Source organism: Bufo bufo, chromosome 5 (assembly GCF_905171765.1).
Source record: "Bufo bufo chromosome 5, aBufBuf1.1, whole genome shotgun sequence".
Lineage (NCBI taxonomy): Eukaryota > Metazoa > Chordata > Amphibia > Anura > Bufonidae > Bufo > Bufo bufo.
In genome coordinates, this window is record NC_053393.1 from 125,344,770 (window position 1) to 125,633,127 (window position 288,358).

The window sequence follows — 288,358 nt, forward strand, 5'->3', positions numbered from 1 at the left end:
TCGTGGTATTGGCAGTCAAGGCCTAGTGGGACGCCACAGAGAGCCGGACTCTATGCAATACCACGTTATGTTATAAAACTAATATTTATGCTAGCATATTTGCACATGTTGTGGTTGAGCATTTAAAATCGGATCAAATTAAATTTTCAGTCCTCTGAAGAAATTCTATTACTTTGCTTTTAAAGGAATATACCCGTGAAAGGGGACTATATATGCCACTGAGGACTACCCTGCGATATCAAGTACACAAAATACAATTTTGTCTAGAGCAAGATATTTTATCTGCTATTTTATCTGCCATCTTATATACACCTGTATGTGCCTGCAGCAACATATTTTTTTTCTCCATTGTTTGAATTTGCAGTGATTACCTTTTGTTGGATTTTATGTTCTTAAATTTTTATGTGCTTTATAATAAATTGTCATTTTACTTTGCAATCTGGATGTGAGTGCTCGGTCCATACTAGCTGTTTTGATATAATTTTTCATTGTTGACGTGGTGGATCAATAGGACTTAGTAGCACCTTCATTGTTATTGTGGGGTGAGCCAGCATATCTTTTTTTTCCATAATGCCATGCAACAAGTCAATCCACAGATAGACATCCCTTGTGATGTCGCAGCCCTATAAAACTGTCATCCTGTGTGGTCTCCACCATTGTCCTGTGAGCTGAGCATAGTGAGAGACGTGGCAAGTGCTCATGTGCTATGGACATTGTTGCTGAAAATGATTAATAGAAGAATATTGGAGAGTGCAGGGAGACATTCTGCTCAGTTTTATTCATTTATTCCTATGTTTACATATTCCTACATCAGCCGTAACCAAGATATGTAATTTAATACCAATAATATGGAAGCCTTTATTATTCCAGTGAGAGTGTACCAACCAATACCAGTCTATACTATTTAAGGGGGCCAGGCTTTACTTCTTCCAAATCTTCCTTCAAAGTCTCCATTTCCTAGAAAAGTCAGCAAGATGCAGAGAAAGGACGAGCTGGATGTTCCTGATTACATATTCTCATCTATATTAGATGTGGAAAAGGAGGAAAACCAGATGGCAGAAGAAGAGCTCCCACCTGTAGGGCAGGAGAGCATTGGGGTTGGAGAAGTGGGTATGCCAGAGCTGATTAATATTCTGTGTTTACTGTCAAATAACCTGCAGGAGATTGCAGGACAGAACAGCAATAATTTGCATATTGTTCCCCCAACCTAACCAGCCAAAACCCATACCAGCAACAAACCCTGTTTAAAGGAACATTTACCCCTTCACGCCCAGCTCCGTACATGTACGGCAGTGGGCGGATGTTTAAAGATGGCGCCCGCTCCTGCCCGCTGAGGGCGCCATATCCGTGGGTCATGCTTCATTTATCAGACACCCGTGGCTCATGTGCCGATCGCGGACATTTAACCCCTTAGATGCCGTGGCCAATCCTGACCACGGCATCTGAGCGCGTTGAAACCGAAAAGGTGCACTTATGCTCCCGGTTCCCCGTGTGGCGATCGGAGGAGCAGGAGCGTGTATGCAGCAGCCCCTGTCTTTATGAATGACAGGAGGCTGCTGCATAGTATTTGCTATGGAGCCCTTGCCTGTTATAGGGCTCCATAGGAAACTAGTAAAATCATTATAGATTCCAATGCAAGTGCATTGGAGTCTATGATAATAGCAATCAGATGATTGCATATTATAGTTTCCTATGGGAACTATAAAAAAGTGCAAAAAAAGTAAAGTACATTTTTTTTTTAAAACATACAAATTCAAATCACCCCCCTTTTCCCAAAATAAAAATAAAAGAACTAAAAAAATATGTATAAAAATATAAAAATATATTCCCCATACGGCAAACAGCAAAACGGAAAAAAGTATCCAAATGGCCCATTCGCTGTTTTTGGTCGCTTCATTTTCTACAATTTTTTTTAATAAAAAGTGATAAAAAGTCATACACACCCCAGAATAGTATCAATGGAAAGTTCAGATCACCCCTCAAAATATGAGCCCTCATACAACTCCGTACACATAATTACAAAAAAGCTATAGGCGTCAAAATATGGCGACAAAAAAGTAAAATTGATTTTTCCCACTTTTTAATTTTTTTATTACTATAAAAACGTAAGAAAAACTATACATATAAGGTATCGCCAGATTCATGATGACCTGTAGAATAAAAATAACCAGTTAATTTTATCGCACATCGAACATGGTAAATAAAAAACCCGTAAAACTGTGGTCGAATTGCTTATTTTTTTTCGCAATTTAACCCTTTTTGGAATTTTTTTCCCGCTTCCCAATACATCATATGCAATATTAAATTGTGGTGTTGGAAAGTACAACTTGTCCAGCAAAAAACAAGCCCTCATATGGCTATGTGAACAGACAAATAAAAAAGTTATGGCTCTGGGAAGGCAGAGATCGCAAAACAAAAACGCAAAAATAAAAACCTTTGGGCCTTAAAGGGTTAAAGGTTCCACGCGGCCATTAACAATGAAGACCGACTGTACAGTGCGGTCTTTATTTTTAAATGAAAGACAGTTGTGGGCTAATTGGCCATGCAGTCCTTCACTGCAGCATGGCTGCAGCCGTCAATGGACAGCCATTTTTAGGTCTCTCCACAGATGTTGGATTAAGTTAAAGTCTGGGCTCTGGCTGGACCACTCATGGACATTTACAGAGTTGTCCCTAAGCCACACTGGTGTTTTTTTGGCTGTGTGCTTAGGGTAATTGCTGGAAGGTAAATTTTCGGCACAGTCCGAGGTCCAGAGCACACCAGATCAGGTTTTCATTATCTCTGTATTTTGCTCCATTCAGCTTTCCATCAACTCGGACCAGTCTAACTTTGCCAGCTGCTTAAAAACATCTTAACAGCATGATGCTGCCACCACCATGTTTCATTGTAGGAATGGTATTGGGTAGGTGATGAGCGGTGCTTGGTTTCTGACAGACCTGAGGAGAAGTTCAATTTTGGTTTCATCATTCCAGAGAATCTTGTTTCTCACAGTTTGAGATACCTTTAGGTATTTTTTTTTTTTTTTTACAAGCTTTTATTTTTCTTTTACTGAGGAGAGGCTTCTTTCAGACATTGCTGTATCTTTCCACATTATATCCAATAATCTGAATTTACCACAGGCAGATAGACTCCAACCAAGACCTAGAAACATCTCAAAGATGATTTAGAGAAATGGAAGTCTCTTAGAGCTAAATTTCAATTTTCATAGTGAAGGGTCTGAATATTTATGTTCATTAGTGAAGAGCGGCAGGGGTCATATACGAATTCGCGATATTTCGCGAATATTTTGTAGAATATTCGTCGAAAATTCGCAAATTCGAAAATTTGCGATTTTTTTTTTTACTCAAAAAATCGGAAAGGTAATGATTGTGTAATATGCGAATTTTCGAAATTCAAATTTTCGGATTCTAATTTTTTTTTGCGAATTTTTCAACTTACAACTATTAGACAAAGAAGATTATATCACTATATTAGCTAAATTGCTCTATTCGATTTTTTTTTTATATTCTCTATATTGCTATAACTTTGTTTTTTCGAATATTCGTAATATTCTAAAACAAGAATATATAGCAATATAGCGAATATTAAAAAAAAACGTATATAGAGCAAAATTCGCAAACACTACTACTCCTAAAGTCAAGTATATTGCAGCCTTCTTATTGGCCCACAAGCTAGAAGCAGTGAGGGATCATGTGTACTGATAAAAAAAAAAAAATCAAAAAAAATTAAATCGGGAAAAAATTATAATATTCGAAATTTCGAATATATATGACTATATTCGAAATTTTCGAAGTACCTATATTCGCAATAAAAATTCGAAATTCGAATATTCGTGATCAACACTAATGTTCATATGAAATTTTATTTTAATTCTGTTTTCACTTTCTCATTAAGGGGGATTAAGTTCAGAATGATGGGGGGGGGGGGGGGGCTGGAATGTTTTTTTATTTTATTTTAGCACAAGGCTGCAAAATAACAAAATGGGAAAAAGGTTTGGACTTTCCAAATGCACTGCAATCCTGGAAATGGCTAGTGTCAGTTATCAACTTTGTCTGTGCATCAGAAAGATTAAACTATTCCCTGTTAATTTAATTGATTGACTTTGAGGAATTGTACGCTTCTTTACATTGTTTGCTGCTTCCTCTTCATTACACTGCCTGGCTATCATCCCAGAAGTGCAGTGTAATTATAAGTACTTGCTTCAGTCACTTGAAAGGAGCGAGTACTTGTAATTATACTACACCACTGCTACAGAGGAGACGACACGTAGTGTAATAAATAGGAATCAACGTTTGCATAGGTGGTGTCGGGTGTTGGACCCTCACTAATCAGATATTGGTGACCTATCCTGAGGATAGGTCATCAATATAAACAGGCTGCACAACCCCTTTAAACTATCTAGTAGGTCCAGTCAATATTGTTAAGATCTAGGTAGATTTCAACAAGTGGTTTTACCACCAGTAGTTTGCAATATGTTTTGCTACTTGTATTTATGACTCACTTGTTGATTAGCTGCATTGTTGTAGGTGGCAAGTTCTACTTGTGGCTGTAGCTGACCTATGTACTTCTCATTAGTTGTAGGGCTAGTATAAAGGTTTATTTTCATCTGAAGAGAAATTTAATTGACATGATTGATTTAATGTAGGATTGGAACAAGAAGAAATTCAAACATTATTTCAGTAATTTAATTGCCAGCATCTGGTTTTCATTTAATTTTTGTGGGAATTTGATCATCCTAAAAAAGACTCTTCTGTTAACCTTCCTTTATGTAGCTATTTTACATATAGAAATAGCAGTCCACATTTACTAACATTTGTAATTTTCATCCCAGTTAGGGTCCATTCACACGTCCGTAGCGTGTTTTGCGGATCCACAGATCCGCAAAACACGGACATCGGCAATGTGCGTTCGGCATTTACGGACCGCACATCGCCGGCAGTAATGGAATATGCCTATTCTTGTCCGCAATTGTGGACAAGAATAGGACATGTTCTATTTTTTTCAGGAACGGAATTGCGGACTGCAATTCCGTATCCAGGCAGCACGTCGTGCAGCCCCATAGAAATGAATGGGTCCGCAATTCCATTGCGCAAAATGCGGATCGAAATTGCAGACGTGTGAATGGGGCCTCAAAGTGAAAGAAGTACTTGTTAATGGGCATTTACAAAAAAAGGGGGGGCCTAACCTGAGTAAAGGTATTTGTATACACATATATATTAATGCCAAGAATGGCCTAGACCTATCTTGACCCAGGTATAAAGTGTGTATTAAAACTTCACTTTTAATTCGACATAATGATAAAATGGCTGTGAGCCATAACAAACAATTAAAACATAGGAAAAAATGCGTATAGCAGCACAACGAAAAATTAAAGTCTTATCTTGTGGTGGTGCCAGCCGTGTTGGGAGCCAGTCAGAAGTTCCCCCTTGGATGCGTCATATAGAAGAAACCGCAGCACTCTCCTGTCTTCAATTCAGTGGAATTTATTTCACCAGCAAAAGAATGCGACGTTTCGACCGTAAAGGTCTTTCTCAAGAAAGACCTTTACGGTCGAAACGTCGCATTTTTTTGCTGGTGAGATAAATTCCACTGAATTGAAAACAATTAAAACACTTTATTTCCACCCCAAAGAGTTCACGACTTAGTTGCTGCGAAGGCTAGGGAAATGTGCAATCTCCTATTCACCACAACTATATCTGCAGAGCTTGAACATAGGGGGGCAATGTGTGGATAGACAAATGTAAGCAAACTACCAATAGTTGCCTGCAAAAACTGATTAAATGGAATAGGTAACTGTGCTCCTACACACAAACGTTCACAGCACAGCACATTTGTCTGACTACGTCAGTAGCTGTCAAGACGCATTCACACACTGCAGACACGCTGCTAAGCGCTCCACCTAGCTCAAAAAACCTTGCTATATTGAATGAAATGTCCTACAGAAGGACTTCTAAGCTAATAAGCAACATTGGAGTGGACAACAATTGTTTAAAACAATCAATCAACGTGTTTCACCAAATCACTGGCTTCTTCAGGGGTTTGGGAAGAATTGAAGACAACAGACATGATGGTGGTATATATGCTGCAATTCTGTGATTGATTTGTGTAGTAGCCAATTACTGTTAAGCAAGCTAAACCAAGTGACAAATGAGAAAACAAGAGATTTGGAATAGCTGCCCTCCCTATTTTGTTGTTGACAGATAAAAACAGGGCAGAGGAGGTCTCCTTATAACATCATGCGCAAGCTGTCACTTCGCTCCAACTTAGAAAAACAGCGAGATTATGCTTACCAAAGCGCATGTCCAGCGCAGGCAGCGGGTGCGTGAGCACTCAGTCTCTAATAGCCGAGACACTGGGTGCCTTTACCCATGCGCACCAACTAAAAAGTAAGGGAAATCAAGACATGCCCGACGGGCATGTCTTGCCCCGGCAGCCGATGCGTGAGCACTTGGTTAACAAAAATAAATAAATACATTTCTTTAAAAAAAAAGTGCTCTGCTGCCCATGCGTGCCGATTTAGAATATGATAGCGATATCAGATGGCCTGTGCACATGGCATGTGCTATCAATAGATGTGCTGACACTTTAACTACTGTAAGGGATAGATATAATGTCACTAACGGAGAAAAAAAAAGGAAAATTTGATATCCATCATCCACTGGTGCCAAATATATAAAACAAATGCATTCTAGTATTGACTGCCACAGTATGACTCAGGCAAATTGTGCTACCAGCACAAACTGCATAACTGTGGCTATCCCACCATGCCAACCACTAGCTGTCATCTATGTTTATTTGCTCATTAAACTGAAAGCTAACCATAAATATGTATTCCAACTAAGATTGCCTCCCTAAACGGTCTATAAAAATGAGGAAAAGGTGAATCCTTCATTGAGTCCCTTCGGATGGAGACCATCCAAACGGTATATCCATTTAGTTTCTTCTTGTAGGAGTAGTGTTTACAGATCACCCTCGTTACCCCCAGCGTCTTTTTGCAGATCCCCCAAAATTTCAGGCATTTGGGGTCTCCCCCATGATAAAATCTAACATGTTTAGAAATTGTGGTATCCGCCTTTGTATTAATGCTGCTAATATGTTGGCAGATATGTCGCCTGAACTCTTGTGCGGTCTTGCCCACATAGATCTTATGACAGGGACATTGTGCAATATATATGATACCCTTAGTTTTGCAATTGATAAACGGTCTAATCTGATATTCCTTTTGGTCCACAGGGTTGACAAATGTCCTAGATTTTTTGATTAACGGACAAAAAACACAGTCTCCACAGGGAAAGGTGCCAACAATCCCAGACCTCAACCAAGTTACCTTTGGAGGTTCTGACTGAAAGAGACTATGGACCAAAATGTCCTTGAGATTTTTTCCCCTCTGGTAAGTGATACTGGGATGTTCAGTTGTAACTGCTCTAAGATCGTTGTCAGCCCTCAACACATGCCAGTGCTTTTTTAAGAACTGAAAAATCTGTTGATTGTGAGCATCAAAGGTACCAATACATCTGACGACCTGTGTGGGGGGGGAAGGCCGGTTCCGTAGTCAGCAAGTCATCACGCCTCACACTCTTTGCGCGCCCAAAGGCCTTATGTAGGACCTTTTTGGGATATCCTCTAGCTCTAAACTTGTTATACAGGTTATTACTTTCCTGTATAAAACTTGAATCCTCTGAGCAGTTATACTGGCCTATAGGTATCCCCTTTTTTAGGGGGTGTGGGTGGTGACTATTCCAATGCAACAGATTATAATTTGTTGTAGGTTTTCGGTAAATCTCTGTGAGGATGTGGCCACCAGGGTCCAAGGTAAGTCTGAGAGCCCAAAAAGTGAGTGTTGTCATTATTTTCTGATGTGAATCTCATTCCTATATCATTAGAGTTGAGTGCCTCCACGAATTGGCGAAACGTGTCACTGGTCCCTTCCCAAAGGATAAGTACATCATCAATGTACCTTCCCCAAAATAAAATGTGTTTGGTGTAATTATGGAAGGTCTTCCCACCACCCCAAAAACAAATTTGCATAATTAGGTGTGCATTTACTGCGCATAGCAGTCCCGACTAATTGTAAATAGAAGTGTCCATCAAAAAGAAAAAAGTTGTGAGTAAGAAGAAAGTGTAATAGTGTTAAAATGAACCTATTGTGCCCATGAAAACGTGTACTTTTAGTGGAAAGAAATGAGGAAACTGCCTAAATTCCTTAATCATGTCTGATGTTGGTGTACAGTGCCTCAACATCAAGACTAGCCAGTTTTGTTTCTGGAGTGCCTGCAGCTCCTGGAGCCTGGTGACCACATCCTTGGTATCTTTAATGAATGAAGGCAAGCTCGGAACAAAGGGTGCGATGAATACATCTACGTATTGGCTAATATTCTCTGTCAGGCTATTATTGCCCGAGACAATCAGTCTCCCCGGTACAGGTCGCCTTTGTTTATGTACCTTTTGGATGGCATATGGGGTTGCTATTGGGGGATGTGCTTTATAAAGAAATCTATACTCATCCTTGGAAATCAAATTGTCAGCTCTGGCTTGGGTAGGAGGGGTTTTTAATTCACCCAGATAAAGGAGGCAATGTTTTACTTATAGACAGGTCTGCCTATCAGGGGATGGGGAGGAACCTGGTGATTAAGACAGTCACCTATAAAAAATTTGACAGGTACCGCACGGAAACTTATCTGGGTGAATTAAAAATCCTGCTTACTCAAGCCAGAGCTGACAATTTGATTTCCAAGCATGAGTATAGATTACTTTATAATGCACATCCCACGATAGCAACCCTAAATGCAGTTTTTCATCTTTCAATCCATGGGATTTTAGATGTTCCACAATCCTCTCCTTGAGTATGGTTTCCATTAATTTCCCCACTATTGATGTCAGGCTTACTGGCCTATAGTTGCCCGGTTCCTCCCTACTACCTTTCTTGTGAATGGGCACAACATTTGCTAATTTCCAATCTTCTGGGCCGACTCCTGTTACCAGTGATTGGTTAAAAAAATCTGTTAATGGTTTTGCTAGTTCACCGCTGAGCTCTTTTAATAGCTTTGGGTGTATCCCATCAGGCCCCTCTGACTTATTTGTATTAATTTTAGACAGCTGACTTAGAACCTCTTCCTCTGTAAAGACACATGCATCAACAGATTCATTAGTCTTCCTTCCTAACTGAGGTCCTTTTCCTTCATTTTCCTTTGTAAAAACTGAACAGAAGTATTCATTGAGGCAGTCAGCTAGTTCTTTATCTTCTTCCATATACCTTCCTTCTTTTGTTTTTAATTTGGTAATTCCTTGTTTTAGTTTCCTTTTTTCATTTATGTATCTGAAGAATGTCTTATCGCCTTTTTTTACTGACTGAGCTAATTTCTCTTCTGCCTGCGCTTTAGAAGCTCTTATAACTTGTTTGGCCTCTCTCTGCCTAATCTTATAAATTTGCCTGTCATCCTCGCTTTTTAGTTTTTTTTAATAATTACTAAATGCTATCTTTTTGTTTTTAATGATTTTGGCCACTTCTGCTGAGTACCACAGTGGTCTCTTCCTTTTTTTGCTTTTACTGACAAGCCTAATGCAATTTTCTGTTGCCTTCAATAGGGCCACTTTTAAGTAGTCCCATTTCTCCAGGACTCCATTGAAACTGTTCCAATCTGATAGGGACTCGTATACCACTAATCTAAATTTAGAAAAGTCTGTTTTTCTAAAATCTAAATCTTTTGTTTTTGTGTGGTGTGAATCAGTCACTGTTACTTATAGTAAACCACACTGACTGGTGATCACTAGATCCCAAGCTTTCCCCTACAGTAAAATCAGATACCAAATTCCCATTTGTGAATACTAAATCTAAAATGGCCTCCTTCCGGGTTTGCTCCTCAACTACTTGCTGTAAAGATAATCCTAGTAGGGAATTTAGAATATCTGTACTCCTGGGAGAACTAGCTATTTTGGTTTTCCAGTTTACATCAGGAAGATTAAAGTCTCCCATAATGATAACTTCCCCCTTCAATGTCATTTTAGCTATTTCCTTAACTAGTAGATCATCTAATTCTTTGACTTGGCTAGGTGGTCTATATATCACACCTACACGAGTTACCTTATGATTATCAATCTGCAAGGTAACCCAAACTGACTCTAAATTGGTCTCGCTAACTTGTATTAAATTCGATTTTATGCCATCTTTCACATACCCCCTCCCCCTTCTTGCCTTCTCTGTCTTTCCTATATAGAGAGAACCCTGGTATTGTTATATCCCAGTCATTACTCCCATTGAACCACGTCTCAGTAACAGCCACTAAATCTATATTCTCAGATGCCAATATAGTCTCAAGTTCATTGATCTTATTCCCTAAACTGCGAGCATTTGTAGACAAGACTCTGAACTTGTCATTTCTTAAACTATGTGCTACTGGCATCTTCTGGCATTGTTCCGGGGGGGGGGCAGTCGGACTGCTAGATTGTCACTCTTTTGCCCCCCTTTTCTACAAACCGGATTCCAAAAAAGATGGGACACTATACAAATCGTGAATAAAAACTGAATGCAATGATGTGGAGGTGCCAACTTCTAATATTTTATTCAGAATAGAACATAAATCACGGAACAAAAGTTTAAACTGAGAAACTGTACCATTTTAAGGGAAAAATATGTTGAATCAGAATTTCATGGTGTCAACAAATCCCCAAAAAGTTGGGACAAGGCCATTTTCACCACTGTGTGGCATCTCCCCTTCTTCTTACAACACTCAACAGACGTCTGGGGACCGAGGAGACCAGTTTCTCAAGTTTAGAAATAGGAATGCTCTCCCATTTTTGTCTAATACAGGCCTCTAACTGTTCAATCGTCTTGGGCCTTCTTTGTTGCACCTTCCTCTTTATGATGCGCCAAATGTTCTCTATAGGTGAAAGATCTGGACTGCAGACTGACCATTTCAGTACCTGGATCCTTCTCCATGATGTTGTGATTGATGCAGAATGTGGTCTGGCATTATCTTGTTGAAAAATGCAGGGTCTTCCCTGAAAGAGATGACGTCTGGATGGGAGCATATGTTGTTCTAGAACCTGAATATATTTTTCTGAATTGATGGTGCCTTTCCAGACATGCAAGCTGCCCATGCCACACGCACTCATGCAACCCCATACCATCAGAGATGCAGGCTTCTGAACTGAGCGTTGATGACAACTTGGGTTGTCCTTGTCCTCTTTGGTCCGGATGACATGGCGTCCCAGATTTCCAAAAAGAACTTCGAATCGTGACTCGTCTGACCACAGAACAGTCTTCCATTATGCCACACTCCATTTTAAATGATCCCTGGCCCAGTGAAAACGCCTGAGCTTGTGGATCTTGCTTAGAAATGGCTTCTTCTTTGCACTGTAGAGTTTCAGCTGGCAATGGCGGATGGCACGGTGGATTGTGTTCACTGACAATGGTTTCTGGAAGTATTCCTGAGCCCATTCTGTGATTTCCTTTACAGTAGCATTCCTGTTTGTGGTGCAGTGTCGTTTAAGGGCCTGGAGATCACGGGCATCCAGTATGGTTTTACGGCCTTGACCCTTACGCACAGAGATTGCTCCAGATTCTCTGAATCTTCGGATGATGTTATGCACAGTTGATGATGATAGATGCAAAGTCTTTGCAATTTTTCGCTGGGTAACACCTTTCTGGTATTGCTCCACTATCTTTCTGCGCAACAATGTGGGAATTGGTGATCCTCTACCCATCTTGGCTTCTGAGAGACACTGCCACTCTGAGAAGCTCTTTTTATACCCAATCATGTTGCCAATTGACCTAATTAGTGTTAATTGGTCTTCCAGCTCTTCGTTATGCTCAAATTTACTTTTTCCAGCCTCTTATTGCTACCTGTCCCAACTTTTTGGGGATTTGTTGACACCGTGAAAATTGGAATCAACGTATTTTTCCTTTAAAATGATACATTTACTCGGATTAAACATTTAATCTGTTATCTACGTTCTATTACAAATAAAATATTGACATTTGCATCTCCACATCATTGCATTCAGTTTTTATTCACAATTTGTTTAGTGTCCCAACTTTTTTGGAATCCGGTTTGTAGTTTAAATGCTCCTTAGCAAATACTTTGAACTGTTCACTGAGGACATTCGTTCCCTTGAGAGAAAGATGCAAACCATCTTTCTTGTACAGTTCTTTTCCATTCCAACGAGAGCTAACATGAGACACAAAGCCAAACCCTTGGGTCAGACACCATTCACCAAGCCATACATTGAATTCCTTAATGCGCATCTTCTTGTCATGCTGAAGGTTATGCACAGGCAAAATAAATACAGCCATCATTTTCTGGGGTTTTAAAAACACACATTTTTTTTGCCAAAAAACACTATTTTCCAGATCTGCAAGTGTTAAATTTAAGTTTAATATATACAGCTTTCATATGCTGTTACCAAAAAGACACTTTTTTGGCAATATGCAACATCTGGATTAGTCAGTGTGCAATTTAAGCTAGAAATACAGCCATCATTTTCTGGGTTTTTAAAAACACACTTTTTTGCTAGATTCCACTTTTTTTCTGGCCTTGCAGCAACAGCAGGTGTGAAATTCCAGGGTAATATACTGCTGTAAAATTCAGTTACTAAACAAACACCCGTTTGGGCATAAAAATGTTTTAGTTGGCAGCCTTTGCTGCAGATGTCATTGTGAGATACCGCCGTTACATACTGTCTTTCTATTCAGTTATTTGAAATAAAGCCATTCTGGGCACAATTCTTTGATAGCATCCTAGTGTGGATCAGGGCGTGTGAGATACACCCTTTAAATACAGGGGTTCTATTCAGGTATTTGAAATACAGCCATTTTGGGCAAACAAATTTAATTGCGGCCTAGTGTGGATCAGGGCGTGTGATATACACCCTTTATATACAGGGGTTCTATTCAGGTATTTGAAATACCGCCATTTGGTACACAAATCTTTAATTGAGGCCTAGTGTGGGTCAGGCCATGTGAGATACACCCTGTATATACAGGGCTTATATTCTTCTATTAATAAAACACCCTTTTTGGGGCAAAATACACTATTTTTCAGGCCTTGCAGCATCTTGACGTTTTAAATTCCGAGGTTATATACTGCTGCCATATTCAGTTATTAAACAAACACCCGTTTGGGCAAAAAAAGTTTATTTGCCAGCCTTTGCTGCATATGTCATTGTGAGATACACCCTTTATATATTAAAAAATAAAATTAAAACCAAAAACCAGTGTTGGCTACCTCGTCCTCCTCCACCGCCGCTTCCAACTACACCGCTATGTCCACCGCCTCCTCAAACTCCTGCTCCATATGGAACTCCACCTCATAAATCAAATATTTTTTTTATTTGTACGCATTTTATTTTATTTTATGTCATTTCACTACTTTGTCATTTACATTTTCGGGTGAAATTCATCAATTTTTATGTGTATAGTACCACTGCTATACCTAGTAGACAGGTTAAACAAAAAAAATAATTGTCATTTACATTTTCGGGTGAAATTCACCAATTTTTGGGTGTGATGTACCACTGCTATAACTAGTAGAACCGGTAAAAATAAAAAATAAATTGTCATTTACATTTTCGGGTGAAATTCACCAATTTTTGGGTGTATAGTGCCACTGCTATACCTAGTAGATCGGTAAAAAATAAAAATAAAATTGTCAGTTACATTTTCTGGTGAAATTCACCAATTTTTGTGTGTGATGTACCACTGCTATACCTAGTAGACCGAAAAAAATAAAAATAATTGTCAGTTACATTTTCTGGTGAAATCCACCAATTTTTGTGTGTGAAGTACCCAAGTACCTAGTAGACAGGTGTGATGTACCACTGCTATACGTAGTAGACCGAAAAAAATAAAAATAATTGTCAGTTACATTTTCTGGTGAAATCCACAAATTTTTGGGTGTGATGTACCACTGCTATACCTAGTAGACCGGTTTAAAAAAAATAATTGTCAGTTACGTTTTTTGGTGAAATTCACCAATTTTTGGGTGTAATATACCCCTCCTCTACCTAGTTGAAAGCTTAATAAATTTTAATAATTTTTTTGTTACATTCTTGGGTTGACATTATACAATTTTAGACGTGAATAAACACCTGCTATGCATAGGTGACAGGGAACAAAATTTAATATATTATTCAGTAATTAATGTGCGCCACATCATTTCATTCAATGCTTAAACTTTAAAAAGTTGTCACACTTTTATGCTTTAATAATTTCTCCCATAATTCAACTCTATAATTTTAGATTTTAAAAAATTAATCCTCCCTTGGATGTGGTCTCTCTTTCTCACGCTCCCTCTCTGGCGTTGAACCCTGATTCCCTGCCACCCGTGATCACCATGGTAGGCGCAGAAAAGAACATCTAAAGTTGATAGAGCAGATATCAAATTGGATCGTGAACATCACAGGGACGTGCGACACGGTGGGGCAGTAAGTGTGCACACGCTTACACGAACTGACTGACAGGGGTCAGCCCCTGCAACTTCTGGGTCTCCAAATTGGGCACATGGCCTGAGCTTGCCCTTTAGGCCTTGGAGGTGCTGGCCTGCCCTACAGCCAGTGTATTGTCTGAACGTGTGTTTAGCACGACTGCAGGGGGTTATCACAGGTTATATTTCCCAATATTTTGGGGTGTACCCTAATTTAAAAAATACAATTTTAAACCAAAAACCAGTGTAGGCTACCTCCTCCTCCACCGCCGCTTCCACCTACACCACCACATTCACCGCCACATTCACCGCCTCCTCAACCTCCTACTCCATATGGACCTCGTCCTCCTAGATCAAGATTATTATTTTTTATTTTTACGTATTTTGTTATTTAAAGTCATTTCCCTATCCACATTTGTTTTCAGAGCACTTGCCATGCTCTTAACCACATTTTGATGCCATTTGCAGCCCTCTAGCTCTTTCCATGACATTTTTACAGCCATTTTAGTGCTCAAAAGTTCGGGTCCCCATTGACTTCAATAAGGTTCGGGGTCAAGTTCGGGTCAAGTTCGGGTCCCGTACTCAAACTTTTTTCCAAAGTTCGGCCGAACCCGTCAAACCCGAACATCCAGGTGTCCACTCAACTCTTCCTATATGCCATCCAAAAGGTACACAAAAAAAGACGACCTGTACCGGGGAGACCGATTGTCTCGGGCAATAATAGCCTGACAGAGAATATTAACCAATACGTAGATGTATTCATCGCACCCTTTGTTCCGAGCTTGCCTTCATTCATTAAAGGTACCAAGTATGTGTTCACCAGGCTCCAGGAGCTGGAGGTCACTCCAGAAACAAAACTGGCTAGTCTTGATGTTGAGGCGCTGTACACCAACATCAGACATGATTTAGGAATTCAGGCAGTTTCCTCATTTCTTTCCACTTTTTCACAGTCACAATAGGTTCATTTTAACCCTATTACACTTTCTTCTTACTCACAACTTTTTTCTTTTTGATGGACACTTCTATTTAAAATTAGTCGGGACCGCTAGGGGCAGTAAATGCGCACCTAATTATGCAAATTTGTTTTTGGGGTGGTGGGAACACACTATAGTTTTCACCAATGACTTTCATAATTACACCAAACACATTTTATTTTGGGGTAGGTACATTGATGATGTACTTATCCTTTGGAAAGGGACCCATGACACGTTTCACCAATTCGTGGAGGCACTCAACTCTAATGATATAGGAATGAGATTCACGTCAGAAATCAATGACAACACTCATTTTTTTGGATCTCAGACTTACCTTGGACCCTGGTGGCCACATTCTCACAGAGATATACCGAAAACCTACAGCAACTAATAATCTGTTGCATTGGAATAGTCACCACCCACACCCCCTAAAAAAGGGGATACCTACAGGCTAGTATATTAGGGCACGCAGGAACTGCTAAGAGGATTCAAGTTTTATACAGGAAGGTAATAACCTGTATAACAAGTTTAGAGATAGAGGTTATCCCAAAAAGGTCCTACATAGGGCATTTGCGCGCGCAAAGGGTTTGAGGCGTGAGGACTTGCTGACTACGGAACCGGCCGTCCGCCCCACACAGGTCGTCAGATGTATTGGTACCTTTGATGCTCACAATCAACAGATTTTTCAGATCTTAAAAAAGCACTGGCATGTGTTGAGGGCTGACAATGATCTTAGAGCGGTTACAACTGAACATCCCAGTATTACTTACCGGAGAGGAAAAAATCTCAAGGACATTTTGGTCCATAGTCTTTTTTGGTCAGAACCTCCAAAGGTAACTTGGTTGAGGTCGGGGACTGTTGGCACCTTTCCCTGTGGAGACTGTGTTTTTTGTCCGTTCATCAAAAAATCTAGGACATTTGTGAAAACTGTGGACCAAAAGGAATATCAGATTAGACCGTTTATCAACTGCAAAACTAAGGGTATCATATATATATTGTACAGTGTCCCTGTCATAAGATCTAAGTGGGCAAGACCTCACAAGATTTTAGGCAACGTATCTGCCAACATATTAGCAGCATTAATACAAAGGCGGATATCACAATTTCTAAACATGTTAGATTTCATCATGGGAGAGACCCCAAATGCCTGACCATTTTGGGGATCTGCAAAAAGACGCAGGGGGTAACGAGGATGATCTGGAAGTACTCCTCCTACAAGAAGAAACTAAATGGATATACCGTTTGGAAAGTCTCCATCCGAAGGGACTCAATGAAGGATTCACCTTTTCCTCATTTTTATAGACCGTTTAGGGAGGCAATCTTAGTTGGAATACATATTTATGGTTAGTTTTCAGTTTAGTGAGCAAATAAACATAGATGACAGCTAGTGGTTGGCATGGTGGGATCGCCACAGTTATGCAGTTTGTGCTGGTAGCACAATTTGCCTGAGTCATACTGTGGCAGTCAATACTAGAATGCATTTGTTTTATATATTTGGTACCATTGGATGATGGATATCAAATTTTCCTTTTTTTCTCAGTTAGTGACATTATATCTATCCCTTACAGTAGTTAAAGTGTCAGCGCATCTATTGATAGCACATGCCATGCGCACAGGCCATCTCATATCCCTATTATTTTATAAGTCGGCACGCATGGGCAGCAGAGCACTTTGTTTTTAAAATAATTTATTTATTTTTGTTAACCAAGTGCTCACACATCGGCTGCCGGCGCAGGACGTGAGCACCCGGCATGTCTTGATTTCCCTTACTTTTTAGTTGGTGCGCATAGGTAAAGGCACTCAGTGTCTCGGCTGCTAGAGACTGAGTGCTCACGCACCCGCTGCCTGTGCAGGACATGTGCTTTGGTAATCATCATCTCGCTGATTTTCTAAGGAGACCTCCTCTGCCCTGTTTTTATCTGTCAACAACAAAATAGGGAGGGCAGCTATTCCAAATCTCTTGTTTTCTCATTTGTCACTTGGTTTAGCTTGCTTAACAGTAATTGGCTACTACACAAATCAATCACAGAATTGCAGCATATATACCACCATCATGTCTGTTGTCTTCAATTCTTCCCAAACCCCTGAAGAAGCGAGTGATCTGGTGAAACACGTTGGGGGGCAGTTGATTTTTGTTAAACAATTGTTGTCCACTCCAATGTTGCTTATTAGCTTAGAAGTCCTTCTGTAGGACATTTCATTCAATATAGCAAGGTTTTTTGAGCTAGGTAAAGTGCTTAGCAGTGTGTCTGCAGTGTGTGAATGCGTCTTGACAGCTACTGACGTAGTGTCAGACAAATATGCTGTGCTGTGAACATTTATGTGTAGGAGCACAGTTACCTATTTCATTTAATCAGTTTTTGCAGGCAACTACTGGTAGTTTGCTTACATTAGTCTATCCACACATTGCCCCCCTATGTTCAAGCTCTGCAGATATAGTTGTGGTGAATAGGAGATAGTGCACATCTCCCTCACCTTGGCAGCAACTAAGTCGTCAACTCTTTGTGGTGGAAACAAAGTGTTTTAATTTTTAGTTATGGCTCACAGCCATTTAATCATTATGTTGAATTAAAAGGGAAGTTTTAATACACACTTTAAACTAGGGACTGGGGGGAGGGAAATTACATTATAGGAGGGGAAGATAGTGCAGATAGAGACCGGGGGCAAGGTAGTGGGACTGGGGGAGGAATAGAAGGAGGGACTAAAACAGTTCAGAAGGAAAGGTGTAGGGTAAAAAATATACATAAACCTCTCAAATGTATTTATACTAATGCCAGAAGCCTGACAAATAAAACTGGGGAACTGGAATTAGTGATGTGTGAGGAGGACCATGATATACACTGCGTGCAGAATTATTAGGCAAATGAGTATTTTGACCACATCATCCTCTTTATGCATGTTGTCTTACTCCAAGCTGTATAGGCTCGAAAGCCTACTACCAATTAAGCATATTAGGTGATGTGCATCTCTGTAATCAGAAGGGGTGTGGTCTACTGACATCAACACCCTATATTAGGTGTGCATAATTATTAGGCAACTTCCTTTCCTTTGGCAAAATGGGTCAAAAGAAGGACTTGACAGGCTCAGAAAAGTAAAAAATAGTGAGATATCTTGCAGAGGGATGCAGCACTCTTAAAATTGCAAAGCTTCTGAAGCGTGATCATCGAACAATCAAGCGTTTCATTCAAAATAGTCAACAGGGTCGCAAGAAGCGTGTGGAAAAACCAAGGCGCAAAATAACTGCCCATGAACTGAGAAAAGTCAAGCGTGCAGCTGCCAAGATGCCACTTGCCACCAGTTTGGCCATATTTCAGAGCTGCAACATCACTGGAGTGCCCAAAAGCACAAGGTGTGCAATACTCAGAGACATGGCCAAGGTAAGAAAGGCTGAAAGACGACCACCACTGAACAAGACACACAAGCTGAAACGTCAAGACTGGGCCAAGAAATATCTCAAGACTGATTTTTCTAAGGTTTTATGGACTGATGAAATGAGAGTGAGTCTTGATGGGCCAGATGGATGGGCCCGTGGCTGGATTGGTAAAGGGCAGAGAGCTCCAGTCCGACTCAGACGCCAGCAAGGTGGAGGTGGAGTACTGGTTTGTACAGGAAGAACAGGAAGAAGTCTGCATCCTTCAAGAAAAACATGATTTTCATGCAGGACAATGCTACATCACACGCGTCCAAGTACTCCACAGCGTGGCTGGCAAGAAAGGGTAAAAAAGAAGAAAATCTAATGACATGGCCTCCTTGTTCACCTGATCTGAACCCCATTGAGAACCTGTGGTCCATCATCAAATGTGAGATTTACAAGGAGGGAAAACAGTACACCTCTCTGAACAGTGTCTGGGAGGCTGTGGTTGCTGCTGCACGCAATGTTGATGGTGAACAGATCAAAACACTGACAGAATCCATGGATGGCAGGCTTTTGAGTGTGCTTGCAAAGAAAGGTGGCTATATTGGTCACTGATTTGTTTTTGTTTTGTTTTTGAATGTCAGAAATGTATATTTGTGAATGTTGAGATGTTATATTGGTTTCACTGGTAAAAATAAATAATTGAAATGGGTATATATTTGTTTTTTGTTAAGTTGCCTAATAATTATGCACAGTAATAGTCACCTGCACACACAGATATCCCCCTAAAATAGCTAAAACTAAAAACAAACTAAAAACTACTTCCAAAAATATTCAGCTTTGATATTAATGAGTTTTTTGGGTTCATTGAGAACATGGTTGTTGTTCAATAATAAAATTAATCCTCAAAAATACAACTTGCCTAAGAATTCTGCACTCCCTGTAGTGGGAATAACTGAGACATGGCTGGATGATACCTATGACTGGGCAGTTAATGTACAAGGTTACAGTCTGTTTAGAAAGGATCATCAAAACCGGAGAGGGGGAGGGGTCTGCCTTTATGTAAAGTGCTGTCTAAAGCCCACACTCGGTGAAGATATAAGTGAGGGACATGAACATGTGGAGTCACTGTGGGTAGAGATACATGGAGCTAAAAACAATAATAAATTACTAATAGGAGTTTACTATAAACCACCTAATATACCAGAGTCCACAGAAAATCTACTACTAAATGAGATAGACAAGGCAGAAAATCATAATGAGGTGGTTATTATGGGGGACTTCAACTACCCAGATATAGACTGGGAAACTGAAACTTGTATATCTCATAAAGGAAACAGGTTCTTGGCAATAACCAAAGACAATTACCTCTCCCAACTGGTTCAGGACCCGACTAGAGGGACGGCCATACTGGACTTAGTATTAACCAATAGGCCTGACAGAACAACAGACGTGCAGGTTGGGGGACACCTGGGAAATAGTGACCATAAAGTAATAACCTTCCAATTATCATTCAAAAGAGGGTTTTTACAAGGAGGAACAAAAATACCAAACTTAAAAAAAGCTAAATTTAGCCAACTAAGAGAGGCCATAGGCCTAACTAACTGGGACAAAGTCCTCAAAAATAAAAATACAGCCACAAAATGGGATATCTTTAAAAACATCCTAACATCTAATTGTGAGAGGTACATACCTTATGGGAATAAAAGGTTAAGGAACAAAAAGAAACCAATGTGGATAAACAGAACTGTAAAGAAAGCAATAAATGACAAAAAGAAAGCATATAAAACACTAAAACAGGAGTGTAGCACGGAAGCACTGAAAAACTATAAGGAAAAAAATAGAACATGTAAAAAACAAATAAAAGCGGCCAAACTAGAGACCGAGAGATTAATTGCCAAAGAGAGTAAAACTAACCCTAAAATGTTCTTCAATTATATAAATGTTAAAAAGTATAAATCTGAAGGTGTTGGTCCTTTAAAGAGTAATGAGGGGGGAGTCGCAGAGAGCGACGAGGAGAAAGCAAAGCTGTTAAATATTTTTTTCTCCAATGTATTCACTGTGGAAAATAAACTGTCAGATGACATGCAGAATGTAAAAATAAATTCCACATTAAAAGTGTCCTGTCTGACCCAGGAAGAAGTACAACAGCGATTTAAAAAGATTAAAATAGACAAATCGCCAGGACCGGATGGCATACACCCCCATTTCCTAAGGGAATTAAGTAATGTCATAGCCAGACCCTTAGTTCTGATATTTGCAGACTCTATACTGACAGGGAATGTCCCACAGGATTGGCGCATTGCAAATGCGGTGCCAATATTCAAAAAGAGTCCAAAAACAGAGCCTGGAAACTATAGGCCAGTAAGTTTAACATCTGTTGTGGGTAAACTGTTTGAAGGTTTTCTGAGAGATGCTATGTTATAGCATCTCAACGGAAATAAGCAAATAACGCCATATCAGCATGGCTTCATGAGGGATCGGTCATGCCAAACTAATTTAATCAGTTTCTATGAGGAGGTAAGTTCTAAACTTGACAGCGGCGAATCAATGGATGTCGTATATCTGGACTTCTCCAAAGCATTTGAAACTGTACCACATAAAAGGTTAGTATATAAAATGAGAATGCTCGGACTGGGAGAAAACGTCTGTATGTGGGTAAGTAACTGGCTAAATGATAGAAAACAGAGGGTGATTATTAGTGGTACACACTCAGATTGGGTCACTGTCACTAGTGAAGTACCTCAGGAGTCAGTATTGGGCCCTATTCTCTTCAATATATTTATTAATGATCTTGTAGAAGGCTTGCATAGTAAAATATAAATTTTCGCAGATGACACTAAACTGTGTAAAGTAATTAACACTGAAGAGGACAGTATACTGCTACAGAGGGATCTGGATAGATTGGAGGCTTGAGCAGATAAGTAGCAGATGAGGTTTAACACTGACAAATGTAAGGTTATGCACATGGGAAGGAATAATGCAAGTCACCCATACATACTAAATGGTAAAACACTCGGTAACACTAACATGGAAAAGGATCTAGGAATTTTAATAAACAGCAAACTAAGCTGCAAAAACCAGTGTCAGGCGGCTGCTGCCAAGGCCAATAAGATAATGGGTTGCATCAAAAGGGGCATAGATGCCCGTGATGAGAACATAGTCCTACCACTTTACAAATCATTAGTCAGACCACACATGGAGTACTGTGTGCAGTTCTGGGCTCCTGTGAACAAGGCAGACATAGCAGAGCCGGAGAGGGTCCAGAGGAGGGCAACTAAAGTAATAACTGGAATGGGGCAACAACTGTACCCTGAAAGATTATCAAAATTAGGGTTATTCACTTTAGAAAAAAGACGACTGAGGGGAAATCTAATTAATATGTATAAATATATCAGGGGTCAGTACAGAGATCATTCTCATCATCTATTTATCCCCAGGACTGTAACTGTGACGAGGGGACATCCTCTGTGTCTGGAGGAAAGAAGGTTTTCACACAAACATAGAAGAGGATTCTTTACGGTAAGAGCAGTGAGACTATGGAACTCTCTGCCTGAGGAGGTGGTGATGGTGAGTATAATAAAGGAATTCAAGAGGGGACTGGATGTATTTCTGGAGTGTAATAATATTACAGGCTATAGCTGTCACGGCTGTATGTGAGCAACAAGAGCATGCACAGAAAATAGAGCTACTGACCGGACCCAAACTAGGGAGGATAAAGGGTTACCCCTGTCAGACCCTCGAAAGCTCTCCCTATGCTGCTAAGCCCATGCCCGGATCCAAATGGTGGAAGGAGGCATGCCCGCGTACCTAAGACTGATGAGCACTGTAACCCCTACAATAGTGGAAGGGGCACGGCCACCGGTGCCCTGCTCAGTATATGGAGGGAACCGTGGTCGCCTCGGATCCAGTCAGAAAACACACAGATACACAACAATGTCTGCACACTTAGCTGAAGGGGCTGCAGCCGCAGTGAAGACGGATCCAAAGACAGGCTGGCAATATCCGGAGTACTTGCTGCAGCAGAACACAGGTCCAGTGAAAGGATAGCATGCAAGGGAAGATACTCAAGCAAGAGCTACAACCCAAATGAGAAATATAATCCACACCTACAATAGGAGGAGGGGGAATATAAAGGCAGGGAAATCAAACGCAGCTGGGAGGAAGGAAACAGAAAACTCCTCCCAGCTCTAGTAGTGACATCATCACAGGGGTGGAGAAACAGAGCTGTGAGAACGTCCCAAAGCTCTGGTAGTGACAATAGCTACTAGAGAGGGGTCGTTGATCCAGGGAGTTATTCTGATTGCCTGATTGGAGTCGGGAAGGAGTTTTTTATTCCCCTAAAGTGGGGAAAGTTGGCTTCTACCTCACAGGTTTTTTTTTTGCCTTCCTCTGGATCAACTTGCAGGATGACAGGCCGAACTGGATGGACAAAAGTCTTTTTTCGGCCTTATGTACTATGTTACTATGTTACTATGTTTATACCCGGGTCGAGATAGGTCTAGGCCATTCTTGGCATTAATATATATGGAAATAGAAATGCCCCCTAACACCTTTTTGCATAAACTTAAAATAAAATCCATACATAAAAAAAGGTGTAGATTTAATACAGCAATTTGCAACTTTTTCACTGAGTTGCCTTAAAAAAAAAAGGACTTAAATTACATCAGTTTTCAAATTTGAGGAGTAGAGAGAAAAATTGCTAATTTTATTGTAAACTACCATAAAGTTTTGCTCCTTTATATAGTACAGTTGATGAGAAAGATAAAAAGAATGATAACTCATAATTATTAAAGGGGTTTTCCACTCCTTTACCAATTCCTTTTTTTAAGGAAAGACCATCTTTGTTGGAATTACACAGCTCTGTCCATTGTTCAGTGGACAAAGCTTATAACTGTGGAACTGCTGCCATTTAATTCAGAACATCCTTTCTACAAAAAGATTTGAATGCACTTGATTAATTCTAAGAATTTCTGGGTTTTTCGTGATTTTAGCATTGATGACTTATTCTCATTATTTGCAGAGATTAGTTTAGCCAGCCTGTGAACACGATTTCACTCATATTAATGATTCTAAAGAAATCCAATTTGTCTTGAATTTCCCAAAAGTTCAGAGTTCAGCAGAATTTAAATCTTTTACTGTTGGAATTAGATAAATCGTTCAAAGTGACAGCCACCATTTTACAGATTAGAGGACAGACAAGGCATCTGCCACCAAAAAGGCATAAACTATGGACCATGACTTTATATAAAAATAAAATCTGGTAGTGCAGTGTGTTATCAAACTAGCTGTTTGTTACCATCGGCTAGTATCTGTTCAACCATAGCCATAAATGTCACTTTACATATGTCACTTAATATAAGTCACATAATATAAAATATTGCCTCAAAATTGAACAACTAAACAGTAATAAGGCAATTCCAAACAACACTTCTGGACAAATTATGACAGTTCCATTACCTCCCCATACACTAAACACAAATTTCAAATCAACCACCAATATCTACAACAAATCTAACAAACATATAAAAGGTGGTCATGTGTACATTAACAGCAATAGATCAAGAACAACAATTACAAAGAACACAAAAACATCAGAAATCTCAACATGGCACGTCCTCACACATCCGTACTCATCGGACGAATGATAGTACTAATCAGACACCAACACAAGGTTTAAAAAATATTACTCAACAACAAACATATGCCCCTTTAAATTACAAAGACAACGTAGCAGAAGCATCTGATTTAAAATTTCACACTCTACTATTTTCTCTTGACAACATCAATGCCACCAGTGTATCTGTACAACAAATTCATTCAGCCAATATTTCCTCCACTCTCTTTAGTTAAGATATTATGGCAGGTTGTGCCCCACTGAATTTATCAGAATACAGTTTTCCATACATCCAAATTCTCCATCAGAACCTCTCCGGTTCCGTCTATATCATCAGATCTGGAAGCAGACTCACTTTTGACAATACGCAATCACACTTTTCCTTTGAACCCCCATTATTCTAGTCCACCAGATCATGTAGGTCAGACTCCTCGAACAGCTTCCGAGCAGTTTCCAGCTAGACATGTCCATCCTTGTAAATATAATCAGAATCTGGAAGATACTAACATAGGTAACAATATTTCAGAACATTAACCAATAGCAGGGACATCAACATCCCTCTCTTTTTTTTAGCCCTACCGCTGTTGATCACTCCAACTGCAATATACCCAATTATGAAAAGTCCCAATACCACAACCATTACAAATTACTTCTAACCATTAGAACAAAAACCAATGAAAAGGAGGATGTAGGGGTGGTAGGAACAAAAACAAAAAGAAAACAGTAAATACTATTAGTGAAGCAGACTTTCCAACACTTCAAACCTTATGTATCTTCAATCTATCCACTCATAAACTTACAATGAACTAAATCTCTCTGCTAACAAAAGGCTTATCTTTTTGCCCTGCATTCAAAAAAAACTAATTTGATTTATTTCTGGACCTCAATAAGTTTATAAAAAAATTAACGATAAAAAGACACTTTAAAATTCAGGAGCACTCAGTAAAGGAAACACATATGTCACGGGCAAATTACAAAGAGCCAGATCCCCCTACTGGTCTGCCATCTGATCTAAAGCCAGCTTCTAATTTCTACCCTGGACATTATAAAGGTAACTTCATTGAAACCTTCTATGCCATTGTATCAGACGAGTTTTGTCAAATAAATCTAGATTCCACCCTGAAACACAATCTTAGACCCTATGAAAAATCAGCCCTAAAGAAACTTCAAACTAAAAGAAATATAATTATCCAGAATTCAGATAAAGGGGGCAGCATTATTATACAAAACAGGGATGATTTTATTAAAGAAGCATTAAGGAATCTTTCCAATACTGAATATTATATACCTCTCAAAGATTGGGTCTCCAAATTGGGCATATCGCCTGAGCTTGCCCTTTACGCCTTGGAGGTGCTAGCCTGCCCTGCAGCCAGTCTATTGTGTGAACGTTTGTTTAGCACGGGGGTTATCACAGGTTATCACCGCCTCCTCAGCCTCCTACTCCATATGGACATCGTCCTCCTAGATCAAGATTATTATTTTTAATTTTTGCATATTTTGTTATTTTCGTAGTCATATCCCTATCCACATTTGTATGCAGAGCACTTGCCATGCTCTTAACCACATTTTGATGCCATTTGCAGCCCTCTAGCCCTTTCCATGACTTTTTTAGAGCCATTTTAGTGCTCCAAAGTTCGGGTCCCCATTGACTTCAATGGAGTTCAGGTTCGGGGTCAAATTCGGGTCAAGTTCGGGTCCCGAACTCAAACTTTTTTGTGAAGTTCAGCTGAACCTGTTGAACCCGAACATCCAGGTGTCCGCTCAACAATACAAATAAACATAATGCTATTTCTCAAAAACAAGGTAGCAAAAAATGTGGTCAATCTAGATTCTTATTGCTGTGAGACCATTTGCCAAGAAAACTTTTTTTTAAAACAAAAGGGATGGAGAATCATTCCAAATACTTGGCATTCTGGACTCTAATTCCACACATGTGATTTATGTTATAGAATATCCATGCGGCCTACAATATGTGGGACGTACTATACAAACTCTACGTAATAGATTAAATAAACATAAGTCAAATATTAAAAATAAATTTCAGAAATACAGTGTGTCAAGGCATGCTGTAAACTATCATAAGGGAGCATTTTCAGGATTCAAAATCACCCCCATTGAACAAATACCAGTTCCCTAGAGCAAAAACCCACAATTTATAAGACGCCGTGAGATGTACTGGATTTACAAATTAAATACTCTCAATCCATATGGCTTAAACAAGGCATTTGAAATTAATCTCAAACCCTCTGAATACCTCTTAGAACACAACTACGGGCTAATTTATTTTATTTTATTTTTTTCCATTATTGGATTGACCATGAGATAGTCTCTATATACAGTCCTGATCAAAAGTTTAAGACCACTTGAAAAATGGCAAAAAATCATATTTAGCATGGCTGGATCTTAACAAGGTTCCAAGTAGAGCTTCAACATGCAACAAGAAGAAATGGGAGTGAGACAAAACATTTTTTGAGCATTCAATTTAATGAAAACAACGAATAAACTGAAACAGGCTGTTTTTCGGCTGATCAAAAGTTTAGGACCACACCTCCAAAAAAAAACTAAACCCCCACAAAACAGAAATCATACTTCCAAACATGAACTCAGTAATGAGTAGCTCCGCCGTTATTGTTTATCACTTCCAAAATCCGTTTCGGCATGCTTGATGCAAGCGTTTCCATGAGGTGAGTGGGAACATTTCTCCAAGTAGTAGCCGCACGAAGGCCATCTACTGTCTGGAACTGTTGTCCATTTTTGTAAACTTCTCTTGCCATCTATCCCCAAAGATTCTCAATTGGATTTAGATCAGGGGAACACGCAGGATGGGCCAAAAGAGTGATGTTATTCTCCTGGAAGAAGTCTCTTGTCCTGCGGGCATTGTGTACTGTAGCGTTGTCCTGTTGAAAAACCCAGTCGTTACCACACAGACGAGGGCCCTCAGTCATGAGGAATGCTCTCTGCAACATCTGGACATAGCCAGCGGCCGTTTGACGCCCCTGCACTTCCAGAAGCTCCATTGTTCCACTGAAGAAAAAAGCACCCCAGACCATTATGGCACCCCCTCCACTGTGGCGCGTAGAAAACATCTCAGGTGGGATCTGCTTGTCATGCCAGTAATGTTGGAAACCATCAGGACCATCAAGGTTGCATTTTTTTTTCACCAGAGAATAAAACTTTCTTCCACCTTTGAATGTCCCATGTTTGGTGCTCTCTTGCAAAGTCCAAACGAGCAGTTCTGTGGCGTTCAAGGAGACGAGGTCTTTGAAGACGTTTTTTGTTTTGGAAGCCCTTTAGTCTCAGATGCCGTCTGATGGTTATGGGGCTGCAGTCAGCACCAGTAAGGGCCTTAATTTGGGTCGAGGATCGTCCAGTGTCTTGATGGACAGCCAATTGGATCCTCCGGCTCAGTGCTGATGAAATTTTTTTGGGTCTTCCACTTGACTTTTTTGTTCCATAACCCTCAGGATCATTTAAGAAATTCCAAATGACTGTCTTACTGCGTCCCACCTCAGCAGCGATGGCGCGCTGTGAGAGACCCTGTTTATGCAGTTCAACAACCCGACCAAGTTCAAAAAGGGAAAGTTTTTTTGCCTTTTCCATCACAACGTGTGACTACCTGACAGAAAATGACAATGAATCCACATCTTTGCACAGATTTGGCCTTTTAAAGGCATGTGGTCCTAAAATTTGGCTCAGCTGAAAAACAGCCTGTTTCAGTTTAATCGTTATTTTCAATTAATTGAATGCTCAAAAAATGTTTTGTTGCATGTTGAAGCTCTACTTGGAACCTTGTTAAGATCCAACAATGTAAAATATGATTTTTTGACATTTTTCAAGTGGTCTTAAACTTTTGATCAGGACTGTATTTAGAGTATGTACATCACTGACTATGCGATAACCTTTGTGCACTCAGAGTGTATATTTTATTGACAGTATTCATTTTATTTTATCATGTTTTATTCCATAACTCACCATGAAGTCACTAATCTTATAATAGTATTTATTCAATTTTTCTCCTGCCTTTTATTATCTAATTATTGGAGATATATTAAGTTTCTCTATATTTATATTTTTTTGACATAGATTCTATCCAGCTCATATAATATGTTTTAATATAACCAAATTCAGTTTTTTTCTTTGTGGAAACTCTAGGGTTCCCCCATTAGTTTCCCATAAGAATATTTTTGTCTTTTATCTACCTGACTCCTGTATCTACACACTAGTACAATAGGTCATGTGATCATATTACAGGACCTATATTGAACAATGTGTCCATTCACCCAGGTAACAGGTTATGTGATCGCATCATTTGCACGATCACATGACATGGCCTACATTTAGCATAGCCTCATCCCATTCTCTCATCACGTGGCCGTCATGTGATACGTGACTGTCACGACCTTGCTCATGGTCGTGACTCCTGGACCCGTATGCTGTTTTCGCGGTCTGCTCTTGTGTTCAATCACAGGTGAGGGCTGAAGTATATGGCCTCACGTGTGGTTGCAGCTGGCAACATGATGTTAGTCACAGTATAGCAGCCTGAGCTGTTGCTAGGCAGCTAGCTGTTTAGGGCATGCGGTTGTACCTGGCAACCTGTCTTTGTAGGTGTGCCTTTTGTCTGTATGGTGTGCACTTTCCCTTAGTGTTCTGTGGACATCAGTAGTCATGCACGGGTTCCAGTCAGCGTGTCTGTGGCAGGTAGGTTTGGAACTGTTTTAGTTCACCTGCCATATCCATATGTTGTATTTGTTCCCCTTTCCTTGCAGCTTGGCCTGTGAGACTCCTGTTCGTCTGCATCTAGGAGGAACAGGTCGTCTTACCCTGCTCCTAGTTCGAGGGCTATCCTGAGGGCTTGTAGGGACCCTAGGTTACGGAGTATGAGCCCTCCTACCATCAGGGTTGGCTCATACAGATAGGAGTCAGGGTCAGAATTACGGATGTGATAGGAGGTGACCTGTTTCTTGATTCCTGTCCTGGCCTAGCAGCGACCATTATCTTCTGTCATCGCACGGCTGAGGGTTTCCCCCATTCTCAGCCGTGACAGTATGACCACAATGGCTCCTTGCGTGGATAACCTTCGAAAGAGGGTGCAGCATGCATCGCCATCTTCTTGGGGTGCATGTGCGTTCTCCGGAGGGAGAGCGTTATGGGGTTCACCGTTTACGGCGCGGTTGGTGGCTTATTCCCCGCCACCTTGTCGTCCGTGTCCGTGTTGGTGATCCCTTTTCCCTTTCTATGTTCTTATCTCTGGTCATCTGCTGGCAGCATTCCGTTTGTATTCCGGCTGGGTGCTGGTTAGGAGTGTCTGTTGGCAGCGACTGGAGTGGGAACGTTAATAGAGAGTGGACGCAGTGTCAGTGCGGTCTCTCCGGGCTGTTTCTTTGCTGGTCTCTGGTTCCTGTGTGTTGCTCCAGAGGCTGGCAGTCGGATCCCTGGTTCCTGTGTCTTGCTCCAGGGACTGGCAGTCCTGGGGAGACTCGCATGTACTGACGCTGATTTTCCTTACTTTTTCCCTTCTCCCATCCTTGTTTTGAGTTCCTCACTGGTTTTCCGTTTTTTTTTTTGGTGGGGGGGCTTTGAGGGGTGGGAGTGTCACGACCTTGCTCATGGTCGTGACTCCTGGACCCACATGCTGTTGCCGCGGTCTGCTCTTGTGTTCAATCACAGGTGAGGGCTGAAGTATATGGCCTTATGTGTGGTTGCCGCTGGCAACATGATGTTAGTCACAGTATAGCAGCCTGAGCTGTTGCTAGGCAGCTTGCTGTTTAGGGCATGCGGTTGCACCTGGCAACCTGTCTTTGTAGGTGTGCCTTTTGTCTGTATGGTGTGCACTTTCCCTTAGTGTTCTGTGGACATCAGTAGTCATGCACGGGTTCCAGTCAGCATGTCTATGGCAGGTAGGTTTGGAACTGTTTTAGTTCACCTGCCATATCCATATGTTGTATTTGTTCCCCTTTCCTTGCAGCTTGGCCTGTGAGACTCCTGTTCGTTCGCATCCATAGTTCCAGGGCTATCCTTAGGGCTAGTAGGGACCCTAGGTTCCGGAGTATAAGCCCTCCTACCATCAGGGTTGGCTCATACAGCTAGGAGTAAGGGTCAGAATTAGGGATGTGATAGGAGGTGACCTGCTTCCTGATTCCTGTCCTGGCCTAGCAGCGACCATTATCTTCTGTCATCACACGGCTGAGGGTTTCCCCCATTCTCAGCCGTGACAGTGACGCAGGGGTCACGTGATGACTTAGCAAGCGCTGACCCGCCTCCCTCTACTAGCGGTGGATACTGAAAGTGTCCCCGCCCCATGGCAACTGGTCACATGATCACCGGAGATCACGTGATCCAAACAATCCACTTCTCCTGGCGATTTCTAATTTGTTTCTACATATCATTTTGACATTTATTAAGTAGTAATGGGGAGATAAATTATTTACAAACCACCATTTTATTGCATTTATGCTTTTTAGGCAATATATGTCTGTAGCCAAATAAGCTAATTGTAAACCTGGTGGAAGCTGCCACTCCCCTGGGGCTGACCCAGGTGTCTCTTTTTGGCATTTTTTAAATGTATAAATACCTGTAATATGTATCACTCTAATAGTAAGCCTCTTAACTTAATGAAGGGGATCTGAGCATCCCCGTAAAGCGTTGTTTTATCTGATGAGCATCACTTAAATAAAGAAGAAACCATTTATTTGTGCTGCAAGTGTCTTGGCCGGTGTTGTTTGTGCCCTATCGTGATCCTGCTACATTTCTACCATATTCCTTTTGTAGAGATTGGGCTTCTCCTCCTGAAGATTTGGAACACTACGGCTGCACAATTCACAATAGTGTTGTGCCCATCTCTAGCACAACCATCTAAGGTGAGCCTCCATTTTTGTTCTATCAACTAGTTTGATAATCTAGAACATACTACCCTATGGTGTGCTTTTCTTTTGTATGATTTCTTAGCTACTGAATGATTAACTATATATGTCACTTTGACATTACTAATGCTCCCACAAATGTCACTTTTTAATTGTGTGGTGTCTCACAGGGTGAAGTAATTGAGGGTATATATGTGTCTCCCAGGTTCTTAGCATATGCTGAAGAAAGTTATTTAGGAAAGGGTTAAAAAACCTAAGCCTGGGTCCTGATGAGCTGCACCTGGGGAGTTGCTAGATAACTGGGCTGACAACACACTTGCTCAGAACTTCCTGGGAGTGAGAGAAGCCACATCTCACTGAGGGACCCTGAAGGTCCAGAGCCTGCAAACTGCAAGTATCACAGGTTGCTGTTCAGACAGTGTGCTTATTTTGGGTGGACTGAGGATAGCTCATGCACGTCCTAGAGAGGGACCTATTGTTTAGTTAGAGCCTGGACAAGGCTAGGTGTTTTGTTTATGTTTTTGTGTTTTAATGCAACCTGTGAAATAAAAGCTGGCAGGACGCCAGTTGAAATGCACTTCTGTCTCCTGAGGTCTCCTTCTGCGAAATAATCTGACTAATCCCCCTACCTTTTCACCTCTGGAAAGGTGAGCTAAATAACGGACTGTCACAATTGGTGGAGGATGCGTGCAACGACACCTCAGAAAAGCTGAATGCTGCAGTGCTGTGTGGGAACTTAAAGGGCCAGAAGCCCGTTTGCTCAGTGGAACAGGTGCTGCTGAATACTTTAAAAAAAAAAAAAAAAAAAACTGTGTGGAGTTAAAGGGGGCTTGCTGCTGGAAATTTTTCTGGTCCTTGAACAGCTGGTTGCTAAGGGTAACGCCTGAATACAAATTGTTTCTGGACTTGGGAACAGGTATATGTCCTGGGTAAAACCTGCTACATTGCTGCAGAGAAAGACTCCTGACATGGAGGATATGTTAAAGGCTTTGCTGCAAGCCACCGCAGCCCAGCAACATGCAAACAAAGTGCAGCAAGAAGCTAATCGGCAGACAGAGGATCTGGCGCGGTCTATGGCAATGCAACTTACCACTCTAACCGAGATGCAAAACAAAGATCGTGTTGCTTTGACTGAGGTGGTGCAGCGCTTTGCAGACCAGACCCCTTGGTCGACTGAAAGTGGTCCCATGGGGAAGAAGGACATATGTGCTGGGAACTACCTACAAAAGATGGCTGCCACGGATGATGTGGAGGCTTATTTGATGACCTTTGAGCGCACCGCTGAGCGTGAAAGATGGCCACTAGATCAGTGGGCGGGGTTGATAGCCCCCTTTCTGAGTGGAGAGGCTCAGAAGTCTTATTATGATTTGGATCCTGCTGACGCTCAGGATTACTGTAAGCTGAAAGCCGAGATTTTGGCCCGTCTGGGAGTTACTTTGTCGGTTCGGGCCCAAAGAGTGCACCATTGGGGTTTTCAGGCAGACAAACCAGCTCGCTCCCAAATGTACGACCTGGTACACTTAACCAAGAAGTGGTTACAACCAGATGTTCTATCGGCTCCAGAGGTTGTCCAACGTGTGGTAGTGGACAGATATCTTAGAGCCCTTCCACCTGAAATATGCAAGTGGGTTACCCACGCTGACCCTAACAGTGCAGATGAGTTGGTCTCTCTGGTGGAAAGATATGCTGCGGCAAAGGACCTGCTACAAAAGCCCCGCCTAACCCAGGAAAGTACCCGGCAGGGGGGTACTCCTGCGTGGGGTGGGGCCCCTAACAGGGACACAAGGTCCAAAGCTGAACTCTGGCCGGAACGCTTCGAAAGGTCCAAGTCTGACTTTCTGAGACCAGAACCTATCAAATGCTTCCGGTGTAAGGGACCAGGACATATTGCTGCTAACTGTCCGTTAAACTCAGAGCCCATGCAGTGTGATATGAGTGCTATGCCAAATATGAAATCGATGTTTGCCCAAGGGGTTTGTTCTATTGCAACCCATGAAAAGGTCGATAAACATCTGTGTCCTGTTTCAGTAGAGGGGAGAGAGGTGCAGGCTCTCCTGGATACTGGCAGTATGATCACGTTAGTCAAAGCCAGTTTGGTAAACTCCGATAGCTTACAGACCCAGTCAGTAGGGGTCACCTGTATTCATGGGGAAACTCGTGAGTATAATACGGCACGTGTTACCATAGGAACTGTGCTCAACCAGGTAACCTGTCAGGTAGCGTTAATACCCACTCTCATGTATGACGTAATACTGGGGAGGGATTTTCCTTTTTTCTGGGAATTGTGGGAAAAAAGGGTTAAAGAGCCAACAGTGGTTACGATCTCTGGAGAAAGGGCAACAGGAGTCACAGAACCTGAGCTTCTTTATGAGGTTCTGTCATCTCCTGATAAGACCGTGTTTCCTTTTGATGTAATGTCAGGGGACACCGAAACCACTGATGTAAGTGGGGAGCCAGAGGAGAGGGTTGAAAATGTCTTAGCGGATATAAAGGTTTCACGCGACAATTTTGCCACAGCGCAGCTGAATTACCCTTTTTTGGTTCGGGCCCGGGAAAATGTAAAAATAATAAATGGTGTTCTAGTTTACCCAGGGGTCACGCTTGCTTATCCCCATATTGCGATGCAAAATAACTTACTGTATCAGGTAGACAAGCAAGGTGAAGACATCGTAGAACAACTGATAGTTCCCAAGCCATTTAGGAAGATGGTCTTGGATCTAGCACATGGTCATTTGTTGGGGGGACATCTGGGGATGGAAAAGACAAAAGAACGAATTTTAATGCGTTTCTTTTGGCCAGGGCTAGTAGCAGAGGTACGAGATTACTGTGCATCTTGTCCCGAGTGCCAATATACATCTCCGTCCCCTAACTTTAGAAGCCCATTGGTACCCTTACCCATTGTGGAAGTGCCATTCGAACGAATAGCTATGGATCTGGTAGGCCCTATAGTGAAATCAGCTCGCGGACATCAGTACATACTGGTGATCCTAGACTACGCCACCAGATATCCAGAAGCTATTCCATTAAGAAATATGACGGCAAAGACCATAGCCAAGGAGTTGGTCCTGGTGTTCAGTAGGGTTGGGATCCCTAAAGAGATCTTAACGGATCAGGGCACCCCATTTATGTCCAGGGTGACCAAAGAATTATGTCGGCTATTCAGGGTGAAGCATATCCGAACCTCAGTCTACCATCCGCAAACGGATGGATTGGTGGAAAGATTCAATAAAACCCTGAAAAACATGTTAAGAAAGGTGATTGCCAAAGATGGTAGGGATTGGGATTGCCTACTTCCCTATTTACTATTTGCCATACGAGAAGTACCGCAATCGTCTACGGGGTTTTCACCCTTTGAACTTCTGAATGGCAGGCAGCCCCGATGGCTACTCGACATAGCTAAAGAGACGTGGGAGCACGAATCTACCCCGTACCGCAGTATAATTGAGCATGTGGCACAGATGCAGGACCGGATCAAGGCAGTCATGCCCTTGGTTCGAGAACATATGCAGCAAGCCCAACAGGCCCAAAGTAGAATATATAACCGGGGTGCGAAACTGCGTCATTTTAGCCCAGGGGACCGGGTGCTTGTATTAATACCCACAGTAGAGAGCAAATTCTTAGCAAAATGGCAAGGGCCCTTCACAATTGTTAAAAAGATAAGCGAGGTGAACTATCTAGTTCATCAGCCCGGGAAGAGAAAACCCGAACAGAACTATCATATTAACTTGATAAAGCCCTGGAAAGATAGGGAAGCTCTGGTGGTAAACTCGGTACCACGAAGCTACACCGTACCTGAGGTTAGAATTGCTGAGTCCCTGTTTCCCCATCAGAAACAGGAATCACAGGAATTCATTATGAGAAATAATGATTTCTTCTCAGAACTCCCAGGCCTCACTCATGTGATAAAACACGATATTGTCACAGAACCCAGTGTTAAGGTGAAGATTAAGCCCTACCGGGTCCCCGAAGCGAGGCGTGAGGTCATTACCCAAGAGATTAACAAGATGTTAGACCTAGGGGTAATAGAGTCTGTAAGTGAGTGGTCTAGTCCCATCGTTTTAATTCCCAAACCTGATGGGTCCATAAGGTTCTGTAATGACTATCGCCAGTTAAACTTGGTCTCAAAGTTTGACGCCTACCCAATGGCGAGAGTAGACGAACTAATAGACAAGCTGGGTAGTGCTCGGTACTTAACAACATTGGACTTAACTAAAGGGTACTGGCAAATTCCGCTAACTGAAAAGGCCAAGGAAAAGACGGCTTTTTCTGCACCCAGTGGTCATTTCCAATACACTAGGTTGCCATTTGGCCTCCATGGGGCCCCGGCGACTTTTCAGCGTATGATGGATAGGATCCTAAGGCCACATATTGGTTATACATCAGCATATCTGGATGATGTAATAATTTACAGTAGCGACTGGGAGTCTCACCTACAAAAAGTGCAGGCGGTCGTGGATTCACTAAGACAGGCGGGTCTCACCGCAAACCCTAAAAAGTGTGCCATCGGCTTGGAAGAAGCCAAGTATTTGGGATACACCATTGGGCGAGGTCTGATCAAACCCCAGCTAAACAAAATAGACTCAATACAAAACTGGCCTAGACCCCTAAACAAGAAGCAAGTGAGGTCGTTTTTGGGAATTGCAGGGTATTACAGAAGGTTTATCCCTAATTTTGCATCTATGGCTGTTCCCTTAACCGATCTTACAAAAGGAAAAAATTCGGTGATGATAAAATGGACCCCAGAGGCCGAGAGGGCGTTCCAATCCTTGAAACAAGCCCTGTGCTCCCAGCCGGTACTGGTATGTCCAGATTTTCATAAACCCTTCTCACTGCAAACCGACGCTTCGGAGGCTGGGTTAGGAGCAGTGTTATCACAAATAATTGATGGGGAAGAACACCCTGTCTTATACATAAGTCGGAAGCTGAATGACCATGAAAAGAGGTATGCCACTGTAGAGAAAGAGGCTTTGGCCATTAAATGGGCCCTGGACGCTCTCAAATACTACCTACTGGGCAGAGAATTCACCCTCATCACAGACCATGCACCCCTAAAGTGGATGCAGAATAACAAGGAAAAGAATAGTAGGGTTACCAGGTGGTTTCTGTCCCTCCAGCCTTTTAGGTTCACAGTACAGCACCGAGCAGGCAGCCTCCAGGGAAATGTAGATGGTTTGTCTCGTACTTATTGTTTGTCAAGCCAGGGTGCCCCAACCCATAGGTTAGTGCAAAAGGGGGGGAAATGTGGTGTCTCACAGGGTGAAGTAATTGAGGGTATATATGTGTCTCCCAGGTTCTTAGCATATGCTGAAGAAAGTTATTTAGGAAAGGGTTAAAAAACCTAAGCCTGGGTCCTGATGAGCTGCACCTGGGGAGTTGCTAGATAACTGGGCTGACAACACACTTGCTCAGAACTTCCTGGGAGTGAGAGAAGCCACATCTCACTGAGGGACCCTGAAGGTCCAGAGCCTGCAAACTGCAAGTATCACAGGTTGCTGTTGAGACAGTGTGCTTATTTTGGGTGGACTGAGGATAGCTCATCCACGTCCTAGAGAGGGACCTATTGTTTAGTTAGAGCCTGGACAAGGCTAGGTGTTTTGTTTATGTTTTTGTGTTTTAATGCAACCTGTGAAATAAAAGCTGGCAGGACGCCAGTTGAAATGCACTTCTGTCTCCTGAGGTCTCCTTCTGCGAAATAATCTGACTAATCCCCCTACCTTTTCACCTCTGGAAAGGTGAGCCAAATAACGGACTGTCACAATTGTATTTTAATATGTCTCTGAAGTGTCTTGCTGTTGCACAACTTAGGGGACACAATTGCATTTTTGACCCCTTAGTCACATAATTAATTTTAGACTTAAGGGCCAGTAACATTTTCACCCTATGTGTTCCAACAGTCATAACTTCAAAAAAATTTTGTCTAAAGTTTTTTAATTTTATTTTGCAAGAATAGTTATAGGCTTTTTATGAACCATTTTGGGGTATATAAAGTCTATTAAATAACTTTTATTAATATTTTTTAGGGGAAAGATAAAAAAAATTAACATTATTTTGTTGAATTTAGTTCACTGTGTTATATAAATTATATAACTTTACTATGTGGGTCAGTACAATGATGATAATGAGAAATATATATATATATATATATATATATATATATATATATATTTTTTTTTTATCTTCTCCTACAGGCTTAGCTCCCAAATTGCTAATTTCCTCCTCCAGACTGAAGGGGTGGGGCTGCTTTAACTGCTGATATCTCTAGATAGGTAGAAGCTAGAGATATGGGCTATTCATTGTATGAAAGCTGGCATTCCAGATCACAGCCTTCTCCTTCTGCCTGAGCTATGCTTTCGGTGAACAGTTAAAAGGGTTGTCCCATGAAAAGTATTCCACAGTTTTCAAACCAGTATTTGGATCTGAATACTTTTGTAATTATATGTAATTAAAAATTTAGCATAGCCACTGAGTAATTCAATAAAATGTACAGTTGCAAGAAAAAGTATGTGAACCCTTTGGAATGATATGGATTTCTGAACAAATTGGTCATAAAATGTGATCTGATCTTCATCTAAGTCACAACAATAGACAATCACAGTCTGCTTAAACTAATAACACACAAATAATTAAATGTTACCATGTTTTTATTGAACACACCATGTAAACATTCTCAGGTGCAGGTGGAAAAAGTATGTGAACCCTTGAATTTAATAACTGGTTGAACCTCCTTTGGCAGCAATAACTTCAACCAAACGTTTCCTGTAGTTGCAGATCAGACGTGCACAACGGTCAGGAGTAATTCTTGACCATTCCTCTTTACAGAACTGTTTCAGTTCAGCAATATTCTTGGTATGTCTGGTGTGAATTGCTTTCTTGAGGTCATGCCACAGTATCTCAATTGGGTTGAGGTCAGGACTCGCTCAAGAAGGCATATTTTCTTCTGTTTAAGCCATTCTGTTGTTGATTTAATTCTATGCTTTGGGTTGTTGTCCTGTTGCAACACCCATCTACTGTTGAGCTTCAGCTGGTGGACAGATGGCCTTAAGTTCTCCTGTAAAATGTCTTGATAAACTTGGGAATTCATTTTTCCTTCGATGATAGCAATCCGTCCAGGCCCTGATGCAGCAAAGCAGCCCCAAACATGATGCCCCCACCACCATACTTCACAGTTGGGATGAGGTTTTGATGTTGGTGTGCTGTGCCTCTTTTTCTCCACACATAGTGTTGTGTGTTTCTTCCAAACAACTCAACTTTGGTTTCATTTGTCCAAAGAATATTTAGCCAGTACTGCTGTGGAACATCCGGGTGCTCTTGTGCAAACTGTAAACGTGCAGCAATGTTTTTTTTGGACAGCAGTGGCTTCCTCTGTGGTATCCTCCCATAAAATCCATTCTTGTTTAGTGTTTTACGTATCGTAGATTCGCTAACAGGGATGTTAGCATATGCCAGAGACTTTTGTAAGTCTTTAGCTGACACTCTAGGATTCTTCTTCACCTCATTGAGCAGTCTGTGCTGTGCTCTTGCAGTCATCTTTACAGGACGGCCACTCCTAGGGAGAGTAGCAACAGTGCTGAACTTTCTCCATTTATAGACAATTTATCTTACCGTGGACTGATGAACAGCAAGGCTTTTGGAGATACTTTTATAATCCTTTCCAGCTTTATGCAAGTCAACAATTCTTAATCGTAGGTCTTCTGAGAGCTCTTTTGTGTGAGGCATCATTCACATCAGGCAATGCTTCTTGTGAAAAGCAAACCCAGAACTGGTGTGTGTTTTTTATAGGGCAGGGCAGCTGTAACCAACACCTCCAATCTCATCTCATTGATTGATTGGACTCCAGTTGGCTGACACCTCACTCCAATTAGCTCTTGGAGATGTCATTAGTCTAGGGGTTCACATACTTTTTACACCTGCACTGTGAATGTTTACATGGTGTGTTCAATAAAAACATGGTAACATTTAATTCTTTGTGTGTTAATAGTTTAAACAGACTGTGATTGTCTATTGTTGTGACTTAGATGAAAATCAGATCACATTTTATGACCAATTTGTGCAGAAATCCATATAATTCCAAAGGGTTCACCTACTTTTTCTTGCAACTGTATCTGTTGCTCCACCTTCTCTTTGTTCTTTTTCTTATTTCTTTGTCCAGCTCACTTAGATGGCCACAGGTGCTCAGTTTCACCCTTCAACTGCCTCCTGAGCTGTTATAGGGAGAGCTCCAGCAGAAAAGACATGCCTCCTAAGCTGCAGCAGAAAAGATGCTCCCTTTGAGCTGCCAGATTGATATACACTCACCTAAAGAATTATTAGGAACACCTGTTCTATTTCTCATTAATGCAATTATCTAGTCAACCAATCACATGGCAGTTGCTTCAATGCATTTAGGGGTGTGGTCCTGGTCAAGACAATCTCCTGAACTCCAAACTGAATGTCAGAATGGGAAGGAAAGGTGATTTAAGCAATTTTGAGCGTGGCATGGTTGTTGGTGCCAGACGGGCCGGTCTGAGTATTTCACAATCTGCTCAGTTACAGAGATTTTCACGCACAACCATTTCTAGGGTTTACAAAGAATGGTGTGAAAAGGGAAAAACATCCAGTATGCGGCAGTCCTGTGGGCAAAAATGCCTTGTGGATGCTAGAGTTCAGAGGAGAATGGGCCGATTGATTCAAGCTGATAGAAGAGCAACGTTGACTGAAATAATCACTCGTTACAACCGAGGTATGCAGCAAAGCATTTGTGAAGCCACAACACGCACAACCTTGAGGCGGATGGGCTACAACAGCAAAAGACCCCACCGGGTACCACTCATCTCCACTACAAATAGGAAAAAGAGGCTACAATTTGCACGAGCTCACCAAAATTGGACTGTTGAAGACTGGAAAAATGTTGCCTGGTCTGATGAGTCTCGATTTCTGTTGAGACATTCAAATGGTAGAGTCCGAATTTGGCGTAAACAGAATGAGAACATGTATCCATCCTCTGATGGCTACTTCCAGCAGGATAATGCACCATGTCACAAAGCTCAAATCATTTCAAATTGGTTTCTTGAACATGACAATGAGTTCACTGTACTAAAATGGCCCCCACAGTCACCAGATCTCAACCCAATAGAGCATCTTTGGGATGTGGTTGAACAGGAGCTTCGTGCCCTGGATGTGCATCCCTCAAATCTCCATCAACTGCAAGATGCTATCCTATCAATATGGGCCAACATTTCTAAAGAATGCTATCAGCACCTTGTTGAATCAATGCCACGTAGAATTAAGGCAGTTCTGAAGGCAAAAGGGGGTCCAACACCGTATTAGTATGGTGTTCCTAATAATTCTTTAGGTGAGTGTAAATCTAGCAGAGCAGTGAATGGGGTGATCTCTGGATCCATGTGAGCTTCCGGGCTGGTCCTAGATGTGTTAGAGACTGTCATGTTCTGATATTTATTTTTACATTACTCATGGGCTAATCCCTTTAAGTAGAGTTTGATACAGTCCTAGGAGACCTCAGTGAGTGATACATTTCTCAACCAGGGCCACATAACTAATGTACTGCAATGCATTACTTCCTAAAAAATCCAGTGCTGCAATGATCATGTAACCTGGGAGAAAAAAAGCACACATTGGCACTTTTTTAGTTGTAAGTAAATTACAAATTTATTTTTCCAAGTTACATTTAGGAATGTCCTTTCACTTTTCAGAGTAATCAAGGACAAAATTTTCTGACTATACAAACGCCACCCAAGGGTATTTCTTAACCACCTCAGCCCCTATAGCTTAAACACCCTTAATGACCAGGCCACTTTTTACACTTCTGACCTACACTACTTTCACCGTTTATTGCTCGGTCATGCAACTTACCACCCAAATGAATTTTACCTCCTTTTCTTCTCACTAATAGAGCTTTCATTTGGTGGTATTTCATTGCTGCTGACATTTTTCCTTTTTTTGTTATTAATCGAAATTTAACGATTTTTTTGCAAAAAAATGCCATTTTTCACTTTCAGTTGTAAAATTTTGCAAAAAAAACGAGATCCATATATAAATTTTGCTCTAAATTTATTGTTCTACATGTCTTTGATAAAAAAAAATGTTTGGGTAAAAAAAAAATGGTTTGGGTAAAAGGTATAGCGTTTACAAACTATGGTACAAAAATGGGAATTTCCGCTTTTTGAAGCAGCTCTGACTTTCTGAGCACTTGTCATGTTTCCTGAGGTTCTACAATGGCCAGACAGTACAAACACCCCACAAATGACCACATTTCGGAAAGTAGACACCCTAAGGTATTCGCTGATGGGCATAGTGAGTTCATCGAACTTTTTATTTTTTGTCACAAGTTAGCGGAAAATTATGATTTTATTTTTATTTTTTTCTTACAAAGTCTCATATTCCACTAACTTGTGACAAAAAATAAAAAGTTCTATGAACTCACTATGCCCATCAGCGAATACCTTGGGGTGTCTTCTTTCCAAAATGGGGTCACTTGTGGGGTAGCTATACTGCCCTGGCATTCTAGGGGCCCAAATGTGTGGTAAGGAGTTTGAAATCAAATTCTGTAATAAATGGCCGGTGAAATCCGAAAGGTGCTCTTTGGAATGTGGGCCCCTTTGCCCACCTAGGTTGCAAAAAAGTGTCACACATGTGGTATCTCCGTATTCAGGAGAAGTTGGGGAATGTGTTTTGGGGTGTCATTTTACATATACCCATGCTGGGTGAGATAAATATCTTGGTCAAATGTCAACTTTGTATAAAAAAATGGGAAAAGTTGTCTTTTGCCAAGACATTTCTCTCACCCAGCATGGGTATATGTAAAATGACACCCCAAAACACATTCCCCAACTTCTCCTGAATACGGAGATACCACATGTGTGACACTTTTTTGCAGCCTAGGTGGACAAAGGGGCCCATATTCCAAAGAGCACCTTTCGGATTTCACTGGTCATTTTTTACAGAATTTGATTTCAAACTCCTTACCACACATTTGGGCCCCTAGAATGCCAGGGCAGTATAACTACCCCACAAGTGACCCCATTTTGGAAAGAAGACACCCCAAGGTATTCGCTGATGGGCATAGTGAGTTCATGGAAGTTTTTATTTTTTGTCACAAGTTAGTGGAATATGAGACTTTGTAAGAAAAAAAAGAAAAAAGAAAAAAATCATCATTTTCCACTAACTTGTGACAAAAAATAAAAAATTATAGGAACTCGCCATGCCCCTCACGGAATACCTTGGGGTGTCTTCTTTACAAAATGGGGTCACTTGTGGGGTATTTATACTGCCCTGGCATTCTAGGGGCCCAAATGTGTGGTAAGGAGTTTGAAATCAAATTCTGTAAAAAATGGCCAGTGAAATCGGAAGGGGGCTCTTTGGAATGTGGGCCCCTTTGCCCACTTAGGCTGCAAAAAAGTGTCACACATCTGGTATCTCCATATTCAGGAGAAGTTGGGGAATGTGTTTTGGGGTGTCATTTTACATATATCCATGCTGGGTGAGATAAATATCTTGGTCAAATGCCAACTTTGTATAAAAAAAATGGGAAAAGTTGTCTTTTGCCAAGATATTTCTCTCACCCAGCATGGGTATATGTAAAATGACACCCCAAAACACATTGCCCAACTTCTCCTGAGTACGGAGATACCACATGTGTGACACTTTTTTGCAGCCTAGGTGGGCAAAGGGGCCCATATTCCAAAGAGCACCTTTCGGATTTTACCGGTCATTTTTTACACATTTTGATTTCAGACTTCTTACCACACATTTGGGCCCCTAGAATGCCAGGGCAGTATAACTACCCCACAGGTGACCCCATTTTGGAAAGAAGACACCCCAAGGTATTTCGTGATGGGCATAGTGAGTTCATGGAAGTTTTTATTTTTTGTCACAAGTTAGTGGAATATGAGACTTTGTAAGGAAAAAAAAATAAATAAAAAATCATCATTTTCCGCTAACTTGTGACAAAAGATATAAAATTCTAGGAACTCGCCATGCCCTTCACGGAATACCTTGGGGTGTCTTCTTTCCAAAATGGGGTCACTTGTGGGGTAATTATACTGCCCTGGCATTTTCCAGGGGCCCTAATGTGTGGTAAGTAGGTAAATGACCTGTGAAATCCTAAAGGTGCTCTTTGGAATGTGGGCCCCTTTGCCCACCTAGGCTGCAAAAAAGTGTCACACATGTGGTATCGCCGTATTCAGGAGAAGTTGGGGAATGTGTTTTGGGGTGTCTTTTTACATATACTCATGCTGGGTGAGAGAAATATCTCGGCAAAAGACAACTTTTCCCGTTTTTTTATACAAAGTTGGTATTTGACAAAGATATTTATCCTACCCAGCATGGGTATATGTGAAATGACACCCCAAAACACATTGCCCAACTTCTCCTGAGTACGGCGATACCACATGTGTGACACTTTTTTGCAGCCTAGATGCGCAAAGGGGCCCACATTCATTTTATGAGGGCATTTTTAGACATTTGGATCCCAGACTTCTTCTCACGCTTTAGGGCCCCTAGAATGCCAGGGCAGTATAAATACCCCACATGTGACCCCATTTTGGAAAGAAGACACCCCAAGGTATTCAATGAGGGGCATGGCGAGTTCATAGAAATTTTTTTTTTTTGGCACAAGTTAGCAGAAATTGATATATATATTTTTTTCTCACAAAGTCTCCCTTTCCGCTAACTTGGGACAAAAATTTCAATCTTTCATGGACTCAATATGCCCCTCACGGAATACCTTGGGGTGTCTTCTTTCCGAAATGGGGTCACATGTGGGGTATTTATACTGCCCTGGCATTCTAGGGGCCCTAAAGCGTGAGAAGAAGTCTGGAATATAAATGTCTAAAAAATTTTACGCATTTGGATTCCGTGAGGGGTATGGTGAGTTCATGTGAGATTTTATTTTTTGACAAAAGTTAGTGGAATATGAGACTTTGTAAGAAAAAAAATAATAATTTCCGCTAACTTGGGCCAAAAATTTTTCAGAATGGAGCCTTACAGGGGGGTGATCAATGACAGGGGGGTGATCAGAGAGTCTATATGGGGTGATCACCCCCCTGTCATTGATCACCCCCCTATAAGGCTCCATTCAGATGTCCGTATGCGTTTTGCGGATCCGATCCATCTATCAGTGGATCCGTAAAAATCATGCGGACGTCTGAATGGAGCTTTACAGGGGTGTGATCAATGACAGGGGGGTAATCAATGACAGGGGGGTGATCAGGGAGTCTATATGGGGTGATCACCACAGTCATTGATCACGCCCCTGTAAGGCTCCATTCAGACGTCCGTATGCGTTTTGCGGATCCGATCCATCTATCAGTGGATCCGTAAAAATCATGCGGACGTCTGAATGGAGCTTTACAGGGGTGTGATCAATGACAGGGGGGTAATCAATGACAGGGGGGTGATCAGGGAGTCTATATGGGGTGATCACCACAGTCATTGATCACGCCCCTGTAAGGCTCCATTCAGACGTCCGTATGCGTTTTGCGGATCCGATCCATCTATCAGTGGATCAGTAAAAATCATGCGGACATCTGAATTGAGCTTTACAGGGGTGTGATAAATGACAGGGGGGTAATCAATGACAGGGGGGTGATCAGGGAGTCTATATGGGGTGATCACCACAGTCATTGATCACGCCCCTGTAAGGCTCCATTCAGACGTCCGTATGCGTTTTGCGGATCCGATCCATCTATCAGTGGATCCGTAAAAATCATGTGGACGTCTGAATGGAGCTTTACAGGGGTGTGATCAATGACAGGGGGGTAATCAATGACAGGGGGGTGATCAGGGAGTCTATATGGGGTGATCACCACAGTCATTGATCACGCCCCTGTAAGGCTCCATTCAGACGTCCGTATGCGTTTTGCGGATCCGATCCATCTATCAGTGGATCCGTAAAAATCATGCGGACATCTGAATGGAGCTTTACAGGGGTGTGATCAATGACAGGGGGGTAATCAATGACAGGGGGGTGATCAGGGAGTCTATATGGGGTGATCACCACAGTCATTGATCACGCCCCTGTAAGGCTCCATTCAGACGTCCGTATGCGTTTTGCGGATCCGATCCATCTATCAGTGAATCCATAAAAATCATGCGGACGTCTGAATGGAGCTTTACAGGGGGGTGATCAATGACAGGGGTGTAATCAATGCCAGGGGGGTGATCAGGGAGTCTATATGAGGTGATCAGGGGCTAATAAGGGGTTAATAAGTGACGGGGGGGGTGTAGTGTAGTGTGGTGCTTGGTGCTACATATTGATGAGCTATCTGTGTCCTCTGGTGGTCGATCCAAACAAAAGGGACCACCAGAGGACCAGGTAGCAGGGATATTAGACGCTGTTATCAAAACAGCGTCTAATATACCTGTTAGGGGTTAAAAAAATCACATCTCCAGCCTGCCAGCGAACGATCGCCGCTGGCAGGCTGGAGATCCACTCTCTTACCTTCTGCTCCTGTGAGCGCGCGCGCCTGTGTGCGCGCGTTCACAGGAAGCGCGTTCACAGGAAATCTCGCGTCTCGCGAGAGGACGCGCCGCGCCCGTCCAGGCGGAATTAATCAACCACCTCCAGGACACGTCGCTGCGTACGGCGGTCCGGAGGTGGTTAAGTTATATCTCCTAGTACATATCGCAGGCACAAACAATGTCTTTATAAATGATAACTTCAATATATTTAAATGGTTATAGTATAGCTGAATGGTGAATTCAAATTGAAATTTGGATTTTCCTCTGACTGGAAGACATTTTGTCAATAGCTAGTAATTGGTGCTCCTGTCATTAAAAAAGTGTTAAAATACAGTAATATTATTACAGACATATTTTAAAATAACTTGTGACAGATAGACCTAACTGAAGCCCCCAAATTATTGAGTGCCAGGAAGACAACACACCATTCGACGATCCTGGTCTTTGTTAAACATCGACCAATCTGTACCCCTAATGATTGAGTCTCCCTTTACCAGCACCTGTCTGGCCTGCCCTGCTCTCCTGGCCCCCTGCTTACTGGAGCTGACATTCCCTGGGGTGGCAGAAGAAGTGTCTTGTTTCAGCAGTGCTATCCTTGAATTGAAATCCCCCTTATCTGCTAACCTTGCAAGCTTGTTGGGATGTGTCAGATCAGGGTTAGCCTCTTTGGCACTCTTCCCTCTACCTTGCTTTCTGACTGTTAGCCACCCTCCCCCTCATCTACCCCATAAAGTACCTACAGTCATGGCCAAAAGTTTTGAGAATGACAAGAATATTAGTTTTCACAAAGTTTGCTGCTAAATTGCTTTTAGATCTTTGTTTCAGTTGTTTCTGTGATGTAGTGAAATATAATTACACGCACTTCATACGTTTCAAAGGCTTTTATCGACAATTACATGACATTTATGCAAGGAGTCAGTATTTGCAGTGTTGGCCCTTCTTTTTCAGGACCTCTGCAATTCGACTGGGCATGCTCTCAATGAACTTCTGGGCCAATTCCTGACTGATAGCAACCCATTCTTTCATAATCACTTCTTGGAGTTTGTCAGAATTAGTGGGTTTTTGTTTGTCCACCCACCTCTTGAGGATTGACCACAAGTTCTCAATGGGATTAAGATCTGGGGAGTTTCCAGGCCATGGACCCAAAATGTCAACGTTTTGGTCCCCGAGCCACTTAGTTATCACTTTTGCCTTATGGCACAGTGCTCCATCGTGCTGGAAAATGCATTGTTCTTCACCAAACTGTTGTTGGATTGTTGGAAGAAGTTGCTGTTGGAGGGTGTTTTGGTACCATTATTTATTCATGGCTGTGTTTTTAGGCAAAATTGTGAGTGAGCTCACTCCCTTGGATAAGAAGCAACCCCACACATGAATGGTCTCAGGATGCTTTACTGTTGGCATGACACAGGACTGATGGTAGCGCTCACCTTTTCTTCTCCGGACAAGCCTTTTTCCAGATGCCCCAAACAATCGGAAAGAGGCTTCATCGGAGAATATGACTTTGCCCCAGTCCTCAGCAGTCCATTCACCATACTTTCTGCAGAAGATCAATCTGTCCCTGATGTTTTTTTTGGAGAGAAGTGGCTTCTTTGCTGCCCTTCTTGACACCAGGCCATCTTCCAAAAGTCTTCGCCTCACTGTGCATGCAGATGCGCTCACACCTGCCTGCTGCCATTCCTGAGCAAGCTCTGCACTGTTGGCACTCCGATCCCGCAGCTGAATCCTCTTTAGCAGACGATCCTGGCGCTTGCTGGACTTTCTTGGACGCCCTGAAGCCTTCTTAACAAGAATTGAACCTCTTTCCTTGAAGTTCTTGATGATCCTATAAATTGTTGATTGAGGTGCAATCTTAGTAGCCACAATATCCTTGCCTGTGAAGCCATTTTTATGCAACGCAATGATGGCTGCACGCGTTTCTTTGCAGGTCACCATGGTTAACAATGGAAGAACAATGATTTTAAGCATCACCTTCCTTTTAACATGTCAAGTCTGCCATTTTAACCCAATCAGCCTGACATAATGATCTCCAGCCTTGTGCTCGTCAACATTCTCACCTGAGTTAACAAGACGATTACTGAAATTATCTCAGCAGGTCCTTTAATGACAGCAATGAAATGCAGTGGAAAGGTTTTTTTGGGATTAAGTTAATTTTCATGGCAAAGAAGGACTATGCAATTCATCTGATCCCTCTTCATAACATTCTGGAGTATATGCAAATTGCTATTATAAAAACTTAAGCAGCAACTTTTCCAATTTCCTATATTTATGTAATTCTCAAAACTTTTGGCCACGACTGTACATAGGTATGCGTTCTGTTTGGGTCACAGCTTTTAGGCTTAATGCATTTTTTTTTTTATTAAGTTACTTTACCGGAATACCCCTTTAATGTAGTCTCCTCCTAAAGTTCTAGTCACTTATCTTAAGTCACATGTGATCAAAAACTCACATTTTTCCTCTAGATCCAAAGGACTGAGCTGGCCTCAACACTAGCAAATTAAGTTCTCCTGATAAGATACCCACACCCCTAACTATTCACCTGTGCAACACCTAGAGACTGAACTACTCAGTAAACCAATATGCACAAAATGTACCCCACAGTATACACTTAGCTGCTTAGACAAATACACACTTGCGATCAAACACTCGTAAACTCTGCTTATCTAGCTGCTACTCCCAGACAACTGCAAACCAGATTGCCAATTTTTTCCCTCTCTGGATATTAAATTCATTGGAATTAACATCAATAAAAGAATATAAATTAAAACATACTGCCCTCTGAGATCTAATGTTCGTATATTAAGTTCTTCAGCTATAAAGTTTATAAAACTAAGCAATTACATATCATTTTAAGTTGACTTAAAGGGTATTACGATCCGACGTGTGTGGCCGCTAAATTAATTTCTATAGGGAATACTGGATATAGACGAGCGCTGTACTCGACTACAGTTTGTCTACATTTATAGTATTTGCGTACCTAGTACAACCCATATAACAAGAGATTTAAATCACCACATTGGGCCTCAAAATATGCATGGTTACTTTTTAGTCCTGAGTAGAGTTGAGCGGACACCTGGATGTTCGGGTTCGACGGGTTCGGCCGAACTTCACAAAAAAGACCCAAACTTGACCCGAACTTGACCCCGAACCCGAACCCCATTGAAGTCAATGGGGACCCGAACTTTTGAGCACTAAAATGGCTGTAAAAATGTCATGGAAAGGGCTAGAGGGCTGCAAATGGCATCAAACTGTGGTTGGTTAAGAGCATGGCAAGTGCTCTGAAAATAAATGTGGATAGGGAAATGACTTTAAATAACATAAAATACGTAAAAATAAAAAATAATAATCTTGATCTAGGAGGACGAGGTCCATATGGAGTAGGAGGTTGTGGAAGCGGTGGATGTGGCGGTGTAGGTGGAATTGGCGGTGGAGGAGGAGGAGGTAGCCTACACTGCTTTTTGGTTTTAAATGTATTTAAATTTTATTTAATTAGGGTACACCCCAAAACATATAACCTGTGATAACCCCCTCCAGTCGTGCTAAACACACGTTCAGACTATACACTAGCTGCAGGGCAGGCCAGCCCTCCAAGGCATAAAGGGAAAGATCAGGCCATGTGCCCAATGTAGAGACCCATCAGTCAGTTTGTGTAGGTGTGTGCACACATACTGCCCCACCATGTCGCACGTCACCGTGACTTTTGCGATCTATTTGGAAATCTTCTCTATCAACTTTCGATGTTCTTTTCTGAGCCTACCATGTTGATCACGGTTATCGGCGAATCAGGGTTCCACTCCGGAGAGGGAGTGTGAGAAAGAGAGACCACATACAAGGGAGATCAATGGATGAAATTTAATCAATGGGAAAAGTTATTAAAGCAGAAAAATCACAGGAAAGGAGGGGGCGCGCGGCAATTACCCACTCCCAACTTGAGGAGGTAGTGACAATAAATGACAATACAGGACTCTTAATATGGAAACGTTAGACAGGAGAGGCCCTGCTGCCGCTTTGTTGACTCTAGATAACTTCTGCCTAATCGCACGTCCCCGTGATGTCCGCGATCCATTTGTTTATCTTCTATATCAACTTTCAATGTTCTTTTCTGAGACTACCATGTTGATCACGGTTATCGGCGAATCAGGATTCCACGCCGGAGAGGGAGCGTGAGAAAGAGATACCACATCTAAGGGAGGTCAATGGATAAAATTAAATGTTGATTGAGCGGAAAAGTAGGACAAATTATTGAAGCGCAAATGTGGGACAAGTTATTAATATAAAACTGAAAAGTCCAGCAATGAAGATGCCAATAATATATCAAATCAGAGTGTTTATATAGAAAACAAGAAGTCCAGCAAGGGTACCCTGTTATAACATGAGGTAACTAAATTTAATAAGAAATATAAATATATACAACAACACAAAAACTCTCAATAGTTAATCCGAGGTGAGAGGCCAGGATACAGTCAGATGCACTGGGTAAGTGGTGGGGAAGAAAAATCCCTAGCACTGATACACTATACTGGTCCTCTGCCCAGGGACGTCTCCTGGTGGTGGGGACGCCCTGTCCACGTACCTAATCTCAAACTCCTGACTGTCCCTATTAAAGTGAACAGTGGAGGGAGATAGGTAAGGAGTGGTGCCCTAACGGAAAACTAGAGCAGATTACTAGCACACAGTCAAAAAGTACAAGAGGTGTCCACTGTATACTGCCCTCATGACAATATGCCAGGAGGCACAGGGTCCACCAAGAGGATAAAAAATTATATATATATACACAAACAGACACACGCACAAATTAATACAATTATATAATATCCATAGATGACCTACAATCCCGACGCGTTTCACCCTCAGCCGTGGGATCATCAGGGGGTTATACGGGGTAGGTATAATAGGGACGGGAGGCCCGTGACAATAGCGATGGCAGGCCCAGTCCAATGATACGTGCGTAGATAAATGCGTGGATAGATAGACACTTATAACGCAATAACAGACCCAGAATTGGTAAGTAGTTGCCAAATGGCAGATTACATACGGTCAACTCGGCGGCACGGTTAGTGAAATCCACCGCCTAGATGCTAACTGCAAATCTATATAGAGAACAAAGGTTTGGGTAAGCACATATAAAACAAAAAAGGAAGGAAATACATCCGTAGCGCTGAGAAGATATAGTGATAATAAGTACCTGTAATTGGCGAAGGTATTAGGGTTACGTTAAGGATAATTAATAAAGAGGCTCATGCAGGGGCATATGCAGGGGCATATAGAATAATCACCCCGGATCCACCTAGCTGTATGAAACACAAGGTGAACATAATGATCCCTAAATACATGATCCTAACAAATAACAAATAGAACCAGGATAGGAGCATCCTATATAGATACCTGATAAGCCCTCCAGGAATACGATAGCTGGATTGTAGCTCATAGGATGTAGGGCTACCCGCCAAAGAGATACCTAAAATGCATATATGCCTGAAGTGAGACTCAGGGGCTAGGCCATATACAAACTCTGGTAAACATAGCGCACTGGTACTTACATAATGCCGCCGTAGGTGTAAGGAAGAGGGTCTGGGGCGGTCATGCTGTATTGCCCTGCCCTTTAAAAACCCTATGCGCCCATTAGATACGATGTAGCAACTATACACGAGGCGGGGCGGCTAGAATACAGCCGCCGTGATTAGTGCGTTCCAGGGTGGAACGCACGCTAGAGTGCGTCCAGCCAGATGATGGGCCCTGTGTAACTGGCATATGACGTGCGTGCCAAGGTGGAACGCACGCCGGAGGTGACGCAGTCATGTTGCCGCCAGACCGGAAGTACGGTGTGTGGCGTGCCATGTGCGTGCCAGCGTGGAACGCAACCCGGAAGTAATGCACCATATCACTGCCGGACCAACAGTATGGTATGTAGACCGCATATATCAATAAATAGGATAACTGCTACACAGGGTAATGGTGAAAGTAATGGGCATACAATGAAGGATAAAGAAAAAGAAAAAGAAAAAATGGGCAAAATGGGGGGCGAGGGAAAACATATGTGCCAGGGGAAAATGATAATGATTATATATATAAAACTACTTAGATGCAGAGGTAGGGCTACCTCGATGATAGCGAGGACGCCCACGAGGGGGTGTGAAGAGGTACACGAACACCCCAAATAAGTGACATTCGGGTACTTTACGTACCCTGGCTAAGTGACAAGGGAAAACATACTATTTTTACTGAGGCCATAGGTGCTAAAGGGACATCCGCGGAGCAGGGAAGGTCCCGCACCGAGGCCCAGACAGCGAGGCAACGGGAAAAATAACAGTGTAAATAGGCATGGATGAAAGTGGGTATATAAAAGATGGATATATATGAGATGGATATAGGAGGGCATACAAGGGAAGTAGATAATTATAAAAAGCACGAAAAGGTCAAACGCTCGTTAAGTCCATGGGGTGATTGGGAGCGGAACCTGTGAATCCACTCACTCTCCTTCTGTAGAATACGCCTGTCCAGGTCACCCCCTCGTGGGGACGGGGGTATCACTTCAAGGACCGAAAACCGAAGACAGGAAGGATCGCCACCATGGCAGTCGTTAACATGAGTGGCCACCGGTGTGGGCTCCTTCTTGATGACATCGTTGACATGTTCTAAGATTCTTCTCCTAAACTCCCGTATCGTTTTACCCACGTAATCCATGGGACATGGGCACTGACATAAGTAGACAAGCCCCTTGGACAAGCAGTTGATGAAATCCCGAACCTGAAACGAGTGACCAGTAGCCGAGCAGGTGACTGATTTAGTAGTCAAAACATATTGGCAGGCCTTGCATCGACCACATTTGAAAACACCCATGGGTTTCCGGTCAAGCCAGGAGCCACTCTTCAGAGGAGATGAAAAGTGGCTCCGAACCAAGCGGTCCCTAAGGCTCCTACCGCGTCTATAGGAGACCGAGGGGTATCTGCTTATGATGTCCGAGAGATCAGCGTCCATGTGCAAAATCGGCCAATATTTGTGAAGGACTTCCCTAGTTTCACGGTTAGCGGAATCAAAATTAGCGATGATCCGTGCCGGTTGAGGGCCGTCATCGGTTCTCCGTCTTGGAACTAAGAGTTCAGTCCGCGGTCTGGTAGATGCACTCTGGAAAGCCTCCCGGAGTACTCGTCTAGGGTAACCCCTTGCCAGGAATCTATCCTGAAGCCTACCAGCCTCATGAAAGAAAGAAGAATCATTGGAGCAGTTTCTCCTGACCCTAAGGTATTGACCTTTGGGTATACCCCGTCTGAGAGGGGCGGGATGATAGCTGCTCCAATGAAGAAGAGAATTGGTAGCCGTGCTTTTCCGATAGATGTTAGTTGATAGATTGTCACCCACCTTAGTGACCCTTAAAAGCACGGCTACCAATTCTCTTCTTCATTGGAGCAGCTATCATCCCGCCCCTCTCAGACGGGGTATACCCAAAGGTCAATACCTTAGGGTCAGGAGAAACTGCTCCAATGATTCTTCTTTCTTTCATGAGGCTGGTAGGCTTCAGGATAGATTCCTGGCAAGGGGTTACCCTAGACGAGTACTCCGGGAGGCTTTCCAGAATGCATCTACCAGACCGCGGACTGAACTCTTAGTTCCAAGACGGAGAACCGATGACGGCCCTCAACCGGCACGGATCATCGCTAATTTTGATTCCGCTAACCGTGAAACTAGGGAAGTCCTTCACAAATATTGGCCGATTTTGCACATGGACGCTGATCTCTCGGACATCATAAGCAGATACCCCTCGGTCTCCTATAGACGCGGTAGGAGCCTTAGGGACCGCTTGGTTCGGAGCCACTTTTCACCTCCTCTGAAGAGTGGCTCCTGGCTTGACCGGAAACCCATGGGTGTTTTCAAATGTGGTCGATGCAAGGCCTGCCAATATGTTTTGACTACTAAATCAGTCACCTGCTCGGCTACTGGTCACTCGTTTCAGGTTCGGGATTTCATCAACTGCTTGTCCAAGGGGCTTGTCTACTTATGTCAGTGCCCATGTCCCATGGATTACGTGGGTAAAACGATACGGGAGTTTAGGAGAAGAATCTTAGAACATGTCAACGATGTCATCAAGAAGGAGCCCACACCGGTGGCCACTCAAGTTAACGACTGCCATGGTGGCGATCCTTCCTGTCTTCGGTTTTTGGTCCTTGAAGTGATACCCCCGTCCCCACGAGGGGGTGACCTGGACAGGCGTATTCTACAGAAGGAGAGTGAGTGGATTCACAGGTTCCGCTCTCAATCACCCCGTGGACTTAACGAGCGTTTGACCTTTTTGTGCTTTTTATAATTATCTACTTCCCTTGTATGCCCTCCTATATCCATCTCATATATATCCATCTTTTATATACCCACTTTCATCCATGCCTATTTACACTGTTATTTTTCCCGTTGCCTCGCTGTCTGGGCCTCGGTGCGGGACCTTCCCTGCTCCGCGGATGTCCCTTTAGCACCTATGGCCTCAGTAAAAATAGTATGTTTTCCCTTGTCACTTAGCCAGAGTACGTAAAGTACCCGAATGTCACTTATTTGGGGTGTTCGTGTACCTCTTCACACCCCCTCGTGGGCGTCCTCGCTATCATCGAGGTAGCCCTACCTCTGCATCTAAGTAGTTTTATATATATAATCATTATCATTTTCCCCTGGCACATATGTTTTCCCTCGCCCCCCATTTTGCCCATTTTTTCTTTTTCTTTTTCTTTATCCTTCATTGTATGCCCATTACTTTCACCATTACCCTGTGTAGCAGTTATCCTATTTATTGATATATGCGGTCTACATACCATACTGTTGGTCCGGCAGTGATATGGTGCATTACTTCCGGGTTGCGTTCCACGCTGGCACGCACATGGCACGCCACACACCGTACTTCCAGTCTGGCGGCAACATGACTGCGTCACCTCCGGCGTGCGTTCCACCTTGGCACGCACGTCATATGCCAGTTACACAGGGCCCATCATCTGGCTGGACGCACCCTAGCGTGCGTTCCACCCTGGAACGCACTAATCACGGCGGCTGTATTCTAGCCGCCCCGCCTCCTGTGTAGTTGCTACATCGTATCTAATGGGCGCATAGGGTTTTTAAAGGGCAGGGCAATACAGCATGACCGCCCCAGACCCTCTTCCTTACACCTACGGCGGCATTATGTAAGTACCAGTGCGCTATGTTTACCAGAGTTTGTATATGGCCTAGCCCCTGAGTCTAACTTCAGGCATATATGCATTTTAGGTATCTCTTTGGCGGGTAGCCCTACATCCTATGAGCTACAATCCAGCTATCTTATTCCTGGAGGGCTTATCAGGTATCTATATAGGATGCTCCTATCCTGGTTCTATTTGTTATTTGTTAGGATCATGTATTTCGGGATCATTATGTTCACCTTGTGTTTCATACAGCTAGGTAGATCCGGGGTGATTATTCTATATGCCCCTGCATATGCCCCTGCATGAGCCTCTTCATTAATTATCCTTAACGTAACCCTAATACCTTCGCCAATTACAGGTACTTATTATCACTATATCTTCTCAGCGCTACGGATGTATTTCCTTCCTTTTTTGTTTTATATGTGCTTACCCAAACCTTTGTTCTCTATATAGATTTGCAGTTAGCATCTAGGCGGTGGATTTCACTAACCGTGCCGCCGAGTTGACCGTATGTAATCTGCCATTTGGCAACTACTTACCAATTCTGGGTCTGTTATTGCGTTATAAGTGTCTATCTATCCACGCATTTATCTACGCACGTATCATTGGACTGGGCCTGCCATCGCTATTGTCACGGGCCTCCCGTCCCTATTATACCTACCCCGTATAACCCCCTGATGATCCCACGGCTGTGGGTGAAACGCGTCGGGTTGTAGGTCATCTATGGATATTATATAATTGTATTTGTGCGTGTGTCTGTTTGTGTATATATATATAATTTTTTATCCTCTTGGTGGACCCTGTACCTCCTGGCATATTGTCACGAGGGCAGTATACAGTGGACACCTCTTATACTTTTTGACTGTGTGCTAGTAATCTGCTCTAGTTTTCCGTTAGGGCACCACTCCTTACCTATCTCTCTCCACTGTTCACTTTAATAGGGACAGTCAGGAGTTTGAGATTAGGTACGTGGACAGGGCGTCCCCACCACCAGGAGACGTCCCTGGGCAGAGGACCAGTATAGTGTATCAGTGCTAGGGATTTTTCTTCCCCACCAGTTACCCAGTGCATCTGACTGTATCCTGGCCTCTCACCTCGGATTAACTATTGAGAGTTTTTGTGTTGTTGTATATATTTATATTTCTTATTAAATTTAGTTACTACATGTTATAACAGGGTACCCTTGCTGGACTTCAAGTTATTAATATAACCTGTGATTACCGCCTCCAGTCGTGCTAAACACACGTTCAGACAATACACTAGCTGCAGGGCAGGCCAGCCCCTCCAAGACGTAAACCCATCAGCCAGTTCGTGTAGGTGTGTGCACACATACTGCCCCTCCATGTCGCACGTCACCGTGACTTTCGTGATCCATTTGGATATCTTCTCTATCAACTTTCGATGTTCTTTTCTGAGCCTACCATGTTGATCACGGTTATCGGCGAATAAGGGTTCCACTCCGGAGAGGGAGTGTGAGAAAGAGAGACCACATACAAGGGAGATCAATGGATGAAATTTAATTGTGATCGAGCGGAAATATGGGAAAAGTTATTAAAGCAGAAGAATCGCAGGAAAGGAGGGGGCGCGCGGCAATTACCCACTCCCAACTTGGGGAGGTAGTGACAATAAATAACAATACAGGACTCTTAATATGCCCTGTTATTGGAATGATTAATAAAAAAGTATAGAGAATGTCACTAGGGTATTTAGGATTTGGAAACGTTAGTCAGGAGAGGCCCTGCTGCCGCTTTGTTGACTCTAGATAACTTCTGCCTGATCGCACGTCCCCGTGATGTCCACGATCCATTTGTTTATCTTCTCTATCAACTTTTAATGTTCTTTTCTGAGACTACCATGTTGATCACGGTTATCGGCGAATCAGGATTCCACGCCGGAGAGGGAGCGTGAGAAAGAGATACCACATCTAAGGGAGGTCAATGGATGAAATTAAATATTGATCGAGCGGAAAAGTGGGACAAATTATTGAAGCGCAAATGTGGGACAAGTTATTAAAGTTTAAGCATTGAAAGAAAGGAGGGGGCGCGCATCGATTAAAGAAGAATTTTTGAAATTTAATTCCCTGTCACCTATGCAGAGCAGGGGTTTTGTATACGGCAAAATTGGTAAAATGTCACCTTGTAACAGACGATTTTTTGAAATTTAGGTCCCTATCACCTATGCAGAGCAGGGGTTTAATCACGGCAAAAATGGTCAAATTTCACCCAAAAATGTAACAGACAAATTAGTGTTTTTTTTTTTAACCTGGCTACTAGGTATAGCAGTGGTATATCACACCCAAAAATTGGTGAATTTCACCCAAAAATGTAACAGACAAATTAGTGAAATGCTTTTACCTGTGTGCTAGGTACAACCGGGGTATATCACACACATAAATTGGTGAATTTCACCCGAATGTGTAATAGTAAAATTAGTGAAATGTTACCTGTCTACTAGGTATAGCAGTGGTATAACACACCCAAAAATTTGTGAATTTCACCTGAAAATGTAACAGACAAATGAGTGATTTTTTTTTACCTGTCTACTAGGTATAGCAGTGGTATATCACACCCAAAAATTTGTGAATTTCACCCAAAAATGTAACAGACAAATTAGTGTTTTTTTTTTACCTGTCTACTAGGTATAGCAGTGGTATATCACACCCAAAAATCATCAGAGTCCATAATTAATTAATAAAATGCAAAATAAATCACAAATAAAACATTGGGAGCATAATTCATCTGTCTGATCATGATTGTATCAAAATTCTCATCTCATATAAATCTCATATAAAGTGCATGACAAGGTAAAAAACTGTGACAGTGTTGGTATCCATACATAATTGTCAATACAAATATATGGAGTGCTCAGTAGGTGACAATAACAACTTGATTAAAACCTTAAAAACATGTGGAGTCGTCACGTTCGATTGTGATGGCGTGATGGAACCTGCTTGGCGTCTGGAAAAGCGGCCTGCACATGCGCCGCTCCTAGTGCTCTCGCGAGACATGAGATTGTACGTCAGGGGTATGGAAACCACATAAAAAAATGGCCGCTTGCTCACTTGTAAGTAGGGCGCATGCTAATGCCCTTACAGGCTGGCATGCCCCTTTTCTTCCGTGGAGAAGATGCAGAGACACACAGATTATTAAATCGAAGCTCCACAGTTCATGCAGACGTCGCTGGTCAGAACACGGAAGACCCACGAGTGATAATCAGTCTCCGTGTCAGAGTGTCTGTGGGAGGGGGGGACAGCGGGGTGTCAAACCGCACTCCTTCCCTCTCAGACTAAAAGGTTTTGATACTGGAAGATCCAATTTTTGCTTCCTGATGGTGTATCTGTGTTGGTTTAGCTGAGTTTTTAAATTCCAAGTGGTTTCACCCACATATAAAAGGTGACAGGGACAAATCAATAAATAGATAACATGGGACAAGTCGAATGTTAGATATTTTGTCTGATTTTGATCGTCTTACCCGAAACGGGGTGAACAAAAGAGTCACCTCATAACATGATAGTACATTTAACACAATTATAACAAGGATAACAACCCTTCCGGGTAGAACCAAAATATGTCTCACAAGTTACTTTAGACAAACCTATACCAGATTTGACATTAGTGATAGACAAACATCTGCCGGGACGGTTCGCAAACGCGATCGCGCGAACGCGATCAAATGTTCGCGAACCGCAAGTTCACGGTGGGTCCCATTCATTTTAATGGCAGGCGAACCTGAAAAACCTTCAGCTCATATTTGCAGCCAAGAAATAATTAATAGAAGTGCACAAATAGTCCTACAACATGGACAGTGACATACCAGATGTATTATTCGAATTTTCGATCTCCATTTATTATTTTTTTCAATGCGAAATATCAGCAATATAATTTTCGCGTACGCGCATGCGCAAATGCACTATTCAGTACCCAAATGCACTATAAAGGAAGTATATTGGTATATAACACCACGCTTCAATCAGTTTTTTTGGGGGGGCGACTGGTATATCACACCAGTAGAAATTATTTGTTCCAATAACGCTTGTCCCATTATATACCTGCAGTATTGCAGCAGAACCGCACACAACTGCCGCATAATACAAATGCACTATAATATACTTTATGACATAGAAAGTATATTATAACATTGTACAAGGAAGGCAATCCATTAGAATATACATAAAGATAAAACGTAGCCTTTAATAATTTTACTATGAGGGTCCATTCACACGTCCGTAAGTGTTTTGCGGATCCACAAAACACAGACACCGGCAATGTGCATTCCGCAATTTGTGGACCGCACATCGCCGTCACTATAATAGAAAATGCCTAATCTTGTCTGCAAAATGCCTAATCTTGTCTTTGGATAGATCATCAGCATCTGATCGGGGAAGGGGGGGGTCCGAAACCCGGGAGCCCTGCCAATCAGCTTTTTTAGAAGGCAGCAGCGCTCCAGCAGCGGCGCGGCCTTCTCACTGTTTACCGCTGGCCCAGTGATGTCACGACTAGTATCAACTAGCATGGGCAGGGCTAAGCTCCATTCAAGTGAACAGAGCTTAGCCCCGCCCACGCTAGTTGATACTAGTCATGACGTCACTGGGCCAGCGGTAAACAGAGAGAATGCTGTGGCGCTGCTAAAGTGCCGCTGCCTTCTCAAACAGCTGATTGGCGGGGGTTCCGGGTGTCGGACCCCCGCCGATCAGATGCTGATGATAGATTATCAGTTAAAACAAAGTGCAGAACCCCTTTAAGCAAAAAGCATAGATGAGGTAGGCGCCACTAAATCAGGTGCTCGGCGGCACCAAATCAGAAACCATATGTCCTACCACAATCCGGGGGGTTCCAGTGCACATCCATGAATCCCAGAGGAAAATCAAAAAACATCTATCCCTGAGCCAGATGTTGATGTGGTATTGAAGGACAGGGTGGGCAAAGAACTGTCACTGATATTGCCCTACAGGGGGGTGCTATTCTGGCCCTGATAGCCTAACCACAGACCACCCGCCCTGATAAGAGCAACCCCATCCGGAACATTACCCTATATAAAAATGGCCCTGGTAAGCCCCCTAGCCCCTAGGCCCCTGACTTCCAGGTAATCACTATATAGATCTATGTGTTTTTGACTCATAATAAAAGTATAAGTATATCGCACCCCAATGTGTATCACACACATATAGATAGCACACAATGTCACGGATGATGTTGCAGATAGCTGGAACTTATGAATAAATGTCCGACTGGCTTGATCCCAAACTAAGGAGCATATAGGTGAGCCCTATAAAACCCTAAGAACTCTCCCTGACTGCTATGCTCATGCAAGGGTCTCAATGGTAGACGATTGCATGCCCACGTACCTAAGACTGTGCGACACCTGAAAACCCTATAATAGTGAGGGGACACAACCACCGGCTCCCTGCACTTAATACGGACAGAGTCAGGGTCACCTAGAATCAAGCCAGCAAGGAAACACAATACATGAAAAGACTTATCTGAGTAAACAGCAGCAGCAGCCTCTAGCAGTGAACTCTTCATCCAGGAAGTAGTATAAACCGCAAAGTGAGGCAGTAAGGGAGGGAATATAAAGGGAGACGATTAGTCTAAATAGGTGACACCTGGGAGAAGGAAAGGAGATGACAAAGTAAAACCAAAACAAAGAACATCATACAAGAGGTAGAGAAGAACGTCTGCCAGACCTTCTCACAGAACTGGCGGTGACAGTACCCCTCCCTCTACAGGTGGACTCCGGACACTCAGAGCCCACCTTCTCAGGATGAGACCTATGTAAAGCTCTGACGAGACGAGTGGCCTTAATGTCCGCCACTGGGACCCACTTCCTCTCCTCAGGATCATAACCCTCCCAATGAACGAGGTACTGGAGAGAACCACGGATAATGCGAGAATCCACAATCCTAGAGACCTGAAATTCAAGATTACCATCAACAACAATCGGAGGAGGAGGCAAAGAGGAGGGTACAGTGGGTTGGACATAAGGTTTTAATAGGGACCTGTGAAAAACTTTATGGATCTTCCAAGTCTGAGGAAGATCAAGACGGAAGGCAACGGGATTGATGACGGACAAGATCTTGTAAGGCCCAATAAACTTAGGACCCAACTTCCAGGAGGGAACCTTCAGTTTGATATTCTTTGTAGACAACAACACCAGATCACCCACATTCAGGTCCGGACCAGGCACACGTCTCTTATCCGCCACACGCTTATATCTCTCACTCATCCCCTTCAGATTACCCTGAATCTTTTGCCAAATAAATGACAAAGACGAGGAAAATCTCTCCTCATCAGGTAAACCAGAAGACCCCTCTCCAGAGAATGTCCCAAACTGCGGATGAAACCCATATGCACCAAAAAATGGTGACTTATCAGAGGACTCCTGGCGACGGTAATTTAAAGCAAACTCAGCAAGGGACAAAAAAGAATACCAATCCTCCTGATTCTCCACCACAAAACAGCGCAGATATGTCTCCAGATTCTGATTGACGCGTTCGGTCTGACCATTCGACTGTGGATGAAAATCGGAAGAGAACGACAACCGAATCCCCAAGCGAGAACAGAAGGCCTTCCAGAATATGGAAACAAGTTGCGTGCCCCAATCAGAAACGATGTCTGAAGGAATGCCATGCAATTTAACAATGTGATCAACAAACGCTTGCGCCAACGTCTTAGCATTGGGTAACCCAGGAAAGGGAATGAAATGCGCCATTTTGCTAAAACGGTCCACTACCACAAGAATCACAGTCTTCCCCGAGGAACGAGGCAGGTAGGTAATGAAGTCCGTGGACAGATGCGTCCAAGGACGGGAAGGAATGGGTAACGGTAGGAGAGAACCCGATGGCCGTGAATGAGGGACCTTGGCACGAGCGCAGGTCTCGCAGGCTGCCACAAAACCCTCAACCGTCTTACGAAGAGGCGGCCACCACAATCTCCAAGCAATGAGATCCACTGTGGCTCTACTCCCCGGGTGCCCAGCAAGGACAGTATCGTGGTGCTCCTTAAAAACCTTGTCGTAAAGCGAGAGGCACAAACAACCTCCCAGGAGGACAAAGATCAGGAGCCTCTGCCTAGGCTGCCTGAACCTCTGCCTCCAAATCAGGTTGAAGAGCAGAGACGACCACCCCATCAGCCAAAATGAGACCCGGGTCTTCAAAGTTCCCCCCTCCCGGAAAACAACGTGACAGGGCATCCGCCTTCACATTTTTAACCCTAGGGCGGAACGTGACAACAAAATTAAACCTAGAAAAGAACAAAGACCATCTGGCCTGTCTCTCCACGAGGAAAAATCGACCCCCTTTTTAGTCATATCAGTGAGTGGCTTAACAGCAGAGGAATAATTCAAAATGAACTTTCTGTAATAATTGGTAAAACCCAAAAACTGCATCAGCACCTTCTGATTCTCAGGAAGCTCCCAATCAAGCACAGCGGGGACCTTCTCAGCGTCCATCCGAAAACCAGAAGCGGAGAGAAGAAAACCAAGAAATTGAATCTCCGGAACCGCAAACACACATTTTTCCAGTTTAGCATACAATTTATTCTCCCACAGAATCAGCAAGACCTGACATAGGTGGTCCCGATGAGTCTTGAAATCAGGAGGAAAAAATCAAAATGTCATCTAGATACACCAGTACAAATTTCCCCATTAAATGTTAAAAAATGCTGTTCACAAAATGTTGGAAGACGGCCGGACCATTCATCCCCTTCCCTGACCCTGACTAGGTTGTATGCCCCTCTTAAATCCATTTTAGAAAAAACTTTAGCCCCAACAATCTGGTTAAACAGGTCCAGGATCAGAGGAAACGGATATGGGTCACGAATCGTGATACGGTTAAGCTCCCTGAAATCCAGACAAGGTCTTAAAGAAGCATCTTTTTTCTTAAAAAAAAAAACACACCGGCAACAGGTGACTTCGAGGGTCGGATGTGTCCCTTTCTCAGGCTCTCAGAGATATAAGTACGCATAGCGACTCTTTCAGGTTGGGAGAGATTGTATAATCGTGATTTTGACAGTTTGGCGCCTGGGATGAAATTAATAGGGCAGTCGTACTCCCGGTGAGGGGGAAACTCCTGGACACCACTCTCGGAAAACACATCAGAAAATTCAGAGAGAAAAGATGGCACAGTCTTGGTAGAAACCTCTGAAAGAGACGCCGTGAGGCAATTCTCTGCAAAACTCACTCCAACCATTTATTTGCCTTGCTTGCCAATCAATGGTGGGGTTATGTTTAGTGAGCCAGGGTAGCCCCAACACTAGAGGAGTAGTTAATCCGCTTAAGACGAAACATGACATATCCTCAACATGAGCGTCATGCACAGTCAAACGGATATTGTGAACTATGCCCTTTAACGATCTTTGAGAAAGTGGAGCGGAATCGATAGCAAAAACAGGTATATCCTTTTCCAAAGTGGACACCTGGAAACCATGCATTGTTGCAAATTGATTATCAATGAGATTGACAGCTGCTCTACTATCTACAAAAATCTCACAAACAATGTTCTTGCTGTCTAGCGCCACCCTGGCAGGTAGCAGAAAACGGGAACTACAAGCAAATGGCAAACCTTCAATTTCCGCATCAACCTTGCCAATAGTAGCAAATGGAAAGTTTTTAAAGGGTTTCTTTTTTTATTTATTTTTTTATTACCCTCAGAAAACTCCATGGACCTCCTAGAGGGGCAAACATTAGCCAAATGATTTATACCCCCACAACAGAAACAAACCCTCCTCTGAGAGCTGAATCCTCTTTTATCAGAGGCAAGCAAACCCAGCTGCATGGCGTCCTCCTCAGAGGGGATTGAGACAGACTGAGACCCCTGCGCACTGATGAGACAGCCCCACTGTCCTTGGGCTGAATATGACAGGAAGGAGTAGTCTCCTCTCTCTCTAAGACGCCTGTCAATACGAACATCCAGAGACATGGCAGATTCTAACGAGGCTGGTCTCTCATGAAAAGCAAATGCATCTTTCAATCTTTCCGAAAGACCATGGCAAAATTGACTTCAGAGTGCAGCATCATTCCAACCAGTATCAGCTGCCCATCTCCGAAATTCAGAACAATATATCTCTGCGGACTGTTTACCCTGGCATAAAAGACGCAGTTTAGATTCAGCCAGAGCATAATATATCTGCCCCAGGGCTACAAAAAATTCATCCACGATCGGAGGGGCCGTGCCCCCACCGGCAGCGAGAAGGCCCAAGACTGAGCGTTATCCCTGAGCAGCGAGATGATGATCCCCACCCTCTGCTCCTCATCACCAGAGGAATGGGGAAGTAGGTGAAAATTGAGTTTGCAAGCCTCTCTAAAGCGAACAAAATTCTCGCTACCCCCGGAGAACGTATCCGGAAGCGAGATCTTAGGCTCGGAACAAACTCCATGAATGCCAGCAGAACCGGTCATCTGAAACTGAGACACAGTTTTACGGAGATCTGCTACCTCCAGCGAAAGACCTTGCATGCGGTCAATCAAGGCTGAAACCGGATACATGCTTAAGACGGTTTTGGCGGTTTATAATGTCACGGGTGAAGTTGCAGATAGCTGGAACTTATAAATAAAAGACTGACTGGCTTGATCCCAAACTAAGGAGCATATAGGTGAGCCCTTTAAAACCCTAAGAGCTCTCCCTGACTGCTATGCACATGCAAGGGTCTCAATGGTAGACGATTGCATGCCCACGTACCTAAGACTGTGTGACACCTGAGTACCCAATAATAGTGAGGGGACACGACCACCGGCTCTCTGCACTTAATACGGACGGAGTTAGGGTCACCTAGAATCAAGCCAGCAAGGAAACACAATAAAGGAAAAGACATCTGAGCAAACAGCAGCAGCAGCCTCCAGCAGTGAACACTTCATCCAGGAAGTAGTATAAACCGCAAAGTGAGGCAGTAAGGGAGGAAATATAAAGGAAGATGATTAGTCTAAATAAGTGACACCTGGCAGAAGGAAAGGAGATGACAAAGTGAAACCAAAACATAGAACGTCATGCAAGATGTAGAGAAGAACGTCTGTCAGACCTTCTCACAGAACTGGCGGTGACACATATTGTCTGAAGAACTGCCACGCCAGGGAACTCCTTGGAGCTTGCTTTGGTGTGCTCGGTCCCTTGCTACGGTGTGCAGTAGCAGACGTACTGTCTAGGGGACGGCCGCTACGCTTTTGCACCCTGCTCCCTCTACTGCTGTGCTGGTGGCTCTGTGCGACCAATGCCTCTTCCTCCAAACTACACAGGTCACTCGCATGACATTGATTCCATGTGGGGTCGAGGCATAAATGTCCAGCTAAATTAATAAATATTTTATAGAGGGATCATAGAATCTAGAAGTGTCCAGCAGAATTTACCCTTTAAAACGTAACTTTTACTTACTGATACTATATAAAATAATGCCACAGTGGTGGTTCACCAGTGAAAAAAATTGTGAAACAAACAAACAATGAAAAAAGAGATAAGATATGTTTACACAGGGTAACCAACCGTTGATACGGTTTCAGAGGTTAGTAAACACAGGGCAGCAATGAGGAGTATTGGGATATGTCTAACCTGTCCCTATACTCACCCTGAGTAATTCCTCAGCCCAGGGACGTCCCCTGATGGTGGAGACTCCCTGTTCTCATGCCTGGACTGACTGCCCTACGTTTACCCTCCTCTCAAAAGAAGCACAGTGCCACGGTACCCCATGAACCGACGGATATTATCTGTGTCACAGGTAAGTCAATAGACGCAAAGACAACAGCCCATATAGATGGATAGACAAAAGATAATAATGCAAATAGGTGTGGAGATGTGAGTATCACCTATAGCATTAATTAGGAAAGAACCAAACACAGGGGCATCAGTAGCGGTGCGCTCCCAGGTTGGTTCTCACAAAACCCCTACGTGTTTCCCCTATTACTAGGTTCATCAGGGGGTATTAACAGTCATGGGTGAACCGTCATGTTCAGATAAATAAATTATAGATAAATCAAAAAGATATACTCATGATACAGTAGAGGACACAGGACCAAAGACGCAAGCAGGGACGTGTATAGGACCCAGGGGACCCCACCTGTGAATGGAAGGTAGAAAAGATATCAGGGTGGGAACTTAGTGAGAAATATATCATTCTGCCCCTTAGGTATCATTACTTACTTAATGTCCTAGGCCAGTGGTGGCGAACCTATGGCACGGGTGCCAGAGGCGGCACTCAGAGCCCTCTCTGTGGGCACCCACACCTGGAAAAAGTCTATGGTGTACCAATCTGCCTTAGACTGTTCCTGCCATTCACCAGCACAGGGCGCGCTATGAACAGCACAGGCAGCACACTGAATGTAGGCAGGCTATTATAGCCAAATGATAAAGTACATGAAAGATATACTATATTGGACTGTAGTGTTCAGGGTAAATTACCGTGTTGGCACTTTGCGATAAATAAGTGGGCTTTGAGTTGCAGTTTGGGCACTCGGTCTGTAAAAGGTTCACCATCACTGTCCTAGGCAGTCAAATGGCTAAAGGGCCCAATCAGATAGAGGCCAACACATTATCCAAGAGGCTGTGAAAGATATGATGTAGCACTCAGCTGATGCCATGCTTATAACTTGCCAATTTGGACCATAAAGTCCTTACTCACGTTTAGGTTGCGTCTTGGTGCCATCCTGTTCCTCCTACTGATCACACTTACTCCATTACCTGCTTCCACATATACCCCCTCGCCAGCTGTTCAAAATCTGCGCTGAATGGACCAGGCAGGTCACTTCCGGTAGCGACACGCCACCATATGCGTCACTACCGGTCTATGAACCGCATGTACAGCCTGCATCTGGTCTCTGGAGCGCAGGCACTTGTCACTTCCATCCAATGCACCGCACTGTTGCCTCGTCATCACCAGTCGCCTATCAGAAGACACCGTAGTACGTCATCTCCATATCATGGACCGCATATATCGGCCACATCCAGTCCTTTGGAACGCATCGTAGTGTCATGTCCGGTCTGTAGGCCGTCCCATACTTAATCTGTCAGGTCCCTTACCACAGGAGGCGGTCCCACAGTCCAGACTGTGCCGTTTATGAATATATGTTGCCAGGCAACTGACAGATAGTGTTTTTAAGAATAAGAATAAGATGTTTTGAGGCCCACCCTATTGGATACATCTGACAAAAATTACTATGATGTGTTACATATAACAATAGTCATATCTAGGAAGCGTTATTAATAAAGGTTATATGACTAATCAACTGGCACTCAAAGGACCATGGTCACAGGATCCTCTAGTGTGTATACATATAGCATGTATCTAAGTATATTCAAGCAGTTATTATGATGCAAAATTCCCCATCACGCCGGCATGCTACGCCTATTCAGCGCAGCATACTAATGAAGTGATGGGTACAAAGTCAGTATTATTCGCATTCTAATTTATGATACCACATCATTTACATCTGGTGGAAATTTGCGATGTACATTCAGAAAGACCCCCCCATTAGAGTGGGCCCAGAGGGCCAAATTCTGTGTGGCCATTAGATATGATACTATAACAGTCGCATGGCAAAGGGAGGAGGGTGTATATACAGAAAATGAGTGTGAAACAAATATGATGAACGAAAACCTATTAAACAATATTTCACCTATGTGCACGCCCTAGATAGTAGGCAGCACCAAGCGCATATTGGATAATTAGCGTTCAATATTCGGATACTCCACGTATCCTGTTATTTTATCTTGGCTAAAATATTTTTACCGAGTGGGTCTATTCCTGACCAGAGAGATCAGAGGAGAGCACACAGCCACCCCCATAGATCATAGAAAACACGAGAACGTGAGTCTCTCGTTAATCCCAAGGGGTGCCTGGCATTTGAAACGATTAATCCAGACGCACTCCTTCTGGAGAATTTTTCGGTCCCAGTCGCCACCCCTTGTGGATAGGGGAATGGTCTCCAGGACCGAAAACTTCAGACAGTTAGGGTTACCACCATGGATATCGTTAACATGTGACGCGACCGGAGTAATGTTCTTCTTAACCACGTCGTTCACATGTTCACATATCCGCCGCCTAACCTCTCTGATGGTTTTCCCTATATAATCCATAGGGCAAGGGCATTGGCAAATATATACCGCACCCATACTCCTACAGTTATAGAAGTCCCTAATTTTGTAGGTGTGCCCAGTAACTGAACATGTGATTGACTTTGCAGTGGAAATAAAGGTGCATGCCTTACAGGAGCCACATCTAAACATGCCGCATGGCTTACGATCCAGCCATGTCCCCACTCCACTTGGTGTTGTATAGTGGCTGTGGACCAGGCGGTCTTTAAGACTCCTCCCTCGCCTATATGTGACACTTGGTTGTGCAGTAAGCACATCCCTGAGGTCAGGATCCATGTGTAAGATAGGCCAGTACCTTTTCAGGATCGACATCACCTGTGTATTTGCTAAGTCAAAAGTAGATATCAGACGTACTGGTTGTTGCCCACTTTGTATCTTTGGTTTAGGGACGAGGAGTTCAGTGCGTTCCCTGTCCAGGTCATTCTGAAAAGCGCCCCAGAGAACCGTTTGGGGGTAACCCCTCTCTTTGATTCTCGTCTGAAGCTTCTTAGCCTCACCGTAGAACGCTGCATTCTCAGAACAGTTTCTCCGGGTCCGTAGATATTGGCCCCTAGGTATACCACGTTTGAGGGGTGTGGGGTGATGACTTTCCCAGTGTAGCAACGAATTGGTAGCGGTTTCCTTCCTATACATACCCGCAGTAAGTCTCTCTCCCTCCTTAGTTATCCGAACATCAAGGAAGGGGATGGTATGTAGGTCAAATTCAAAGGTAAACCGCAAACCAATATCATTGCTATTTAGGGCCCTGACAAACTCTCGGAGTTCCTCTGACCCACCCTTCCAGATCACAAAAATATCATCGATATAGCGTGTCCAGAAGATGATCTTGTCGGACCACCAGGTAGCAGTATCTGGAAACACGTATATGTCCTCCCACCAGCCCAGGAAGAGATTGGCATAGGTGGGGGCACAGAGGCTCCCCATTGCCGTCCCCCTGAGCTGGTGGTAGAAACGTGAGTTGAAAAGGAAGAAGTTGTGGGTCAGAGTGAATTCGAAAAGTCTGAGAATGAAGGTATTATGCGTTCTACAGTGGATGTCTCTCGTTTTCAAAAAATAATCTACAGCATAGAGGCCCTTACTATGTGGGATTGAACTGTAAAGGGATTCAACATCAACACTGGCCAATATGCATCCCGGGTCCACACTGATCGTCTCAATCTTGCTGAGAAAGTCCATTGTGTCCCTTGTGTATGATGGTAGGGACACAACGAACTGTCTCAGCATCCGGTCGATATAAATACCACAATTCTGCGTTAGGGAATTAACCCCAGAGACGATCGGGCGGCCTTTCATAGGTGTAATGCCCTTATGGACTTTGGGAAGTCCATAGAAGGTAGCTATGGTGGAGAAAATCATATTCCGCCGTAGAGATGACCTTATCTGCAAGGGCTCCAGTCAGGATGTTCTTTAGGTCCTCACAGAATGAGACGGAGGGGTTCACAGGTAGCACCCTGTAGCCCTCCCTATCCTTCAGGAGATCAAGACACATAGCCTGGTAAGCCGCATGGTCGAGGATCACCATCGTCCTCCACATCATCTTCCACCCAGTCTTCACCCCTGCCCTCTTTGTTTGTCTGCACACTTTAGAAAGCCCCAGCAGTTGGCACCTGTGTTTCGTCATCATCCGAGACTTTCTGCGATGGTCCTCCCATGTACTTATCTTGAAACATAAGTGGTTGGGCATCGGTGCACTCAATCTATTCCACTTCTAGGGCAGGGCTAGGTGGATGGTTCTATGATACCCTGCTAACAGAGTCATCAAAAAGCAGAAGAGACTGCTGCATGACTTGGGGCTCAGACTGCTTGGCTGATTTGCAAGGGGGTGAGGTAAAAGACTGATGGACATCGGCTGCAGGTGCCAACTCTGATCTTTCAACAGGAGACTGGGTGGGATAAAATGTGAAGAAACTGGAGGCACTGTCAGCAACCTAATCTACTATCGCCTGTACTTGTTCTGGCCTCACTATTCGTAGAGCCGCATTAGGCCAGACCAAATACCGCTGAAGGTTCTGTCGCTTTATCGCACCTAAGGAAGGTGTTTCACTTGTGCGTATAGCGGGCACAGATCGACCACGTCCTCTCCCTGCAACGGGACCTCCACCAGCAGCACCACGACCGGGGCCACGTCCCTTTTATGACGCTCTCCTCATATTTCTCAAATTTAGAATCTTGCCCAAAATGGGTGTTTTTTTAATAACAGAATAGAACAACAGTATCTAACGCGTGTATTGCACAATGACAGAAGCAGCAAAGGCTGCAAAATTACGATTTTTGCCCTAAATGGGTGTTTTTTTTAATACGAGAATAGCACAGCAGTATCTAAAGGGTGTATCTCACAAGTACAAAAGCAGACAAGGCCGCAAATTAGGAATTTTGCCCAAAATGGGTGTTTTTTTAATACCAGAATAGCAGAGCAGTATCTGAAGCGTGTATCTCACACGTACAGATGCAGACAAGGCCGCAAATTAAGATTCTTGCCCAAAAATGGATGTTTTTTTAATAGCAGAATAGAAGAACAGTATCTAAAGGGTGTATCTCACAATGACAAATGCAGCAAAGGCTGCAAAATTACGATTTTTGCCCAAAATGGGTGTTTTTTTAATAACAGAATAGAACAACAGTATCTAATGCGTGTATCTCACAATGACAGATGCAGCAAATGCTGCAAAATTAAATTTTTTGCCCTAAATAGGTGTTTTTTTAATAGCAGAATAGAACAACGGTATCTAAAGGGAGTATGTCACAATGACATATGCAGCAAAGGCTGCACAATTAAGATATTTGCCCAAAATGGGTGTTTTTTTAATACCAGAATAGCAGAGCATTATCTAAAGTGTGTATCTCACACGTACAGATGCAGACAAGGCAGCAAATTAAGATTTATGCCCAAAATGGGTGTTTATTTAATATCAGAATAGCACAGCAGTATGTAAAGGGTGAATCTCACAATGACAGATGCAGCAAAGGCTGCAAAATTACAATTTTTGCCCTAAATGGGTGTTTTTGTAATCCCAGAATAGCACAGCAGTATCTAAAGGGTGTATCTCAGACGTACAAAAGCAGACAAGGCCGCAAATTACGATTTTTGCCCAAAATGGGTGTTTTTTTTAAAACCAGAATAGCAGAGCAGTATCTTAAGCGTGTATCTCACACGTACAGATGCAGACAAGGCCGCAAATTAAGATTCTTGCCCAAAATGGATATTTTTTTAATAGCAGAATAGAACAACAGTATCTGAAGGGTGTATCTCACAATGACAAATGCAGCAAAGGCTGCAAAATTAAGATTTTTGCCCTAAATGGGTGCTTTTTTAATGGCAGAATAGAACAACAGTATCTAAAGGGTGTATCTCACATGTACAAATGCAGACAAGGCTGAAAAATTATGATTTTTGCCCTAAATGTGTGTTTTTTTTTAATACCAGAATATGACAGAAGTATATAACGCTTGAATTGCACACGTACAGATGCAGACAAGGCCGCAAATTAAGTATTTTGCCCAAAATGGGTGTTTTTTTGATACCAGAATAGCACAGCAGTATCTAAAGCATGTATCTTACACTGACAGATGCAGACAAGGCCGCAATTTAAGTATTTTGCTCAAAAATTGTGTTTTTTAAAACCTAGAAAATTATAGCTGTATTTCTAGCTTAAATTGCACACTGACTAATACGCCAGAGGCCCAAGATGGAGGGTATTGCCAAAAATGGGTGTTTTTTTAAACCCAGAAAATTATTGAAGTATTTCAAGCTTGTTTTAACAATAACAGATGCAGAAAAGACTGCAATATTAAGTACTTTGCACAAAATGGGTGTTTTCTTTTTACTAACAGAATATGACAGCAGTATATAATGATTGAATTTCACACATACAGATGCAGCAAGAGCTGTAAAATTGAGTATTTTGCCCAAAAAGGGTGCTTTTTTAAAACCCAGAAAATTATAGCTGTATTTCTAGCTTAAATTGCACACTGACTAATGCTGCAAAGGCACCAGATGTAGGATATTGCCAAAAATGATTGTTTTTTTTAAACCAAGATTATTATTGCAGTATTTCAAGCTTGGATTTCAATGTCACAAAAGCACATATGCAGTGCTGGTGCACTGAGCTTGCATAAAATGGCCGCCGCCGCCCACCTAACTAACAGACGGATAAAAATGTTCTTTTTCTCTGTCACTAGGCTCAGGGCAGGGTAAAATGATTGTGCACTGCACCCACACAACTAAATCTATGTAGATCGCTGAGTTCAATTGCAGTTCTGATTAAAGTTTCTCTCCTGTTCTCTGCCTCACAGCAGCAGCATCCTATCCCTACACTAAGCACAGCAGAGTGACGTGCAGTGCTACGTGACTCTAGCTTATATAGAGGCTGGGTCACATGCTGCACTGGCCAATCACAGCCATGCCATTAGTAGGCATGGCTGTGATGGCTTCTAAGGGCACAGAGTTAAACGTTTGTTGATTGGCTGCTCTGCAGCCTTTCAAAAAGCGCCAATAAATTGCCGAACACCGAACCCGAACCAGAACTTTTACTGAAATTTTCGGGTTCGGGTCCGGGGTCCAAAAATAATAAAGTTCGGTACGAACCCGAATTTTACAGTTCGGGTTCGCTCTACCCTAGTCACAAGAAAACATTGTCAGAATGGCTTGAATGAGTAAAGCATTTCAACTTTATTTCCATATAAATGGATACAGGTCAGATTTGCAAAAGTAGGTCCCCAAGGGGCATGTTAACATGAATAAATTCCTAAGCGCTTTTAATTTATAATGGCTCATTTAGTCTAGAGGGTGATTAGTAGAGAAAATAAAATGGCCACTGTCAGATTCCTTCACATGAAATCCATCCTAGTGACAGCAGGATACCTGAGTTAGGAGCTATATATAAGCTATTTCTCTGCTTTAACAGCCTGGTAAATGAAATAAATCATAGCTGTCATCTGTGCCTGCCTTGGTGCTCACCTCTCACCTTCTACTAACTGGAATGAAGGACGAGACGGACACTCTGCTGTGGGGGAGGAGTATCCTTAGCAAACACTCCAAGCATGTGCATGCGTCTGGTCCTTCGTTCTAATGAGAGATGAGGTCTGAGGCAAGCACAGATGACAGCTATGATCTCTATATACTACAGTGTTTTACATGGCTGATAAAGCAAAGAATGAGCTTGCATACAGTTCTTGCTCTCTGCTCTGTATTTTAACTCAAACATCCTGCTGTCATTACGACCTATTTCACGTGAAGGAATATGAAAGCGGAAATTTTTATTTCTCTACTGATTGCCCCTAAACAAAATGACCTATTATTAATTATTAAAGGCATTTAGGAATTTATTAACATTAACATGTTTTTTCAATGTTTTTATTTTTTTTTTTTTTCCAGGAGAATCCATTTATGGTGAAAAAAAATAGGGGACTCTATGGGTTCAGTACAAATATCATGAAACCAAATATGTGGGATTTCATATGTTTTGGCTTTTTTGTACAAAAAAGCATGCTTTATGATAAAGGTCATAAAGCTGCATTCTAAAAGGCATAACTTTTTTGTAATTTTGCTGTCAATGTAGCTACCGTATATGAGAGCTTTTTTCACTGAGCCAATTATTTGGAAAATGAACCCCAAAACTTCATCTTTATTTTTTATTTTTTTTGCAGTTTACCAACTTTATTCTACTATTCATTACAATTATAGCAATACAAAATATATATTTTATTCCTATATAGTGATGAGTTTTTTGTTGTTTTTTGAGAGGAGCCTTTGGTAGTAAAACTTTATTAAATTATTAAATTGTACTTCTTGATTTTTCCCCCTAGGGGACTTTGAGGAGCGATTGCTTGATTGATGCTATAATGCGATATGGCTTTATGTATGCTTATGTAAGACCTAGTGGACTTTGTTAGGCTCCTGGCTGCCATACTAAGGCATCAATCCCTGCAATTGCATCACCATGGGCTGAAAGAGGGAGCCTCTTCTCTCAATTAAAGCCATATTTATATCCATATAATAAAAATGTGGCTATAGTGAGGAAATCAGAGATAAGGTGGTGCTATATACAGCCATCAGAACCACAAAATATGCAAAAACTAAATCTAGGAAACTCTGCAACTAGACTCAAATTTAAATGATCTTTAGCCAATATGTGTAATATGCAATCATAAAAAATAGCCCCAAAGGTGTTAACAGCCTTTAAGCAATTGAAGACCAAGATTATTGGTCTCTGATCAATGCCTGATGCAACAGCTTGAGTATCAGGTTTCTATAGGGTATGGCGTTTTAATCGTCTACTGAAGAGCACCCCTGTTTAAGAGGCATCTGCAAGCTACCATTAAAATATTCTATAGCAGTCATTAAGGGGTTAAAGTGTAAATAATCATCTTGCAGATTTTTCAGGGAAGGGACAGACAAAGAAGGTTATTGACATTCATGGAGACCAGATTTCTGGAGCACAGTGATCACTGTTTGCCAGAGCTATGCTAATAAGCCGCTAGTAAAGAGGCAGATGTCTGGTACACAGTGTTTCTATATTTTTCCACTCATATCTTTACTAAACACTTCACATGAGTGCTTATTTTTCTTCTGAAAATTGAATTTTTCTTATCTAATCACTGCTTTGAATTGTGTTTTTTTACTCATTAGCAATACACATTTATTTTTTATTTACTCCATTACACTAAAATGTAAGAATCCCGTATTGTAACTTTGAATAATATACATTATGTTTTGTTTTATTTGTAATATTGTTGTATTTTGATGTGTATATTAAGAACAAGGGATATGGTTTTACAAAAGTTTACAACTTCTGCTAATCTGTTCCTTTATATATTTTTTTTATTTGCCCTTCTTTGAAGGTCTCAGACCACAGATGTTTTTGCATTTATTTTATAGACATTAGTCACTTGTTTATTATTGATTTACATATACTTTGGGCTAAAAACATTTGATGTAGGATTTTATTAGAAACTTTGCAGTTTGGTTTCTTCATATGCTTTGCTTTATACTACATTGACAGCTGCAGTAGTAAATCTTTTGGACTGTCTTTCTGAGAGTTCATTCTCCAGTTTCGCTTCCTTCTCTCCTGAATGATCTTTTAAGATGATTAATAAAAGCAATATCATGGTGCCATTTGTTTGAGTCAACTCATTCCAAGAGCATTCAGTGACCCCGCTCTGTAACTTTATGGGGTCTGCCACTTCCTGGCTGAGTTGCTCTGCTTCCGACACACTTCCACTTTGCAATAATACCACTCTCAGTCGATGGTAGAATATCTAGGAAGGAAGAAATTTCACAATCTGACTTAGAATGACCTATTATTTTATATCTGTTTATCTGTTGGGAATAAAATAAATATATAAAGGTGCACCTTCAATGTTCTGGCAGTTGAAGAGTATAGCAGAACAAGGTGTCATAGAGAAAACAGAACTACTACAATATGCACTGTAATCACCTTCCCACTGTGTCGACAAAATACATCCATTCTGCAGAGGATTCACAGGGAATTGTATTTCTTTGTGCCTGTTCTTTCTATGGCCTATATTGCTCCCACTTATAAGAGTTGTCTCAGGCTCTCTAAGGGACTGCTAGAACACTGCAGTCCGATAGAGGTGAATGGAATAGTTGAACACATGCTCAAATAATGCTTCATTCTTATAGGTGGACAAAGGACGCCATTCTGATGGTCTTCTCAGTGTTCAAACCTTCATTGATCAGACACTAATCTCCTATCCTATGAAAAGAGGTTACATTTAAATATTAGGACAAACCCTTTAAATTGATCAATTAAAAAAAACGCACTTATCTAAATTTACATTTCTATATCTTGTATGCAGTGTATGAATTATTTCAACTATAAAAACTTGTTTATTTTATGCAGTTATTTAAAAACAAAAGTAAGTGTACTGAATGCATATAATAGCTTGACATTTTACAGAATTCCTGAATCTCATTTTTCTAGGGACACATATATAGATATTACAAATACAATATCCTACTCCATAAAGCGTTACTTGTGATAACAGTCATTGGTAAAGTTCAATTTTGAATAGGGTCAGATCATGCATAAAACATATAAAGGAAAGGAGCTGCACATCATGAAACAATAGATGGCAGAGCCATAAAGTCGTATGTCTCAGTTCACTATAATTATTTCACCCTTCACATTTTCCTCCCCCTGTATAATTTACATTGAATCCCCATTCTTTTTTCCTGACTAGTGCTCACAAATTAAGTTATAATAAATAGAAATAAATCTATAAGAAGGTAAATTCTTTAAAGTCCTAAACAGTTCTAAACTTGAATCTAGATAGAGTAGCCATAGTTCTAATAATGCAATGACATATTTCCCCATCTAAAATCTTATTATATGTTTACATCAGGTGAAAATTATAGTTCAAGTAGGTAGAAAGATGATATTGACATTGTTAAGTTTAATGACCTGGTTATTAACAGGACAAGACATACTAGCATACGTCATATGAATTGTTATAAATGTAGACTGTCCTAATTTTGTCTGCCAGTTAAAACCAGATATTAACACATATCCTTTTTTTTTTCTAATTTGTTTCTGATTACAAATTCAATTTCTGAACATGATTATGTGGGGCGGCCATCTTGCCTGATCTGTTCTTAGCAGCATTAAGAAAGCATTAAGAAATTGCTTTGCGGCAGCAGCCCGATGGGCCAAAGACACAATGGTCAGGAGGGGACCTCTTTGACTTCTATGGGAGTGTTTTCTAGGCATGCTCTGTGACCTGTGCAGAGGTCAATGTACAAGGAAAGAATAGATACGCTTTGACAATCACCTATTCTGAATGGAGGATCCTTATCTGTTCACCGATATGATATCATTACAGGCAGGATTAGAATAAGTTAACTGCAGTAAAGTAATCTGCACATCCCGATAAGTAGAGCCTATTATTAGGCTTAGTGGCCAGTTCAAAAACTGTAGGATTTTATGGTCTATGTTTAAATATAGATAGTATCATGGAAAATTAAAAATAACATCATCAAAAATGATTAAAAAATGTTAAACATAAACATGTGATTTAAACAATAGCCATTTTCTGATGACACTTTCCCTTCAAGGGCTGTGAAACTTCTTGTGAGAATGTTTAATATCACTGGAAGACATTAAAAAATATTTCCTTGCTTCATTAAAGGATATAAAATATTGCAATATATTTGGTGGTTTTATATTATTACTTAAAGAGACTTAATGGATCATTTATCAAACTGGTGTAAATTATAACTAGCTTAGTTAACCATAGCAACCAATCAGATTTCACCTTTCATTTTTGAATACTCCTTTGGAAAATGCAAGGTGAAATCCCATTGGTTGCTATAGGCAACTAAGCCAGGTCTAATTTACACCAGTTTAATAAATGACAACATTAGAATGTAAAATGCATCTATAATAAATGCCCACATTTTCTCTGTAGTCAATAATATATAACAGAGCTTTTCAAACAAAGAAAATAATCTGCAAGGTCACAAGTATTAACCTGTAGAGTTGTACAAAATTCAGAGTTTTGACAAAAAGTTTGGATATATCCCTCAGGTGGATATTACCAGATCCAGAATAAGTGTTTTATACAAGTTGTATTTGATTTTATCAGATGTATTAAACGGAAGCTTCCATTTATTTTTAATGCACTTTAACAACCCATGGTATATGTGAATATGCTATTTTTAACCCCTTCTACTCCAGACCAGTTTTCGCTCTTCTGCCCTGGCCATTTTTTGCAAATCTGACAAGTGTCTTTTCATGTGGTAATAGCTTTAGAACACTTTTACTTATCCAAGCCATTCTGACATTGTTTTCTCGTGACACATTGTACTTCATGATAGTCATAGATTTGAGTCAATATATTTCACCTTTATTTGTGAAAAATCCCAAATTTACCAAAAATTTGGAAAAATTCCCAAATTTCAATTTCTCTACTTTTATAATAGATAGTGATACCTCATATACAGTCAGGTCAATAAATATTGGGACATCGACACAATTCTTACATTTTTGGCTCTTTACACCACTACAATGGATTTGAAATGAAACTAACAAGATGTGCTTTAACTGCAGACGGTAAGCTTTAATTTGAGGGTATTTACATCCAAATCAGGTGAAATAGGAATTACAACAGTTTGCATATGTGCCTCCCACTTGTTAAGGGACCAAAGGTAATGGGACAGAATAATAATCATAAATCAAACTTCCACTTTTTAATACGTGGGTGCAAATCCTTTGCTCTGCCAGGCCTCTACTGCAAATGTCTTCAGTTCCTGCTTGTTCTTGGGGCATTTTCCCTTCAGTTTTGTCTTCAGCAAGTGAAATGCATGCTCAATCGGATTCAGGTCAGGTGATTGACTTGGCCATTGCATAACATTCCACTTCTTTCCTTTAAAAAAATCTTTGGTTGCTTTTGCAGTATGTTTTGGGTCATTGTACATCTGCACTGTGAAGCGCCGTCCAATGAGTTGCGAAGCATTTGCCTGAATATGAGCAGATAATATTGCCTGAAACACTTCAGAATTCATCCTGCTGCTTTTGTCAGCAGTCACATCATCAATAAATACAAGAGAACCAGTTCCATTGGCAGACATACATGCCCACGCCATGACATTACCACCACCATGCTTCACTGATGAGGTGGTATGCTTAAGATCATGAGCAGTTCCTTTCCTTCTCCATACTCTTCTTTTCCCATCACAGGATGTTGTCATGGTCATATTGTTGTTTGACCGTGACGCGATTGCCGTGCAGACTTGTTGCTGGTGGCAACGTGTAGTTTTTGGTTTGCACATGCAATTCCCCTTTAAGGTGTGCCTCCCTGCTGTTTGGTGTGCTAGGGGTTAATCTTGTAGCTAGTGGGGATTAGAGTGTGTCCTGGGTGTGGCCGCAAGCTTGTTATATACCTGTGGCTTGCAGGCTGGGGGCAGTTGTTCTACAGCCTTGTTTGGTGATGGAGCTCTGCTCCTTGCCTAGGTGATTCTGCCCAGTCCTTGAGGGCCACCTTATTGAACATAAAATGTCTTTCCTTATGTTTGCTCCTGATTCCCTACCTCTCTTGTTATTTGTTAGGTGTGGGTTTATGTTCAGGGTGTTGTGCATCTTCATGGCTGTTACATGTCTGGGCTGTTGTCTGTGTTTGTCCCTACATTTATGTTTGATGTTTTCCCTGTATGTTGAAGCGTGTATGCAGCGCTGCATGGGGCTGCCATGCACTGTGTGACCATGGGGGGCTCTGGCAGAGTTTGTATGCTGGATTCCTGTGTGGGTTGTTTGTACTGTGACCTTCTGTGTGTTCGGGCTCCTGTACTGATGCACGGGTTCCAGTTGTGGAGGCTTCGGCAGGTAAGTGAGGTGTCATGTTGTTCTTACCTGCCGATTCTCTTGCTGTGTACGGTCTCACCCTTTCACCGGTTCTAGGCCTTTGGAGACTCCTGTTGCTCCGTGTTGTTGATGAACAGGTTGTCTCTCCCCTGCTCCTAAATGAGGAATTTCCAGGTCGACTCAGGATATTAGGTATCCAGGGTATGAGCTGTCCCACCATCAGGGTCCGCTCATATGGTTAGGAGTTAGGGAGAGGATTAGGAATGCAATAGGATTTGACCTGCTTCCCTTTTCCTTGCTTCCTGGCCTAGTTGCTACTGTTATCCTTGTTACATTGTATGGTGGGGGTTTCCCCCACTCCCCACCGTGACAGATGTTGTTCCAGAACTGTGAATGCTTTTTTAGATGTCTTTTGGCAAACTCTAATCTGGCCTTCCTGTTTTTGAGGCTCTCCAATGGTTGACATCTTGTGGTGAACCCTCTGTATTCACTCTGGTGAAGTCTTCTCTTGATTGTTGACTTTGACACACCCACACCCCTACCTCCTGGAGAGTGTTTTTCATCTGGCCAACTGTTGTGAAGGGTGTTTTCTTCACCAGGGAAAGAATTCTTCAGTCATCCACCACAGTTGTTTTCTGTGGTCTTCCAGGTCTTTTGGTGTTGCTGAGCTCACCGGTATGTTCCTTCTTTTTAAGAATGTTCCAAACAGTTGTTTTGGCCATGCCTAATATTTTTGCTATCTCTATGATGGGTTTGTTGTGTTTTTTCAGCCTAATGATGGTTTGTTTCACTGATAGTGACAGCTCTTTGGATCTCATGTTGAGAGTTGACAGCAACAGATTCCAAATGCAAATAGCACACTTGAAATGAACTCTGGACCTTTTATCTGCTCATTGTAATTGGGATAATGAGGGAATAACACACACCTGGCCATGGAACAGCTGAGAAGCCAATTGTTCCATTACTTTTGGTTCCTTAACAAGTGGGAGGCACATATGCAAACTGTTGTAATTCCTACACTGTTCACTTGATTTGGATGTAAATACCCTCAAATTAAAGCTGACAGTCTGCAGTTAAAGCACATCTAGTTCGGTTCATTTCAAATCCATTGTGGTGGTGTATAGCGCCAAAAATCTTAGAATTATGTTGATGTTCCAATATTTATTGACCTGACTGTAATAGTTATTACTTTACATTTCCCATATGTCTACTTCATGTTTGGATCATTTTGAAAATTACATTTTATTTTTTGGGGACGTTAGAAGGCTTAGAAGTTTGGAAGCAAATCTTGAAATTTTTCAGAAAGTTTCCAAAACCCACTTTTTAAGGACCAGTTCCGGTCTGAAGTCAATTTGAGGGGCTTACATAATAGAAACCACTCAAAAATGACCTCCATTTTAGAAACTACGCCCCTCAAGGTATTAAAATCTGATTTTACTAACTTTGTTAACCCTTTAGGTGTTCCACAAGAATTAATGGAAAATGGAGATGAAATTTCTAAATTTCACTTTTTTGACAGATTTTACATTTTAATCCATTTTTTCCAGTAGTAAAGCAAGGGTTAACAGCCAAACAAAACTCAATACTTATTACGCTGACTCTGTGGTTTACAGAAACACCCCACATGTGGTCGTAAACTGATGTATGGCCACATGGCAGGGCCCAGAAGGAAAGGAACGCCATATGGTTTTTGGAAGGCAGATTTAGCTGAATTAGTTTTTAGATGTCCCCTTTGAAGCCCCCCTGCTTCACCGCTACAGTAAAAACTCCAAAAATTGACCACATTTTGGAAACTATGGGATAAGGTGCCAGTTTTATTGGTTATATTTTGGGGTACATATGATTTTCAATTGCTCTATGTTTAGTTTTTTGTGAGGCAAGGTAACCAAAAAATTTATGTTTTGACACCATTTTTATTTTAAACAACATTCATCTGACAGGTTAGATCATGCATTATTTTTTTATAGAGCAGGTTGTTACGGATGCAATGATATAAAATATGTCTACTTTCTATGATGTTTGTTTCAATTTTACATAATAAAGCATTTTTGCATATAACAATTAGGTTTTTGTATCTCCATTTTCTGAATGCCCTATTTTTTTTATTTTTCTGCCTATTGTTTTTTGCAGGAAGAGTTGACGTTTTTTTTGGTACCATTTTTGGGTACATATGATTTTTTGATCATTCATTATTACACTTTATGGCGCAACGTGATCGAAATTTTTTTTGTTTTGGCTCAGTTATTATTTATTTATTTTTACAGCGTTTACCTGAGGGATTAGCTCATGTGACTTTCTTATAGAGCAGATCGTTACAGACGTGGAAATGCCTAATATGTCTACTTTTTCTTATTTATTAAAGTTTTACACAATAATAGCATTTTTTGAACCGAAATAATGATATTTAGTGTATCTATAGTCTGAGAGCCATAGCTTTTTTATTTTTTGACCGATTGTCTTAGGTAAGATCTAATTTTTTGCAGGATGAGGTCTCGGTTTGAAGGGTATATGCATTTTTGATCGCTTGGTGTTGCACTTTTTGTGATGTAAGGTGACAAAAATGGCTTTTTTTTACACAGTTTTTATTTTATTTTTCTCACGGTGTTCACCTGAGGAGGTTATGTCATGTGATATTTTTATAGAGCTGGTTGTTACGGACATGGAAATACCTAATATGTATACTTTTTTATTTATTTCTCTTTAGCACAATAATAGCAGTTTTGAAGCAAAAAAAAAAAAAAATCATATTTAGTGTCTCCATTGTCTAAGAGTGATAGCTTTTTTATTTTTTGACCGATTGACTTAGGTAGGGTCTCATTTTTGCAGGATGAGGTGACGGTTTGATTGGTAGTATTTTGTGGGGTATACAACTTTTTGATCGCTTGCTGTTGCAATTTTTGTGATGTAAGGTGACAAAAATTAGGTCATGTGATATTTTACTTTAGCACAATAATAGTTTTGAAACAAAAAAAATATGTTTTAGTGTCTCCATTTATTTTTTTTGCGATTTTCTTAGGTAGGGGTTAATTTTTTGTGGGATGAGTTGATGGTTTTATTGATACCATTTTGTGGGACATATGCCTTTTTGATCACTTGGTGTTTTGTGTTGTCAGGTGACAAAAAGCTTTTTTTACACTATTTTTTAAAATTAATTTTTATGGGGTTTATCGGACAGGGTGGATCATGTCATATATTTATAGAGCCGGTCATTACAGACGCGGCGATACCTAATATGTGTGATTTTTTAAGTTTTTTATTATAAAATAATGGGAAATTGGTGTTTTTTTTTCTTTTTTTACTTAAAAACTTTATTATTTTTATTACACGTTTTTAACTTTTTATTCTTCACTTTATTTCTGATATTCACTTTTGGGGGTCTGATCCCCTCTGCAATGCATTACAATACATCTGTATTGTAATGAATTGCCTGTTTGTGTAGTACAGTGAGTAATACACTAACAGGTTGCCTAGGAGACCCAGCCTGAGGCTGGATCTCCTTGGCACCCGTACAAGGCATGTCCTGATGGCGTGCAAGGCATTGGGCAGCCTCTGCACGGCATCGGGCTGCCTTCTGACACATCGTGTCCCCGCCACAGATTTGCGGGGCCGCAATGCAATCCTTCACCAGACACAAACCCCTTCTATGTCTGACCGCGGCATAGCCGGGATTAATCCGCCAGCATCGACTTTTACAGCGATGCTGGTGGATACAGCAGGGGCCCGGCTACCAGGAACTGCCGGGCCCCTGCAGTGATCGCGCGCCAGATCACCATGACGTAATATTACGTCAAATTGCGGCAACGCAGTGGCTTCCATGATGTAATAGTACGTCATGTGTCAGGAAGGGGTTAATCTTTACCCCTTAAGGACTCAGCCCTATTTCACCTTAAGGACTTAAGGACCATTTTTTGCAAATCTGACCAGTTTAACTTTAAAACGCTTTGACTTATCCAGGCCATTCTAAGACAGTTTTTTCGTCACATATTGTACTTCATGACACTGCCAAAATTGGGTAAAAAAAAAAAATTTTTTTGCATAAAAAAATACCATATTTACCAAAAATTTAGAAAAATTTGCAAATTTCAAAGTTTCAGTTTCTCTACTTCTGTAATACATAGTAATACCTCCAAAAATTGTGATGACTTTACATTCCCCATATGTCCACTTCATGTTTGTAGCATTTTGGGAATGATATTTTATTTTTTGGGGATGTTACAAGGCTTAGAAGTTCAGAAGCAAATCTTGAAATTTTTCAGAAATTTACAAAAAACCCAGTTTTTAGGGACCACTACAGGTCTGAAGTCACTTTGCGAGGCTTACATAATAGAAACCGCCCAAAAATGACCCTTTAGGTGTTGCACAAGAGTTATTGGCAAATGGGGATGAAATTTTCCATTTTAACCCATTTTTTCCACTAACAAAGCAAGGGTTAACAGCTAAACAAGACTGTATCTTTATTGCCCTGACTCTGCCGTTTACAGAAACACCCCATATGTGGCCGTAAACTACTGTACGGGCACACAGTAGGGCGTAGAGGGAAAGGTTTACCGTATGTTTTTTGGAAGCCAGATTTTGCTGGACTGGTTTTTTGACACCATGTCCCATTTGAAGCCCCCCTGATGCAACCCTAGAGTAGAAACTCCATAAAAGTGACCCCATCTAAGAAACTACACCCCTCAAGGTATTCAAAACTGATTTTACAAACTTTGTTAACCCTTTAGGTGCTGCACAAGATTTAATGGAATATAGAGATACAATTTCAAAATTTCACTTTTTTGGCAGATTTTCCATTTTAATATTTTTTTTTCCAGTTACAAGGCAAGGGTTAACAGCCAAACAAAACTCATTATTTATGGCCCTGATTCTGTAGTTTACAGAAACACCCCATATGTGGTCGTAAACCGCTGTACGGGCACACGGCAGGGCGCAGAAGGAAAGGAATGCCATACGGTTTTTGGAAGGCAGATTTTGCTGGACTGTTTTTTTTTACACCATGTCCCATTTGAAGCCCCCCTGATGCACCCCTAGAGTAGAAACTCCAAAAAAGTGACCCCATTTTAGAAACTACGGCATAGGGTGGCAGTTTTGTTGGTACTAGTTTAGGGTACATATGATTTTTGGTTGCTCTATATTACACTTTTTTGTGCGGCAAGGTAACAAGAAATATATTTTTTGGCACGTTTTTTTTTTTTGTTATTTACAACATTCATCTGACAGGTTAGATCATGTGGTAATTTTTTAGAGCAGGTTGTCACGGACGTGGCGATACCTAATATGTATTCAATTTTTTTATTTATGTAAGTTTTACACAATGATTTCATTTTTAAAACCCAAAAAATGTTTTAGTGTCTCCATAGTCTAAGAGCCATAGTTTTTCCAGTTTTTGGGTGATTATCTTAAGTAGGGTCTCATTTTTTGCGGGATGAGATGACGGTTTGATTGGCACTATTTTGGGGTGCATATGACTTTTTGATCGCTTGCTATTACACTTTTTGTGACGTAAGATGACAAAAAATTGCTTTTTTTACACCGTTTTTATTTTAATTTTTTTACGGTGGTCACCTGAGGGGTTAGGTCATGTGATATTTTTATAGAGCCGGTCGATACGGACGCGGAGATACCTAATATGTATACTTTTTTTTATTTATTTAAGTTTTACACAATGATTTCATTTTTGAAACAAAAAAAATCATGTTTTAGTGTTTCTATAGTCTAAGAGCCATAGTTTTTTCAGTTTTTGGGCGATTATCTTGGGTAGGGTATGATTTTTGCGGGATGAGATGACGGTTTGATTGGTACTATTTTGGCGTACATGCAACTTTTTTGATCACTTTTATTACCTTTTTTGGGAAGTAAGGTGGGCAAAATTTCAATTTCCTAATAGTTTTAATTTTTTTTTTTTTTATGGCGTTCACCGTGCACAGAAAGTAACATGTTTTATAGATCAGGTCGTTCTGGACGCGGTGATACCAAACATGTGTAGGGAATTTTATTTTTTTTTTCATTTTTAATCAGTGATAAATGTGTTTTTTGATTTTTTTCACTTTTTTTCACTTTTTTTTTGACCCAGACCCACTTGGTTCTTGAAGATCCAGTCGGTCTGATGTCTGTATAATACAGTACAGTACACCATATAGTGTTTTGTACTGTATTTTACTTACACTTTGTCTGAACAGATCTATGCCTTTAGCACAGATCTGTTCCGCACCATGGACACCAGGATGCCTGAGACGGCGTCCTGTTGCCATGGGAACCTTCCCCGTCTGCTCAGTAGTGGTCAGAGCTTCGCAGACGGGGAAGGGTAAGGACGGGGCTCTCTGGGGGCTGTCTGTGGGCTCTCTCCCTCTCCATCGGGGGGCTGCAAAGGCACAGCAGCCCCCCGATGGGAGAGGGAGGGAGCTCCCTCTTACTGTTAACTTTTTCCATACAGCGGTCCGTACGGACCGCGGTATGGAAAGGGTTAAACGGCTGACATCTGCACAGATGTCAGCCGTTTATACCAGAGTGTCAGCAATGTCAGCAATGTGCTGACACTCTGGTATAACCACTGTACACCAACAAATTTTCAAGAGGAGGCGGGCAGGGGATCGCGATCCCGCCTGCCGCACCGCCCGCCTACCGCACCGCCTCCACCTCCCACAACTCCCCCACGCACCACCCGCCGGCAAAAAATCATGCAGGGGTGCAGGGGGGGTGCAAAATCTTTATTTTAGGGACACTAAAGTTTCTGCCCTGACCGCGGGGATCAGAAACTGCAGAAAGTGCAGCAAACCGCAGGTCTGAATTGACCTGCGGTTTGCGGCGATCGCCGATACGGGGGGTCACATGACCCCCCCTGGTGTTGTGACAGGATGCCGGCTGAATGATTTCAGCCGGCATCCCTTTCCAATTAACCCCCACGGCGCCGGAATAACGATTTAAAGTTAGGACGTACCGGTACGCCCTGAGTCCTTAAGGACTCAGGAAATAGGGCGTACCGGTACGCCCTGCGTCCTTAAGGGGTTAAAAGATAAGGGGATGGATTTCAGGATATAATTAAGTAACTCCATGTATTCTGCTTTCTGTCCAAACTAGTCTTTAACTTTCTTAACTTTTCAGCAGAACAGACTTATATCACTTAAAGGAGTTGGCCACTTTCTGGCTACTGTTAAACAGTGTGTATGTAAGATGACTATATGACACTTAGGGTATGCAAATGAGCTTTTAGCAAGCTCTGCCACTAATTCTACCAGATGTAAGGCAGCTATCCTATAAGTCAATGTTTGACCTTTTAAAAGACCTTGAGACAAGACTTGGATAATAATTAAGCCAGCATCTCATTTGCAGACAGCTGTTTCTGGGTGATTTCCCCTCATCAGTGCAGAGCAGAGAGTACTGGCTTAACTGGGTGAGAGGCCTAGGTCAGGACTTGGAGAATACAATATCTCCTTATGGAGAGCGCCTTAAATGGTATATGAAGTCGTATAGGCCAACAACAGTCCACTGGAATTCTGGGAAGAAATTGTCAAGCTCTGTCTCTAATGCTACCAGATGTAAGGTAGCTACTCAATAAGTTAATGCATTCCCTCTACATGCTGTTGCTGAATTAAAAAACACCATACAAGGCTAATATTACTAACACACAGTGGCAATAGAAGTATTCTCAAAGGTGGTCTGCAGAACATACAGTCAGGTCCATAAATAATGGGACATCAACACAATTGTAACATTTTTGGCTCTATACAGCACCACAATGGATTTGGAATGAAACAAACAAGATGTTCTTTAACTGCAGACTGTCAGCTTTAATTTGAGGGTATTTGCATCCAAATCAGGTGAACAGTGTAGGAATTACAACAGTTTGCATATGTGCCTCCCACTTGTTAAGGAACCAAAAGTATTGGGACAATTGGCTTTTTAGCTGTCCCATGGCCAAGTGTGTGTTATTTCCTCATTATCCCAATTACAATGAGCAGATAAAAAGTCCAGAGTTCATTTCAAGTGTGCTATTTGCATTTGGAATCTGTTGCTGTCAACTCTCAAAATGAGATCCAAAGAGCTTTCACTATCAGTGAAGCAAGCAATCATTAGGCTGAAAAAACAAAACAAACCCATCAGAGAATTAGCATAACATTCTTAAAAAGAAGGAACGCATCGGTGAGCTCAGCAACACCAAAAGACCCAGAAGACCACGGAAAACAACTGTGGTGGATGACCGAAGAATTATTTCCATGGTGAAGAAAACACCCTTCACAACAGTTGGCCAGATCAAGAACACTCTCCAAGAGGAAAGTGTGCGTGTGTCAAAGTCAACAATCAAGAGAAGACTTCACCAGAAGGAATACAGAGGGTTCACCACAAGATGTAAACCATTGGTGAGCCTCAAAAACAGGAAGGCCAGATTAGATTTTGCCAAACAACATCTAAAAAAGCCTTCACAGTTCTGGAACAACATCCTATGGACAGATGAGACCAAGATCAACTTGTACCAGAGTGATGGGAAGAGAAGAGTATGTAGAAGGAAAGGAACTGCTCATGATCCTAAGCATACCACCTCATCAGTGAAGCATGGTGGTGGTAATGTCATGGCGTGGGCATGTATGGCTGCCAATGGAACTGGTTCTCTTGTATTTATTGATGATGTGACTGCTGACAAAAGCAGGAGGATGAATTCTGAAGTGTTTCGGGCAATATTATTTGCTCATATTCAGCCAAATGCTTCAGAACTCATTGGACAGAGCATCACAGTGCAGATGGACAATGACCCAAAGCATACTGCAAAAGCAACCAAAGATTTTTTTAAGGGAAAGAAGTGGAATGTTATGCAATGGCCAAGTCAATCACCTGACCTGAATCCGATTGAGCATGCATTTCACTTGCTGAAGACAAAACTGAAGGGAAAATGCCCAAAGAACAAGCAGGAACTGAAGATATTTGCAGTAGATGCCTGGCAGAGCAACACCAGGGATGAAACCCAGCGTCTGGTGATGTCTATACGTTCCAGACTTCAGACTGTAATTAGATATTTGCAGTAGATGCCTGGCAGAGCATCACCAGGGATGAAACCCAGCGTATGGTGATGTCTATACGTTCCAGACTTCAGACTGTAATTAACTGCAAAGGATTTGCAACCAAATATTAAAAAGTGAAAGTTTAATTTATGATTATTATTCTGTCCCATTACTTTTGGTTCCTTAACAAGTTTGAGGCACATATGCAAACTGTTATAATTCCTATATGTTCACCTGATTTGGATGTACAGTACAGACCAAAAGTTTGGACACACCTTCTCATTCAAAGAGTTTTCTTTATTTTCATGACTATGAAAATTGTAGATTCACACTGAAGGCATCAAAACTATGAATTAACACATGTGGAATTATATACATAACAAACAAGTGTGAAACAACTGAAAATATGTCATATTCTAGGTTCTTCAAAGTAGCCACCTTTTGCTTTGATTACTGCTTTGCACACTCTTGGCATTCTCTTGATGAGCTTCAAGAGGTAGTCCCCTGAAATGGTTTTCACTTCACAGGTGTGCCCTGTCAGGTTTAATAAGTGGGATTTCTTGCCTTATAAATGGGGTTGGGACCATCAGTTGCGTTGAGAAGTCAGATAGATACACAGCTGATAGTCCTACTGAATAGACTGTTAGAATTGGTATTATGGCAAGAAAAAAGCAGCTAAGTAAAGAAAAACGAGTGGCCATCATTACTTTAAGAAATGAAGGTCAGTCAGTCAGCTGAAAAATTGGGAAAACTTTGAAAGTAAGGGCTATTTGACTATGAAGGAGAGTGATGGGGTGCTGCACCAGATGACCTGGCCTCCACAGTCACCGGACCTGAACCCAATCGAGATGGTTTGGGGTGAGCTGGACCACAGAGTGAAGGCAAAAGGGCCAACAAGCGCTAAGCATCTCTGGCAACTCCTTCAAGACTGTTGGAAGACCATTTCAGGGGACTACCTCTTGAAGCTCATCAAGAGAATGCCAAGAGTGTGCAAAGCAGTAATCAAAGCAAAAGGTGGCTACTTTGAAGAACCTAGAATATGACATATTTTCAGTTGTTTCACACTTGTTTGTTATGTATATAATTCCACATGTGTTAATTCATAGTTTTGATGCCTTCATAGTCATGAAAATAAAGAAAACTCTTTGAATGAGAAGGTGTGTCCAAACTTTTGGTCTGTACTGTAAATACCCTCAAATTAAAGCTGACCGTCTGCAGTTACAGCACATCTTGTTCATTTCATTTCAAATCCATTGTGGTGGTGTATAGAGCCCAAAATTTTTGATTGTGTCGATGTCCCAATATTTATGGACCTAACTGTATATATAAAAAATATAAAAAAATATGCAGGTGGCATCTTCCTTGATTGGAATAATTCACTTTCCTTTTCTTCTCAATCCAGTTTAGTGCAATAATGACATCTCCTGGTTACTGTAGAGTTTGCTGCCCAGACCTCCTTGAGCCCTCACTCCTAAAGCCCATTCCACCCTCTATAGTATCATACATTTCCTTATTCTAATACTGCCACCCTGCTGCTTCCATCAAATGCCTGCTGTGTGCCTGTTGCTCTAGGTGCCCCATTACTAGAAAACAAAAAAATGCTAGACCACAGCAAATGTTTAACCCCTTCTTGACATGTAACATACTATTACATCTTGGAAATCAGTGACTTCCCGCATTTTGACGTAATAGTACGTCATAGTGATCGGGAGGGCACCTGAGCGGTGCACGCCCGATTACTGCAGGGCCCCTGCTGTATCTGCCATCATTGTTGTTTACAGCGATGCCGACGTATTAACCCCTTCTATGCTGCGGTCAGGGCTGACCGCGACATAGAAGTGGTTTGCGGAAAGAGAAGGAGCGCAGCAAGTCCCCACGCTGCTGTGGCGGGGACGCAATGCGTGACAAGGAAGCCTGATGCCTTGCACGGCATCGGGAACTGCCTTCTACAGGCGCCCAGAAGATCCAGCCTCAGACTGTGTCTGAGGCAACTTGTTAGTGTATGACTTAGTGTCATACTCTAACAGGCAATGCATTACAATACAAATGTAAATTGTAAAGCATTGCAGAAGGGATCAGACCGCCAAAAGTTGAAGTCCAACAGTGGGACAGAAATAAAGTGTAAAAAAAAAAGTAAAAAAAGTGTTTTTAATAAAAAATAATAAAGTTTCAAGCAAAAAAACAACTATTAGGTATTGCCGCGTCCGTAACGACTGGCTCTATAAATATATCACATGATCTACCCCATCCGATAAACACCATAAAAATAAAAAAATAAAACCTGGTTCAAAAAACGCCATTTTTGTGACCTTACATCACAAAAAGTGCAACACCAAGCGATCAAAAAGGCGTATGTCGAACAAAATGGTACCAATAAAACCGTCACCTCATCCTGCAAAAATGAAACCCAACATAAGAAAATAGTAAAAAAAAAAAAAAAAACTATAGCTCTCAGAACATGAAGACACTAAAACATAATTAAAAATTAAAAATTAGACATATTAGGTATTTCCACGTCTGTAACAACTTGATCTATACAAATATCACATGACCTAACCCCTCAGGTGACCACCGTAAAAAAATTTAATAAAAACATTGCCAAAAAAGCCATTTTTTGTCACCTTACATCACAAAGATTGCAACACCAAGCAATCAAAAAGTCATATGCCCCCCAAAATAGTACCAATCAAACTGTCCCCTCATCCCACCATAAATTAGATCCTACCTAAGACAATCAGTCAAAAAATTAAAAAGCTATGGCTCTCAGACTATAGAGACACTAAAACATTATTTTTGGGTTTCAGAAATGCTATTGTGTAAAACTTAAATAAATAAGAAAAAGTTTACATATTCGGTATTGCCACATCCGTAATGACATGCTCTCTAAAAATATCACATGACCTAACCCCTCAGGCAAACACTGTAAAAACAAATAAATAAAAACTCTGTCAAAGTTAACAAATTTTTTGGTCACCTTGCCCCATAAAGTGTAATAATAAATGATCAAAAAATTATATGTACCCAAAAATGGTACCAATAAAACAAGCACCTTATCCCCTAGTTTCTAAAATGGGGTCACTTTTGGGGAATTTCTACTGTAAGGGTGCATCAGGAGTAGAGTTGAGCGAACATCTGGATGTTCGGGTTCGAGAAGTTCGGCCGAACTTCCCGGAAATGTTCGGGTTCGGGATCCGAACCCGAACCGAACTTCATCCCGAACCCGACCCCATTGAAGTCAATGGGGACCCGAACTTTTGGGCACTAAAAAGGCTGTAAAACAGCCCAGGAAAGAGCTAGAGGGCTGCAAAAGGCAGCAACATGTAGGTAAATCCCCTGCAAACAAATGTGGATAGGAAAATGAATTAAAATTAAAAAAAAAATTAAAAAATGACCCAATATCAATTGGACAGAGGTCCCATAGCAGAGAATCTGGCTTCACGTCAGCAGAGAATCAGTCTCTTCATGCCATAGCAAAGAATCTGGCTTCATGTCAGCACAGAATCAGTCTCTTCATGCCATAGCAGAGAATCTGGCTTCATGTCAGCGCAGAATCAGTCTTCATGTCATAGCAGAGAATCAGGCTTCACGTCACCCACCACTGGAACAGGCCACTGTCACACATTTAGGCCCAGGCACCCAGGCAGAGGAGAGAGGTCCCGTAACAGAGAATCTGGCCTTATGTCAGCGCAGAATCAGTCTTCATGTCATAGCAGAGAATCAGGCTTCTTGTCACCCACCACTGGAACAGGCCACTGTCACACATTTAGGCCCAGGCATCCAGGCAGAGGAGAGAGGTCCCGTAACAGAGAATCTGGCCTTATGTCAGCGCAGAATCAGTCTTCATGTCATAGCAGAGAATCAGGCTTCACGTCACCCACCACTGGAACAGGCCACTGTCACACATTTAGGCCCAGGCACCCAGGCAGAGAAGAGAGGTCCCGTAACAGAGAATCTGGCCTTATGTCAGCACAGAATCTGTCTTCATGTCATAGCAGAGAATCAGGCTTCACGTCACCCACCACTGGAACAGGCCACTGTCACACATTTAGGCCCCGGCACCCAGCAGAGGAGAGCGGTCCCGTAACAGAGAATCTGGCCTTATGTCAGCGCAGAATCTGTCTTCATGTCATAGCAGAGAATCAAGCTTCACGTCACCCACCACTGGAACAGGCCACTGTCACATATTTAGGCCCAGGCACCCAGGCAGAGGAGAGAGGTCCCATAACAGAGAATCTGGCTTCATGTCAGCACAGAATAAGTCTTCATGTCATAGCAGAGAATCAGGCTTCACCTCACCCACCACTGGAACAGGCCACTGTCACACATTTAGGCCCCGGCACCCAGACAGAGGAGAGGTTCATTCAACTTTGGGTTGCCCCGCAATATAATGGTAAAATGAAATTAAAAATAGTATTGAATGAGGAAGTGCCCTGGAGTAGAATAATATATTGTTAAGGGGAGGTAGTTAATATCTAATCTGCACAAGGGATGGACAGGTCCTGTGGGATCCATGCCTGGTTCATTTTTTATGAACGTCAGCTTGTCCACATTGGCTGTAGACAGGCGGCTGCGTTTGTCTGTAATGACGCCCCCTGCCGTGCTGAATACACGTTCAGACAAAACGCTGGCCGCCGGGCAGGCCAGCACCTCCAAGGCATAAAAGGCTAGCTCTGGTCACGTGGACAATTTGGAGACCCAGAAGTTGAATGGGGCCGAACCATCAGTCAGTACGTGGAGGGGTGTGCACAGGTACTGTTCCACCATGTTAGTGAAATGTTGCCTCTTGCTAACACGTTCCGTATCAGGTGGTGGTGCAGTTAGCTGTGGCGTGTTGACAAAACTTTACCACATCTCTGCCATGCTAACCCTGCCCTCAGAGGAGCTCCGTTGGCGACCTCTTGCTTCTCCTCTGCCTTCGCCTTGGGCTTCCACTGGTTCCCCTGTGACATTTGGGAATGCTCTCAGTAGCGCGTCTACCAACGTGCGCTTGTACTCGCGCATCTTCCTATCACGCTCCAGTGTAGGAAGTAAGGTGGGCACATTGTCTTTGTACCGGGGATCCAGCAGGGTGGCAACCCAGTAGTCCGCACACGGTAAAATGTGGGCAACTCTGCTGTCGTTGCGCAGGCACTGCAGCATGTAGTCGCTCATGTGTGCCAGGCTGCCCAGAGGTAAGGACAAGCTGTCCTCTGTGGGAGGCGTATCGTCATCGTCCTGTGTTTCCCCCCAGCCACGCACCAGTGATGGGCCCGGGCTGCTTTGGGTGCCACCCTGCTGTGAACATGCTTCATCCTCATCCTCCTCCACCTCCTCCTCATCCTCGTCCTCCTCGTCCTCCAGTAGTGGTCCCTGTCTGGCCACATTTGTACCTGGCCTCTGGTGTTGCAAAAAACCTCCCTCTGAGTCACTTCGAAGAGACTGGCCTGAAAGTGCTAAAAATGACCCCTCTTCCTCCTCTTCCTCCTGGGCCACCTCCTCTTCCATCATCGCCCTAAGTGTTTTCTCAAGGAGACATAGAAGTGGTATTGTAACGCTGATAACGGCGTCATCGCCACTGGCCATGTTGATGGAGTACTCGAAACAACGCAACAGGGCACACAGTTCTCGCATGGAGGCCCAGTCATTGGTGGTGAAGTGTGTCTGATCCACAGTGCGACTGACCCGTGCGTGCTGCAGCTGAAACTCCACTATGGCCTGCTGCTGCTCGCACAGTCTGTCCAGCATATGCAAGGTGGAGTTCCACCTGGTGGGTACGTCGCATATGAGGCGGTGAGCGGGAAGGCCGAAGTTACGCTGTAGCGCAGACAGGCGAGCAGCGGCAGGGTGTGAACGCCGGAAGCGCGAACAGACGGCGCGCACTTTATGAAGCAGCTCTGACATGTCGGGGTAGTTGCGAATGAACTTCTGCACCACCAAATTCAGCACATGCGTCAGGCAAGGGATGTGCGTCAAACCGGCTAGTCCCAGAGCTGCAACGAGATTTCGCCCATTATCGCACACCACCAGGCCAGGCTTGAGGCTCACCGGCAGCAACCACTCGTCGGTCTGTTGTTCTATACCCCGCCACAACTCCTGTGCGGTGTGGGGCCTGTCCCCCAAACATATGAGTTTCAGAATGGCCTGCTGACGTTTACCCCGGGCTGTGCTGAAGTTGGTGGTGAAGGTGTGTGGCTGACTGGATGAGCAGGTGGAAGAAGAGGAGGAGGAAGCTGAGTAGGAGGAGGAGGAGACAGGAGGCAAAGAATGTTGCCTTGCGATCCTTGGCGGCGGAAGGACGTGCGCCAAACTGCTCTCCGCCTGGGGCCCAGCCGCCACTACATTTACCCAGTGTGCAGTTAGGGAGATATAGCGTCCCTGGCCGTGCTTACTGGTCCACGTATCTGTGGTTAGGTGGACCTTGCCACAGATGGCGTTGCGCAGTGCACACTTGATTTTATCGGACACTTGTTTGTGCAGGGAAGGCAGGGCTCTCTTGGAGAAGTAGTGGCGGCTGGGAACAACATACTGTGGGACAGCAAGTGACATGAGCTGTTTGAAGCTGTGTGTGTCCACCAGCCTAAATGACAGCATTTCATAGGCCAGTAGTTTAGAAATGCTGGCATTCAGGGCCAGGGATCGAGGGTGGCTAGGTGGGAATTTACGCTTTCTCTCAAATGTTTGTGAGATGGAGAGCTGAACGCTGCCGTGTGACATGGTTGAGATGCTTGGTGACGCAGGTGGTGGTGTTGGTGGTACATCCCATGTTTGCTGGGCGGCAGGTGCCAACGTTCCTCCAGAGGCAGAGGAAGAGGCCGAGGCGGCGGCAGCAGCAGCAGAAGAGGCCGAGGCAGCAGCAGAAGAGGCCGAGGCGGCAGCAGCAGAAGAGGTAGCAGGGGGAGCCTGAGTGACTTCCTTGTTTTTAAGGTGTTTACTCCACTGCAGTTCATGCTTTGCATGCAGGTGCCTGGTCATGCAGGTTGTGCTAAGGTTCAGAACGTTAATGCCTCGCTTCAGGCTCTGATGGCACAGCGTGCAAACCACTCGGGTCTTGTCGTCAGCACATTGTTTGAAGAAGTGCCATGCCAGGGAACTCCTTGAAGCTGCCTTTGGGGTGCTCGGTCCCAGATGGCGGCGGTCAGTAGCAGGCGGAGTCTCTTGGCGGCGGGTGTTCTGATTTTGCCCACTGCTCCCTCTTTTGCTACGCTGTTGGCTCGGTCTCACCACTGCCTCTTCCACCGAACTCTGAAAGTCAGTGGCACGACCTTCATTCCATGTGGGGTCTAGGACCTCATCGTCCCCTGCATCGTCTTCCACCCAGTCTTGATCCCTGACCTCCTGTTCAGTCTGCACACTGCAGAAAGACGCAGCAGTTGGCACCTGTGTTTCGTCATCATCAGAGACGTGCTGAGGTGGTATTCCCATGTCCTCATCATCAGGAAAAATAAGTGGTTGTGCGTTAGTGCATTCTATCTCTTCCACCCCTGGGGAAGGGCTAGGTGGATGCCCTTGGGAAACCCTGGCAGCAGAGTCTTCAAACAGCATAAGAGACTGCTGCATAACTTGAGGCTCAGACAGTTTCCCTGATATGCATGGGGGTGATGTGACAGACCGATGGGCTTGGTTTTCATGCGCCATCTGTGCGCTTTCTGCAGAAGACTGGGTGGGAGATAATGTGAACATGCTGGATCCACTGTCGGCCACCCAATTGACTAATGCCTGTACCTGCTCAGGCCTTACCATCCTTAGAACGGCATTGGGCCCCACCAAATATCGCTGTAAATTCTGCTGGCTACTGGGACCTGAGGTAGTTGGTTCACTAGGACGTGTGGCTGTGGTAGAACGGCCACGTCCTCTCCCAGCACCAGAGGGTCCACTAACACCACCACGACCATGTCCACGTCCGCGTCCGCGTCCCTTATTAGATGTTTTCCTCATTGTTCCCGTTCACCACAATTTTGAGAATGGCAAATTTGGGAATAGTTTTTCAACCCAGAACAAAAAGTCTGCTTTTACGGTCACTACAAATAACTTGACCAGCTAAAACAGTACAGATTTGGTTGAATATAAATGTGAGGCCTGTTTTTTTTTTGCGCTGTGTGACAGGTATAGGTTTAATCACAGAATCAGACTTCTATCTGCACGGTAGCGTGTGTCTTAGGTTTTTCTGAATGACACTATCAGCACCTTCAATGTAAGATATCCTTTTTGGGATAGATTTTAAGTAGGCCTCATATAGCAGAAACTAGTTATTTTTAGAATGGCAAATTTGGGAATAGTTTTTCAACCCAGAACAAAAAGTGTGCTTTTACGGTCACTACAAATAACTTGACCAGCTAAAACAGTACAGATTTGGTTGAATAGAAATGTCAGGTCTATTTTTTAGGCGCTGGGTGACAGGCTCAACTTGCCCCTGATGTAGTATATGGCCAAAAAATAACCACACTGTTGATGGTTAAATGCACTTGGGTGACACAGGCTCAGCCTGCACCAGATGTAGTATATGGCCAAAAAATAATCAGACTGTTGATGGTTAAATGCACTTCGGTGACACAGGCTCAGCCTGCAGCTGATGTGGTATATGGCCAAAAAATAACCCGACTGTTGATGGTTAAATGCACTTCGGTGACACAGGCTCAGCCTGCAGCTGATGTAGGATATAGCACAAAATAACCACTCTATTGATGGATAAATACACTTGGTGATAGCTTGTGCTGGCGCACCACAAGTCACAAGATGGCCGCCGATCACCCCAGAAAAAAAGTGATCTATAAACGCTCTGGGCAGCCTCAAAAAAGTGAACAAGTCAATATTAGCACTTCAATGATCCACAGCTGCAGATCGATCACAGAATGAAGTCTTTTGGAGGAGTTAATCTGCCTAATCTCGCCCTAACTTTGAAGCTGGAACCTCTCCCTATGCTTCAATCAGCAGAGTGACGTGCAGCGCAACGTGACCCAAGCTTATATAGAGGCTGGGTCACATGCTGCACTGGCCAATCACAGCCATGCCAATAGTAGGCAAGGCTGTGATGGCCTCTTGGGGCAAGTAGTATGACGCTTGTTGATTGGCTGCTTTGCAGCCTTTCAAAAAGCGCCAAGAAAGCGCCGAACACCGAACCCGAACACAGACTTTTACGAAAATGTTCGGGTTCGGGTCCGTGTCACGGACACCCCAAAATTCGGTACGAACCCGAACTATACAGTTCGGGTTCGCTCATCCCTAATCAGGAGGGCTTCAAATGGGATATAGCATCTAAAAACCAGTACAGCAAAATCTGCCTTTCAAAAACTATATGGCGTTCCTTTTCTGCTGCATTCTGCAGTTCGCTCTTACATCAGTTTACGACCACATGTGGGGTGTTTCTGTAAACTGCAGAATCAGGCTAATAAATATTGAGTTTTGTTTGTCTGTTAACTCTTGATGTGTTACAGAAAAGAATGGATTAATATATGGTAAAAAAGTGAAATTTAGAAATTTCATCTCCATTTTCCTTTAATTCTTGTGGAACACCTAAAGGGTTAACAAAGTTTGTAAAATCGGTTTTGAGTAACTTGAGGCGTGTAGTTTCTACTATGGGGTCATTTATGGGGGCTTTCTACTATGTCAGCCCCACAAAGTGACTTCAGACCTGAAATGGTCCTTTAAAAAGTGGGTTTTGGAAATTTTCTTAAAAATTTCAAGATTTGCTTCTAAACTTCTAAACCTTCTAACGTCCTAAAAAAATTGCCAATTCTTCCAAATATTTGGTAAATTTGGGATTTTTGCATAAATAAAGGTAAGATATATTGACTCAAATTTATGACTATCATGAAGTACAATGTGTCACGAGAAAACAATCTCAGAATGGCTTGGATAAGTAAAAGTGTTCCAAAGTTATTACCACATAAAGTGACACATGTCAGATTTGCAAAAAATGACCTGAGCAGAAGGGGTTAAACCCCAAAAATAACTTGAATAGATACAAACCCTAACCAGACATCTAAATGAATAAAGACCCTGACTAGAACCCTAATTTAATTTAGACCCCAAAGAAACCCCTAAAACTAATCAGACTCCATTAACTCCACTGTCAAGGGCACCCCTAATTAGTCTGTTTCACTTTGGGCAATACCTCTTGCACATAATCAACCATATGTCAACCATATGTGGGAGATGATGTCATGTCATAGAGAGCCCTGAGGCTCTGTATTATGGAGTCATTGACACTATAAATGCCACTTTATTTTTATAGACTACTATATTACAGAAACAGTGATTCAGAGGAGAATAGCTCTGTATCATGGCATATGATAAGAACATTTTCACAGAATCTGAATGCCACAACAGAGACATTCAGAACTACAACAGTGGCTCACAGAAGTCTATATAACTCAGAAGCCTTACAACCCAGAAGTTTCATTTGCTTGCAGGAGCCCAAAAACTGGACATTTTATGCCATCAATATGAGACTGATGGAAATACAACCCTCTGCATCACCACTGATCAACAGTTTGAAGGGGCTGAATAGCTCAGGTGGGCACTCTGACCTTTTCATTGTTTACAGTGTTCTATCTACCTGCACAGTGTCTACTTAGTAATGGCGGTGAAGAGTACTGGAGCTTTGTTCCGTTAAATTGAATGGAATGAAGCTGCAATATCCTGCACTGCCAATAGTAAGTAAATAAGGCACAGGTAGACAGAGAAAAGTAAATAAATTAAAGGCTTCAACACAAGAATAGACCCCAACCAATCTTATAAAAATGCCCTGAGAAGATGTCATCAATAGTATGATCCCAGAAAACCTTTTTAACAAGAACCAGCTGGAAAGTACGATTCAGTCATTTGTGAGAGCATTTACATTATAATATCGAATCTTGGCATATGTCCACAATTTTATAAAATTATATAACTGTGTTGAAAATGTATTAAATAAACATGTCATGGAATCATTATCTTTAAGAGCTGACTTCTGTTTAGTCTACAAAAGAGACACTTGATACTTGATTTAATTGACATATGTAAACACGCACAAGGTCAATGTAATAAAGTGACCGTTATTACCATGAAACTTAATGAAGGTCTTAGACATTATATTTAGATGAAGGAAAATGTTTTGTTCTGAATTCATGCATGCAAAACATGAACATTTCTTGGTACCAGTTAGCTATACTTTGTAAACCATATGTCATGTTTTTACAATTTTGACATCTGTAATAGTGAGAACTACCAGTAGATCCCATGATAAAATTCTGGGGTTCTAAAGGTCTTCTTTCAGCATCTCATCTTCTTTCAGCATCTCAAGTTGAACTTACTGACATCACTTTGCATGGAAAAGTGTGCCGTTCTTTGAAATCTACTCTGCCTATAGATGATCTTCTGGTCAGGGATATGATTGTTATAACACTTTTTGGTCATCTTTTAACATCCCTTTCTAGACTCATGGAATTCTTTGAATATATGCATGGTGATACTACATATTTCAACAAAAGCACATGAAATATTGAGGTTGTCCATAAATTTTCACATGACATAAGCTAGATGTGGATTGCAATGCATTTGACCATGGACTGGTTTTAAAGGAGGAGGTCCTATAAGCTAATCTGTCTGTGCCAGAGCACTAAGGTACAAGGAAAAGCCATTAAATGGATGATAATGGTCCAAGCTACCTCGTTAATAATACATGTGTAACAGACTGGACATATAAACATGGTGGTGGTGGGGGGGTATCTTTTGCAATGATTTTGGTGTTAGTTTTGTCTTTTTGCTTTGTGAGGTTACACCAAATTTATGAAATGGTGCACAATAATAATATATTGCATCACTAATCACAAATATGCATCACTTTGTCCACCACAAAACTAATATGTCAATATTTAACCATAACATACAATAACATAAAGTTTACTAATGCACATGCTGAAATGCTAATATACAGGCAATATAAAAAGATAGATGTTCGTATAATCTGGACACTAGGTTACTGCTTTCTGAATAATAGTGGCAAAAGTTTTTTGACTGACACAAATTTAGGTTTTAACAAAGTTTGATGCTTCAGATTTTATGGTGGTAGTTTGCATTGAAGCAAGTCTAGATTGTTATGAAGAGTGACCAGAAGAATTGCAATTAATTGAAAAGCCATTCCTTGCCATCAAAAATTAACAATAGAAAAAAATTCCATTGCATTTCAGCCCTGCCTCAAAATGATCTGCTAACATTGTTTCAGTGATGGCACCTAAGTTTACCATTTATCAGACTTTTTTTTTTTTTTTAAATCAAATCGTTTTTATTGAACAAATAAATGCAGGATATTACAAAACATTACATTGTCTTTTTCTTTCATTATCCACCATTGTGAAAACAATGTACAGCAATATCCGGTGACAACCATCACATATCAACATCATGAATCTGTACAAAGCATGAATACATGAAGAAACAAATATTAAAACAATAGATGAATTATGTCCTAACAATCTCTGACCCCCTCCCATCCCCCCCCCCTCCCTTCCCAGTTAACTAATCCTGAACTTGCTGAGCCTATATAACCACATGAGTATGAGATAACCAATCACTCCATAATTTTTCAAACTTCTGCGGACATCCTCTCTTCACATACACCCCTTTTTCCAATATCAGCATGTCATGCACCTTTCGCTCAAACTCTTCCAGTGTAGGCGGGCTTCCCTGGATCCACCTCATGGCCACCAGCTTCCTAGCCACATACAGCAACCTCCCCACAGCAATCTTGACCGATTCAGTCCCTCCAACCTCAGATACGTACCCCAATACACACACCTTGGGATCATTTTGAATTGTCAACTCCATTTTACTATTAATCATACTCCTTACTTCTTCCCAAAAATTACCTATTACTTATTTATCAGACTTTTGGAGGATGTGCTGGTGTAAAGAACTTCAGCAAAGAAGCGACTTCTCTCCAAACAATATATCAAGAGAAAAGACTGATATTCTGCAGGAAGTACAGGGTTGGACTGGAGAGGTCTGTGGTAAAGTTATTATTTCTGATGAAGTCTCCTTCAGATTGTTTGGGACAACTGAAAAAATTACTGTCCAGAGAAGAAAAGTGAGCGCAATCATGAGTCCTATGTCATGCTAACAGTAAAGCATCTTGAGATTATTCATGTGTGGGGTTGCTTCTCATCCAAGGCAGTGGGCTTACTCACAATTATGCTTAATAACACTGACATAAATAAAGAATTGTATCAAAACATTCTCCAAGAGTAATGCCTCTCTCCAACAATCCAGGAGCAATTTGGTGATGAAAAATGTTTTGATGGAACACCATGTCACAAGGCAAAAGTGATAGCTAAGTGGGTCAGTTAACAAAACATTGGAATTTTGGGTCCATAGCCAAGAAACTGCTCAGATCTCAATCCTATAGAGCATTGGTGCCCAACTTTTTTTGCACCAAGGACCAGTTTCATGCAAGACAATTTTCCCAGGGACCGGGTGGGGTAGGGGGGTTCTGGGGTGGGGATTATGGGGTGGGCGGCGCTTAGGGGTGCTGGTCGGCACTGACTGATTCACGCGCATAACAAAACACAAGGTGCATACCCCATTCACAGTATTTATTTCCTCCTTTCAGCAGCCCCCACTTCACAGTAGTTATTAACCTCTTTCAGCAGCAAGCGACCTATTCACAGTAGTTATTAACCCCTTTCAGCAGCAGTCCCCCCTTACACAGTAGTTATTCCCCCCTTTCAGCAGTAGTCCCCCCTTCACAGTAGTTATTCCCCCCTTTCAGCAGTAGTCCCCCCTTCACAGTAGTTATTCCACCCTTTCAGCACAGTCCCCCTTCACAGATGACCAGCCAGTAGGAGTACCTCGGAAAGACCTCCGCACTCCGTGCACTCGCGCTCCTCAGAGTCTGTTCCCGACTTGTGTTCCCGCACCTGCACAAACCAGAATTAACTGGCGCACGCGATGAAGGCAGCACTGGACATGTGAGTGCGACGTCAGTGCGCTGTGTGAGTGTGTGATGTATTGTGATCCGTATATAACAGGAGGCCTGATAATTGGTTGGGGATACGTAAAGAGCCCGTACCCGCCAATAACCACAAAAAAGGAGGACTTCTGGACATCCGTCCTGGCCTTACGCCAGACGGAGGGCCAGGAGTCTAAAAACCGGACGTCTGGCCACCCTAATTGCAGCGGCCCAGCAAACAATCTTCCAGGGCCCGGTCCTGAGCCACAGCCCTGCGATTGGGAACCACTGCTATAGAGAACCTGTGGTTAATACTCCAAAAGCACGTGGACAAAAACACAGACATTATAATAAACTCCAAGCACTGATTAATCAAGAATGGGTTGCCATTAGTCAGGATTTGGCCAGGAAGCTAATATCCAGCATTCTAAGGTGAATTGTGGAGATCTTGAAAATGAAAAGTCAACACTGAAAATATTGAGTCTTTGCATAAACCTGATGTATTTGTCAATAAATGTTAACGTATGAGATGGCTATAATTGTACTTCAGTATACCATAGAAACATCTGACAAAAAGATCAAAAACACTGAAGCAGCAAACTTTCTGAAAACCAAAATATGTCAGTCTCAAAATGTTTGGCCATGACTGTATACCTGTAGCTGCTGTTCCTATGGTTATTCGGTCCCCACTGATTTCCACTTCCTGGTCCAAACTCAACACATAGGAAATGGCAGGTGATGACTGTTCAGCCAATCATTGGCTGATGCAGCTCACCGCGGAGGCCAGTGACTGGCTGAGCAGTGAATTCCTGCCATATGGTGAAGTGTTCAGGCCTAGACCATTACGTAGAGACCAGTGAGGACTAGTGATGGCCTTGCGGTTAGCCCGGTGGTCGGTTCGCGGCAAACTTTGCTAGTTCGCGATTCGCCGAACATGCGAACATATGGCGATATTCGTGCCCGCCATATTCTTTTACATTGTGAAGAACTTTGACCCATGACACATCCATCAGGTGGTACAGGAAAGGCAATTGAAAAGTTTCAGCACATGGACATACCTCCTACCTTATAAATAGACCCGATCTGGCCGCCATTTTACATTCAGTCTTTTGTCAGTGTAGGTAAAGGTTGCCGTGTGGAGCAGGGACAGACTGTTAGGGATAAAAACACTATCAAATAGGTCCACAAAAGTCCTTTTAACCCCTTAGGGACTTGGCTCATTTTCACTTTAAGAACCAGGCCATTTTTTGCAAATCTGACCAGTGTCGCTTTATGTCGTGATAACTTTAAAACACTTTGACTTATCCAGGCCATTCTGAGATTGTTTTTTCATCACATATTGTACTTCATGACACTAGTAAGATGGAGTAAAAAAAATCTTTTTTATTTATACCAAAAATTTGATAAAAATTTGCAAATTTTTAAGTTTCAATTTCTCTACTTCTATAATACATAGTAATACCTCCAAAAATAGTTATTACTTTACATTCCCCATATGTCTACTTCATGTTTGGATCATTTTGGGAATATTTTATTTTTTGGGGAAGTTACAAGGCTTAGAAATTTAGAAGCAAATCTTGAAATTTTTCCGAAATTTTCAAAAACCCACTTTTTAAGGACCAGTTTAGGTAAGCCTCACTTTGTGAGGCTTACATAATAGAAACCACCCCTAATGGTATTCAAAACTAATTTTACAAACTTTTTTAACCCTTTATAGGTGTTCCACAAGAATTAATGGAAAATAGAGATACAATTAAAAAATTTCTCTTTTTTGGCAGATTTTCCATTTTAATATTTTTTTCCAGTTACAAAGCAAGGGTTAACAGCCAAAAAAAACTCAATATTTATTGCCCTGATTCTGTAGTTTACAGAAACGCCCCATATGTGGTTGTAAACTGCTGTACGGGCACACGGCAGGGCGCAGAAGGAAAGGCATGCCATACAGGACTAGTTTTTTGATACCATGTCCCATTTGAAGTCCCCCTGATGCACCCCTAGAGTAGAAACTCCAAAAAAGTGACCCCATTCTAGAAACTACACCCCTCAAGGTATTCAAAACAGATTTTACAAACTTTGTTAACACTTTAGGCTACTTTCACACCTGCGTTCGGATGTCCGCTCGTAAGCTCCGTTTGAAGGGGCTCACAAGCAGCCCCGAACGCATCCGTCCAGCTCTAATGCATTCTGAGTGCTGAGTGAACGCGGATCCGCTCAGAATGCATCAGTCTGCCAGCGTTCAGCCTCCGCTCCGCTCAGCAAGCGGACACCTGAACGCTGCTTGCAGCCTTTGGGTGTCCGCCTGGCCGTACGGAGGCAAGCGGATCCGTCCAGACTTACAATGGAAGTCAATGGGGACGGATCCGCTTGAAGATGACACCATATGGCTCAATCTTCAAACGGATCCGTCACCCATTGACTTTCAATGTAAAGTCTGGACGGATCCGTTCAGGCTACTTTCACACTTAGAAATTTTTTTAAACTATAATGCAGACGGATCCGTTCTGAACGGATACAAACGTCTGCATTATAGGAGCGGATCCGTCTGAGCAGACATCAGACGGACCCGCTCTGAACGGCAGTGTGAAAGTAGCCTTACGTGTTCCACAAGAATTAATGGAAAATAGAGATACAATTTCAAAATTTCACTTTTTTGGCAGATTTTCCATTTTAATATTTTTCTTTCCAGTTACAAAGCAAGGGTAAACAGGCAAACAAAACTCAAGATTTATTGCCCTGATTCTGTAGTTTACAGAAACACCCTATATGTTGTCATAAACTGCTGAACGGGCACACAGCAGGGCGCAGAAGGAAAGGAATGCCATACGGTTTTTGGAAGGCAGATTTTGCTGGACTGGTTTTTTGACACCATGTCCCATTTGAAGCCCCCCTGATGCACCCATAGAGTAGAAACTCCAAAAAAGTGACCCAATTTTAAAGACTACGGGATAGGGTGGCAGTTTTGTTGGTACTAGTTTAGGGTACATACGATTTTTGGTTGCTCTATATTACACTTTTTGTGAGGCAAGGTAACAAGAAATAGCTGTTTTGGCACCGTTTTTTTTTGTTGTTATTTACAACATTCATCTGACAGGTTAGATCATGTGGTATTTTTATATAGCACGTTGTCACAGACGCAGCGATACTTAATATGTATACAATTTTTTTATTTATGTAAGTTTTACACAATGATTTTTTTATTTTTTATTTTTTACGGTATTCTTCTGAGGGGTTAGGTCATGTGATATTTTTATACAGCATGTTATTACGGACACGGCGATACCTAATATGTATACTTTTTTTTATTTATGTAAGTTTTACACAATGATTTCATTTTTGAAACAAAAAAAAATCATGTTTTAGTGTTTCCATAGTCTGAGAGCCATAGTTTTTTCAGTTTTTGGGCGATTATCTTGGGTAGGGTATGATTTTTGCAGGATGATATGACGGTTTGATTGGCACTATTTTGGGGTACATATGACTTTTTGATCTCTTGCTATTACACTTTTTGTGATGTAAGGTGACAAAAAATAGCTTTTTTTACATCTTTTTTTAATATTAATTTTTTACGGTGTTCACCTGGGTGGTTAGATCATGTGATATTTTTATAGTGCAGGTTATTTCGGACACAGCGATACTTAATATGTATACTTTTTTTAATTTACTTAAGTTTTACACAATAACAGCTTTTTTTAAACAAAAAAAAATGCAGTTTTAGTGTCTCCATATTCTGAGCCATAGTTTTTTTATTTTTTCGGTGATTGTCTTAGGTAGGGGGTCATTTTTTGCGGGATGAGGTGACGGTTAGATTGTTACTATTTTGGTGAGCATACGCCTTTTTTATCGCTTACTGTTGTACTTTTTGTGATGTAAGGTGACAAAAAAATTGTTTATTTAGCACAGTTTTTAATATATTTTTTTTACGGTGTTCATCTGAGGGGTTAGGTCATGTGATATATTCATAGAGCCAGTCGATACGGACGCAGCGATACCTAATATGTCAACTATTTTTTTTTAACTTTATTTAAGGAAATTACGTTTTAGTTTTATTTTATTATTAAAACAAAATTTTTTGGGGGAAAAACTTTCTTTTTTCAACTTTTTTTTCACTTTATTTGTTGTCCCACTTTCGTACTTTAACTTTTTGGGGGGTCTAATCCCCTTTACAATGCATTCCAATACTTCTGTATTGGAATGCATTAGCTGTATGAGTAATACAGTGTGTATTACTCATACAGCTTCCGGCCTGTGAGATCCAGGGGGCTGGATCTCACAGGATCATCACAGGAAGGCAGCGCTGATGCCTCAGGAAGGCATCGTGCTGCCTTCCATACCATCGGGTCCCCCGTACAACCCCAAACCTGCGGTTTGCAGCGATCGCCGACATGGGGGGGTCACGGGACCCCCACGCGCATTGACCCGGGGTGCCTGCTCAATGATATGAGCAGGCACCCAGTTCCAATCACCGCCCACCGCGCGGCGTGATCGGAAATACATAGCACGTACAGGTACGCCATGTGTCCTTAAGTACCGGGACATCAGGGCGTACCTGTACGCCCTATGTCCTAAACATGTTAAGGACTGGTATAGGTGTACTATTGATAGGTGTGCAGTACAGAGGGGTGTAATACACTTATAATATACTTTCTAACATAGAAAGCATACTATAGTGGATTTGTATTGTGCAGCAGTGGTGTGTGGTTCTGCAGCGACATTGCAGCTACACGGAGTGACAAACGCAATTAGAAAAAATTGTTATAACTGGTGTGATATACCAGTCTGGGTGTTTGGTGGATCGTCTGTTCCAGCTCTGCTCTAAGATAAGTCCTCTCCATTATTTCACATTGTGTGTTTTATCTAGGCCTCTAGGGAGACGCTTGCTTCCTCCGGGTTTGAAGAAACAGGTTGCCTCTTCCCTTTTCCCTACTGCTTAGGGTTTGCCCAGGGTGTATAGGTTTAGGCACGAGGGCATGTGCATATCCACCATTAGGGCATGCACATGGGCACAGCAGTTTAGGGAAAACTTTTAGGGATCACTAGGAGGTGACTCTTTTCTCCGTAGCTTTTGGGCCTAGTCATTTGTTCTGTTTGTTTTCGTGTTTTTGGTTATTTCCCCGCTTACCTACCTATAGAAGAGGGGTGTTATATACCAATAATATACTTTCTTTATCGTGCATTTGGGTACTGCAGCATTTGTTTGCGGTTTTGCTGCATTCCCTCTGCTACACACAGTGACAAACGGTATTGGAAAAAGTAATTATAACTGGTGTGATATACCAGTCGCCCCACCAAAAAACTGACAGAAGCTGGGGGTTATATACCAAAAATATACTTTCTTTATCGTGCATTTGAGTACTGCAGCATTTGTTTGTGGTTTTGCTGCGTTCCTTCTGCTACACACAGTGACAAACGGTATTGGAAAAAATAATTATAACTGGTGTGATATACCAGTCACCCCCTGAAAAAAACTGATAGAAGCGAGGTGTTATATACCAATAATATACTTTCTTTATAGTGCATTTGGGTACAGCAGCATTTGTTTGTGGTTTTGCTGAGTTCCCTCTGCTACACACAGTGACAAATGGTATTGGTAAAAATAATTATAACTGGTGTGTGCATGCGCGTACGCGAAAATTATATTGCCGATATTTCGCATTAAAAAATAACAATGAATGGAGATCGCAAATTCGAATAATACATCTGGTATGTCATTGTCCATGTTGTGGGAATATTTTTGCACTTCTAGTAATTATTTATTGGCTGCAAATATGAGCTGAAGGTTTTTCAGGTTCGCCTGCCATTAAAATGAATGGGACCCGCTGCGAACTTGCGGTTCGCGAACATTTGATCGTGTTTGCGCAATCGCGTTCGCGAACCGTCCTGGCAGATGTTCGTCCATCACTAGTGAGGACCTAGTAAGAATCACAATGACAGTGGACTGTATTGTTCTGCTATATTTGTTACTTTATTTTTATAGCAGTCTAGCACTTTACCCAAAAATGTTGCCCCTCTGGAAAACCCTTTTAATAGTGAAACACTACTAATGTGTATAGAGTACATACATATTGCCATTGATCAGCTTGCCTGCATTCAGAAATAATATAAATTTACTCAAAAAGAAGTTTATAAGTAAACATACTATATTTCACATTGACCTTTAAAGGACCTTGATCCAATAATTAGTTTGTAAAGTCTTTGATGCTATAATTCATCTTGACAGTATTTTAGTGTGCTGCCTTGTTCCTAATACAAACATTACAGAATAATGCATGTAATCCTTTTTCATAACAATAAGGCATGAAAACACCAAATATAAATCCAACAGATTTGAAAGCCCAGAAAGAACTTCTTTGCAGTGCTAATGGAATACTGAATTTTACTGCATTTTCTGATATTCTGATTGAAAGAGCTTGTTCATCCAATTCACTTAAAGTAAATTCAAGTGAGAGAGAGAAAATATAGTACAATATTTACATTATACAGTCAAAATTATGAATATATTCAGAATTTGTGAGAAGGTTGATTAAAACCAAATCTATACAAGTAGATGCTTGATTAGTTTAACATAATAAAGTCGAGGGGAACTTGAAAAAAAATATATGATCTATAATGCAAGAATCCAAATGAATGCATCTGACAAAACATTATTAGAATGTAACTGTACACCAGTGCAAAATTACTCTCAGAATTATTTTAAAAATTTACATAAATATGTAAAACCTTATGTCTCAGTGTTTTACCAGCTGCTTGTACTTATGCTATGTTTACTTAATGATTTCCAAAATTACCTAATTATTTCACTTAACCTATACAGTGAAGACTAGCCTGTAATAACAAATAGTCACAGTTTGCTCACAAGATTTTCATTATCTTTATTTACAGCAGAAAGTTTATGGTTCGATGAAGGAAAATTCATTTTTAGACTGGCACAACTGTGGTTACCTTGTCTAGAATTATGAAGATCATGAACTAATTTAAGTTTTTTTCAATAATATGTACAGTGGATATAAAAAGTCTACACACCCCTGTTAAAATGTCAGGTTTCTGTGATGTAAAAAAATGAGACAAAGATAAATCATTTGAGAACTTTTTCCACCTTTAATGTGACCTATAAACTGTACAACTCAATTGAAAAACAAACTGAAATCTTTTAGGTAGAGGGAAGAAAAAATATAAAAATAAAATAATATGGTTGCATAAGTGTGCACACCCTTAAACTAATACTTTGTTGAAGCACCTTTTGATTTTATTACAGCACTCAGTCTTTTTGGGTATGAGTCTATCAGTATGACACATTTTGACTTGGCAAGATTTGTCCACTCTTCTTTGCAAAAACACTCCAAATCTGTCAGATTGCGAGGGCATCTCCTGTGCACAGCCCTCTTCAGATCACCCCACAGATTTTCAATAGGATTCAGTTCTGGGCTCTGACTGGGCCTTTCCAAAACTTTAATCTTCTTCTGAAGCCATTCCTTTGTTTATTTGGATGTATGCTTTGGGTCGTTGTCATGCTGAAAGATGAAGTTCCTCTTTATGTTCAGCTTTCTAGCAGAAGCCTGAAGGTTTTGTGCCAATATTGACTAGTATTTGGAACTGTTCATAGTTCCCTCTAGTTTAACCCCTTCAACCCTGGGCTTGTTTTCACCTTCCTGCCCAGGACATTTTTTTGCAAATCTGACATGTGTCACTTTATCTGGTAATAACCTTAAAACGCTTTTACTTATCCAAGCCATTCTGAGATTGTGTTCTCGTCACATATGATACTTCATGACAGTAGAAAATTTGAGTCAATATATTTCATTTTTATTTATAAAAAAAATACCAAATTTAACAAAATTTTATAAAAATAAACAAATTTCCAAATTTAGATTTCTCTACTTTTATAATAGACAGTAATACCTCCAAAAATAGTTATTACTTTACATTCTCCATATGTCTACTTAATGTTTTGATCATTTTGAAAATGAAATTTAATTTTTTTGGAACGTTAGAAGGCTTAGAAGTTTAAAAGCAAATCTTAAAATTTTAAAGAAAAATTACAAAACCCATATTTTTCAGGACCTGTTCAGTTATAAAGTAACTTTCTGGCGTTTACATATTAGAAACCACCCATAAATCATTCGATTTTAGAAACTACATCCCTCAAGCTATTCAAAACTGATTTTACAAACTTTGTTAACCCTTTAGGTGCCCCACAAGAATTAATGCAAATTTGGAATAAAATTTAAAAAATTCACTTTTTTTTAGCAGATTTTAAATGTTAATCTAATTTTTCTGCAACGCATCAAGGGTTAACAGCCAAACAAAACTCAAAATCTATTACCCTTAGGCCTCTTTCACACTACAGTATTTTGCGTTCAGTATACTGGACGTTTTTTGAGTTCAGTATACGGAACAGATACTGAACCATTCATTTCAATGGTTCAGCAAAAAATACTGAAGTGTCTCCGTGTGCATTCCGTTTCAGTATTTCAGTATTTCCGTGCCGTGGAAAGATAGAACATGTCCTATGTTTCTCCGCAAATCACGGTCCGTGGCTCCATTAAAGTCAATGGGTCCGCAAAAAAACGGAATGCATACGGAAGGCATCCGTATGTCATCCGTATGTCATCCGTTTTTTGCGGATCCGTCATTAACAAATGCTAGGCCCAGCCCACTGTGGCCATGTGTTTCTTGTTGCCAAACTTTGGCTGAGCACAAATACAGGTGGCTTCCGTTTTTGATCCGTGAAAAACGGACCGTATACGGGAACCATACGGAAACCATACTGAAAGGTTTTTGCGGACATACTGAACGGATACGGAGACACAACGGAACCCAAAAACGGGACAACGGATCCGTGAAAAACGGAACGCAAAACACTGAAATGGACATACTGTAGTGTGAAAGAGGCCTTAATCTGGAGTTTACAGAAACACCCCATATGTGCTCAAAAACTGATGTATGGGCGCACAGTGAGCTTCAGAGTGGAGGGAGCGCCATATGGCTTTTGGAGAGCGGATTTAGCTGGAATGGTAATTGGAAGCTATGTCGCATATGAAGACACCCTGAGGTGGCCTCACAGTGAAAACCCCCAAAAAGTGAAACCCATTCCGGAAACTACACCCCTCAAGGAATATTTCAAGGTGTGTAGTGAGCACTTTGACCCATCAGGTGTTTCACAGAATTGGGAAACACTTGGCTGTGAAAATGAAAAATTACAATTTTTTCCAGAAAAAGTTGCTTTACACCAACATTATTCACTTTCACAAGTGGAAACAGGACAAAATGCACCCTACATTTTGTTCCCCATCCCCCCCCCCCCCCCCCCGAATATGCCAACACCCTATATGTGCTCCAAAAATTATGCATGGATGCCTGGCAGGGTTCAAAAGGGAAGTAGTGCCAGATGGAAATGAGCACCAAATGGCTACTAAAAGGCAGATTTCACAGGAATAACTGCCACCATCTTGCAAATGAACACACCCTGAGGTGGCCTTACAGTGGAAACCCACAAAAAGTGACCCCATTCCGGAAACTGCACCCCTTAAGGAATATTTCAAGGTGTGTAGTGAGCACTTTGACCCAACAGGTGTTTCACAGAATTGGGAAACACTTGCCTGTGAAAATGAAAAATTGCTATTTTCTTTTCAGAAAAAGTTGCTTTACTTTACACCCACATTATTCACTTTCACAAAGGAAAACAGGACAAAATGCACCCCACATTTTGTTACCCATTTCCCCCCGAATACGGCAACACCCCATATGTGCTCCAAAAATTATATATGGATGCCTGGCAGGGTTCAAAAGGGAAGTACGCCATAGGGCTTTTGCTGGACAGATTTTGCAGGATTGGTTTTTGGGACCTATGTCACATAAGAAGACACTCTGAGGTACCCCTAGAGTGGAAACCACCAAAAAGTGACCCCATTCTGGAAACTACACCCCTCAAGAAATATTTCAAGATGTATAGTGAGAACATTGTCCTCAATGGTGATTCATGGAATTGGCTGTGAAAATAAAAACTTTAATTTTTTCCCCCAAAAATGAACTTTAGGCCAAAATTATTCACTTTCAAAAGGGGGAGCTAGAGAAAATGCACCCCCTCATTTATTGCCCATTTTCTCCTGATTACATCAATACCCCATATGTGATTGTACACTGCTATATGGGCAAACCACAGGGGTCAGAAGTAAAGGAGCACCAAATGGCTACTAAAAGGCAGATTTCACAGGAATAACTGACAACCGCCATCTTGCAATTGTACACAGGTGGCCTTACAGTGGAAACCTCCAAAAAGTGACCCCATTCCGGAAACTGCACCCCTTAAGGAATATTTCAAGGTGTGTAGTGAGCACTTTGACCCATTAGGTGTTTCACAGAATTGGGAAACACTTGGCTGTGAAAATGAAAAATTGCTATTTTTTTCCAGAAAAAGTTGCTTTACACCCACATTATGCACTTTCACAAAGGAAAACAGGACAAAATGCACCCCACATTTTGTTACCCATTTCCCCCTGAATACGACAACACCCTATATGTGCTCCAAAAATTATATATGGATGCCTGGCAGGGTTCAAAAGGGAAGTAGCGCCATGGGGCTTTTGCTGGACAGATTTTGCAGGATTGACTTTTGGGAGCTATGTCGCATAAGAAGACACCCAGAGGTACCCCTAGAGTTGAAACCCCCAAAAAGTGACCCCATTCTGGAAACTATACCCCTCAAGGAATATTTCAAGATGTGTAGTGAGAACATTGTCCTCCAAGGTGATTCATGGAATTGGCTGTGAAAATTAAAAATTTAAATTTAAATGGCAAAATATGAATTTAGCTGACAGGCCTGAATTGGCAGACATGGATTTTAGGTGCCATGTCGCATTAAATAAATTCCTGAAGTCCCCAGAAATGAATAACCCCAATAAGTGACCCCAATTCGGAAAGAGCACTTCAAGAAAGCATTTCAAAGCACAGATTTGTGAAAATGACAAATTACTTCCAGACCCCAATTTTTCACTTTCACAAGGGGTAACTGGAGAAAATGCACCTCAGTATATGTTCTCCATTTTCTCCCCTTTTTTTCAAATACCCCAAATGTGCTTGTAGTCTGCTGTATTGTCTCTAGAGGCAATGCGCAAAAACTGTTTTTTGCAGGCCTGAAAAACAGACATTTATTTTCGGTGGCATGTCCCATTACATAAATGACAAATTACTACCAGATCCCAATTTTTCACTTTCACAAGGGGTTATAGGAGAAAATGCACCCAAGTATATGCTCTCCATTTTCTCCCCATTCAGGAAACACCCCATATGTGCTTGTAACCTGTTGTATGGGTGCACAGCAGGCAAATAAATAATATGAATTTAGCTGACAGGCCTGAATTGGCAGACATGGATTTTAGCTGCCATGTCGCATTAAATAAATTCCTAAAGGTCCCCAGAAATGAAAAACTCCAAGAAGTGACCCCAATTCGGAAAGAGCACCCCCGTACGAACATTTTAAGTGGTAGAAAGGGTACTTTTTAGCAAACGGGTGTCTCAAAGAAGGCAGAAACACTTGTTAAAGGATTTAAAAGCACATATTTGTGAAATCGAAAAATTACTAGCAGACCCCAAATTTTCACTTTTACAAATGTTTAAAGGAGGAAATGCACCCCAGTATATGTTCCCCATTTTCTCCCCATTCAGGAAACACCCCATATGTGCTTGTAACCTGCTGTATGGGCATACAATAGGCAATGGCAAAATATGAATTTAGCTGACAGGCCTGAATTGGCGGCTGAGCGTCGGTCAATTGCCCTTTAAATATTGGCCAAATGGTTTGGTCAATACGAATTTCTTCCTATGCACCTTTTAACATGCATGCTCAAATTGGCCAAGTGTGCTTATTTATTTCAGTAGAAAAATTTGGAGCAGAGACTTATCTCCCTTGGTGACAAAGACTTTGCAGGTTGTAATTCAGAAATTGCAAGTTCAGCTGCATTTTATCTTATTTGTCTTAAACAGTAAATTTCTTAGAAAATAATGAACCAATACTATACAGAACTTTGCATGTCGCTCAACTATCTACTCATTTAAAAATGAAAGCTAATGCTAAGATACAGAGGTGTTGGATAGAAATGCTGCATTGTAACACTGAGATCTTGGATCTAGTTTTTGCTATGGTTAAATTGAATTTTCTTATAATAGAAATGAAGTAACTTTAAAACAATTTTGTTTCCATTTTTTTCTCTAAAAAGTAAATCACTCCACTGTATAATGTGAATCTGGCAAATCAAAACTACTATTTCTGTAAGTGAGGGTTCTTTAAAAAAAAAGCCTGTCACTAGACATATTGGCCTAAGTTCCCATTTGAGTAAATGTAAAATTGTATATTGTATGCAAATTAAGGTGGTTGTAGACCTGATTGGCTAAATGGCTCAACAATGGATAAGAACATGTGTTGCCTCTCTGCAAATCAAGATTAGAGGCACTTTCCATATTTTGTACTATTTAAATCTTGACCCTGATGAGTAGGTGCAATTATACCCAAGATAGAATCTGTCTGGTTCCAGATTCCCAACCTCTATTGCTTAAACTGTAGCCACATGTCAAAGAACTGCTGCAGATTTTCCATACAATGTGCAATCAGAAAATCTGTAGCTTTAGACTGTGTTCACATGATGGTTTTGTCTAACCTTTAACGTATACACATGATGTATACGTTAAATGAATGCCTTATTTTTTTCCCTAGACTTTGCAGGACGGAAAAGCATAGTGTACTATGTGTAGGAATCCTATTTTTCCCCAAAGCATGAAACAAAAATGTGAACAGCAACTGATATAGTTGCAACTCCTCAATATTCTAATTGCAACACCAAGAAGGTCCAATCATAAGGTGTCACGGATGTAGTAGGGGAGAACACCAAAAGACAACAAGAAGGAAGGGAAAAGACACTAGGCCTCACCGCTAGGGAAGGAAAAGGGTCACCACCTATAAAACCCTGCTCTTGGCCCTAACTCCTATCCGTATGGGCACATCCCGATGGTAGAGATGCCCATACACAGAAACCTAGAAAACCCTGGTGGCCCTCAGATGCCCTAATGGTAATGACAGGGCAGAGACAACCCGCTCCTTCCCTGGTGAAGGAACCAGCGTCTCGCTGAGGCCTAGCAAACAACAAAGGTGGGGGGAATGCAAAATACAAGAAGTGGAACACTTAACTTCTGAGGCTAATAGATGATGGATGAACAGGACTTCAACTAGAACCACACTCCAGCTCCTCCAAAAACCAAATAAAGCTATCCAGAGCAAGGAGTGATGGGTAAAGTCAGACTAAATAGGGGGAGGTAAAGGTCACATGATCCAAACCTGAACAGGAGGTGTGGACATACAAGAAACACACAGACAAAGTGAAACCAAAACCAAAAGAGGCTGTCAGATCACTAATGTGCAGAAAAATTTTCAGACCTTCTAAAAACTGTACCCCCCCTTTTACGGGTGACCTCCGGGAACCCAGGACCGACCTTATCAGGATGAGCTCTAGCATTAACATTGGTCGCTGGAACCGGCATCCTCTTCTCTGGTCCGTACCCTCTCCAATGAACGAAATACTGGAGGGATCTCCGGAGAACTCGGGAGTCCACAATCCTGCTGATCTGAAATTCTAAATTGCTGTCCACCATGACAGGAGCGGGAGGCAAGGAGGACGGCTCAACAGGTTCAACACATTTCTTTAACAACTGAGGAAGTTCAAGACGGAAAGCTACAGGGTTAACAATGGCAGTGATCTTATATGGACCAATAAATCTTGGTCCCAACTTCCAAGACGGTACCTTAAGTTTAATGTTTCTTGTAGACAGCCACACAGAATCACCCACTCTCAGGTCCGGACTACTCATACGTTTCCTGTCAGCTGCACGCTTATACCTGTTGCCCATCTTTTCCAGGTTATTTTGGATTTTCCGCCAAATAGAAGACAAAGAAGAGGAAAATTGTTCAACTTCAGGAATGCCAGAATTATGAGCACCAGAAAATGTACCAAACTGTGGATGGAACCCATATGCTCCAAAAAACGGCGACTTATCAGTGGATTCCTGTCTACGGTTATTTATAGCAAACTCAGCTAACGACAAAAATGAAGACCACTCTTCCTGATTCCCTGAAACAAAACATCTCAAGTAAGTCTCCAGATTTTGATTAATGCGCTCCGTCTGTCCGTTCGACTGAGGATGAAAAGCCGAAGAGAAGGACAATTGTACACCCAGACGAGTACAGAACCCTCTCCAGAATCTGGAAACAAACTGAGTCCCTCTATCGGACACCACATCAGAGGGAATGCCATGTAGTTTCACGATGTTGTCGACAAACACCTGCGCAAGAGTTTTAGCATTGGGTAGACTAGGTAATGCAATAAAGTGTGCCATTTTACTAAAGCGATCGACAACCACCAGAATCACGGTCTTTCCCAAAGAAGTCGGTAAATCTGTGATAAAATCCATGGAATAATGGGTCCAAGGTCTGGACGGGATGGGCAATGAAAGCAGAGATCCGGAAGGCCGAGTATGTTCCACCTTAGCACGTGCACATAGCTGACACACAGTCCTCAATACACTTACGCAACCCCGGCCAACAGAATCTGCGAGATATGAGATCGACAGTCGATCTATTCCCAGGGTGCCCAGCAAGCACCGTACAGTGATGTTCCTCGAACACCTTGTGACGTAATTCGGAGGGAACAAACAACTTCCCCTGAGGACAAGAGTCCAGAGCATCCTCATGTGCCCTGGCCCTGGCCTCGAGATCAGGATAAAGAGTGGATATAACCACCCCTTCAGATAAAATGGGACTAGGGTCATTAGACTCACCCCCCCAGGAAAGCTATGTGACAAAGCATCGACCTTGACGTTCATAACCCCAGGGCGGTAAGTGACGATGAAGTTAAATCTGGTGAAAAACAATGACCATCTGGCCTGCCTTGGGTTCAGTCGCTTAGCCAACTCCAAGTAGGCCAGATTCTTGTGATCTGTAATTACCATAATAGGATGAATTGCTCCTTCCAACCAATGCCGCCATTCCTCGAATGCCAACTTAATGGCCAGCAATTCCCTATTCCCCACATCATAATTCTTTTCAGCAGTCGAGAGTTTTTTTAGAGAAAAATGCACATGGGCGCCATTTACTGGGTGAAGGACCCTGCGACAATATTGCTCCTAACCCTACCTTAGACGCGTCAACCTCAACAATAAATGGCTGAGACACGTCCGGTTGCACCAGAATAGGGGCCGAAGCAAAACATTCTTTCACAGCAGAAAAGGCCTGTAATGCCGCATCAGACCAGATAGAAATATCAGCACCCTTCCTTGTCATGTCTGTTAAAGGTTTAACCACCGATGAATATTTCAAAATAAATTTACGGTAGTAGTTGGTAAACCCCAAAAACCGCATAAGCGCTTTCAGATTTTCGGGTCGATCCCAGTCCAACACGGCACGGACCTTCTCGGGATCCATACGAAAACCTGAGGATGAGAGCAGGTAACCCAGAAATTGCACTTCCTGTACAGAAAATACACACTTTTCCATCTTAGCATACAACTTATTCTCTCTTAGGATCTGTAACACCTGTCTCACATGATCCTGATGAGTCTCCATATTAAGCGAATAAATTAGTATGTCATCAAGGTATACAACGACAAACCTCCCCACCAGATGATAAAAGATGTCATTGACAAAGTGTTGAAAAACCGCAGGAGCATTGGTTAACCCAAAGGGCATGACCAGGCTTTCAAAATGACCCTCAGGGGTATTAAATGCGGCCTTCCACTCATCCCCCTCCTTGATCCTTACCAGATTATATGCCCCTTTCAGATCCAATTTAGAGAACACCTTGGCACCGACAATCTGACGGAATCAAAGGAAGGGGTAAGGATCACGGACGGTAATACGATTGAGCTCACGGAAGTCCAGACATGGTCTCAGGGTACCATCCTTTTTCTTTACAAAGAAAAATCCAGCAGCCACTGGGGACTTGGATGGTCTAATATGTCCCTTTGCCAAACTCTCCGTGATATACTCTCGCATAGCCTTTCTTTTGGGTCCCGAAAGATTATACAACCGAGATTTGGGCAATTTAGCTCCGGGAATAAAATTGACGGGACAGTCATACTCCCGGTGCGGAGGCAACTCCTGATTACCACTCTCAGAAAACACATCAGAAAATTCAGAAATGAACGAGGGTACAGTTTTAGTGGTAATCATAGATGCATTAAGACAGTTGTCCATGCAAAAATCACTCCAATCGACAATCTGTCTCTCTTGCCAATCGATGTTAGGGTTATGTTTGCTTAACCATGGTAAGCCCAACACCAACGGAGCAGGCAGACCCTCCAACACATAACAGGAGATAGATTCCTGATGCAAATCACCCACTCTTAAATGAATGTCATTCACTACCTGCGACAGGCATTTTTGGGCGAGAGGTGCTGAGTCAATTGCAAAGACAGAAATACTATTCTCTAATGCATTAGTAGTCAACTCGTGAATGCGTACAAACTCTCCATCAATCAAGTTAACTCCTGCCCCACTGTCGATAAATGCTTCGATTTTCACAGTTTTGGACTCTAGCGCCACCTCAGCAGACAGGAGAAAACGGGTACTACCAGTAAAAGACAAAAGTAGGTTTTCTTGCTCCCCACCCACACTACCAATAGTAATTTGGGGATTAAACTTTTTTTCTTTTTGTTTACACCTTGATGCTGCAAGTACGGACAAATATTCACAAAATGTCCCTTCTTGCCACAACAAAAGCAGACTACTTTCACATGACCCAAGCTTTTGCCAGTAGTTCCAGGAGTAGCTCCTCCTAACTGCATAGGCTCATCACAAGGCACAACCACTTGTGTCTCTCCACCATAAGTGTCAAAGGAAGAAGTACCCTTATTGGACAGTACGTCCTGAAGGTGAAGACCCCTAGATCTCTCCTCAGGTGTCTATCAAGACATACAGCAAGGGACATAGCTGCTTCCAATGACTCAGGATTTTCATGAAAAGCCAATGCGTCCTGCAGAGAGACCCTGGCAGAATTAGCTACGGAGAGCAGAATTGTTCCACTCTGTATCCGTAGCCCATCTCCTAAATTCAGAGCAATAGGCCTCCGTAGAACATTCTAAATGATGCAAATCCCGTAACTTGGTCTCGGCCTGAGAGATCAGATCCGGGTCATCATAGATAAGACCCAAGGCTCTAAAGAATTAATCTACCGACAGGAGGGACGGTGATCCGGTCGGCAGAGAAAAAGCCCAAGATTGGGCGTCCTCTTTAAGCAATGAAATAATCATACCCACACGTTGACACTCATCACCTGAAGAGTATGGACGCAGCCTAAAGTATAATTTACATGACTCCCTGAACCGGATGAAATTGTCACTACCCCCGGAAAACCTGTCCGGGAGAGCTACCTTCGGTTTAGGGCAGGCCTGGAACCCACCACCGGAACCAGCAGCCTGTGGACTCTGAATCTGCAAAACCATCGCACGGAGGTCTGCTACCTCCAAAGTCAGATTCTGCAGCTGTTCGTCCAGTGCAATCATAGCATCCATAGCTGCACAGATCAGAACAAAAAATGGCGGTATGGGCTCTGGATAATGTCACGGATGTAGTAGGGGAGAACACCAAAAGACAACAAGAAGGAAAGGAAAAGACACTAGGCCTCACCGCTAGGGAAGGAAAAGAGTCACTACCTATAAAACCCTTCTCTTGGCCCTAACTCCTATCCGTATGGGCACCTTCCGATGGTAGAGATGCCCATACACAAGAACCTAGAAAACCCTGGTGGCCATCGGATGCCCTAATGGTAATGACAGGGCAGAAACAACCTGCTCCTTCCCTGGTGAAGGAACCAGCGTCTCACTGAGGCCTAGCAAACAACAAAGGTGGGGGGGGGGGGAATGCAAAATACAACAAGCGGAACACTTAACTTCTGAGGCTGATGGCTGATGGATGAACAGGACTTCAACTAGAACCACACTCCAGCTCCTCCAAAAACCAAATGAAGCTATCCAGAGCAAGGAGTGATGGGTAAAGTCAGACTAAAATGGGGGAGGTAAAGGTCACATGATCGACACCTGTACAGGAGGTGTGGACATACAAGCAACACACAGACAAAGTGAAACCAAAACCAAAAGAGGCTGTCAGATAACTAATGTGCAGATAATCTTTCAGACCTTCTAAAACCTGTCAGCAGTGTGACATAAGGTTATGCAACTCGAGGAAGTAGCAGGTGTCATAAGATCTGCAGATGATCACATTTTCAAGTATTTAGCTCCAATCTGTGGGATGAAGGAGGGCCAATAAAAGCCAGATTGAAAGTAAAGTTTCTTTGCCACATGAAACCTCAAAAATCATATCACGTTATCGCTACACATCTAGGCCAAGATGTTAGCACTCTTTAACTCCTTAAGGACACAGCCTTATTTCACCTTAAGGACCAGGCCATTTTTGCAAATCTGACCAGTGTCACTTTAAGTGGTGATAACTTTAAAACGCTTTGACTAATCCAGGCCATTCTGAGATTGTTTTTTCGTCACATATTGTACTTCATGACACTGGTAAAATGAAGTAAATTTTTTTTAAAGTGTTAATGACGTTTGTAAAATCTGTTTTGGATACCTTGAGGGGTGTAGTTTCTTAGATAAGGTCGCTTTAATGAAGTTTTTACTCTAGGGGTGCATCAGGGGGCTTCAAATGGGACATGGTGCCCCCCAAAAAATGCCATCAAAATGTGCCTTCCAGAAGCCATACGGCATTCCTTTCCTTCTGCGCCCTGCCGTTTGGTCATACAGCAGTTTACGACCATATATGGGGTGTTTCTGTAAACTGCAGTATGAGGGTAATAAATATTAAGTTTTTTTTGGCTGTTAACCCTTGCTTTGTTATTGGAAAAAAATGATTAAAATGGAAAATATGCCAAAAAATTGCTTTTGCGGCATAAGAGGACGGTTTTATTGGCACTATTTTGGGGGGGCATATGACTTTTTGATCGCTTGCTATTACAATTTTTGTGATGTAAAGTGACCAAAAAATACCTTTATTTGCGTTTGTTTTTTTTACCGTGTTCATCTGAGGGGTTAGCGGGGGGGTGTTTTTATAGAGCCGATTCTTACGGAGGCGGCGATACCTAATATGTCTACTTTTTATTTATTTATGTTTTACACTATATTATCATTTTATAAACAAAAATGAAAATTTTAGTATCTCCATAGTCTAAGAGTAATGTTTTTGTTAGTTTTTAGCCGATTATCTTAGGTACGGGCTCATTTTTTGTGGGATGAGTAGACGGTTTTATTGGAACTATTTTGGGGGGGCATATGACTTTTTGATCGCTTGCTATTACAATTTTTGTGATGTAAGGTGACAAAAAAATACCTTTTTTTGCACCTTTTTTTTTTCCACCGTGTTCATCTGAGGGGTTAGCGGGGGGGTATTTTTATAGAGCAGATTCTTACGGACACGGCGATACCTAATATGTCTACTTTTTATTTATTTATGTTTTACACTATATTATCTTTTTATAAACAAAAATAAACATTTTAATATCTCCATAGTCTAAGAGTAATTTTTTTGTTAGTTTTTAGCCAATTATCTTAGGTACGGGCTCATTTTTTGCGGGATGAGTAGACGGTTTTATTGGCACTATTTTGGGGGCCATATGACTTTTTGATCGCTTGCTATTACAATTTTTGTGATGTAAGGAGAAAAAAAATACCTTTTTTTGCACCGTTTTTATTTTTTACTGTGTTCATCTGAGGGGTTGTTTTTTTATTTTTTATAGAGCAGATTCTTATGGACGCGAACCCCGAACTTGACATGAACTTGAACCTGAATCCCATTGAAGTCAAGGGGGACCCGAACTTTTGGCCACTAAAATGGCTCTAGAATAGTCCTGGAAATTTTAATGAACGTGAGCTTGTCCACGTTGGCTGTGGACAGGCGGCTGCGTCTGTCTGTAATGACGCCTCCTGCCGTGCTAAATACACGTTCAGAGAGTACACTGGCTGCAGGGCAGGCCAGCACCTCCAAGGCATACAGGGCAAGCTCTGGTCATGTGGACAATATGGAGACCCAGAAGTTGAATGGGGCAGAACCATCAGTCAGTACGTGTAGGCGTGTGCACAGGTACTGTTCCACCATGCTGTTCAAATGCTGCCTCCTGCTAACACGCTCCATATCAGCAGTTGGGGCCGGTTGTTGCGGCGAGGTGACAAAGCTGTTCCAGATGTCGACCATGCTAACCCTGCCTTCTGAGGTGCTGGCGCTGACACAGCTGCATTGGCGACCACTTCCTCCTCCCCTGCCTTCACCTTGTGCTTCCACTTGTCCCCCAGCGTCAGTCGGGAATGCTCTCAGGAGCGCGTCTACCAGCGTGCGCCTGTAGTCGCGCATCTTCCGATCAAGCTCCAGTGAGGGAATTAAGGACGGGACATTGTCTTTGTAACGGGGATCCAGCAGGGTGGCTACCCAGTAGTCAGAACACGTTAAAATGTGGGCAACTCTGATGTCGTTGCGCAGGCACTGCAGCATGTAGTCACTCATGTGTGCCAGGCTGCCCAGAGGTAAGGACAAGCTGTCCTCTGTGGGAGGCGCAACGTCTGCATCCTCCGTATCCCCCCAGCCACGCACCAGTGATGGGCCCGAGCTGCGTTGGGTGCCACCCCGCTGTGAACATGCTTCATCCCCATCCTCCTCCTCCTCATCATCCTCCTCCTCCTCCAGTAGTGAGCCCTGGCTGGCCAAATTTTTACCTGGCATCTGCTGTTTCAAAAAACCTCTCTCTGAGCCACTTCTAAAAGACTGGCCTGAAAGTGTTAGAGACGACCCCTCTTCCTCCTCCTCGTCCTGAGCCACATCCTCTTCCATCATCGCCCTAAGTGTTTTCTCAAGGAGACATAGAAGTGGTATTGTAAGGCTGATAACGGTGTTATTGCCACTGGCCACGTTGGTGGAGTACTCGAAACAGCGCAACAGAACAGGGCACACAGGTCTCACATGGGGGCCCAGTCATTGGTGGGGAAGTGGTGCTGTTCCGCAGTGCGACTGACCCGTGAGTGCTGCAGCTGAAACTCCGCTATGGCCTGCTGCTGCTCGCACAGTCTCTTCAGCATGTGCAAGGTGGAGTTCCACCTGGTGGGCATGTCGCATATGAGGCGGTGAGCGGGAAGGCCGAAGTTACGCTGTAGAGCAGACAGCCGAGCGGTGGCAGGATGAGAACACTGGAAGCGCGCACAGACGGCCCGCACTTTATGCAGCAGCTCTGACATGTCGGGGTAGTTGTGAATGTATTTCTGCACCACCAAATTCAGCACATGCGCCAGGTAAGCGATGTGCGTCAAACCGGCTAGTCCCAGAGCTGCAACGAGATTTCGCCCATTATCGCACACCACCAGGCCGGGCTTGAGGCTCACTGGCAGCAACCACTCGTCGGTCTGTTGTTCTATACCCCGCCACAACTCCTGCGCGGTGTGGGGCCTGTCCCCCAACACAGAAGTTTCAGAACGGCCTGCTGACGTTTACCACTGGCTGTGCTGAAGTTGGTGGTGAAGGTCTGTTGCTGACCGGATGCGGACGTGGTAGAAGAGGAGGAGGAAGCCGAGTAGGAAGAGGAGGCAATAGGAGGCAAAGAATGATGCCCTGCGTGCAGTTAGGGAATTATAGCTAGGAGCAATCCGTTGACCCAGGGATAGTTGAACGCAAGTGGCGGACCAAAACAACAAATTATATGTTTGATATAACTCTGATATTTTGTGATCAGACCTGAGTCCTTCGTCTAAGTTGACAGGATTTGTCGGAGCCTTCATGGTTCAGTACAGCCAGTCCTAGAGAAGTGGCATTATTAAAATATCAGACGGAATGGGGGCACAAGGGTCAAAAACAGATTACCCCAAACCTGAGACGGGAGAAACATGTAAAGTTTATGTTGCACGGTGTAGTCCCACAAATTACTTCCTAGTTAACCCATGGGTAGACAATTTGTCAGGATGTGATATTAATGGAGAATTGAAAGTTAAAATGTGAAAAAGAATGTTACAGAGAAACATTCCTGAGATAAGAGAAGCAGGCAAAGAAAAAATGGGGGAGGGAATCATGCATCATGCATCATGAGTAAGTGATGTTATATGTGTAATAACATTATACAAGACAAAGAATTGTTTAATAATTTTCTTTCTTCTTTCCCAAGCAGTGTAATGTGGGAATCCAGCTTTTAACAAAAAATATTATATATGTGCGACACTAACTAAGACCACATGGCATATAAGATGATTTGGGTTTAACAAAATTACTGTAGGATTATAACATGTATATTGTCTTCTTATAAGAGTTGATTAATCACAGAGTGAAGACCAGAAGACATTGGAAAACACAGCACAACAGCGACATAGACCATCAGCAATTCTGGGTGTGGTGTGGCTATCTGTTTCCAGGAAAGCTGTGTTTGTCTGTGCTGCAAGTTTTGGGATGAAACAAAGAAAACTGTGTGGCTGGGTTGGAATACACAAATGATTCAGTGGAATGTGAATGGGTGTGGCTTTGAGTTGTAGTTGAGTCGAAAATGGGTGAAGACTGATGGATGTTTTTAGCAGAGCTGTGTATGCAATTCATATTTTATGTATAAGGGCGTGGTTATGAGCTATTTGTGAAAAGGAGTACATGAAAATATGAATGTGCATGGAGTCTGATATTTGTTTTCATATAATATGCGCATTGAGAATTTTATTTTATTTTTCTTGGAAGATTTTTGGTTTTTATTGGTGCCAACAGTGTTGATTGAGCTGTACATTTTTTTTTAAATTGAAGTCAATGAAAAGTTTCTTATGGGCCCTTTGTGTTTTCATGTCTGTATTGTCAGATCTGTTTGATTCAATGTTTGAAGTTACGTGTTACATGTTAAGTGTTGTGCTTAACATCAGAGCTCTGTTCTCATGGACAGCTGGGACACTACTAATGGACAGAAGGAGGACCACAGTGTCTGACTAAAAGGGGTGGACTTAGATGACAGATTGGGAGGAAGGAGAGTCGGATTCATGATAGATAGCAGTGCAACCTCAAGTGTGTTAAGTAAGGATTTGTACAAAGGATCATTGAGAAAATCTGAGCCCTCTATGGGAATTGTGACAAACTGCCATTTGCCACTGGGCATTGTAGAGGACTTATGGCTAGCCTCCTGCCCTACGACTATGGCCCCGGGACATATTACCCTTCAAGAACAGAACTATGCCGCATGTCTGGACTGTTCTTAGGACCGAACGCGGTTAGCGGTGTATACTAAAGAATCTATGGAACTGTTTTGGGCAGGAAATTGTGCTTGCGGTCGGTCATAATGGACTTCCACTTAACTTTTGATCCGCTGGAGGGATTTGTGTGATTTTTGGGAGTGTTTATGTTTGATGTATGCAGAGTTTAAATATGTAATTTTTATGGAGATGAAATGTATGGTTTTAAAGTTACAGTGTATGATTAAAAACTGTATTTTTACTGTCTGTGATAGTTATGTTAATCCATAATTATATCCCAGACAGAAGGGAGGATTTTGTGGATTTGGGTGGAAATTCCTGCCCTATTGTTCTCACATGTGTATTGGTGATCTCCCTTTGTCCTGGAAGATAATTGAATTGCCTTTGGGTGTCGACAGGGCAGAGAGGAGGAAACCATGATGCATTGTGGGGACCTGCATAAATACGGGCGGGTAGCCCTCAATAAAGAGTTCAGCTCAGTTCATGTTTTGCTAACCCTTCAAAACGCAGCCTCGTCTCGTTATTGGAGGGAATTGCTATATCACGCTGGGGATTGCTATGCTCTGCATATTCCCTGGAGGAGAGATCTTTCCCACACGGTCCTGAATGCTGGAGGTTCATTCAGGGTGGAAGGAAGACGGCGCGGCTCCAGTTAAGCTACGGCGGTTGTGGAGTCTGAGGTGGTTGTGGTGTCCAGTGCGGTGCTTGTGGTCCTCGGCGCAAGCTAGGAAGCGTCCACTAACGGAAGAGGATCCGTTACATTGGTGGCAAGCGGTGGGATGGCTTCCCTAGTGCGAGGAGCAGCATCCTGGGAACACCAAGCAAAACTGGACTATTGGTATAGTCACGTACGGTTTGACGCTATACTGAAGAGGCGGTTGGCTATCTACGGGCCCCTCCTAACAGAGGAACTTGTACCGGAAGTGAGGAGAGAACTGGCAGAGTATCTGCAGCAGGAAGCAGAATATCGGGCAGAGATAGCGAAGTATTCCGTCCCTGCGCCCCAGCAAAAACGTGAGTTACAGGGGGCCGAAGGTGTCGTCCTTCCCCCCCAGCGGCAGTGTGTACCCCAGGGGGCCGAAGGTGTCATCCTTCCCCCCCAGCGGCAGTGTGAACCCCAGGGGGCCGAAGGTGTCGTCCTTCCCCCCCAGCAGCAGTGTGTACCCCAGGGGGCCGAAGGTGTCGTCCTTCCCCCCCAGCGGCAGTGTGTACCCCAGGGGGCTGAAGGTGTCGTCCTTCCCCCCCAGCGGCAGTGTGTACCTCAGGGGGCCAAAGGTGTCGTCCTTCCCCCCCAGCGGCAGTGTGAACCCCAGGGAGCTGAAGGTGTCGTCCTTCCTTCCCAGCGGCAGTGGGTGTTACAGGGAGCTGAAGGTGCCCTCCTTCTTCCCCAGCGGCAGTGTGTACCCCAGGGGGCCGAAGGTGTCGTCCTTCCCCCCCAGCGGCAGTGTGAACCCCAGGGAGCTGAAGGTGTCGTCCTTCCCCCCCAACGGCAGTGTGTACCCCAGGGGGCCGAAGGTGTCGTCCTTCCCCCCCAGCGGCAGTGTGTACCCCAGGGGGCCGAAGGTGTCGTCCTTCCCCCCCAGCGGCAGTGTGTACCCCAGGGGGCCGAAGGTGTCGTCCTTCCCCCCCAGCGGCAGTGTGTACCCCAGGGGGCCGAAGGTGTCATCCTTCCCCCCCAGCGGCAGTGTGAACCCCAGGGGGCCGAAGGTGTCGTCCTTCCCCCCCAGCAGCAGTGTGTACCCCAGGGGGCCGAAGGTGTCGGCCTTCCCCCCCCAGCGGCAGTGTGTACCCCAGGGGGCCGAAGGTGTCGTCCTTCCCCCCCAGCGGCAGTGTGTACCCCAGGGGGCCGAAGGTGTCATCCTTCCCCCCCAGCGGCAGTGTGTACCTCAGGGGGCCAAAGGTGTCGTCCTTCCCCCCCAGCGGCAGTGTGAACCCCAGGGAGCTGAAGGTGTCGTCCTTCCTTCCCAGCGGCAGTGGGTGTTACAGGGAGCTGAAGGTGCCCTCCTTCTTCCCCAGCGGCAGTGTGTACCCCAGGGGGCCGAAGGTGTCGTCCTTCCCCCCCAGTGGCAGTGTGTACCCCAGGGAGCTGAAGGTGTCGTCCTTCCTCCCCAGCGGCAGCCTGTGTTTCAGGGAGAGGAGCGCAGCACCCTCTCTCCCCAGCGGCAGCTTACCCTAACAAGGGGAGACACCAATCGCCCAGACGGCGCAGATGGGACCGTGGTCTCTGCGCCTGACCTACCGGGATGCTGGACAGCCTGTCCAGATCCCCCACTACCCTCACCAGGACAACAGGAGGAGGGGGTGAGTACAAATTCCCCTCCCCAGTTAACTCCTAACGTGGCCTCAGGGTTAACAGAGGCGATGTTAACCCCTGTTGACTCCCATGTTCCTCTGGCTACTGAGCCGGACTATGGTCTCAGCACCCCAGCAGAAGAGCTGGCAGCTGGGCAGAGTGCAGTCGGCCTCTGCCCTCCCTCAAGTCCCCACAGCATGTTGCCCCATCACCACAGCAAAATACCCAGGGGCAGTAACTGTTTCTTGTGGGTGGGTCACCCTTGTACCTGTTTGTTGTGGGTGGGCTACTCGGGCATCTGGTTACTGTGGGTTGGTGGATCGACTAACGGAGGCACTGACCGACAGAAGGTAAGGTGCCTGGTTAGTCTTCCCCCCAAAGGGGAGATGTGTGACAAACTGCCATTTGCCACTGGGCATTGTAGAGGACTTATGGCTAGCCTCCTGCCCTACGACTATGGCCCCGGGACATATTACCCTTCAAGAACAGAACTATGCCGCATGTCTGGACTGTTCTTAGGACCGAACGTGGTTAGCGGTGTATACTAAAGAATCTATGGAACTGTTTTGGGCAGGAAATTGTGCTTGCGGTCGGTCATAATGGACTTCCACTTAACTTTTGATCCGCTGGAGGGATTTGTGTGATTTTTGGGAGTGTTTATGTTTGATGTATGCAGAGTTTAAATATGTAATTTTTATGGAGATGAAATGTATGGTTTTAAAGTTACAGTGTATGATTAAAAACTGTATTTTTACTGTCTGTGATAGTTATGTTAATCCATAATTATATTCCAGACAGAAGGGAGGATTTTGTGGATTTGGGTGGAAATTCCTGCCCTATTGTTCTCACATGTGTATTGGTGATCTCCCTTTGTCCTGGAAGATAATTGAATTGCCTTCGGGTGTCGACAGGGCAGAGAGGAGGAAACCATGATGCATTGTGGGGACCTGCATAAATACGGGCGGGTAGCCCTCAATAAAGAGTTCAGCTCAGTTCATGTTTTGCTAACCCTTCAAAACGCAGCCTCGTCTCGTTATTGGAGGGAATTGCTGTATCACGCTGGGGATTGCTATGCTCTGCATATTCCCTGGAGGAGAGATCTTTCCCACACGGTCCTGAATGCTGGAGGTTCATTCAGGGTGGAAGGAAGATGGCGCAGCTCCAGTTAAGCTACGGCGGTTGTGGAGTCTGAGGTGGTTGTGGTGTCCAGTGCGGTGCTTGTGGTCCTCGGCGCAAGCTAGGAAGCGTCCACTAACGGAAGAGGATCCGTTACAGGAATTAATGGGGTATTGACAAAAACTTACAAAACTGACTCACTACCACTCGAGACCATGGACAGGGAATACATCACAGATCATGTATTCAGCATTATACCAGATTGCCCAGTCAGCCTGTTAGGGAGAGATTTGTTCATTAAGATTGACTTGCAGGTATCAGCAAAGAATCAGGGCATAAAAGTACACTCAGACCTTATTCCAATCTCTACTCCCGTGCCACTGATTCTTGCAAACATACAGGACGACCCAGAACTTAACAACATTAACCCTGCATTATGGTCCTCAAATAAATATGACATGGGGCTCATAGTTTGCACACCTTACAAAGCTAATGTAAAACCAGGTGTCATCTCAGTGTTCCAGAAACAATACCCGTTGTCCGCAGAGAAAATTGAGGGCTTAAGGTCAATGATCGAGAAATTTTTAAAGAAGGGCATTTTAGAAGAGGTGATTTCACCATTCAGCACTCCCATAAATCCTGTGGCAAAAGCAGATGGTTCAGTTCACTCTGTACAGGATTTATGGGCCATCAACAACATCATTGTACTTATAGCCCCTGTTGTACCTGACATCACTCAACTACTATCTGCCATTCCAGCAGACGCTGTTTGGTTCAGTGTGATAGATCTGAAAAATGCATTCTTTTCTATCCCAGTTGACAAGAAGACCAGATTACTTTTTGCTTTTTCCTTCGAGGGGCGACAACTAACCTGAGCAAGAATGCCACAGGGATATGCTGACTCACCTGTAGTGTTCAGCATCGTCCTCCAAATGACTTTAAAACCATGGCACCCCCCCAAAGTTCCGTGTTGTTGCAATATGTGGATGATCTACTGTTATGCAGTATGTCAGTGGAGGCCAACATTGAGGACAATGGTTGTTTGAATGTGGACACAAAGTGTCATTAGGGAAAATGCAATGGTGTAAAAATCAAGTTGAATACTTGGGAATTGTCCTCGCAAAGGGAGAAAGGAGGATCAGTCCGGAGAGAGTCCAGTCTGTGGCGGGCCTGGTCACCCCGCACTCCAAGAAGGAAATGCTGTCCTTCCTTGGTATGATAAACTACTGCAGACAATGGATCTCAGACTGTTCCTACTTTGACAATATCTTGAGGCAGGCAACATTGGAGGACAAACCAGATTTAATAAGATGGTCTTCAGAAATGTACAATGCATTTGATTATTTGAAAAGTTCAATAATGTCAAGTCCAGGATTGGGCCTCCCTTACTACAAACTGCTCTTCCACATGTTTGCACGACAAAACTGTAAAACCATGGCGGGTGTACTGACACAAGAACATGGAGGCAAGTTGCGCCCATGTGCATTTTTCTCGAAGGTAATGCCCACCTCTGTCCAAGGGATGCCGGCATGTCTGCGTTCTCTTGCAGCCTGTGCTATGATGGTAGAGTTGGCAACTCCTTTCACAATGGGACATTACACCATTTTGCACACCACTCATGATGTTGTAGGCCTACTCAAGGGCATCCACACACAACACATGTCTGCACAAAGGCTTTCAGGATATGATGTAATACTGCTCAGTGACCCCTCACTCAAAATCAAATATGCTTCCCACACCTCAGGTCCAGCACCAATACTGAATGCTCTCTTAGGCCTTAAAGGACAAGAAGATTGCCTCACAGACACACATTATTGCTTACAGGTCTTGGAACACAAAACTTCTCCAAGACATGATTTGTCATCCACACCCATTGAAGGTGCTCCAGAGGTTTTTGTGGATGGGTCATGCACCAGACCAAATGACACCAAATACTGTACAGGCTACGCCACTGTTATGCTCCCAGATGTCGTCCTAGAGGCGAAACACATAAAATTTCAGTCTGCACAGGCAGGTGAGCTCATTGCATTTACTAGGGCATGTATTCTACATGCTGACAAACCTGTTACCATCTATATTGACAGTAGGTACGCACATGGAGTAGTGTGGGACCATGGTATGATTTGGCAGAGAAGAGGTTTCATGGTAAACGCATCTCACACTCACAGTTGGTCGCAGATCTACTTGAAGCTATCAGATTACCCTCACAATTAGCAATTGTCGACTGCACACCAATGGCAAGGATCATGTCTCACAGGGCAATGCACTGGCAGATAAGGTGGCAAGACGAGTGGCCAAATGCAACCCCACAAGTCCATGTAACCATTGGGAGATGCCATGTTTAACACCCCCAACCCCTGATATGTCACAGATGCTTACAGATCTTCAAAGGTATGCCACTGAACAGGAACGGCAAGACTGGCGTTATCCAGTATTGCAGAAAAATCTTAAGACAGGATTAGTCTGAAAAAGAGGGGAAGCCATGCATTCCCCAACACAGTGCTTCCATCTTTATAGCACATTTCCACAGAGTAGGACATAACAGCATACAGACAACTCAGTCATTATTGAGTCAAAATTTTTAAATTACTGACATCAGAAAGTTAGTAACAGAATATGTACACAGGTGCATTACATGTTTGAGGAACAACCCCTTGAAGGTAGTCCATCAACACCTTGACTATCCCACTACTCCATTCACCCACCTACAGGTAGATTTCACACATATTCCCAAAACTCATGGTAGACAGGAATATGCCTAGGTGATTGTTGACATGTTCTCCAGATGGCCTGAAGTATTCCCCACCAAATCAGAGGATGCAAAAACAACAGCAAGAATAATTACTCAACAAATTATCCCTAGGTGGGTATGCCCTCTGATGATTGAATCTGACCAAGGGCCAGCATTCACCTCCAAACTCAATAAGGAAATTGCTAAATCATTACAGAAAGAATGGAAATTTCACATTCCATATCACCCACAAAGCTCAGGAATTGTGGAACGCATGAACAGGACTATCAAAGATAAATTGAGGAAGGCCACTGCAGGTACCTTTGAAAAATGGAAAGAGATCCTACCCATAATACTTGCAGAAATAAGGATGACACCTAATAAGAAGTTAGGGTTATCACCATTTGAGATACTCATGGGAAGGCCTTTCCCCACCCCCTGGGCAAGACGCCCAATGATAGTGCAGGAAGTGGACCTTGATTTAATAAGGGAAGAATATGTCACCAAATTGATACAGGTACTTAATAAAACTGAGGGGTTTTCAAGGTGATTTCGTATATGGCCCACCCACTACCGTGGTCGCAGTAACCAGAACAGCTATACTGACCGAACAATCTCCGACATGGATCCATGCCACACGAGTGAAGCTGGTAAAAGCAAGAGAGGAGGCAGAAACGGAGGCAGACAGCCTTGGCCTTGAAAAAGAACCATAGGTACTAACGGGGGCAGACAGCCCTGACCTCCAACGAGGCCCAGAGGTACTAACGGGGGCAGACAGCCCTGACCTCCAACATGAAGATCCTCTCCCCCTGTTTTGGGAAATGGTCGAGCGCATTGATTAAGATTGCAATGGCCTCGATGACTTTATTGAGTTTACTAGCCAATAGTAATAGGTGTAGTAGCATTATGTGTTATTCCTTGTGTGAGACAAATGCTTGAAAAGGGGATCTCTAATATGTAATTATATCAGACTACTCTACCCCAGGAGGATCGAAGCCCAGATGGGTATAAGAATTACCTAATATCATATAGAGAGAAAAAGGACAAGAAAGGAAAGAACCATGTAGTATGACACACTAAAGGTTCTAAGGGGGGATTTGAAAGGAATCCATGTTTTTATATGTTAAAACTAATTCTGTTTTCTGCTAAGTTTCTGTTCTCTGTAACCATGAATCTTATCTCTTTGGCACTACTCCCGGACAATATCCCAAATATGGCCTATCATGCATTATATGAAACAGAGGGGTTTGTTTCACCCAGTATGCCCCAGTATGCCAAAGCCGTATTTCTGGCCTAAATGTGACACTCACTTATGCACCTATAATCCTAGATGTGCACTATATGAAACAGATGGGTTTTTTTTTCACCCCAGTATGCCCCAGTTTGAGAAAGCCGTATTTGTGGCCTAAATTTCAAAGGAACTTATGCACCTCTAATTCCAGATGTGCAGTATATCAGAGGGTTTTTTAACCCCAGTAAGCAAAAGCCGTATTTGTGGCCTAAAATGAACAGTCCTATATGCACCTATAATTCTAGATGTGCACTATATGAAACAGGAGGGTTTGTTTCACCCAGTATGCCCCAGTATGCCAAAGCTGTATTTCTGGCCTAAATGTGACACTCACTTATGCACCTATAATCCTAGATGTGCACTATATGAAACAGATGTGGTTTTTTTTCACCCCAGCATGCCCCAGTATGAGAAAGCTGTATTTCTGGCCTAAATTTCACAATCACTTATGCAGCGATAATCCTAGATGTGCACTATATGAAACAAAGGTTTTTTTTTAACCCCAGTGTCTCAAAGCAGTTTTTCTGGACTTGCAGACATGCAGATATCCTGTGCTGGTGCACTATCATTGCATAAAATGACTGCCGATTATGTATTGATATTGACTAACTGAAGGAAAAAGAGTTCGCTTTCAGTAGTAGTTGGCTCAGGGCAGGCTTAAAACAATTGTGCACTGCACCCACAAAACACATTTGCTGTAGATCGCTGAGTAAAGAAGCAGTTCTTCATAAGATTCCTCCCTGATCTCTCCCTCACCGCAGCTGCAGCCTATCCCTACACTAATCCGAGCAGAGTGACGGGCTGCGCTACGTGATTCCAGCTTAAATAGAGGCTGGGTCACATGCTGCAGTTGGCCAATCACAGCCATGCCAATAGTAGGCATGGCTGTGATGGCCTTTTGGGGCAAGTAGTATGACGCTTGTTGATTGGCTGCTGTGCAGCCTTTCAAAAAGCGCCAAGAAAGCGCCGAACACCGAACCCGAACTTTTTACGGAAATGTTCGGGTTCGGGGTCCAAAAATCCTAAAGTTCGGTACGAACCTGAACTTTACAGTTCTGGTTCGCTCAACCCTACTAATATGTCTACTTTTTTTTATTTTTTTATGTTTTACACTATATTATCTTTTTATGAACACAAAAAAAACTTTTTGGGATCTTCATAGTCTAAGAGTCATTTTTTTATTTTTTTTAGCCGATTATCTTAGGTAGGGGCACATTTTTTGCGGGATGAGAAGACGGTTTTATTGGCACTATTTTGGGGGGCATATGACTTTTTGATCGCTTGCTATTACAATTTTTGTGATGTAAGGTGACAAAAAAAACTTTTTTTTGCACCGTTTTTATCTAATTTTTTTGACCGTGTTCATCTGAGGGGTTAGGGGGGTATTTTTATAGAGCAGATTCTTATGGAGGCGGCGATACCTAATATTTTATATTTTAGTTTTACTAAATAATATTTTTTTAAAATTTTGGTTTTTGTTTTAGTGTCTCAAGTCTGAGAACCAGTTTTTTATCTGATTGTCAGTGGCTAAATTGGGATATAAATTTAGTACTCCATTGAAGTGTGGTACTCCCTGAAGCAACCAATAATGCAGAGGTCCGGATGATCGGGGCACTAATCACACTGAGTAGTGGTGTCCTTCCGTATCCCCCTCCTGTGACACACTCTGCACCTTTTTTGGGTCCGTCCCTTCTTTCCAGTATGGGGGACCACACCTGGAAAGTGTTGGCGAGGGACGATCCGGGCGCCTCCAGTTCCTGAGGTACTCCGGCCTGCTCTTTCCCAGTCAGAAAAGATCAGGTCCTTGAGGACTGCCTCATAGAACTGAAGGAATGTCCCTGTGTTGCCAGCGCTCCGGGACAGCACAAAAGAGTTGTACAAGGCAACCTGAACCAAGTAGACCGCAACTTTTTTGTACCATGCCCGGGTTTTGCACATGGTGTTATATGGCTTGAGGACTTGATCAGATAGATCAACTCCTCCCATATACCAATTGTAGTTGACGATACAATCAGGCTTGAAGACCGTTGCCGCGGTACCTCGCACAGGGACAGGGGTGATGCCAGTACCATGAATTGTGGACAGTACAAGGACATCCCTCTTGTCCTTATATCTGACCAGCAACAGGTTTCCACTGGTAAGGGCACGGGTCTCACACCTGGGGATAGGTACCTGGAGGGGGTGGTTAGGGAGCCCGCGTTGATTTTTCCGCACAGTCCCACAAGCGGACATGGATCTGGCGGCGAGGGACTGGAACAAGGGGATACTAATATAAAAGTTATCCACGTACACGTGGTAACCCTTATCTAGCAGTGGGTGCATAAGGTCCCACACAAGTTTCCCGCTAACACCCAGAGTGTGGGGGACATTCTGGGGGTTGAATACGGGAATCCCACCCCTCGTACACACAAAACTTGTAAGCGTACCCTGAGGTACTCTCACAAAGTTTGTACAGCTTCACGCCATACCTCGCCCACTTAGAGGGAACATACTGGTGGAAAATGAGTCTCCCCTTGAACGCAATGAGAGACTTATCAACCGCGACCTCCTTTCCAGGTACATAGGCCTGTACAAATTTGGCCCCAAAGTGATCGATGACCGGCCTGATTTTGTACAGGCGGTCATAGGCAGGATCACCTTGGGGGGGACATGCTGCATTATCTGAATAATGCAGGCATTTCCGGATGGCCTCAAACTGGGAGCGTGTCATGGCCGTACTGTAAAGTGGGGTCTGGTAGAGGACGTCCCTACTCCAGTAATGCCTGACACTAGGTTTCTTGACTAGGCCTATGTGCAGCACGAGGCCCCAAAATGTCCTCATCTCAGCTGCACTGACCGGGGTTCAGCCACCGGGCCTAGCCAAAAAGGAGCCCGGGTGTTTAGCAACGAACTGTTGGGCGTACAGGTTCGTCTGCCCCACCATCAGATTTACAAAGTGGTCACTGAAAAAAAGACAAAAAAAATCGTATTCAGTGAAGCCCACTGTGGAAATATGGATTCCTGGTTGGCCTTCAAAATCAGGAATCACTGGCTCATAACGCTCTGGGGTATACCAGACAAGTTCACCAGCAGGAGGCTCCGGTGGATTTAACTGGTGGGCCGGAAAACTAGTATGAGCCCCAGAGCTGCTCGTACTAGATTGGGCCACAGGGTTTCTAGCATGGCGGTCCCCTTGCTCCTCCTGGCGGCGTCTCTGCCGCCTTGAGGGCTTATCATCATCGCTAGATGATGAGGAGGAGGCGGATGACAAAAGGAAAGTGGGGTCATCCTAGTCTTCACTGGGACAGGGGGGAAAGCTGCAGCACACCTGGGGGGTCTAGGGTCACACAGCTGTGCTGTGGACCCCAGACACCCAAGTTAGGGTGATGCAATCAGTAATGTTTTTTTTTTTTTCTTCTCACTAACTTTCCCTAAAATATCCCCGCCTAATCTAACTTGTCCCTAGCCTTTCCCTAATTACCTGGGTGCTGGGGGTGCTAGGTCACAGATGGGGGTGCTGTGGCACAGATGGGGGTGCTGGGGTGCTGGCTCTGATGATCCTTGCGGCGATCCGACGTGCAGCTCGGCTCCTGGACACAAAAGGAGGAGGAGAGGAGCGCTGTGGTAATTTTAATCTCCCGCCCCTGCAGCCGGCCAATGAGAGCGATCCTGAGAGGTGATGTCACCATCACCACTCAGGATCTAAGGATGGTGATTGGTGGTGTATTATCACACCACCGATCACCATCCTGTTCCGGGTTATCGGGTCCCCAGAGACCCGAATAACCCGGAAACGCAGCAAACACGCAGGTCTGAATTGACCTGTGGTTTTTTGCGATCTCCGAAATGGTGGGGGATGGGGCACAGGACACATTTAGCCAAGGTGCCTGCTCAATGATTTGAGCAGGTACCGAGTTCCGATCACCGCCCCCGCCGAGCGGCGGTGATCAGGCCTATACATGACGTACCGGGTATGCACATGGGCACAGCAGTCTAGGAAAAGCTTTTAGGGATCGCTAGGAAGTGACCCTTTTCTCCCTAGCTTTTGGGCTAGTCGTTTGTTCTGTTTGTTTTCCTGTGTTTGGTTATTTCCCCGCTTACCTACCTATCGTGACATTAAAACCTGCCAAAAAACTGTCATATTCCTGATTGCGAAATGGAGGCTATGGATGCCTTGGTTGATTGCATGCAGGGATTATCGCTGGAGGTTGCTGATCTCTCCAGTTCTGTTGCACGGTGTCAGAATGCTCTGGCGTCTGGCGCCGTTGGAGGAAATCAGGTCTGCTTAAAGCCTAAAGTCGCTCTCCCTGATAGGTTCTCAGGGGGTGGTGATGACTTTATTCGATTCAGGGAGTCCTGCAGGTTGTATTTTCGTCTGCGACCGATGTCATCTTGTGACGAGAATCAAAGAGTGGGGATCATTATATCTCTGCTCAAAGGGGACGCGCAGTCCTGGGCTTTTTCTCTGCCGACCGGTTCATCATCCTTCCAGTCAGTGGATGAATTTTTTAGAGCCTTGGGCTTGATTTATGATGACCCAGACAGGGTCCCTATGGTTGAATCTAAGCTGCTCAGTTTGTTACAGGGAGAACGTACTGCAGAGTCGTATTGTGCAGAATTTAGAAGATGGGCAACTGACTCGGGGTGGAATGATCCTGCACTCCGGAGGCAGTTTTGTCGGGGGCTATCTGAGAGGTTGAAAGATGCCCTTGCTTTTCATGAGTATCCCGATTTATTGGAGACGGCCATGTCTTTGGCAGTGCGGCTTGATAGACGTCTCAGAGAGAGGTATAAGATTCCTCTCGAGCGGGGGGTCTCGTCTGTAAGTGGATCCGTCCCATCTAGTCCCCGGGGTAATATGACTTTTGAATCTGGGGCAGGAGAGGAGCCTATGCAGTTGGGCCAGGTTTCCTTTTGCTCAGGTGATAGGGATTTTAGGAAGCTGAATAAACTATGTTACTTCTGTGGAAAAAAAGGTCATTTTGTTTGTGCATGTCCTTTTGTTAAACCTCAAAGCGGTAATGAAAAACTACAGAGGTATTCACATAAAGAGGAAAAAAGAACTTCCCTGACTCTTGGTTGTGTGAATGGGGAGTCTGAGCAAGCAAATATGCATTCTCCCTGCAATACCCGTTTCTTCCTGCCTGCCATGGTGACGCTAGACTCGGGAAATTTTGATTTTGAGGTACTTGTTGACAGGGGTGCTGGGGTAAACCTTATTGATTTTCAGTTCCTCCAAAATCTTGGTTTTAGAACTAGCACTTTAGATATAGAGATACCTATTGGATCCTCCCCTCTCTCACAAAAGAGTCTTACTCATATCATTCATGACATTCAGTTAAGGGTGGTGATTCACATGTTAAGTCCATTTATTGTTTTGTTATGAAGGGCTTGCCTGCTCCAATGGTTCTGGGTTTACCGTGGTTGATAAAGCATAACCCTACTATTGACTGGCAAACAAGACAAATCAGTAGCTGGAGTGAATTTTGTTCGGACAACTGTCTTTGTGCTTTTATCTCAGGGGTGTCAACTACGGTCCTACCTCGGTTTCTCTCTGATTTTGCGGACGTATTCTCGGAGCGTGGAGCTCAGGAGCTGCTCCCCCATCGAGAATATGATTGTCCGGTCAATCTTATCCTTGGAGCTAAACTGCAAAAATCTCGACTATACAACCTTTCCCAACCTGAAAGAGAAGCTATGCGGAAGTATATTGCAGAGAGCTTGGCAAAGGGACATATTAGGCCATCTAAGTCCCCTGTGGCCCCTGGCTTCTTTTTCGTAAAAAACAAAGACGGCTCACTTAGACTGTGTTTAGATTTCCGGGAATTGAATTTCATTATGGTCCGTGATCCGTGTCCCCTTCCTTTGATTTCTGATCTATTTGATCAAATTGTCAGAGCCAAGGTGTTCTACAAGTTGGATTTAAAAGGAGCTTATAATCTGATCAGAATTAAGGAAAGAGATGAGTGGAAAACGGCCTTCAATACACCCGAAGGTCATTTCAAGAATCTTGTCATGCCCTTTGGTTTAACTAATGCGCCAGCGGTCTTTCAGCGATTTGTCAATGATATTTTCCATCATTTAGTGGGAAGGTTCATTGTTATTAACCTTTATGATATACTAATTTACTCACCCGATTTGGAGACTCATCAGGATCACGTTAGACAGGTGTCGTCGATCCTTTGGGAGAATAAATTGTATGCAAAATTGGAAAAATGTGTATTTGCTGTCCAGGAACTACCGTTTTTAGGATACCTGCTTTCTGACTCTGGTTTTCATATGGACTCCAAAAAGGTCCGGGCGGTACTGGAATGGGACCTGCCTGAGAATCAGAAAGCTCTGATGCGGTTTTTGGGTTTTACCAATTACTACAGAAAATTAATCTTTAATTATTCCACCATTGTAAAACCTTTGACAGATATGACTAAAAAAGGATCAAGTATACAAAATGACCAAGTATATATAATGGGATAACTCCTCCCCTTATGACATCACCAACTCCCCTCACCTGCACAGGTGATGGGAGGGGTAAGTAACAAACACAAGTGTATCAATCAGTAAATCAAAGGCTTATACAACAGGGTTCATGCCTCATACTCTGTTTCAAAGAATATATATGTATTTCCAATTTTTTTTATATATCTACCACAAATCATATTTCATAATTCCTGGTGTATGAGATCCCTCAACGGATATTTGATGTCTGTAAAATAAAGGTTATATATAAATAACACAGCATCAAATGTGCATAATCTGATAATCTCTATTAAGGCCTTTGGGGTGTAGAGTATCCAACATATGGATCCAGTACGCCTCTCTACGTAATAGCAGCTTCTTCAAATCTCCCCCTCTCCTAGGTCTTTTAACCTGTTCCAGTACCTGGAACCTCAATTGAGAAATCCCATGTTTGCACTGATCAAAATGAAATGGGATAGGAAGCATCAAATTCTTGGTGCGAATAGTAGATTTATGTTTCCCAATACGATCCCTAATCGTTTGAGTGGTCTCTCCAATGTATAATAAGATACCAGCACAAATTGCTGCCACCGAACAACAATTGAAAGATTCGATAACATCCAAAGAATTTCAGCAACTGAAAGATTCTGTCGATTTACAGATTGCTACATATAAAAAGGAGACGGAAGACAGAAAAAGATCTAAATTCTTACGTGATAGTGAGGACTACCATCTAAATAAAGGGAATAGATGGCAAGACACGTCATCCCGCCAGAGGTCGGGCTACAGGAGACCTGCAAAACCGGGATCATACACCTCCAGTTCGGGAAACGAATCCACGGGACCACAGGAGACTCGCTCTTTTTTTCTGAGGGGCGGTCGGCGTCCACGTGGAGGAGGAGGCGCACGAGGCGCGCAGGCTGGAAGCATCATAAACGCTGGCGAAGGGATGGGATCGAGTCAAGCGATCCAGACGCGCTCTCAGGTAAGAGCATGTCACTCATGATTAATTTGTCTTCCAGGAGTCTTAATGTCGATCAAATGAAAGCTTTACAGAAAGGACTTTCTTTTAGTCCTTCGACTCCCTTCGATTCTTTTCAGTTTGATATTGACTTGAATAATTTTTTTCGAAAATTAAGACTTAAAGCACATTTTTTGGAATCGCATGGTGTGCATGAGGTTGAGGAGGGACATTCTGGTCTACGCCTAGCGGACTTAGGTCTGAAGATTAAGAGTCACTATATGCCTCCTAAGGTATACCACCCTATTGAGACTTATGTTCATTTAGTCAATAAAGATATACAGAGTCAGATGGATTCGATAAAGAGGGGTGAATTACGGTTTTCACATAATGTGACACTGCAGGATAAAATGGCTATCCGATTATTAATGGAGGATAAAGATCTTGTCCTAAAGCCTGCGGATAAGGGCGGCGCGATTGTTCTGATGGATCGAGGAAAATATTTTGCAGAGGTTATGCGCCAACTTTCGGATGGAAATACTTATGAAAAATTATCGGGTGATCCAGTGTTTCGTATTATGGATAAAATCATGCAAACAGTTTTTTATCCCTAGGGGTTATTGATGGTAAATTGCATACGTTTCTGATTAATCACACACCCATCACCCCGGTTTTCTATATTTTGCCTAAGGTGCATAAGACCCTAGTGGACCCTCCGGGGCGACCTATTGTAGCCTCTGTAGGGTCAATTTTATCACCCCTGGCAATTGTGCTGGAAAAGGCATTGACTCCCTTAATCAAGGATACTAAATCTTTTTTGTCCGATACGCTACATTTTCTTAACACAATTGCCAGTTTGGAATCGGTCCCCTCTGATAGTCTCTTGATAACTATAGACGTTGTTAGTTTAAATACTTCTATTGATCATGTAACTGGCATAGAAGCAGTTAGATCATTGCTAGGTAGAAGTAAGTACACTCAGGAAGAACAGGAATTTTTTCTGCAATTATTAAAACTTGTGTTACATGAAAATTACTTTATGTTTGAGGATAACTACTACCTTCAGCGGCGAGGGACTGCGATGGGGTCGAATGTGGCCCCGCCCTATACAAATGCTTATATGTCACAATTTGAGGATCTATATGTATATAATACCAGTTGGTATCTAAATAATGTCCTCGTTTGGAAGAGATTTATTGATGAAATTTTTTGCATATGGGCGGGGTCACAGGAGACCCTGCTGTTCTTCCTTGACCACTTGAACCATGCACATGAAGGGTTAAAATTCACATTAGTCTTTGACAACCATAAGGTGAGCTTTCTTGATACAATGGTGGAAAAGGATCAATGCGGTAGGCTATCCACAGATTTGTTTAGAAAGGATACTGATAGGAATACCATTCTTCATTTCTCAAGCTCTCACCCACCAGAATTAAAGAGAGCTATCCCGAAATCCCAGTATCAGCGAGTACAGCGAATTGTGTCTGATCCTGACAGGCAGCTTATCAGGATTGATGAGATGACTCACAGATTTGAACAAAGGGGGTATCCCCATTCAATTCTGAGTCAAACTAGAAGAGAACTCACAAATCCTGATAAATCAGTTAAAACCAAATGATCTAGAGTGGCACTTGTACATAATTTTCATCCCTATAACCAGAAATTGGATAATATTATACGTAGACAATGGCACTTGTTGGAGAAGGCTTATCCTACCATAGAAGAATTTAAAAATCCTCCCTTGATATGTAACAAGAAGAATCCTAGTTAAAGGGATAAACTTGTACACTCTGATATTGGGAGTACAAAAAAGACGTTAAAACAAATGGTGTTAGCAACTCAACGTAAGGGCACATTCCCATGTTTGCACTGTTCTCAATGTTCCCATATCATTAGAGGTTCCACATTTTATCACCCACACAGTGGGCGACCCTTTGCAATTGAAGTTTTTTTCACCTGTGAATCCACCAATGTGATTTATTTGATAAAATGTCCCTGTGGGTTATTATACATTGGAGAGACCACTCAAACGATTAGGGATCGTATTGGGAAACATAAATCTACTATTCGCACCAAGAATTTGATGCTTCCTATCCCATTTCATTTTGATCAGTGCAAACATGGGATTTCTCAATTGAGGTTCCAGGTACTGGAACAGGTTAAAAGACCTAGGAGAGGGGGAGATTTGAAGAAGCTGCTATTACGTAGAGAGGCGTACTGGATCCATATGTTGGATACTCTACACCCCAAAGACCTTAATAGAGATTATGAGATTATGCACATTTGATGCTGTGTTATTTATATATAACCTTTATTTTTCAGACATCAAATATCCGTTGAGGGATCTCATACACCAGGAATTATGAAATATGATTTGTGGTAGACATATAAAAAAAAATTGGAAATACATATATATTCTTTGAAACAGAGTTTGAGACATGAAGCCTGTTGTATAAGCCTTTGATTTACTGATTGATACACTTGTGTTTGTTACTTACCCCTCCCATCACCAGTGCAGATGAGAGGAGTTGGTGATGTCATAAGGGGAGGAGTTATCTCATTATATATACTTGGTCATTTTGTATACTTGTACTTGTTGATAAAGGCATGCTAGCCGAAACGCGTCCTGGATTGAGGACATCTTTTGATTTGATGCAATAAAACATCATATACTTGAAGACACGACTGCTGGGATTTTCTTTGAATATTCGTGGAGACCCCTTCCTATCCCGTGCAATGTGCAACATTGAGTGAGTGCCGGCTGTTTTTCCTATGACTAAAAAAGGCACCAACTTTTCTGTCTGGTCGGATGAGGCATTACAGGCCTTTTCGGCTATTAAGAAATGTTTTGCGTCTGCTCCCATTCTGATGCAACCTGATTAGGGTTGAGCGAACCTGAACTTTAAAATTTTAGATTTTTGGACCCGGGACCCGAACATTTCAGTAAAAGTTCGTGTTCGGTGTTCGGCGATTTCTTGGCGCTTTTTGAAAGGCTGCAGAGCAGCCAATCAACAAGCGTTTAACTCTGTGCCCTTAGAAGCCATCACAGCCATGCCTACTAATGGCATGGCTATGATTGGCCAGTGCAGCATGTGACCCAGCCTCTGTATAAGATGGAGTCACGTAGCGCTGCACGTCACTCTGCTTTTACTAGTGTAGGGAGAGGATGCTGCTGCTGTGAGGGAGAGAATAGGAAAGAAATTTTAATCAGAACTGCAATTGAACTCAGCAATCTACATAGATTTTGTTGTGTGGGAGCACAATCTTTTTAGGTGGGTGGCGGCGGCCTTTTTATGCAATCTCCATGCACCAGCACTGCATATGTGCTTTTGTGACATTGATATCCAAGCTTGTAATACTGCAATAATAATTTGGGTTTAAAAAAAAAACAATTTTTGGCAATATCCTACATCTGGTGCATTTGCAGCATTAGTCAGTGTGCAATTTAAGCTAGAAATACAGCTATAATTTTCTGGGTTTTAAAAAACAAATTTTTTGGGCAAAATACTCAATTTTACAGCCCTTGTTGCATCTGTCAGTGTGAAATTCAAGCGTTATATACTGCTGTCATATTCTGTTATTAAAAAAAACACCCTTTTTGAGCAAAGTACTTCATATTGCAGCCTTTGCTGCATCTGTTATTGTTAAAACAAGCTTTAAATACTTCAATAATTTTCTGGGTTTTAAAAAACACCCATTTTTTGCAATACCCTCCCTTGTTGCAACTGCACGTTTGAGATTGAAGCATTATATACTGCTGTCATATTCTGTTATTAAAAAAAACACCTATTTTGGGCAAAATACTTACCGTAGTTTTCGCCCCATAAGAAGCACTTTTTCCCCCCAAAAGTGGGGGGAAAGTGCCCCTGCGTCTTAAGGGGCGAATGCTGGCAATTTACATCGCATGCTGCAGAATCGCAGACTGCAATATATTAGTGAGGAGGGAGGAGGGACTGTAGTAGGCGGGGAGAGCGGCGGGGCAGTGCAGGCACTGTACTCTGGCCCTGCAGCTCAGTATGTACTGTAGTATACGTAGTTTTAATCATCAGATCTAAACTAAATAATGATGCGCTCCCCCTGCGCTCCCCCTGCTCCCCCTGTGTATCGTACTTACCGGTAAACATGTCACGCTCCTGTAGTAAGCACTAGCAGCTAGCAGGCAGGCCGGGCGCCGTAACTCACTGAGGTCACAGGCACGTCACAGGCGGAGCAGGCACGTGACCTCAGTGAGTTATGGCCGCCCGGCCTGCCTGCTAGCTGCTAGTGCTTACTACAGGAGCGTGACATGTTTACCGGTAAGTACGATACACAGGGGGAGCAGGGGGAGCGCATCATTATTTAGTTTAGATCTGATGATTAACACTATGTATAATACAGTACATACTGAGCTGCGGGGCCAGAGTACAGTCTCCCACTCTCCCCGCCTACTACAGTCCCTCCCTAGGAATCTGTGAATGGCATAATGATGGGGGGTGGTCTGTGGATGGCATTATGATGGGGGGATCTGTGGATGGGACTGTTATGGGGGATCTGTGGATGACACATATAGCAGTGTCATCCACAGATCCACCACCCCATAACAGTGCCATCCACAGATCCCCCCTCACCATCATAATGCCATCCACAGATCCCCCCCACCATCATAATGCCATCCACAGATCCCCCCACCATCATAATGCCATCCACAGACCCCCCCATCATAATGCCATCCACAGCTCCCCCCATAACAGTGCCATCCACAGATCCCCCACATAACAGTGCCATCCACAAATCCCCCACCCCATAACAGTGCATCATCCACAGATCCCCCATAATAGTGTCATGCACAGACCGCCATTAGTTCAAACCCACCAGGTGCGTCTTATGGGCTGGTGCGTCTTATAGGGCGAAAAATACGGTAATTTGCAGCCTTGTCTGCATCTGTCAGTGTGAAATTCAAGCGTTATATACTGCTGTCATATTCTGTTATTAAAAAAACACCCATTTTGGGCAAAGTACTTTGCTGCATTTGTTATTGTTAAAACAAGCTTGAAATACTTCAATAATTTTCAGGCTTTGAAAAAACACACATTTTTGGCAATAACCTCCATCTTGGGTCTCTGCCGCATTAGTCAGTGTGCAATTTAAGCTAGAAATACAGCTATAATTTTTTGGGTTTTAGCCTCTTGGGGACATATGACTTACCTGTACGTCAAGATGTCCTGGTACTAAATAAATGTGAAAAAAAAAAGTTGACATATTAGTATCGACCTGCTCTGTAAACATATCACATGACCTAACCTCTCAGAAAAACACTTCAAAAAATAAAAAATAAAAACTGCTAAATAAACAATTTTTTTGTCACCTTATATCACAAAAAGTACAACAGTAAGCGATCAAAAAGGTGTATGCCCACCAAAATAGTACCAATCTAACCATCACCTCATCCCGCAAAAAATTAGCCCCTACCTAAGACAATTACCCAAAATATAAATAAACTATGGCTCAGCATATGGAGACACTAAAACATCAGTATTTTTGTTTTAAAAAACCTGTTATTGTGTAAAACTTAAGTAAATTAAAAAAGTATACATATTAGGTATTGCCGCATCCGTAATAACCTGCTCTATAAAATTATCACATGACCTAACCCCTCAGATGAACACCGTAAAAGTAAATAAATAAAAAAACGGTGTCAAAAAAGCCATTATTTGTCACCTTACATCACAAAAAGTGTAATAGCACGCGATCAAAAAGTCATATGCACCCCAAAATAGTGCCAATCAAACCATCATCTCATCCAGCAAAAAATGAGACCCTACCTAAGATAATCGCCCAAAAACTGAAAAAAACTATGGCTCTCAGAATATGGAGACACTAAAGCATGATTTTTTTTTGTTTCAAAAATTATATTATTGTGCAAAACTTACATGAATAAAAAAAGTATACATATTAGGTATTGCCGCGTCCATAATAACCTGCTCTATAAAAATATCACATGACCTAACCCCCCACGTGAACACCGTAAAAAATAAAAACGGTGTAAAAAAAGCAATTTTTTGTCACCTTACATCACAAAAAGTGTAATAGCAAGCGATCAAAAAGTCATATGCACCCAAAAATAGTGCCAAACCGTCATCTCATCCCGCAAAAAATGAGATTACTTAAGATAATTGCCCAAAAACTGAAAAAACTATGGCTCTCAGACTATGGAGACACTAAAACATGATTTTTTTTTTTGTTTCAGAAATGAAATCATTGTTTAAAACTTACATAAATAAAAAAATAGTATACATATTAGGTATCGTCCGTGACATCCTGCTCTATAAAAATACCACATGATCTAACCTGTCAGATGAATGTTATAAATAACAGAAAATAAAAACGGTGCCAAGCTATTTCTTGTTACCTTGCCTCACAAAAAGTGTAATATAGAGCAACCAAAAATCATATGTACCCTAAAATAGTACCAATAAAACTGTCACCCTATCCCCTAGTTTCTAAAATGGGGTCACTTTTTTGGAGTTTCTACTCTAGGGGTGCATCAGGGGGGCTTCAAATGGGTTATGGTGTCAAAAAACCAGTCCAGCAAAATCTGCCTTCCAAAAACCGTATGGCATTCCTTTCCTTCTGCGCACTGCCATGTGCCCGTACAGCAGTTTACGACCACATATGGAGTGTTTCTGTAAACTACAGAATCAGGGCAATAAATATTGAGTTTTGTTTGGTTGTTAACCCTTGCTTTGTAACTGGAAAATAAATATTTAAATGGAAAATCTGCCAAAAAAGTGACATTTTTAAATTGTATCTCTATATTCCATTAATTCTTTTAGAACACTTAAAGGGTTTCACAAAGTTAGTAAAATCAGTTTTAAATACATTGAGGGGTGTAGTTTCTAGAATGGGGTCATTTTTGGGTGGTTTCTATTATGTAAGAATCACAAAGTGACTTCAGACTTGAACTGGTCCTTAAAAAGTGGGTTTTTGAAAATTTCAGAAAAATTTCAAGATTTGCTTCTAAATTTCTAAGCCTTGTAACATCCCCAAAAAATAAAATGTCATTCCCAAATTGATCCAAACATGAAGTAGACATATGGGGAATGTAAAGTAATAACTATTTCTGTAGGTATTACTATGTATTATAGAAGTAGAGAAATTGAAACTTAAAAATTTGCAAATTTTTCCAAATTTTTGGTAAATTTGGTATTTTGTTTAAAAATAAAAAATAATTTTTTTTTTACTCCATTTTACCAATGCAATGAAGTACAATATATGACGAAAAAACTATTTCAGAATGGCCTGGATAAGTCAAAGTGTTTTAAAGTTATCACCACATAAAGTGACACTGGTCAGATTTGCAAATAATGGACTGGTCCTTAAGGTGAAAATGAGCCCGGTCTCTAAGGGGTTTAAAAAAACACCTTTTTTGGGCAAAACACTCAATTTTACAGCCCTTGCTGCATATGTGCGTGTGAAATTCAAGCGTTATATACTGCTGTCATATTCTGTTTTAAAAAAAACACCCATTTTGGGCAAAATACTTAATATTGCAGCCTTTGCTGCATCTGTGATTGTTAAAACAAGCTTGAAATACTTCAATGATTTTCAGGCTTTGAAAAAACACAAATTTTTGGCAATACCCTCCATCTGGGGCCTCTCCCGCATTAGTCAGTTAGCAATTTAAGCTAGAAATACAGCTATCATTTTCTGGGTTTTAAAAAACACCCATTTAGGGAAAAATACTTAATTTGCGGCCTTGTGTCTGCAACTGTCAGTGTGAGATACATGCTTTAGATACTGCTGTGCTATTCTGGTATTAAAAAACACATTTAGGGCAAAAATCTTTATTTTTCAGCATTGTCTGCATCTGTACGTGTGAGATACACCCTTTAGATACTGTTGTTCTATTCTGCTATTAAAAAAACACACATTTAGAGCAAAAAATCTTAATTTTGCAGCCTTTGCTGCATCTGTCATTGTGAGATACACCCTTTACATACTGCTGTGCTATTCTGGTATTAAATAAATGCCCATTTTGGGCAAAAATCTTAATTTGTGGCCTTGTCTGCATCTGTACGTGTGAGATACATGCTATAGATACTGTTGTTCTATTCTGTTATTAAAAAAACACTTATTTTAGGCAAGATCCTAAATTTGAGAAATATGAGGAGAGCGTCAAATAAGGGACGTGGCCCAGGTCGTGGTGCTGCTGGTGGAGCTCCTGTTGCAGGGAGAGGACATGGTCGATCTGTGCCAGCTACACACACAAGTAAAATACCTTCCTCAGGTGCGAGTAGGCGACAGAACCTTCAGCGGTATTTGGTCGGGCCTAATGCGGCTCTACGAATTGTGAGGCCAAAACAAGTACAGGCTATAGTAGATTGGGTTGCTGACAGTGCCTCCAGTTCCTTCACATTGTCTCCCACCCAGTCTCCTGCTAAAAGATCAGAGTTGGCTCCTGCAGCCGATGTCCATCAGTCTTTCACCTCTCCCCCTTGCAAATCAGCCAAGCAGTCCGAACCCCAAGTCAAGCAGCAGTCCTGTAACGGGGTTCCGAAGGTGCACTCGGTCCCCCATTGCCCGCAGAACTGTTGCTTAGCTTTGGGAATGAGGATCTGTGTTTGACCTCATTCCCAGGGTGGCTTTACTGCTGGGTGGCTCCCTGCTCCTAAGTCTGCCTTGAGCGCCGAGCTGATCACTCGGTGCTCAACTGGTTGGTCTGTCGGTCATGTGACGCTGGCCACCTCACATGACCCTAACTCCCCACTATAAATACAGGCAGCCTGCTAGCCACAGGTTGCCTGTTAATTTCTAGGTTCCTGGCTATTTATTGGACTACTGAATACTCACCTGATTCCGTTCCCTGACGATCCTTTGCCTGCTCCTCCTGTACTGCGCATCCGTCCTAGTATTGTGACCTCGGCTCCCACCTGACTACTCTCTTAGGACTCCTCTTGTACTTCTCTACTCTCCTGGTATTTGACCCTGGCTTCTTCTGACCATTCTTTGCTTAACCCTTTGTACTGCGTAGCTCTCTTGGTTCTGACCCGGTCAGTTCATGTTCCGTATTTTGTCTTGTGTGTCTTCCCTGCACGTATCCTAAGTTAGGGACTGTCGTCCAGTTGTCCCCTGTCATCAGGACTCGTGAGGCAAGTAGGCAGGGCTAGGGGTGAGGATGGAGCTCAGTGGTCACTATCCTTCCCCCTGTGTGTGTGTGGACGTGACCGTTACAAGTCCCTTCTGCTTTTTGATGACTCTGTTAGCAGGGTTTCCCAGGGCCATCCACCAACCCTGCCCCAGAAGTGTAAGAAAATTGAGTGCACCGATGCCCAACCACTTATGTTTCAAGATGAGTACATGGGAGGACTATCTCAGCACGTAACGGATGATGATGAAACACAGGCGTTAACTGCTGGGGCTTTTAAAAGTGTACAGACCGACAAGGAGGGCATGAATAAAGACTGGGTGGAAGATGATGTGGAGGACAATGAGGTCCTCAACCCCACATGGAATCAAGGTCATGCGAGCGACCTGTGTAGTTCGAAGGAAGAGGCAGTGGTCGCACAGAGCCACCAGCACAGCAGAAGAGGGAGCAGGGTGCAAAAGCGGAGGGGCCATCCCCTAGACAGTACGCCTGCTACTGCCCACTGCACCAAGGGACCGAGCACACCAAAGCCAGCTCCAAGGAGTTCCCTGGCGTGGCAGTTCTTCAGACAATGTGCTGACGACAAGACACAAGTGGTTTGCATGCTGTGCAATCAGAGCCTGAAGCGAGGGATAAACGTTCTCCTGAGCACAACTTGTATGACCAGGCATCTAAGTGCAAAGCATGAGCTGCAGTTAAGTAGACACCTCAAAAACAAAGAAAGGTCTCTGGCTCCTCCTGCTTCCTCTTCTGCTGCAGACTCAGCCTCTTCATACACCTCTGGAGTGACAGTGGCACCTTCCACCCCGCAAACAGAGAATCTGCCAGAAACACCACCACCTGGGTGTCACGGCCTATAGTTTGTTTTGCGACAATTTCCTTCACTTGCGGTTTCCCGTGGCAACGTATGGTGTTGTGTGCATGTGGTGGCAATGTCTCGGCCTTCTGGCTGTTTCCCAGGACATGGTTGCCTCGCATGCAGTTGCCGGCAGTAACAGGTGGAGTGTGATGTTTGTGTGTACACTTCCCCTTTAAGTGGTTTTCTTCCCTTGCCTGGTGTTGGAAGGGTTAATTCCCTTCCTAGTGAGTGAACACTGGGTGTGTCTGTGTGTGGGTGTGGCTACTTGGGCTATTTAGCTCCTGCTGGATGCCAGAAGCAGAGGGGTACTCCAGCCATGGTGTTTGCTGGAGTCATCCTCCTGGTCTCATATACCATCTGTCCAGTGAGGGCCACCCTGGTGGTCATAAGTAATGTTTAGACATAGATGTTCTTATGTTATTATATGTCTAGTGGTACCTCTATGTTTATTGCAGCTTATGGTTTCTGGGTTCCTGTGTGATTTGTGTGTGTGTCCTTTTGTGTTTGGTGTGGACATTAGCCCTTGTGCACGGGTTCCAGTCTGTGGCAGGTAGGTGTGGTACTAGTTTCACTACCTGCCATTGTCATATGCTGTATATGTTTCCCCTTCCTTGCAGCTTGGCCAGTGAGACTCCTGTTCGTCCGTGCCTAGGAGGAACAGGTCGTCTTACCCTGCTCCTAGTCCAGGGCTATCCTGAGGGCTAGTAGGGACCCTAGGTTACGGAGTATGAGCCCTTCTACCATCAGGGTTGGCTCATACAGCTAGGAGTCAGGGTCAGATTTAGGGATGCGTTAGGAGGTGACCTGCTCCCTGATTCCTGTCCTGGCCCAGCAGCTACCCTTTCTTATTGACACAGCCTGGCTGAGGGTTTCCCCCACCCTCGGCCGTGACACTGGGTCACCAAGCATCTCCACAATGTCTCATGGAAGCGTTCAGCTCTCCATCTCCCAAACACTAGAGCAGAGGATGAAGTACCCCCCTACCCACCGGCGATCCCTGGCCCTGAATGCCAGCATTTCAAAATGACTGGCCTTTGAAATGCTGTCATTCCGTCTGGTGGAGACAGAGAGCTTTAAAAGCCTTATGGCGGTGGCTGTCCCACAGTACGTCATGCCCAGCTGCCACTAATTTTTCAGGCATGCCATCCCTTCCCTGCACAACCAAGTGGGGGACAAATTCATGTGTGCACTGCGCAACGCCATCTGTGGCAAGGTGCACCTCACTACGGATACGTGGACCAGTAAGCACGGTCAGGGACGTCATATCTCCCTAAAAGCACACTGGGTAAATGCAGTGGCGGCTGGGCCTGAAGCGGGTATCAGTTTGGCGCATGTCCTCCTTCCACCACCGAGGATTGCAGGGCCCTTCAGTTTGCCTCCTGTTGCTTCCTACTCCGCTTACTCATCCTTTACCGCCTCCTCATCCGGTCAGCGTAACACCTTCACCACCAACTTCAGCACAGCCAGGGGTAAACGACAGCAAGCAGTTTTAAAACGTATATGTTTGGGGGACAAACCCCACACCGCGCAGGAGCTGTGGACGGGCCTTGAACAACAGACCGATGAGTGGTTGGTGCTTGTGAGCCTTAAAGCCCAGCCTGGTGGTGTGCGATAATGGGCGAAATCTTGTAGCAGCTCTGGGACTAGCCGGTTTGACGCACATCCCTTGCCTGGTGCATGTGCTGAATTTGGTGGTGCAGAGATTTCTTAAAAATGACCCTGATATATCAGAGCTGCTACATAAAGTGCGGGCCGTCTGTGCGCGCTTTCGGCGTTCTCACCCTGCTGCTTGCCTGTCAGGGCTGCAGTGTAACTTCGGCCTTCCCGCTCAACGCCTCATATGCGACGTGCCCACAAGGTGGAACTCCACCTTACACATGCTGGCCAGACTGTGCGAGCAGCAGCAGGCGATAATGGAGTTTCAGCTGCAGCACGCACGAGTCGCTCTGCGGAACAGCACCACTTCACCACCAATGACTGGGCCTCCATGCGAGACCTGTGTTCCTTGTTGCGCTGATACGAATATTCCACCAACATGGCCAGTGCAGAAAATGTAGTTCTGATGATGAAAGAGGATGTGGCACAGGAGGAGGAGAAGGAAGAGGGATCATTTCATAGGGTTTCGGGCCAGTCATTCACAAGTAGCTCCGAGGATGGGTTCCTGTACCCACAAAAGCCAGCTACACAATTGTCATGCCAGGGCACAGTTATGGAGGATGACGAGGTGGAGGATGAGGAGGAGGAGGAGATGGAGGTGGAGGAACCATGTTCACAGCAGGGTGGCACCCAGTCCAGCTCATGGCCATCACTGGTGCGTGGCTGGGGGGATTCAGAGGACACAGACGATACACCTCCCACAGAGGACAGCTTTTCGTTGCCTCTGTGCAGCCTGGCACACATGAGTGATTACATGCTGCAGTGTCTCCACAACGACCGCCGAGATGCCCACATTCTAACTTGTGCTGATTACTAGGTGGCCACGCTGCTGGATCCCCGTTACAAGGACAATGTACCATCCTTAATTCCATCACTGGAGCCTGATCGTAAGATGCGCAAGTACAAGCGCACGCTGGTAGACACGCTGCTGGTGGCATTCCCACCTGACAGTGGGGGCACAGTGGAAGCACAAGGCGAAGGCAGAGGAGGAGGAAAAGGTCGCCAACGCAGCTGGGGCACCACCAGCACCTCAGACGGCAGGGTTAGCATGGCCAAAATGTGGAAAAGCTTTGTCAGCACGCCAAAACAACCAGCACCACCAGCTGATATGGAACATCTTAGTAGGAGGCAGCATTTCACCAACATGGTGGAGCAGTATGTGTGCACTCGCCTACATGTACTAAAATAGGGGTCTACCCCCTTAAACTTCTGGTTCTCCAAATTGGGCACATGGCCTGAGCTTGCCCTTTACGCCTTGGAGGTGTTGGCCTGCCCTGCAGCAAGTGTATTATCTGAACGTGTGTTTAGCACGGCAGGGGGCGTTATCACAGACAAGCACAGCCGCCTGTCTACAGCCAATGTGGACAAGATCACGTTCATTAAAATTAACCAGGCATGGATCCCACAGGACTTGTCCATACCTTGTGCAGAATAGACATGTATACGGGCCTTAACCAGCCATTGTTATGCTACAGCGCAATTGCTCATTTTGGTATTTTTAATATTTTACACTCTTTTGGAGTGTACCTTAATTAAAAAAATAAAAAATAAAAATAAAAACCAAAAACCAGTGTTGGCTACCTCTTTCTCCTCCACTGCCGCTTCCACCTACACCGCTACGTCCACCGCCTCCTCAAACTCCTACTCCATATGGACCTCCACCTCATAAATCAAGTTTTTTTTTTTATTTGTACTTATTTTATTTTATGTCAATTCACTAATTATTCAGTTACATTTTCGGGTTAAATTCACAAATTTTTGGGTGTGATATACCACTGCTCTACCTAGTAGACAGGTAAAAAAAAAAATCACTAATTTGTCTGTTACATATTCGGGTGAAATTCACCAGTTTTTGGGTGTGATATACCCCGGCTGTACCTATACACAGGTAAAAACATTTCACTAATTTGTCTGTTACTTTTTCGGGTGAAATTCACCATTTTTTGGGTGTGATATACCACTGCTATATCTAGTAGACAGGTAAAAAAAAAATCACTAATTTGTCTGTTACATTCTTGGGTGACATTTGATAATTTTTGCCGTGATTAAACCCCTACTCTGCATAGGTGATAGTGACCTAAATTTCAAAAATTCTTCTTTAATTGATGCACGCCCACTCCTTTCATTAAATGCTTAAACTTTAATTTCTTGTCCCACATTTGCGCTTCAATAATTTGTCCCACTTTTCCGCTCGATGATATTTAATTAAAAAAAATTCGCCGATAACCGTGATCAACAAGGTAAGCTCAGAAAAGAACATCGAAAGTTGATAGAGAAGATATCCAAATGGATCGTGGATGCCACGGTGACGTGCGATCAGGCAGAACTTATCTAGAGTCAACAAAGCGGCAGCAGGGCCTCTCCTGTCTAACATTTCCAAATCCTAAATACCCCAGTGACCTTACCTATATTTTTTTTATTAACCATTCCAATAACAGGGCATCTTAAGAGTCCTGTATTGTTATTTATCGTCACTATCTCCCCAAGTCGGTAGTGGGTAATTGCCGCGCACCCCCTCCTTTCCTTTGATTCTTCTGCTTTAATAACTTTTCCCATATTTCCGCCCGATCACAATTAATTTCATCCATTGATCTCCCTTGGATGTGGTCTCTCTTTCTCATGCTCCCTCTCCGGAGTGGAACCCTGATTCGCTGATAACCGTGCACACATACACGAACTGACTGATGGGTCTCTAAATTGGGCACATGGCCTGATCTTGCCGTTTACGCCTTGGAGGTGTTGGCCTGCCCTGCAGCTAGTGTATTGTCTGAACGTGTGTTTACCACGACTGGAGAGGGTTATCACAGGTTTTATTTCCCAATGTTTTGGGGTGTACCCTAATTTAATAAAATAAAAATAAATTTAAAACCAAAAAGCAGTGTACGCTATCTCCTCCTCCACCGCCACATCCACCTACATCGCCACATCCACCGCCTCCACAACCTCCTACTCCATATGGACCTCGTCCTCCTAGATCAAGATTATTATTTTTTTAAATGTATTTTATGTTATTTAAAGTCATTTCCCTATCCTCATTTGTTTGCAGAGCACTTGCCATGCTCTTAACCACATTTTGATGCCATTTGCAACCCTCTAGCCCTTTCCATTACATTTTTACAGCCATTTTGCTCAAAAGTTCGGGTCCCCATTGACTTCAATAGGGTTCGGGTTCGGGGTCAAGTTCAGGTCAAGTTCGGGTCCCGAACTCGAACTTTTTTGTGAAGTTCGGCCGAACCCGTCGAACCCGAACATCCAGGTGTCCGCTCAACTCTACCGATAAGCACGCTCGCCTAGCTCATGACAGTCTGGACTACCTCACATCTCTAAAAATGAAAGAGGCATGGATCTCAGAGGAATTCAACACCTATGACGACCACATGTAATTGAATTTCCTCATGCCAGCCTACACATATGTTTGCCACCACCCAGAACAAAGAATGGTAATTGTCTTATGTACAGGGAGTGCAGAATTATTAGGCAAGTTGTATTTTTGAGGATTAATTTTATTATTGAACAACAACCATGTTCTCAATGAACCCAAAAAACTCATTAATATCAAAGCTGAATATTTTTGGAAGTAGTTTTTAGTTTGTTTTTAGTTTTAGCTATTTTAGGGGGATATCTGTTTGTGCAGGTGACTATTACTGTGCATAATTATTAGGCAACTTAACAAAAAACAAATATATACCCATTTCAATTATTTATTTTTACCAGTGAAACCAATATAACATCTCAACATTCACAAATATACATTTCTGACATTCAAAAACAAAACAAAAACAAATCAGTGACCAATATAGTCACCTTTCTTTGCAAGGACACTCAAAAGCCTGCCATCCATGGATTCTGTCAGTGTTTTGATCTGTTCACCATCAACATTGCGTGCAGCAGCAACCACAGCCTCCCAGACACTGTTCAGAGAGGTGTACTGTTTTCCCTCCTTGTAAATCTCACATTTGATGATGGACCACAGGTTCTCAATGGGGTTCAGATCAGGTGAACAAGGAGGCCATGTCATTAGATTTTCTTCTTTTATACCCTTTCTTGCCAGCCACGCTGTGGAGTACTTGGACGCGTGTGATGGAGCATTGTCCTGCATGAAAATCATGTTTTTCTTGAAGGATGCAGACTTCTTCCTGTACCACTGCTTGAAGAAGGTGTCTTCCAGAAACTGGCAGTAGGACTGGGAGTTGAGCTTGACTCCATCCTCAACCCGAAAAGGCCCCACAAGCTCATCTTTGATGATACCAGCCCAAACCAGTACTCCACCTCCACCTTGCTGGCGTCTGAGTCGGACTGGAGCTCTCTGCCCTTTACCAATCCAGCAACGGGCCCATCCATCTGGCCCATCAAGACTCACTCTCATTTCATCAGTCCATAAAACCTTAGAAAAATCAGTCTTGATGTTTCAGCTTGTGTGTCTTGTTCAGTGGTGGTCGTCTTTCAGCCTTTCTTACCTTGGCCATGTCTCTGAGTATTGCACACCTTGTGCTTTTGGGCACTCCAGTGATGTTGCAGCTCTGAAATATGGCTAAACTGGTGGCAAGTGGCATCTTGGCAGCTGCACGCTTTACTTTTCTCAGTTCATGGGCAGTTATTTTGCGCCTTGGTTTTTCCACACGCTTCTTGCGACCCTGTTGACTATTTTGAAAGAAACGCTTGATTTTTCGATGATCACGCTTCAGAAGCTTTGCAATTTTAAGAGTGCTGCATCCCTCTGCAAGATATCTCACTATTTTTGACTTTTCTGAGCCTGTCAAGTCCTTCTTTTGACCCATTTTGCCAAAGGAAAGGAAGTTGCCTAATAATTATGCACACCTAATATAGGGTGTTGATGTCATTAGACCACACCCCTTCTCATTACAGAGATGCACATCACCTAATATGCTTAATTGGTAGTAGGCTTTCGAGCCTATACAGCTTGGAGTAAGACAACATGCATAAAGAGGATGATGTGGTCAAAATACTCATTTGCCTAATAATTCTGCACGCAGTGTATATACAGCGGCATAAAAGGCCTTTTCTGTCAGGTGAATACCTAATTTTTAGGGCCTGTACTCCACTGACCTAAAGTAAAATTGTTATTCAGTGACCGCGGCTACTTTCACACTACGTTGTTTTAATCCGGCGTTCAATTCCGACACCGGAACTGCCCGCCGGATCCGGAAAAATGTGTGAAAACGGATTACATTTGAATCCTGATCAGGATTTTGATCACAATGAAAAAATGCATTGGAAAAAATGGATCCGCCATTTATGGACTTTAACTTTTTTTCACATTTTTCGGGTTTAACATGCAAAAGCCGGATCCGTTTTGACTGAACACACAGAGCCAGATCCGGCGTTAATGCAAGTCAATGGGAAAAAGGCCTGATCAGTCAAAGTGTTCAGGCTTTTTGGTTGGAGGTAAAAATACTGCATGCTGCGTTTTTCTGAAAAGCCTGATCAGTCAAAAAGACTGAACTGAAGACATCCTGATGCATCCTGAAGGACTGACTCTCCATTCAGAATGCATGGGGATAAAACTGATCAGTTCTTTTCCGGATTTGAGCCCCTAGGACTGAACTCAGCGCCGGAAAAGAAAAAAGCTAGTGTGAAAGTACCCTAATGTACCTCCAGCCACATAATCACTTGTTCTTTTCTGTCAGGTGAATGCCTCATTTTCGGGGCCTGTACTGGTCTACAGTTAAATTGTTATTCAGTGACCGCCTAATGTACCTACAGCCATATAATCACTTGTTCTTTTCTATCCGGTAAATGCCTAATTTTTGGGGCCTGTACTCCACTGGCCTATAGTAAAATTGTTATTCAGTAACCGCTTAATGTACCTCCAGCCACAAAATCACTTGTTCTTTTCTGTCTGGTGAATGCCTAATTTTTGGGGCCTGTACTGGCCTACAGTAAAATTGTTATCTAGTAACCATCTTATATACAGTACAGACCAAAAGTTTGGGCACACCTTCTCATTCAAAGAGTTTTCTTTATTCTCATGACTATGAAGGCATCAAAACTACGAATTAACACATGTGGAATTATATACATAACAAACAAGTGTGAAACAACTCAAAATATGTCATATTCTAGGTTCTTCAAAGTAGCCACCTTTTGCTTTGATTACTGCTTTGCACACTCTTGGCATTCTCTTGATGAGCTTCAAGAGGTAGTAGTCCCCTGAAATGGTCTTCCAACAGTCTTGAAGGAGTTCCCACAGATGCTTAGCACTTGTTGGCCCTTTTGCCTTCACTCTGCGGTCTAGCTCACCCCAAACCATCTCGACTGGGTTCAGATCCGGTGACTGTGGAGGCCAGGTCATCTGGCGCAGCACCCCATCACTCTCCTTCATGGTCAAATAGCCCTTACTTTCAAAGTTTTCCCAATTTTTCGGCTGACTGACTGACCTTCATTTCTTAAAGTAATGATGGCCACTCGTTTTTCTTTACTTAGCTGCTTTTTTCTTGCCATAATACAAATTCTAACAGTCTATTCAGTAGGACTATCAGCTGTGTATCCACCTGACTTCTCCTCAACGCAACTGATGGTCCCAACCCCATTTATAAGGCAAGAAATCCCACTTATTAAACCTGACAGGGCACACCTGTGAAGTGAAAACCATTTCAGGGGACTACCTTTTGAAGCTCATCAAGAGAATGCCAAGAGTGTGCAAAGCAGTAATCAAAGCAAAAGGTGGCTACTTTGAAGAACATAGAATATGACACATTTTCAGTTGTTTCACACTTGTTTGTTATGTATATAATTCCACATGTGTTAATTCATAGTTTTGATGCCTTCAGTGTGAATCTACAATTTTCATAGTCATGAAAATAAAGAAAACTCTTTGAATGAGAAGGTGTGTCCAAACTTTTGGTCTGTACTGTACCTCCAGCCACATAATCGCTTGTTATTTTCTGTCAGGTAAATGCCTAATTTTTGGAGCCTGTACTGGCCTGCAGTAAAATTGTTATCCAGTGACGCCTAATGTACCTCCAGCCACATAATCACTTGTTCTATTCTGTCAGGTGATTGCCTAATTTTTGGGGCCTGTATTCCACTGGCCTACAGTAAAATTGTTATTCAGTGACTGTGTAATATACCTCTGTCACGTTCAGTGTGGGGGAAAAACTCCACACTAAACACAGGAGGGAAGAGGAACAGTAACTGGGCCTGGATACTAGGGAAGAAACAGGTCACCTCCTAAACAACCCTAATCCGGGCCCTAACTACCTATCAATATGAATAGACCTTGAACGTAGGAATATTCATATGCTGTATACCTAGGCCCTTATATCCCTATAAGGCCCTGGAAGGAGGTTAGGACCAGAGACAACCCATTCCTCCCCAGATGGATGAATGGAAGTCTCTGTCTCAGGCCCAGATACAAACAACGGGGAATATAACAAACATAAAACAATGAGAAAAGACAAGACTTATCTGAAAGTAGAAAAATGGCAACTCCAGAAGCACCCCAGAGTACAACTGACCAGCTAGTTAGAAGGCAGGAAGCAAATCTATAAACCGCACCTCCAAGAGTGAGAAGCGGTTACTTATGGGAAAGGTAATTTACCAACAAGCAACAACTGAAGCAAGCGGTGTGGCATTCACCAAAACACAAACACAATAATATCCACAGTGAACTTGTCAATTTAACCCACTAGTTGCCAGTCTCTCCAATCTCCTGGTACATGCCACGGGAACGTCCATGACAACCTCCTGCCGAATAATCACTTGTTCTTTTCTGTCAGGTGAATGTCAAATTTTTTGGGCCTGTACTGGCCTACAGTAAAATTGTTATCCAGTGACCGCCTAATGTACCTCCAGGCAGGGCCGTCTTTAATATTGATTGGACCCTGGGCAAAAATTTACTTGGGCCCCCTGGATCCCGCCTTCCCACACCTTAGGCAATCACACCCTCCACCACAACACACACAAAAAAAATCCACACATCTGGTAGAGTACAGTGAATGACTGTAAATACTTCCAGTTCTGAAGACTCCAGCGGCTCAGGATCAGTGCTTTGGGCAACTGGGCTCAGGCTGGAAGTGGGCACCGCTCTGCAGGAAGGAGACCGGGGCTCGGCTTACCCTAGTGTTACAGTGCACCCCAGCACCCAACAGTATGCAGTATAGCACCCTATAGTATACAGCAACCCACAGTATACAGTATAGCACCCTATAGTATACAGCAACCCACAGTATGCAGTATAGCACCCTATAGTATACAGCACCACACAGTATGCAGTTTAGCACCCCACACTATACAGTACCCCACAGTATATAGTAGAGCAGTATAGCACCCCACACTATACAGTACCCCACAGTATATAGTAGAGCAGTATAGCACCCCACACTATACAGTACCCCACAGTATATAGTAAAGCAGTATAGCAGCCCACAGTATACAGCACCTCACAGTATACAACACCTCACTGTATACAGCACCCCAAACTATACACGATACAGCCCCCCACACTATACAGTACAGCAGTATAGCACTCCACACTATACCGCACCCACAGTATACAGTATACAGACCCCCACAGTATACAGTACAGCAGTATAGCCCCCCCACACTATACAGGCCCCCCCACACTATACAGGCCCCCCACACTATACAGCCCCCCCCCACACTATACAGGCCCCCACACAGTATACAGCCCCCACAGTATACAGGCCCCCCACACAGTATACAGCCCCCCACACAGTATACAACCCCCACACAGTATACAGCTCACCACACAGTATACAGGCCCCCACACAGTATACAGTCCCACACAGTATACAGCCCACCACACAGTATACAGCCCCCCCCCCACAGTATACAGGCCCCACAGTATACAGGCCCCCACACAGTATACAGACCACCACACAGTATACAGCCCACCACACAGTATACAGCCCCCCCACAGTATACAGCCCACCACACAGTATACAGCCTACCACACAGTATACAGCCCCCCCACAGTATACAGGCCCCCACACAGTATACAGCCCACCACACAGTATACAGCCCACCACACAGTATACAGGCCCCCACACAGTATACAGCCCACCACACAGTATACAGCCCCCCCCACAGTATACAGCCCCCCCCACAGTATACAGCCCCCCCCACAGTATACAGAGCCCCCACAGTATACAGCCCCCCACACAGTATACAGCCCACCACACAGTATACAGCCCCCCACAGTATACAGGCCCCCACACAATATACAGCCCACCACACAGTATACAGCCCACCACACAGTATACAGGCCCCCCACAGAATATACAGGCCCCCACAGTATACAGGCCCACACAATATACAGGCGCCCACACAATATACAGGCCCCCCACAGTATACAGGCCCCCACACAGTATACAGCCCACCACTATACAGTAGTTTACAGTATATTAACATAACAGCCCCTGTCACCTTTTTCTGATGTAATGTTCACACAAAAAAGCTCCACAGCAACACTCCTGTTAGGACCTGTGATGACCTCATAGCCATGTGACCAGTAATTGCTAGGTTACTGGTCACATGGTGATGATGTCATTAAGGTCCTGAAGTGATCACACACAACTTTAACACAGATTAGTACGATCATGATGCCTGGACTCAGTGCAGGCAGGCATGGCAGCACCCCTGTGTAGCTGACAGCTTGACACCCGGGGCAGTGGCTAGCAGGGCTCAAGAGGCAGCTGCCTTGGGGCCCCCAGGAGCAACTGGGCCCGGGGCAGCTGCCCCTTTTGACCCTTGGTAAAGACGGCCCTGCCTCCAGGCACATAATCACTTGTTCTTTTCTGTCAGGTGAATGCCTAATTTTTGGGGCCTGTAGTGGTCTGCAGTAAAATAGTTATCCAGTGACTGTCTAATATACGTACCTCCAGCCACATAATTAATTTTTGGGGCCTGTACTCCACTGGCCTAAAATAAAAAATTTCTAGGCTCCTGCAGAGCACTTTTTTGAGAGTTTCCCTTTAAGATGCATAAAAATGGTCCCTGATTAAAATACATATTTTTTGTGGGAATTTTTGCAATTGATCCCCCTCTGGTATGTCACTGTCCATGTTGTGGGACTATTTGTGCACTTCTAGTAAGTATTTAGTGGCTGCAAATATGACCTGAAGGTTTTTCAGGTTTGCCTTCCATTAAAGTCAATGGGATCCGCTGCGAACGCACAGTTTGCGAATATTTGATTGCGAACGCGCATTCACGTTCGCAAATCGCCCCAGCAGATGTTCGTCCACCACTACTAGTGATGGACAAACATATGCCAGGACAGTTTGCGAACGCGATCGCGCAAACGCGATCAAATGTTCGTGAACCGCAAGTTTGCAGCGGGTTCCATTCATTTTAATGGCAGGCGAACTTGAAAAACCTTCAGCTCATATTTGCAGCCAAGAAATAATTACTAGAAGTGCACAAATAGTCCACAACATGGACAGTGACATACCAGATGTATTATTGGAATTTGCGATCTCCATTCATAATTTTTTCAATGCGAAATATCGGCAATATAATTTTTGCGCATGCGCAAATACACTATACAGTATTCAAATGCACTATAAAGAAAGTATATTGGTATATAACACGCTGCTTCAATCAGTTTTTTTGGGGGATGACTGGTATATCACACCAGTAGAAATTATTTGTTCCAATAACGCTTGTCCCTCTATATACCTGCAGTATCGCAGCAGAACCGCACACAACTGCCGCACAATACAAATGCATTATAATATACTTTCTAACATAAAAAGTATATTATAACATTGTACAAGGAAGGCAATCCATCAGTATATACGTAAAGATTAAACGTAACCTTTAATAATGTTACTATGAGGGTCCATTCACACGTCCGTAAGTGTTTTGCGGATTCGCAAAACACGGACACCGGCAATGTGTATTCTGCAATTTGCGGAACCGCACATCGCCGGCACTATAATAGAAAATGCCTAATCTTGTCTGCAATTGCGGACAAGAATAGGACATGTTCTATTTTTTTGCGGAAACGGAAGCACGGATGCGGAAGTGAGAATCCACAAATGCAGATGCGGACGGCACATTCCGGCCCCATTGAAAATGAATTGAATTGAAAATTGCGGAACGGATGCGGACCCATTTTGCGGACGTGTGAATGGAAAATATATCCCTCAAAATGAAAATAAATTAAATTATTAAAGTTAAGCAAAAAGCATAGATGTGGTAGGCAATAACAAGTGCTCGGCGGCACTAAATCAGAAACCCAATTCGGGGGGTTCCAGTACACATCCATGAATCCCGGAAAGCAAAAAACATCTATTCCTGGGCTAGATGATAATGTGGTATTGAAGGACAGGGTGGGCAAAGAACTGTCCCTGATATTGCCCTACAGGGGGGTGCTATTCTGGCCCTGATAGCTTAACCACAGACCACCCGCCCTGATAAGAGCGACCCCGTCCGGAACCTTACCCTATATAAAAATGACCCTAGTAAGCCCCTAGCCCCCTGATTTCCAGGTGATCACTATATAGATCTATGTGTTTTTGACTCATTATAAAAGAATATTATAAGTATATCACACCCCTCAGTATAGCACACCTATCGATAGCACACCTATACCAGTCCTTAAAAGGACTTTTGTGGCCCTATTAGCTAGCGTTTGGTGTCCCTAACAGCCTGTCCCTGCTCCACACAGCAACCTCTCCCTACACTGGCAAAACACTGAATGCAAAATGGCGGCCAGATTATTTAGAAGGTAGGGGGCATGTCCATGTGCTGAAACGTCTCAATTGGCTGTCCTGTACCACCTGATGGATGTGTCATGGGTCAAAGTTCTTCACAATGTAAAAGAATATGGCGGGCGCGAATATCTCCATATGTTCGCATGTTCGGCGAATCGCGAACACGCAAAATTCGCCGCGAAGCGACCGCCGGGCAAACCGCAAGGCCATCTCTAATCACTACTGACCAACTCCTTACATCAAGAAACAGTTCTATTTTCAAAATATACATCACAAAGTCTCTAAACAACATCAAAGCTAGACATTGTTTTACATCTTATGGCATCTACTGACAGGTTATGTTTGATTGGATCATTTAGGCTGGAGAATGGGGTTGTTGCTAGTTTTAAAGGCTGGTTTTAGATTATTGTCCATGTGAAGGCCTGATTTCCCAGACCAAGCCTCGGCTCAACCGAACTTACTGGATCGTAATGACACGATGCCATGAGAACAGCAAAGTAGACCTGGGGTTGGGCTGGAATTCACAGCATCATAGATCATTAAGCCGTGGTTGGTCTCAGAAAAGCAATGTCACATGGACTATGTTTCTGTGACTGAACGCTCTCACAAAAGTGTACCAAAGAGTTATATTTTCTCCAGATTGAACTAAATATACACAGCTGAAAAAACCTATAGAATTCATTCTGGCTACTGTACAATGCAAGACCAAAAATAAGAAAAGTGACATTTTACATATAAAGTTACACAGTTAACAATGCAGCATAATTTAATATTATTCTGCTATCTGCGGAATTTCCCTATCTGGCCCTGAAATATTATCCCCTTTTTTAAAGGATCTCATTGTTTCCATTCATGCAAACCACATTAATGAAGTATACAAAATTCAAAGAAGTCTGAAGTCTTCATAATATAGATGTTGTCCTTCTTAAAAGAGGCTTAATTACAGCCTCAATAGGTCAGCCTGTGCGTCTGATATTTCTTCAGTTTCCTTTGACCTTTACATAATAATGCTTCATTTCACTGAGGGGGAAGGGATGTTTTGCACTTTATAAATATGAACTAATCTTTAGTGAATGCTCGGAGTACACATAAAATGGATAAATGAGCTTTGTCTTCCACTATGCTAATAATATTAATACATTAGATTTAATTACATATTTGCGCATTTAATATTTTTTTTTGGTCTTTTTGACTTAGACTTTGAGGGAATGAATTGATTCTTAAATGTTTTAACATTTGTTTAGCAAGATTTGCTTATAATCCTGAAATTATTACTTAGCTTACTCTGAACATCTCATTTCTAGTGAGTGCAAGCATGCCAATCTCACCTTAAATGGACTAATGACAAGAGCTTTCTTCAGTTTAGTCAGTTTCCTGCTACAGTATGTAATATTGAGAACCTGTAGTGAAAATGATCAAAGGCTGATCAGTGCCTTGTGTTATTGTACAGTACATGGCATCAAAGCATTGTATCAATGAAACTTCTTAGAAAAAACTGCCTCAGAATTTCCCAGAAGAACTATTCGACTTCAGCTTGGTATATCTAAGATTTGCAGTTATTATTATGGCTTAGAACTGAGTAAATATCTGCAACACTGTTTCCGATGAATTACTGTATGCTGTAGCAACATGCCTACTGCTTCATGTGTAATCCTGCCAATGTGGTGAGTGCTCCAAATGTTTGCATCTACCCCTCTTACCTAAAAACAAAAGGGCAGATTTACTAATCCTGATTACAATGTATACAGTGTGCCAAATCCATCACAATGGTAGAGTGGCTCACACTGCATATATCTAAATTTGCATCAACTATAAGTTAGCTTATTTTGCAGTACACCATGATTTCATTCTAAAATGTTGATACTGTCATGGTCTTACCTTCTTGCTGTTCTCCTTCATTTGACATGTGCTGGCGGCCATCTTGGTTTCTGGGTTTCTTGTAGCCTTCCACCCTGCGGCTCCTCCTTCCCACTGGGAGGAGCTGGATGCCTAGCTCATATATATAGGAGGTCTGTGGCTTCAGTTCCTTGCTTGGTCCTCTTGTGTTCACATGCTTCTAAGACTGCTGCTGCTTCTGGTTCCTGATCCTGGCTTCGTCTGACTACCCTGCTGGTTCCTGACCTCTGGCTTCGCAAAGTCTCTGCTCGGTTTTACCATCCGTTTGGACTTTTGCTTTACAGCTTTATTTTCAATAAAGCCTTCTTATTTTCTCTTATCTCTTGTTGTACGTCTGGTTCATGGTTCCGTGACATTAGGACCAAGCCATGAATTCTGACGGTACAGGGCCATCCTCGCTACCCACGTTGGTTGCCAGACTTGATCAGCAGGATCACCTGTTGGGTCGGTTCGCTGTGGCGTTGCAAACCCTGCTTGAACGCACGGCTCATTTCGCTCCCGTTGCCGATGGGTCGTTTGTCGCTCCTGGGCTCGCTCCTACTGCCGCTCCGGTTGTTGCGCCAGAGTCTACCCCGACACCTGTTGTTGCGCCTGCGGTGTTTCGGGGTATGACCGGTTCTGCCCCTCTTCCACAGCGCTTTGGGGGAGAGCCAACTCAGTGCCGAGGTTTCCTTAACCAGGTGGGCATTTATTTCGAGTTGCTGCCACATGCCTTTCCTACTGAGAGATCAAAGGTGGGCTTCTTGATCTCGCTGCTCTCGGACAAGGCCTTGGCCTGGGCCAGCCCTTTATGGGAGAACAACAATCCGGTGGTTGCCGAGTTTTCCGGTTTTGTTGCTTCTCTTCGGAAGGTATTCGATGTGCCGGCTCGTGCTGCCTCTGCTGCGAAGCTCCTTATGTCCATCAGACAGGGTTCACGATCCGTAGCTGAATACGCCATTGAGTTTCGTACCCTGGCAGCAGAGGTGGGCTGGAATAATGAGGCTCTGGTCGCTGCTTTCTCTCATGGTCTCTCGGATGCCTTGAAGGATGAGGTTGCAGCTAAGGACCTACCAGTTGAGCTCGAGTCTCTTATTTCTTTCCTGATTTTGATTGACACCAGACTCAGGGAGAGACCTTCCTTTAAGGAGAACCTGCGGAGGTCTTCTAACAGATTGGTGCCTACGTTTGCTGTCCCACTCGTGCCTCCCTCTCCTCCCACGCCTCCTGGGGATGACTTGTCTGGGGGTGAACCCATGCAGCTGGGGTTTGCTCGCCTGTCCGAGGGGGAGAGGGCACTTCGGAGACGCGAGGGCCGATGCATGTACTGTGGTCTCGGTGGGCATTTTCGGTTGGCATGTCCGAACCGTCCAGGGAAACACTCGTACCTGAGATCCTGTCGGGGGCAGATCTTGGGTGGAGTCTCCTCGTCCCCGGTTTCCCGTGTTGACAAACCACTGATCACTGTTGTCCTCTCCTGGGTCGGGGGCTCGGTGACGACCCAGGCGTTGGTGGACTCTGGTGCTGGTGGTTTGTTCATTGATAGTGTGTTCGCTGCCGCCAATTCCATTCCTCTGCAGGCTCGAGGTTCCCCACTGGCTCTTGAGGCGATAGACGGCAGACCCCTTCTGCCGCCACACGTGACTCATGAGACCCTTCCAGTGGGGATAGCCATTGGTGCCGTTCACAGAGAGTCGGTCTGCCTCCAGGTTATTTCGTCTCCACACTACTCGGTGGTCTTGGGGTACCCCTGGCTCCAGAAGCATAATCCGACTTTCGATTGGAGATCGGTCGAGATCCTCTCGTGGTCACCGCAGTGTGGGGCTAGTTGCATCCATGGGTCTGTCAAGTTGCTGTGTACTTCCTCGGACTCTCTGTTGCCTCCTGAATACGAGGAGTACCGGGATGTATTCGATAAGGTGCGCGCGGTTGCCCTACCTCCGCACCGCCCATACGATTGTGCCATAGAGTTACAATCTGGTGCCGTTCCTCCTCGTGGCAAAGTCTATCCACTGTCGGTAGCGGAGAATGAGGCCATGGAGGAGTACGTGAGGGAGGCGCTTTCACGCGGACACATTCGCAAATCTTCGTCCCCGGCAGGGGCTGGATTTTTCTTTGTGAAAAAGAAGGGCGGTGAGTTGAGGCCTTGCATCGATTACAGGGGTCTCAATCGCATCACGATCAAGAACGCTTACCCGATACCCTTGATTTCCGAGCTGTTCGATCGCCTTAAAGGGGCCACGGTCTTTACCAAACTCGACCTGAGGGCGGCATATAACCTGGTAAGGATCAAGGCGGGCGATGAGTGGAAGACCGCGTTTAACACCAGGACCGGTCATTATGAATCCTTGGTTATGCCCTTTGGGTTGTGCAATGCGCCCGCAGTCTTTCAGGAATTCATCAACGATGTTTTCCGTGACCTGTTGCAGCAGTGTGTGGTGGTCTATTTGGATGACATCTTGGTATATTCTGAATCCATGGAGGCCCACATTCTGGATGTCAGACGAGTGTTGCAACGGTTACGAGAGAACAAGCTGTTCGGTAAGCTTGAGAAATGCGAATTTCACCGATCCCAGGTAACCTTCTTAGGTTACATCATTTCCGCTGAGGGGTTCTCCATGGATCCTGAGAAGGTTTCGGCGGTCTTACAGTGGCCCCAGCCCAGTGGTCTTCGTTCCCTGCAGCGCTTTTTGGGCTTCGCCAATTATTATCGGAAGTTCATCAGGGACTTTTCCATGCTGGCCAAGCCTCTCACGGATCTGACCAGGAAGGGCAGTAATTCCCAGGTCTGGCCGCTCGAGGCCATCCGAGCTTTTGAGGCCCTAAAGTCCGCCTTTGTGTCGGCTCTGATTCTGTCGCATCCCAACCCTGGGTTGCCCTTTGTCCTCGAGGTGGACGCGTCTGAGACGGGAGTAGGCGCCCTTCTGTCTCAGCGTAGAACACCAGAGGGTCCTCTGCTTCCTTGTGGGTTTTACTCCCGGAAACTGTCTTCCGCGGAGTGCAACTATCAGATTGGTGACAGGGAGTTATTGGCCATCGTGCAGGCCCTTAAAGAATGGAGGCACTTGCTCGAGGGTTCGGTGGTTCCGGTTCTCATCCTGACGGACCACAAGAATCTGACCTACCTTTCTGAGGCCAAGAGATTGACACCACGTCAGGCCAGATGGGCTCTGTTCTTGTCACGTTTTAATTACGTGGTCTCCTACCTACCCGGTTCCAAGAACATCAGGGCGGATGCCTTATCACGGCAGTACTCCGAGCTGTCCAGGGAGGAGTCGATTCCGACTTCGGTCATACCTCCGAATCAGATCTTGGCCGCCATTCGCACCAGCCTGACCTCTCCCCTGGGTGAGCAGATTTTGGAGGCTTAATCTGGTGCTCCCTCTGGGAGACCCAACGGCAGATGTTTTGTGCCTGAGGAGTTGCGCACTCGGTTGTTGCGAACCTACCATAACTCCAAGACCGCGGGGCATCCTGGAAAGAATCAACTGTCCTGGGCTGTTTCACGTCTGTTCTGGTGGCCTTCCCTACGTTCCGACATCGCCGCATATGTAGCGGCATGCTCCGTTTGTGCCCAGAGTAAGTCCCCTCGGCATCTTCCGTTGGGCCTTCTGCAACCCATAGCCACCGGGGAGCGCCCATGGTCACACCTGGGGATGGATTTCATTGTGGACCTCCCTGCATCCCGAGGCCATACGGTCATTCTCATGATTGTGGATCTGTTTTCCAAAATGTGCCACTGTGTTCCTCTCAAGAAGTTACCCTCTGCACAAGAGTTGGCCACGATTTTTGCCAGGGAGGTCTTTCGGTTGCACGGTTTGCCCAAGGAGATTGTGTCGGATCGGGGGAGTCAGTTTGTGTCCAGGTTCTGGCGCGCCTTTTGCTCCCAGTTGGGGATTCATCTCTCCTTCTCCTCGGCCTACCACCCTCAGTCCAATGGGGCCGCTGAACGATCCAATCAGGCCTTGGAGCAATTCCTTCGTTGCTATGTCTCCGATCACCAAGACAATTGGGTTGACCTCCTGCCTTGGGCTGAGTTTGCCAGGAACACGGCGGTGAACTCTTCCTCTGGGACGTCTCCCTTCATGGCCAATTATGGGTTCCAACCTGCCGTGTTACCGGAGGTATTCTCTCCCCAGGATATTCCGGCTGTGGAGGATCACCTTTCCGTCCTACGTGCTTCTTGGGTACAGATCCAGAAGTCCCTTGAGGTCTCTGCGCAGCGCCAGAGACTCCAGGCTGATCGCAGACGAGCGCCTGCTCCTTCCTACCAGGTCGGAGACCGTGTATGGTTGTCCACCCGCAACCTCAACCTTCGAGTGCCCACTCCCAAGCTGGCGCCTCGCTTTGTTGGTCCCTTCCGAGTGCTTCGCAGGGTAAACCCGGTAGCCTATGCCCTTGCGCTTCCTCCTGGCATGCGGATCTCCAACGTGTTTCATGTCTCCCTGTTGAAGCCACTGGTGTGTAATCGTTTCACTTCCTCGGTTCCTCGGCCTCGTCCGGTCCAAGTGGGCAATCGTGAGGAATATGAGGTGAGCAATATCCTGGACTCACGCCTGGTCCGCGGTCGGTTGCAGTTTTTGGTCCATTGGCGTGGTTATGGTCCAGAGGAGCGTTCCTGGGTTCCCTCCGCAGATGTCCATGCTCCTGCCTTGCTCCGAGCCTTCCACGCACGCTTCCCTCAGAAACCGTTTTGTGCTCCGCGGAGGAGGGGCCCTTGAGGGGGAGGTACTGTCATGGTCTTACCTTCTTGCTGTTCTCCTTCGTTTGACATGTGCTGGCGGCCATCTTGGTTTCTGGGTTTCTTGTAGCCTTCCACCCTGCGGCTCCTCCTTCCCACTGGGAGGAGCTGGATGCCTAGCTCATATATATAGGAGGTCTGTGGCTTCAGTTCCTTGCTTGGTCCTCTTGTGTTCACATGCTTCTAAGACTGCTGCTGCTTCTGGTTCCTGATATTGGCTTCGTCTGACTACCCTGCTGGTTCCTGACCTCTGGCTTCGCAAAGTCTCTGCTCGGTTTTACCATCCGTTTGGACTTTTGCTTTACAGCTTTATTTTCAATAAAGCCTTCTTATTTTCTCTTATCTCTTGTTGTACGTCTGGTTCATGGTTCCGTGACAGATACCACTTTGGAGCATGTTGTTGCATTGTAAGCAATGCCCCTTTGTTAAGCTGGAGAACTGAATCAGTCAAGCTAGGCACAGTAGATTATTCGTTTTGGTCCATTTGCTTCAGAAAAAAAAACATGACACAACATTATTTGCTGGATATGATGTGCCAAATATTGTCCGATTTTGTAAATAGTAGGTAAAGAAAGGGGTGAAATAAATTGCAGTTTATATAAACAAAGTGGGTGCATATGCATGGCGGTTACAGACACATTGGGCACTTAGCCTATTGATTGCAATCACTTAGAGAGGACACAGCACTTAGTGGTACTCACAGATGTATTCTAGCCCAAAGTCCAATAGTCCTAAGGAACCTCCCTGGTTCAAGGACGTTAGGCCTATAAGGCCAGATAGCGGCCAGTGCCATGAGTCAGTGTCATGAGCACTGTGGGGAGACTGGAGGTATAAGTGGTACACGACAGTCTCTTTCTAACAAAGCTAGAACCAGCCTTGTACCTCACATGGACCTAGAGATCTTCCCATTCATTCCAGTTGTGATGCTAAATTTATTCCAGCTTGTCCTTTCTCAGTGGGTGTGTCCTTGCTGCTGCACATCTCTTCCTATAACTGGCACAGCTTCCAACATGTGTGAGTGCGGTGGACAAGGAATAAGGAAAAGAACAAACAGCAGGTGGCGCGATATTATTTTTTTTTATAGCGCAGTGGCTATACTAAATATTTAATTATATGCAATTAAAAAAGTATGCAGATCCAGGTGCTGGTTTGAAAAATACTAAATATATTTTTTGTGGAACAACCCATTTAAATGTAGCTATAATGATAGCTTGAAATGGAAAGTACTAACAAAATTGTAGAAAGCGATATATGAAAATGCCTGATTATTGTAACTAGAGATGAGCGAATGTTTAAAATATTTGATTCGCCGGTTCGCCGAATTTTTCAGGAAAAACTTGGTTCGATCCGAATATATTCACAGCGAATAACGTTAAAAAATTGCTATTTCCTGGCTGCTGAGAGCCTTTATAGTGGTGTAGAACACTGTGCCTTGTAGTAACACACATAGGGAGTCTGCTTTGGTAGTGAAATAACACTATATGTCTATATGACATGCAAATGACAGGTGTTGCTCTTAGAATCAATGCACACTTCACTTATTTGGGCAGTCACGGGGCAAAAACTGACCCAATAAATCAAGTATGAACTCAACCTTACAGGTCGATGTTAGTGCCAAGAAGAAGCGCACTCCTTTTACACCGTCGCCAGCTGATTCCACATAGATGTTATCAGAACCTGTTCTATTAAACGCTTATAGAGTAGAGCACCCGACAGAGTGGAGAGGGTGTCAGCAGTAAGTTTGTGTTGACGTCACTGATTAATTTGCCCTTCCTCTGATCCATCAGAACAATAACCCACAAAAAAAGGATCCTGTCTGTGAAGCATACGCCTTCACTCGGTGAGCATTTGCTCAATAATCCATCAGTATTGCTAATGCTAAAAAAACAGGACTGGATCTAAAACAGAGATAACACGTGAATGCAATATTTTCATGTCTTCTGTGTTTTGTACCCACTCCTGCTTTTGGCTACCAAATCATAAGCCAATTCTGATGGGACTATATAGGCCTTACAGCTGCTACACAGACAGGATCCGTTGTGCTTCTCATTTTTCCTTCCTTCTGACAGATCAGAAAAAGGGTCAAACAAATGATAATGTCAGCCAGGCCGATAGGCAAAATAGTGGCCCAGTCATGAAGTGGGGAGGGTGGGAACAGCATTAGGAGACCACAGAGTGGCCCAATGACAGGGTCTGGAGGTTGCGGCAGCATCAGGAGGCCACATAGTGGCACAATGACAGAATCTGGAATTTGCAATAGTATGAGGAGGCCACTGAGTGGCACAATGACAGAGTGTGGAGGTGAAAGCAGTATGAGAAGGCCACCGTGTGGCACAAGGACCAAGTGTGAAGGTGGCAGCAGTATGAGGAGGCCACCATGTGGCACAATGACAGAGTGTGGAGGTGGCAGCAGTATGAAGAAGCCACCGAGTGGCACAATGAAAGAGTCTGGAGGTGGCAGCAGTATGAGGAGGCCACCGATTGACAAAATAACAGAGTCTGGATGTGGCGGCAGCAGCATCAGCATCAGGAGAAGGCCACCGAGTGGTACAATGACAGAGCCTGGAGGTGGTGGCAGCAGCAGCATTAGGATGAGGCCACAGAGTGGTACAATGACAGAGTGTGGAGGTGGCAGCAGTATGAGGAATCCATCGAGTGGCACAATGACAGAGTCTGGAGGTGGTGGCAGCAGCAGTTGCAGCATCAGGAGAAGGCCACCGAGTGGCACAATGACAGAGTCTGGAGGTGGTGGCAGCAACAGCTTAAGAAAGGCGGCCACAGAGGTGCACAATGACAGAGTGTGGAAGTGGCAGCAGTATGAGGAAGCCACCGAGTGGCACAATGACAGAGTCTGTAGGTGGTGGCTGTAGCAGCATCAGGAGAAGTCCACCGAGTGGCACAATGACAGAGTGCGGCGGTCGTGGTGGCAGCAGCATCAGGAGGAGGCCACAGGGTGGCACAATGACCAAGTGTGGAGGGGCGGCAGCACTAGGAGACCACAGAGTGGCAAGGTGACATAGTGTGGAGGTGGCAGCAGCATGAGGAGGCCACAGAGTGGCACGACGACGAGAGATTGTGGAGGTGGCAGCAGCATGAGGGAGCCAGAGAGTGGCACGACGATGAGAGATTGTGGAGGTGGCAGCAGCATGAGGAGGTCACAGAGTGGCCGCTTCGTCTATTCATTTATAAAAACAATTTCTCTCCACCTGGAGACGAATCCTGTCAAGATTGATGAAAGTGCGGTATCGGCTGCTCATCGACCCAGATACTTCTGGGGAAACCTGCCTGGCATGAACAGGCCTCTTGTAGCTACAGACAATGAGAAGACAAAGTGTCAAGATAGCTTTGAACCCGGAAGAGTTGCAAAGTTCATCAAGATACATCACTAAATATTTTACCGCATATAACTGCACCTCTGAACGCTGACTAAAATTAGTTTTTTTACCAAAATACTTCAATAAAGATTTTACCTCTTATAACCGCAGCGCTGACCACCGAATAAATTTTGTCCGAAATACGTCAATAAAGATTTTAACGCATATAATTGCAGCGCTGAACGCTGAATAAAATTTGTTTTTCGACCGAAATACGTTAATAAAGATTTTAGCACATATAACTGCAGCGCTGAACACTGAATAAAATTTGGAGTGAAGGATAATTTTGAAAGTGTGTAGAAGCCACACAGGGTCCCCACGCTGCAGATTTATCATGGAGATATGATGGAGATTTTACTGCATATAACCACAACGCTGACCACTGAATTAATTTAGTTTTTTGACCGAAATACATCAATAAAGATTTTTCCACATATAACTGCAGCGCTAAACACTGAATAAAATTGGTTTTTGACCAAAATACTTCAATAAAGATTTTACCGAAAATATTACTGCAAAAGTGAACGCTGAAAATATTTTGTTTTTGTACTGAAATAATAATAACTGCAGAAGTGAAATGCATATACATAATATTTTTATTTTTGTACTGAAAAAGGCCAGTAAACGCTTTTGCCACAAATAAGTGCACCAGTGAAGTGCGTATATTTTTTTCTTTCTATAATGAAATAGGCCACAGAGCGCTTTTGCCAAAAATAAGTACACCCGTGAAGTGCTTATATTTTTTCTTTCTATAATAAAATAGGCAATTGAACGCTTTTACCACAAATAAGTGCACCAGGGAAGTGCGTATATTTTTTCTTTCTATAATGAAATCGGCCACTAAACCCTTTTGCGACAAATAACTGCACCAGTGAAGTGCGCATATTTTTTCTTTCTATAATGAAATAGGCCACTAAACGCTTTTGCCACAAATAAGTGAACTGTAGCGCATATTTTTTTCTTTCTATAATAAAATAGGACACTAAACGCTTTTGCCACAAATAAGTGCAGCAGTGAAGTGCGTATATTTTTTCTTTCTATAATGAAATAGGCCACTAAAGCCTTTTGCCAAAAATTATTGCCCCAGTGAAGTGTGTATTTTTTTTCTTTCTATTATGAAATCGGCCACTAAAAGCTTTTGCCACAAACAAGTGCACCAGTGAAGTGCGTATATATTTTTTCTTTATATAATGAAATAAAACCACTAAAGCCTTTTGCCACAAATAACTGAACCAGTGAAGTGCGTATATATATTTTTTCTTTCTATAATGAAATAGGCCCACTAAACGCTTTTGCCAAAAATAATTGCCCCAGTGAAGTGTGTATTTTTTTCTTTCTATAATGAAATAGGCCACTTAATGCTTTTGCCACAAATAACTGCACCAGTGAAGTGCGTATATTTTTTTCTTTCTGTACGCTTTCAACACATATAACTGCTGAAGTGGACTGCGTATATTTTTTTCTTGTTTGAAAAGATATAAGCTACTAAAGGCTTTTTAACATAGCACTTGTACCCCAAGAACAAATTGCTAGAATGACAGAGCTGTATAATGGCTATTTGGATCCCCAAATAATCTTTCCCTGCACTTGTAAATCGCTTTTCTAGCACTGTCCCTAGCGCCTTATGACTAGGGACGAGCGAACCCGAACTGTATAGTTCGGGTTCGTACTGAATTTTGGGGTGTCCGTGACACGGACCCGAACCCGAACATTTTCGTAAAAGTCCGGGTTCGGGTTCGGTGTTCGGCGCTTTCTTGGCGCTTTTTGAAAGGCTTCAAAGCAGCCAATCAACAAGCATCATACTACTTGCCCCAAGTGGCCATCACAGCCATGCCTACTATTGGCATGGCTGTGATTGGCCAGTGCAGCATGTGACCCAGCCTCTATATAAGCTTGGGTCACGTAGCGCTGCACGTCACTCTGCTGATACAAGCGTAGGGAGAGGTTGCAGCTGCGACGTTAGGGCGAGATTAGGCAGATTAACTCCTCCAAAAGACTTCATTCAGTGATCGATCTACAGCTGTGGATCATTGAACTGCTGCTATTCAATTGCTCAGTGTTTTTAGGCTGCCCAGAGCGTTTTTCAGTCACTTTTTTCTGGGGTGATCGGCGGCCATTTTGTGGCTTGTGGTGCGCCAGCACAAGCTACCACCAAGTGCATTTAACCATCAATAGTGTGGTTATTTTTTGCTATATCCTACATCAGGGTCAAGCTTTCATCAAGTGCATTTAACCATCAATAGTGTGGTTATTTTTTGGCCATATACTACATCAGGGGCAAGCTGAGCCTGTCACCCAAGTGCATTTAACCATCAATAGTGTGGTTATTTTTTGGCCATATACTACATCAGGTGCAGGCTGAGCCTGTGTCACCCAAGTGCATTTAACCATCAATAGTGTGGTTATTTTTTGGCCATATACTACATCAGGGGCAAGTTGAGCCTGTCACCCAGCGCCTAAAAAATAGGCCTCACATTTATATTCATCCAAATCTGTACTGTTTTAGCTGGTCAAGTTATTTTTAGTGACCGTCAAAGCACAGTTTTTGTTCTGGGTTGAAAAACAATTCCCAAAATTAGTGGTTTCTGCTGTATCAGGCCTACTTTAAATCTATCCCTAAAAGAGTATATTAGATTCAAGGTGCTGATAGGGTAGTTCTCAAAAACTTAACACACACGCTACAGTGCAGATCCAAGTCTAATTCTGTGATTAAACGTATACCTGTCACCCAGCGCCTAAAAAATAGGCCTCACATTTATATTCATCCAAATCTGTACTGTTTTAGCTGGTCCAGGTTTTTTTAGTGACCGTCAAAGCACAGTTGTTGTTCTGGGTTGAAAAACAATTCCCAAATTTGCAATTCTCAAAATTAGTGGTTTCTGCTGTATCAGGCCTACTTTAAATCTATCCCTAAAAGGGTATATTAGATTCAAGATGCTGATAGGGTCATTCTCAAAAACTTAACACACACGCTACAGTGCAGATCCAAGTCTAATTCTGTGATTAAACGTATACCTGTCACCCAGCGCCTAAAAAATAGGCCTTACATTTATATTCATCCAAATCTGTACTGTTTTAGCTGGTCCAGGTTTTTTTTAGTGACCGTCAAAGCACAGTTGTTGTTCTGGGTTGAAAAACAATTCCCAAATTTGCAATTCTCAAAATTAGTGGTTTCTGCTGTATCAGGCCTACTTTAAATCTATCCCTAAAAGGGTATATTAGATTCAAGGTGCTGATAGGGTCATTCTCAAAAACTTAACACACACGCTACAGTGCAGATCCAAGTCTAATTCTGTGATTAAACGTATACCTGTCACCCAGCGCCTAAAAAATAGGCCTGACATTTATATTCATCCAAATCTGTACTGTTTTAGCTGGTCAAGTTATTTTTAGTGACCGTCAAAGCACAGTTGTTGTTCTAAGTTGAAAAACAATTCCCAAATTTGCAATTCTCAAAATTAGTGGTTTCTGCTGTATCAGGCCTACTTTAAATCTATCCCTAAAAGGGTAGATTAGATTCAATGTGCTGATAGGGTCATTCTCAAGAACTTCACACACACGCTACAGTGCAGATCCAAGTCTAATTCTGTCCGTAAACGTATACCTGTCACCCAGCGCCTAAAAAATAGGCCTCACATTTATATTCAGCTAAATCTGTCATTACTGGTGTGCCTGTATTAGTCTAATACGGTACCTAAATAGATAGCCAGATAGTGTTAGGTTCTGTAAAAAAAGGCCTGAATTTTAATTCAATACATTGGCCCGAATAATATTTTTCTTATTGTGGTGAACGGTAACAATGAGGAAAACATCTAGTAAGGGACGTGGACGTGGACATGGTCGTGGTGGTGTTAGTGGACCCTCTGGTGCTGGGAGAGGACGTGGCCGTTCTGCCACAGCCACACGTCCTAGTGTACCAACTACCTCAGGTCCCAGTAGCCGCCAGAATTTACAACCATATTTGGTGGGGCCCAATGCCGTTCTAAGGATGGTAAGGCCTGAGCAGGTACAGGCATTAGTCAATTGGGTGGCCGACAGTGCATCCAGCACGTTCACATTATCTCCCACCCAGTCTTCTGCAGAAAGCGCACAGATGGCGCATGAAAACCAAGCCCATCAGTCTGTCACATCACCCCCATGCATATCAGGGAAACTGTCTGAGCCTCAAGTTATGCAGCAGTCTCTTATGCTGTTTGAAGACTCTGCTGCCAGGGTTTCCCAAGGGCATCCACCTAGCCCTTCCCCAGGGGTGGAAGAGATGGAATGCACTAACGCACAACCACTTATGTTTCCTGATGATGAGGACATGGGAATACCACCTCAGCACGTCTCTGATGATGACGAAACACAGGTGCCAACTGCTGCGTCTTTCTGCAGTGTGCAGACTGAACAGGAGGTCAGGGATCAAGACTGGGTGGAAGACGATGCAGGGGACGATGAGGTCCTAGACCCCACATGGAATGAAGGTCGTGCCACTGACTTTCACAGTTCAGAGGAAGAGGCAGTGGTGAGACCGAGCCAACAGCGTAGCAAAAGAGGGAGCAGTGGGCAAAAGCAGAACACCCGCCGCCAAGAGACTCCGCCTGCTACTGACCGCCGCCATCTGGGACCGAGCACCCCAAAGGCAGCTTCAAGGAGTTCCCTGGCATGGCACTTCTTCAAACAATGTGCTGACGACAAGATCCGAGTGGTTTGCACGCTGTGCCATCAGAGCCTGAAGCGAGGCATTAACGTTCTGAACCTTAGCACAACCTGCATGACCAGGCACCTGCATGCAAAGCATGAACTGCAGTGGAGTAAACACCTTAAAAACAAGGCAGTCACTCAGGCTCCCCCTGCTACCTCTTCTGCTGCTGCCGCCTCGGCCTCTTCTGCTGCTGCCGCCGCCTCGGCCTCTTCCTCCGCCTCTGGAGGAACGTTGGCACTTGCCGCCCAGCAAACATGGGATGTACCACCAACACCACCACCTGCGTCACCAAGCATCTCAACCATGTCACACGGCAGCGTTCAGCTCTCCATCTCACAAACATTTGAGAGAAAGCGTAAATTCCCACCTAGCCACCCTCGATCACTGGCCCTGAATGCCAGCATTTCTAAACTACTGGCCTATGAAATGCTGTCATTTAGGCTGGTGGACACACACAGCTTCAAACAGCTCATGTCGCTTGCTGTCCAACAGTATGTTGTTCCCAGCCGGCACTACTTCTCCAAGAGAGCCGTGTCTTCCCTGCACAACCAAGTATCCGATAAAATCAAGTGTGCACTGCGCAACGCCATCTGTGGCAAGGTCCACCTAACCACAGATATGTGGACCAGTAAGCACGGCCAGGGACGCTATATCTCCCTAACTGCACACTGGGTAAATGTAGTGGCGGCTGGGCCCCAGGCGGAGAGCAGTTTGGCGCACGTCCTTCCGCCGCCAAGGATCGCAGGGCAACATTCTTTGCCTCCTGTCTCCTCCTCCTCCTACTCAGCTTCCTCCTCCTCTTCTTCCACCTGCTCATCCAGTCAGCCACACACCTTCACCACCAACTTCAGCACAGCACGGGTAAACGTCAACAGGCCGTTCTGAAACTCATATGTTTGGGGGACAGGCCCCACACCGCACAGGAGTTGTGGCGGGGTATAGAACAACAGACCGACGAGTGGTTGCTTCCGGTGAGCCTCAAGCCTGGCCTGGTGGTGTGCGATAATGGGCGAAATCTCGTTGCAGCTCTGGGACTAGCCGGTTTGACGCACATCCCTTGCCTGGCGCATGTGCTGAATTTGGTGGTGCAGAAGTTCATTCACAACTACCCCGACATGTCAGAGCTGCTGCATAAAGTGCGGGCCGTCTGTTCGCGCTTCCGGCGTTCACACCCTGCCGCTGCTCGCCTGTCTGCGCTACAGCGTAACTTCGGCCTTCCCGCTCACCGCCTCATATGCGACGTGCCCACCAGGTGGAACTCCACCTTGCACATGCTGGACAGACTGTGCGAGCTGCAGCAGGACATAGTGGAGTTTCAGCTGCAGCACGCACGGGTCAGTTGCACTGCGGAACAGCCCCACTTCACCACCAATGACTGGGCCTCCATGCGAGACCTGTGTGCCCTGTTGCGCTGTTTCGAGTACTCCACCAACATGGCCAGTGGCGATGACTCCGTTATCAGCGTTACAATACCACTTCTATGTCTCCTTGAGAAAACACTTAGGGCGATGATGGAAAAGGAGGTGGCCCAGGAGGAAGAAGGGTCATTTTTAGCACTTTCAGGCCAGTCTCTTCGAAGTGACTCAGAGGGAGGTTTTTTGCAACAGCAGAGGCCAGGTACAAATGTGGCCAGACAGGGCCCACTACTGGAGGACGAGGAGGACGAGGATGAGGAGGAGGTGGAGGAGGATGAGGATGAAGGAGGTTCACAGCGGGCTGGCACCCAACGCAGCTCGGGCCCATCACTGGTGCGTGGCTGGGAGGAAACACAGGACGATGACGATACGCCTCCCACAGAGGACAGCTTGTCCTTACCTCTGGGCAGCCTGGCACACATGAGCGACTACATGCTGCAGTGCCTGCGCAACGACAGCAGAGTTGCCCACATTTTAACGTGTGCGGACTACTGGGTTGCCACCCTGCTGGATCCCCGGTACAAAGACAATGTGCCCACCTTACTTCCTACACTGGAGCGTGATAGGAAGATGCGCGAGTACAAGCGCACGTTGGTAGACGCGCTACTGAGAGCATTCCTAAATGTCACAGGGGAACAAGTGGAAGCCCAAGGCGAAGGCAGAGGAGGAGCAAGAGGTCGCCAACGCAGCTGTGTCACGGCCAGCTCCTCTGAGGGCAGGGTTAGCATGGCAGAGATGTGGCAAAGTTGTGTCACCACGCCACAGCTAACTGCACCACCACCTGATACGGAACGTGTTAGCAGGAGGCAACATTTCAATAACATGGTGGAACAGTACCTGTGCACACCCCTCCACGTACTAACTGATGGTTCGGCCCCATTCAACTTCTGGGTCTCCAAATTGTCCACGTGGCCAGAGCTAGCCTTTTATGCCTTGGAGGTGCTGGCCTGCCGGCGGCCAGCGTTTTGTCTGAACGTGTATTCAGCACGGCAGGGGGCGTCATTACAGACAAACGCAGCCGCCTGTCTACAGCCAATGTGGACAAGCTGACGTTCATAAAAATGAACAAGGCATGGATCCCACAGGACCTGTCCATCCCTTGTGCAGATTAGACATTAACTACCTCCCCTTAACAATATATTATTCTACTCCAGGGCACTTCCTCATTCAATCCTATTTTTATTTTAATTTTACCATTATATTGCGGGGCAACCCAAAGTTGAATGAACCTCTCCTCTGTCTGGGTGCCGGGGCCTAAATGTGTGACAGTGGCCTGTTCCAGTGGTGGGTGACGTGAAGCCTGATTCTCTGCTATGACATGAAGACTGATTCTCTGCTGACATGAAGCCTGAATCTCTGTTATGGGACCTCTCTCCTCTGCCTGGGTGCCTAGGCCTAAATATGTGACATTGGCCTGTTCCAGTGGTGGGTGACGTGAAGCCTGATTTTCTGCTATGACATGAAGACTGATTCTCTGCTGACATGAAGCCTGAATCTCTGTTATGGGACCTCTCTCCTCTGCCTGGGTGCCTGGGCCTAAATATGTGACATTGGCCTGTTCCAGTGGTGGGTGACTTGAAGCCTGATTCTCTGCTATGACATGTAGACTGATTCTCTGCTGACATGAAGCCTGAATCTCTGTTATGGGACCTCTCTCCTCTGCCTGGGTGCCTGGGCCTAAATATGTGACAGTGGCCTGTTCCAGTGGTGGGTGACGTGAAGCCTGATTCTCTGCTATGACATGAAGACTGATTCTCTGCTGACATGAAGCCTGAATCTCTGTTATGGGACCTCTCTCCTCTGCCTGGGTGCCTGGGCCTAAATATGTGACAGTGGCCTGTTCCAGTGGTGGGTGACGTGAAGCCTGATTCTCTGCTATGACATGAAGACTGATTCTCTGCTGACATGAAGCCACATTCTCTGTTACGGGACCTCTCTCCTCTGCCTGGGTGCCTGGGCCTAAATATCTGACAATGGACTGTTCCAGTGTTGGGTGACGTAAAGCCTGATTCTCTGCTATGACATGAAGACTGATTCTCTGCTGACATAAAGCCACATTCTCTGTTACGGGACCTCTCTCCTCTGCCTGGGTGCCTGGGCCTAAATATCTGACATTGGACTGTTCCAGTGTTGGGTGACGTAAAGCATGATTCTCTGCTAGGACATACAGACTGATTCTCTGCTGACATGAAGCCAGATTCTCTGTTACGGGACCTCTCTCCTCTGCCTGGGTGCCTGGGCCTAAATATCTGACAATGGACTGTTCCAGCGTTGGGTGATTTAAAGCATGATTCTCTGCTAGGACATGCAGACTGATTCTCTGCTGACATGAAGCCAGATTCTCTGTTACAGGACCTCTCTCCTCTGCCTGGGTACCGTGGCCTAAATATATGACAATGGACTGTTCCAGTGGTGGGTGACGTGAAGCCTGATTCTCTGCTATGACATGAAGACTGATTCTCTGCTGACATGAAGCCTGAATCTCTGTTATGGGACCTCTCTCCTCTGCCTGTGTGCCTGGGCCTAAATATGTGACAGTGGCCTGTTCCAGTGGTGGGTGACGTGAAGCCTGATTCTCTGCTATGACATGAAGACTGATTCTCTGCTGACATGAAGCCTGAATCTCTGTTATGGGACCTCTCTCCTCTGCCTGGGTGCCTGGGCCTAAATATGTGACAGTGGCCTGTTCCAGTGGTGGGTGACGTGAAGCCTGATTCTCTGCTATGACATGACGACTGATTCTCTGCTGACATGAAGCCTGAATCTCTGTTATGGGACCTCTCTCCTCTGCCTGGGTGCCTGGGCCTAAATATGTGACAGTGGCCTGTTCCAGTGGTGGGTGACGTAAAGCCTGATTTTCTGCTATGACATGAAGACTGATTCTCTGCTGACATAAAGCCACATTCTCTGTTACGGGACCTCTCTCCTCTGCCTGGGTGCCTGGGCCTAAATATCTGACAATGGACTGTTCCAGTGTTGGGTGACGTAAAGCATGATTCTCTGCTAGGACATGCAGACTGATTCTCTGCTGACATGAATCCAGATTCTCTGTTACGGGACCTCTCTCCTCTGCCTGGGTGCCTGGGCCTAAATATCTGACAATGAACTGTTCTAGTGTTGGGTGACGTAAAGCATGATTCTCTGCTAGGACATGCAGACTGATTCTCTGCTGACATGAAGCCAGATTCTCTGTTACGGGACCTCTCTCCTCTGCCTTGGTGCCTGGGCCTAAATATCTGACAATGGACTGTTCCAGTGTTGGGTGACGTAAAGCATGATTCTCTGCTAGGACATGCAGACTGATTCTCTGCTGACATGAAGCCAGATTCTCTGTTACGGAACCTCTCTCCTCTGCCTGGGTGTCGGGGCCTAAATATATGACAATGGACTGTTACAGTGGTGGGTGACGTGAAGCCAGATTCTCTGCTATGACATGAAGACTGATTCTCTGCTGACGTGAAGCCAGATTCTCTGCTATGGGACCTCTCTCCAATTGATATTGGTTAATTTTTATTTATTTTATTTTTATTTTTATTCATTTCCCTATCCACATTTGTTTGCTGGGGATTTACCTACATGTTGCTGCCTTTTGCAGCCCTCTAGCTCTTTCCTGGGCTGTTTTACAGCCTTTTTAGTGCCGAAAAGTTTGGGTCCCCATTGACTTCAATGGGGTTCGGGACGAAGTTCGGGTCGGGTTCGGATCCCGAACCCGAACATTTCCGGGAAGTTCGGCCGAACTTCTCGAACTCGAACATCCAGGTGTTCGCTCAACTCTACTTATGACGTCTCTCCCTGCACTAAGATGCTGTGAAATGATTCCTCCCTATCCTTTCCCTGCACTTGAAAATCACTTTTCTGGCACTCTTGCTAGTGCTTTCTGATATCTCTTCCTGCACTAAGATGCTGTGAAATGATTCCTCCCTATCCTTTCCCTGCACTCATAAATCATGTTTTCAGTTTTTTTTTCACAATGAGGTTTTTCCGATTGCCGTCCCTAGTGCCTTCTCATGTCTGTCCCTGCACTCAGAATGCTTGAAAATGTCTGACTCTAAGATGGCTGCCGTATTTATAGGGCTGTGAGATCACAGGGCTGGCTGCTGATTGGCTGCATGCATGGCATTATGGGTTAGCCCGCCTTCCCAGAGTTCCTTGCCCCATGTCCTCACACGTGTAGCCACCATTGTAGCCACCATTTTAGTAAAAATTGTGATTTGTTACTATGAAGCGCAAGAAAATTTGCATTCGTTGCAAATATAATTTTTTTGTATTGTATCATGCTATTTTTTCAATGCGCTTCATTCAACCCACTGAGGAAGAAATATGGATCTATTTCGAAACGCGTCTGGAATCGATGGGATATTCATAAAGAGTCCGAAATTTTAAGCATGGCCATGCAACATTGAAAGATACCAAGGAAATTACTTTCTGAAACGAACAAAAGAAAAACGACTAGTGGTCGACTTTATTAACGGCTGGCTACTGATAGCAATCTATGATCACAAGATCGAAGCTTCACTGCGATTTTTAGCCGCGATTGAAGAGTCTGTATTATACGAAAGAAAAAGTAACAGCTCATCTCGTGATAATTGAAGCGATCTTACAGAGTTCCGATTTTATGACATCAGTAAGCAACTACACTCTGCCGTTTGCATTTGATTGAATCGACACCGAGGTAAGCGCTCTTACATGTGGGACGCCACAGAGTTGCTCAGTAAATAGTGAGTACCTTACTCATCATACTATGAGACTGCTTGCTATGGATTTTGCCTAATAGGTATTATTTATATAAGTACGGGACATTATCCATTTTCTCCAATTACCTGCATTTTATGGACTTGTTACATGAGAAGTCCATCCATTATCTTATCCATCCCACTATTACATGTATGTATGCTTTTATGTTTTTATGTTTTAATAAATTGCACTATTTTACTTTATTGGTTCTTTGCGTGAACCCATATGTTTGAGTGCCGGTCCAATACTATTTAATTTTACTATTTTTGAAGGGGTGATTTATTCTGGACATTGGCACCTATCCGTGTATATAGAGAGTGAGCTGTCCCATTACTACTTATTTTTTCAATGCATCTAACATAAAAAATTTGCACCATTGCAAATACGTTACATTTTTTATCTACAGTTCCCATACAGTTCTATGTGTCTCTGTCGTTACAGAAAAGCAAAATGTGCATATTGTTCTTTTTCATTAGTTCAAATGTGAACTTGCATCTTGCATTTATAACTATCACTATCAGCAAGACCATATGAAGTGTAAAGAAAAAAAACTTAAGAAAATTGCAAAAAAATTATATCACAGCAATTCTTATACTAATCGCCTCCTTTCGCCTGATCCTATTTTGTCCTATTTTTGTAATTTATTTTTGAAAACATGCAGTATAAAAATCTTCTCAATGTGATCCAGGAGGTCAGCCATGTTTGCTTTCTCTTCCTTTCTGTCCCATCTCTGGTTTTATGATAACTGGCTGAAACAAGAACCCCCCTTCTTCTCCCTGTCTACAGAAGGGCACAAATATCATTAAGCCTTACCACTTGCCTAAGGCTTGGCAGCCAAGACAGTCAGCCAAAAATGGAAGAGAGCTGCAGAAAATGTAAGAGTAACTGAACCTTTTTACAACTTTATTTTAAACTGTTCTAAATCATTCAAAAATGATGTTGTAATGTACTTTATTCATCAATTATGCAGTTTTTCTACTCAAAACTGCTTCTTAAAATCATCATTCTCGTACAGCGCTGTACTGGTGTACGGGTTTGACTTGCTGCCGCAGCAAAGGAGCCCACTCCCATTACCTAAATCCTGGCATAGCACATCGGTACAGGGCACAGGGTACCAATGTGTTGTGCTAGAATTAAGCCAAGCTTGAGGGGGACACAGGCAGGAGCAACAATGTGTATTCCTGCCTGTGCAGCGTTCGCTGAGGTAGTCAGTTAAATTTGTACACCCCCAGTACAGCACATTACGAAAATTATGATTTTGAGAAGCAGTGAAATCCAGGACCTTGGGTTCACAACATAATTGATTAATAATGTACATTACAAAAATCATTTTGGGGCTATTTAGAACAGTTTAAAAGAAAGTTGCTAAAATGTTTAGTTACTCTTTAAAGCCATCTAATTTCTAGGTTTAGTGTTCTTTTCAGGTGAAAATGTGTGACTAGTAGAGATGAGCCAAGTGTTGAAAAATTCAAGGAACTGTGGGAAGGCGAGATGACCCATAATGCCATGCATACTGCCAATCAGCAGCTAGCCAGCCTTGTAATGTCACAGCCCTATAAATACGGCGGCCATCTTAGATTCTGATATTTTCCAGCGTTCTGAGTGCAGGGACAGACGTGAGAAGGCACTAGGGACCGCAATCGGAAAAACCTCATTGTGAAAAAAAAATCTGAAAAAAACGATTTATAAGTGCAGAGAAAAGATAGGGAGGAATCATTTCACAGCATCTTAGTGCAGGGAGAGACGTCAGAAGGCGCTAGGGACAGTGCTAGAAAAGTGATTTACAAGTGCAGGGAAAGATTATTTGGGGATCCAAATAGCCATTATACAGCTCTGTCATTCAAGCAATTTGTTCTTGGGGTAAAAGTGCTATGTTGAAAAGCCTTTAGCCTGCTGTTATATGTGTTGAAAGTGTTTAGTGGCCTATTTCAGTACAAAACGAAAAATATATATGCACTTCACTATTGTAGTTATTGGTGGTGAAAACATTTAGTTTCCTATTTCAGTACAGAAAGAAAAATATATATGCGCTTCACTAGTGCAGTTATTTCTGGTAAAAGCATTTAGTGGCCTATTTCAATACAAAAAGAAAAATATATTCTCAGTTCACTTCTGCAGTTACAGTTGCAAGAAAAAGTATGTGAACCCTTTGGAATTATATGGATTTCTGCACAAATTGGTTATAAAATGTGATCTGATCTTTATCTAAGTCACAACAATAGACAATCACAGTCTGCTTAAACTTCTAACACACAAAGAGTTAAATGTTTTATTGAACACACCGTGTAAACATTCACAGTGCAGGTGGAAAAAGTATGTGAACCCTTGGATTTAATAACTGGTTGAACCTCCTTTGGCAGCAATAACTTCAACCAAACGTTTCCTGTAGTTGCAGATCAGACGTGCACAACGGTCAGGAGTAATTCTTGACCATTCCTCTTTACAGAACTGTTTCAGTTCAGCAATATTCTTGGGATGTCTGGTGTGAATCGCTTTCTTGAGGTCATGCCACAGCATCTCAATCGGGTTGAGGTCAGGACTCTGACTGGGCCACTCCAGAAGGCGTATTTTCTTCTGTTTAAGCCATTCTGTTGTTGATTTACTTATATGCTTTGGGTCGTTGTCCTGTTGCAACACCCATCTTCTGTTGAGCTTCAGCTGGTGGACAAATGGCCTTAAGTTCTCCTGCAAAATGTCTTGATAAACTTGGAAATTCATTTTTCCTTCGATGATAGCAATCCCTCCAGGCCCTTACGCAGCAAAGCAGCCCCAAACATGATGCCCCCACCACCATACTTCACAGTTGGGATGAGGTTTTGATGTTAGTGTGCTGTGCCTCTTTTTCTCCACACCTAGTGTTGTGTGTTTCTTCCAAACAACTCAACTTTGGTTTCATCTGTCCACAGAATATTTTGCCAGTACTGCTGTGGAACATCCAGGTGCTCTTGTGCAAACTGGAAACGTGCAGCAATGTTTTTTTTGGACAGCAGTGGCTTCCTCTGTGGTATCCTCCCATGAAATCCATTATTGTTTAGTGTTTTACATATCATAGATTCGCTAACAGGGATGTTAGCATATGCCAGAGACTTTTGTAAGTCTTTAGCTGACACTCTATAATTCTTCTTCACCTCATTGAGCAGTCTGCGTCGTGCTCTTGCAGTCATCTTTACAGTACGGCCACTCCTAGGGAGAGTAGCAGCAGTGCTGAACTTTCTCCATTTATAAACAATTTGTCTTACCGTGGACTGATGAACAGCAAGGCTTTTGGAGATGCTTTTATAACCCTTTCCAGCTTTATGCAAGTCAACAATTCTTAATCGTAGGTCTTTTGAGAGCTCTTTTGTGCGAGGCATCATTCACATCAGGCAATGCTTCTTGTGAAAAGCAAACCCAGAACTGGTGTGTGTTTTTTATAGGGCATGGCAGCTGTAACCAACACCTCCAATCTCATCTCATTGATTGGACTCCAGTTGGCTGACACCTCACTCGAATTAGCTCTTGGAGATGTCATTAGTCTAGGGGTTCACATACTTTTTCCACCTGCACTGTGAATGTTTACACGGTGTGTTCAATAAAAACATGGTAACATTTAATTCTTTGTGTGTTATTAGTTTAAGCAGATTGTGATTGTCTATTGTTGTGACTTAGATGAAGATCAGATCACATTTTATGACCAATTTGTGCAGAAATCCATATCATTCCAAAGGGTTCACATACTTTTTCTTGCAACTATATATGTGTTTAAAGCATTTAGTGGCCTATTTCAGTACAAAAATATAAATATGTACGCATTCCACTGTTGGTTATTTGTGGTGAAAGTGTTTATTGGCCGATTTCAGTACAAAAAGTATATTGTAAAATATATTAATTGCTTTAGCTGTGTTTTAATTTGCTTTTAACTTATTTAGTTCAGCTAAAAGTATGTCAGACAGAGAAGTGCCAGGCCATGCACAGAGGAGTGGCAGAGGCATAAATGTTTCTGGCGCAGAGGTCGCAGCAAATTAAGGGGTCGTGGCAGCAGGAGTTGCAGCAAGAGGCCTGAGCTCCCGGTGTCATCTAGCGGTCGTGTCTTGACCAGCAACCCAGCGGTTCATGATTGGTTAACTCGGTCATCCATTTCATCCCAAGTGACATAAGACACCTCCAGCCAACAGTCAGTGGGTTTGTCAGACAATCCTTAGTTGGCATGGCCCAGGAGCAGGCCCTGTGCCCTCACCTGTCCTCAACCTGCCTCTGTCCTTTCCTCCACTATGCGGGCAAGTAGTGATGAGGAGAGTGGCGTGGGAGCTGGTGTTGTGAGCGGTCAGGCTTCTGACCCAGAAATGGTTGAGGAGGACATCAGTGACGTGCAGACAGTACTCGATGATGATGATGTAGCTGATCCCACTTGGGAGCCGGGTTATGAAAGGGGCTTTATTTATATATTTTTCTTTATATAATAATGTAATATTATAAAATCCGATGTCTCCATGATAAATCTGCCGCGTGGGGGCCCCGTGTGGCTTCTACACACTTTCATAATAATCGTTCAGCGGGGCGAATAGATGACCTTCCCAAGAGCTTCTGTCAGGAACAGCGGTTAATTTCTGAGACGTCTGTATAGTGCGGGAGGAATCCGAAGACCCACTCCATCTGGGAACTTGTGATGTTTTCCCTGACGAAGAGACCAGGGGCTGGTAGTTATGGTTTGAATCTTGATGAACTTTGCTACTCTTCTGGGCTCCAAGCAATCTTGAAGCTTTGTCTTCTCATTGTCTGTAGCTACTAGAGGCCTGTTCATGCCAGGCAGGCTCGATGAGCAGCCGATACCGCACTTGCATCAATCTTGACAGGATTCGTCTCCAGGTGGAGAGAAATTATTTTTTGGAATGCTGTCTCCAGCGCAACCACGTTCTCGAATAACCAGAAGACTGGCTGATTCTCTGCTGTCTTAGGCAACACTTTATTGAGTAATCGTGGAAAGTCAAAAAACAATTGTCCACTGCCCCCATAAAGGCCTTTCCGGTGCGGGTTAACTACAGATAATTCACTACAAGGACTGCCGCCAATTATCAGATAGAATACAATCTGCCCTGGATGGCTTACTTGTCCTATTGTGATGGAGTCCTCACACACCTCTGATGCCATATATTTTTCAACGTTGATTCTAAGCTTTTTCCACGATAACTGAGAACTCGTGATCTTTTCCCTGACGAAGAGATGTAGTTATTGTTTGAATCTTGATAAACTTCGCAACTCCTCCACGCTCCAAGCAATTTTGAAGCTTTGTCTTCATTGTCTGTAGCTACTAGAGGCCTGTTCATGCCAGGCAGGTTCCCCAAGAAGAATCTGGCTCGATGGACAGCCGATACCGCACTTGCATCAATCTTGACAGGATTCGTCTCCAGGTGGAGAGATATTGTTTTTTGGAATGCTATCTCCATCGCAACCACGTCGTCGAATAACCAGAAGACTTGCCGATTCTCTCCTGTCTTAGTCAACACTTAATTTATTTTATTATATTAAATATTTTATATGAAATTAAACCAAAACTTGATTAAAATTATAAGAAAATAAACTTAAATTCACCAATATATTATCCCAATCTTCGATGGAAATTCCCAGCCAATCAATTTGCCAAGCCTTTTGTGCTGGAGAAAATGTATTATTAAATCGTGCAGAGCCGAAGTGGACTCCTCATGCTGTTGCAACCTCCACACTTTGTCATCGTGCCACTCTGTGGCCTCCTCATGCTGCTGCAACCACCACAATCTCTCGTCGTCGTGCTACTCTGTGACCTCCTCCTGCTGCCACCTCCACAATCTCTAGTTGTCGTACCACTCTGTGGCCTCCTGAAGCTGCTGCCACCTCCACACTCTGTTATTAGGCCACTTTGTGGTATACTCATGCTGCCGCCACCTCCAGACTCTGTCGTTGTGACACTCAGTGGCCTTCTCCTGATGCTGCTGCTGCCGACACCTACAGATTCTGTCATTGTGCCACTCGGTGGCCTCCTCATACTGATGCCAACTCCAGACTCTGTCATTGTGCCACTTGGTGGCCTCCTCATACTGCTGCCAACTCCAGACTCTGTCATCGTGCCACTCGGTGGCCTTCTCCTGATGCTGCCAACTCCAGACTTAGTGGCCTCCATTATACTGCTGCCAGCTCAAAACTCTGCCAGAGTGCCACTTGGTGGCTTTCTGATGCTGCTACCGCCACCTCCACACTCTCATTGTGCCACTCGGTGGCCTTCTCCTGATGCTGCTGCTGCCGTCACCTCCAGGCTCTGTCATTGTGCCACTCAGTGGCCTTCTCCTCATGCTGCTGCTGCTTCCGCCACCTCTAGACTCTGTAATTGTGCCACTCGGTGGCCTTATTCTGATGCTGCTACTGCTGCTGCCACCACCTCCAGACTCTGTCACTCGGTGGCCTCCTCATTCTGCCGCCACCTCCAGACTCTGTTATTGTGCCACCCGGTGGCCTTCTCCTGATGCTGCTGCGAGTAGGGCGATTTTGTTGTCCCATATCGAGTATTGCGTGTTTACAATCTTTTAATCCTAAAAATCGCTTCACATAAAATTTAGCAAACAGTGTTAGATAGTTGGTAGACTAGACATCAGTTAAAATTATCGAAAATGTCTATAAAAAAATAAATGGCGGGACATTTACCATAGCAGTGTCCATGAAAAAAGAAATGCAATTTTAAATAAACTATAAAATCGTAATTTATTTTATTTTTTTGCGAACTGACAGGAGAATCGTCAACCCTCCCTTCTCCTAGCTTGAATAGCCAATGGGAAGGCCCTGTCACACCTCCTTCGTCACGTGATAGCAACACTGACGAAGGTAGGCAGGCGAGGCAAATGGTGCGCCAGGTCACCAGGGAGCCCAGTGTCAGGGGCTCCACTGGTAAGAGCGGCAGGCAGCAGCAGCAGAAGCCAGCTCCTACTGTGCGCACCGAGCCTGAACAGGCGCAGGTATCCTCCGCCCCATCTGACCAGAGGTGTGGGCGGAGGTCGCCTGTTTGGGCCTATTTCACCCTGGCAGCAGATGATGTCACAATTGGCATCTGTCAGCTATGCCATGCCAGGGTGAGGAGAGGGAGGAGTTTGGCTCGGCTGGGTACCACTGTCCTGACCCAGCACCTTAAAGTCAATCACTGGCGGGAGTGGGAAGAGATGCGGGGTGGTCGTAGCAGCAGCGCCACCACCAGTGTGCAGGGGACAGCACCTCCTGCCACTGTTCAGCAGCAACAGCAGACTCAAATTCAGTTCCACTCCACCGCTCCCTCTCCTAGAGGTACTGGTACCGGCAGCCATACCTCTGCCTCCACTGCACCCTCCTCCATGTCCTCCTCCTCTGCCGTCCGGCGCCAGCCCTCAATTGCTGAGGCTTTCTAACGCACGGCGCCCTACGCCCCCGGGGACAGATGCGTGCGTTCTCTCAATGGGCCCCTGGCAAGGGTTATTGCCCAACATCTGCTGCCCTTCAACCTTGTGGATAGCAATCCATTCAGGCAGATGTTGGAGCAGGCTCAACCTAGATGGTGTGTCCCCAGCCGCTATTTCTTCGCGAGGACGGGCGTCCCTGCCCTCCACCAGCATGTGGTGCAGACTGTATCCCTGTCGCTGGATCACCCTGTCAGTTACAGGGTGCATCTGACCATGGATGCCTGGACCAGCAGGCATGGGCAGGGGCGCTACATTCGTTTTACCGCCCATTGGGTGTCCCTCTGAGGCGCCGGGGAGGGAACAGCGGCATCAGACTTTGTGGTGCCACCACGGGGTGTCCAGGGTAGAAACACTAGTCTCCCTCAAGCCACTGTCTCCACAGCTGCTGAGCCCCCCAGCAAGCGTCCCCGTAGCTACTCATGTGTGGGCACGTCCGCTGCCAGGCCGTGCTCCAGCTTGTTAGCTTACGGGAACGGAGACACACTGGACCTGATATTCTAGCAGCACTACAGGATCAGGTCCAGAAGTGGCTGACACCCCAAAGGCTCCAGGCAGGTATTGTTGTCTGTGACAACGGCAGCAACCTCCTCGCCGCCCTCCATGCTGGCAGTCTGACACACGTCCCCTGCATGGCACATGTCCTCAACCTGGTTGTACAGAAATACCTTCGCACATTTCCAGGGTTGAGTGACATTGTGCAACGTGTCCGTCGGATTGCCAGCAACTTCCGATGCTCCCCAACTGCCTCCGCGTCCCTGTCCAGACTGCAGCAGGACAACAGCCTGCCCCCTCACAGGCTGCTTGTCGACAGCGTGACGCGGTGGAACACCACCCTCCACATGCTGGAGAGGTTGTGGGAGCAGAGAAGGGCGGTGAGGGAATACCTGCTTGACCTAGGCACTCCAGGGCCAACCAACCCACTCCCATACATCACTAATGCGGAGTGGGGATACAGCAGGTCTGCCACGTGTTGGCCCCATTTCAGCAGGCGACCAAGATGGTCAGCGGGGAGCATGTCGGCCTCAATGACATGCACTCTTAGTGTTCCTGCTGGACAGGACACTAGATCACCTGCTTGAGGCTGGGGAGAGTGCCTTGGTGGAGCAAGATGAGGCGGCCTTGCTCCACCAGGACCAGGCCCAGGACGACGTGGAGGAGGAGGAAGACATTCACGACGTCCAGGAGTCTGTGCCTGGTCAGGAGGGAGAGACGGTGTTGGGGGCACCGTTAGTCCGGGGGTGGGGCAGCAGCAACAGGGATCATCATGAAGAGCAGCTTGAGGACCAGGATGTCATGGTCTCTGGCAGCCATGAGGAGGCACAGTGGGCTGCCCTCTTCCCTATGGCTGCCCACATGCTGCGCTGCCTCAGGAGGGACCCCCGGATCAGAAAAATGAAGGAGATTGACAATTTTTGGTTGGCCACCCTTTTAGACCCTAGATGCAAGGGGAAGCTGGAGCAGTTCATCCCAGCCAGCCGGAGACAGGCCCGGATGGAAAAACTGCGGGCCTGTCTCATCAAACGGCTGGAGGAGGCTAACCCGCGGCCTCAGGCTCCAGTTATCCCCGTCCCAGCAGCACCAGCCGAGTTGATGACCTTATGGGTGAGAGGAGGCTGTTCTACCAGTCTGTGCGACCCAGTAGCAGCAGCAGCAGTAGTAGTCACCACCAGCGGCGGGCCCGCATGGTAGCTGACCGCATGGGGTCAGTCAGTGCTTCCGACAGCATGAGCACCGACGACCCCATGGAGTGAAAACCATTTCAGGGGACTACCTCTTGAAGCTCATCAAGAGAATGCCAAGAGTGTGCAAAGCAGTAATCAAAGCAAAAGTTGGCTACTTTGAAGAACCTAGAATATGACATATTTTCAGTTGTTTCACACTTGTTTGTTATGTATATAATTCCACATGTGTTAATTCATAGTTTTGATGCCTTCATAGTCATGAAAATAAAGAAAACTCTTTGAATGAAAAGGTGTGTCCAAACTTTTGGTCTGTACTGTATGTATTGTTTTTTTAATGTGTTTTTTATTTAATATAATCATGTCTGTTTTAATTCAGTAATAGGGTGTATGACATATTATTTTAATTATTTACATATTTATTAACGATTACATTTATTGTAATGTATTGATCATGTTTCTATAAATAATAGTATTGATTGTGATAATTTTTAATATATTTATAGTTATATTCACATATATATTGTATTTCTAAATGTATTTACTGTATAATATGTAGATTATTCAAAATATGAAATGTACAGTTGTTTTTTTATTATATTTATGTATTGATAAATGTCAGTATTGATTCATTTTTAAATAGACATTATTTCTTTTCTTAATCGATTTTTTTAAGTAATTAGTGTGCATGGCCACACAGCACACAATCTGACCTCACTAGTCTGCTCCAGGTTTCCCGATCAGGCACATGGAAGATCCAGCAAAACACTGCGTTTTCGCTTACAACGACATCATGTGTTTTCTCGAAGCCAGAGGGCTGTGGAAGTGTCAGTGTTTAGCAGCGGATCTTTCGATCCTCCTCATGTCTGTGTGGAGGAATGTGTCCCGACGCTCCACCCACCCATACACGATCAGTATCGCACACAGGCTAGTCTACATCCAACTGCTACACCCATCCCTCATGTGCCTGTGTGAGCACTGAAGGCAGTGATGAGCCAAGTTTTATCGGCCGGAGTCTGGAAGCGTTCCGTCATGATCCGACGGGGGCAATGCAAACTCCCTTTGGCGATGAAGCAGCGTTGTTCCAAGGCTGATGGAAGGGTCCACATTGGGGCTTCCACCAGTGAGCAACCTGCATGATCTCTTGCCGGTCATAGGGCATAATGATCCATTATAAGGGCCTATTTTGAACAACCGGGGTATTAGTGTCAGGCGCAAAGGGTGCATACTTCAGCATGGCGGGGCTGACACGCACAGCGGATCGCCAACACTGTCATCCAGCACAGTGCATTTTTGAGTCTGATAAGAGGGGAACAAGTGTTCTTCAGTTACATAGAACTGACAGTAAATTGTTTGTGCATAACGATTAGCAGTTTGGCTCCTTTCACACGGGCGTCGCAGATAAGGTCCGAAAGGGTCGCGTGTAGAGTTCAGCGGACACCTGGATGTTCGGCAGGTTCGGCCGAACTTGAAAAAAAAGTTTGGGTTCGGAACCCGAACTTGACCCGAACTTGACCCGAACTTGACCCCGAACCCGAACCCCATTGAAGTCAATGGGGACCCGAACTTTTGGGCACTAAAATGGGTCTAAAATAGTCCTGGAAAGGACTAGAGGGCTGCAAAAGGCATCAAAATGTGCTTAAGAGCATGGCAACTGTTCTGCAAACAAATGTGGATAGGCAAATGACTTAAAATAACATAAAATACAGAAAAATTAAAAATAACAAGCTGGATCTAGGGGTAGGAGGTTGAGGAGGCGGTGGATGGGTGGATGTGGCGGTGTAGGTTGACGTGACGGTGTAGGTGGAAGCGGCGGTGAAGGAGGAATAGGTAGCCAATAGAGTTGAGCGAACACCTGGATGTTCGGGTTCGAGAAGTTCGGCCGAACTTCCCGGAAATGTTCGGGTTCGGGATCCGAACCCGACCCGAACTTCGTCCCGAACCCGAACCCCATTGAAGTCAATAGGGACCCGAACTTTTCGGCACTAAAAAGGCTGTAAAACAGCCCAGGAAAGGGCTAGAGGGCTGCAAAAGGCAGAAAAATGTAGTTAAATCCCCTGCAAACAAATGTGGATAGGGAAATGAATTAAAATACAAATAAAATAAATAAAAATTAACCAATATCAATTGGAGAGAGGTCCCATAGCAGAGAATCAGGCTTTATGTCAGCAGAGAATCAGTCTTCATGTCATAGCAGAGAATCAGGCTTCACGTCAGCCAAAACTGGAACAGTCCATTGTCATATATTTAGGCCCCGGCACCCAGACAGAGGAGAGAGGTCCCATAACAGAGATTCAGGCTTCATGTCAGCAGAGAATCAGTCTTCATGTCATAGCAGAGAATCAGGCTTCACGTCAGCCAAAACTGGAACAGTCCATTGTCATATATTTAGGCCCCGGCACCCAGACAGAGGAGAGAGGTCCCATAACAGAGATTCAGGCTTCATGTCAGCAGAGAATCAGGCTTCATGTCATAGCAGAGAATCAGGCTTCACGTCAGCCAAAACTGGAACAGTCCATTGTCATATATTTAGGCCCCGGCACCCAGACAGAGGAGAGAGGTCACATAACAGAGATTCAGGCTTCATGTCAGCAGAGAATCAGTCTTCATGTCATAGCAGAGAATCAGGCTTCACGTCAGCCAAAACTGGAACAGTCCATTGTCATATATTTAGGCCCCGGCACCCAGACAGAGGAGAGAGGTCCCATAACAGAGATTCAGTCTTCATGTCAGCAGAGAATCAGTCTTCATGTCATAGCAGAGAATCAGGCTTCACGTCAGCCAAAACTGGAACAGTCCATTGTCATATATTTAGGCCCCGGCACCCAGACAGAGGAGAAAGGTCCCATAACAGAGATTCAGGCTTCATGTCAGCAGAGAATCAGTCTTCATGTCATAGCAGAGAATCAGGCTTCACGTCAGCCAAAACTGGAACATTCCATTGTCAGATTATTTGGCCCTGGCACCCAGACATAGAAACATAGAAACATAGAATGTGTCGGCAGATAAGAACCATTTGGCCCATCTAGTCTGCCCAATATACTAAATACTATGGATAGCCCCTGGCCCTATCTTATATGAAGGATGGCCTTATGCCTATCCCATGCATGCTTAAACTCCTCCACTGTATTTGCAGCTGCCACTTCTGCAGGAAGGCTATTCCATGCATCCACTACTCTCTCAGTAAAGTAATACTTCCTGATATTACTTTTAAACCTTTGCCCCTCTAATTTAAAACTATGTCCTCTTGTAGCAGTTTTTCTTCTTTTAAATATTCTTTCTTCTTTTACCTTGTTGATTCCCTTTATGTATTTAAAAGTTTCTATCATATCCCCTCTGTCTCGTCTTTCTTCCAAGCTATACATGTTAAGGTCCTTTAATCTTTCCTGGTAAGTTTTATCCTGCAATCCATGTACCAGTTTAGTAGCTCTTCTCTGAACTCTCTCTAAAGTATCAATATCCTTCTGGAGATATGGTCTCCAGTACTGAGCACAATACTCCAAATGAGGTCTCACTAGTGCTCTGTAGAGCGGCATGAGCACCTCCCTCTTTCTACTGGTAATTCCTCTTGCTATACACCCAAGCATTCTGCTAGCATTTCCTGCTGCTCTGTGACATTGTCTGCCTACCTTTAAGTCTTCTGAAATAATGATCCCTAAATCCCTTTCCTCAGATACTGAGGTTAGGACTGTATCACTGATTTTATATTCTGCTCTTGGGTTTTTACGTCCCAGGTGCATTATCTTGCACTTATCAACATTAAATTTTAGTTGCCAGATTTTTGACCATTCCTCTACTTTTCCTAAGTCCTTTTCCATTTGGTGTATTCCTCCAGGAACATAACCCTGTTACAAATCTTTGTGTCATCAACAAAAAGACACACCTTACCCTCCACATGCTGGAGAGGTTGTGGGAGCAGAGAAGGGCGGTGAGGGAATACCTGCTTGACCTAGGCACTCCAGGGCCAACCAACCCACTCCCATACATCACTAATGCGGAGTGGGGATACAGCAGGTCTGCCACGTGTTGGCCCCATTTCAGCAGGCGACCAAGATGGTCAGCGGGGAGCATGTCGGCCTCAATGACATGCTCCTCTTAGTGTTCCTGCTGGACAGGACACTAGATCACCTGCTTGAGGCTGGGGAGAGTGCCTTGGTGGAGCAAGATGAGGCGGCCTTGCTCCACCAGGACCAGGCCCAGGACGACGTGGAGGAGGAGGAAGACATTCACGACGTCCAGGAGTCTGTGCCTGGTCAGGAGGGAGAGACGGTGTTGGGGGCACCGTTAGTCCGGGGGTGGGGCAGCAGCAACAGGGATCATCATGAAGAGCAGCTTGAGGACCAGGATGTCATGGTCCCTGGCAGCCATGAGGAGGCACAGTGGGCTGCCCTCTTCCCTATGGCTGCCCACATGCTGCGCTGCCTCAGGAGGGACCCCCGGATCAGAAAAATGAAGGAGATTGACAATTTTTGGTTGGCCACCCTTTTAGACCCTAGATGCAAGGGGAAGCTGGAGCAGTTCATCCCAGCCAGCCGGAGACAGGCCCGGATGGAAAAACTGCGGGCCTGTCTCATCAAACGGCTGGAGGAGGCTAACCCGCGGCCTCAGGCTCCAGTTATCCCCGTCCCAGCAGCACCAGCCGAGTTGATGACCTTATGGGTGAGAGGAGGCTGTTCTACCAGTCTGTGCGACCCAGTAGCAGCAGCAGCAGTAGCAGTCACCACCAGCGGCGGGCCCGCATGGTAGCTGACCGCATGGGGTCAGTCAGTGCTTCCGACAGCATGAGCACCGACGACCCCATGGAGTGAAAACCATTTCAGGGGACTACCTCTTGAAGCTCATCAAGAGAATGCCAAGAGTGTGCAAAGCAGTAATCAAAGCAAAAGTTGGCTACTTTGAAGAACCTAGAATATGACATATTTTCAGTTGTTTCACACTTGTTTGTTATGTATATAATTCCACATGTGTTAATTCATAGTTTTGATGCCTTCATAGTCATGAAAATAAAGAAAACTCTTTGAATGAAAAGGTGTGTCCAAACTTTTGGTCTGTACTGTATGTATTGTTTTTTTAATGTGTTTTTTATTTAATATAATCATGTCTGTTTTAATTCAGTAATAGGGTGTATGACATATTATTTTAATTATTTACATATTTATTAACGATTACATTTATTGTAATGTATTGATCATGTTTCTATAAATAATAGTATTGATTGTGATAATTTTTAATATATTTATAGTTATATTCACATATATATTGTATTTCTAAATGTATTTACTGTATAATATGTAGATTATTCAAAATATGAAATGTACAGTTGTTTTTTTATTATATTTATGTATTGATAAATGTCAGTATTGATTCATTTTTAAATAGACATTATTTCTTTTCTTAATCGATTTTTTAAAATAATTAGTGTGCATGGCCACACAGCACACAATCTGACCTCACTAGTCTGCTCCAGGTTTCCCGATCAGGCACATGGAAGATCCAGCAAAACACTGCGTTTTCGCTTACAACGACATCATGTGTTTTCTCGAAGCCAGAGGGCTGTGGAAGTGTCAGTGTTTAGCAGCGGATCTTTCGATCCTCCTCATGTCTGTGTGGAGGAATGTGTCCCGACGCTCCACCCACCCATACACGATCAGTATCGTACACAGGCTAGTCTACATCCAACTGCTACACCCATCCCTCATGTGCCTGTGTGAGCACTGAAGGCAGTGATGAGCCAAGTTTTATCGGCCGGAGTCTGGAAGCGTTCCGTCATGATCCGACGGGGGCAATGCAAACTCCCTTTGGCGATGAAGCAGCGTTGTTCCAAGGCTGATGGAAGGGTCCACATTGGGGCTTCCACCAGTGAGCAACCTGCATGATCTCTTGCCGGTCATAGGGCATAATGATCCATTATAAGGGCCTATTTTGAACAACCGGGGTATTAGTGTCAGGCGCAAAGGGTGCATACTTCAGCATGGCGGGGCTGACACGCACAGCGGATCGCCAACACTGTCATCCAGCACAGTGCATTTTTGAGTCTGATAAGAGGGGAACAAGTGTTCTTCAGTTACATAGAACTGACAGTAAATTGTTTGTGCATAACGATTAGCAGTTTGGCTCCTTTCACACGGGCGTCGCAGATAAGGTCCGAAAGGGTCGCGTGTAGAGTTCAGCGGACACCTGGATGTTCGGCAGGTTCGGCCGAACTTGATAAAAAAGTTTGGGTTCGGAACCCGAACTTGACCCGAACTTGACCCGAACTTGACCCCGAACCCGAACCCCATTGAAGTCAATGGGGACCCGAACTTTTGGGCACTAAAATGGGTCTAAAATAGTCCTGGAAAGGACTAGAGGGCTGCAAAAGGCATCAAAATGTGCTTAAGAGCATGGCAACTGTTCTGCAAACAAATGTGGATAGGCAAATGACTTAAAATAACATAAAATACAGAAAAATTAAAAATAACAAGCTGGATCTAGGGGTAGGAGGTTGAGGAGGCGGTGGATGGGTGGATGTGGCGGTGTAGGTTGACGTGACGGTGTAGGTGGAAGCGGCGGTGAAGGAGGAATAGGTAGCCAATAGAGTTGAGCGAACACCTGGATGTTCGGGTTCGAGAAGTTCGGCCGAACTTCCCGGAAATGTTCGGGTTCGGGATCCGAACCCGACCCGAACTTCGTCCCGAACCCGAACCCCATTGAAGTCAATAGGGACCCGAACTTTTCGGCACTAAAAAGGCTGTAAAACAGCCCAGGAAAGGGCTAGAGGGCTGCAAAAGGCAGCAAAATGTAGTTAAATCCCCTGCAAACGAATGTGGATAGGGAAATGAATTAAAATACAAATAAAATAAATAAAAATTAACCAATATCAATTGGAGAGAGGTCCCATAGCAGAGAATCAGGCTTTATGTCAGCAGAGAATCAGTCTTCATGTCATAGCAGAGAATCAGGCTTCACGTCAGCCAAAACTGGAACAGTCCATTGTCATATATTTAGGCCCCGGCACCCAGACAGAGGAGAGAGGTCCCATAACAGAGATTCAGGCTTCATGTCAGCAGAGAATCAGTCTTCATGTCATAGCAGAGAATCAGGCTTCACGTCAGCCAAAACTGGAACAGTCCATTGTCATATATTTAGGCGCCGGCACCCAGACAGAGGAGAGAGGTCCCATAACAGAGATTCAGGCTTCATGTCAGCAGAGAATCAGGCTTCATGTCATAGCAGAGAATCAGGCTTCACGTCAGCCAAAACTGGAACAGTCCATTGTCATATATTTAGGCCCCGGCACCCAGACAGAGGAGAGAGGTCACATAACAGAGATTCAGGCTTCATGTCAGCAGAGAATCAGTCTTCATGTCATAGCAGAGAATCAGGCTTCACGTCAGCCAAAACTGGAACAGTCCATTGTCATATATTTAGGCCCCGGCACCCAGACAGAGGAGAGAGGTCCCATAACAGAGATTCAGTCTTCATGTCAGCAGAGAATCAGTCTTCATGTCATAGCAGAGAATCAGGCTTCACGTCAGCCAAAACTGGAACAGTCCATTGTCATATATTTAGGCCCCGGCACCCAGACAGAGGAGAAAGGTCCCATAACAGAGATTCAGGCTTCATGTCAGCAGAGAATCAGTCTTCATGTCATAGCAGAGAATCAGGCTTCACGTCAGCCAAAACTGGAACATTCCATTGTCAGATTATTTGGCCCTGGCACCCAGACATAGAAACATAGAAACATAGAATGTGTCGGCAGATAAGAACCATTTGGCCCATCTAGTCTGCCCAATATACTAAATACTATGGATAGCCCCTGGCCCTATCTTATATGAAGGATGGCCTTATGCCTATCCCATGCATGCTTAAACTCCTCCACTGTATTTGCAGCTGCCACTTCTGCAGGAAGGCTATTCCATGCATCCACTACTCTCTCAGTAAAGTAATACTTCCTGATATTACTTTTAAACCTTTGCCCCTCTAATTTAAAACTATGTCCTCTTGTAGCAGTTTTTCTTCTTTTAAATATTCTTTCTTCTTTTACCTTGTTGATTCCCTTTATGTATTTAAAAGTTTCTATCATATCCCCTCTGTCTCGTCTTTCTTCCAAGCTATACATGTTAAGGTCCTTTAATCTTTCCTGGTAAGTTTTATCCTGCAATCCATGTACCAGTTTAGTAGCTCTTCTCTGAACTCTCTCTAAAGTATCAATATCCTTCTGGAGATATGGTCTCCAGTACTGAGCACAATACTCCAAATGAGGTCTCACTAGTGCTCTGTAGAGCGGCATGAGCACCTCCCTCTTTCTACTGGTAATTCCTCTTGCTATACACCCAAGCATTCTGCTAGCATTTCCTGCTGCTCTGTGACATTGTCTGACTACCTTTAAGTCTTCTGAAATAATGATCCCTAAATCCCTTTCCTCAGATACTGAGGTTAGGACTGTATCACTGATTTTATATTCTGCTCTTGGGTTTTTACGTCCCAGGTGCATTATCTTGCACTTATCAACATTAAATTTTAGTTGCCAGATTTTTGACCATTCCTCTACTTTTCCTAAGTCCTTTTCCATTTGGTGTATTCCTCCAGGAACATCAACCCTGTTACAAATCTTTGTGTCATCAACAAAAAGACACACCTTACCATCGAGGCCTTCTGCAATTTCGTTGATAAAGATATTAAACAATATGGGTCCCAGAACAGATCCCTGAGGTACCCCACTGGTAACAAGACCTTGGTCTGAATATACTCCATTGACTACAACCCTCTGTCGCCTGTCCCTCAGCCACTGCCTAATCCATTCAACAATATGGGAGTCCAAGCCCAATGAATGCACTTTATTGATAAGCCTTCTATGTGGGACAGTATCAAAAGCCTTACTAAAGTCTAGATAAGCGATGTCTACTGCACCTCCTCCATCTATTATTTTAGTCACCCACCCAAAAAAATCAATAAGATTAGTTTGACATGATCTCCCTGAAGTAAACCCATGCTGTTTTTCATCTTTCAATCCATGGAATTTTAGATGGTCCACAATCCTCTCCTTAAGTATGGTTTCCATTAATTTCCCCACTATTGATGTCAGGCTTACTGGCCTATAGTTGCCCGATTCCTCCCTACTACCTTTCTTGTGAATGGGCACAACATTTGCTAATTTCCAATCTTCTGGGACGACTCCTGTTGCCAGTGATTGGTTAAATAAATCTGTTAATGGTTTTGCTAGTTCACCGCTGAGCTCTTTTAATAGCTTTGTGTGTATCCCATCAGGCCCCTGTGACTTATTTGTATTAATTTTAGACAGTTGACTTAGAACCTCTTCCTCTGTAAAGACACATGCGTCAAAAGATTCATTAGTCTTCTTTCCCAACTGAGGTCCTTCTCCTTCATTTTCCTTTGTAAAAACTGAACAGAAGTATTCATTGAGGCAGTCAGCTAGTTCTTTATCTTCTTCCATATACCTTCCTTCTTTAGTTTTTAATTTGGTAATTCCTTGTTTTAGCTTCCTTTTTTTATTTACGTATCTGAAGAATGCCTTATCGCCTTTTTTCCCTGACTGAGCTAATTTCTCTTCTGCCTGTGCTTTAGAAGCTCTTATAACTTGTTTGGCCTCTCTCTGCCTAATCTTATAAATTTGTCTGTCATCCTCGTTTTTTTTTTTTTTATAATTCCTAAATGCTATCTTTTTGTTTTTAATGATTTTGGCCACTTCTGCTGAGTACCACAGTGGTCTCTTCCTTGTTTTGCTTTTACTGACAAGCCTAATGCAATCTTCTGTTGCCTTCAATAGTGCCACTTTTAAGTAGTCCCATTTCTCCTGGACTCCAATTAAACTGTTCCAGTCTGATAGGGACTCGTATACCACTAATCTAATTTTAGAAAAGTCAGTTTTTCTAAAATCTAAAACTTTTGTTCTTGTGTGGTGTGACTCAGTCACTGTACTTATAGTAAACCGCACTGACTGGTGATCACTAGATCCCAAGCTTTCTTGGGAATGGCCTCCTTTCGGGTTGGCTCCTCCACTACTTGCTGTAGAGATAATCCCAGTAGGGAATTTAGAATATCTGTACTCTTGGCAGAACTAGCTATTTTGGTTTTCCAGTTTACATCTGGAAGATTGAAGTCTCCCATAATGATAACTTCCCCCTTCAATGTCATTTTAGCTATTTCCTCAACTAGTAGATCATCTAATTCTTTGACTTGGGTAGGTGGTCTATATATCACACCTACACGAGTTACCTTATGATTATCAAGCTGCAAGGTAACCCAAACTGACTCTAAATTGTTCTCGCTAACTTGTATCAAATTAGATTTTATGCTATCTTTCACATACAGGGCCACCCCTCCCCCTTCTTGCCTTCTCTGTCTTTCCTGTATAGAGAGAACCCTGGTATTGATATATCCCAGTCATTACTCCCCTTGAACCACGTCTCAGTAACAGCCACTACATCTATATTCTCAGATGCCATTATAGCCTCAAGCTCATTGATCTTATTCCCTAGACTGCGAGCATTTGTAGACAAGACTCTGAGCTTGTCATTTCTTAACCTTTGTGCTACTGGCCTCTTCTGGCATTGTTCCGGGGGGCAGTCAGACTGCTGGATTATCACTCTTTTGCCCCCCTTTCCTAGTTTAAATGCTTCTTAGCAAATACTTGGAACTGTTCACCGAGGACATTCGTTCCCTTGAGAGAAAGATGCAAACCATCTTTCTTGTACAGTTCTTTTTCCATTCCAACAAGAGCTATCATGAGACACAAAGCCAAACCCTTGGTTCAGACACCATTCACCAAGCCATACATTGAATTCCTTAATGCGCATCTTCCTGTCATGCTGAAGGTTATGCACAGGCAAAACTGCAGAGAATGAAACAGTTGATGCAACCTCCCGAAAATATCCTTTCCAAGTGTATGAAAAGCTTCTTTCACCTTTGAAACCTCCTTGCAAGCCAGATCGTTTGTCCCAAGATGGAGAATAACATCCACTTCTCTTTCCTGCTTTGCTTCCCTAACAATATTTAGGATCCTTCGTCTATCCCTGCTAGCGGTAGCACCAGGGAGACATCTCACAACACCATTCTCCTCAAACTTTACACCTCTTATGATGGAATCGCCCACCAACAGCTGCTTACTATCAATCCTCACCTTCTCCTTTTTGTCTTTGGCTGCAGTCTTACATACTTTAGGCATGGGAGATGATTGTTTCTCACCCACTGTGCTTGAGCCATCCTCCATGTTGCTCTTGCACTCTGAAAGTGCTGCAAATGAATTATGGAGAGTCACAGACTGTGGGACATGCCTTCTATCCACAACTCTCAGTCTACCTGAACCTACAGTAACCCATCTTCCATTTCTAGGACAGAGGAGAGAGGTCCCATAGCAGAAAATTCAGGCTTCATGTAATAGCAGAGAATCATGCTTCACGTCACCCAAAACTGGAACAGTCCATTGTCAGATATTTTGGCCCCGGCACCCAAACAGAGGAGAGATGTCCCATAGCAGAGATTCAGGCTTCATGTCATAGCAGAGAATCATGCTTCACGTCACCCAACACTGGAACAAACCACTGTCAGATATTTTTAGGCCCCGGCACCCAGACAGAGGAGAGGTTCATTCAACTTTGGGTTGCCCCGCAATATAATGGTAAAATGAAAATAAAAATAGGATTGAATGAGGAAGTGCCCTGGAGTACAATAATATATGGTTAAGGGGAGGTAGTTAATGTCTAATCTGCACAAGGGATGGACAGGTCCTCTGGAATCCATGCCTGGTTCATTTTTATGAACGTCAGCTTGTCCACATTGGCTGTAGACAGGCGGCTGCGTTTGTCTGTAATGACGCCCACTGCCGTGCTGAATACACAGTCAGACAAAACGCTGGCCGCCGGGCAGGCCAGCACCTCCAATGCATAAAAGGCTAGCTCTGGCCACGTGGACAATTTGCAGACCCAGAAGTTGAATGGGGCCGAACCATCAGTCAGTACTTGGAGGTGTGTGCACACGTACTGTTCCACCATGTTAGTGAAATGTTGCCTCCTGCTAACACGTTCCGTATCAGGTGGTGGTGCAGTTAGCTGTGGCGTGTTGACAAAACTTTTCCACATCTCTGCCATGCTAACCCTGCCCTCAGAGGAGCTGGCCGTGACACAGCTGCGTTGGCGACCTCTTGCTCCTCCTCTGCCTTCGCTTTGGGCTTCCACTTGTTCCCCTGTGACATTTGGCAATGCTCTCAGTAGCGCGTCTACCAATGTGCGCTTGTACTCGCACATCTTCCTATCACGCTCCAGTGCAGGAAGTAAGGTGGGCACATTGTCTTTGTACCGTGGATCCAGCAGGGTGGCAACCCAGTAGTCCGCACACGTTAAAATGTGGGCAACTCTGCTGTCGTTGCGCAGGCACTGCAGCATGTAGTCGCTCATGTGTGCCAGGCTGCCCAGAGGTAAGGACAAGCTGTCCTCTGTGGGAGGCGTATCGTCATCGTTTTGCGTTTCCCCCCAGCCACGCACCAGTGATGGGCCTGAGCTGCGTTGGGTGCCACCCCGCTGTGAACATGCTTCATCCTCATCCTCCTCCACCTCATCCTCGTCCTCCAGTAGTGGGCCCTGGCTGGCCACATTTGTACCTGGCCTCTGCTGTTGCAAAAAACTCCCTCTGAGTCACTTCAAAGAGACTGGCCTGAAAGTGCTAAAAATGACCCCTCTTCCGCCTCCTCCTCCTCCTGGGCCACCTCCTCATCCATCATCGCCCTAAGTGTTTTCTCAAGGAGACATAGAAGTGGTATTGTAACGCTGATAACGGCGTCATCGCCACTGGCCATGTTGGTGGAGTACTCGAAACAGCGCAACAGGGCACACAGGTCTCGCATGGAGGCCCAGTCATTGGTGGTGAAGTGGTGCTGTTCCGCAGTGCGACTGACCCGTGCGTGCTGCAGCTGAAACTCCACTATGGCCTGCTGCTGCTCGCACAGTCTGTCCAGCATGTGCAAGGTGGAGTTCCACCTGGTGGGCACGTTGCATATGAGGCGGTGAGCGGGAAGGCCGAATTTACACTGTAGCGCAGACAGGCGAGCAGCGGCAGGATGTTAACGCCGGAAGCACGCACAGACGGCCCGCACTTTATGCAGCAACTCTGACAAGTCGGGGTAGTTGTGAATGAACTTCTGCACCACCAAATTCAGCACATGCGCCAGGCAAGGGTTGTGCGTCAAACCGGCTAGTCCCAGAGCTGCAACGAGATTTCGCCCATTATCGCATACCACCAGGCCGGGCTTGAGGCTCACCGGCAGCAACCACTCGTCGGTCTGTTGTTCAATACCCCGCCGTGCATTGCGCAGTGCACACTTGATTTTATCGGATACTTGGTTGTGCAGGGAAGGCACGGCTCTCTTGGAGAAGTAGAGGCGGCTGGGAACAACATACTGTGGGACAGCAAGCGACATGAGCTGTTTGAAGCTGTTTGTGTCCACCAGCCTGAATGACAGCATTTCATAGGCCAGTAGTTTAGAAATGCTGGCATTCAGGGCCAGTGATCGAGGGTGGCTAGGTGGGAATTTACGCTTTCTCTCAAATGTTTGTGAGATAGAGAGCTGAATGCTGCCGTGTGACATGGTTGAGATGCTTGGTGACGGAGGAGGTGGTGTTGGTGGTACATCCCCTGTTTGCTGGGCGGCAGGTGCCAACGTTCCTCCAGAGGCGGAGGAAGAGGCCGAGGCAGCAGCAGCAGAAGAGGTAGCAGGGGGAGCCTGAGTGAGTTCCTTGTTTTTAAGGTGTTTACTCCACTGCAGTTCATGCTTTGCATGCAGGTGCCTGGTCATGCAGGTTGTGCTAAGCTTCAGAACGTTAATGCCTCGCTTCAGGCTCTGATGGCACAGCATGCAAACCACTCGGGTCTTGTCGTCAGCACATTGTTTGAAGAAGTGCCATGCCAGGGAACTCCTTGAAGCTGCCTTTGGGGTGCTCGGTCCCAGATGGCGGCGGTCAGTAGCATGCAGAGTCTCTTGGCGGCGGGTGTTCTGCTTTTGCCCACTGCTCCCTCATTTGCTACGCTGTTGGCTCGGTCTCACCACTGCCTCTTCCTCCGAACTGTGAAAGTCAGTGGCACGACCTTCATTCCATGTGGGGTCTAGGACCTCATCGTCCCCTGCATCGTCTTCCACCCAGACAGTTTCCCTGATATGCATGGGGGTGATGTGACAGGCTGATGGGCTTGGTTTTCAGGCGCCATCTGTGCGCTTTCTGCAGAAGACTGGGTGGGAGATAATGTGAACGTGCTGGATCCACTGTCGGCCACCCAATTGACTAATGCCTGTACCTGCTCAGGCCTTACCATCCTTAGAACGGCATTGGGCCCCACCAAATATCGCTGTAAATTCTGGCGGCTACTGGGACCTGAGGTAGTTGGTTCACTACGACATGTGGCTGTGGCAGAACGGCCACGTCCTCTCCCAGCACCAGAGGGTCCACTAACACCACCACGACCATGTCCGCATCCGCGTCCCTTACTAGATGTTTTCCTCATTTTTACTGTTCACCACAATAAGAAAAAAATTATTTGGCCCAATGTATTGAATTCAAATTTAGGCCTTTTTTTCACAGACACCTAACACTATCTGGCTATCTATTTAGGTACCGTATTACACTAATACAGGCACAGCAGTAACGACAGATTTAGCTGAAAATAAATTGTAGGCCTAGTATTTAGGCCCTGGATGACAGGTATACGTTTATGGACAGAATTAGACTTGGAAATGCACGGTAGCGTGTGAAGTTATTGAGAATGACCCTATCCGCACCTTCAATCTAATATACCCTTTTATGGATAGATTTAAAGTAGGCCTGATACAGCAGAAACCACTGATTTAGGGAATTGCTAAGTTGGGAATTGTATTTCAACCCAGAACAAAAACTGTGCTTTGGCGGACACTAAATGAATTGACCAGCCTCAGCAATAAACACAGATTTAGCTGAATATAAATTTTAGGCCTATTATTTAGGCGCTGGGTGACAGGTATACGTTTACGGACAGAATTAAACTTGGAAATGCACGGTAGCGTGTGAAGTTATTGAGGATGACACTATCCGCACCTTAAATCTAATATACCCTTTTATTGATCGATTTTAACTTGGCCTGATACAGCAGAAACCACTGATTTAGGGTACTGCTATTTTGGCAATTGTATTTTACCCCTCAATAAAATAGAAAGCACAGCCAAGCCCCTGATGTAGGATATAGCAAAAAAATAACCACACTATTGATGGTTAAATGGACTTGGTGGCAGCTTGTGCTGGCGCACCACAAGACACAAAATGGCCGCCGACCACCCACGAAAAAAGTGACATAAAAACGCTCTGGGCAGCCTAAAAACAGTGAGCAATTAAATAGCAGCAGTTCAATGATCCACAGCTGTAGATTGATCACTGAATTAAGTGTTTTTTCTGAGTTAATCACTGCCTAATCTCGCCCTAACAGCAGCTGCAACCTCTCTCTACACTGATCAGAGCAGAGTGACGTGCGGCGCTACGTGACTCCAGCTTAAATAGAGGCTGGGTCACATGCTGCACTGGCCAATCACAGCCATGCCAATAGTAGGCATGGCTGTGATGGCCTCTTGGGGCAAGTAGTATGACGCTTGTTGATTGGCTGCTTTGCAGCCTTTCAAAAAGCGCCAAGAAAGCGACGAACACCGAACCCGAACCCGGACTTTTACGAAAATGTTCGGGTCCGTGTCACGGACACCCCAAAATTCGGTACGAACCCGAACTATACAGTTTGGGTTCGCTCATCCCTACTAACTATCTAATGTAATTGGATAAGGAATAGTATCCTGATGAAAGCACAGAGCACTACAATGTCACTGCTCTCTGTCTCAGAACTGCAAAAAAACAGCAGAAAATGGCTGCTGGGGAGTTTCTTATATAGTAAAGGGGTAGGCAACTATCCTAGTGGTTGCTAGGAATGTTGCTAAGCTCTGACAAATATATTGCAGCCTTCTCATTGGCCCACAAGCAAGAAAGAAGGCTACTGATGAAAAAAAAGATAGAATATTCGCGATTACGAATATATAGCACTATATACTACATCTTCGTGAATTCTCGAAGTGCCGATTTTCGTGATAAAAATTAGCGATTAGAATATTCGCGATCAACACTATACATTATATCACTACCTATACATATCTACTGTACAGGGAAAAGACACTAATAAAGAATACATTTCAGTCTAGAACTGGTAACATAAACTATAACATGAGTCTACAATGTCAGTGTCTCTTGACTGTGATACTTCAAGCTGATAGCTCACATGAAGAAATAGTTTTGTCCATAAACCCATGTTCGGATTGAAGAAGCTGCGCTAGGCCAAACTATCTCCAATGCCAATTGTAATCCACAGGATGGAATTTAACTAATGGCGAATGTCACGTCTGAAAGTTATCAGTGACAAGCTCTCAGTTGTGTATTGTGCCAGCAACATAATAGAAATACTTATTCAAAGGAGAACAATTGAATCTGAAACTGGTCTGGTTTACACTTTAGCAGTCCCTTGTTTCGTCACTTTGACTTCAACCTTTCTGACATTACCATCTTTACTTGTCAATGTATTTATGACAATTCCCATAGGCCAGTTGTTTCTGCTTTCTTGACTATCTTTCAATAACACAACGTTTCCATCTTTGACATTGGGCCTGGTCTCAGTCCATTTCTTGCGACTTTGTAAGGTAAACAGGTATTCTCTCCTCCATCTCTTCCAAAACGTATCAGCCAGGCACTGGACTTGTTTCCATTGCTTTACATGAAGTTCTGTTGTACTAAAGTCCCCACAAGGGGCCGATAAAGAGTCTACCTTTTGGGTCAAGAGCATAGCAGGAGTAAAAACTGTTGGATTATCTGGATCTGTAGACAGTGGTACCAAAGATCTTGCATTAATGATAGCCATAACTTCTGCCATGAAAGTACTCAAAGTCTCATGAGTCAAACGAGTAGGTTTAGCTTAGAGTAATATTGCATCTAAAATGCGCCTAACCACCTATTAATCTCTCCCAAGTACCTCCTATGTGAGATAAGTGTGGAGTGTTAAAGATCCATGTGCTACTTTTAGGCTTAAAGTGAGGTCATGGTGTAGACTCTTTCTTTCGGTGGTAGGTAGAGTTAACCTTTTAAAAATGGTTATGATGCCCCAGTTGCTATATATACTGAATAATGCTCCAGTTTGGATCCCTCTGGATAGATTCAAGAAAATTCACTCTATATTTAGAGATCTTACTTGGAAGTACGGACAGGCTAGGATCAAACTGGAGACATTACAGTATTCTAAGTCGGAAGGGGGCCTAGCTGTCCCTAACGCATGGATTTATTTTTTGGCTTCCCAATGTCAGCATTTTAAGGGATGGATTGATCTACAAGCACCGGACGTGACTGGGCAGATATTGCAGCATTGGCTGGGCAGTCATGACCTCATGGGCATTCTGGAAGGCTCAGGAATGCATGCAGGGAGGGAAAAACTTCCTCTTATTGAACTTATGAAAAAAGTTTGGGCAAAAGTGAAGCAGCTAAGAGGAGTGGGGGGTATTAGTGAACTTTCTCCTATTGGAAAGAACCACTTGTTGCCAGAACTATTTGCCATACCAGGACTTAGGAACTGGGAAACTTATGGAGTGACGAGAATCGGACAATTAATTAAGGACAAGATATGTAATTCATTTCAAAACCTGCAGCAGGAATTTAATATCCCTAGGGAGTGGTTCTATAAATATCTTGAAATAAGGCATGCCCTTGAGGTCACTTTGCGGAAAGGATGTGAGATAGCTCAAATGGAGGGGGTTCATAAGCTTGTTCTTCCGACAGGTGGAGGGAAAAGAGGGTTAATATCGCAGGTGTACGCTCTTTTACTGGAAAAATTCTTAGAGAGATATCCGCTTTCAAGAATGAAAAAATGGGAGGCTGACGTGGGAGATATGTCTAAGGATAAGTGGGAAGATATATTGGAAGGAGTCCCCAAGGTGTCCTTGAGTAAACAGGGCAAATTGTCCCAACTATTTATCATACATAGAGTGTACAAAACACCGGTGTTCCTGAAAAAGATAGGAGTGAGAAGTGATGACAAGTGTCCAAAGTGTATGGAAGATGGTGCGGACTTGTTGCATATGCTGTGGTCTTGTCCGGTAGTTGGTAATTATTGGGAGGATGTTATGAATATGATTAATAGCAAACTGACATTGGGAATTCAAAAAGATCCTAAGGTGTGTATTCTGGGGTATGTGTCTGAGATTGGAGGGACTGAACTGGTTAAGGTAGCTGTGGGGAGATTGCTATATGTGGCCAGGAAACTGATTGCTATGAGGTGGATCCAGGGAAGTCCGCCTACACTGAGCGAGTTTGAACGGAAGGTGCATGACATGCTGATATTTGAAAAAGGGGTGTATGTGAAGAGAGGGTGCCCTCAGAAGTTTGATAAAATGTGGAGTGAATGGTTATCTCATACCCATGTGGTTATATAGGCTCGTGATGATCAGGACCAGTTGTTAGGGTTGGGGGGGTTAGGGCAGGGCGAGGGGGGGAGGGATGTTAGGAAGGTTAAGATATTGGTAATTCTATGTCTAAAATACTTGTTTCAGCAAGTGTACACGTAATGTACAGATACGTGATAAAACTGTGTGCTGGTATCTCTATGATTACTGTTGTTCACTGATTCCACACGGTGGATAATGCAAAGAAAGGAAAATACAACGTATTGTTTTATGTTTTACTATGTATTTATTGTTCAATAAAAATGATTTGATTTAAAAAAAAAAGATCCATGTGCAATCCTTGAAGATAGTCTAGAAATTTTGCATCATTTGAGCATATATGCAGCTCCTTGCATGCTCCTACAAAGTTAGTACCTCTATCAGAGTGAATCAACTTAGCTGGACCACAAACAGAAAATAATCTTCTTAGAGCATTGATAAAACTGCATGCTGACATGGACTCAATTAATTCTATATGCACTGCTCTTGTAGAAAGACATGTGAAAAGAACAGCCCAGCATTTGCTGTCAACGCTACCTCCTCTAGTGCGGCCTGTTACAACTGCCCATTGGACCCATCTCATGTGGAAGTAAGGCATCCAGTCACTTTCTCCACTTGACAGTTCATAAACTAAGGCCTTACCATTTATGGTGACAGGTGCTACAAACCCGAGAGGATCATAGAGATTGTTCACAGTGACAGTGGATAGAATTCCTCTTCTTGTGAATGGCTTTTCTGCTGAAGAAACCTAAAAAACAAAACAGTCTTTCTCTAGATCCCAGCTTAGACCTAAACTCTTCTGTAAAGGAAAGGTGTCTGTCTTCCGCGGTGAAAGCTTCCATTACTTGTTTGTTGTTAGAGACAATCTTATGTAGTCGCAGATTAGACACTACCAGGATTTGTTTAGCTTTTTTGAGAATGTTGACTGCTCCTTCAGGTGTGTTAGCTGAAGCAAGTCCATCGTCTACATAGAAATGTCTTATCACAAAGTGTTTGGCATCTTGACCATAATGTTCTGCACCTTTCTGGGCAGCTTTGCACATGCAATATATGGCAACAGCAGGAGAAGGGCTGTTACGAAAAACATGCACTCTCATTCTGTACTCTATTACCTCTTTATCTCTGTTGTTATCCTTGTACCACAGGAAATGCAGGTAGTCCTCTCTCACTAGGAAACAATAAAACATCTGTTGCACATCACCTGTGAAGGCAATAAACTATTTTCTGAAGCGTAAGAGGACACCTAGAAGTGTGTTGTTTAGATCTGGGCCACTCAGTAGTACATCATTTAATGAAACACCTTCATGTTGAGCACTGGAGACGAACACAACTCTTATTTGGTCTGGCATGTGTGGATGGTGAACGCCAAACATTGGCAGATACCAGTGTTATTTACCTTCATCCAGTGATGGTGCTACATCAGCATGATTATTATCAAACATCCTTTTGATGAATTCTGTAGTCTTTTTTCACTTCAGGTTTTCTTTGCAAAGTTATACGTAGCGTGTTCAGGCACTTCATGGCTTGCTCTCTTTTACTAGGTAAATAACACCTTGGTGTGTGAAAGGGTAAAGGAGGTACCCAATTGTTGTTTTCATCTTGGAAAGTCTCTTTATCCATGATATGGAAAAAGGCTCGATCATCTATAGACATTGCTTGTTTGTCATCATCTTTTGTTCTCTGGGATACTGAGTTCCCTAAAGTGTCAGACTCCATGGCACTATTAATGTCTCTATTGTAACTAAAAGGAAAGTCACAGTATTTTTTTTTAAGGGCGTTAAGTGTTTCTTTAACAACAAAGCTGTCTGGCATGGACTAAGAAGGGACGTGCGCCCATTCATTAGCACAGATGTCTTAGAAGTGTTGATACTATCAGGCCGATGTGCTGCTCCCAGACAAACTTCTGCTACTATAACCCACCCTAGGTCAAGTCTTTGAGCATAGGGGGCATTAAAGGGCCCAAAGGGTACATTATGTACCTTTAGAATGTCTCTTCCAAGAAATAGAAGAATAGAAACATCTGTCTGGATAGCTGTAATAAGGTGAGATATTGAATTGTGATGAGGATGATGAAGGGCCACTTCTGGTGAAGGGTTCTCTGATTTATCATCTGGTATCATATCACACTCTATCAAAATGGGAAGTGAGAGATGGACTCTCTTGTCAAGAGACTCAATTGTAAAGTCGGTAGCTTTTCTTCCTAAAGTTTCTTTCACTCCTGCACGTGTCTTTAGGGTGTATGGGACTGCACTCAATGTAATGCTGAAAGCATCGAAAAAGTCTGACCTTGCCAGTAACCTGTTACTCTATATATCCAGAACCACATACATTTTAACTGCCCTCTTCTTTTTCCCTGTGGGGTACACTGTTGCTAGGCAGATCTTGGAACATGAGCATGGATTTGTACTGTCACCACAGATTTCAGTGCATTTGGACATTACTGGGGTAGCTGAATTATCTTTTTGCTCCCTGCCCTCATCTTTCGGCGCTTCAGTGATCTCTAGTGGTTGACGCAATGTATCAGTGTGTAAAGTGTCGGTGGGTAATAATTCAATTAAGAATTATTAATTATGGTCATAAAAATAATTACCGTATATACTCGAGTATAAGCCGACCCGAATATAAGCCGAGGCCCCTAATTTTACCCCCAAAAAATGGGAAAAATTATTGACTCGAGTATAAGACTAGGGTACATATAGCATCTTATGCTGGTCCCTCTCATGGCCCTATGTGTCCCCTCATGTGTCCTAAACTGTGCACATAACTGGCTTTGTGTGTAAAGTATTTTACTAGTGTGTAAAACAAGCTCTCTCCTATTGATAACATGGCCGCCTCTGTACTCACTGTCACTATGAATGCACTACAGCGAGTGAGAGCTAGCTGGCCGGCGGGTGACTGATGTCACTTAGTAACGCTCCTCCCACTTCAGGAAGCAGGAGCGTTACTAAGTGACGTCAGTCACGCGCCGGCCGGGCCGCTCGCTGCAGTGCATTCATCGTGACAGTGAGTACAGAGGCTGGACCTGTTATCAATAGGAGAGAGATTGTTTCACACACTAGTAAAATACTTTACACACAAAGCCAGTTATGTGAGCGGGGCCCCTTCATATATAATCGCAGAATTTTCGGGTCGGCCAAATCGCTCCTACTGGGCGCTTAACAGAGGTACCGCACGGACGTGCTGGGAGCTGACCGGAGCAGCTGTAAAGGTAAGTAACAGCTTCTCCGGCCCCCAACATGTCATGGTCTGTATTATGGCAATGTAAGTTGCCATAATACAGACCTAGACTCGAGTATAAGACGAGGGGGCTTTTTGAGCACAAAAATATGTGCCAAAAAACTCGTCTTATACTCGAGTATATACGGTAATCATAAAAAAATTAAATTTATAAAATTTGTCATAAATTCTTAAAATCATGACCTGGTGAATTGTAGACAACCTAATTGATACAATTCACATCTAAGTCCGACTATTTCCTCAGATAAATAAGTTCTTTTTGACGTGAGATGACGTTAATGATAAAATGTAGTTCTGCATTATACAATGATACGCAGGTATTATAAAAATATGCAGATTTATTGGTTACAAGATTATAAACATATATAAGTAAATAAACATAATGATACATGCAAATGAATATATGTAGCGTTAATATAAAGCATTACAAGCTTAACAATACATGTGAGTGGAAATAACTTGTCACATTATAACAAAGCTATTATTAGGTTAGGATATCAAAATATGAACATAAGTTATATACATTACTTCTGTTCAGAGAAAACCTCATGATATCAGGATGGGTATGTCTAATCCTAGACATCAATATAGAATGCTAAATACATTCCGCCCCCCTCTAACCAACTACACATCACATGACTTCAGGATGGGCAAATCCATCTAAGGATATAACTTAGAAGAGACAACTGTATCCTTCCGCCCCATCCTGGACTATTTTCAAATATATGTGACTTTGGTAAGACTATTAAGACAAATAACAGGGATCTAGGATTTTGCTAGACCATATCTTAAATGGGAAGGATTTGAAATAAGTCCTTCCGGTGGGAATCCATCACTTAGCTTGGCGAAGAATGTTCTATCAATATATATATATATATAAGCAATCATTTAATGCTTTGCTAGATTATGAGTCTAGATTCTTCTGCAGGTAGAATGAAGCCTCACAATATCCTAATACTACATCTCAATATGGAGATGATCAATTAATTGAATCATTTATTTATTCGCCAATCTAGATGGTATAATTTCACCCACACTATCAAATTAGTCTTAATAAAATGAAATATCATTTTCTGTGTCTCTTACCAAGTCCTAGTAGGAATCTCACTTCTGCTCCTAGGAAAGCTGGGTGGTCCATCATAGCGCATCTCATCATGGCTTTTATCTTGATAGACCCCTCTAGAGACTCCACTTCTCTTTTTTCCTCCTTTTCTCTTACCTTCTCCCTCTACCTCCTGTGTATGGCTTATGATCCCAAACTTATCAGTTAGACACACCTTCCTGGTTTGGAACTTTCCAATCATTGTCGGATGGGCGTGACCATAGATAAAAATTGTGACATCATAACCTTACCCAGAATGCATTTTTGCTACTGTTGTAATGTCACCTACTGATACCTAGGTGGCACTGCTGTATAAGCTATCTGCATCATAGTATAAAGGGTTAAGTTATGTAAGTCTGAATATACATTTTGACCTTAGAAGCTTTAATTCAAAGCCATAGGGATTAATTCTGACACTTGTAGCAATTAGAGACAGACCTCTAGGCGTCTCTCTGAAGGTTTCTCACATTTAATTTATGGATCGTAAATAGCTTGTTTTCTCACAGAGATATCAGTACCTCCTCTGTCATACCAAAGATGTGATTAATTGTTACAAAATACACATCTTCACAGACACTCTTCTAATGAGAAATATATACAATATACTGGATACATGTTGCCTTCGTACATATAACAATATAATATAAACAAATATATATATGTCCTACTGATTGTCTTATGCAAAGGACTAACTAAGGCTCATTAAATTAATGCACATATATTATATATTTTGCTTCATTTATAAATGCCTAATTGTATAGGTAATTATCACCAGCTGCTTCTTATCTTTATCTACCGTCGTAAAATTTAAAAGTAGACAAGGAGAGGCCTCTTCTCAGACTGGTACATTCATGAGAAGGATAACACTGAAGAGTATAAACCTTTGTGTGACCTTAATTTGGCCTACTCAAGACATACAAAATTGCAACTATAGTCGAGCATGGCTCTTAAAGGCAATGAACATCCATTTTGACAATAATGAATTGGATATCAATGCATTTACCTATGAAAAGGCACAACAAAAGCTGTGATGTGTCTGTTACTGGCACATTCTGAGCAATCCGCTTGTATTTTGCAGTCTTTGGCTACATGCTTAGTGGATTCACAACTCTTGAAGCAGATGCCGTTTTGTCTAAGAAAGGCTAACCTTTCCCTGATAGGTTTACTTTTGAACCGTTTGCACTTCTTTAGAGGATGGGGCATTTTATGAAGTGGGCAAAGTCTGTCAGGGCCTTTAAAGGTGTTTACCTTGTAGCTGCTTGGACAGTCTGGGTCCTCAGAGGGAACTGTTGTCTTGTGGGTGATCACTGAAGTCCTATTGTAGGAACTAGGTGACTTTTCTGCCTTCGGCAGTTGACTGCTGGTGATGAAGGGAAAACTGGGATCACACCTGATCTTAGCTTGCTGCTGTACAAATCTAGAAAACACAAGGAAAGGGGGGAAGGGGACATCATGTTCTTCTTTGCATTTGGCTCCGACACTCACCCATTTTTCTTGTAGGTTGTAAGGTAGTTTCTCCACTATAGGCTTAGTACCCTTGGCGTTATTTAAATGTGAAAGTCCTCCTAAATAGCCTTCTTCTTTGGCACACTGGACTTCCCAAAGAATATCACCCAGCTCTTGCAGTTTCAAATTGTCTTTTAGCTACGGGAAAGACTCAAGTCTTTTAATTAGAGCATCTTCAATTGCCTCTGGTGATCCATATCTTTCCTCTAGCCTTTGCCAGGCCATATCAAGTGCTGCTGAAGGGTTAAATATGTGTATTCTGCGCATCCTTCTTGCATGCTCTGCTCACTCAGTCCCAAGCCATTTTATCATCAGGTCTAGCATCTCAGCTGCTGATAAGTCTAAGTCTTTGATTGCATTCAGAAAAGAAGACTTCAATGCCCAGTAATTCTCGGGGCAGTCATCAAACTTAAGAAAGCCTGAATCAACCATTTCTTTACAGATAACATATTTAGTGACATCTTGTGTACTCTGGTGTTTGGATTGCTGTAGTGAGGATTCATCTTTAATCGCTCTGGTACTGCTGACCTCATGGGTTTGCTTTCGTACACTCAGGGATTCTGCTGGTTTTGATTTAAATTCAGCTGACTATGGATTAGGGAACTGTTTTGTTGCATTGCTGCTTAAAAGTTCTTGGACATACTCCCTTGTGCGTTCTACTAGAGAAAGGGGTTTCTCAGGCACATCTGGGCCTTTCTAGATAGGCCCACTTTCAGACCCCTCAATATCAGCTTAAGCTGCGGCCTCTGCTGCTGCAGCACGGCTGCACACTGACGCTGAAGAATATGCAAACTTGCTTCCTGTTCTGATTTTTTTTATATAATGGCGGCCTCTTTCACAGCAAATTCTAGCTGAACTCGAGCTGCCTCTGCTTTGGCGCGAGCCCTGATTAAAAGGGTACTTGCTGATGAATCTGACTTGGCCTTGATGTTCTAGACGGGTGTGAGCGTGTATCGTCTTGCTGGACACTTGGCATGCTCTCCCTGCCTTGATGTGTCCCGGGTAGCTGATCTTTAGCCTTATGCTGTCTTCCTGATCTTAGACTCACTCTGTCTGTGCAGTGACTCCTATCTCCAGGCTTGTTGCGCTACACCTTTTCACTGTTCCGCTAACAAACACTGACTATGTGTGGTTCTAAACGGACAGCTAAACACTTGTCCGAGACTCCAGTAAACAGAAGCCCACTGCTTGTGTTGTCTAACAAAGGAATCAACTTTATTTTATTCTGTGAAACTGAAATACAATAACAGCATATCAGTATACATAGAATAAACTAGTATAGCATAAATAACAGATAACACCACAGAAAGTCACTTACAGGTGATGATGTCTCAAACCCCTTGGGAGAGAAGCAGACAGGCTGCATCCATCGAGAATAGCAATCTAAAATGGCTGAAGACACTTCCTAAACCAAGGGCTACTTCCTGCCTGAGTGATTTACATAACCTAGGTAAAGCTGCCACTCGATAGCATTGATAAACTAAATAACCTATATAGATAACTATAACTTAATTAGCCTGTAAAGGCAGCAAAATTGGCATATTGTGCCACGGACTTAATCAGCCAACCCCTATACCAGCAACAGCCCCTGTGTGGCCAACATATTATATGGCAGCTACTAGTTTTCAGGCTCAGTATATATTTGTATAGTTTTCGATTTTACTCTTGGAATATGCAAATCATTATTTTTTTAAAAGGAAATTATGTCTACGGTGTTAAAAAATAATTCTATTCTTCGATTAGTTTTCCATTTCACAGAACAGATCCATTTACAATTTTAATATGTACATTTTTATATTTTTCTCAGTCTGTTTTTGAAAGTTCTTCATTGTTTGTATTGTTTACAGAGAATATTTTACATGCCTAAAAATTAATACCAAACTAGATTTTTTTAAATCTACTTCTGTAAAAAAAAAAAAAAACATTTTTTTTTATCCAAATTTTCTTTCCATCACCATTTTCTGACAGCCATAACTTTTTTATATTTCGTTCTACAGAGCTGTATAAGGGCTTGTTTTTTGCAGTATTAAATTTTTATTTTATTGGTACCATTTGTGTGGCATATATAACTTTTAAATTATTGTTATTCAATTTTTTTGGGGGGAGGATAAATTGATGAAAAAATGGTGATTCGGGTTTTCCATTTTTTTTTCCATTACGGCTATCAGCACACTTGATAATTTTAATAGTTCAGACATTTTTGAACGATACCGAATATGTTTTTTAAATTGATATATTATTACATGAAAATTGTTGCTAGGTGTCGGCTATAAGATACAGCTGGCATCCACCCCATATGGAGCAGGCTCAATGCAGCAGCCCACTTCATACATTCCCTGATTTATAACGATTCGTGACAAATTAATTTGTAACAAATCGAATTTCTTGTCGAAGTTGGCAAATCAATCGAATCAAATTTTTCCAGCCTTTACTCATCACTAGTGATCAGTACACCAATACACACTAGGGTAATAATTTACCTTTAAGTGTTAATGCAATATAAAGGGTCAGGCCTCAATCGTCTGTTTCCATATATTAATTTTACACAAGGTCGAAATTATATATTTTTTGGGACTTGTTAAATTGTATTAAACCAGCATACACTCACCTAAAGAATTATTAGGAACACCATACTAATACGGTGTTAGACCCCCTTTTGCCTTCAGAACTGCCTTAATTCTATGTGGCATTGATTCAACAAGGTGCTGATAGCATTCTTTAGAAATGTTGGCCCATATTGATAGGATAGCATCTTGCAGTTGATGGATATTAGAGGGATGCACATCCAGGGCACGAAGCTCCCGTTCCACCACATCCCAAATATGCTCTATTGGGTTGAGATCTGGTGACTGTGGGGGCCATTTTAGTACAGTGAACTCATTGTCATGTTCAAGAAACCATTTTGAAATTATTCGAGCTTTGTGACATGGTGCATTATCCTGCTGGAAGTAGCCATCAGAGGATGGATACATGTTCTCATTCTGTTTACGCCAAATTCGGACTCTACCATTTGAATGTCTCAACAGAAATCGAGACTCATCAGACCAGGCAACATTTTTCCAGTCTTCAACAGTCCAATTTTGGTGAGCTTGTGCAAATTGTAGCCTCTTTTTCCTATTTGTAGTGGAGATGAGTGGTACCCGGTGGGGTCTTCTGCTGTTGTAGCCCATCCGCCTCAAGGTCGTGCGTGTTGTGGCTTCAGAAATGCTTTGCTGCATACCTCGGTTGTAACGAGTGGTTATTTCAGTCAAGGTTGCTCTTCTATCAGCTTGAATCAATCGGCCCATTCTCCTGTGACCTCTAGCATCCACAAGGCATTTTTGCCCACAGGACTGCCGCATACTGGATGTTTTTCCCTTTTCACACCATTCTTTGTAAACCCTAGAAATGGTTGTGCGTGAAAATCCCAGTAACTGAGCAGATTGTGAAATACTCAGACCGGCCCGTCTGGCACCAACAACCAAAAATTGCTTAAATCACCTTTCTTTCCCATTCTGACATTCAGTTTGGAGTTCAGGAGATTGTCTTGACCAGGACCACATCCCTAAATGCATTGAATCAACTGCCATGTGATTGGTTGACTAGATAATTGCATTAATGAGAAATAGAACAGGTGTTCCTAATAATTCTTTAGGTGAGTGTATATAAGTGATTACTACAGCAATACACAGGGTAGGGCAGCAATCTACCTGTGAGTGTTAACGGAAATTTACTGTCAAATTGTCTAATTCCGTGAATTTCATTTTCACACAGTTAGAAAAAAAATTATTTTTTTATTGTTCAAATTAATTAACCAGCATAATACATGATTACTGCAGCAATCCACTAGTTAATAAAGCTATCTAAATATTCACAATCTGAAGGAGCTCACCCGCTACTGTGGAGTACAGTCCGCCGTCCACCCCACAGCACCAAAAGACACAAACAATCTCTTAATGAGACTGGCTTCTCAACAAATCACCTGTATTTTATTAATTCACCATTTATATAACCTTCATTAAAAAAAATTAAAATGTATAAGATTGTTATAAATTAATTATACATTAATTATTGATCCAGGTATAAATCATGCGGAGCTCACGCATAAAAACAAAAAAATATAAAAATGGCCAAACAGTTTTTTGTGGCAGTGTTTTTGGACGGTATATTTGTCTAATTGATGTTGTTGTCCATATATAGATTATAGCAGCAGCTTGGCTGCAACTAACTCCATATACATATGTCTGTGCATATGGGTTTTAATCTCTTTACTGACTGGCGCTCTTGCGGCGTTGGTTTGGATATGGTTGGTGTGCGTGTGCTGTGTCACTGTGCTATTTAATATGTGTTAACATTCTACCGGATGGATTTATTTTGTTACTCACGACCATGCTGTTTTCTGTGGGATTCCCCACCTTTCGTGTCTCTCAATGCTGTTCTGTTAATCGGGTTTGCTTGGTTTCCAGTCGGCTTGTGATCGTCTTTACAGCTCCACTCTTAGCCGTCTCAGGACACTTAGTGCACTCCTCTGAAACCGCCCAAAGAACCGTATGTCAGTTTGGTAATGTTCCAATTGTTTAACAAGTAGGTTTCCGTTCACACTATCTTTCTGTCGGCATTCAGCATTCACCATTCACCAGACGCGTTTCGAAACAATCTTGCTTCTTCCTCAGTGGTATATACCAGTAATCAAATGAATATAAACCTGGGACTCCATATTGGATCTTTTTAAATCATTTTAAACAAAGTAAAATCAAATATCCGGCCTGGATCACTTGGATAGGTATATCATTCACATGATGCGTTATTGAATCAGCAGTTATCCGTGTTGTATCTTGCATTAATGCTATGTGATAAGAGCAACATGCAAAATTATTTATATATATATATATATATATATATAGATCCAGAAAAAAGAGTGGCACTCCGGTAGATAAAAGCAAAGTGAACCCTTTATTCACACAGGTGGTGCAACGTTTCGGCTCCAAGCATGAGCCTTCTTCAAGCAAAGATACAACTCAACTTGTCTTGCCCATGTAATTTGCTCTATGTGGGTGAGATGACAACTGAATTGAAGACTCGCCTCAATAATCACCGCCTCAGTATCCGGAAAAAACGGTTGGATCTGCCGGTATCCAAGCACTTTACTGAGGCCAAGCATAGAGAAGGTGACTTGAGGTGCTGGATCCTTGATCACATACCCCAGCCTAGGCGGGGTGGTGACAGGTACAGGACACTAAAGCGTAGAGAGCTCAGCTGGATCCACAAGTTGGACAGCTTGAAACCTAAGGGTTTGAATGTCGATTATAATTTTGGGGATGTTCTATGAGGGTTGGTTTGCCCCCGTTTGTCTAGCGGGATGTCGTTCTGCCACCAGTGTACATACTTGATGAGTTATACAACTCTATTTATTCTCGCTCTAACATTTTCTTTTCTTTTCGTTTTAGATCACCTACACTTTGCACTGTGGGGGATGGATCATACGGATGGTGTGCGTGCAGTATACCTCAGGAGGGGACCACTCGACTGTATTTTGTATTTTTGTTGTTTTTTTAATGACATCTTTGATTTATGTTTTTGCCAGTTTTGGCAGGCACCGCGGGACGGGTATTTGCGACATGACAGCCCCTGTTGGTCTAAACATCTATTGTATTTTACCACCCTGTGGCATCTGAGTACCTATATGAGGAGATCCCTCCTGGGCTGTAATGATGGCTTGATACCTTTGGTGAGACCCCTGCAGATACTGCGGATCCCGCAGTTGTGGTGGATCTTTTCCTGGGTTGGACATGTAGGCACCCGTTTATTTGGGAGCTTTGTGACCTTTTCAGGCCTCTGATGCCCTAATTTGGTCCAGGTTTGATGCGATACACAGGGTTATGATTTTCGGGCAGTTTCCAGTTACCAAGATGGCGCTTTTCGGTTATGCTCTTCATTGAGCATGCGCAACATCCCGGCCGACTAGGAATGACGTCTATATGACGTATGGCTGCCAGCCTGCTGAGATGATGCGTCGCGCTTCCTGTATGCCCTATACCCGCTATTGGTGCCTGACCACGCCTGCGCAATAGGATGTCCACAACGCCGACATGGCGATATTGAATGAGTCTCCCTGCTGGTTCGGTATGTGTGCGGCCCCACCGCTTTGCTCCTACCCCTGCATTATGTACGTCTATGCATGACTTGTATGGACATATTTCTTGATTCTATTTACTGTATTTAATGCACATATTTGCACCATAAATCTTGATGTATATAGCATGCATGGTCATGCTTCTTAACCGATGATTCACTTTTTGTATTACTACACACTGTATTTATTTACCATTTATTTGACATGACTTGTAACACACCCACTGGGTGGTCTGTGATCACATGCTTTGTATGTTGATTGATTCCCCTATATATTTGTCACCATTTGAGTTGTATCTTTGCTTGAAGAAGGCTCATGCTTGGAGCCGAAACATTGCACCACCTGTGTGAATAAAGGGTTCACTTTGCTTTTATCTACCGGAGTGCCGCTCTTTTTTCTGGATCCATTAATTGGGGCTGTAAGTCTAATCCCCTTGAGACGTGCACCCGCATTTTCTCTTTGTGCCAGTGCCGCCATTTTTCTTTCTTTATATATATATATATATATATATATAATCGAATAGAAAGCAGGACTGCACTCCAATATGTGATGAAAAAATCAAAGCAGTTTATTCACCCATGTTAGGCAAAGTTTGCGACGTTTCAGCTCTTGCGAGCCTTTCTCAAGCTTGAGAAAGGCTCGCAAGAGCTGAAACGTCGCAAACTTTGCCTAACATGGGTGAATAAACTGCTTTGATTTTTTCATCACATATTGGAGTGCAGTCCTGCTTTCTATTCGATTATACTATTGGGGATTGCCGTTGCCCCCCTTTTGGACATTGCACCCACTTGTCAGGTTGGTGCTCCCGTTGGACTTTCTTTTTTTATATATATATATATATACAACACTTCCTGAACTTTATGGCGCCCATTATGGCGCATAACAGATAGTATTTAGTGTTAGGACCTGTCTTACAGAGATTGCCTTGACGTACGGCAGACGGGCACAGATGGTTTTGTACAAAATGCATTTGCCAAGCATCTCACTTTATAAATAAGCGTAACATTAGCACTATAATATTTTTTGTGACTATGGCATTATTGTACTTTATCTGATTTGTAGGGTGCTGTTGCATTGTCTTTATTTTCTCTAGGTTTTTGCCATGGCGGCATGCACCTGCACATTGGGAAGTGCTGACTAACCCCCTTTTCTTGGCATATATAAATATATATATATATATATATATATATATATATATAGTGAGGTCCACAAATATTGGGACATTGACACAATGCTAAAATTTTTGGCTCTATACACCACCACAATGGATTTGAATTGAAACGAACAAGGTGTGCTTTAACTGCAGACTGTCAGATTTAATTTGAGGTCATTTGCATCCAAATCAGGTGAACGGTGTAGGAATTACAACAGTTTGCACATGTGCCTCCCACTTGTTAAGGGACCAAAAGTAATGGGACAATTGGCTTCTCAGCTGTTCCATGGCCAGGTGTGTTTTATTCCCTCATTATCCCAATTACAATGAGCAGATAAAAGATCCATAGTTTATTTCAAGTGTGCTATTTGCATTTGGAATCTGTTGCTGTCAACTCTCAAGATGAGATCCCAAGACCTGCCACTATCAGTGAAGCAAGCCATCATTAGGCTGAAAAAACACAACAAACCCATCAGAGAGATAGCAAAAACATTAGGCATGGCTAAAACAACTGTTTGGAACATTCTTAAAAAGAAGGAATGCAGATGGACAATGAGCCAAAGCATACTGCAAAAACAACCAAAGATTTTTTTAAGGGAAAGAAGTGGAATGTTATGCAATGGCCAAGTCAATCACCTGACCTGAATCTGATTGAGCATGCATTTCACTTGCTGAAGAAAAAACTGAAGGAAAAATGCTCCAAGAACGAGCAGGAACTGAAGACAGTTGCAGTAGAGGCCTGGTAGAGCTTCACCAGGGATAAAACCCAGCGTCTGGTGATGTCTATGCATTCCAGACTTTAGGCTGTAATTTACTGCAAAGGATTTGCAACCAATTATTAAAAAGTGAAAGTTTGATTTACGATTATTATTCTGTCCAATTACTTTTGGTCCCTTAACAAGTGGGAGGCACATATGCAAACTGTTGTAATTCCTACATCGTTTACCTGATTTGGATGTAAATACCCTCAAAATAAAGCTGACAGTCTGCAGTTAAAGCACATCTTGTTCGTTTCATTTCAAATCCATTATGGTGGTGTATGGAGCCACAAATGTTAGAATTGTGTAGATGTCCCAATATTTATAGACCTGACTGTATATATATATATATATATATATATATATATATACATATATGTATGTATCTATGTATGTATCTATATTTGAGACTCATTCCAATGTAGGTTATTGGTATATGTTACATGTCGCTAATAGTTTTTTGTGTTTTTTCTATAAATGGCCCATATTTTTATGTGGATGATATCTACACATTAGTGTTTATGGTTCCATATTGACCTAATCTACATATATTAATTTACATTTATCAAATTACTGGCAGCGTATTTAGCATCAAATATGTACTGGTATATTACTATCCTGATTTTAACAGTAAATGGTTAATATAACCAAAAGGGTGTTGATATATGTATATAATAATAATGCACTACATGTACAATGATTGATACATTTTGTGCAGTGCTTTTCATCATGATCCTGTTCACACTCTGCGTTTATTCCATTCAGAAAACAATCAGAATCCAATCATTGTTGTAGTGACAAATTTGGCCATGGAAGCATACAGCAGTCTATTTTAACACTAATGTAGCTTTTTACAGAGCTGAATGAGGAAAAAAAGGGGGGAAAAAAGGAAAAAAATAAAACAATAGAAAAAATTAAAGAAAAAAAATAAAAAAATTAAAAGCTTAATACAATAAGTAGAATATAGTATTAAGGCATACAATTCTATTTTTCCCTCATTATTTAATTATTATTTTTTTTTCTATAATTTTTTCCATTTTTTTTTTTTTTTTTTTTTTTTTCTTTTTTTCCTCATTCAGCCCTGTAAAGAAGTACATTAGAGTTCAAATAGACTGCCATATGCTTCCATGGCCAAATTTGTCGCTACAACCATGATTGGAATCTGATTGTTTTCTGAATGGAATAAACGCAGAGTGTGAACAGGATCATGATGAAAAGCACTGCACAAAATGTATCAATCATTGTACATGTAGTGCATTATTATTATATACATATATCAACATCCTTTTGGTTATATTAACCATTTACTGTTACAATCAGGATAGTAATATACATATTTGATGCTAAATAAGCTGCTGGTAATTTTATATATGTAAATTAATATGTGTAGATTAGGTCAATATGGAACCATAAACACAAATGTGTAGATATCATCCACATAAAAATATGGGCCATTTAAAGAAAGACCACTAAAAACAATTAGCGACATGTAACATATACCAATAACCTACATTGGAATGAGTCTCACATGGCGATATATATATACTAGCAGAAGGACCCAGCTTCGCACGGGTATATTTAATCTATTTCATTTTATGTTTCCGTGTGTTGTAAAAATATTTTGACAGTTTCCCCCCATAACAGTGACCTCTACAGTACCCGCCCCTTTAACAATGGCCTCCACAGTGCCCGCCCCTTTAACATTGACCTCCACAGTGCCTGCCCCTTTAACAATGTCATTCACAGTGCCCACCCTCTTAAAAGTGCCTGCCCCTTTAACAGTGACCGCCACAGTGCCTGCCCCTTAAACGGTGAATGCACCTTTAGCATTGACCACCCCTTTAACAGTGACCTTCATAGTGGCCGGCCCCTTTAACCACCTCAGCTCCCCTAGCTTAAACACCCTTAATGACCAGACCACTTTTTACAATTCTGCACTACACTACTTTCACGGTTTATTGCTCGGTCATGCAACTTACCACCCAAATGAATTTTACCTCCTTTTCTTCTCACTAATAGAGCTTTCATTTGGTGGTATTTCATTGCTGCTGACATTTTTACTTTTTTTTGTTATTAATCGAAATTTTTCACTTTCAGTTGTAATTTTTTTTAAAAAAAACTACATTTCTATATAAATTTTTCTCAAAATTTATTGTTCTACATGTCTTTGGTAAAAAAAATAATGGTTTGGGTAAAAGTTATAGCGTTTAAAAACTATGGTACAAAAATGTGAATTTCCGCTTTTTGAAGCAGCTCTGACTTTCTGAGCACCTGTCATGTTTCCTGAGGTTCTACAATGCCCAGACAAAAAAAACACCCCACAAATGACCCCATTTCGGAAAGTAGACACCGTAAGGTATTCGCTGATGGGCATAGTGAGTTCATAGAACTTTTTATTTTTTGTCACAAGCTAGCGGAATATGATGATTTTTCTTTTGATTTTTTTTCCTTACAAAGTCTCATATTCCACTAACTTGTGACAAAAAATAAAAACTTCCATGAACTCACTAGGCCCATCACGAAATACCTTGGGGTGTCTTCTTTCCAAAATGGGATCACTTGTGGGGTAGTTATACTGACCTGGAATTTTAGGGGCCCTAATGCGTGAGAAGTAGTTTGAAATCAAAATGTGTAAAAAATGCCCTGTGAAATAGGAAAGGTGCTCTTTGGAATGTGGGCCCCTTTGCCCACCTAGGCTGCAAAAAAGTGTCACACATGTGGTATCGCCGTACTCAGGAGAAGTTGGGCAATGTGTTTTGGGGTGTCTTTTTACATATACCCATGCTGGGTGAGAGAAATATCTTGGCAAAAGACAACTTTTCCCATTTTTTTATACAAAGTTGGCATTTGACCGAGATATTTATCTCACCCAGCATGGGTATATGTAAAATTACACCCCAAAACACATTGCCCAACTTCTCCTGAGTACGGCGATACCACATGTGTGACACTTTTTTGCAGCCCAGATGCGCAAAGGGGCCCAAATTCCTTTTAGGAGGGCATTTTTAGACATTTGGATCCCAGACTTCTTCTCACGCTTTAGGTCCCCTAAAATGCCAGGGCAGTATAAATACCCCACATGTGACCCCATTTTGGAAAGAAGACACCCCAAGGTATTCAATGAGGGGCATGGCGAGTTCATAGAAATTTTTTTTTTTTGGCACAAGTTAGCGGAAATTGATTTTTTTTTTCTCACAAAGTCTCTCTTTCCCCTAACTTGGGACAAAAAGTTCAATCTTTCATGGACTCAATATGCCCCTCAGCGAATACCTTGGGGTGTCTTCTTTCCGAAATGGGGTCACATGTGGGGTATTTATACTGCCCTGGCATTTTAGGGGCCCTAAAGCGTGAGAAGAAGTCTGGAATATAAATGTCTAAAAAAATTTACGCATTTGGATTCCGTGAGGGGTATGGTGAGTTCATGTGAGATTTTATTTTTTGTCACAAGTTAGTGGAATATGAGACTTTGTAAGAAAAAACAAAAAAACCAAAACAAAAAAAATCCATTTCCACTAACTTGTGCCCAAAAAATGTCTGAATGGAGCCTTACAGGGGGGTGATCAATGACAGGAGGGTGATCAGGGAGTCTATATGGGGTGATCACCACCCTGTCATTGATCACCCCCCTGTAAGGCTCCATTCGGACGTCCGTATGTGTTTTGCGGATCCGCGGTGTCCGTGTTTTGCGGATCCATGGATCTGCGGATCCGCAAAACACATACGGACATCTGAATGGAGCCTTACAGGGGGGTGATCAATGACAGGGGGGTGATCAGGGAGCCTATATGGGGTGATCACCCCCCTGTCATTGATCACCCCCCTGTAAGGCTCCATTCAGAGGTCCGTATGTGTTTTGCGGATCCACGGATCCATGGATCGGATCCGCAAAACACATACGGACGTCTGAATGGAGCCTTACAGGGGGGTGATCAATCATAGGGGGGTGATCAGAGAGTCTATATGGGGTGATCTCCACCCTGTCATTGATCACCCCCCTGTAAGGCTTCATTCAGACGTCCGTATGTGTATTTTTGCGGATCCGATCCATGGATCCGTGGATCCATAAAACACATACAGACGTCTGAATGGAGCCTTACAGGGAGGTGATCAATGACAGGGGGGTGATCAATGACAGGGGGTGATCAGGATGTCTATATGGGGTGATCAGGGGTTAATAAGTGACAGGGGGGGTGTAGTGTAGTGTGGTGCTTGGTGCTACTTATTAAAGAGCTGCCTGTGTCCTCTGGTGGTCGATCCAAGCAAGAGGGACCACCAGAGGACCAGGTAGCAGGTATATTAGACGCTGTTATCAAAACAGCGTCTAATATACCTGTTAGGGGTTAAAAAAATCGCATCTACAGCCTGCCAGCGAACGATCGCCGCTGGCAGGCTGTAGATCCACTCTCTTACCTGCAGTTCCTGTGAACATGCGCGCCTGTGTGTGCGCGTTCACAGGAAATCTTGCGTCTCGCGAGATGACGCGTATATGCGTGACTCTGCCTGAGACTGCCGCCTCAGGAATGCGATCCTGCGTTAGGCGGTCCGGAGGCGGTTAACAATGACTTTCAAAGTGACCGTCCCTTTAACAGTGACTTTCATAGTGACCGCCCCTTTAACAGTGACTTTTACAGTGACCACCCCTTTAACAGTGACTTTCACAGTGACCACCCCTTTAACAGTGACTTTCACAGTGACCGCCCCTTTAACTGTGACTTTCACAGTGACCGCCCCTTTAACAGTGACCGCAACTTTAACAGTGACTTTCACAGTGATCGCCCCTTTAACAGTGGCCACCCCATTGACCTTCATAGCGCCTGCCCCTTTAATAACAGTGACCTCCACAGTGCCCACCCATTTAATAACAGTGACCTCCACAGTGCCCTCCCCTTTAATAACAGTGACCTCCACTGTGCCCGCCCCTTTAAGCAGTAAAGAAAAAGGGCTGGGTTGTTATGGAAACCTGGAGTTAAACTGTGTTTATGGCAGTTGGGATTTGAAAAGAAAGACTTGCAGGCTTGTATTGGCTAATGTGGGTAATTTTTTGGGAATATCTCAGGAACGGTACATCCTAGAGAGCTAAGACCCGGTCTAAAACCTTCCCGGACACCTGATGTACCTGTGTGCCAAATTTGATGAAGTTGTTTGGTCGTGCAAAAAGAACAGACAAAGAGACAGAAACTCATTTTTATATATATAAGAGATGAATAATTTCGCATGTTGCTCTTATCACATAGCATTAATGCAAGATACAACACGGTTAACTGCTGATTCAATAACGCATCATGTGAATGATATACCTATCCAAGTGATCCAGGCCAGATATTTGATTTTACTTTGTTTAAAATGATTTAAAAGGATCAAATATGGAGTCACAGGTTTATATTCATTTGATTATATACCACTGAGAAAAAAACAAGATTGTTTTGAAACGCGTCTGGTGAATGGTGAATGCCGACAGAAAGATAGTGTGGACGGAAACCTACTTTTTAAACAATTGGAACATTACCAAACTGACATACGGTGCTTTGGGCAGTTTCGGAGGAGTGCACTAGGTGTCCTGAGACGGCGAAGAGTGGAGCCGTAAAGCATAAAAAAAAATGACTGGAAACCACGCAAACCCGATTAACAGAACAGCAGGGAGAGACATGAAAGGTGGGGAATCCCATAGAAAACAACGTGGTCATAACAAAATAAATCCTTCTGGCTGAATGTGAACACATATCAAATAGTACAGTGACACAGCGCACGCACACCAACCATATCCAAACAAACGTTGCAAGAGCACCAGTCAGTACAGAGATTAAAACTCATATGCATGGACATATGTATATGGAGTTAGTTGCAGTCAAGCTGCTGCTATAATCTATATATGGACTACAACATCCATTAGACAAATATACCGTCCAAAAACACTGCCACAATAAACTGTTTGGGCATTTTTATACATTTTTATATTTTTTTGTTTTTATGTGTCAGCTCTGCATGATTTATACCTGGGTCAATAATTAATGTATAATTAATGTATAACAATCTGATGCATTTTCTAATTTTTTTATGAAGGTTCTATAAATGGTGAATTTATATAATACAGGTGATTTGTTGAGAAGCCAGACTCATTAATAGATTGTTAATGCAGCTATCTACCTGTGAGTGTAAACGTGAAATTGAGCATCAAGCCTCAATCGTGTGTTTCCGTGAATTCTATTTCCACATGGTTGGAATTAATCTATTTTTTTTTTAATTGTTTAATTTAATTAAGCCAACATATATATGTGATTACTGTACCAAAAAACAGGATAGGGCAGCAATCTACCTGTGAGTGATAACAAGAAACTGAGCACCAAGCCTCCTTAAGGAGGAAAAAGAAGAGGAGGATGACATGCACAAGCAATGCATACAGAAATGGGTGGTTTATTTGCACCTGTGACAGGAGAGGAGCAGGAGAAGCTAGAGGGTGATGAGGAAGGGAAGGTAGATGACCTGACACATCGTGGCAGTATGTCATGAAGATGAAGCAAGGTATCCCTATGAATCCCTTGCGCAAATGACCAGATGCATGATGAGTGACTTGTACAGTGACAGCTGTATTATTATTACCATTCGGCAGAGGTATGGCTACTGGCTCTCCACCATGTTAGACCCTCGCTACTGCTCCAAAAAGGGGGCTTTTTTTACCACCTGCTGAGATAAAGGATAAACTATACTGCTATGGAGACATCCTATATAGTCATTTGGCTGCTGCCTATGTGCGCCATTGTCCATCCTCGCGAACGTCTGACTGGGGGTCCATCTGCGCTCATGTTCCACTGCCATTACTGCTGGAGATGGGCATCAGCTCCATCAGCAGCAACTTAAGGCTGGAGTCTCTTATGAGCACTTTTCTTCACCCACCTACTGAAGAAACCACCCAGCAAAAACAGGACATGGAGCAGAACTTGAACCAGCAGTTGGTGGCATACTTGGACTGCACCCTGCCACCCCAGATTCAAGACCCCCTGGACTACTGGGCAGCCAAACTTGATTTGTGGCCACAACTGGCTAAGTTTCCCCTGGACAAGCTTTCCTGCCCTGCATAGTTACTCCAAAGAGAACTCACATTTCCACACAAAATGTTGAGAGACTGAACTTTGTAAAGATGAATCAGGCATGGATCAGCCAGTATTTCTACACACCAGTACCTGATGCATCAGACTAGATCATTCTGGGTGCCACACCAAAACATTGTGAAAAAAGACCTGTTTCTTCTGACCACCTGCTTCAGCCACTATTCTGATGCTGCCATCTGCCTGATGCCACACACCTGCTGCCCTTGCAGCCTTCTTCTCCTACTGCCACCCACCATCTTGAGCTGTTAATGCCACTGCTGTTGCACCCCACCTCCCCACTCTGTTACTGGGCCACTGTGTTGACTCCTCATGCGGTCGCCACCCTCACCACTCTGTAACTAAGCCACTATGTTAACTCCTCATGCAGTTGCCACCTCATCACTCTGTGATTGGGCCACTATGTTGACTTCTCATGCAGTTGCCATCCTTACCACTCTATGACTGGGCCACTATGTTGACTCCTCATGCTGTTTCCACCCCCCCACCATTCTGTGACTAGGCCACTATGTTGACTCCTTATGCGGTTGCCACCCTCACCACTCTGTGACAGGGCCACTAGTGTCCCTGTTTGGCCTTGTTGACATCACCATTTATTTTACCCTTCTTCTGATTTGTCGGAAGGACGGAAAAATGAAAAACACAATGAATCCTTTCTTTAGAGCATCTGTAAGGCCTGTAATCACATTGATCAGAATACAGGGGGATACCGTGGTTTCCATTATTCAATAATAATAAGGCCAAGATGTGTTGAAACAATAAAACCCTACACTTCTTAGGGGCCCATATTACAAGTGCATCAGATACACAATGTCAATCAATGCCAATACTTGCATGACCAGTGGATGCACAGACGAGAGCCCCTCTGAAGAAGGTCATGGATAGACACCACTGAATGATGGCCGGGTCTAGGTGTGTTTAGTGAGTGTGGACGGTGTCCGCCACACTTTTTATAGTACAATATTAGACCAATGCATGGTTCTTTATACCTGATGCTAACATAAACCTGTAAGGCTGGGTTTTGTCAGTTTTGGCCCCGTAACTGACCAAATAAGTGAACTGTAAAATTATTCTAACAGTGACGCCTGTCAACTGCCTGTCATACAGTAATTGTTTCACTAACACAGCGGACTAGCTATGCATGTTTCTGCAATACACAGTGTTGTACACTGATATATAGGCTCTCTGCAGCTAGGAAATAGCTGATTTTTAATGTGCATCATCACTAATTATTTCAGATCGAATAAAACATTATTTTTAAATTCAGAGAAGCGTCCGAATCAAATTTTTGAAAACTTTGCTCATCTCTAATCATCTCTAATCATTACAAATAAAACTTTCACACTCCTTATCTATGAATTGCTCCAAGCATTTACTGTTACAACTGTTTACTCCTCCCCTCGTATGGATAGCTATGTTTTCATCACTTTTCTCATTTAACACACAATTCCTATGTCCCTTTTGTATATAAGTACGAGACTCTTCTAATATTGTGTAATATCATCCCTGATGAAGAGACCTAAGCAGTCTCAAAAGCTTTCTGTTTGTTATCATCTCTTCAGTTAGCTATTACAAGATATCAGCAACTGAGAACTCTTTTTGTTTGTCTACTCCAGTAAAGCAAGAAATGAAGCACATCTGAATGAAGCAGAGATGAAGTATATAATGTCTCTGTCAATGTCCTCCTTATATTGTAGTAATAGACTCCTTAAAAAATAAAATTACTATTGCTCACAAAATTGCAACAAACAAAAAAGTTTTTTGCTCAATCATTCGAAACTAATGAAAACATACACATATTTTGTCCTTTTTTTCATGACATGTAATTTTTTTATTCTGAGAATCAGGGTTATTTGCAAGTTAAGAGGATAAGCACATACATGAACATGTTTATATGTTGCATGAACACTACATGCATAAAACAAGCATCCTGTAAAGTATGAAAAGTATTATACAGGTATTATCATCAAGAGATTTCTCAGCCGTGCCTTTATTTAAGCCTATTTATCAGAATATATAAACATTAAAGGTATATTCTAAAGATGAGCAAATCGATTCTACCGATTTAGAATTTGTCCTTAATTTTTTAGATTTATTTTTTTGCAAATCACTGAGAGAGAGATAGAGAGAGAGGAGTCAACATGTAACACTCCTTTGGAGAAGAGACCTGCAAACCAGTCCTGCTTCCAAAAGGAAAGAAAACTAAATGTTTCTGTGTAATGCTTCTCTGGAAAAAAGGTGCAAACAATTTTTTCTTCCAAAAGGAAAAGAAAACAGTGTCTCATAGCTGCAAACAGCTGTTTTTAATAGAACTTAGAACAGAGAATTAGTTTAGCTGCCTGAGAGGCCTTGGTTGGAGTCTTAGGGGAGGGGGAGCCTGGCAGTTACTATTTTTCCTTATGGAGAACACAGGGTACATGTAAGGAGTATTGTAGTCCAAGCTATGTTCCTCTAGGCTTCCGGGAAAAATATCTGAGAGTTAGCACATCTTATATCTACTGATATCAGAGATGCTTTCTTTTGCTTTTGGAAGGAAAGCTAATTTGCATATCTTTGGGTATCTGGGAAAAATATGCAACATTAATCTAAATAGTGTGGCCAGTTTGAAAGCTCATTTCTTGTTGCGTCTATTCATTGAGGAATTATCTTTTTGAATGATGAAAAGGGATCCTGTTGCATCAGCTGTCAGCCGTTTGAGCCATTTCCATCTAAGATCAGTTTTTTTAGACAGGGAGAAAAAAACTAATGCATGCAGGACTTTGTTTCCGTCTAAAAACACGGATCAAAGGACACCTATGATCCTTTCCAAATGGATCTTATTTTCAATGAAGTCTGATACATCTTGATTTGCAATAGGTCTGTCAGGTTTTACACAGCACCAAAGAAAACTATAGGACCATATCATATAAAAATATATATAAAATGTTTTATTTATTCAGATCACAAAATAAATTAATCAATGGGAAGAAAAAGACAAGATGAAAAATGGATACAGAAAATCTGCAGAGGGCGCATCACCCAACAGCAGGGATGTATGTGAAAACAGTCTGGTGTGAATGTAGCTCCAAGATATAACATCCACTTCAAACACTCATAACAAGGGTATAGTGAGGTACCCCCTCATTAACCACTTAATAAAGGCATGTAATGTTAGTATAACAAATAATCCCAAATGGCAAAAAGTCCACTAATATATATAACAACATACATCTCCAATTGCAACCTATCAAGACATGGAGGTAACCACAAAAGAAACTACAAAGACCTAACCAGAGACATGATCCACTGCAATTAGAATGCTTCCCCAAGCACAAACACCTCAACATATGTTTCACCACCCACGGCTTTGTCAGTAGGTGATTAATAAGGCACAAAAAAGGGGTATATATAGTGAAAGGCTTATTTAATTACTGGAATCTCCTGAAAATCATCTAAAGCAGCGCGACTCCGTCATGATGGCCCCCCACATCTTTCAGCACGTCCATACCTCACCACTGCGCATGTACGGCGCGCGTGGTGACGCATATCGGAGCACGTCCAGAAGATGGAAGACAGCACATGTACGGGTCGCGTGTACGATGTAATCATGTTATCACATGTTGCTAGGGAGATTATGAATAAAGTGTTATACTAAGCCAAATCGCAAAGGGCAACATCCCAACTGTGTGTGTAAATTTATATATAACATCCAATGGCTAAAGAGAGGGTGCCTGGAAAGAGAAAGAATATGACCACTGTCACGAGTTGGAGGTCCCAGGAAAGACCACCGCGTCGTCAAGCAATAAACAAACGGAAATCAGGTACAGACACACAAGAGTTTATTGCACAAACAAAAACCAGGGAAGGCAGCACAGACAAAACATGAGCTCTATGTACCGTCAGCACAGTGGGAGAAAACCCCCACTGCGCCACTGTCTAGTAATACTCCAGAGGGGCGTGACTAAGCAACTCCTGGTATTCACTAGGGCCCCAGATGGTAGTGTTAGACTTTGCAGCAGGAAGTTGCCAGGGTCCACTCCAGAGCGTGAACTAGACAGTGACAGCAGGAACAAATCGACAACAGGTACCAGAAGGTACCGACGGCACATAGGCATACATAACAGACAGGCAAATACAAACAGGGCAACTTATAACATAAGCAGGAATAAATAGCAAGGAAACAGGAGTGACAATGAGCAGAGAAGGACTTGCTCCACCAGTAGTAAACTGCATGGCCTTGCGCATGGCACTCTGCTGCAAAGAAAGGTGCAACAAGGACTTGCTGAACAGAGACATGAATACACACAAGGTAACTAAAACATAACTCGCAGAACAGATAACAGAAACACAGGAAAGAGGACATCAAAGAGGACGGGAATGAAAAAGTAGGAAACCCACAGAGCACAGACAGACATGGATCCCATGGGTCAGCAGCATTGGAGAGTGAGTACAAACAGGAGGAGGACAAGACAACACACACCAGGAGAGCTGACACAGAACTGAGGAAACCTCAGCCTTATATACAGGTTCCATGGGTGCAGCAGAGAAGCCACACCCATGGAGCAGACAGAGGATTAACTCCAAATAGGCACACAGGGGAGTTAACCCATAAAGAACCACAAATAACACAGGAACGAAACTTCAGCGAGGAGCGCCGAACGAGCAAGGACGGAAGGTCACAGTCAGAGGTAACGACTGTGACAACCACAATACATAAATAGAAAAAAGAGTACCTTCAATCCCATAATTTATAAAATATAAAACAAATCCATACATATAGACAGATTGAATAACATGATTATATACTGCAACTATAAAAAAAAAATCCCAATCATATAATAGACACGCGTGTTAAGAAATTTTGTAATAATGAGTGTTAAGGCTCAAAAGAGAGCTAGAGTGCATAATAAGTGATAAAAAATCAATATAAACATAGTGATAATAAATAGTTAAAAATACATAATTCATTAAATAACAAGGTGCAAAGTGCAAATAACAAGGTCCCTCCTATATCGAGGGACTGAGTCAGCCAATCAGGAGTCGGGCAACCGAGAGCTGATGGGTGAAGTCAGTCCCCCATATATATATCCCCCCCCAAAGTGTAAAAAAAGTGTATACTATAATAACATATTAGAGCTACCTCAAAACCAATAAAAAATACTAATAATATTACAAAATAATTAGAGCCGATGAGTGAAGTCTGTCCCCCCCTACCTACCCCAAAGTGTAAAAACGTGAATGTAATAATGGCAATTATAACTGCCCATAACATTAGCGATACATCCTTCTAGTCTACAGATATGAAAGTATCTAATCTTTCTCAGCTTTCCTTTATTCTTTATTTTATTTATTTAATTATTGTTGATGGTCGCCATTTTTGGATTAGACTTCATGACATCCGCCATGTCATCACCAAGAAGAAGAAAAGATCTAGATATTACATACAAAGAAAAAATAAAAATAAAAACAGAAAAATATACCCAACATTAAAACTTACGTATTTACAAGAAGAATTTGAAGCTATTTGATTCATTCAACCCCCTTGGAGTCACAGGGCCAGATTTATCATTAGCTCAGGTCAGAATAATGGAGTGAAAAAGTCCCCAAAAAAGTCCCAAACACTAAAACTGCGCACAAATTTGCGACTTTTTACTGCTCTGCACTATGCTCGCCAGTTTTCTGAAAGTGGGCGTGTTTTCTTATGTAAATGAATCTCTAGACAGATTTACTATTGGGACTATTTAAAAAGTCGCAAAAAAGTCGCAATTTCACTCCAGTGAGGACCATGCTTATCTTATGAGACTTTTTAATAGAACATGCGACTTTTTCATAAAAACGTGCAACTTTTTCTTAAAGATGTGCGACTTTTGTAAAGCTGCTTACTGACGGATAAACTGCTACCGTCAAACCACATTTATTACAGTCTTAAAGGGCCGATCATAAATCTGACTTGGCTAAAACTGACTTTAGCCATATGTGAAAGTTGAGTGAGCTGTCAGAGTAATGATAAATCTGGCCCTATGTGTCTAACAATACAATCCACTTTGTTTCTTTCTGTAGCAGAGCTTATTTAACATCACTTCCCCTAGATCCCAATTTAATCTTATCTATTCCTCTCACTTTAAGGCCTCTTTCACATGAGCGTGTCCGGATAAGGTCCGTATGCGTTGCGGCAAACCCGTGCGAGTAGGTACCCAATTGCAGTCAGTTTTGACTGCGATTGCGTTCCGTTGTTCAGTTTTTATCGATCGGGTGCAATGTGTTTTGCACGCGCGTGATAAAAAACTGAATGTGGTACCCAGACCCGAACTTCTTCACAGAAGTTCAGGTTTGGGTTCAAGGTTGTGTAGATTGTATTATTTCCCCTTATAACATGGTTATAAGGGAAAATAATAGCATTCTGAATACAGAATGCATAGTCCAATATGGCTGGAGGGGTTCAAATTTTTATTTTTTTTAACTTACCTTAAAGGGCTTCTGTCACCCCACTAAACTATTTTTTTTTGTGTACTTATAATCCCTATCCTGCGATATATCTATACATTATGTTATTAATCATTTTCTTTCAGTAGATATGTCAAAAAACATACTTTTATAATATGCTAATTATCTGTCTACCTGCAAGTAGGGCGTCTACTTGCTGGTAGCAGCCGCAAAAAACCACCCCCTCCTCCTGTTGATTGACAGGGCCAGCCGCGATCTCCTCCTCCGGCCAGCCCTGTCAGCATTTCAAAAATCGCGTGCCTGTGTTGATTCGGCGCAGGCGCTCTGAGATAAGGAGGCTCGCCTCCTCAGCACTCCCTCAGTGCGCCTGCCCCGATGACTTCTTCTCTTTCGGTGACGTCATCAGCGCAGGCGCACTGAGGGAGTGCTGAGGAGGCGAGCCTCCTTATCTCAGAGCGCCTGCGCCGAATCAACACAGGCGCGCGATTTTTGAAATGCTGACAGGGCCAGTCGGAGGAGGAGGAGATCGCGGCTGGCCCTGTCAATCAACAGGAGGAGGGGGCGGTTTTTTGCGGCTGCTACCAGCAAGTAGACGCCCTACTTGCTGGTAGACAGGTAATTAGCATATTATAAAAGTACGTTTTTTTACATATCTACTGAACGAAAATGATTAATAACATAATGTATAGATATATCGCAGGATAGGGATTATAAGTTTAATTAATCCACTTGTTCGCGCAGCCGGCTTCTCTTCTGTCTTCTTCTTTGAGGAATAGGACCTTTGATGACGTCACTGCGCTCATCACATGGTCCATCACATGATCTTTTACCATGGTGATGGATCATGTGACGGACCACGTGATGAGCGTAGTGACGTCATCAAAGGTCCTATTCCTTAAAGAAGAAGACAGAAGAGATGCCGGCTGCGCGAACAAGTGGATTAAGGTGAGTTAAATTATTTTTATTTATTTTTTTACCCCTCCAGCCCTATTGTACTATGCATTCTGTATTCAGAATGCTATTATTTTCCCTTATAACCATGTTATAAGGGAAAATAATAAAGATCGGGTCCCCATCCTGATCGTCTCCTAGCAACCGTGCGTGAAAATCGCACCGCATCTGCACTTGCTTGCGGATGCTTGCGATTTTCACGCAGCTACATTCACTTCTATCGGGCCTGCGTTGCACGAAAAACGCACAATATAGAACATGCTGCAATTTTCACGTAACGCAAAAGTGATGCGTGAAAATCACTGCTCATGTGCACAGCCCCATAGAAATGAACATAAAGGTTCGGACCGCGCGTATCATAAATATTCGGTATAAAACAGATTCTTTTTTCTTCCTCCCTTCAAAAAGTAACCAAGGTCTGCAGATCTCCTACTGATGACTATCCTGCAATTTACAAAGAAAAACAATAGGGTAGATCCGTAGGTTTAAACTGCCCTGTGGTGCACAGATTGTACTTACACGGCACTCCACCAATATCAAGCGTATCGCAGATATCCTCTGTAAGCTGGTTGGTTCTCCGCGGGGAAGATGCACGCTCACACGCTATTAAACAGGGCTCAACCACAGATTTAATGACAGCATACACCTGGTGAGTCTGCTGGGATTCCCAACTTCTATGGTTCACGATTTTCTGTGGATACAAGTTGCTCCGACCATAGTGAAGCTCCGATAACTCTTTTAAAAAGATTATTAGTACATACTTACAAACATGCACTTTAAAATCGCATTTAAAATCCCAGCGTCTTTTTCCTTGCCCGACCCAGGTTTCGCTCCTTGAGCTTCGTCAGAGGCACACATCCTCTCTCCCTCCCCCTTCTCTTTTATTTGGTAGGAATGGAGCACCTGATGTGCTACTCAGAACGCCTCCTCTGTTTTTTCTATCACTTAACCCTACTGTATACTTGTATCCATTAGTACTGAATGGGGAAAACCGCAGTGCTCTTGATCCTAATTCACATAGGGATAGTTGTTTCACCAACTTCTATAGTTATTTTAAAACAGCTTGAAGATCAAAATCTACATTCAAGCCTCCCGGTTGCAGCGTGCTCAACTCATATATCCATCTACTTTCTTTTTTATTTATTTTATCTAAAAAACTACCTCCCCTCCAATGGTTTTGTACCAGTTCTACTCCCATAAATTTTAATCCCTCTGGATTTTTTTGGTGGTATTTTTTATAGTGCGCCGAGACACCATGACTTTCTAGCCCCTTCTTAATGTTCCTTATGTGCTCCTGTATCCGGACCTTGAGTGGTCTGATAGTACGTCCTACGTACCGGAGGCCACATGGGCACTCCAGTACATAAACGACCCCTTTGCTGTGGCATGTTATCTCTCCCACTACTTCTAGTTGCTTTCCTTTCACCACACTAGTTACTATAGTACTACTTTGTATTCTCTCTGTTCTTTTTCTGTTTTTGCAGGCAATACAGAATCCACACCAGTTAAAATTATTTTTCCTTTTTTTACTTGTCTCCTCAGGTCGGATGGCACTATGTACTAATTTATTCTGCAAATTCGGTGCTCTTTTATAAATGACCAGTGGTTGTGCGGGAATTACAGGTCCGAGAATACTGGATCATTCTTCAGGATGGGCCAGTTTTTTTTAATTGCGTTTTTTAGTTCCCCAGAGCATTGTGTGAACTGGGTTATAAAGGAGAAACGGAAATCTATTGTTTTCTTCTCTATTTTTGGGTCATTGTGGGTCTCTTCTCTTTGCTTCATTGTATCTATTATACATCTTTCAATTTTTCACTCTCATATCCTTTTTCTAGGAAGCGTTCTTTTATTTTCTTGCTTTGTTCTTTAAACATAGCTGTGTCAGAGCAGTTGCGGTGGATTCTCTGGACCTGTCCCTTAGGTATATTCTGGAGCCAAGGGGCATAGTGACAGCTGGTTAAATCTATGTACCCGTTGACATCGGTGGGCTTGAAAAAGGTCTTGGTCTTAAAATTTCCCTCGTCTATATAAATAGTTAGGTCCAGAATATCCACCGAAACCGCACTAACAGTGCTAGTGAAGCTGAGATTCCATTCTTTATTTTCTAGACCCCGAATAAACATCTCTAGCTGATTTTTTTCTCCTTCCCATATCACCAGGCAATCGTCTATATATCTTTTCCAGATTTTTTATGTCCCACTTTTTTCGCATTTATTCACCTTGGGGTCAATATAATATTTTTCCCACATGGTCATAAAAATATTTGCGAAACTGGAGGCGAATTTCGCCCCCATCGCCGTTCCGACCTTCTGGAGGTAAAAATGGCCCTTAAACCAAAAGTAATTATAATCTAGGCAGAATTCTACACAGCATACGAATGAAGTCTGCTTGTATTTTTGTCATATCAGGGTCATCATACAGGGTATCTTTTATAGCTTGTAACCCTTTGTTTTTCGGTATAATTGTATACAAGGAGGATATGTCGATGGTGGCCATCCACGTATTCTCCTTGACCTCCTGTAGGTCTTTTATCATTTTCACCACACAACCACTATTCTTCAAAAATGACGGGGCCCGGGGTACATACTTCTGCAAAAAATTATCTATGTACTCCGTGACCCTACTGGTCAGGGAATTTATCCCTGATACTATGGGTCTCCCAGGGGGGTTGGTCAGGCTTTTATGGATCTTCGGTAGTACATAGATAATTGGGGTCGTAGGCTCTTTTATATTCAGATATTCTGTCTCATTTTTATTGAGTATACCTTTATCACTTCCATATTTAATTAATTCTTGTAATCTAACCCTGTATTCTGGAAGAGGGTCTTTTTTCAACATAGCATAAGTTTTTGTATCTTTTAGCTGTCTCATTATCTCTGCTTCATAGTCCTCAACATTCATCACTACTATCCCCCCCCCCCTTTGTCAGCGGGCTTTATTATTATATTCTGATTATCTTGTAACGTTTTGAGTGCATCTCTTTCTTTTTTAATCAGATTACCTCCTTTGTTTTTTGGTTTTATTTTTTCCAAATCATTCAGAATACTTCTCTTGAAAGCATCTAAGCAGTCATTATTTTTGTTTTTTGGATAAAATTTAGATTTTTCCTTTAAATCTGTATGTATATATTCTTTCCTCTGCTCCGCATTAGTGGGGTTAGTGGTGGGTTCTTTCCCTAAGAAAAATTTAGCTATGTTTAGTTTTTTAATATATTTATGTATATCAACAAAAGTATCGAACTTATTTAGGTTTTTGGATGGGGCAAATTTAAGCCCTTTTCTCAGCACTGCCTTTTCAGTTTCTGACAAGATGTGCCTGCTGAGATTGAATATCCCATCATTCACGCCTTGCTTTTTTTTTGCAGATTTTTTGTCTTTTTCCCCCTCTTTTTCCTCTACAAATCTTCTTTTTTGTGGTGTATTGATGTTTTGTGTGGTTTTGTCGTACATTTCCTGAGGTGGTGGTTTTACCTGCTCCTCCCTCTGTATGCCTTTGATTGCCTGGTGTGGAAAATTCTGTTTGTCTAACGTTTCCCCTTCTTGCGTTTTATCATGTGGTTCTTCCCTATTTCTTGTCTGTGGCACTAAAATCCCTTGTTTTTTTAATGATGTGTCTTCTCTTACAAATCTATATGGGTTTTCATTTCTATATGGTCGCCTATATTGCTGTTGTGGTCTCCTGGCACCTGACCATTGGTAGTGATTGCTATCCCGTCCGTCTCCATTGTAATTACTAATATAGCGCTGTGTACCCCATGTGTTTATTGATGGATCCCAATTATTTTCATTTTTCCATATTTGGTCCCGTTCCTCCCACAGATGCCTGGAATAGCTGTGTGGTCTAAAATTCACACTAGCCCTGTTTAACAGCGTGTGAGCGCACATCTTCCCCGCGGAGAACCAACCAGCTTACAGAGGATATCTGCGATACGCTTGATATTGGTGGAGTGCCGTGTAAGTACAATCTGTGCACTACAGGGCAGTTTAAACCTACGGATCTACCCTATTGTTTTTCTTTGTAAGTTGCAGGATAGCCATCAGTAGGAGATCTGCAGACCTTGGTTATTTTTGAAGGGAGGAAGAAGAAAGAATCTGTTTTATACCGAATATTTATGATACACGCGGTCCGAACCTTTATGTACATTTCTTAACAGTGTAATCTACCCCACAACACTTCTCGGACCTGCAGCAGTTTCTTGCGGACTGGTGATTTAGTATATCTATATATATATTTTTATTGTACCATAGAAATGAATGGGTTCGGATTTAGTGCGGGTGCAATGCGTTCACCTCACGCATTGCACCCGCGCGGAAATCTTGCCCTTGTGAAAGAGGCCGAAGACCTCTAGGATTGCACGCATGGTACTTACGAAAATGATGAGGGATAGACTGCAGACCTTCCATGTCCTTTTCCAGGACATCTGCTGCAGCTTGAATTTTGTTAACATGTTCCAGTACACGAACTTTTAATGCTCTTGTGGTCATTCCAATATATATTAGGTCACAGGGGAAGGTGATCAGATATATAACAGCTTCTGTGTTACATGTAATATTGTACACAATTTTGTATTCTTTCTCCTTAGGCGAGTCCCAAAATGTGGGGGAACGAACCATATATTTACATGCTGCACATGTCCCACATGAGAAGGACCCCCACTTGGGGCATTTTCAGCCAAACATTCCTCTTGATGTATCTATTGTGTAATGGCTATTTGTTAGTAGGTCTTGCAAATTGCATGATCTTTTCCACGTGATCTGTGGATATGATGGCAGAGACATATCTAAGTCTCTGTCCATTTGGAGTATTGCCCAGTGTTTAAGGAAAATCCCCTGGATAGTACGCCATTCCTTATTAAATGGGGTAATGAATCTTACCGCAGGATCATCCATCTTTCTCTTATCCACTAAAAGTGCATCCTGTGATGAATTTTTTGCTCTTTTATAGCCCTCCTTTATCGTATTCCATTGATAGCACCTTTCTAAGAACAGTTTGGTCAATTGAGAGGATGGATGTTCAAAGTTGTCTTCCTCCGAACAGATACGTTCCATTCTAAGAAATTGGCCCAGCCGGATGGCCTGGATTTCCTTGGGATAATGAAATGATGTAGCATGTAGGAGAGAGTTTACTGCTGTAGACTTCCTGTAAACGTTAGTCGCTATCCTTCCATCTAATCCCTTTCTGGTCATAATGTCTAGGAATTCAACCTCAGTCGTCAGATTGAACTTCCAGGTCAGCTTAATGTTCAAGTCATTGTCATTAAGATTATTAAGAAAGTCTTTCAAGCATGATGCAGAGCCCTGCCAAATAAAAAAAACACATTGTCTATATACCTCGACCAGAGTAGTACGGCATCAGACCAAGGAATATTTTGGATAATTTCTCTCTCCCACAGCCCCAGTAACAAATTGGCATATTAGAGCGCACAAGACGCCCCCATAGCCATTACCTGGAGCTGCATGAAAAAACGGTCCTTGAAAAGAAAATAATTATGTGTTAACATAAATTCCAATAAAGATAGAATTAATTCTATCAATCCATTATCAAGGTTCATTATTGATAAAAAGAACCTAGGCGCTCGCATCCCCTGGTTGTGGCATATAGACGTGTATAATTACTCTACATCACATGTAACCAGATATACCTCCTCCTCCAAATGAATCCCATTCAAACGTCTCAACATGTCAGTTGTGTCTTTCACAATTGAAGGAAGAGTTTTAACACATTTTTGTAAAAAGAAATCAATAAATCTCCCAATATTTGTACACAATCCACCAATCCCTGAGACAATGGAACACCCCGAAGGATTGGTGGAATTTTTGTGGACTTTGGGGAGGAGATATAATATGGTCTTACCGGACAGTCTGCAGTCAACCCTTCCAACATCTTCAAGCTAAGTATCCCATGGTCGAAAACCTTCCTGTAAAAAAAGGTCCCACTCCTTCTTGAATCGGTCTGTGGGATCCCGATACAATTTCTTGTAACATGAGATATTCACAAGCTGTCTGAAAGCTTCCTTTTCGTACATCTGCACCGGCCAGACCACAACATTACCCCCCTTGTCCGCAGGTTTTATTTCCACATATTTCATGTTTTTTAGTTCAAATAATGCCTGTCTTTGTAATTTGAACAGGTTATCTCTTTTCTTACTAGGAACTATATTTTGTAAATCCTGTTTAACTAGTTTCACAAAGATATCCACCGCAGGACATGATGTTTTAGGGGGTACATACTGCGATCTCCAGTGCAGATGTACCGGAAACTTACTAGAATCTGGATCCTCTTATTCTGCCAAGAGTATCTACAAATCCTGTAGGACTTGTCGTTCACTGGGGGATGATAGTGAAGGTATCTCTTGTCCCCTGTTAAAATATTTTTTCAATAATAATTTGCGTGAGAACAATTCAAGGTTTTTAATTGGCTCAAACAAATCAAATCGACCTGTAGGGAAAAACAATAATCCTCTCTGTAAGACCTGCTGTTGAGGAGAGGTAACGTAATACATGACAAATTAATTATCTTCAATTCTTGAATCTCTTCTCCTTGTCGTTTTGTATTCCTGTTTTTTCTCTTTTGGGATGGAGTACGAAGGTTGTAGCTTTGTATGTCTGGACCTGGTCCTCGTCCAGATCCTAGGCGTCCGCCTAAAAAAGAGGCCCCACATTCTTCCTCTGATGTAAGAGAGGTAATTGACTGAGAACATGATCTTCTATTATTTCTATGCCATTTAAATATCTTATTTTGTTGGTAATCACTCAGATCTCTCTGAAATTTCCTGGATTTAACTGCTTGTTACTGTTGATCAAGCACCATAATGCTCGGGTGCTCTGGTGCTCGAGTAGAACACTTTGGGATGCTTGGGTGCTCTACAGAGCATCCGAGCACAATGAAAGTCAATGGGAGAACCAGAGCATAAGGCTGGGTTCACACGGGCGTTGCAGGAAAATGTGCTGGTGCATTGCGGGAACACCCGCGATTTTTCCGCGTGAGTGCAAAACATTGTAATGCGTTTTGCACTCGCGTGAGAAAAATCGTGCATGTTTGGTACCCAAACCCGAACTTCTTCACAGAAGTTCGGGCTTGGGATCGGTGTCCTGTAGATTGTATTATTTCCACTTATAACCTAGTTATAAGGGAAAATAATAGCATTCTGAATACAGAATGCATAGTAAACTAGCGCTGGAGGGGTTAAAAAAATAAATAAATAATTTAACTCACCTTAGTCCACTTGATCGCGTAGCCCGGCATCTCCTTCTGTCTCCTTTGCTGAACAGAACCTGTGGTGAGCATTAATTACAGGTAAAGGACCTTTGGTGACGTCACTCTGGTCATCACATGATCCATCACCATGGTAAAAGATCATGTGATGGATCATGTGATGACCGGAGTGACGTCACCAAAGGTCCTTTACCTGTAATTAATGCTCACCACAGGTCCTGTTCAGCAAAGGAGACAGAAGGAGATACCGGGCTATGCGATCAAGTGGACTAAGGTGAGTTAAATTTATTTTTATTTTTTTAACCCCTCCAGCGCTAGTTTACTATGCATTCTGTATTCAGAATGCTATTATTTTCCCTTATAACCATGTTATAAGGGAAAATAATAATGATCGGGTCTCCATCCCGATCGTCTCCTAGCAACCGTGCGTGAAAATCGCACCGCATCCGCACTTGCTTGCGGATGCTTGCGATTTTCACGCAACCCCATTCACTTCTATGGGGCGTGAAAAACGCAGAATATAGAGCATGCTGCGATTTTCACGCAACGCACAAGTGATGCGTGAAAATCACCGCTCATCTGAACAGCCCCATTGAAATGAATGGGTCGAGATTCAGTGCGGGTGCAATATGTTCACCTACTGCATTGCACCCGCGCGGAAATCTCGCCCGTGTGAACGCAGCCTTAAACAGGCACCCCCTGCTCTGAAGAGGGTAGGGTGTCTAGTTCACAGGAAAAGGTCAGAAATTGATGGAAACACCACTGAAATGGTTCGAGAACAGCATGGGGAGGATGTTTGGATGTATCTTGGACTCCCAGGTCCCTGCTAAACAATGTTGTCTGAGTAGTACGCCACTTTTACAGACTGACAATAATATGCACAAAACCGAAGATAAAATCGATTTTAGAGGAAAAATTGTTAGGAGACATTCTTTCATGTATATTTACTTGTATATAAAGTGCAAGTGCTGCCAAAAATTACAAGGAAGAGACACTCAGATACAACCTGTATATCACGTAAAGGAGGGCATCATTCACATTGTGGTACAATTGTTCAGGTAGTGAGACTCCTACACTCATAAAGCCTATGCACTAAGTGAAAGGGCTTTAAAAAAAATACAAGGGACTGGCACTCTAATACACCCTTTATTACACATAAAAGAGGGCATCATACACAGCCTTGAAAAATTATGATTGATGGCCTGCTGGTGACCCTCTAAAACATTATGGGTGAGGGCCTGCTCTGATCTGACCATCTAAAACATTATAGGTGAGGGTCTGCTCCTGAGCTGACCCTCTAAAACATTTGGAGCGAGGGCAGCCTAATAAGCATGTTGATATGATGGAGGAGGAGGAGGACGAGAAAAGGAAGATTGAACCATATACCCTTTTTTGTGGTGGAAGGGGTGCAAGGGAATACAGTGTAGTTAATACACCATAAAAGCCACATTTAAAGTGCCTTTATGTTTAGCTGCTTTCCTCTGGTGGAGTAGAGAAGTCAGGGGTAATCCAGGCCTTGTTCATTTTGATAAGGGAAGAGACAGCAAGTCCTGAAACGCATTTGGTGAAAAGAGGAGAAAACAGTATACCAGTGACACACCGCACAGTGAAATATGATCTAATTCTGGCAGTTGAAAGCTGGCAGGCCGAGTATTCCTACACCAACACCCCCACCCAAGCATACTAAAGGGGAGGAATCCAAGGAGAAACCAGCTCTTCTTCACACCACGTGGGATGCCACGAGGCACGCTGACATAGCGCAACCATCCGAGCTGGATAGAACGTATCCCCCCAGAGGCTGCTGCGATACATGCACATATTCGCAGCACGGATCCAAACAACAGTGGATGGGTAAAGTAGCCAGTGCGTCACTCCGATTAAACAAGGAGAATATGTGACAATGTATTTGGCAACACATTATTAACTATTAACTGATTGTGCCATACATCAAATACACAGAATTTTACAGCTGCATAGTTGCACCGCAGTCAACAATAGCGTATACTCCTACTGAATGGTGCATGAACCCTTGCATAACTGGAGTACAATCACTGCTTTGCACAAAAAATAGCTATAGGACTTTAATACACTCTGTGTCACTTAATAGACACAGGATTTTATGTACTTACAGCTGCAACAGAGCTAGCAGCAGCAGCAGCATACACTCTTATTGGATGGTGCGCGATCTTTGTGTATAAGTGACAACAACAGTCACTGTTTTAACAGCCGCAGAATTTTATTTATATCTATAATTTAATATTTCTACTTGATATATTTATATGAATCACTCTTATTTGTAATTCTCTGTAGTACTGCTTTGAAAATTATCTATTTATTTCCTTAAAAGTTATACAGGAGAAAAAATTACATTGAATGTCATAGATATTTAGGATGCGTAAATGTTATACAGGAGATGTAGCATAGGTAATGTCGCTGTCACCAGCGGCGAAAAAAATTACACTGAATGTTACAGATATTTAGGATGCGCAAACGTTGTACAGGAGATGTAACGCAGGTAATGTCGCTGTCACCAGCGGCTAAGAAAAAAATTTCACTGAATGTCACAGATATTTAGGATGCGGAAACGTTATAGAGGAGATGTTGCTCAGGTAATGTCGCTGTTAGCAGTGGCGAAAAAATTACACTGAATGTCACAGATATTTAAGATGCGCAAACATTATACAGGAGATGTAGCGCAGGTAATGTTGCTGTCAGCAGCGGCCAAACAATTGCGCTGAATGTGACAGATATTTAGGATGTGCAAATGTAACACAACAGATGTAGCAGAGGTTGTGTCACTGTCAGCAGCGGCCAAACAATTGCACGCAATTTAGTGCAGGTTGCGCTAATAATATATATTGCAGCCAGATAAAAGAATAGTCCTTAAAAGGACTTTTGGGTCTCTAACACCTTTCAACAGTAAACCCTGCCTGAAAAAAAAACTATTCCTGTCCCTTCTGCTTCAGCTCTCCCTGACTGAGACTGAGCCGAACCACGTGTCATCGGGCGCTATATACAGTCAGGTCCATAAATATTGGGACATCGACACAATTCTAACATTTTTGGCTCTATACACCACCACAATGGATTTAAAATGAAACAAGCAAGATGTGCTTTAACTGCAGACTGTCAGCTTTAATTTGAGGGTATTTACATCCAAATCAGGTGAACGGTGTAGGAATTACAACAGTTTGCATATGTGCCTCCCACTTGTTAAGGGACCAAAAGTTATGGGACAAAATAATAATCATAAATCAAGCTTTCACTTTTTAATACTTGGCTGCAAATCCTTTGCAGTCAATTACAGCCTGAAGTCTGGAACACATAGACATCACCAGACTCTGGGTTTCATCCCTGGTGATGCTTTGTCAGGCCTCTACTGCAACTGCTTGTTCTTGGGGCATTTTCCCTTCAGTTTTATCTTCAGCAAGTGAAAAATGCATGCTCAATCGGATTCAGGTCAGGTGATTGACTTGGCCATTGCATAACATTCCACTTCTTTCCCTTAAAAAACTCTTTGGTTGCTTTTGCAGTATGCTTTGGCTCATTGTCCATCTGCACTGTGAAGTGCCGTCCAATGAGTTCTGAAGTATTTGGCTGAATATGAGCAGATAATATTGCCCGAAAGACTTCAGAATTCATCCTCCTGCTTTTGTCAGCAGTCACATCATCAATAAATACAAGAGAACCAGTTCCATTGGCAGCCATACATGCCCATGCCGAGACACTACCACCACCATGCTTTACTGATGAGGTGGTAGGCTTAGGATCATGAGCAGTTCCTTTCCTTCTCCATACTCTTCTCTTACCATCACTCTGGTACAAGTTGATCTTGGTCTCATCTGTCCATAGGATGTTGTTCCAGAACTGTGAAGGCTTTTTTAGATGTCGTTTGGCAAACTCTAATCTGGTCTTCCTGTTTTTGAGGCTCACCAATGGTTTACATCTTGTGGTGAACCATCTGTATTCACTCTGGTGAAGTCTTCTCTTGATTGTTGACTTTGACACACATACACCTACCTCCTGGAGAGTGTTCTTGATCTGGACAACTGTTGTGAAGGGTGTTTTGTACACCAGGAAAATAAATTCCGTGTCTTTTGGTGTTGCTGAGCTCACCGGTGCGTTCCTTCTTTTAAGAATGTTCCAAACAGTTTGTTTTCGCCATGCCTAATGTTTTTGCTATCTCTCTGATGGGTTTGTTTTGTTTTTTTCAGCCTAATGATGGCTTGCTTCACTGATAGTGACAGCTCTTTGGATCTCATCTTGAGAGTGGACAGCAACAGATTCCATATGCAAATCGCACACTTGAAATGAACTTTGGACCTTTTATCTGCTCATTGTAATTGGGATGATGAGGGAATAACACATACCTGGCCATGGAACAGCCGAGAAGCCAATTGTCCCATTACTTTTGGCCCCTTAACAAGTGGGAGGCACATATGAAAACTGTTTTAATTCCTACACCGTTCACCTGATTTGGATGTAAATACTCTCAAATTAAAGCTGACAGTTAAAGCACATTTTGTTTGTTTCATTTCAAATCCATTGTGGTGGTGTATAGAGACAAAAAATTTAGAATTGTGTCGATGTCCCAATTTTTATGGACCTGACTGTAGCACCCGATGATGCGTTACGGCCAGCCAATCACTGTAATGAGCCGAACACCGAATGTGCCGAGCATCGCGATGCTCGAGTCAAAATAGTGTTCGGCCGAGCATGCTCGCCCAACACTATCGCTTGTATCTCTTTTCCCACTTTGTCAGATCTTCCTCTAAGGTCTTATCAAAAGTCTCGATATCTTCTTTTGTTAGTAGTTGTATCTTCTCCTTCAAACTATCAATCTCCTTCTGCACACTCTCCAATGCTTTGCGATCAGCCCCAATTAATAACTCTATCAGGGTTTGTGAACATTTGGTTAGAGTATCTTCTCCCTTATAAACGAGGAATCATCAACATCTAACATGGGAAAAGTTTGAATTCGCAACCCACGTGGTATAATATTTCTTTGTAGATAATTTTCTAGTGCAGCCTTGTTTCACCACAGTTTGGTATGTCTCCTAAGTGAATCTCAAATTTTTTGCTTCAATTCCTTAATGTCCTGCTTTTCTGTATCGGATGTCAATTTCTCTCCAAAAACTGATCCCAATTGTGTAAACCAATTCTTAGCACGTCTCCTGAAATCCATATATGAGGAATTTTCTGAAAAAATATATATTAATCATGAAAACCTACAACAACCTCACAATAAATGAAAAAATGCCCATGGATAATTAACATCACCACACAGCACCAAAGAAAACCATAGGACCATATCATATAAAATATATAAAAAATGTTTTGATATATATTTTTAAATGCTATGGTCCTATAGTTTTCTTTAGTGCTGTGTGGTGATGTTAATTATCCATGAGAATTTTTTCATTTATTGTGAGGTTGTAAGCTTTCATTTTTGTCAGGCAGACAACACAGTTTTTGCTAAACAAAAAATAAAAATGGAAACCTGAAAGAACAGAGAATTATTGTGAAAGGAGTCTAATACTATAAAGGATGCAATAAAAAAAAAGATCAGTGCACTGAATGGGTTTCTATGACCGAGTAGCCAAGGACTATGACAAGTGTTGGATGGAGTAGTGTAGAGCATTCCGCCACTGGACTCAAAAATGTGTCTGTGAAGTGACAAATCACACTTCTCAATGTGACAGTCTGACGGACAAGTCTGAATTTGGCAAATGCAAGGAGACCATTACCTTCCTAACTGCATTGTGTCAACTGTAAAGATTGGTGGAGGAGGCACAATGCTATCGGGGTTGTTTTTCAAGGATTGGCCTGGGATCCCTGGTTCTAGTGAAGGAAAATGAATGCTTTCGCAAACCAAGATATTTTGGACAATTGTATGCTTCCAACTTTGTGGGATTCATTTTAGGAAGGTCCTTTTCTTTTCCAACATGTGCTCCAAAGCAATGTCCATAATGGTTTTGTCAGATTGGTGTGGAAGAACTTGACATGGCCAAACAGAACCCTGACCTTAACCCATAGAATGGTATCAGCTATTATGGGGATTGCAAGCCAGGCCCTTTCATCTAGTGATGAGCGGGAGGTGCCATATTCGATTTCGACGAAATTCGCAAATATTCGCTAGAATATTCGTTTCATATTCGTCGAAATCGAATATTCGTCATTTTTCTAGTTATCGCGATTAATATGCGATTAAAATAATCGCGTATTGTGATTGCAACTTAAGGCTACTTTCCTATTGGTTTGATATCTAGAATTAGCGAAGATGACGAATATGATGAATGTATTTATCATATTCCTCAAAACGAAGATAACGAAGTTTTCGCCATCTTCGTTTTAGCTACCTATTCGTCAACTTCGCTAATTCTAGCAATCAAATAGGAAAGTTGACTATAGAGACAGCTGTGTTTAATTCGCTATGCGATTATATTACTTAGCTTTTTTTTTTATAAATAGAATAATTATAATAATTATCAAGTATTATAATTATTCTATTTATTTTTAAAAAAAGCAAAGTAATATAATCGCATAGCGAATTAAACACAGCTGTCTCTATAGTCAACTTTTCTATTTGATTGCTAAAATTAGCGAAGTTGACGAATATGGAGCTAAAACGAAGATGGAGAATACTTCGTTATCTTCGTTTTGAGGAATATGACGAATACATTCGTCATATTCGCTAATTCTACCAAGCCAACCATAGTAAACCAGGTCTAAGTTGAAATCGCAATTCGATTAATTCAAGTTATTATAATCGAATTGCGATTTCAACTTAGCACTGCTATATTCCATATATGTTAATTCTAGCCTAATATGTAATATAGCAGTGCTAAGTTGTAATCGCAATGCGATTAATATAACTTGAATTAATCGCATTGCGATTTAAACTTACAGCTGGTTTACTATGGTTGGCTTGGTAGAATTAGCGAAGATGACGAATATGACGAATATATTCGTCATATTCCTCAAAACGAAGATAAGGAAGTATTCTCCATCTTCGTTTTTCCTCCATATTCGTCAACTTCGCTAATTCTAGCAATCAAATAGGAAAGTTGACTATAGAGACAGCTGTGTTTAATTCGCTATGCGATTATATTACTTTGCATTTTTTCTTTTATAAATAGAATCATTTTTTTTATAAATAGAATCAAGTATTATAACTATTCAATAAAAAAAAAAGCAAAGTAATATAAATCGCATAGCGAATTAAACACAGCTGTCTCTATAGTCAACCTTCCTATTAGATTGCTAGAATTAGCGAAGTTGACGAATAGGTAGCTAAAACGAAGATGGAAAATACTTCGTTATCTTCATTTTGAGGAATATGACGAATACATTCGTCATATTCGCTAATTCTACCAAGCCAACCATAGTAAACCAGGTCCAAGTTGAAATCGCAATGCGATTAATTCAAGTTATATTAATCGCATTGCGATTACAACTTAGCACTGCTATATTCCATATTAGGCTAGAATTAACGAATATGGAATATAGCAGTGCTAAGTTGAAATCGCAATTCGATTATTATAACTTGAATTAATCGAATTGCAATTTCAACGTAATTCTCAAATCCAAAAAGTACATTCTAGTATGGAGACGTTCCCATGGTGATGGGGACGCTCCATGAGCACGGAAGTCGTCAGAAGCGGCAACGGGCACTGACTGGAGCAGCCAGGAAGCCAGGAATCCTAAGGACAGGTAAGAACTACTTTTGGGAAGTGGGAAAGAAAAAAATATAACAATAAAAAAAATAAAAAAAAAGAATATTCGAAATATCGAATTTATAGCACTATATTCGAAATATTTGCGAATTAGTGAAGTGCCGATATTCGCAAAAAAAAAAGATATTCGAATATTCGTGCTCAACACCACTTTCATCTAACATCACTGTCTGAACTCACATACTGTATGCTCTTCTGGATGAATGGGCAAAAAGCCTCCCAGAGGAACGGAAACTTGTTAGCTGCATAGGGGGGCTAACTCCAAAATAATGCCTATGGATTTAAATGGGGTGTTATAAAAAACCTCTTTAAGTATGATCTGGAGGTCTCCCACTACTTTTGTCCATATACAATATATAGTTTGGTGTTTTTTTTCACTTTCAGTTATGCAAGATAGATGTTTACCAAACTGAAAATAGACAAAACTGTCTTATATAGATGTGCCAGTACTTATCAGTAAAAAAAACCGAAGTCAAATATACACATATCATTATTATATACAGTACAGACCAAAAGTTTGGACACACCTTCTCATTCAAAGAGTTTTCTTTATTTTCATGACTATGAAGGCATCAAAACTATGAATTAACACATGTGGAATTATATACATAACAAACAAGTGTGAAACAACTGAAAATATGTCATATTCTAGGTTCTTCAAAGTAGCTACCTTTTGCTTTGATTTCTGCTTTGCACACTCTTGGCATTCTCTTGATGAGCTTCAAGAGGTAGTCCCCTGAAATGGTCTTCCAACAGTCTTGAAGGAGTTCCCAGAGATGCTTAGCACTTGATGGCCCTTTTGCCTTCACTCTGCGGTCTAGCTCACCCCAAACCATCTCGATTGGGTTCAGGTCCGGTGACTGTGGGGGCCAGGTCATCTGGCGCACCACCCCATCACTCTCCTTCATGGTCAAATAGCCCTTACTTTCAACGTTTTCCCAATTTTTCGGCTGACTGACTGACCTTCATTTCTTAAAGTAATGATGGCCACTCGTTTTTCTTTACTTAGCTGCTTTTTTCTTGCCATAATACAAATTCTAACAGTCTATACAGTAGGACTATCAGCTGTGTATCCACCTGACTTCTCCTCAACGCAACTGATGGTCCCAACCCCATTTATAAGGCAAGAAATCCCACTTATTAAACCTGACAGGGCACACCTGTGAAGTGAAAACCATTTCAGGGTACTACCTCTTGAAGCTCATCAAGAGAATGCCAAGAGTGTGCAAAGCAGTAATCAAAGCAAAAGATGGCTACTTTGAAGAACCTAGAATATGACATATTTTCAGTTGTTTCACACTTGTTTGTTATGTATATAATTCCACATGTGTTAATTCATAGTTTTGATGCCTTCAGTGTGAATCTACAATTTTCATAATCATGAAAATAAAGAAAACTCTTTGAATGAGAAGGTGTGTCCAAACTTTTGGTCTGTACTGTATATAAAAATTTTAACCTAATAAACACATTACCCATATGCCCCACCCTGTATCCCGATGACTAAAGCTGTAATGTCAGACACAAATAAATGTCTACTTTATGTAATACCATAAATCAAGATCTGTAGTTTGAGTTCTATCACTCACTGGCCCTGACAATTTTCCTGAGCAATGTCAAGTAAAGTTAGATTACTATTACTATGTGTGAATTATTGATTGAAGTCACATTGCTTGATGATAGTTGTGCTGTGACTTATCCCAGAAAAAGAGATATTTCATTCTCACTTTACAAACAAAAATAGATGAAATAAAATATCCAGAATACCAGGCAAAAAGGCATGACTGTCACAAGCAGGTATCAGAGGAAAAATACATTTCAATATTTCATAAGATGCATCAAAAGAGGCATAGATGCACATGATGAGAACATAGTTTTAGCTTTATAGAAAACACTAGTCAGTTTTGGACAGCTGTAAATAAAAAGGTTGAAGTGGAACTGGAGCTGGTGCAGACAACAAAGGTAATTAAGGGAATGGGTGGAATGCAGTACCAAGAAATATTGTCAAAGTTGTGGTTATTCAGTTTTGAAAAAACACAACTTCAAGGCAATCTAATGACTATGTATAAAAATATAATTGGACAGTACAGACATTTTTCTAATGATCTTTTTATATCTAAAGTTCTAAACCATAATACGAATGTTTCACCATCCACATAGATGGGGATTCTTTACTGTAAGAGTGAGACTATGGAACCCTATGAGACTATGGAACTCTATGCCAAATGATGTTATTAATAGGGTTGAGCGAACCTGAACTGTAAAGTTCGGGTTCTTACCGAACTTAAGGATTTTTGGACCCTGGACCCGAACATTTCAGTAAAAGTTCGGGTTCAGTGTTCGGCGATTTATTGGTGCTTTTTGAAAGGCTGCAGAGTTTTACCTGTAAATCTAAAGTGTTTATACACCTACTCCACACAATGCACTAATTGTCTGCTAAACTAAATTGCATTAATATTTTCTTTTCTTTTAAACATACAGTAATCTATAAATGCCATCAACGAATGGGCAAGTTCAAGAAGGAGCATCTAAAAGATCAATTGGCTATCCATAAGCTGCTACGGCGGGTTTCGAAGAGTGTTGGAGGATGGATAAGAGGAACCGTCAAATAATGAAAGATATAGTTGCTTTCCATGAAAAAAATAAGCCAGAAAGGACAGTTATTGTTAAAATTATGTAAATTGTTATTGTTAAAATGTTCTAAAAAAAAAAATTCTGCCACAGACTTGATGTGTCCGATCTTGAAAGTTATAGCAGTTGGAGGAACGCGTCGTGTTGTGTGTAGCTAATTTGGTACTTCTTATTTATTTATTTATTGAAACCAAAATTTTAGAAAGTCATGACATGAGGAAGGATCGCTATTGTTCCTGATCCGAAACATGTAACTGGAGTGTAACTGGCTTTTACCCGCACTGAAAAATAAAGGTAACATTTTAATCGAGCTGGACCCCTTCTTTCTTTTTTGCTTTGCTAAAGCCATGGTTCCTGGCTTGGTCCGTGCTCGGTGTGGCGGGGTTTGAGCACGCCTATATTTTTTCTTTCTGCCGACCAGAGCTAAATATAACAACAATTATAATAATATCAGCAAAATCTCATTAGGAAAAAAACGTGTTTATATGCTGTGTGGGTAGGCCCCGAACTAACATGGATCATGCTCCACATCTACACCGGAGCAACAGTCGGGTCATCATATGTGTGGACGGTATAAAGAAAGACTGTGGGTAGCTGACCGGACCAACGATGTTCTTCTCACCATACAGGGCATCAGTCCTGACCCTAAGTAGTATATAAATCTAAAAACAAAAGAAAGAATTTTTTAGAAAAAGTCTTTCATACAAAAATCTAAAATAATTAACTTGATTACTATGTACACATGTACACTCAACCTACAGTAGGGGATAAGGACCAAGCAGCAACCGGCAAGAGACACCACTAATCTACTCTAAAATCAACATTCAACCTGTTAGGCTTCAAGGTTTTCAAAGTGAAAATCCAGAATAGCTCACGCTTTTTGAGGAGAGCTTGTCTGTCTCCCCCACGCCTACCCAATTCTATCTGTTCCAATACACGGAACCGCAGATCTTTTTGTGTGTGTCCTGCCTCTTTGAAGTGTTTGGACACCGGCAAATCCATTTTTTCCTTTCTGATAGAGTATCGGTGTTGATTTAACCGTGTCTTTACGTCCCACGTGGTCTCACCAACATACCACCTCCCACAAGGACATGTCAGCTGGTAGACCACGTAGGACGAATCACACATCAAATACTGAGTAATTTTAATCATTTTGTTAGTAGCTGGATTAAGGAATGTATCCCCTTTAATCATAAGGTTGCAATTTATGCAATGATAGCATGGGTAGCACCCAGTCCACGTGGAGCCACACAATGTTCTCACGCTGGTCCTGGCACTACCCACGTCAGATTTCACCAATCTATCTCCCAAGTTGCGTCCATGCGATAGGAAAATAGAGGTGGTGTATCAAACTCCTCAGCCTGAGGGAAACTATTCCCTATCATCCTCCAATGTTTCTGAATGACAGCCGCAATTTGCGGACTGTCAGCAGAAAACTGGGAGATGAAGGGAATACGGGGTTTTTTGGGGACTGTCTTGGAATTGGTTGTGATGGAATTATTATCCACTCACGAAATAGTACCTCTAATCAATTTCTTAGGGTACCCTCGAATAGCTAATTTCTGACCCATTTCATTAAATCTCATGTCTCTAGTTTGTCCATCCCTCACGATCCTCTGTACCCGGAGGAACTGACTGGCGGGCAATGACCGAATCATGGAGCGGGAATGATGGCTGTCATAACGCAGCAGCGTGTTTTTATCGGTAGGCTTCACAAACAGATCAGTCCTCAAACCCCGTCCCACGATCCGGACCTCCGTATCAAGGAACTGTAATTTATCAGTGGAATGGACCACGGTAAATTTAACTGTTGGATCGATTTCATTGAGAAATGCGTGGAACGCGAGGAGGCCAAACGTGTCGCCCATCCACACCAAGAAGATATCGTCGATATAGCGCCACCACCCCAGAACATGTCTGAAGTGGTGGCTGCCATATATGGATGACTCCTCAAGGTGGGCCATATAGATGTTAGCATAGGTGGGCGCCATGTTGGACCCCATCGCCGTCCCACCATCTGCACATAAAAATCGTCCTGAAACAGAAAATAATTTCTGGTTAGAACAAATCTCAACAATGTCAACATGAAAGCTTGGCAAACCTCAGTGTAATCCGAATTTTTGAGACATGTTTCAACCGCCTGGAGGCCCAGCTCATGGTCAATCGACGTGTATAGACTACACACATTGAATGATACCAGAGATGCGCCCGCAGGAATGTCAATATCATCTATCTTGGATAAAAAAAAATCACCTGTATCTTTGATAAAGGATTTCGCAGATATGGCATATTGGCACAACATTCTATCAAGAAAAATGGCCACATTACAGAATAGGGAACCCCTCCCGGATACAATGGGTCGTCCGGGGGGGGGGGAAACCAATCTTTTGTGGATGAGGAAAACATCTAATAAGGGACGCGGTCATAGTCGTGGTGGTGGTGTTAGTGGAGCCTCTGGTGCAGTGAGAGGATATGGCCGTTCTGCCACAGCTACACGTCCTACTGAACCTACTACCTCAGGTCCCAATAGCCGCCATAATCTACAGCCATATTTGGTCGGGCCTAATGCCGTTTTAAGGATGGTATGGCCTGAGCAAGTACAGGTGCAAGTCAATTGGGTGGCCGACAGAGGATCCAGCACGTTCACATTATCTCCCACCCAGTCTTCTGCAGAAAGCGCACAGGTGGCGCCTGAAACCCATGTCCATCAGTCTGTCACATCACCCCTGTGCATATTGGGGAACCTGTCTGAGCCTCATGTCATGCAGCAGTCTCTTATGCTGTTTGAAGACTCTGCTGGCAGGGTTTCCCAAGGGCATCCACCTAGCCCTTCCCCAGGGGTGGAAGACATAGAATGCACTGACGCACAACCACTTATGTTTCCTGATGAGGACATGGGAATGCCACCTCAGCACGTCTCTGATGATGACGAAGCACAGGTGCCAACTGCTGCGTCTTTCTGCAGAGTGCAGAATAAAAAGGAGGTCAGGGAGGAAGACTGGGTGGAAGACTATGCAGGGGACGATGAGGTCCTAGACCCCACATGGAATGAAGGTCGTGCCACTGACTTTCAGAGTTCGGAGGAAGAGGCAGTGGTGAGACCGAGCCAACAGCGTAGCAAAAGCGGGAGCAGGGTGCAAAAGCAGAGCAGCCGTCGCCAAAACAGTTTGCCTGCTACTGGCCACCGTCACCAGGGACCGTGCACACCAAAGGCAGCTTCAAGGAGTTCCCTGGCATGGCACTTCTTCACACAATGTGCTGATGACAATACCCGAGTGGTTTGCACGCTGTGCCATCAGAGCCTGAAGCGAGGCATTAACGTTCTGAACCTTAGCACAACCTGCATGACCAGGCATCTACATGCGAGACACAGGCTGCAGTGGAGTAAGCACCTTCAAAACCAAGAAAGGGCTCAGGCCCCTCCTGCTCCCTCTTCTGCTGCTGCCTCTGCCTCTTCCTCCGCCTCTGGAGGAACATTGGCACCTGCCGCCCAGCCAACAGAGGATGTGCCACCAACAACACCACCTCCGTCACCAAGCATCTACACCATGTCACACGGAAGCGTTCAGCTCTCCATCTCACAAACCTTTGAGAGAAAGCGTAAATTCCCACCTAGCCACCTTAGTTCCCTGGCCCTGAATGCCAGCATTTCTAAACTACTGGCCTTTGAAATGCTGCCATTCAGGTTGGTGGAGACGGACAGCTTCAAACAGCTCATGTCGCTTGCTGTCCCACAGTACGTCGTTCCCAACCGCCACTACTTCTCCAGGATAGCCGTGCCCTCCCTGCACAACCAAGTATCGGATAAAATCAAGTATGCACTGCACAACGCCATCTGTGGCAAGGTCCACTTAACCACAGAAACGTGGACCAGTAAGCATGGCCAGACACGCTATATCTCCCTATCTGCACACTGGGTAAATGTAGTGGCGGCTGGGCCCCAGGCGGAGAGCAGTTTGGCGCACGTCCTTCCGCCGCCAAGGATCGCAGGGCATCATTCTTTGCCCCCTGTTGCCTCCTCTTCCTACTCAGCTTCCTCCTCCTCTTCTACCACCTCCTTATCTGGTCAGCGACAGACCTTCACCACCAACTTCAGCACAGCCAGGGGAAAACATCAGCAGGCCATTCTGAAACTGATGTGTTTGGGGGACAGGCCCCACACCGCGCAGGAGTTGTGGTGGGGTATAGAACAACAGACCGACGAGTGGTTACTGCCAGTGAGCCTCAAGCCTGGCCTGGTGGTGTGCAATAATGGGCAAAATCTCATTGCAGCTCTGGGACTAGCTGGTTTGACGCACATCCCTTGCCTGGCGCATATGCTGAATTTGGTGGTGCAGAAATTCATTCACAACTACCCCGACATGTCAGAGCTGCTGCATAAAGTGCGGGCCGTCTGTGCGCGCTTCCGGCGTTCTCATCCTGCCGCCGCTCGGCTGTCTTCTCTACAACGTAACTTCGGCCTTCCCGCTCACCGCCTCATATGCGACGTGCCCACCAGGTGGAACTCCACCTTGCACATGCTGGAGAGACTGTGCGAGCAGCAGGAGGCCATAGTGGAGTTTCAGCTGCAGCACGCACGGGTGAGTCGCACTGCGGAACAGCACCACTTCACCACGAATGACTGGGCCTCCATGTGAGACCTGTGTGCCCTGTTGCGCTGTTTCGAGTACTCCACCAACATTGCCAGTGGCAATGACGCCGTTATCAGCGTTACAATACCACTTCTATGTCACCTTGAGAAAACACTTAGGGCGATGATGGAAGAGGATGTGGCCCAGGACGAGGAGGAGTAAGAGGGGTTATCTCTAACACTTTCAGGCCAGTCTTTTAGAAGTGGCTCAGAAAGAGAATTTTTGAAACAGCAGAGGCCAGGTACAAATTTGGCCAGCCAGGGCCCACTGCTGGAGGACGAGGAGGATGAGGAGGAGGAGGATGGGGATGAAGCATGTTCACAGCGGGGTGGCATCCAACGCAGCTCGGGCCCATCACTGGTGCGTGGCTGGGGGGATACGGAGGACGCAGACGATACACCTCCCACAGAGGACAGCTTGTCCTTGACTCTGGGCAGCCTGGCACACATGAGCGACTACATGCTGCAGTGCCTGCGCAACGACAGCAGAGTTGCCCACATTTTAACGTGTGCTGACTACTAGGTGGCCACCCTGCTGGATCCCTGTTACAAAGACAATGTGCCGTCCTTAATTCCCTCACTGGAGCGTGATCGCACGCTGGTAGAAGCGCTCCTGAGAGCATTCCCAACTGATGCCGGGGGACAAGTGGAAGCACAAGGCGAAGACAGGGGAGGAGGAAGAGGTCACCAACGCAGCTGTGTCAGCGCCAGCACCTCAGAAGGCAGGGTTAGCATGGCCGACATGTGGAAAAGCTTTGTAACCTCGCCGCAACAACAGGCCCCAACTGCTGATATGGAGCGTGTTAGCAGAAGGCAGCATTTGAACAACATGGTGGAACAGTACCTGTGCACACGCCTACACGTACTGACTGATGGATCTGCCCCATTCAACTTCTGGGTCTCCAAATTGTCCACATGGCCAGAGCTTGCCCTGTATGCCTTGGAGGTGCTGGCCTGCCCTACAGCCAGTGTACTCTCTGAACGTGTATTTAGCACGGCAGGAGGCGTCATTACAGACAGACGCAGCCGCCTGTCCACAGCCAACGTGGACAAGCTCACGTTCATTAAAATGAACCAGGCTTGGATCCCTCAGGACTTGTTTGTACCTTGTGCAGAACAGACAGTTCTAACAGCCTCAACCATCCATCCTTGTACTCAAGTGCACTTATTCCTTTTTTTTTTTTATATGTCTCAATATTTTGGGGAATACCCCTATGTAAAAATGCTAAATAACACACATCTGTGTTGACTACCTATTCCTCCTTCGCCGCCGCTTCCACCTAGACCGCCATGTGAGCCTACACGACCACATCCACCCATTCACCGCCTCCTCAACCTCTTCCTTCTACATCATTCCTAATTTTAATTTTTTTAAGGTCTTTTATGTTTTTTTAATTCATTTCCCTATCCACGTTTGTTTGCAGAGCATTTGCCATGCTCTTAAGCACATTTTTCTGCCTTTTGCAGCCCTCTAGTTGTTTCCAGGGCTATTTTAGAGCCATTTTAGTGGCCAAAAGTTCGGGTCCCCATTGACTTCAATGGGGTTCGGGGTCAAGTTCGGGTCAAGTTCGGGTCCCGAACCCGAACTTTTTTTTTAAGTTCGGCCGAACCTGCCGAACCCGAACATCCAGGTGTCCGCTCAACTCTACTCAGAAATCATAACAAAGGTAAAGATCAAAAAATTCCTATATGAAGGAATCTGCATGGGATTATGAATTATACCAATAGTGGATTTGCCTCATTTTGTTGGTAAAAAAAAGTGTTATAGATGGGTAGAACTAGTCTAAGTTACAAGGTAGGATGAGGTAACATGGGATTTGTTAGGAAGGTACCTATCGGGTATTGTGACTGGGTAATTGACGTTTAGGGAAACCAAACAACAGTTCAGAAATTAGATAAGCAGTTATTGGATGGTGTTATGTTGGATATATAATTTTTCGTGGCTGCCAGTGTTAGACTATCTGCCAAGCCGCATTTTGAAGATCTGCTGCCAGCCCGCCCTCCCTCCCTTGATTTAGTTGTCACGGTAGCTTTATAATTAGAAGGAGGCTTAAAGTCTCCCCTTTAACTGTGACTTTGATGGTGACCGCCTCTTTAACAGTGACTTTCTTGGTGACCGGCCCTTTAAGATAAAGTAAATATCCAGCTCACCCTTATTTGCCAACGATGCCGGTATTTCACCCCGGGTGCACGGAAATATAGGTTAGACCTGGATAGTATGGACGAAAAAGAGGGTTCCAGCACCACTTGAATCTTCAGTGATATTTTTCTTTGTTTTCAGTGATACAAAATATGGCAATAAAACTTCACAGGTCCTGGTTCAATCTACGCGTTTCAAACAGGTAAGTTCTCATTCATGACTGGCATGTTTTGCTTGTGTGAGAGCGGCCATATATACTCTCATGCAGAGCGCCCCTCCCCCAGCTTAGGGAGGAGATTATATTCAGGTGCATATGGCACCGCAATCACACACAAGTGCAAAACACGCATCTGTTCTATTCATAATGTTAAAAATACTGATAGATTTGGAACAGTGTACAAGCTTCAATGTAATGGCCGGTACTTCCATGGCCAGTATACAGCAATGGCCATCTTCATATAAATATATAAAAAATACATAAAATTATAATACATTGGCCATGAGAGAAAAAAACGCGGCTTGGCAAAACATGCCAGTCATGAATAACACACACATACATCCTTTTTTATATATATATATATATATATATATATATATATATATATATTATATACAGTGGGATGCAAAAGTTTGGGCAACCTTGTTAAAAGTCATAGAAACATAGAAACATAGAATGTGTCGGCAGATAAGAACCATTTGGCCCATCTAGTCTGCCCAATATACTGAATACTATGGATAGCCCCCGGCCCTTATCTTATATGAAGGATGGCCTTATGCCTATCCCATGCATGCTTAAACCCCTTCACTGTATTTGCAGCTACCACTTCTGCAGGAAGGCTATTCCATGCATCCACTACTCTCTCAGTAAAGTAATACTTCCTTATATTACTTTTAAACCTTTGCCCCTCTAATTTAAAACGGTGTCATCTTGTGGTAGTTTTTCTTCTTTTAAATATGCTCTCCTCCTTTACCGAGTTGATTCCCTTTATGTATTTAAAAGTTTCTATCATATCCCCTCTGTCTCTTCTTTCTTCCAAGCTATACATATTAAGGTCCTTTAACCTTTCCTGGTAAGTTTTATCCTGCAATCCATGTACTAGTTTAGTAGCTCTTCTCTGAACTCTCTCTAGAGTATCTATATCCTTCTGGAGATATGGCCTCCAGTACTGCGCACAATACTCCAAGTGAGGTCTCACCAGTGTTCTGTACAGCGGCATAAGCACTTCACTCTTTCTACTGCTTATACCTCTCCCTATACATCCAAGCATTCTGCTGGCATTTCGTGCTGCTCTATTACATTGTCTTCCCACCTTTAAGTCTTCTGAAATAATTACTCCTAAATCCCTTTCCTCAGATACTGAGGTCAGGACTGTGTCCAATATTCTATATTCTGCCCTTGGGTTTTTACGCCCCAGGTGCATTATCTTGCACTTATCCACATTAAATTTCAATGATTTTCCTGTATAAATCGTTGGTTGTTACGATAAAAAATGTCAGTTTAATATATCATATAGGAGACACACACAGTGATATTTGAGAAGTGAAATGAAGTTTATTGGATTTACAGAAAGTGTGCTATAATTGTTTAAACAAAATAGGCAGGTGCATAAATTTGGGCACTGTTGCCATTTTATTGATTCCAAAACCTTTAGAACTAATTATTGGAACTCAAATTGGCTTGGTAAGCTCAATGACCCCTGACCTACATACACAGGTGAATCCAATTATGAGAAAGTATTTAAGGGGGTCAATTGTAAGTTTCCCTCCTCTTTTAATTTCCTCTGAAGAGTAGCAACATGGGGGTCTCAAAACAACTCTCAAATGACCTGAAGACAAAGATTGTTCACCATCATGGTTTAGGGAAGGATACAGAAAGCTGTCTCAGAGATTTCAGCTGTCTGTTTCCACAGTTAGGAACATATTGAGGAAATGGAAGACCACAGGCTCAGTTCAAGTTAAGGCTCGAAGTGGCAGACCAAGAAAAATCTTGGATAGACAGAAGCGATGAATGGTGAGAACAGTCAGAGTCAACCCACAGACCAGCACCAAAGACCCACAACATCATCTTGCTGCAGATGGAGTCACCACTGTGCATCGTTCAACCATTTGGCGCACTTTACACAAGGAGATGCTGTATGCGAGAGTGATGCAGAGGAAGCCTTTTCTCCGCCCACAGCACAAAAAGTGCCGCTTGAGGTGGGCTAAAGCACATTTGGACAAGCCAGCTTCATTTTGGAATAAGGTGCTGTGGACTGATGAAACTAAAATTGAGTTATTTGGCCATAACAAGGGGCGTTATGCATGGAGGAAAAAGAACACAACATTCCAAGAAAAACACCTGCTACCTACAGTAAAATATGGTGGTGGTTCCATCATGCTGTGGGGCTGTGTGGCCAGTGCAGGGACTGGGAATCTTGTCATAGTTGAGGGACGCACGGATTCCACTCAGTATCAGCAGATTCTGGAGACCAATGTCCAGGAATCAGTGACAAAGCTGAAGCAGCGTCGGGGCTGGATCTTTCAACAAGACAACGACCCTAAACACTGCTCAAAATCCACTAAGGCATTTATGCAGAGGAACAAGTACAACGTTCTGGAATGGCCATCTCAGTCCCCAGACCTGAATATAATTGAAAATCTGTGGTGTGACTTAAAGAGAGCTGTCCATGCTCGGAAGCCATCAAACCTGAATGAACTAAAGATGTTTTGTAAAGAGGAATGGTCCAAAATACCTTCAACCAGAATCCAGACTCTCATTGGAACCTACAGGAAACGTTTAGAGGCTGTAATTTCTGCAAAAGGAGGATCTACTAAATATTGATTTCATTTCTTTTTTGTGGTGCCCAAATTTATGCACCTACCTAATTTTGTTTAAACAATTATAGCACACTTTCTGTAAATCCAATAAACTTCATTTCACTTCTCAAATATCACTGTGTGTGTCTCCTATATGATATATTTAACTGACATTTTTTATCGTAACAACCAACGATTTATACAGGAAAATCATGACGATTAACAAGGTTGCCCAAACTTTCGCATCCCACTGTATATATACAGTCCTGATCAAAAGTTTAAGACCACTTGAAAAATGGCAAAAATCATATTTAGCATGGCTGGATCTTAACAAGGTTCCAAGTAGAGCTTCAACATGCAACAAGAAGAAATGGGAGTGAGACAAAACATTTTTTGAGCATTCAATTTAATGAAAACAACAAATAAACTGAAACAGGCTGTTTTTCAGCTGATCAAAAGTTTAGGACCACACCTCCAAAAAAAACTAAACCCCCCCAAAACAGAAATCCAACTTCCAAACATGAACTCAGTAATGAGTAGCTCAGCCGTTATTGTTTATCACTTCCAAAAAAAAAAATCGGCATGCTTGATGCAAGCGTTTCCATGAGGTGAGTTGGAACACGGCCGCACGAAGGCCATCTACTGTCTGGAACTGTTGTCTATTTTTGTAAACTTCCCTTGCCATCCATCCCCAAAGGTTGTCAATTGGATTTAGATCAGGGGAACACGCAGGATGGGCCAAAAGAGTGATGTTATTCTCCTGGAAGAAGTCCCTTGTCCTGCGGGCATTGTGTACTGTAGCGTTGTCCTGTTGAAAAACCCAGTCGTTACCACACAGACGAGGGCCCTCAGTCATGAGGAATGCTCTCTGCAACATCTGGATATAGCCAGCGGCCGTTTGACGCCCCTGCACTTCCTGAAGCTCCATTGTTCCACTGAAGGAAAAAGCACCCCAGATTATTATGGCGCCCCCTCCACTGTGACGCGTATAAAAACATCTCAGGTGGGATCTGCTTGTCATGTCAGTAACGTTGGAAACCATCAGGACCATCAAGGTTGCATTTTTTTTTCATCAGAGAATAAAACTTTCTTCCAACTTTGAATATCCCATGTTTGGTGCTCTCTTGCAAAGTCCAAACGAGCAGTTCTGTGGCGTTCAAGGAGACGAGGTCTTTGAAGACGTTTTTTGTTTTTGAAGTCCTTCAGTCTCAGATGCCGTCTGATGGTTATGGGGCTGCAGTCAGCACCAGTAAGGGCCTTAATTTGGATCGAGGATCATCCAGTGTTTTGACGGACAGCCAATTGGATCAGTGCTGATGAAATTTTTTGGGGTCTTCCACTTGACTATTTTGTTCCATAATCCTCAGGATCATTTAAGAAATTCCAAATGACTGTCTTACTGCGTCCCACCTCAGCAGCGATGGCGTGCTGTGAGAGACCCTGCTTATGCAGTTCAACAACCCGACCACGTTCAGAAAGGGAGAGTTTATTTGCCTTTGCCATCACAACGTGTGACTACCTGACAGAAAATGACAATGAATTCACATCTTTGCACAGATTTGGCCTTTTAAAGGCATGTGGTCCTAAATTTTTGATCAGCTGAAAAACAGCCTGTTTCAGTTTAATCGTTATTTTCAATTAATTGAATGCTCAAAAAATGTTTTGTCTCACTCTCATTTCTTCTTGTTGCATGTTGAAGCTCTACCTGGAACCTTGTTAAGATCCAGCCATGCTAAATATGATTTTTTGCCATTTTTCAAGTGGTCTTAAACTTTTGATCAGGACTGTATATATATAATCTTGAATCCCATGCAAATTGTGTGGGGGATGTATGTAATGGTCGGGGAGTTTGACCGTAATACTGAATGATGTTTGCAGTTTATGTAGATATAAACAAAAATACCTATATATATTTATGTGTGTGAAATGTATGAAATCATCCGGTGACATCATACATCAGTACCACGCTGTGTGTATAACAATATACCTGCCCATAAGTCGCACCTAGGTTTTAGAGGGTGAAAATAGGGGAAAAATATATTTTGAATAAAAGATGTGTTAAAACTTTAAATAAAATAACATACCAATATTTCAATATTAATAAGGGGGTCACTTTATTAGGGGGGGTCACTTTATTGGGGGGTCACTTTATTAGGGGGGTCACATTATTGCGGGGTCACTTTATTAGGGGAAGTCACTTTATTAGGGGTGGTCACTTTATTGGGGGGGTCAATTAATTAGCAGTGGGTTCATTAGGGTTACCTTAGAGAATCTTTCTGTCAGGGCACAGCTCTGCACTTATCCAGGAGCATGTAGTCAGGAGCAGGCAGTGTGACGACTGAGACGCGGAGCAGGAAAGTGTGACAGGGAAGTCTGCTCCTCCCCTCGTCTGCCTGCTCCTGCGCTCCTCAACTTTACTGCCCCTCCCTCCTCCATAACAGCGATTCGGGCCGGCCGGTCTTTACCACCCAGCACTTGCTGAGGCCGGCCGGTCCAGTCTACAGACAGCCCACAGAAGCGACCAGTCCCTGCACCACAGTGGCGTCTGGTACCTGCCACTGAATACCCGCGGTGTGTCCAGCTCCTTCGGCAAGCACCAGCAGCGCGGCCAGCCCTTTGATCATGGCAGCGCAGCAGTGCAGAAGGTACACTACTGTAATGTCGGACATGTTTTTTCCCTATATTCACCCCATAAGACATACTAACTTCCCCCCCCCCATTTTGGGGAGAGAAAAAGTGCGTCTTATAGGGCGAAAAATACGGTATATACAATCTCAGCGAGGTAGAGATGTATGATGTAACCGGAAGATTTTGTACATGTCACACCAGGTAATAAGTAATCATTTGAAAATGGATGAAATACGGATGTAGTAGAGTTAACACACATGCTTTATGAGACGTGTTATGTAAACTTAATGCAATTAAATGCGTTAAGCTATTTTATAAAATGGCTTTTGTTTAAGAGATTACGTGATGAGTTAAGAAATTAGAGTTAAGAGGTTGTGTGTTAACCATACTACATCTGTACGGATTAGCAGCATAACTGAATATATACATTACTGAGTGTTGTAGAGAGAGATCCAAAATTCATGTAAGCATTGTACCTGGGCATAATCTTTTACTATAATCTTTGACCCGATCTGGGTGTAGGCGCTTCAGGTCGCAAAACCTTTTTTGAATTGCCTGGTGATCGTGCCAGATGCCACTTTTTAATTTTAATTCGGCCCGGACAGACCGTACGATGGCCTCTTTCTCAACCTTTTTCCGGGTCCAGAAAGCGCTGAAGGATAAAGATGAAAGCATATAATCACAAGTTTTTTATTATACAAATATTAAAAAAAAAAACATTACAAAAAAGCAAAAAGTAGTTACGTCTTTAAAGGGGAAATATTAGATTTAATGTTACCGTTATAAGATAGGATTGTATTGCGATTATATGTATGTGAGGTCTGAGCAATCAGATATTGGCCAGCTAAGCTGTGATGTACCTGTCTAGTTAAGTGACGGTACGTTATTGGGTGTACTGCTGGTTCGCCTCCCCATGGTGCTCCCTGGGTAACGCTAAATAAACCAGCAAATACTTTTAGTCCGACAAAAAAAGCTCATGGACATAAAATTAAATATATATATATTGTGTGTATGGTATATAGTGTGTGGTATATATTGCATGGCAGGAAAATGGACGTGTTATGTGCATGTGATAGATATTTATCTGTTGTCCATACATACATGCTACTTACATAGTGCTGCAAAGTAACAAAAATACTCAGTGCACCAATCAGTAGTATCTACTATTGGGGGCGGGGGGCGGCGGAGAAAAAAATAAAATAAAAATTTGTATCAATGTAGTTCTTATTCGCATACATGAATATTTAGCAACACTCAATCTACATATAAATAATTTATTCGTAGATCGAGTGTTGCTAAATATTGTTCTGCCATGCATGCAATATGAAATAAAATACAGTGCTGAATTACAATATTACTTACAGTGAGAATAACTTCTTCTTCTTCTTTTAGAAATCGAATTTGCCCCATTTTCGATAGCCAATTTTACTTCGGGCAGACTGCCAAACTCCACTGGTAGCAAAAGCGAAACCGAAACCAGGGCACATGACACGTGACACGATTACATCACTCATAAGATCGCGTCCTCACGCGATAATTCATAAAATTCCAGATTTTCGCCTAAAAATCGGGAATTCAAATAACAAGATTGATTCCACCCTGCTTCTTGCAATATAGCGAATATTAGAAAAAACTAATGTAGAATCGATGGATTTAGCTAATATAGTGGTATAATCTTCTTTGTCTAATAGTTGTAACTTTTTTTCTCTTCTGAACTTCTGATTTGAAAAAATTAGGACTCTTAAAAAAAAGATTATAGCACTATATTAGCTAAAATTGCTCTATGTTTGTATTTTACGAATATTCACTAAATTGCTATATATTCTTGTTTTAGAATATGACAAATTCGTTATTTAGAATATTCGTCAATTTTTTTTTAATATGTAAAAAAAAAGGATTCCTTCCAGCTTAATTTGCTTGTGGGCCAATGACTCATTGGCCCACAAGCAAGAAGCAATGAGGAATCATGTTTTCAGATGTTTAAAAATCACAAATATTCGATATAGCGAATATATAGCACTATATTCAAAATATTTGTGAATTCTCGAAGTTGCGATATTCACAAAAAATATTCATTATTCGAATATTCGCGCTCAATACTATACTCCAGATGTATATGCCCAACAAAAGCCTCAAACTTTGGTAGCTTTATGGGCATACAGTTACTCACTGACCCCATGATAAAAATGTATACTATGTGGTATATGATTTTTACTAGCTACCTCCATATTATGCTATTATTATACAGTTAAAAAATAAACACCAATGAAAATTGTCCTGACATATGCCAAGAAAGGTCCACTTACATTGGGTCAAATGAGCCCTATAGATGGTATATGTGTTGGAAGCTCTATGAACTCTGCCATATACTGGTAGTTTATGTTTGGTAGTTTTTGATTTTCATATTTATCATACAGAACATTAGCTATATTACAAAAAGCACTCTCCAGAATGTATGATTTGCCCTAGTTTCCCTCTCTACTAGCATTCATACGTCTTATTCTTCAGCCCAGCTATTCTGCTGTGCCTTTCCTATCCTTCGTCACTTGTGCTAATGTTAATGGTGCTTTGAAGCTCTATCACTTTGCCAGAGGATTGATGTAAGTCTTCTGCAATTAACATAATTACGAGCTTGATTATCTTCTAATTGAATTTTGAGTATTTGGTTATTTAGTGTACAAATTACAGCAAATTAAAGATTCTATGCTAGTGGTGACTTGCTTTTAACTACACTATATCTGCACGTTTTTTGTATTGTATTGTTATTTATTTGGGATGAACTTATTACAAAGCTATTGTAGATAAAGTTTATATTTCCCTCAATAAAATATTCTGAATATTGTATTTTAAAGTTCCTATTAGCTGCTATAGTGGAGATCATATAAAGAAATTATTCAGTTACTGTATTTCCCTCACTGTAAGACAGACTATTTTTTTCCCCAAAAGTGGAGGAAACGGCAGTGCGTCTTATAATGTGAATACTAATGAGGGCTTCCATTATGGAAGAGCTCATTGGTACAGTAGGACTGGGGAGTGAAATAAAGTGCTAGGTTTACTCACCTCATCTTCTCTGGGCGCTGGCGCTATAGCTGTATCCTTCCAAAGTACAGTATCATGACACAAGTAAAGAAGTAAACGCATACTATGACCTGATGCTGTGGAATGTCTAGTGATGTCTAGTGATAGTGCAGCACAGCAGGATAGATAAGTTCTTGAATTATTTTTTTTGTTACTCTAAGGTCTGATAAAGATTGGGGATCTGATAAAGATTGGGGCATAAATTTGCTGAGATCAAGTTGAGGGTTGCAATTTAAAATGCTTTATTATGTAATTCCACATCAAAAGTTCATGATCCAGTTACAAAGGAGTAATTCACTAATGACCACTTGTTATCTGATATAAACGGAATGTTTCCACTGAGCACATATTAGACCACAGACAGAAAAAACACTGAAGAAGGTCCTCATGGACCAAAACATTCAGTTTATATCATATAACAAGTGGTCATTAATGAATAACTCCTTTGTAACTGGATCATGAACTTTTGATGTGGAGTTACATAATAAAGCATTCTAAATTGCAAACCTCAACCTGAGTGCCACAAATCTATGCTACAAATCAGTGACTGTCAAGTCCTTGCTGGCACCTGTACCAAATAGTGAGTGGTACTCCATTATTATGATAAAGAATGGGGGACTGAACTGACATCTTATGAAGTCTGGAGGTCCGATTTGGGGGTCTAATGAAGACTGATGGTCTGATTTGGGGTCTGATGAAGAGTGGTGGTCTGATCTGAGGTCTGATGTAGATTGGGGGGTCTGATCTGAGGTCTGATGAAGATTGGAGGTCTGACTAAGATTGGGTGTCTGATCTGATGAAAAATATATTTTTTTTCTTATTTTCCTCCTCTAAAGCCCTAGTTGTGTCTTATGGTCTGGTGTGTCTTATGGTGCGGTAAATATCTTATGTAGTGAAGGTAGGAGAAGCATCCTACAATTAGGCTTTATTCACACAACCATATTATAACATGTACTGTCATATTATTGTGTGTATTTTAATAAAACATATTAAAAATAACAGAAAAAAACACTAATATTGTCTGGGGCATAACAGTAACACCATAGTCATCAGTAGTGAGAACATGAAAATTTATGGCTATTTTGGTCTCAATTTTGTGCCATGTGTCTATTTTTAATGTGCCATAAACTACTTTTTTTGGTCTAAAGTGTATTTTCACTGAGTACTCTACCTACCATGCCCAATTGGATAGTTTTTGTTTTGTTTTTTTACTTTGTAACAGACCGTTTCAGCAGACAAGGGGTTAAAATCCGTTTAGGCGATATGCTCCTTTCTGAGAGACAGGCACAGCTACTGCAGGACACCAAACTCCCGACTGGATACAAAATAGCACTCCAAACTGGAACCTCACGTATAGCTGCTAGCAGACGAACAGGAATCAGCTTACACTCCTGGCAATCAGTCTCTAACAGCATACAGCGGATCCCCCCCAATAACGAGACAAGGCTTCGTGTCGAGGGTCAAGCAGTGGTCTGACTGTACTTCAAGTACAGCCTCTTTTATTCATAAACCACAAACATAGTACTGCCCACAGGGTTTTGAAATACAACCAATCAGTAATTTACAACACATACAATGTAAGTACAGCAACCAATCGTTCACGCCCCCAGAGGACCAGAAGGGAGACTGCGACACAGGACAGATACAACATATCCCCACAATGCATCATGGTTTCCTCCTCTCTGTCCCGGAGACAACCGAGGAGCAATCCAATTATCTCTCAGGACAAAGGGAAATCACCAATACACATTTGCAGACAACAGACAGAAATCACCATTTAAACATACAATGTCACAACCCTTTTCAATACACAGACATTTAACATCTCACAATGGCACAATGGGACAATAGAAACACACCCAGCATATTCCTCCCCTCTGTCTATCCACTCAACTATCTCCCAAGCTGACAAGCTATACTTATTATAAATTGTTACAACTTTGTGAGTTTACATTGTCCATACATATAACTTACATCAATTTAACCAGTATAACCTTGGGACAAACCTATCCAAAATTCACTTGAATAGGTTCAGGGGTTTAAAAGTTAGTATGGGCCATAATCCTGAGGCAAGAGGCTGGTAAACAGGCCTCTCCAAAACCCAGTGGCGAGGTTGGTTTCGCCACACATCTCCCCCTCCCAGGGAAGGCTAACCAGGTACCTGACCTCACGGTCAGTACCTGAGTTAGTCTGGCAGTCCACCCACAACCCAATACTGGACCTGTTGAATTTGGTAGCCTGTCTCTGTCCAGTGAGTCCACCAAGGTTAGGTTGGTAGCTGGTACTCCCGGTCTCTGTGTTGCTCCCTGGCTTAGGGTGGAGGTTGCTTTGTGGGCAGGTATCAGCGGTACTCTGCCCTGGTTGTTGGAGGGGGAGACCGACTGTCTCTACCCCCTGTGCTGTAAGTGCAGAGACCACGGTCCCATCTGCACTGTTGTGGGGCTTACTGTCTCCCCCTGGTGCGTTAAGCTGCCGCTGGGGAGAGGGGGTAACGAGCTCCTCTCCCATACATACTTCCAGCCGCTGGGGAGGGCGACCGACCGTCTCCGCTCCCAATACAGTGTCCTGCTGCTGGGGAAAGGAGACTGGGCTCTCTATTCCCTGCTGGACACTCTGCCGCTGGGGGACAGGACCGACTGTCTCTGCCCCCTGTAACTCCGCCTGCCGCTGGGGAATGGAGACTGGGCTCCCAATTCCCAATAAATCGCACGGCCGCTAGGGAATGGAGACTGGGCTCCCAATTCCCAATAAATCGCACGGCCGCTGGAGAATGGAGACTGGGCTCCCAATTCCCTGTACATCACTCGGCCGCTGGGGAATGGAGACTGGGCTCCCAATTCCCTGTACATCACACGGCCGCTGGGGAATGGAGACTGGGCTCCCAATTCCCGGCACATCACTCGGCCGCTGGGGAATGGAGACTGGGCTCCCAATTCCCAAAAAATCATGCTGCTGTTGGGGGGCAGGAACAACTACCTCTGCCCCCTGTAGCTCAGCCTGCCGCTGGGGAGGGAGGACGCTGCTCTCCTCTCCCTGCATTTCACACTGCCTTCCCGGCATATCACCCTGCTGCTGGGGGGCAGGAACAACTACCTCTGCCCCCTGTAACTCAGCCTGCTGCTGGGGAATGGAGGACGCTGCTCTCCTCTCCCTGCACTTCACACTGCCTTCCCGGCATATTACTCTGCTGCTGGGGGGCAGGAACAACTACCTCTGCCCCCTGTAACTCAGCCTGCCGCTGGGGAATGGAGACTGGGCTCCCAATTCCCTGCAATTCACACTGCCGCTGGGGAATGGAGACTGGGCTCCCAATTCCCTGCTGGACACTCTGCCGCTGGGGAGAGGAGACTGAGCTCTCTCTGTCCCGCAACTGTAACTTCCGATGAAGGTCCACCCAACGTGGCAGCTGACCGTCACCTTCTGCCCGGTATAGTAGGGTCTTGAACACTAGACTCCTCACGAACTTCACAGATTTCTCAGCTGGATTGGGTCCGAAGAAGTTCAGCCGCAACCACATCATACGGTCAAATTCCTCAACAGAGTATCTGTACTCCACTGCTGGTTCCATCCTGGTGCTTTTAGGGTCGCTGTACTGAGACATGCGTTGCCCTTAAGTTGTAAAATCCAAAGAAATGGTGTCTCCTGTAGCTGTCCTTCTGGCTGTAGGAACGATCCCGCTGCTTGCCACCAATGTAACGGACCGTTTCAGCAGACAAGGGGTTAAAATCCGTTTAGGCGATATGCCCCTTTCTGAGAGACAGGCACAGCTACTGCAGAACACCAAACTCCCGAACTGGATACAAAATAGCACTCCAAACTGGAACCTCACGAATAGCTGCTAGCAGACGAACAGGAATCAGCTTACACTCCTGGCAATCAGTCTCTAACAGCATACAGCGGATCCCCCCAATAACGAGACAAGGCTCCGTGTTGAGGGTTAAGCAGTGGTCTGACTGTACTTCAAGTACAGCCTCTTTTATTCATAAACCACAAACATAGTAGTGCCCACAGGGTTTTGAAATACAACCAATCAGTAATTTACAACACATACAATGTAAGTACAGCAACCAATCGTTCACGCCCCCAGAGGACCAGAAGGGAGACTGCGACACAGGACAGATACAACATATCCCCACAATGCATCATGGTTTCCTCCTCTCTGTCCCGGAGACAACCGAGGAGCAATCCAATTATCTCTCAGGACAAAGGGAAATCACCAATACACATTTGCAGACAACAGACAGAAATCACCATTTAAACATACAATGTCACAACCCTTTTCAATACACAGACATTTAACATCTCACAATGGCACAATGGGACAATAGAAACACACCCAGCATATTCCTCCCCTCTGTCTATCCACTCAACTATCTCCCAAGCTGACAAGCTATACTTATTATAAATTGTTACAACTTTGTGAGTTTACATTGTCCATACATATAACTTACATCAATTTCACCAGTATAACCTGTGGACAAACCTATCCAAAATTCACTTGAATAGGTTCAGGGGTTTAAAGGTTACTATGGGCCATAATCCTGAGGCAAGAGGCTGGTAAACAGGCCTCTCCAAAACCCAGTGGCGAGGTTGGTTTCGCCACATACTTCATTTGCAGTTTCCCCTTATCCCCCATGCTTGAATCCTACTTCCTGGTTTATCATGTGTCTGCTGTCTCATCATGCCTCATGGCAGTGAGATGTGTTCTGACACCAGCAGGAAATATGACACTAACCATGGCCCTTGTTTTTACCTCTAACCATTGCAATGTGGATATCACCATTGTTCTTGTTGCACCCAAGCTCCACTCTTTTTTGTGGCCCTGTCAATCAAAGCAACTGGGAGCGGCTGGCCACAGAAACGAGTGAAGCTTGGGTGCAACAATAACAATGGTGACACCCTTATTGCTCCTAATTTGTATTTTAAGAAAAAGTATCATAACTCTGGAATGGAGCATGGGATCAACAAAAGAAAAGCAGCATTTTAATCAGGTGAATCACAGTTATGTGTTTATGCAAACAGTTTGATATGGAGGTCGCTTGTGACAGATTTTCATTAACATTTCTGAGCTGTTGCCATGGCAATCATGGTTATTGGAATGATAATTATTTTTGTGTATGTCAAGTAATGATCAGATTCAATGGGATCAAATATCCATACCATGCATACTGTATGTAGTAATTATCCATAATCCTTTATCATTCTCTGTCAGACACCAACATAAACACTATGCTAAGCCTAAATACTATAAACCAAGTAACGTAAAGTACACTAAGCCAATCAATTTCTTTAACAATATTACTCATTGCCAAAATTGATACATTTATGTGAATATAGCTATTTGCAGTATTGAAAGATATTTCCATCACTTATATTTATGATGGTATAGGCCTTCGGAGGAAACAGTGTGTATCTATAAATATAATGAGCATTTAGTAAGGAGAGGATTAAAAATCCCATATTAGATCACTGATAGTGTTTATGTATTCGTGATGTCTAAATCATCCTAAATATCAGCAGTAAATTAGTAAATTCCTATATAAACACATAGTTTCCATGACTACAAAATCACACAAATCAAGCAAAACAAAATAAATTGAAGTAAAATAACATTCTTTGCCTTTCTGTTTATAACATAGAAGCCTTCCCTGTTTGCTAGTTCATAAAAAAATAATCCATTAGTCTCAACACTCTACCGGCTATAATCAAAAACATAAAATTGCCAGCAGGCATGGTTTATTTTAAAATACTTTCACTGTGTTCAAGATCTTCTCTGTTTTCATTATTATTCTTCAGTCCACTTTCAATTTATATTTCAATTAACTTGAGTAGAAATGCATGGCTAAGGCATTGCTTATGAGAAATCAATGAAGTTAAAACTTGAGCAGAAAAATGTACTTTGATAATGCACTTAGAAACCTGGATCTTGTCAAAGGTGCTGGTAAAACTACACATGGCTTGATTTTTCTCCCTCAGACCATAAAAAATATATAAATGTTTTGCTAATGCACAGTATTGATTATTGTTCCACAGGAGTAATTTTTTCTTTGCATGCCTTTTAGTGAAAGGCCTCACGGGTGACACTTTTATTGTATGTTCCTTTGTAACGTTTGAGGAATTTTTGGAATCTGATGGGGTGGGGGGCATTAAATCAGTTAAAATCATATTTGTCCCTTTACAGGCATGTAGTCAAACATCCCTATAATAATGGATTTTAACTGTAGTGGATGGGTCACTGTTCATATCATGTCCAAGGCCATTGTCTACTGTTTTTTTCTGACATCTAATAATAATATAGAAGATCAATTTTAGATGATTTTACCCTTTAAAATAATTTTTTCACCAGTTTTTTCCTGTGCTAAGAGCAGCTTAAAATAGTGACATATTCTCTTAGCAAAAATCTGGGACATAGCTGTTACAATCAATGGGTGTGGAACCACTGTGTCAACCAACTGGTTTGACTTTGGGCTAATCCCAAAGTCCCCTGGTATTTACCCTTTAAACCCAATACAGGAATTTGGACTTTGCTGCAGGGGATCCTCTACCTCTTAGAGTCGTCCCAGTGTGATTGACAGCTGACCCACAGGGGTCAGAGACAACAATATGGGGCATTGAGGGATCAGGCAAAACTCGTAGTCAGTAACAGGCACAGGTCAGTTTGGCAGCTCAGAGTCAGGAATCCTGCAGAGGGCAGTACATGGGCAAATGGAATAGCACACCATATTCAGGGATAAGCAAGCTAGATCAACCTATTTCTCAGGCAGCAAATGAGACATGAATGCCAACATGTACTGTGACATACTAAAGCAGAGCATGATCCCCTCCCTTCAGCTAAAGAAACTGAGGGTAAAGGTGCTGGACTGGCCAGGCATGTCTCCACACCTAAACTCTATTGAGCATCTGTGGGGCATCCTCAAATGGAAGGTGGAGTAACACAAGCTATGTGATGTCTTCATGGAGGAGTGGAGGAGGATTACAGTGGCAACCTGTAAAGCTCTAGTGAACTCCATACCCAAGAGAGTTAAGGCAGTGCTGTAAAATATTGGTGACCACACAAAATATTGACTCTTTGGGCACAATTTGGCCATTTTCATTTAATGACGTTGGCAATCTTTCTATAGCCTGGGCTATCTTTACTTAGAGCAATAATTCTTATTTTCAGATCCTCACAGAGTTCTTTGCCTTGAGGTGCCATGTTGAACTTTCAGTGACCAGTATGAGAAAGTGTGAGAGTGATAACACCAAATTTAACACACCTACTCCCCATTCACACCTGAGCCCTTGTAACACTAACGAGACACATGACACGATGGAGGGAAAGTCGCTGATTGGGCACAATTTGGCAATTTTCACTTAGGGATGTATGTAGTAAGCCGGATTGGGGCAATTGCACACTGGCGCAAAATTAATAGTTTTTAGTTCGTGATGCCAATTGCAGCTTGCGCAGGTACTGTAGCAGGGCCCTTTAAGATGTTATAGCTCACGTACCAAGTGAGGAATGCCAGAGGGGGATAGTGTCCCTGTGTATGTCAACGGTGTCTCCTACCTTGGTACGGCTGGACTCCTGGATCCTGGCTCACATGCAATAAAGTGAGTGCGGTTAGCAGGAGTAATTGAGGAACTTTGTGGTAATGAATGAGATCCAGACTGGTGATATAATCCAACTTGTCTTTACTTAATGCAGCATAAATCCATACAAGTTACAGCATAGGTCTTGGGTCCCAGCAGGTATTGGCAGTAATGACCCCACCCAGTGCACCTGATGAGAGGCGGATCCAGAACGGCTCCAAAACAAAACACTAAACTCGTGCTGCTATTCTGGCCAACCTCCGCACATAGTCAGGGCGGGGCATGACAGTAGGTCAATTCAGACCTGCAGTTTGCTGCATTTCCGGGTTATTCGGGTCTCTGGTGACCCGATAACCCAGAACAGGATGGTGATCGGTGGTGTGATAATACACCACCAATCACCATCCTGCGATCCTGAGAGGTGATGGTGACATCACCTATCAGGATCGCTTCTGATTGGCTGCAGGGCAGGCGGGAGTTTAAGTTACTGCAGCTCTGCTCTCCTCCTCCTCCTCCTTTCTGTGTCCTTGAGCAAGGAGAGAGGAGCAGCGTCGGATCTCCTGACCCGTCCTCTCTCTCCCATCTGTGCCCAGCACCCCCCTTCTGACCGTTCACAGTGCCATCTGGCACTAAAAGGTACATAGGGAAAGTTTAGGGAAAGGTTAGGTTAGGCAGGGATATTCAGGGAAAGTTTAGTAAAAAAAAGTTTTAACTGTTGCATCACCCTGATCGGATGTCTGGGGTCCACAGCACAGCTGTGTGACCCTAAACCCCCCAGGGGTGCTGCAGCTGATCAGCTTCGGACGGCTGATCAGCGAGTTTGAATCTTTATTTTATTTATTTTTTCACATTTTTGGGGCTTTTTTTATTTTATTTTTCTGTTAGGTTTAGAGATAAGTATGTGAACACCCGTGCCCCCACACACACGCAAACTAAATAACGTTTTTCACGCACACACACACACACGCACGCACACACATGCTCCCCTATGGCCCGCCGGATGTTCTCGGCCAAGGAGACATACGCCCAGCTTGTCTCCGACTCTGAGAAAACATGATTCCTCCCTGCTTCTTCTGAGTCATTGGCCCACAAGCAACTTAAGCAGGAAGGAATCATGTTTTCATATGGAAAATAAATGACGAATATTCTAAAAAACAAATATATAGCAATATAGGGAACATATTCCTTATTTAGAATATTCACCTTTTTTTCCCCCCAATCTGTACAGTTGTTCGCATAGTCCTCCCCGACAAGCGTCCCTGTCACCATAGGAACGCCTGTGGTTTAGAAAATACAATTGGATCTGAGTTTTCCCTGAGATCGTGAAAACTCAGATTCGATGGTATATTCTAACACACAGGCGTTCCCATGATGACGGGGACGTATGTCGGGGAGGAGTATGCCATAGTGGAATAACAGTACAGATTAAAAAAAAAAAAAAAAGACGAATATTATAAATAACGAATATATTCGCTATATTGCTATAACTTAGTTTTTTAAAATATTCGTAATATTCTTCATATTCCAAAACAAGAATTTATAGCAATATAGCGAATATTCGTAAAATACACATATAGACTGCAATTTAACTAATATAGTGCTATAGTATATTTTTTTATAGTGTACATTTTTTCCAAATCTGAAGTTCAGAGGAGACAAAAAAATGAGACTATAAAAAAAAAATTATAGCACTATATTAGCTAAATTGCGGTCTATATGTGTATTTTATGAATATTCGCTATATATCTATAACTTTGTTTTTTAGAATATTCGTCATATTCTAAAACAAGAATATATAGCAATATAGTGAATATTTATAAAATACACACATTAGCCATAGCCATAGCTAACCAATAGGAAAGTTGCCTTATACAGTTAAAATCGCAATATGCGTATAATTAAATTGCATATTATTCGCGCTAAATAGAATAATGACAAATATTCGATTTAGACGAATATAAGACGAATATTCAATCGAATATTCGCGAAATCTAATATGGCACCTCCTGCTCATCACTACTAACGATGATGATGAGCCCCCAAGGTGGCAGAGACGTTGCCAGGCGGAGCAAGGGGACCACCATGCCAGGGACCCTGTGGCCCACACTAGTACGAGCCGCTGTGGGGCTCGAACTAGTTTTCCGGCCCACCAGATAAGTACACCTGAGCCCCCTACCGGTGAACTTGCATGGTGTACCCCAGAGGATTTTGAGCTTGTGATTCCTGATTTTGTTGGCCAACCAGGAATCCAGATTCCCACAGTGGGCTTCACTGAATATGACTATTTTAGTCTTTTTTTCAGTGACCACTTTGTGAATCTGATGATGGAACAAACAAACTTGTACGCCCAACAGTTCATTGCTCAACACCTGGGCTCCTTTTTGGCTAGGGCCGGTGGCTGGAATCCGGTTAGTGCAGCCGAGATGAGGACATTTTGGGGTCTCGTGCTGCACATGGGCCTAGTAAAAAAAAACAGCGTCAGGCATTACTGGAGTGGGGACGTCCTCTACCAGACCCCACTTTACAGTACCGCCATGACACGTTCCCGTTTTGAGGCCATTCGGAAATGCTGGCATTATGCAGATAATGCAGCATGTCTCCCCCAAGGTGATCCTGCCTATGACCGCCTGTACAAAATCAGGCCAGTCATCGATCACTTTGGGGGCCAAATTTTTGAAAGCCTATGTACCTGGAAGGGAGGTCACGGTTGATGAGTCTCTAATTGCTTTCAAGGGGAGACTCATTTTCTGCCAGTATGTTCCCTCTAAGCGGGCGAGGTATGGCGTGAAGCTGTACAAACTTTGTGAGAGTACCTCAGGGTACACTTACAAGTTTTGTGTGTACGAGGGGCGAGATTCCCGTATTGAACCTCCAGAATGTCCCCCCACTCTGGGTGTTAGCGGGAAACTTGTGTGGGACCTTATGCACCCACTGCTATATAATGGTTACCACCTGTACATGGATAACTTTTATACTAGTATCCCCTTGTTCCAGTCCCTCGTCACCAGGTCTATGTCCGCTTGTGGGACCGTGTGGAAAAATCAACGCAGCCTCCCTACCCACCCCCTCCAGGTACCTATCCCCAGGGGTAAGACCCGTGCCCTTACCAGTGGAAACCTGTTGGTGGTCAGAAATAAGGACAAGAGGGATGTTCTTGTACCGTCCACAATTCACGGTAAAGGCATCACCCCTGTCCGTGTGCAAGGTACCACTGCAAGGGTCCTCAAGCCCGATTGTATCGTCGACTACAATCGGTATATGGCAGGAGTTGATCTCTCTGATCAAGTCCTCAAGCCATATAACGCCATGCGCAAAACCCGGGCATTGTACAAAAAAGTTGCGGTCTACTTGGTACAGGTTGCCTTGTACAACTCTTTTGTGCTTTCTCGGAGTGCTGGCAACACAGGGAAATTCCTCCAGTTCTATGAGGCAGTCATCAAGGCCCTGATCTTTTCTGACTGGGAAAGAGCAGGCCAGAGTACCTTGGGAACTGGAGGTGCCCGGATCGTCCCTGGCCAACACTTTCCAGGTGTGGTCCCCCATACTGGAAAGAAGGGACGGACCCAAAAAAGGTGCAGAGTGTTTCACAGAAGGGGGATACGGAAGGACACCACCACTCAGTGTGATACGTGCCCCCGATCATCCGGGATTCTGCTTTATTGGTTGCTTCAGGGAGTACTACACTTCCATGGAGTACTAAATGTATTCAAAAATATTATTTTGTAAAACTAAAATAAATAAATAAAGTAGACATAATAGGTATCGCTGCGTCCGTAAGAATATTCTCTATAAAAATACCCCATGACCTAACCCCTCAGATGAACACGGTCAAAAAATAAAATAAAAACGGTGCAAAAAAATTATTATTTTTTTTACCTTACATCACAAAAAGTGTAATAGCAAGTGATCAAAAAGTCATATGCCCCCCCCAAAATAGTGCCAATAAAACCGTCCTCTCATCCCACAAAAAATTAGCCCCTACTTAAGATAATCAGATAAAACAAAAAAATAACTGACTCTTAGACTATGGAGATACTAAAATGTATTTTTTTATTTGTTTAAAAAAGGATAGTATAGTGTAAAACCTAAATACATTTTAAAAAAAAGTAGACATATTAGGTATCGCCGCATCCGTAAGAATCTGCTCTATAAAAATACCCCATGACCTAACCCCTTAGATGAACACGGTCAAAAAATAAAATAAAAACGGTGCAAAAAAAGGCATTTTTTTGTCACCTTACATCACAAAAAGTGTAATAGCAAGCGATCAAAAAGTCATATGCCCCCCAAAATAGTGCCAATACAACCATCCTCTCATCCCGCAAAAAATTAGCCCCTACCTAAGATAATTGGCTAGAAACTAAATAAAAACAGACTCTTAGACTATGGAGATACTAAAATGTATTATTTTTTTGTTTAAAAAAGGATTATATAGTGTAAAACCTAAATACATTAAAAAAAAGTTGACATATTAGATATCGCCGCATCCGTAAGAATCTTCTCTATAAAAATACCCCATGATCTAACCCCTTAGATGAACACTGTCAAAGAAATAAAATAAAAACAGTGGCAAAACAGCAATTTTTTTGAACATTTTCCATTTAAATCAGTTTTTTCCAGTAACAAAGCAAGGGTTAACAGCCAAACAAAACTTAATATTTTTTACCCTGATTCTGCAGTTTACAGAAACACCCCATATGTGGTCGTAAACTGCTGTATGACCAAACGGCAGGGCGCAGAAGGAAAGGAGTGCCATATGGTTTCTGGAAGACAGATTTTGATGGCCTTTTTTTGGCACCATGTCCTATTTGAAGAACCCCTGATGCACCCCTAGAGTAGAAACTCCATAAAGGTGACCCCATATAAAAAAACTACACCCCTCAAGGTATTCAAAACTGATTTTACAAACTTTATTAACCCTTTAGGTGTTCCTCAACAGTTTTACGGCAAATGGAGATGAAATTTCAGAATTTCGATTTTTGGTAACCTTGCCTCACAAAAATGTAACATATAACAACCAAAAATCATATGTACCCTAATAATAGTCCCAACAAAACTGCCACCTTATGCCGTAGTTTACAAAATGGGGTCACTTTTATGGAGTTTCTACTCTAGTGGTGCATCAGGGGGGCTTCAAATGGGGCATAGTGTAAATAAACCAGTCCAGCAAAATCTGCCTTCCAAAAACCACACGGCGCTCATTTCCCTCTACGCCCTACCGTGTGCCCGTACAGTAGTTTACGACCACATATGGGGTGTTTCTGCAAAATACCGAATCAGGGCAATAAATATTGAGTTTTGTTTGGCTGTTAACCCTTGCTTTGTTACTGTAAAAAATGGATTAAAATGGAAAATTTGCCAAAAAATTGAAATTCTTAAATTTCATCTCCATTTGCCAATAACTTTTGTGGAACACCTAAAGGGTTAACAAAGTTTGTAAAAATCAGTTTTGAATACCTTGAGGGGTGTAGTTTTTAGATGGGGTCACTTTTATGGACTTTCTACTCTAGGGGTGCATCAGGGGGGCTTCAAATGGGACATGGTGTACTATGGCGCTATTTTCCCTCTATGCCCTACCGTGTGCCCGTACAGCAGTTTACGACCACATATGGAGTGTTTCTGCAAACTACAGAATCAGGGCAATAAATAATGTGTTTTATTTGGCTGTTAACCCTTGCTTTGTTACTGGAAAAATTGGATTAAAATGGAAGATTTGCAAAAAATTTTAATTCTTACATTTCATCTCCATTTGCCAAAAACTCTTGTGGAACACCTAAAGGGCTAACGACGTTTGTAAAAGTCAATGGGTCCGCGAAAAAAAACGGAAAACGGCACAACGGCCACGGATGCACACAACGGTCGTGTGCATGAGGCCTAAGTAAAAGTGTTTTAAAGTTATTCACACATAAAGTCACACTGGTCAGATTTGCCAAAAATTGTCTGGTATTTAAGGTGAAAATGAGCCCGGTCCATAAGGGATTAAGTGATCGCTGATCACGATCTTTCAGAATTTTTTTTTTCCGCCACATTTCCTCCTCAAATACGATGGGTCCCCACTATCCTTCCAGTTTTTAATAATGCATTGGACAGTTCTTAACCCAATTTTAGTAGTTTCTGCAATCTCCTTAGATGTTTCTCTGCTTGATGCATGCCAATAATTTGATCCTGCTCAAACAGACTAACATCTTTTCCACGACCACGAGATGTGTTTTATCGACATGGTTGTTTAAGAAATGAGAAGCAACTCATTGCACCAGTTCGGGTTAAATAACTTGTTGCCAGGTGAAAGATAATCGCCCATGCAGTAATTATCCAATAGGAGGCTCATAACTATTTGCTTAGTTAAATCCAGATGGCAACTTTTTTTTTGGACAGGCAGTGTATTTTATATTAGTAATTGTATTTTATACAATAATTGTAAAAAATGTATGGCAAAAAGTAAATGCGTAATTACTAAAATATATATATATATATATATATATATATATATATATACATACATACATACATATATACACACACACAGTATATATATATATATATATATATACATACACACACAGTATATATATATACAGTCAGGTCCATAAATATTGGGACATCAACACAATTCTAACATTTTTGGCTCTGTGCAGCACCACAATGGATTTGAAATGAAACGAACAAGATGTGCTTTAACTGCAGACTGTCAGTTTTAATTTGAGGGTATTTACATCCAAATCAGGTGAACGGAGTAGGAATTACAAAAGTTTGCATATGTTCCTCCCACTTGTTAAGGGACTAAATGTAATGGGACAATTGGCTTCTAAGCTGTTCCATGGCCAGGTGTGTGTTATTCCCTCATTATCCCAATTACAATGAGCAGATAAAAGGTCCAGAGTTCATTTCAAGTGTGCTATTTGCATTTGGAATCTGTTGCTGTCAACTCTCAAAATGAGATCCAAAGAGCTGTCACTATCAGTGAAGCAAACCATCATTAGGTTGAAAAAACACAACAAACCCATCAGAGAGATAGCAAAAACATTAGGAGTGGCCAAAACAACTGTTTGGAACATTCTTAAAAAGTAGGAACACACCGGTGAGCTCAGCAACACCAAAAGACCTGGAAGACCATGGAAAACAACTGTGGTGGATGACAGAAGAATTCTTTCCCTGGTGAATAAAACACCCTTCACAGCAGTTGGCCAGATCAGGAACACTCTCCAGGAGGTAGGTGTATGTGTGTCAAAGTCAACAATCAAGAGAAGACTTCACCAGAGTGAATACAGAGGGTTCACCACAAGATGTAAACCATTGGTGAGCCTCAAAAACAGGAAGGCCAGATTAGAGTTTGCCAAACGACATCTAAAAAAGCCTTCACAGTTCTGGAACAACATCCTATGGACAGATGAGACCAAGATCAACTTGTACCAGAGTGATGGGAAGAGAAGAGTATGTAGAAGAAAAGGAACTGCTCATGACCCTAAGCATACCACCTCATCAGTAAAGCATGGTGGTGGTAGTGTCATGGCGTGGGCATTAGTGGCTGCCAATGGAACTGGTTCTCTTGTATTTATTGATGATGTGACTGTTGACAAAAGCAGCAGGATGAATTCTGAAGTGTTTCGGGCAATATTATCTGCTCATATTCAGCCAAATGCTTCAGAACTCATTGGA